General features: G+C 42.7%; 2 protein-coding genes across 3 annotated transcripts; both read right to left on the reverse strand.

The window, feature by feature from the left end:
• Positions 1-1,779: 1,779 nt before the first annotated feature.
• Positions 1,780-146,995, reverse strand: LOC141258140 (cyclic GMP-AMP synthase-like). 2 transcript variants are annotated; one of them, XM_073673145.1, is made up of 5 exons: positions 146,412-146,995; positions 22,035-22,260; positions 9,904-10,158; positions 9,610-9,718; positions 1,781-2,141 (listed from the first exon to the last, which is right to left on the reverse strand). In XM_073673145.1, exons 1-5 carry the CDS (start codon positions 146,832-146,834, stop codon positions 1,796-1,798), a joined length of 1,359 nt encoding a protein of 452 aa, XP_073529246.1. In that variant the 5' UTR covers positions 146,835-146,995; the 3' UTR covers positions 1,781-1,795. The 2 variants fall into 2 exon arrangements, with proteins under 2 accessions (XP_073529248.1, XP_073529246.1); XM_073673147.1 differs by lacking the exon at positions 9,904-10,158 and having other exon boundaries at positions 1,780-2,141.
• Positions 146,996-237,618: 90,623 nt separating this feature from the next.
• Positions 237,619-243,470, reverse strand: EEF1A1 (eukaryotic translation elongation factor 1 alpha 1). Its single transcript, XM_073675565.1, has 8 exons — positions 243,326-243,470; positions 241,657-241,831; positions 241,276-241,455; positions 240,815-241,111; positions 240,569-240,719; positions 240,224-240,480; positions 239,866-240,100; positions 237,619-239,708 (listed from the first exon to the last, which is right to left on the reverse strand). The coding sequence occupies exons 2-8, from the start codon at positions 241,798-241,800 to the stop codon at positions 239,584-239,586; spliced, it is 1,389 nt and encodes a 462-aa protein (XP_073531666.1). The 5' UTR covers positions 241,801-241,831; positions 243,326-243,470; the 3' UTR covers positions 237,619-239,583.
• Between the last annotated feature and the right edge of the window lie 44,888 nt (positions 243,471-288,358).

A 288,358-nucleotide genomic window follows, 5' to 3' on the forward strand; every position in this document is an offset into this window, starting at 1 on the left:
TCATTGTTGGCTGAGAGCAGGAACGGGAAGTCAGATGGGAATCAGTAGTTCCTTTGCTTTGCAGTGCAACTACCGGAAACCAACATAATAGGACTGCTGAGTCTGCTTAGGGTGAGTATGGACTGCCAGAGCACAATGTTCTGAGCTGTAGGCCACCTGTCATTTACCTGCACTGCATATTACATGCAGACATTCAGGCCCTTAAGACGAACAGAGAGACCAGCTCGGAGGCAAATATCCTTCTGCCCCAGCCTGCCTGCTGTCATGCAGTGAGGTAAATTCTCTCAGCCGTTGGTGTCGGTGAGCAGCTTGGACACTAGAGGCATCAGTGTAGTAGAGTGGGTCTTTTCAAAGGACACGTAGATCAGGGTGGACCAGCGCAGCAGGACAGCAGACAAACAAGCTAAGCAGCTAACACAGATGAAGCAAAGCCAGGTATGTGGATACACACAGAAACTATATTAGTATGAAAATATATCTTCCATCAGGGATGAATTTAATCAATGAATCAAGTCTGGTATTTCGGGTGGGGTAATAACGATACACAGGATTAATCAAGAGGTAAATTCAGTCTGGTATCTGCTAGCAAAGCAATGGTTAGTAGCAGCAATGTAACAAAGATAAATTCAGTCTTGTATCTTCCAGCAAGACAATGGTTAATCAGAGAAGCGCAATCGCAATCCTACAATCGCAGGAGTATAGAAAAACTGGAGACCTGGTTGAAGGGATGAGTTACCTTGCTTTCAGAGACCGAGTGTGAACAGGAGCAAGAACAACTGCAAGAAGTTGGTAACTTGCTGAAAGGTTGGTATTGACAATATCAAGTAAACTAAACTGAGCTTGCAAATAAATCTGGCTGTAACATAGAAGTCGGAAGAAGCTGAAGAAATGACAGACACTTGGTTAGAGCTAAGCCAATGGAAGAAGCAGCAAACTCCGGACAAATATAAGGGAACTGAGACAATGTTACTTAATACCTAAGCAACTGGCTTCTATCAAAGCTTGCCCTAATAGGCCTTGATGAATAACGTCAGAGGAGTTCTCAGGGTTACCTAACAAAATGCAGCACGGACTACTACAAAGTAAGGCAGCTAAAGGAGAAGAGGGCCAAGACCGGTACTTGTGCTGGGACAGGTGAGTAACATTACATTATGGTTACATGGTGGGCAGCCCGGTGGTTCAGTGGTTAGCACTGCAGACTTGCACCAAGGACAACATCTGCACGGAGTTTATATGTTCTCCCTGTGTTTGTGTGGATTTCCTCCGGGTTCTCCGGTTTCCTCCCACACTCCAAAGACATACTGATAGGGAATGTAGATTGTGAGCCCCAATGGGGACAGTGCCCATAATGTCTGTAAATTGTCTGAATTGTAAAGCGCTGCGGAATATGTTAGCGCTATATAAATAAAAGATTATTATTGTTGTCTGTTGTTTTATTGGCGAGACAGTTTATGCCCGAGATATACTACAAAAGGTTAGTGACATCCAGTATGGCCAGGACCTCTACCCTTTTACATCACCATTTAGAACCTTGTTTTCTACTCTGGTTTCATAAAAAAAGTATTTATAAGAAAAAATACAAACAATAATGCAACATATCACCTAGTAAAAATATACAATAGTTTTTATCACTTAAGTCACAATTTCTTTACTTCATATGTCATTAATACTTTCTATATTACAGAAATACAGAGTAATGAGGAAACAGAAGGGTTAACAACTTACTTTTAAAGTTATATTATATGTGCATATCATAAGCAGTTTGGATATACGTAAAAATATAAAGAAATAGGCTCTATTCATAAAAAATAGGGTAGTTATTTAATTTTTGGTATCTTATTTCCTCGTAAAGATAGTCACAGTTTGATTTGTCTACAAATTCTTCACTGAAAAGATTATGAGCAGGAATAAAAAAGTTGTACAGAGTGTACCTACTAAGACAGTCCAGGAAAAAATCAACGTATTTATTAAAATGTAATTCCAACTCCTTAAATTTCCAGTCTTCATCTTTTGGATGTTTCACACAGAAATGCAGTAATGCGGTCTTGGCATGGTATGAGCAGAACTGATTCATTTTTCTTTGCTCTCCATTTGTTTTCAGTAGTTCCAGTAGGTACTTTAACAATTTTAGACACTGTTTTCTGTGGATTAACAAAAATATAACCATTATTAAATAATTCTAGATTCAACTTTGGATCTAATAGAAATCTAAATGCCATCTTTACATTTAGTTATCAGAATATAGCTCTTCTGCCACATTCCAAAGACACAAAACATTGCCCTATGCAGTATTGTCCCAAAGGTGATATTTAAGATTAGTTTAGCAGAAGTACAGCGTCTGTATAATATATGGGAACAGTTAAACATGGATACAATACACTTATTTACATGAGGTCTACTACTGTAGGAAATTACAATGGTGGGAGTACACATTTTCCTGACAATTCTGGTTATGCAAGAATCTATACATTTTTTCAGGGGCTGTTTTATCTTTTCACAGTGATCCTATAGGAGTGTAATTCTGAAAGTGTCTATGGGTGCTATGTAAACTCTAGTGCCACCTATTGGATGAATATTATTTGTGTCATTCAGCTTCCTGATATAGGTAGCCTTGTTAAGTCTTTTCCATATGCACAGGTTTAAAAGTAGTGATGAGCGAGCGAGCTCGCCACTGCTCAATACTTTAATCGAGCATCGGGGTGCTCGGGTATGCTCGTTACTCCGTGCTCAAGTCCCCGTCCTGCATGTTTTGCATCTATTAGAGAGCCAATAAACATGCGGGGATTGCCTGCCATACACGATAACGTTGTAGCCATATTGGCTACTGGCATTACTGTGATTTGCCCGCCACTACGAGTCTTCGGGTCTTATATAAGACCCAGTGACGGGATTCTTGGCACACCCCCCTCTGGAAGCAGTTCATGGAGAGTTGTTATAGGAGGGAGAGATTATTTTAGAGCAAGAATATAGGCAGTGTTAAATATTACTATTGCAGTACTTGTATACCGCTGCTGCCCCATTAAAACAAAAGTCCTTTTCAGGGCTACATACTGTCCTTTCTCTAGTAAAACCGATGTTACCTGCATTCAGTGTAAGGATAGCTGGTGGAGGAGGGATAGTTTTGATTAGAGGCATATAGACAGGATTTATCGCCTTACAGTTCTTCTATAAGTATACTGCTGCTGCAACCTAAAAACACAAGTCCTTTTCAGGGCTAAATATTTTCTTTTTCCCATTTATACCGGAAATTTTTTAGACATATATTATATACCTAATTTAAAATGCGCAAGGCGTGTGGTAAGGGACGAGGAAGTGGACGTGCTGCTGATGGTTCACGCAGAGGCCGAGGCTGTGGGCCAGGTGAATCTGTGCCTGCTGTGGGAGCACAACAAACATGCTCATCCACGAAATCTAGCCTCCTGTCCCACTTTGCATGGGGGCGCGTGACACCACTCTTGAAGTCAAAACATTGCAAACACGTGGTCGGTTGGGAGGCAGATAATGCTTCCAGTACAGTGGCATGTAAAAGTTTGGGCACCCCTGGTCAAAATTATTGTTATTGTGAACAGTTAAGCAAGTTGAAGATGAAATGATCTCTTAAAGGCCTAAAGTTAAAGATAACACATTTCCTTTGTATTTTAGGCAAAAAAAAATATATATATATATATATATATATATATATATATATATATATATATATATATATATATATATATATATATATATATATATATATACAGTACAGACCAAAAGTTTGGACACAACTTCTCATTTAAAGATGTTTCTGTATTTTCTTGACTATGAAAATTGTACATTCACACTGAAGGCATCAAAGCTATGAATTAACACATGTGGAATTATATACTTAACAAAAAAGTGTGAAACAACTGAAAATATATCTTATATTCTAGGTTCTTCAAAGTAGCCACCTTTTGCTTTGATGACTGCTTGATGCGCTTCAAGAGGTTGTCACCAGAAATGGTCTTCCAACAATCTTGAAGGAGTTCCCAGAGATGCTTAGCACTTGTTGGCCCTTATGCCTTCACTCTGCGGTCCAGCTCACCCCAAACCATCTCAATTGGGTTCAGGTCTGGTGACTGTGGAGGCCAGGTCATCTGGCGTAGCACCCCATCACTTTCCTTCTTGGTCAAATATCCCTTACACAGCCTGGAGGTGTGTTTGGGGTCATTGTCCTGTTGAAAAATAAATGATGGTCCAACTAAACGCAAACCGGATGGAATAGCATGCCGCTGCAAGATGCTGTGGTAGCCATGCTGGTTCAGTATGCCTTCAATTTTGAATAAATCCCCAACAGTGTCACCAGCAAAGCACCCCCACACCATCACCCCTCCTCCTCCATGCTTCACGGTGGGAACCAGGCATGTAGAGTCCATCCGTTCACCTTTTCTGCGTCGCACAAAGACACGGTGGTTGGAGCCAAGGATCTCAAATTTGGACTCATCAGACCAAAGCACAGATTTCCACTGGTCTAATGTCCATTCCTTGTGTTCTTTAGCCCAAACAAGTCTCTTCTGCTTGTTGCCTGTCCTTAGCAGTGGTTTCCTAGCAGCTATTTTACCATGAAGGCCTGCTGCACAAAGTCTCCTCTTAACAGTTGTTGTAGAGATGTGTCTGCTGCTAGAACTCTATGTGGCATTGACCTGGTCTCTAATCTGAGCTGCTGTTACCCTGCGATTTCTGAGGCTGGTGACTCGGATAAACTTATCCTCAGAAGCAGAGGTGACTCTTGCTCTTCCTTTCCTGGGGCGGTCCTCATGTGAGCCAGTTTCTTTGAAGCGCTTGATGGTTTTTGCAACTGCACTTGGGGACACTTTCAAAGTTTTCCCAATTTTTCGGCCTGACTGACCTTCATTTCTTAAAGTAATGATGGCCACTCGTTTTTCTTTACTTAGTTGCTTTTTTCTTGCCATAATACAAATTCTAACAGTCTATTCAGTAGGACTATCAGCTGTGTATCCACCAGACTTCTGCACAACACAACTGATGGTCCCAACCCCATTTATAAGGCAAGAAATCCCACTTATTAAACCTGACAGGGCACACCTGTGAAGTGAAAACCATTTCCGGTGACTACCTCTTGAAGCTCATCAAGAGAATGCCAAGAGTGTGCAAAGCAGTCATCAAAGCAAAAGGTGGCTACTTGGAAGAACCTAGAATATAAGACATATTTTCAGTTGTTTCACACTTTATATATATATATATATGTATATATATGTCATTTTTTTTCATTTTAAAAATTACAAAAAGGAAAATGGGCCGATGAAAAAGTTTGGGCACCCTTGGAGATTTGTGTGCTCAGAAAACTTTGACCAAGGTTTCAGACCTTAATTAGCCTGTTAGGGTTATGGCTTGTTCACTATCATCGTTAGGAAAGGCCAGGTGATGCAAATTTCCCAGCTTTATAATAACCGAGCCTCCTGTACCTTTGTGCCAAAAAACAGCAGTCATGGGTTCTTCTAAGCAGCTGCCTAGCACTCTGAAAATGAAAATGGTGGAGGCCCACAAAGCAGGAGAAGGCTATACGAAGATAGCAGTGCAAATGCACTGGGAACGGTCAAAGAGCCCCGGCACATGCGCACTGCAGTATTTTACTCTGCCCTTGTCATGGAAGAGAAGTACGCCTGCGAGGAACACTGTGTGGATGACGTAGCATGCATCATCCACACAAAGCACAGAATGGGGACATGATACAAAGATGAAGGGGAGGTGCCGGACCAGGACCAGCGACACCCATAGGACTCGACCGCCCCGCAGATGAGTATAATAAAAAGGTGTTTTTCTTTTGTTGCAGGCCGGATCGGGGGCATATATACAGCATATTAGAATGCTGTATATGAGGGCTGAAAGGTGGGGCTATATCTCATATGGGGCAAACCTGGTGACAGGTTCTCTTTAAAACAAATAGTCATACCATACAATAGTTAATAAGTAACATTTGCCATATGTCTATTTTACCTCATTTTTCAAATCTGCTTTTTGTTAGAATGTTATAAGGCTTAAATTTTAGCAGTAAGTTTTCATTTTTTTTAAAGAAATTTACAAAACCTGTTTTATTAGGGACCACTTCATGTTTAAAGTAACTTTGAAGGGCCTATATGTCAAAACACCCCCAAACAAGAACCCATTTCAAAAATTGCTCCAGCAAGGTATTCAAAACTGCATTTAAGAAGTTTGTTAACCCATAATGAGCTTCATAGGAATTAACATAAAGAATAAGGAAAAAATGATAAATTTAATTTTTTTTTATGAAATGTTGCTTTTAGACAATTTGTTTAATTCTCACAAGGGTAAAATAAGAAAATGGAAGCTAAAACTTGTTGTGCTATTTTTTATAAGTACACCATTACACAATAGGTGATCAAAAACTTCTATTTGGACACATGGCAGGGCTCGGAAGGGAAGGAGCGCTGGAGTAGATTCTGGACTCCATGTCACATGTGAAAAAAAAATCAAACAAAATTTATGTTTTTTTTACCACTAAAATGTTTTAGCCTCAAAATTTCTACTTTTACATGTGGTAATAGGAGGAAATGGACCCCACAATTTGAAAAACAATTTGTCCTGAGTATGTAAATCCCCAACATGTGGTCAGAAACCATTGGTTGTGCACACTGCAAAGCTCAAAAGGCAAGGAGCGCCATTTTGGAATGCAGATTTTGCTGGAATGGTTCCAAAACAGCAAAACCCAGCCCCCACCCCCGAAAGTAAACACATTTTTCAAACTATATCCACAGAATTTCAAAACATTGGGCCGTGAGGAAAAAATATACATTTTTTAAAATAAAAAAATCTAGAGCTAAAACATTTTATTTTCACAAGGGGTAATAAGTAAAAAAAGGACGTTATGATTTCTCATGCAGTTTTTCCCAAATGTGACAGCACCCCATATGTGTCCATATAGCATTGTTTGGGCACACAATTTTGTAGGGAAAAAAGTTTATACAGTGCCACGTTCTGAGAGCTTTACCTTTTTATTCCACTGACAGAGCTGAATGTGACCTTTTTTCTGCAGGACAAGATGATGTTTTCAGTAATCTCATTTTTATTTACATATGACTTTTTGATTGCATTCATTTTACTTTGTGTGCGGCGTAATGTGGAAAAAAAAACAATTTAGCCTTTTTATTTTATTTTATAGTACTTACTGTAGTGGTTAAAGGGATTCTGTCATCAGATTTGTGCTGTGCTATCTGACAGCAGCATGAAGTATGGACAAATCCCTGATTCCAGCGATGTATCACTTACTGGGCTGTGTGCTGTAATTTTTTATAAAATCACTGTTTTTTTCTACTGTAGATCTACCAGTTTTCTGAATGCTGAGCTCTATATACCCTGCCTACTGATACTCTGTATACCCCGCCTACTGATTGCCAGCTTTCTGTGTATGTTGTGAAGAAGCAGAAAACTGCCACTCAGTGGTGGGGGTGGGGTTATGCTGAGCTCATGAATATGAAAAACTAAGTGGCTTCGGATTTACTTGTCCTCTAGTAAAAATCTCCCACTTAGAAAACAGTGATTTTATCAAGACTACAGCAAGCAGCCCAGTACGTGAAGTCATGGTCTCTGTCTCTGCATTATCCTGTGACTCGCCCAGGGGGATATGGGGGACTCGGTACCCGGGCCTTTACCTTCTTGGGATGTCACGGCAGTCGGCTCCCGGGCCTGTACCCTGAGGTCACTCTTTAAAAGGGGGTTTGCTACTTGATGGGATGAATAACAGTTTTGTCTCGTGACGCCACCTGTGGTTCCCGGTAATGGGTACCGGCGCTGCTGCAGACCTCTGGAGCAGGTGTTAGGGCAGCTGGGTTGGTGCGGCTCTCCACAGGCAGAGCACAGCTCCAGGGCAGTGTAGGTGCAGATGGTGATGCTGGGCGCTGTAGTGCAGGAGCGATAGCGTAGTAGAAATAACTGGCAGAAACAGTGGGGTGCAGTCATCCGAGTTTACTCACAGTTCTTTAGGTTCCTCAGGTAGCACTATACAGCTGACAATCTCCCACGTCGCGCTGCGTTCACCAGGCAGGGGTTCAGCACTCCCTCAAGTATCTCAAGAGCACTTAACGGGACCCCTCTCTGTATGTTCCTTCCTTAGCCGACTTCCCGTGCTGGGTCTCTCCCTCCTGCCCTGCGTCCCGCCACACAAAGTCCCGATGGGGTACCTTGAGATCCCTCTGGGCAACTTGAAGCTCCTGGACCTGGCTTGGTGCCCTTTTCGGCGGCTTAGGTGCGGATGTGGCAACTGCACCTTGAAAGTGCAGAAGCCTCCGGTTTTCTAGCTGAGACTTAAAGTAACTCGGCTAGTCCAGGGACTGGTTCCCTTCTTGCGGCCTGATCCCTCTGACGCCTGGCAGATTCAGGCATAAGGGTGCCGTCCTGCACTCACCGTACCCCCTGGGATCCCCTCAGTTCCTGGAGCCTTCCTCCCTTGCTCCCACTCCTCTCTCCGTCTTGGGCATGACAGGCCAAGCCTGCCTCCCGAGCAGAGCTCCTGAAGAGCCTCTGCTCCCTTCATCCTCACACTCTCTCTTACTGACTGAACACACTCTCTAAGATGGCTTCTCTTTTTATATATATTCTTTAAGTGCTCCCCTGGTCTGCATCCTCCACCCACACCCGCTACTTGGCTCCCCCTCACTTTTGGTTCCCCCCACTCCAGCCAGGGACGGGTCAGCAGAAGAAGTGCATAATGCTCTTCCAGCCGGCCTGGAGTAGTGTAGTGTTGAGTGTAGGTGTTGGGGTCCCGGGCAGTACTCCATCCTTACCTGAGAGAAGGAGATGCTACACCTCTGGGTGAGGTGCAGTACGTCTGTGGCGACTGAACCCTCAGGGGCACCACACCTGCTCTCAGATTAGCATAGGCAGAAAGCAATGGTGGGGGCGAGTTCTACAAAGTTCATTATTACTAAATATTCATTAATGTTAATTAATGTTCATTAATACTAAATGTCCAAAGCTGGCAGCTCCTTTTGCAATTTCAGACCAATGACGTCGCAGAGATGCTTGATGGGAGAGAACCAGAGATTCTGTAGGCCATGGTAGCACATTTCGGCCATGAAGGCTGCTTTGGAGAAAAGACCATACTGCTGGTTCTATGATCAAATCAATTAAATGCTGAGCTGTTAGTGTACCTGGATTGAAGACTAGAGGAGCCTGTCTACTCAATGTTATGCCATCCTCTTTCCTCCTGAAAGTAGAACTGGTGTGATGTTCCTTCATGAAGAACTTTTCATTGACCTCATGCCATCACTCTGAAAGGCTATAACGATGCAGAGCAAGACAGCCTTTTCAGTGATAAGTCCCGCTTTCGTCTTAGAGGCAATCATAGGCGGATATTGGTCTTGAGAGAATGTGGGCCACAACATGAAGAGGCCCACATCACGAGGAAACTTCACACCACTCTTAATTCCCCAGGATTACTGTGTGGGTGGCATAATATTAGACTATAATCATTTTATATTGACACTTTTCTGAGTAGCAAAATAGTGAGTTGCCGAGCTCCTTAGAACATCACATCATATGTCTTTGGCTAAGTACAAGCTCTTTGCATTTCATGGGCTTGAGGACTTAGGCCGTGTAATTTTTGCCTCTTACCTGCAGCACATCTTTTTTTCACTCGCTTTCTTTCCACAACAGTTTTTATCATTTCCATGCTTGGTTATTATTTTCTTTTCAATGTTTGAAAATGAAATTCGCCATATATCTGTGAAAATAAAAGTTTTCAGCTACTTCACTATTGTATAAATAACCACTAGTTTATCAATAAGCTGATCACAATATGCCCCATTAATAGGACCCCATCTCTAATCTGTGAGGAAATCTGACAGTAAACAGAGCTTCTACCAATATACTGTAGTAATATAATACATTTAGAAAAAAAACTGTTACCTGCTTTCTTTGTTTTATTTCCCATTACTGCTCGTTTGGGCACCATGTAGAAGTGACTTCTTTTATATTCCTGTTTTACCTTCATGCCGAGCCAATCATCAATGTTCATTCCAAAATTAGTTTCTTCAGGCCATTCATTAATTATTTTAAGGGCAATGACAAGATCCACTGAAATGTCTTGAGGTTCATTTTTAATTAAAAGAGTTTCTGCAGGGCTCCGAGAATTTTTTGCATGTAGATATACCTTTTCCATTCCTATGACAAATATATACAGTTGAGGCCTGACATGTGGCTCAGTTGGAGCAAGGGTTGTACTGTGTCCTTTAAGAGTTGTTGCACCAAATGGCTGTTGAAGCCAGTGTTGGGTCAGAAATAGAATGCGTGCCCACGTCCCTGGAAATGTTCAGAGACCATAAGATTCCTGTTTCCCACTAGTAGAGGCCAGACACATGTAGATAGTGAGCTTTCAGATTGAAGGAGAGCTATGGAGCCCAGCAGCAAGAGTTTGCATCATAGATAGGTATTAACAAGGTTGAGTAGCACTTGCAATTTTTGATCTATTACCCCATGGCCCCAAAGAAGCAGGAAGCCCCAGCATGCACAGCTTTTTGTGTAATTTGTCCTAACTAAAGGAACCTGGCCAGCAGCATCAAAGTATAACCATTGCAGAGAGAGGGCAAAGAACCCAGCACAGAGGAGAGTAACAACATTTATTCGTGTAAGTGATAAGTGCGTCCACAAAATAGGCAAAGATTATCTACAGTACAAGGAGTGAGCAGAATAGCCACACCACAAAAGTCTATATGGTAGTGACTGATGGCATCGCAACTGAGTGTAAGGGACTGGTATGAAGAAAACTTGTGAGTTGGCTGCATGAGTGCGCAAGACGGACAGACACATCATAGCTACTGTCAAAAAGGCGACCAAGAGAGGGGGCTGAGTCAGGCACTGACAAAGAGTATGTTGTGATGTATTGAGAGTGACACAGAGAGTTAAAGGGATGTTGCCATCTCCAAGATCCTATCCCAATATGTAGTAGGTGTAATAATAATAATATTATCAAATTAGAAATGTAGTATAATTCTTTTGATTCGCTATGTCACTTACCCAATGTGCAGGTCATTGCAGTAGGTTAGGTGTCCATAGTTACGATAACTAACAGCTAACTAACTAACTGTCACTACCTGCAAAGGGAAAGCGACATAGTGAATCTTAGAAACTATACTACATTTCTAATTGGAGATATTTGCCAATATTATTATTATTATTGTTAATTATTAATTATTATTATTATTATTACATCTGCTACATATTGAGATAGGATCTTGGAGATAGGAATACTCCTTTAAGGTGACGTTGCTAAGCAGATTGCCAATGTGGCGCCCCTGAGGGTTCAGTCGCCACAGAGGTACTGCATCTCACCCAGAGGTGTGGTGGTATCTCCTTCTCTCAGGTAAGGAAGGAGTGCTGCCCGGAACCCCAACACCTGCATCCAACACTACACTGCTCAAGACTAGCTGGAAGGGCAAGATCCAATGTGTTTCCTGCTGAGCCCTGTCCCTGGCTGGAGTGGGGGGAACCCAGAGGTAGGGGGGAACCAGTAGTGGGTGTGGGTGGAGGAAGCAGTTTAGGGGAGCACTTTTACAGGAGATATATAAAGGGAAGCCATCTTAGGTTAGTGGGGACAGTGCAGTAGAGCACAGTGAGTGAAGACAGTCTGGGAGCAGAGTCTACATAGGAGCTCTGCCCCACAAGTGGGGCCTAGGACTAGAGGCCCAGGAGGGGAGCAGAGGAGGAAGGCTCTGTTCTAGTAAAGGGTTCCCAGGGGGTATGGTGAGTGCAGGAAGGCACCCGTACGCCCCGAATCTGTCAGAAGACAGAGGGATCAGGCCGCAAAAAGGGGACCGGCCCCTGGGCCAGCCGTGTTACTCCAGGTCTCGGCTGGAAAAACCAGAGGCCTCTGGTTTTATAGTTCTGTTGCTGAAGACTCATTCTAGTCACCGCGAGGGTCAAGCAGGTCCGGGAACTCCAGTTTGACAGGAGGGACTTCAGAGCACCCGAGCGGGACTGTGAGTGGGGAAGCGCAGGGCAGGAGGAAGAAGACCCAGCGTGAAGTCGGTCTAGAGAGGAACATAAGAAAGCGGGGTTCCGTCAGGTGCTCATAACCTACCTGAGGAAGAGCTGAACCCCCGGTCTGGTGAATGCAGCGCGACGTGGGAGGCTGGCACCCGCGCAGTGTATCAGTGGAACGTACATGAGAACTGTGAGTAAAGACTCGGATGACTGCACCGCACTGCCTCCGTCCATTATTTCAGCTGCGCCATCTTTGCCCCTGCACTACAACGCTCAGCACAACCAACAATATCTACACTGCCCTGGAGCTAGCTCTTTCTGTGGAGAGCCACACCATCCCTGCTGCAGTAACATCAGCTCAAGAGGACTGCTCCGCAGCGGCCGCTCCCTTTGGCCGCATTCCACAGGTGGCGTCACAAACTTTATAAATCCCCTATAAATAGAAAACCCCCCATTTTATTGACCGCCCTGGGTCACGGACCGGGCCAGCCACCGTGATATCCCCCACCAGCATCCATAGAGGCCCGGCTGCCGAGTACCCCACGGCCCAGGGGGCGCGTCAACCTTGACGTCACGAACAGGATTTCGTGCCCGTTGCAACGAACAGGATTCCGTGCCCGTTGCCACCGGGTACTGTGCGCCTTAAAAGACTAACACTTACCGTGGTGAAGATTTCCCGCCATTCCCCAGGTTTCCCGCCATTATCCACTATTTTCCTGTCGCCGCGCGGAAAGAAGAGGGGCGTAACCGCGGGAATTGGAGAGGTGGAAGCACGCGAAGCCCAGGCCCCGCCTTACGTCTTGACGCCGAACCAGGAAGCGTCAGGTCCTAGAAGGAGACCGTTGTCAAGCGCACGCTTTGACGTCAGCCACGAGGGAGACGCAAGGTCCTGGAAGGAGATCGCCGCCTGCGGAGCTGTGGCCTACCCGATCCAAGTAAAGAAGGTAGGCTACAGTTTACTAGGGGGGGCGCAACCATGGCCGACGACCAGCAAGCCGCCGGAGCATCGGTTAACGCTCCTGATGCCCAACTTGCGCCCGGCGCTGCTCCGGCCGGAGCTGCCGCCCCACCAGCAGGGGTCGCGATTCCAGTCATGACCATGGCCCTGCCGTACATCCCCAGAGCAAAATGGCTTCCCCAAATCGATAGAGACATTTTTGTAAATCGGCGGGATGTCAAGCCCCACCTGGAACAGGGCCATCCCGACCGGAACTTGTACCCCGGTGACCGTGTCACCTACACCCGACACCACGTGGAACGTGGGTGGTATGCCCTCAAGGTGTACCGCGTGATTGAGGAAGGAGAGGACACCCCCCCGCATTTCTTGGCTGATGACCCGGCTGGGTCCAGCAAAAACCAAAAGTACCCCCGGAGGGGACCCCATTACTAAGTGCAGTAAGTGGGACTGAACATTGTGTATATAGTCACCTGTAAGGGTATAGGAGTTAAAATAATGTTGGATTTAAATGTGTTTTCATAATTACCCATCAGGGTATACAGACTTTAGGCTGAGGACTGTGAACAGCCAAAAACTGATATTGTACATAGTTCTGCACTTCTTAAAGTGCTTCCTATTGGTTTTATAAGTGCAATCAAGTGACCTCAGAAGAAAAACCCGTTTGGCATGGCGGAAGACGTGGTCCAGCACCAGGATCACTTATGCCCTGCAGCCACGCCCAGGGCCTACGTTGAGGGTTTGCGGACAGGTCCCTCATGCTGCTACCTTTGCACTCTTTTACCAGTAAGATGGACACCCTGCTTGGGATCTTACTGCAAGATGTTTGGAAATGTTTTACATGAAGATGTATATATGCCAGTGAAAAGTGTTTGTAATAATAACCTGTAACGTTAAAGAGAAGTGCCTCCCATAAAGGGAAGAAATGTTTGTGTCATAGTCTTATATGTGAATGCATTCTAAAAACTGCATGTCTAATATACCGTGTTTTGCTCAGTTCCTGCCCGCGGACGTCCTGTGTTTTACCAGGGGGGAGTGTGGCGCCCCTGAGGGTTCAGTCACCACAGAAGTACTGCATCTCACCCAGAGGAGCGGTATCTCCTTCTCTCAGGTAAGGAAGGAGTGCTGCCTGGAACCCCAACACCTGCATCCAACACTACACTACTCCAGGCTGGCTGGAAGGGCAAGATGCAATGTGTTTCCCGCTGAGCCCTGTCCCTGGCTGGAGTGGGGGGAACCCAGAGGTAGGGGGGAACCAGTAGTGGGTGTGGGTGGAGGAAGCAGTTTAGGGGAGCACTTTTACAGGAGATATATAAAGGGAAGCCATCTTAGGTTAGTGGGGACAGTGCAGTAGAGCACAGTGAGTGAAGACAGTCTGGGAGCAGAGTCTCCTTAGGAGCTCTGCCCCACAAGTGGGGCCTAGGACTAGAGGCCCAGGAGGGAAGCAGAGGAGGAAGGCTCCGTTCTAGTAAAGGGTTCCCAGGGGGTACGGCGAGTGCAGGACGGCACCCGTACACCCCGAATCTGTCAGAAGACAGAGGGATCAGGCCGCAAGAAGGGGACCGGCCCCTAGACCAGCCGTGTTACTCCTGGTCTCGGCTGGAAAAACTGGAGGCTTCTGGCTTTTATAGTTCACAGTTGCTGAAGCCTCACGCTAGTCACTGCGAGGGTCAAGCAGGTCCGGGAACTCCAGTTTGACAGGAGGGACTTCAGAGCACCCGAGCGGGACTGTGAGTGGGGAAGCGCAGGGCAGGAGGGAGAAGACCCAGCGTGAAGTCGGTCTAAAGAGGAACATAAGAAAGCGGGGTTCCGTCAGGTGCTCCTAACCTACCTGAGGAAGAGCTGAACCCCGGTCTGGTGAACACAGCGCGACGTGGGAGGCTGGCACCCGCGCAGTGTATCAGTGGAATGTACATGAGAACTGTGAGTAAAGACTCGGATGACTGCACCGCACTGCCTCCGTCCATTATTTCAGCTGCGCCATCTTTGCCCCTGCACTACAACGCCCAGCACAACCAACAATATGTACACTGCCCTGGAGCTAGCTCTTCCTGTGGAGAGCCACACCATCCCTGCTGCAGTAACATCAGCTCCAGAGGACTGCTCCGCAGCGGCGGCTCCCTTTGGCTGCATTCCACAGGTGGCGTCACAAACTTTATAAATCCCCTATAAATAGAAAAACCCCCTTTTTATTGACCGCCCTGGGTCACGGACCGGGCCAGCCACCGTGATATCCCCCACCAGCATCCATAGAGGCCCGGCTGCCGAGTACCCCACGGCCCAGGGGGCATGTCACCAACATAAAGTGTTACCAGTGCAAACCCATTGCAGTTGTTGATGCCAACTATCTAACCCTGTCAAGATGTTGCCTTTTGCAAAAACACTTGTACCTATTAAGCATGTTGTTTCTCAAGAGAGTCTGTAACATTCTCATTCCCTCCTCCTTGGTCATGACCTGTTTCTTGTGTACATCTGCATTCCTTCTGCAGCCCCTGAGTTGGGATTTAAGAGAGAGGAATAGCTAGTAAAGATAGTGGTTGACATTGATTGAAATAGTGAAAAGGAAATGAAAGCTTTATGGAAACAAAAATCTGAACTCTAATTTTATTGCTATTGGCAAATACACTTGTCCGGGAGCCTGATGTGACCAAAAGGCTCCTCTGACCTATATCAGGAAATCAGCACTATAAATTATTTCAAAGGGGTACTCTGGGAAGATAAAAATCCTTATTAGTCTATAATCTGTCTTAAACTATGAAGAATCATATCCGTCTGCCTATTTTTACATGCAACTTCATGTGATTTTACGATTTATCACTCATGACTTCATGTCACAGCAATGCTGCTGCACCTGAGTGCTCCACTTCCATTCTGGAATGCTACTGTATGTCAGAGATTATATATACTGTATATATACAAACACACACATGTATGCACACACTTATGAATACAGCTAACCTCTTTTTTAGATCTGCTCACTCCTCACTTGCCAGGTCTGTCTTCACTGCTTCCTGCTTGTGGTCCCAAAACAGTCATGGAGGGGTTCAGGATTATCAGATGTAGACATCATGAAGAGGAGGTGGACACAGTACCAACAGAACAGAAGGCTATTTCCTGTTCTGTTTGCGCATGGCTATGCTGTGACCCCGGGCCCCTCCCACCCTCTTAGCTTTTGACCCCACACTGACTGGAAGCTGAGAGAGACCTTCCGGAACCATGGAGGATGCACAGCATAAACTATAAGTAATGCTGTATATCCTCTGTTTGTCCCCTTTATGGATAGGGGCCCTGGACAAGTGACCAGTTTGTTCCCCTAGCACTGACCCTGCCTGTTAAAAAGAGAGTTAGAAATGTGAGAGTTAAAAAAGCAGGAAAAGGGAAATGACAGGTCATACACAAGCTGTGAAGGTGCAGGTGGACAGTGCGGAACAAAAATAAGAAGAAACATCACAATACTATGATAATCCGCAAGCAATCATCTACACAGTGTCCATTTTAGGACATGATCAGATATCAAAATCAAACATCAGAATGATGTCAGTTTGAGGCTAAATACCCTGTCTGAGAACTGATTTTGATAAGTGATTTTAACAAGTGATTTTGATGAGTGATTCTGACAAGTGATTTTGACGAGTGATTTTGACAAATGATTTTCACAAATGATTCTGACAAGTGATTCTGATAAGTGATTTTGACGAGTGATTTTGATGAGTGATTCTGACAAGTGATTTTAACAAATGATTCTGACGAGTGATTTTGATGAGTGATTCTGACAAGTGATTCTGACGAGTGATTTTGATGAGTGATTCTGACAAGTGATTCTGACAAGTGATTTTGACGAGTGATTTTGATGAGTGATTCTGACAAGTGATTTTGACGAGTGATTTTAATGAGTGATTCCGACAAGTGATTCTGGCAAATGATTTTGACAAGTGATTCTGACGAGTGATTCTGACAAGTGATTTTGATGAGTGATTCTGACAAGTGATTCTGACGAGTGATTTTGATGAGTGATTCTGACAAGTGATTCTGACAAATGATTCTGACAAGTGATTTTGACGAGTGATTTTGACAAATGATTTTCACAAATGATTCTGACAAGTGATTCTGATAAGTGATTTTGACGAGTGATTTTGATGAGTGATTCTGACAAGTGATTTTAACAAATGATTCTGACGAGTGATTTTGATGAGTGATTCTGACAAGTGATTCTGACGAGTGATTTTGATGAGTGATTCTGACAAGTGATTCTGACAAGTGATTTTGACGAGTGATTTTGATGAGTGATTCTGACAAGTGATTTTGACGAGTGATTTTAATGAGTGATTCCGACAAGTGATTCTGGCAAATGATTTTGACAAGTGATTCTGACGAGTGATTCTGACAAGTGATTTTGATGAGTGATTCTGACAAGTGATTCTGACGAGTGATTTTGATGAGTGATTCTGACAAGTGATTCTGACAAATGATTCTGACGAGTGATTCTGACGAGTGACTTTGACGAGTGACTTTTACAACTGTAATAATAATTTTAAAAAAAGGAACTGTTCGCTGATGGGACTTGAACCCAAAATTCTGCATCCTAACGCCAGTGCTCTAACCACTGAGCTATAAACACAGTTGTATAGCCTAGGAGTTCTACTTGGTTATATGATTTTCAGTGCAAACTTGTCTAAAACTCATTGGGACTTATGTACAGACTGCAAGCAAGCCAAATTCAAATGATGTTTGATTTTGATGTGTGAGTCTGATGTGTGACTTTCTTCAAACATCAGAATCAGAATCACAATGACTTTTAGTCACCATGAGTATTTTCATGGTTGATCTCATAAGACAAGAAAAGCTATCAGTTGGTATCACTTGACTGGATAGCGCAATGGTAAGGCATCAGTCTCTGAAACTGCAGTGGTAAGCGTTCAAATCCTAATAGGAATAAGAATTTTTTTTCTTTATTATGCCTATTTAGCACACAAACTACAAGGGTGTTTTACTTTTAATATCTGACACTCTGATTGTCATCCTGATGTATTAAGAGTTTCAGACACGCTGTCTATTTGCATGGTAAATTACTGGTTTTAGGACACAGAATTTTGGATTCAAGTCCCATCAGAAACAGTTACTTTTTTTTTAAATTATTATTACAGTTGTAAAAGTCACTTGTCAGAATCGCTCGTCAGAATCGCTCGTCAGAATCGCTCGTCAGAATCGCTTGTCAGAATCGCTCGTCAGAATCGCTCGTCAGAATCACTCGTCAGAATCACTCGTCAGAATCACTCGTCAGAATCACTCGTCAAAATCACTCGTCAAAATCACCCGTCAAAATCACCCGTCAAAATCACTCGTCAAAATCACTCGTCAAAATCACTCGTCAAAATCACTCGTCAAAATCATTCATCAAAATCACTTGCCAGAATCACTTGTCAGAATCGCTTATCAAAATCAGTTCTCAAACAGGGTATTTAGCCTCATCATTCTGATGTTTGATTTTGATATCTGATCATGTCCTAAAATGGACACTGTACATCTAATACAGCTTCAAAGAGATTTACTGATTTTTTTTTTCGATGCATGCTCAGAAATATGGCACAGCATCTGGCAGCTCTGGTTCCAACTACCCCATGAGCTCTAACAACAAAGAGGAGGAAGGTGATCCAGGCTAGAAGATTAATTTAAGTGAGTCCCATTTATTGAATTACAGTGGCATGTAAAAGTTTGGGCACACAATTACTGTTATTGTGAACACTTAAGCAAGTTGAAGATGAAATGATCTCTAAAAGGCCTAAAGTTAAAGTTGACACATTTCCTTTGCATTTTAGGCAAATATATATATATATATATATATATGACGCGCCCCCTGGGCCATGTTTGGGGAATACCCGGAGCCGGATCTGTTGGGGGTGGTAGTCCTCGTGGCGGTGACCCGGTCCGTGCCCAGGGTGTCAAACTAAGTGGCGATGTTTTTAGTGGCAGATGTGATATTGTTCGACTACGCCACCCGTTGAATGCGGTTACGAAACCGCCGCTGCAGGGCAGACCGCTGAGGCCGGTGGTACGGTTGTGCAGCGTGGATAGTATAACCCCCAACGGGAGGGGTATGGCCTCAGGGCAGCGGACGTGGATGATGGGGATGGTAGAATTGCACGCAGGCACCAGGAACCACTCAGAGACGGTGCGGTGTAGTTCAGGGTCTTTACTGGTGACAAAGATAGACCCTCCCGGGAGTACTGGCTAGCGGTCGGGGTCTGGTCAGTCCGTGAGCAGACAGGATCTCCCCTGGCCAGGCGGAGTTGTAGGCCTCCCCAACTAACTGTACTCTTCTTGGCTACCTTGCTAGAAGCGGGTAAAAGTAGCCCACGTCCCTGAGTGTACCGTGTGGTGCTCACCCGTATGGCCGGTGACTCGGGGCCTTCTGGTAGCCTCCGCTCCACGATGGCGGTGCTGGTCCCTTGCGTGTGACCGTGCCTTCGGGTTTCTTGGCCAGAGGACCTGAAATCCCCTGCCGGTCGGTTTGTGCTGCTGGGTATGGAACAGTCCCCACAGCCTCGGACTCCGTGTCCGGTGAGATCTCCTCAGCCAAGGCGAGCTATCTAGCTTCCAGCCTCTGGCACTCACTCCTGCTCCTACAGGGCTCCTGTTGTCACTTTCCCTGCAACTGCTCTACACCAGACCAGACTGTGTCTCTGTCTCTGTCTATGTTCTTTTCTAACCCCACCTCAGCCCCAGTTTATATAGGGGAAGTTCTTCCCCTCCCAGGACTGGGCAGGAGGTGTGGCATGCTTAGGATTCCTGACCAGGAGACCTCCCACCTGCTCACAGACGTAATATTGCTATTACTGTGGTAACCAGAACCCTGGGGTGCCACATATATATATATATATATATATATATATATATATATATATATATATATATATATATATATATATATATATATATATATATATATATATATATATATATATATATATATATATATATATATATATATATTGGCATTTTTTAAAAATGGGCCGATGCAAAACTTTTGGCACCTTTGGAGATTTGTGTGCTCAGATAACTTTGACCAAGGTTTCAGACCTTAATTAGCCCGTTAGTGTCACGGCTTGTTCACTATCATCGTTAGGAAAGGCCAGGTGATGAAAATTTCCCAGCTTTACAAAAACCCAGCCTCCCCTAACCTTGTGCCAAAAAACAGCAGCCATGGGTTCTTCGAAGCCGCTGCTTAGCACTCTGAAAACAAAAATGGTGGAGGCCCACAAATCAGGAGAAGGCTATAGGAAGATAGCAAAGAGTTTTCAAGTAATTAAGAAATGGCAGTTAACAGGAACAGTGGAGGTCAAGATAAGGCCTGGAAGACCAAGCAAAATTTCAGAGACACCTGCACAAATATGGCCTTCATGGAAGAGTCATCAGAGGAAAACCTCTCCTGCATCCTCACCATAAAATTCAGGGTCAGAAGTATGCAAAAGAATATCTAAACAAGCCTGATGCGTTTTGAAAACAAGTATTGTGGACCGATGAGGTTAAAATGCAACTGTTTGGCCACAATGATCAAAGGTATGTGTGAAGAAAAAAGTGCACAGAATTTCAGAAAAAGAACATCTCGCCAACAATTAAGCTTGAATCAATCATGCTTTGGGGTGGTGTTGCAGCCAATGGCACGGGAAACATTTCATGGGTAGAGGGAAGAATGGATTCAATGAAATTTCAACAAATTCTTGATTCAAACATAACACGATCTGTAAAAAAGCTGAAGTTGAAAAGAGGATGGCTTCTACAAACAGATAATGATCCTAAACACACGTCAAAATCCACAAAGACTACCTCAAAAGGCGCAAGCTGAAGGTTTTACATTGGTCCTCACAGTCCCCTGATCTGAACATCATTGAAAATCTGTGGCTAGACCTCAAAATAGCAGTGCATGCAAGACTACCCAGGAATCTCACAGAACTGGAAGAATTTTCCAAGAAAGAATGGATGAAAATCCCTCAAACAAGAATTGAAAGACTCTTGTCTGGCTACAAAAAGCATTTACAAGCTGTGATACTTTCAAAGGGGGTGCTACTAGGTACTAACCATGCAGGGTGCCCAAACTTTTGCATAGGCCCATTTTCCGTTTTTTAATTTTTAAAATGTAAAAGATGAAAATATATATTTTGCCTAAAATGCAAAGGAAATGTGTCATTATTAGCTTAAGGTTTTTTAGAGATCATTTCATCTTCAACTTGCTTAACTGTTCACAATAACAGTAATTTTGACCAGGGGTGCCCAAACTTTTACATGCCACTGTATCCTCAACTTTCATACCAGCCTGACCTTTCAACCACAAGTTTAATATCTTTGATCCAAGAGTCCGGTGAATTGAAAGATATATAAGTATGTGTGGCTAAGATGGTGGATGCCCACACTTGCTCCCACTGCTAGCCCAAACAAGGAGCAACTGAGGTTGAAAGTTCGCTCGCCCTACATATAAATAATTGGTCCCATTCTCATCCAGGAGATTGGTACAATTTTTTCTCACTTGTCATCCGTTTGCTGCCTGTGCGCAATCCGTTTTTTTAATCAGCAGAGATTAATCACTTACAGGACCATTTACAGTTTCTAATGCTACAGAATTGTAATGTATCCGTAATAATCGGATGCCATGCTGATGGTCCATATGGCATGTGATTTTTTCCTTTCATTGTCCGATTTCAGAGTGAAATCTGAGCATGTTGCAATTTTTTTTCTCAGGCCAAATACAGATGAAAAAATACGGAGATCTGCACTGCATCATTGAATAACATTGGTCAGAGTGCAATCCAATTTTTTGATTGCCCTCGTCCAATTTATATGCAAGTGTAAGCGAGCCCCAACAGTGCAGCAGAACTGATAGAGCTAGAAGAGATGTTACTGTGAGGATTCCCTCTTCAGATGAAGCAGCTTCAGATTCTTTTTATAACAGAATTGATATTAGCTTGATTAAAAGCGTCCAGCAGAAATGGTTAGCATTTTCCTCATGCTAAAAAATTAGACACATATTTATACAAAGACATTCACATATATGTATAGTGGAATATATGATGACCGGTGAATATAAATGAATATTTCACATAGAACTCACCTGGTTTGCCAATCGCTTGCTTAATAAGATGTCTGAATTCTTTCACAATTTCACTTGCTGAAATGTTCCCTTCCAGATTTAGATATTTAAGCATAGCTGATGGTTTTCGATCTTTAAAACTCAATGTATAGTAAGGACCTTTCTTGTCAAGGTTTGTCATTATAATTGATTTGCTCGATCTTTGGGATATTTGTATCATGATGTCAAATTCATTTGGCTTTAATATCTGTGAATGTGATAATGATTATTTAGACATGACTGGTCAAAGGAAAAGGCAAAATCTGAAAGAGGCACCCACTTTTATCACAGCTGTCTGGTATTGTGTTCTCTTCAATGTGGTGTTTCCTACTCATGTTAAAGGTATGAAAAATAAATCCCAAATTAAAAAAAAATAGATGTGTCCATGATTCCCTCATTTATTTGCTTTTTCATCTATGGTAGAATGAATACAAATAACTGTTTTTTATTTATTTTTTGTTTTAACTATCACCCTTTCTTACCTATCCAAACCAGGCTTCATATGTGTTTATGTTTATTTCTAATAAATGTACAAATTTCAATAGAAATTTATATTGCCTGGATAACAGTGTCTGCTTTCAGTATGAGATCTACAATTACTGGAGCTGAAATTAAATGATATACCAGGAAAATATTGTTAAATAAGGTACATGGTGTGGCGTCGGCTACAGCTGTTACTTGGCATGCCCCATTTCCCCAGTGTGCCCATGATATTGATGGCAAAGACATCTTCTTAACTATAACTGCAGAAAAAGACATGGACCTCGCATCCAAAAATCATAAACTGATCTAATGCCGTGAGGCGAAAACTTACAAAACTGAACATGAGGTTCTTAGTTTAAGAGCTTTACTCTGCACAAGCTCTGCATGCAGCTGAATTTCACCACCGCTAAAGGACTAGGTGGCTTATATCAGAGTGTATCACATTTGCGACATATAAAAATACTTTTTGTAGTCTGGCTAGCAACAGAAAAAAAATATTTTTTTACTCTGAAAACAGCTGAAGTTCAACGCCACTAAAGTAGTAGTTGGCTTATTCGCTTATAGCAGAGTGTATCATGTTTGTCACAGAAAAAAATATTTTTAGGACTCTGCCTAGCAACAGAAAAAAATATATTTTTTTTACTGTGCATACAGCTGAATTCAACGACCAAAAATGACAAAGTGGGCTACTAAGCTTGCACTATCACGTTAGCAAATTAAAAAAAAAGTTTTTTGTGCTCTGCACTGAGAAGCTCTGCAGAGTCTGCATACAGCTGAATTTCAACCACAAAAATCAAAAGGTGGCTACAAGGGCTTGCTTGCTTCATCACATTATCAAGTGAAAAAATAGATTGAAGGGATACTCGCGCATGGAGCACAATACAAGCAGTGCACAACACAGTTCTATGCCATGGACCCTGCTGTTTCTGTCTAAATCTCAGTAATTGCGCAAGAAAAAAAAATGTTCTGCAAGGTCGATTTCACAGGTACACAGCAGAGGACTTATCTACACTATCTGACTTTCAAACAAGCGCCCATCTATCTAGCTAATATCTCTCATTAAACAGGAGCACACTGAGCAGCAGCATAAAATGGCGCTGAGGGAACATGGCCACTCTTTATATAGCAAGGACATGTGATTTCAGTAGCCAATGGCAGAAGCCCTTGTGTCTGGACAGTGTGAATGCTTCCAGCGCTCTGATTTGCTAGCCATGCTTTCCTCACTTAAAGTTACAGGAAAAAAAAAAGATTACAAGTGCGCCGCTGATCTGACCTCTTCTGAGCTCTCACCAGCCCCTCCGCTCATCTAACACATCCCCTCACTCATCATACACAAGCACTATGCTAGCCAAACTGTTAAAAACGCTGTAGTTGCCCCGCAATCACGTTCCCACACTTATTCGCCAAACGTTACCGATTTTCCCGAATTTAAGTAAAAATGGTCGCCTTTCCGATCACGAATCCGAATGCGCTACATTCATGCCGAATTTAACTTTTGAGATTGGATTTTGAACATATTCGCTCATCACTAGTCTCATTGTTTGCCTTGATTTCTGAGAACTAACCAAAATTACTGTTAAGAAATAAGAATACATTCCCACTTCCACTCATCCACGACATATACTGTATAATCAGCTTATGGGGGGCTAAGTGGTTTTCTAAACTTGATCCTAGTGGGACTTACAATTTTATATGAATCCAAAAGGGTGATGAGTGGAAAACTGCGGTTTTAACGTCTTAGGGTTTATTTGAGTATATTGTCATGACATTTGGGTTATCCAATGCACTTGCTGTTTTTCAAAATGTTATGAATGATATTTTCTCTGATTGCATTGGAAGACTTGTTGTGATTTACCTGGATGATATTTTAATTTTCTCACCCAATTTTGACTCTCACTGGGAACATGTCCGTGTTTTTTTTCCAAGGGTGGAGGGAGAACTCCTTGTTTGCTAAATTAGAGAAATGTGTTTTTTCTGTTCAGGAAATTTCTATTTTGGGGTTTATCTTGTCAGCCGAAGTCCGAAGTGCTTAAGATGGATCCTGGAAAGGTACAGGCCATAGAATCATAGAATATTAGAGTTAGAAGGGACCTCCAGGGTCATCGTGTCCAACCCCCTGCTCAATGCTGGATTCACTAAACCATCTCGAACAGATGTCTGTTCAACCTTTGTTTGAAGACTTCCATTGAAGAGACCTTATCACCTCTTGTGGCAGCCTGTTCCACTCATTGATCACCCTCACTGTCAAAAAGTTTTTTCTAATATCTAATCTGTATTTTTTCCCTTTTACATTCATTCCATTGCTTCTCATGTTTCCATGTGCACTTGAGAATAAGGATGATTCCTCTACACTGTGACATCCCTTCAGATATTTGTAGAAAGCTATTAAGTCTCCTCTTAGCCTTCTTTTTTGAAAGCTAAACATTTCCAGATCCTTTAACTGTAGGACATAGTTTTCAGTCCGCTCACCATCCTGGTAGTTCTTCTCTGAACTTGCTCCAGTTTTTCAATGTCTTTTTTAAAATGTGGTGCCCAGTACTGGACACAGTATTCCAGATGAGGGATAATTACTTCACGTGATCTAGACTCAATGCCTCTCTGAATACATCCCAGAACTGTGTTTGCCTTTGTTGCTCCTGCATCACACTGTTGGTTCATGTGCAGTCTGTGATCTATTAGTATATCCAAGTCTTTTTCGCACGTGCTGTTACTTAGTTCTATTCCTCCCATTCTGTAGATGTAATTTTCGTTTTTCTTGCCCAGATGTAGAATCTTGCATTTCTCCCTGTTAAATACAATTCTATTAGTTGCTGACCATGGTTCAAGCTTATCTAGATCCTTCTGAATCCTTTCTGTCTTCTCTAGTGTTAGCTATCCCTCCTAGCTTTGCATCGACTGCAAATTTGATTAGTTTACCTTCAGTTCCCTTATCTAGATCATTTATAAAAATGTTGAACAACACTAGGGCCAGGACAGAGACTTCTGGTACTCCACTTGAAACACTCTTCCAAATGGATGTGCAACCATTTATTACCACTCTTTGAGTAAAATCACTGAACCAGTTATAAATCCACCTAACTGTAGCCTTGTCGAACCAATACTTGGTCATTTTTTCAAAAAGGATAGTATGAGATACTTTATCAAATGCTTTGCTCAAGTCAATATATACTATACCTACCGCATTTCCCTGATCGACCCAGTCAGTGATTCCATCATAGAAGGAAATTAGATTAGTCTGGCATGACTTGTTTGCTACAATCCCATGCAGTCTCTGGTTAATTACTGTATTCTTATCCAAGTACTTACATACATGCTGTTTAATAATTTGTTCAAAGATCTTTCCTGATATAGAAGTAAGGCTCACTGGCCTGTAATTTCCTAGCTTCATCTTCTTTCATTTTTTGAAGATAGGGACAAGATTTGTCCTTCTCCAATCCTCTGGGGCTTCTTCTGTTCTCCAGGATTCTAGCTAGTTGTTCTGCAATTTCCTCTGCTATCTCTTTCAGTACCCTAGGATGTAATTCATCTGGACCAGGAGATTTAAATTCAGGTAAATTAGCTAAGTGTTCCCTCTGTTCTCTGTTTATAGATAGTGTGCATTCTTTTATTCCTTCAATAGCACAGTGAAGATCAGTTGATGTTACATTTGCTTTCTTAGAGAACATAGATGCATATGATTAATAGGAATTTAAAAGTTCGGCCTTCTCAACATCATTTTTGACCACTTCACCCTTATCATCCTGTAAAAATCCTTTAGCATCTTTTGACATACCCCCAATATCCTTTTTTATTGCTTTTGGTCTCCCGTGCAAGCCTCACTTCATTACTGGCTTTAGCTCTTCTAACGCTTGCCCTGCATTACCGGCAGACAACATTATATTCTTCTTTAGATATGCCCCCATCTTTCCATTTAATATACACTGCTCAAAAAAATAAAGGGAACACTTAAACAACAGAATATAACTCCAAGCAAATCAAACTTCTGTGAAATCAAACTGTCCACTTAGGAAGCAACACTGATTGACAATCAATTTCACATGCTGTTGTGCAAATGGAATAGACAATAGATGGAAATTATTGGCAATTATCAAGACACCCTCAATAAAGGAGTGGTTCTGCAGGTGGGGTCCACAGACCACATCTCAGTACCAATGCTTTCTGGCTGATGTTTTGGTCACTTTTGAATGTTGGTTGTGCTTTCACACTCGTGGTAGCATGAGACGGACTCTACAACCCACAGAAGTTGCTCAGTGTAGTGCAGCTCATCCAGGATGGCACATCAATGCGAGCTGTGGCAAGAAGGTTTGCTGTGTCTGTCAGTGTAGTGTCCAGAGGCTGGGGGCACTACCAGGAGACAGGCCAGTACACCAGGAGACGTGGAGGGGGCCGTAGGAGGGCAACAACCCAGCAGCAGGACCGCTACCTCCGCCTTTGTGCAAAGAGGATCAGGAGGAGCACTGCCAGAGCCTTGCAAAATGACCTCCAGCAGGCCACAAATGTTCATGTGTCTGCCCAAACGGTTAGAAACTGACTCCATGAGGGTGGTATGAGGGCCCAACGTCCACAGATGAGGGTTGTGCTCACAGCCCAACACCGTGCAGGACGCTTTGCATTTGCCACAGAACACCAGGATTGGCAAAGTCGCCACTGGCGCCCTGTGCTCTTCACAGATGAAAGCAGGTTCACACTGAGCACATTTTACAGACGTGACAGAGTCTGTAGAAGCCGTGGAGAGCGATCTGCTGCCTGCAACATCCTTCAGCATGACCAGTTTGGCAGTGGATCAGTAATGGTGTGGGGTTGCATTTCTTTGGAGGGCCTCACAGCCCTCCATATGCTCGTCAAAGGTAGCCTGACTGCCATTAGGTACCGAGATGAGATCCTCAGACCCCTTGTGAGACCATATGCTGGTGCTGTTGGCCCTGGGTTCCTCTTAATGCAGGACAATGCCAGACCTCATGTGGCTGGAGTGTGTCAGCAGCTCCTGCAAGATGAAGGCATTGAAGCTATGGACTGGCCCGCCCGTTCCCCAGACCTGAATCCGATTGAGAACATCTGGGACATCATGTCTCGCTCCATCCACCTACGTCACGTTGCACCACAGACTGTCCGGGAGTTGGCGGATGCTTTAGTCCAGGTCTGGGAGGAGATCCCACCGGAGACCATAAGCAACCTCATCAGGAGAATGGCACGTGGAGGTCACACACAATACTGAGCCTCATTTTGACTTTTTTTAAGGACATTACATCAAAGTTGGATCAGCCTGTAGTGTGTTTTTCCACTTTAATTTTGGGGTTGACTCCAAATCTAGTCCTCCATTGGTTAATAAATTTGATTTCCATTGATGATTTTTGTGTGATTTTGTTGTCAGCACATTCAACTTTGCACAGAACAAAGTATTCAATGAGAATATTTCATTCATTCAAATCTAGGATGTGTTATTTGAGTGTTCCCTTTATTTTTCTGAGCAGTGTACATTTCTTTTCTCCTTTTTAACAAGTGTTTAAGTTCTGTGATCATTCATCCTGGTCTCTTTAAATTCTTCCAATTCTTCCTTCTTTTTGGGATTGTTACTGATTGTGCAGTGAGAATTTCATTTAGCAAAATCTCCCATCCTTCTTGAACATTTCTGTCCTTTAGAGTATCCAGCCATTGGACTTTTTGTACCCTCTTTCTGAGTCCATTAAAAACTGCCTTTCTAAAGTCCAACTTTAAAGGGAAGGTGCCATAAAAAAAACAATTGAAAAAAATGTAAAATATTAATGTTTTATTTTTTTTTTAAATATTATCATTTGTTTTTAATTAAGTAAAATATGAAAAATAATTTTAAAAGGTTTGGTATTTCCACTTTTAAACACTAGGGGGAGCAGCTGCTGAAATGTGCCATGAAAACCTAGTGTACAACTAGCCCACATTACGGACTCCAGTAAATGTGGGCTGGATGTGTGTGACGTCACTCCTCTTAAGGAGTTTAGGATCACAGTGTAGCGCCATTTTGTTGGTGACTGCTAGTGATACTGACAAGTACAGTGTCAAGGACGGCCGGCAGCGCAGATACTGTTAGATGGTGCTGCTAGCTGTATCATAAGCTGGGGTTAGAAACGCAGAGTGTATTACGTGTGTGATTCAATACGCTTAAAGTAATACACTGGAATTAGATACAGTGCTCAATGTAGTATATCACATGATGGGATTAGATATTGATCTCAGAGCACTGTATCACACAGGATGGGATTAGATATGCAGTATCTAACGTATGTAAGATGTGACCCCACTCCGTCCACTTCTATGGGAGCAGTGCTGTAATGTGTGACACCCAATAGTGGGGGCAGAGTGGGAGGTTGCCTCGGGCCCACGCAGAGCTACTCTACTGTAAACTGTATTGACTTGCGCCAATGCAGTTAAACTCTGCGGCAGAGCAGGGGGACATGATCTCCCTGCACTGCCACGCAACCGATGTGGGGCCCGTGAGCCGGGTGGGGGAGGGGCCCAGCTCCGGGTCCCCAGCCCGTCCTCGCAAGTTCAACTGTATCGACTGGTAGCTGATACAGTTGAAACAATGTTGATTGAGGGAGCGTGACGCTCGCATCAATTCCCCTCTGCATCTGATGTCACTGATGCAGACACTGACAGTGGGTGCGATAACGTCACTACATGGAGCCCACTGTGCTGAGATGTGCGGGCGCTTGCTACAGAGACCGGAGCAGCAGGAGAACAAGGAGAAGTGCATTCTATTGTATGGCGGGCAATGGGGAGTGCATTATAATGTATTGAGGCCGATGGGGAGTGCATTCTACTGTATGGAGGCCGATGGGAGCGCATTCTACTGTATGGAGGCCGATGGGAGTGCATTCTACTGTATGGAGGCCAGTGGGGAATGCATTCTACATTATGGAGTCCGATAGGGAGTGAATTCTACTGTATGGAGGCTGATGGGGAGTGAATTCCACTGTATGGAGGCTGATGGGGAGTGAATTCTACTGTATAGAGTCTAATGGGGAGTGCATTCTACTGTATGGAGTCTGATGGGGAGTGCATTCTACTGTATGGAGTCCGATGGGGAGTGAATTCTACTGTATGGAGTCCGATGGGGAGTGCATTCTACTGTATGGAGTCCGATGGGGAGTGCATTCTACTGTATGGAGTCTGATGGGGAGTGCATTCCACTGTATGGAGTCCGATGGGGAGTGCATTCTACTGTATGCAGGCCGATGGGGAGTGCATTTCACTGTATGGAGTATGATGGGGAGTGAATTCTACTGTATGGAGTCCAATGGGGAGTGCATTCTATTGTATGGAGTCTGATGGGGAGTGAATTCTACTATATGGAGTTTGATGGGGAGTGCATTCCAGTGTATGGAGTATGATGGGGAGTGAATTCTACTGAATGGAGGCCGATGGGGAGTGCATTCTACTGTATGGAGTCCGATGGGGAGTGCATTCCACCGTATGGAGTCCGATTGGGAGTGCATTCTACTATATGGAGTCCAATGAGAAGTGCATTATATTATATAGAGGCCGATGGGGTGTGCATTATACTACATGGAGTATTTTACATGTAGAGGTTCTCCTACATGTACTATGAAGGTGCACCACCGTAGTTGTAATCAGGGTTACCTTGTTAGAGGCTTACTCAGAAGTTTCACCATCCCAAAGCATAACCCTAGCTACGCTACCGGTGACACCACTCTGTCCACTTCTATGGAAGCAGTGGTGTAATGTGTGACCCATGCTCCATCCACCATATTACTACTCCCATAGAAGTGGACTGAGTGGGGTCACACATTATACCACTGCTCCCTTAGAAATGTGTAACCTTGCTCTGTTCACTTCTAAGGGAGCAGGGGTATAATAGAATAAACGTCCAGTAGATATAGAATTTTAGAATAATACATGCTACATAAAATAAACTTGCACCCTTTAGTGCCTTTTATGTGGCACTAAAGGGTGTTTAAATGAAAAAAACAGATGTGCCCCCCCCTATTTTTCATAACCAGGCAAGGTAAAGCAGACAACTGTGAGCTGATGTTATCAGGCTGCAAAGGTCCCTGGTTATTGGGCCCTTCCCAGCCTAAAAATACCAGCTTGCAGCGGCCCTAGAATTGGCGCATCACATTAGATTGTGCTTTGCCTGGTCCTTCCCGATTGCCCTGGTGTGGTGGCAATCGGGGTAATGATAGTTGGGGTTGATGACAGCTGTGAATTGTGAAAATTTACATCTTGCATCAAGCCCTGTGGTTAGTAATGGCGCCTATCTAGTAAGAGGCGTCTATCAGACACCACCACTACTAACCCACTCTTGGAAAAAAAACAGAAAAATAAATGTTATTTGAATAAAGACTTCCTGATACTTTCCCAGGTTAATCAATTTATTTTTGAGGGAAAAAAAACAATCAGGTCAGATGTAGTCCATGGCTTTCCCACGACTATCCCCAAATCCAACGTCCAAAGGCTATGGAGCCTTGCTCAAAGAACGACGCTCCATAGGCTGTAGCAGCAGGCACTCCGGATCCCTTTGTGCTCAACGAGACCTGGCGGCTGTGATGAGCAGTGACCTCAGTAACTATACCGCTCATCAGAGTCGCTGAGCCCTCTGTATAATGGCCCCATATGGTGCCCCACAGTATAATGGCCCCATAAGGTGCACTACAGTATATTGGTCCCATATTGTGCCCCACAGTATAATGGCCCCATATAGTGCCCTACAGTATAATGGTCCCATATAGTGCCTCGCAATATAATGGCTCCATATAGTGCCCCACAGTATAATGATCCCATATAATGCACCATAGCATAATGGTGTCATATAGTGCCCCACAGTATAATGGCCCCATATAGTGCACCACAGCGTAATGGCCACATATAGTGAGCCACAGCGTAATGGCCCCATATAGTGAACCACAGCGTAATGACCCCATATAGTGAACCACAGCGTAATGGCCCCATATAGTGAACCACAGCGTAATGACCCCATATAGTGAACCACAGCGTAATGGCCTCACATAGTGAACCACAGCGTAATGACCCCATATAGTGAACCACAGCGTAATGGCCCCAGATAGTGATCCACAGTATAATGGCGCCATATATTGCACTACAGTATAATGGCTCCATATACGCCCTACAGTATATGCCCCCCCATCCGTGTATATGCCCCCCATCTTGGTATATGCCCCCATCCTGGTACATGACCCCCATCCTGGTATATGGAATATGGCCCCCATCCTGGGTAATGCCAAGAGTGTGCAAACCAGTTATCAAAGCAAAAGGTGGCTACTTTGAAGAACCTAGAATATAAGACATATTTTCAGTTGTTTCACACTTTTTTGTTAAGTATATAATTCCACATGTGTTAATTCATAGTTTTGATGCCTTCAGTGTGAATGTACAATTTTCAAAGTCATGAAAATACAGAAAAATCTTTAAATGAGAAGGTGTGTCCAAACTTTTGGTCTGTACTGTATATGGCCCCATCCTGGGTAGTTATATGCTCCCATCCTGGGTAGGTATATGGCCCCATCCTGGGTAGGTATATGCCCCCATTCTGGGTATATGCTCCCATATATTCATTGCAAAGAAAAAAAAAAAAACACTTCTACTCACCTTCCACACTCCATCGCAGCGCTGTGTCTGTGTGCTCTGAAGATGTCGGTGGTGAGCGGTGATAACAGCTGAGAGGCTGAGATCATTGCACCCTGCCGCCACAGATACTCACCCAGGACATCCACTCTCGGAGCCATCTCTCCCCGGCAGCTCCTGTCATGGCACACAATGCACTGACTGAGCAGTGAGTGTGATGACAAGGGGAATGTACAGCTCGCAGCTTACACTGTGGGCTCCACAAAGATGGCCACGATCTCCTCCCATGACTGCGACCTGGACAGCCCAGAAGGCGTGCCCAGGTCGCAGCTAGAGGCAGGAGGAGCGGCCTCTGATGTAAGACATAGAGTCGGTGACTGACTACTGTCTCTTATGGCCAGGGCTGCCATAAGTGAGGTGTGTAAGAGTGCTGGTTAGCTTCTTACACACCCCACAAATAAAAATGGCAGCCCCCAGAGGCTAATGGAAAAATTAATAAATAAAAAAACTAATATGTACATTTAATTTTGTATTAAAAATAATTGGTTACATAATCAATAATTATTAAAACAAATTTTTAAATTGCTGCACTTTCCCTTTAAAGTCCTCGCAGGTCTTCCTCCTCTTGTAATCCAAAATCAAGGATAGCATGATTGCTGCCTCCTAAATTCCCAGGCACCTTTACTTCCTCAACCATTTCCTCCTTGTTGTTAAGAATTAGGTACAAGATGGCTGATCTTCTTGTTCTCTCTTCTACCTTTTGAAATATAGAGTTGTCAGCGAGAGAAGACTACTACTCGTACTTTTTTGAGAACAGAGACCTCTGATGTAAAAAGAGTTCATCCATATCTTCAGTCTATCCAGGTGGCCTGTAGTAAACACCTACAATAGTGTCCTTTCTGTTCTTCTCCTTGTATTCTTACCCAGTTTCTGCAGAGCTACCTCTACCACTTCTCTGAAGCTTGGATCTCTGTGGAGATATACATTTTCCTGACATACAATGCAACACCTCCTCCACTCTTGTCCTAATTGATTGGGTTCAACCTCATAACCTTAAAGCATTGCACTGTTTTCTTGGATTCACCAACTATTATAGAAAATTCCTCAAGGATTTTTCCCAGATCGCTAAACCTCTAATTGACCTTACACGTAAGGGGGCGGATCTCAATGTTTGGTCACCGGGTGCTATTAGGGCTTTGGAAGGATTAAAAGAGTCTTTCATGTCTGTTCCTGTTCTAATTCAGCCCAATCTCCAAGAATCTTTCATTGTGGAGGTGTATGCTTCAGAGATCAGGGTAGGGGCCGTTTTATCGCAGGGGTCCAAAACTCTGAGTAACCTGCATCCATGTGCATTTTTTTCTAAAAATTCTCATCTGCTGAAAGAAATTATGATGTTTGGAGCATTTTCTAAGATTCATTCTCAATGTCCTGTCTGTTGCCACTTGGGGATGTCTGGAGGGAGGTTCAAAAGAATATTGGGGCCACTCAGATTCACCAAAAATGGAAGGCCAATAGAACACGTTCGGTGTATCCTGTCCTTAAGACAGGTGATAAGGTTTACTTGTCATCTAAAAATATTAAACTTAAAGTTGGATCCAAAGTTTATTGGTCCGTATGAGATTCTGGAGGTTGTCAATCCGATGGCTTTTAGATTAAAGCTTCCTTCCTCTCTTCGGATCCTTAACATTTTCCATAGATCCTTATTAAACAAGTTTTTCCCTTCGGCAGTGTCTCCCTTAACCCTACCTCCTCCGGTTTCAGTCGATGGTGGTTTGGAGTATGAGATTCAGAGGATCGTGGATTCTCGTAGTGTCCGAAATTCCCTCCAATACCACCTGACAAAGGGGGGCATGTCATTATTTTTCAATCTTTAAAGCATTTACTGGCTAGCCAAGCAGTTGAGAACTCTGATGCATGCAACGGAGCATTTTCCTGCAGAAAAATCATGGTTTTCTTGAACGATGCAGACTTTTCCCTGAACCACTGCTTGAAGGAAGTGTCTTCTAAAAAACTGGCAGTTGGTTAAGGAGTTTATTTTATATACATCTTTAACCAGAAAAGGTCCAACAAGCTCATCTTTAATAATACTAGCCCATATCAGTACCAAACCTCCACCTTTCTAGCATCTGAATTTAAGTGGAGGTCTGTGCCCATTACTGAACCAGCCATGAGCAGATACAACTGGTCTGGAAAGAGTCACTCTCATTTCACTCAGTCCATAAAAGCTTTGAAAAACCTGTCTTCTGATATTTCTTGTTTGAGTCTTGAAATTACAACATCTGTGTCCAGTGTCGGACTGGAGTACCTTGGGCCCACCAGAGAATAATCATTCTTGGGGCCCCCCATGCAGTTATATAGAAATAGTACAAAATAACCAATTTTATTGCAAAATATGGTAATATCGTTATATAATGTCAAACACAGTGTATGTAAACCAATATATGGCTAATTTAACATAATAAAATAAAGAACCACTCCAGGCAAAAGAGAATCCCATGTCTCATTTAAGGTCTGTGTGGCATAACACAACAATGAATACTTTTAACCCCTTTACAGCGAATGACGTATAGCACATTAACACATGAGCGGGTATCAGTTTCCGCATCATCATGACGTTCTATGTCCATCATGAATTAAAACTATCACTGTATTTAAACACGCAGTGACATTTCAGTGCTGATAGCTGTCACTGACAGCCAAGTGACACGGACAAAGATGCAGGGACCCATTTCCACTCAGGTTTCTGGGATCAGTCAGTCAATCTAACTGACCAATCACAGCATGATAGTGCTAATATCTGAAATATCAGCACCTCCCTCAACAGCTGGGCTCAGCTAAAAGCCGAGCTCCTGCAGTAACAGCCAGGGACAATGCTCGCACAGCCCCTGGCTGATTAACCCTCCAGATGCCATGATCGAGAGCGATTGCGACATTTGGAAGGTTGTGAAAGGGAGTGGGCTCCCTCTCTCACCCCCATCGGCACCCCCGTACCGAAATCACAGGGAGCCAAATGGTTGTAATGGCAGCCAGAGGTCAAACAATGAGCTCCTGTTGTGCCAGGTACGGTGGCCTGTTACACCCAGCCACAGGCAGGGTGTAATAGGTGATCTGCCTGTGTAATATTCGGGTCTCGTGCATTGCAGTGCTGATGCACTGCAATGCATGAGACCAGTGATCAGAATAATAAAAGTTAAAGTCCCATAGTGTAACTAAGTTAAAAGATAAAAAAAAGTTAAGATGAAGATTGAAAAATTATTTAAAAAAACCTACAAAATAAAGAATAACAAATATTACACCAATAAATACACATATTTATGTAAAATCAAAAATAAACAAAAGAATTGCACATATTTGGTATCGCCACGTCCAGAGCGACCTGATCTATAACACTATCACACTAGTTAACCCCTACAGTGAACGCCGTAAAAATAAAGATAATCATCACACCACTGGAAAAACAGTGGAATAAAAAGCAATGAAAAAGACGAATGTAGCATATTTTTCGGACTATAAGACGCACCGGACCATAAGACGCACCCAGGTTTTAAAGGAGGAAAATAGGAAAAAAAATGTAAGCAAAAAATGTGGTCATGATGCCCTGTTATGGGGGAGGGGGTCTGCTGCTGACACTGGTATTGGGGTAATGTCCCCAATTCTGTTAATATCCTCCATCCTGGTATGTACGGCTCCTCTTTCCTGGTATAAGTGGCCCCCATCCCATCCTGGTCTTCATGGCACCACCTTATCCCCCATCCTGGTATGCATGGCACCCCTTTATCCCCCATCGTGGCATGTATGGCACCCTTTTATCCCCCATCCTGGTATGCATGGCACCCCTTGACCCCCATCCTGGTATGCATGGCACCCCTTGAGCCCCCATCCTGGTAGGCATGGCACCCCTCTGAGCCCCCATCCTGGTATGCATGGCACCCTCTGAGCCCCCATCCTGGTGTGCATGGTACCCTCTGAGTCCCCATCCTGGTATGTATGGCACCTTCTGAGCCCTCATCCTGGTATGTATGGCACCTTCTGAGCCCCCATCCTGGTATGTATGGCACCTACTGAGACCCCATCCTGGTATGTATGGCACCTTCTGAGCCCCCATCCTGGTATGCATGGCACCCCTCTGAGCCCCCATCCTGGTATGCATGGCACCCCTCTGAGCCCCCATCCTGGTATGTATGGCACCCTCTGAGCCCCCATCACGCTGCCTACAAAAATAAAAATAAACACTCATGCTCACCTCCTCTCTCCTCCAGCGCTGTCCCGCTCTGCTGCCGACACTCTCACTGTGTGAGCAGAGCATGGCAGGGCGCACATGGCGTCCCTGCCATGCACCCTCACACAGTGTGAGACGCTGTGCTGGAATAGTCACTGCTCCCCACGCCGGGACTCTGTGTGTGGGGAGCAGTGACCATTCAGTCTGTTCAATAGCCGGCACACTGTACTGCAGCGCGGGTCCTGCTGCCACTCTGCGGTCAGTGTGCCTGCTATTAAAGACCATGGATATTCACTACAACCCATGGGAGTGGGTTGTAGCGAATATTCATGAGCTTTAACAGCGGGCACACTGACCGCGGAGAGGCAGCAGGAGCCGTGCTGCGACTCCAGTGTGCCGGCTATTAAGAGAAATGAATATTCATTGCTCTCCACGCGTGGGGAGCAGGGAATATTCATTATCTTTAGTAGCGGGCACAGTGTAGGCTGCAGCAGGCGGCTGCTGCCTCCTGTGCCCCGCTGATCCCCCGCTGCCGCTCCCCCACACCCACCAAAACGTGGCCATACAATAATATAGTATTCGGACTATAAGACGCACCCCCCACTTTCCTTCAAAATTTTTGAGGAAAAAAGTGCGTCTTATAGTCCGAAAAATACGGTAAATAAAAATGGTATTGCTGAAAACATCATCTTGTCCTGTAAAAAACAAGCTCCATCAGTGGAAAAATAAAAAAGCTATAGCTCTCAGAATATAGCGATGCAAAAACAATATTTTTTCTATTGTGTAGAAGCGACAAAACATAAAAAAATTATATAAATGCGGTATTGCTGTAATCGTACTGACCTGAAGAATAAAGTTGTTTTATCACTTTAACAACACGGTGAACGGCATAAAAAAAAACAAAAAACAATTCCTGAATTGATGTTTTTTTTTATTTTGCTTCCTAAAATCGGAATAGAAAGCGATCAAAAAATGTCATGTGTCAGAAAATGATACCAATAAAAACGTCAACTCGTCCCACAAAAAACAAGCCCTTACATGACTATGTCGGCGGAAATATCGAAAAATTATAGCTCTCAAAATATGGTGAAGCAAAAAATTTATTTAGTAAAAAAAGCGTTTTTTACTGTCTGACAGCAGTCAATCATAAAAAGCTACTGTATATAAATCTGGCATCACTGTAATCGCACCAACCTGAAGAATAAAGTAATATAATCACTTATACCGCACGAGAAACAGCGTAAAAAATAAATAAAATCGATTCTTCATCTGCTGTTGATTTTTTCATTCTGTCTCCCAAAGATCACAGTAACGCTTGCCTCAGATTTATCCTGCGCTCTACGCTGAGCGCTTACACTGGGGTTTCCGTGTAAATCTCTGAAATACGTGATTCAGATGGAATCTCCGGCGGAAGATTCCCTGTAATGAGGAAGATGGAGGCACTGTGGACGTTATCTGACATATGATCCGGCAGTGCCCGTCTTTTTAAGTGGGCGTAAAGGCGCGTCGACCACATTTTTTTGTGAACCTCTGAAAAGCCTGATACTAAAGCTAGACAGAGTCCAGAGAAACTCTGCTGCTTCATTATAGTGATTGGATCCCTTGGGGGATTCATCCTAATCACATATTTTGTAGCTCATCAAGAGAATGCCAAGAGTGTGCAAAGCAGTCATCAAAGCAAAAGGTGGCTACTTTGAAGAACCTAGAATATAAGACATATTTTCAGTTGTTTCACACTTTTTTGTTAAGTATATAATTCCACATGTGTTAATTCATAGTTTTGATGCCTTCAGTGTGAATGTACAATTTTCATAGTCATGAAAATACAGAAAAATCTTTAAATGAGAAGGTGTGTCCAAACTTTTGGTCTGTACTGTATATGAGGACTTGTTTTTGTGCACCAAGTGGTAGATTTAATTGGTAACATATTGGGATACATATTAGATTTTGATCACTTTTATTGCATTTTGTTTTTTTTCTATTGTTCTTAACATTTTTGTACAGTTTAAAAATTGTTATATACATAAATGTTTTATAGATAGGACTTTTCCAAGCGATACCAAATGTGCTTATTTTAAATGTCTTTATTTTTTTCTGGAGAAAAGGTGAGGGATTCAAATGTATGTTTTTTATTTGTCTTATATTTTTTACTTTGATATTTTTTTTAATCCTCATAGGGGACTTGAACCTGAAATCGTTTGATCGCTTGTACTCTAGATCAGAAGTCCCCAACCGCCGGTCCGCGGACCAGGACCGGACCGGCTGAAAAACCCCAACGGCCCAGTCCTGGTCCGCGGCGCCGCTGACAGTTGTAGAGGATCAGCAGGGAGAAAGCCAGCATGTGATCAGTAGCCTATAAGAAAAGAGGAGGAGGGACTGGCAGTGAATAGATAATTAGCCATGCGGCCCTACTCGCAGAATGTGCTCAGGCAGGAGCAGGGACAAGCAGGTCATGTGTGTCCAGCGCTCCTTCCCCTCCTGCTAGCTGCGAGTTGGAGGGGGAGGGGCTCTGGATGCTAATGGGCAGCTAGATATGACGTCAGGTGTCCCACCCTTATGACTCCTGTAGCTGTGTTCTGGTGTCGTGCGGCCCAGCAGCAGATTTTCTGGTTAAAGTGAAAAAAGCAAATAACAGTGAAAATTCATAGCAGCAGTGGCTGTGTCCAGTAGCAGCAGTAGTGGTCATCATCATCAGATGGGACCGTCTTGTTGCAGGAAAACAAGCCCAGTGCTCCCACTGATCCAGGGAAACAAGCCTGGTGCTCCCACTCATTCTGAACCTATGGTAAGTTGAATCACATTCTCATTATAAATGTCATAATTATATGATAAGTATGCACTAAGCTCCACCCCTCCATAACCCCACCCACATATGACCAAAGCCCCGCCCCCACCGGGCCATTGAAAACTGGTCTTGCTTAAAGCCGGTCCCTGGTGCAAAAAAGTTTGCCGACCACTGCTCTAGATATACTGCAATAGAAGACTGTGACCAGAGACGAACCAAGCTCGAGAGACGATCCGTCTGTATCGGATGACCGCTCCTGTGGGCCGTTACTTCCAGACGCACGGTATAGGGTGTGTGCTGTGGCCGCTCTTTGGAAGAGAACGAGGGCGGCTAGTGTGACGAGCACATGCAGGGTACTACAGTGGTGGCCAAAAGTATTGGCACCCCTGCAATTCTGTCAGATAATACTCAGTTTCTTCCTGAAAATGATTGCAATCACAAATTCTTTGGTCTTATTATCTTCATTTAATTTGCTTGCAAGGAAAAAACACAAAAGAGATTGAAGCAAAAATCAAATCATTGATCATTTCAGACAAAACTCCAAAAATGGACCAGACAAAAGTATTGGCACCCTCAGCCTAATACTTGGTTGCACAACCTTTAGCCCAAATAACTGCGAACAACCGTTTCCGGTAACCATCAATGAGTTTCTTACAATGCTCTGCTGGAATTGTAGACCATTCTTCTTTGGAAAACTGCTCCAGGTCCCCGATATTTGAAGGGTGCCTTCTCCAAACTGCCATTTTAAGATCTCTCCACAGGTGTTCTATGGGATTCAGGTGTGGACTCATTGCTGGCCACCTTAGAAGTCTCCAGTGCTTTCTCTCAAACCATTTTATAGTGCTTTTGGAAGTGTGTTTTGGGTCATTGTCCTGCTGGAAGACCCATGACCTCTGAGGGAGACCCAGCTTTCTCACACTGGGCCCTACATTATGCTGCAAAATTTGTTGGTAGTCTTCAGACTTCATAATGCCATACACACGGTCAAGCAGTCCAGTGCCAGAGGCAGCAAAGCAACCCCAAAACATCAGGGAACCTCCGCCATGTTTGACTGTAGGGACCGTGTTCTTTTCTTTGAATGCCTCTTTTTTTTTCCTGTACACTTGACGCGCCCCCTGGACCGTGTGTGTGTGGGGATACCCAGAACCGGACCTTTTGTGGATGCTGGGGGTTGTAATCCTTGCGTGGCGGTGAGCCGTTCCGTGCCCAGGGCGGTCAAACCAAATGGCAGTCTATATGCTGAATGTTCGACTATGCCACCCGTGGATTGCGGTCAGAGTGAACCGCCGCTGCAGGGCAGACCGCTGAGGCTGGTGTTGTGGGTGCAGCAGAGGGTAGTATAACTCCCCACGGGAGGAGTATAGCCTCAGGGCAGCGAGTGCGGATGTTGGGGGTGATAGTGCGCGGGAGCAGCAGTAACGACACAGAGTCCTGTAATGCAGTCCAGGGTATTTACTCACAGTTCTTTATCCACATTACTCCAGCTGGTCATAACGTCCCACGTCGCACTGTGTTCACCAGGTGAGGGGCTCTGCCTACTCCCAGATAACTTTGGAGCGTTTCACAGGACCCCCTTTGTGTGTCCTTTCTCTGGCCTGTCATACCCCGCCAGTGACCTCGTTTCTGTCCGGCTGCCTCGGGCCTTCTCGGGTAAACGTTGGTGCCGTTTCCCTGACCCTATGTGGTGCCTTCCTAGCAGGTGTAGCGAGGGGCTGCGCCACATAAAATGTCACAGCCTCCGGTTTCTAGCTGAGGGTAGTTCCCCGCCTCCACTAGTTTCGGGGACCGGTCTCCCCCTTTGGCCTGACCCTTCTACGCAGGTAGATTTGGGCGTGCGGTGGCGACTCGCCGGTCCACACCCCTGGGGTCCCTTCGTTCCTTGTTCCTGGAGCCTCCTCCACTCCTCTTCCTTCCTTCTCCTTCCTGCAGGCTCCGGCCGCTCTCTCAGGCCTGCCTGCGGAGCAGAGCCCCATGCAGAGGCTCTTACTCTGTCTCTTCTTCTCTCTGACTGAACACAGAACTAAGATGATGCCCACCTTTTATACCTCCTTCTCAGTGCACCCAGGAACTGCCCTCTCCCTCCTATGCACTACAGGGTCCCCCTTCCTCGGTGTTCCCTCCCCCCACTCCAGCCAGGGACTGGGACTGTCGTGCTCCACTTGGAGCATATCGGTCGCCCTGCCCCCCGGAAATGTGGTGTAATGCATGCAGGTGTCAGGGTCCTGATCCACACTCCATCCTTACCTGGAAGTGAGATATCGCACATCTGGTTGAGATGCAATACCTCTGTAGCGACCGAACCCTCGGGGCGCTACACACTCTATGTTGATACTTTTTCCCAAAAAGCTCTACTTTTGTCTCATCTGACCAGAGAACATTCTTCCAAAACGTTTTAGGCTTTCTCAGGTAAGTTTTGGCAAACTCCAGCCTGGCTTTTTTATGTCTTGGGGTAAGAAGTGGGGTCTTCCTGGGTATCCTACCATACAGTCCCTTTTCATTCAGACACCGACGGATAGTACGGGTTGACACTGTTGTACCCTCAGACTGCAGGGCAGCTTGAACTTGTTTGGATGTTAGTCGAGGTTCTTTATCCACCATCCGCACAATCTTGCGTTGAAATCTCTCGACACAGGAACATTCAGGTCTTTGGAGATGGACTTGTAGCCTTGAGATTGCTCATGCTTCCTCACAATTTGGTTTCTCAAGTCCTCAGACAGTTCTTTGGTCTTCTTTCTTTTCTCCATGCTCAATGTGGTACACACAAGGACACAGGACAGAGGTTGAGTCAACTTTAATCCATGTTAACTGGCTGCAAGTGTGATTTAGTTATTGCCAACACCTGTTAGGTGCCACAGGTAAGTTACAGGTGCTGTTAATTACACGAATTAGAGAAGCATCACATGATTTTTCAAACAGTGCCAATACTTTTGTCCACCCCCTTTTTTAGGTTTGGTGTGGAATTGTATCCAATTTGGCTTTAGGACAATTCTTTTTGTGTTTTTTCATTGAAGACAAATTAAATGAAGATAATAATACCAAACAATTTGTGATTGCAATCGTTTTCAGGAAGAAACTGAGTATTATCTTACAGAATTGCAGGGGTGCCAATACTTTTGGCCACCACTGTAAGTTACTCACTTATGAAGGACTTGCGGCTTAGCGGGAAATACTGGTGACCCCCATTAGTGCCAGTGTAACAATCAAAAGCGTTTATATATGACAGCGAAGGGTCTAATGTTGAGAGTGAACTAAGGGAGAAAGGCAACAATATTCGTTTGACTGTTGAACCATAAGGATAGTGTATTCAAATAGAACGTTCAATTAGATATTGCATTTAGTTTAGTAAGTGTCGTAAAGTACTGTATTGCTCTTATTGTTTTTACTCCTAACATTGTGTTTACTTGCTGATATCCATATATATATATATATATATATATATATATATATATATATATATATATATATATATATATATATATATATATATATATATATATATATATATATATATATATATATATATATATATATATTCATATATATATACATATATAAGAGACCACTGCACAGTTTTCTAAAAATCACCATCTCTACATGTCGGACAGCCATTCCATTGCAGTTAAATGGAGAGTGAGCCTGCACCACCTTCTAAATGCATAATGACCGCACCTGAATCTTAACGGCAAATACACATCGTATAAACTTGCAGTGCCAGTTTTAAAATGCAGAAATAATAGTCCAATAGAGAGGAGATGATGAAAAGCTGCCCTCACCCTTTATGTAAGTGAACGGACCCGCAGAAGCCCTAGTTAGAGCGTGAACCAGCTGTCGTCCACCTCCTCCCTGCACTCCCTGCTTTCCATTCATTTTATCCGATTATGAAATAAAGGACTCTTATTTTTACATAAACGGTGAGTGCAGCTTTTCATCATATCCTCTCTATTGGACCATTCCATTCAGTCAGTTGAATTCCAACCAAAGTACACCTCATTCTACTTAATGTGCTTCTGATTAGGTGATCACCTGAACCAAATCTTATGTAACAAGGGAAAGTATAAAAAACGCTGCTGTGGTCTTCATGATCCTCTTGCAATAGGACAAGCTGGATGGCAAAACAAGTGCTAGGAATAGCCCAAAAGTAATTTGAATGAAAAAATAACTTTTAACCATGCCAAAGGAGTTGAAAAAGAAAGTCTTGAGTGAGGAAAAAAAGGGCTCAATACTGGCTTTACTAGCAGAGGGATACAGTGAGCGTCATGTTGCCTCCATCCTTAAAATTTTGAAGACGGCAGTTCATTACCACAAGGTCAAGCAGCAGACATTGGGGACAACAATGCTACAGACTGGCAGAGGGCGAAAGTGACTCTCCACTGACCGGGATGGCCGTCATCTTATTCGAATATCACTCAGCAACTGCAGGATGACATCAAGTGACCTACAAAAGGAATGGCAAATGGCACCTGGGGTGAAGTGCATGGCAAGAACAGTTCGTAACAGGCTCCTAGAGGTAGGCCTCAAGTCATGTAAAGCTAGAAAAAAGCCTTTCATCAATGAGAAGCAAAGAAGAGTCAGGCTGAAGTTTGCCAAAGACCATAAGGAGACCATAGAGGACTGGAGTAAGGTAATCTTCTCTGATGAGTCTAATTTTCAGCTTTGCCCAACACCTGGTCATCTAATGGTTAGACGGAGACCTGGAGAGGCGTACAAGCCACAGTGTCTTGCACCCACTGTGAAATTTGGTGGAGGATCGGTGATGATCTGGGGATGCTTCAGCAAGGCTGGAATTGGGCAGTTTAATCTTTGCGAAGGACGTATTGATCAAGCCGCATACAAAGTCAACCTTGAAAAACACTTGCTTCCTTCTGTTCAGGCAATGTTCTCCAACTCTGAGGACTGTTTTTTCCAGCAGGACAATGACCCATGCCACACGGCTAGGTCAATCTATGTGTGGATGAAGGAGCACCACATCAAGACCCTATCATGGCCAGCCCAATCTCCAGACCTGAAACCTCTGGAATGTAATCAAGAGGAAGATGGATAGTCACAAGCCATCAAACAAAGAAGAACTGCTTAAATTTTTGTGCCAGGAGTGGTATAAGGTCACCCAAAAGCAGTGTGAAAGACTGGTGGAAAGCATACCAAGCCGCATGAAAACTGTGATAAAACATCATGGTTATTCCACCAAATATTGATTTCTGAACTCTTCCCGAGTTAAAACATGAGTATTGTTGTTTCTAAATGAATAAGAAGAACTTGTTTTCTTTGCATTACTTGAGGTCTGAAAACATTGTTTCTTTTTATTATTTTGACGATTTCTCTTTTGCTGCAAATAAATAAAAAAAAATGTAGCTTTGAATTTCAGAGACATGTTGTCAGTAGTTTATAGAATAAAACAAAATGTACATTTTCCTCAAAAATATACCTATAAAGAGAAAAATCAGAGAAAATTAAAATTTTGCAGTGGTCTCTTAATTTTTGCCAGAGCTGTATATATATATATATATGTCCCTATAGTTAGATTTCCTTTCTGTGGTAGAAAAATAAATATTTTTGGATGATTACCATTGTCCCTTCATTGTCTGCGCCGTTGCATCCAGATAACCTGTTCACAAAATGAAAGTATGTCACTGGGTGGGAAGGGGTTAAACAGATAGCTTTGATGACATCAAAGACATCATATGACATCACAATTGGTATAGAATGTACAAAGTGCAACACCTGAGCCATCTTGTTTCATTGGAGCCTGACAGCCTGAAGGGAACAAGTCCAGGTAGGGAACTCTTCACTTATGACCTCACTCATACATTGTAAAGATGGGGGGTCAGTAGTGGGATTCAGAACTGCATCATTAGGCCACGGCCCCACTATCAGTATTTGGTCAATAATTTTTCTCAGGAGTGGGAGACAAAACCAGAAGTGGGTGATAAATGCAGAATTGATGCACTTATTTCTATTATACCTTTTCTCTGATTGTTCCTCGCCTGGTTTTGTCTCCCACTCCTGAGAAAAAATACTGACCAAATACTAATAGTGGGGCTCTGGACTTAACCTAAAAATCTTAGCAAAAAGCGCTGTATTATGTGTCCCTTGCTGTGATTGTTATAATGATTCTATGATTTAAAAAAAATTATATTGCCTAGATTCCAAGGAAAATATGAATATTTGGGTGCTTTAGTAACCCAGTGTGAACCCAGCCTAACAGGGATTACCAATCTGGACAACCCCTTCTCTAAATGAGGACAAGCTGGTGATCAACTGATTATGTCACTGGTCTTGAAGACCCTCAGCAATCGGCTGGTTTTGCCCTCTATAAAACCCATGTGCTCTAATAAAAGCATATAGAAAGGGGTGGGCCAGTTGAGACAACTCCATTTGTTTCCATTTTTGAGTAGCTTTGTCGTTAGTGTTGTCAAAACATAGCGTTTTCATAACATAAATGTAATTGCAGACTGGTACAGTTCTCCATTGTCAGCTCTCATGGTCCTGTTGGATCAGGGGTGACCTGGAACTGACTGTTTATCATGATCAGGGATTGATTTTGTTTTATTAATTCAACTCTTCCTTGATGTTGGAAACTTGATACATAAAACAGCAGTGGCAGTTATTACGACAGGAGACATGACATCACAGGGCACATGACATCATACATATCACAAGGTACAGAATGTATAACGTTCTAATCCTGAACCATCTTGTGTCCAGGTAGGTAGCTCTTCACTTAACACTAAGGCCCCATTCACACATTGTGTAGCTGTGGGATGTTTGTGGTGAAGTTTAGAACTGCACTATTTACCCCTGAAAATTTTCAGCAAACATCTCTGAGTGCAGTGTTCTCTCTTGTGTATCAGGATGATTCTTTAAATAGGACCTATCATTTAATCCTCTTTTTTTTTTTTAAGATAGGTGTTATGTCTCATCTAGTTCAGATGAGCAGATGTAATGAAGCACGGACAGATGACGGTGGCACAGCAGAATGGCCGATCAGAAACGACAGAGAACGTAGTGGCTTGATGAAAGCAGGAGGACCAGAACTGGAACCACAGGATATCATGAGCAGGATAGAGGCAACGGCAACTGGCGTAATAGAGCTACAGACTATGATCAGAGTTTGATTAGAGTGGCATCAGTGGCCATGAAGTGGGGATTTTTTACACGGTCCACTCGGTCCGATGAAAAAATCTGACGTTTGCACAGCCTCATAGAATATCATAGGTACAAGTGCTATCCATCAAAACCACAGATAGCACTCAGATAAGAAAATCGGTCATGTGCACGAGCCCTTATGTGGAGTGGATCAGTGGGGGACTGGGACCTGAGAAATCCATTGATTGCTCAAAACAGCTGCTCTATAGCATGCTGTTCAACAGACAGAAGCACAGAGCTTCTGCCTGAGCGGGCTCAAATCTAACAGCCTGTATTCCACTCTGAAGGGGTTATCTGAGCACGCTCGAGTCCTAACCGAGTATCTTCAGCGTGCTCGGAAAACATGTTTGATTCGCCACGGCTGCATGTCTCGTGGCTGTTAGGTGCACCACATGCAGGGATTGCAATCTCTGCAGCATGGCCAGAGTCAAAAGGAAGCATCCAGCATTAATAGAGATCAGAGGGAGGAGGATGGAGGAGTGTGGTGCCGGGGATCGCGGTATGCGTAGGTGTTGACCTCATGTCGCTATGTCTGGCGCAATGAGGACATACTGAGATCTCCGGCGAGGCTGGAGGAGGAGTTTGGCACCGGAGTCGGCGCCTGTGCATACCGCAATCTCCGGCGTCACACTCCTCCACAGTATTTTCAACAAAATGGTGCTGGATATCATGGGATGTGCACACATTGACTCAAGTGCTATTTTATTAAAGAATTCGACTAGAACTTCAACATAGCAGTGCGCAAGCGCCAGCCGTCGCCATTACCCTATGGCCGGCGTGTGCACACTGCTATGTTGACGATGTTGTACATTACTTCAATATTTAATTTAAATATTTAATGTGATCTCCGGCGCCATGACTATGTATGACTATGGGATGCATTATACTACTATGTATGACTATGGAGGTGCATTATACTACTATGTATTACTATGGCGAGTGCATTATAATACTATATATGACTATAGGGTGCATTATACTACTATATAAGACTGCGGGGTGCATTATACTTATATATAGAAATATAATCGACCCCATAGTCATATATAGTAGTATAATGTACCCCATAGTCATATATAGTATAATGCACCCCACAGTCATACATAAAGAATAATGCAACCTCATAGTCATATATAATAGTATAATGCACCCCATAGTCATACATAGTAGTATAATGCACCCCATAGCCATACATGAAGTATAATGCACCCCTATAGTCATCAATAATAATATAATGCCCTCCTATAGTCATATATAGTAGTATAATGCACTCCATAATAATATAAAGCACCCCCATAGTCATCCATAGTAATATTGTGCACCCCCATAGTCATCCATAGTAAATGCACCCCATAGTCATCCATATTAATATTATGCACCCCTGCACCTCCATAGTCATACATAGTATAATGCACCCCGTAGTCATACATAATAATATAATTCCCCCTATAGTCATATATAGTAGTATAATGCACTCCATAGTAATATAAAGCACCCTCATAGTCAAACATATTAATATTATGCACGCCCGTAGTCATCCATAGTAATATAATGCACCCCCATAGTCATCCATAGTAATATAATGCACCTTCAACGTCATATATAGTAGTATAATGCACCCGCATAGTCCTATATATGACTATGGGGGTGCATTATACTACTATGTATGACTATGGGGTTGCATTATAGTATAGTAGCATCATATACAGTAGTATAATGCACCCGCATAATCATATTTAGCAGTATAATACACGCTATAATCATATATGTAGTATAATGCACCCGTATAGTCATATATAGTAGTATAACGCACCTTCATAGTCATGCATAGTAGTATAATGCACCCCATAGTCCTATATATAACTATGCGGGTGCACTATACTACTATGTATGACTATGGAGGTGCATTATGCTGCTATATATGACTTTGGCGGTGCATTATACTACTACATATGTATGACTGAGGATGCATTATACTACTATATATGACTATGAGAGTGCATTATAGCGTGATCTCCGGTGCCATTTTATTGATATATATATATATATATATATATATAGTCATATATTGTAGTATAATGCACCCGCATAGACATATATAGCAGTATATTGCACCCACATAGTCATATATAGTAGTATAATGCACCCCTATAGTCATATATAGCAGTATAATACACCCCATAGTCCTACATGTAGTATAATGCACCCGAATAGTCATATATAGTAGTATAACGCACCTTCGTAGTTGTGCATAGTAGTATAATGCACCTTCAACGTCATATATAGTAGTATAATGCACCCGCATAGTCCTATATATGACTATGGAGGTGCATTATACTACTATGTATGTCTATAGGGTACATTATACTGCTATATATGACTATGCGGGTGTATTATACTACTATATATTACTTTGAGGATACATTATACTACTATATATGACTACGGGGTGCAGTATACTACTTTATATGACTATGAGGATATATTATACTACTATATATGATTATGGCGTGGATAATTCTACTTTGTATGACTATGGGGGTGCATGATACTACTATGTATTTCTATGGCTAGTGCATTATACTACTATATATGACTATGAAAAGTATAATGCACCCCATAGTCATACATAGTAGTATAATGCACCCCATAGTCATACATAAAGTATAATGCACCCCCATAGTCATATATAGTAGTATAATGCATTCCATAGTCATCCATATTAATATTATGCTCCCCGTATTCATATATAGCAGTATAATGCACCACGTTGTCATACTAATGCACCTCGTAGTCATACATGTAGTATAACGCACCCGCATAGTCATATATAGTAGTATAATGCACCCCATAATCATATATAGAAGTATAATGCACCCCATAGTCATCCATGTAGTATAATGCACCCGCATAATCATATATAGTAGTATAATGCACTTTCATTCATGGTAGTATAATATAGTCATCCATATTAATATTATGCACCCCGTATTCATACATAGCAGTATAATGCACCATAGTCAAGCATAGTATAATGCACCCTGTAGTCATACATGTAGTAAAATGCACCCGCATAGTAATATATAGTAGTATAATGCACCCCATAGCCATACATATAGTATAATACACCCGCATAGTCATCCATAGTAGTATAATGCACCCCATAGTCCTATATATGACTATGGGCTGCATTATACTACTATGTATGTCTATGAAGGACATTATACTACTATGTATGACTATGCATGTGCATTATACTACTATATATGACTATGAGGATGCATTATACTACTAGATATGATTATGGAGTGCATTATGCTACAATATATGATTATGGGGTGCATTATACTACAATATATGACTATGGGGTACATTATACTACTATATATGACTATGTGGTGTGGGTGCATTATACTACTATATATGACTATTAGGCTGTGTGCCCATGATGCATTTTTTAAGCGTTTCCGCAGCGGCAAAAACGCTGCAGAAACGCTTAAAAACCGCATGGTAGAAGGCCTGCCATGTTCCCCAATGATAAACCGCATGGGCTGCGCACATGCTGCGGAAATTTCCGCTGCGGGTTATAATTGCGGAAAGAAACATAGCGCTACCAATTATTTTGCGGAAGTGCTGCGTTTTCGCCGCCATTGACTTGCATTGAAACGCTTGGATTACGCATCACTGCATATGTAGATGCGAATTCCATGCATTTCAATGTGCGGATGGTACCCGGGTGTGGAGGATAGGTACCACAGAACCTGTAAAAAAAATAATAAAATAAAAAATAAATATCATATTTACCTTCTGATGGCCCCCGCTGCGCTTGTCCTCCCTTGCCGGCAGATAGCGGTGGACTGAAGGACCTGTGCTGACGTCATAGTCATGTGACAGCAGGTCCTTCAGTGTAGTGTACCGCGAGCTGCCAGCAAGCCAGGACGGAGCGAAGCAAGACTCCGGGGACCATCGGAAGGTAAGTATAGATTTATTTTTTTATTTTTAACCATTCTTTAAGGTCACAGTAAAGCGCTTGTCAACCCTCATGCGGAAATGCATGTGAAGAACGCTTCACTTCTGCTTGTCCCTGGCAGGAAAAACGCATGTACAATCCGCATGCGTTTTGTCTGCCAGGGAGATGTAGACATGCTCAGGAAAAAATCCGGAGCATTTCTGCATCGTGGGCACATAGCCTTAGGGCGCATTATGTTACTATATATAACTGGGGTGCATTATACTACTATATATGACTATGGGGTGTATTATCTATAATATAATCTGGATGCTTCCTTCTGTCCGAAGTTGGAATAGACTGTCGCCTGAGCAGTGTGGCCAGAGTCAGAAGGACGCATCCAGCGTTAATAGACCTTCCAGTGCCTCAAGGTGATCGAGAGGAGGACGAGGCTGGAGGAGGGGTGTGGCGCTGGAGATCGCAGTATGTGTAGGCGTTGACCACATACCGTGATCTCTGGCGCCATGAGGACGAGGCTGGAGGAGGAGTGCAATACCAGAGTCAGCACCTGTGCAAAGCGCGATCTCCAGTGCCATTTTATTGAAGAAAAATTCGCACATAGCGTCTTCAACAAAATGGCAATGGATATCGTGGGATGCACACGCGTTGACTCCCGCGCTATTTTATTGAAGAATTTTACTACAATGTCAACATAGCAGTGTGCATGCGCCATTATCCCTATGGCCGGCGCGTGTGCACTGCTATGTTGACGATGTACATTTAGTACATACCAGTCAAAATGTTAGCCCCCCGGTGGAGAACTGGTTCCATAGCTAGCTGTATATTAGACTGTAAGCTCCAAGAAGCAGGGTGTACATTATTCTGTAAAACTCTCAGGGCAGCCTGTATACTGTATATTAGATTTTAAACTCCTAGGAGCAGGGTGTAGATTATTCTGTATGCTCTCAGCAGTGTGTATATTGTATATTAGATTGTAAGCTCCTAGGAGCAGGGTGTAGATTATTCTGTATGCTCTCAGGGCAGCCTGTATATTGTATATTAGATTGTAAGATCCTAGGAGCAGGGTGTAGATTATTCTGTATGCTCTCAGCAGTGTGTATATTGTATATTAGATTGTAAGCTCCTAGGAGCAGGGTGTAGATTATTCTGTTAACTCTCAGGGAAGCTTGTATATTGTATATTAGATTGTAAGCTCCTAGGAGCAGGGTGTAGACTAGTCTGTATGCTCTCAGCAGTGTGTATATTGTATATTAGATTGTAAACTCCTAGGAGCAGGGTGTAGATTAGTCTGTATGCTCTCAGCAGTATGTATATTGTATATTAGATTGTAAACTCCTAGGAGCAGGGTGTAGATTAGTCTGTATGCTCTCAGCAGTGTGTATATTGTATATTAGATTGTAAACTCCTAGGAGCAGGGTGTAGATTAGTCTGTATGCTCTCAGCAGTATGTATATTGTATATTAGATTGTAAACTCCTAGGAGCAGGGTGTAGATTAGTCTGTATACTCTCAGCAGTATGTATATTAGATTGTAAGATCCTAGGAGCAGGGTGTAGATTATTCTGTATGCTCTCAGGGCAGCCGGTAGACTGTATATTAGATTGTAAGATCCTAGGAGCAGGGTGTAGATTAGTCTGTATGCTCTCAGCAGTATGTAAATTGTACATTAGATTGTAAACTCCTAGGAGTAAGGTGTAAATTAGTCTGTGTGCTCTCAGCAGTACGTATATTGTATATTAGATTGTAAACTCCTAGGAGCAGGGTGTACATTAGTCAGTATGCTCTCAGCAGTATGTATATTGTATATTAGATTGTAAGCTCCTAGGAGCAGGGTGTAGATTAGTCTGTATGCTCTCAGCAGTGTGTATATTGTATATTAGATTGTAAGCTCCTAGGAGCAGGGTGTAGATTAGTCTGTATGCGCTCAGCAGCCTGTATATTGTATATTAGATTGTAAGGTCCTAGGAGCAAGGTGTAGATTATTCTGTATGTTCTCAGTAGTATGTATATTATATATTAGATTGTAAGCTCCTAGGGGCAGTGTGTAGATTATTCTGTATACTCTCAGCAGTGTGTATATTTTATATTAGATTGTAAGCTCCTAGGAGCAGGGTGTAGATTAGTCTGTAAACTCTCAGCAGTATGTATATTGTATATTAGATTGTAAGGTCCTAGGAGCAGGGTGTAGATTAGTCTGTATGCTCTCAGCAGTGTGTGTATTGTATATTAGATTGTAAACTCCTAGGAGCAGGGTGTAGATTAGTGTGTATGCGCTCAGCAGTATGTATATTGTATATTAGATTGTAAGCTCCTAGGAGCAGGGTGTAGATTAGTCTGTATGCTCTCAGCAGTATGTATATTGTATATTAGATTGTAATCTCCTAGGAGCAGGGTGTAGATTAGTCTGTATGCTCTCAGCAGTATGTATATTGTATATTAGATTGTAAGCTCCTAGGAGCAGGGTGTAGATTAGTCTGTATGCTCTCAGCAGTATGTATATTGTATATTAGATTGTAAGCTCCTAGGAGCAGGGTATAGATTATTCTGTATGCTCTCAGCAGTATGTATATTGTATATTAGATTGTAAGCTCCTGGAGCAGGGTGTACATTAGTCTGTATGCTCTCAGCAGTATGTATATTGTACATTAGACTGTAAACTCCTAGGAGCAGGGTGTAGATTAGTCTGTATGCTCTCAGCAGTATGTATATTGTATATTAGATTGAAAGCTCCTAGGAGCAGGGTGTAGATTAGTCTGTATGTTCTCAGCAGTATGTATATTATATATTAGATTGTAAACTCCTAGGAGCAGGGTGTAGATTAGTCTATAAGCTCTCAGCAGTGTGTATATTGTACATTAGATTGTAAACTCCTAGGAGCAGGGTGTAGTTTAGTCTGTATGCTCTCAGCAGTGTGTATATTGTACATTAGATTGTAAGCTCCTAGGAGCAGGGTGTAGATTAGTTTGTATGTTCTCAGCAGTATGTATATTGTATATTAGATTGTAAGCTCCTAGGAGCAGGGTGTAGATTAGTCTGTATGCTCTCAGCAGTGTGTATATTGTACATTAGACTGTAAACTCCTAGGAGCAGGGTGTAGATTAGTCTGTATGTTCTCAGCATTATGTATATTGTATATTAGATTGTAAGATCCTAGGAGCAGGGTGTAGATTAGTCTGTATGCTCTCAGCAGTATGTATATTGTATATTAGATTGTAAACTCCTAGGAGAAGGGTGTAGATTAGTCTGTATGTTCTCAGCAGTATGTATATTGTATATTAGATTGTAAGCTCCTAGGAGCAGGGTGTAGATTATTCTGTATGCTCTCAGCAGTATGTATATTGTATATTAGATTGTAAGCTCCTAGGTTCAAGGTGTAGATTAGTCTGTATGCTCTCAGCAGTGTGTATATTGTACATTAGATTGTAAACTCCTAGGAGCAGGGTGTAGATTAGTCTGTATGCGCTCAGCAGCCTGTATATTGTATATTAGATTGTAAGGTCCTAGGAGCAAGGTGTAGATTATTCTGTATGTTCTCAGTAGTATGTATATTATATATTAGATTGTAAGCTCCTAGGGGCAGTGTGTAGATTATTCTGTATGCTCTCAGCAGTGTGTATATTTTATATTAGATTGTAAGCTCCTAGGAGCAGGGTGTAGATTAGTCTGTAAACTCTCAGCAGTATGTATATTGTATATTAGATTGTAAGCTCCTAGGAGCAGGGTTTAGATTAGTCTGTATGCTCTCAGCAGTGTGTGTATTGTACATTAGATTGTAAACTCCTAGGAGCAGGGTGTAGATTAATATGTATGCGCTCAGCAGTATGTATATTGTATATTAGATTGTAAACTCCTAGGAGCGGGGTGTAGATTAGTCTGTATGCTCTCAGCAGTATGTATATTGTATATTAGATTGTAAGCTCCTAGGAGCAGGGTGTAGATTAGTCTGTATGCTCTCAGCAGTATGTATATTGTATATTAGATTGTAAACTCCTAGGAGCGGGGTGTAGATTAGTCTGTATGCTCTCAGCAGTATATATATTGTATATTAGATTGTAAGCTCCTAGGAGCAGGGTGTAGATTAGTCTGTATGCTCTCAGCAGTATGTATATTGTATATTAGATTGTAAGCTCCTAGGAGCAGGGTATAGATTATTCTGTATGCTCTCAGCAGTATGTATATTGTATATTAGATTGTAAGCTCCTAGGAGCAGGGTGTACATTAGTCTGTATGCTCTCAGCAGTATGTATATTGTACATTAGACTGTAAACTCCTAGGAGCAGGGTGTAGATTAGTCTGTATGTTCTCAGCAGTATTTATATTATATATTAGATTGTAAGCTCCTATGAGCAGGGTGTAGATTAGTCTGTATGCTCTCAGCAGTGTGTACATTGTACATTAGATTGTAAACTCCTAGGAGCAGGTTGTAGATTAGTCTGTATGCGCTCAGCAGCCTGTATAATGTATATTAGATTGTAAGCTCCTAGGAGCAGGGTGTAGATTATTCTGTATGTTCTCAGTAGTATGTAGATTGTATATTAGATTGTAAACTCATAGGAGCAGGGTGTAGATTAGTCTGTATGCTCTCAGTAGTATGTATATTGTATATTAGATTGTAAGCTCCTAGGAGCAGGGTGTAGATTAGTCTGTATGCTCTCAGCAGTATGTATATTGTATATTAGATTGTAAGCTCCTAGGAGCAGGGTGTAGATTAGTCTGTATGCTCTCAGCAGTATGTATATTGTATATTAGATTGTAAACTCCTAGGAGCAGGGTGTAGATTAGTCTGTATGCGCTCAGCAGTATGTATATTGTATATTAGATTGTAAACTCCTAGGAGCAGGGTGTAGATTAGTCTGTATGCTCTCAGCAGTGTGTATATTGTATATTAGATTGTAAGCTCCTAGGAGCAGGGTGTAGATTAGTCTGTATGCTCTCAGCAGTGTGTATATTGTATATTAGATTGTAAGCTCCTAGGAGCAGGGTGTAGATTAGTCTGTATGCTCTCAGCAGTGTGTATATTGTATATTAGATTGTAAGCTCCTAGGAGCAGGGTGTAGATTATTCTGTATACTCTCAGCAGTATGTATATTGTACATTAGATTGTAAACTCCTAGGAGCAGGGTGTAGATTAGTCTGTATGTTCTCAGCAGTATGTATATTATATATTAGATTGTAAGCTCCTAGGAGCAGGGTGTAGATTAGTCTGTATGTTCTCAGCAGTGTGTATATTGTATATTAGATTGTAAGCTCCTGGGAGCAGGGTGTAGATTATTCTGTATGCTCTCAGCAGTGTGTATATTGTATATTAGATTGTAAGCTCCTAGGAGCAGGGTGTAGATTAGTCTGTATGCTCTCAGCAGTGTGTGTATTGTATATTAGATTGTAAACTCCTAGGAGCAGGGTGTAGATTAGTGTGTATGCGCTCAGCAGTATGTATATTGTATATTAGATTGTAAGCTCCTAGGAGCAGGGTGTAGATTAGTCTGTATGCTCTCAGCAGTATGTATATTGTATATTAGATTGTAATCTCCTAGGAGCAGGGTGTAGATTAGTCTGTATGCTCTCAGCAGTATGTATATTGTATATTAGATTGTAAGCTCCTAGGAGCAGGGTGTAGATTAGTCTGTATGCTCTCAGCAGTATGTATATTGTATATTAGATTGTAAGCTCCTAGGAGCAGGGTATAGATTATTCTGTATGCTCTCAGCAGTATGTATATTGTATATTAGATTGTAAGCTCCTGGAGCAGGGTGTACATTAGTCTGTATGCTCTCAGCAGTATGTATATTGTACATTAGACTGTAAACTCCTAGGAGCAGGGTGTAGATTAGTCTGTATGCTCTCAGCAGTATGTATATTGTATATGTAGCGCTGGCGTCCCTGCCCTCTGCTAGGCAGGGACGCTGCTCCCCTCACCGCTCTGCTCCGTGCCCGGCGTCCTCTCCCCGCTCTGCTGTCAGCGCGCGTCCCTTCCCGGCCCCTGTGCTTAGGGCGCGCGCGCGCGCGCTCCCCTCCTCTTAAAGGGGCCGCGCGCGCCGCCCTAAGGAGTCCCCGGCCAATGGCCGGAGGACTTCATCATATATAAGGCACCTCCTCCAAAATGGAGGTGCCCGAGCAATGTTGTTTGCACCTGTGTCTCACCTGTGCTTCAGCCCTCAGGTCCCGTAGCCAGTTACCTGCCAGTTACCTGCCTGATTCCTGCCTGAATACTTGTTACCTGTCTGCCAGTCTGAGGTCCGACGGTCTGCCTTACTACTCCTGTCAGTCTGTCTAAGGACCAGCCTGCCCGCTCACCTGGGAGCGCATATCAGCTACCTGCCTGCTTGCCTGAGGTCCGACGGTCTGCCTTACTACTCCGGTCAGTCTGTCTATGGACCAGCTTGCCCGCTCACCTGGGAGCGCTTCTCCGTTATCTGCCTGCTTGCCAGCCCGGAGGCTCCGTTGTCACGTGCTGTGACCACCAGCTATCTCAGAGACTCTTGCCCGCTCACCTGGGAGCGCATCTCCGTTACCTGCCTGCTTGCCAGCCCGGAGGTCCCGTTGTCTCGTGCGGTGACCACCAGCTATTCCAGAGACTCTTGCCCGCTCACCTGGGAGCGCTTCTCCGTTACCTGCCTGCCTGCCAGCCCGGAGGCTCCGCCGTCACGTGCCGTGACCACCTGCTTTTCCAGAGACTCTCGCTTGCTCACCTGGGAGCACCAATCTACCATCTGCCTGCTAGCCTACCCGGAGGCTCTGCCATCACAGGTCGTACCTACCCCTTACCCAGAGACTGCCCTGATCACTTGCCGTATCTCCCTGTCCGTTCATCCAGAGACTGCCACCCGCTCCCTTACAAGGGCCGCCCCCTTGTATAGTAGCTCAGAGGTTCCGCCTCCCGGACCCGTTACAGTTTGCTCGGGCCATGGAACCCGGTGGCACCCAAGCTCCCTCGCTCTCGGACCTCTGTCTAGAACTGTCCCGTCAGAGGTCCCAACAGGAGGCCATCCTGGGTCACCTGCGGAATGTTAATACTCGCCTGAACACTCTGTCTGATCCACCAACAACCTCCGCCAGTGCCATATCTTGCAATCCGGCAGCTCCGCTGCCCACTAATACTATGGTATCCTACCCCGGACCCCGGCTTTCTGCACCTCCTCGCTTCGGAGGCGACCCCGTCCAGGCTCGGGGCTTCTTAAATCAGTGCACCCTGCATTTTGAACTTTTGTCCTACCAGTTTAACTCCGACCGGGCCAAAATTGCCTTCATCATGTCCCATCTCACCGGGGAGGCCCTGGCCTGGCTGAATCCTCTATGGGAGAGAGGAGACCCCCTGGTGTCCAACTTGCCTGCTTTTCTCACGGCTTTCCGGAAAGTCTTCGACGAACCCGGACGGAAGACCTCATCTGCATCATCGTTGCTACGCCTCCGTCAGGGGAGTCTCACCGTGGGCCAATATGCCATACGGTTCCGTACCCTTGCCTCGGAGCTGGCCTGGGATAACGACGCTCTGGTTTCCGTCTTCTGGGAGGGTCTGTCCGGCCGTATTAAAGATGAACTTGCCGGTCGGGACATTCCTACCACTCTCGATGACTTAATAACTCTTGCCACCCGGATTGACCTACGGTTCCAGGAGCGTGCCAAAGAGGTCACCCGTGAGAGAAGGATTCCACGTTTAGCTCCTACTTTCCAGAAACCCGTCATTCCCTCCATTTCTCCCCAGGTACACTCTCCTGAGCCTATGCAGGTCGACCAGACCAAGATGGTCAAAACCCGTCAGGACTCACGCCGTGCCGAGGGGAGCTGCTTCTACTGTGGCAGTAAGGAGCACCGGATCCGTGCCTGCCCGGAGAGGTCGGGAAACGCCTGTGTCTAGGTTCGCTCAGAGAGGTCCACCTAGACAAGAATAAATCCTCTCCATCCCTGCTGTTGTCAGTTTCGATCATCTACGGGGAGAACCGTTATTTCGAACTAGCCCAACTTGACTCTGGAGCAGCCGGGAACCTTATTTCACAGTCCCTGGTTGAGAAATACCGCATCCCCACCAAACCTCTGGCTGTACCCTTGTCTGTCGCTGCCGTGGATGGGGGCCTCTTACCTCGCCCCATTCAACTCATCACCGAATCCATTACCCTGCAGGTGGGAATGCTGCATTCTGAAAGTATCTCCTTTCATGTTCTACCTGGACTCTCTCACGCCCTCTTGCTAGGTCTGCCCTGGCTCCAGAGACATGCACCCGTGCTAGACTGGCAAACCGGAGAGGTCCTTCGCTGGGGACAAGACTGTCATAAAACCTGCCTGGTTCCCGTCCATCCCGTCCGTCCCTCTCCTACCCCAGCTAATCTACCTGGACTTCCGATTCCTTATTGGTCTTATGCAGATGTCTTTAATAAAAAGGAGGCAGAGACATTACCACCACATAGACCATACGACTGTCCCATCGATCTGCTACCCGGTACTACTCCTCCCCGTGGGCGTATCTATCCTTTATCCGCTGCTGAGACCCGGTCAATGTCCGAATATATTGAGGAGAATCTGGCCAGAGGATTCATCCGGAAATCTACCTCCCCGGCGGGAGCAGGCTTCTTTTTCGTCAAAAAGAAGGACGGCTCTCTCCGTCCCTGTATAGACTATAGAGGCCTAAACCTGATCACGGTGAAGAATAAGTACCCCCTTCCGCTCATTCCAGAATTATTTGATCGTCTGAGGGGGGCTAGGATCTTCACCAAACTGGACCTTCGTGGGGCGTACAACCTGGTTCGTATTCGTCAGGGGGATGAATGGAAGACGGCATTCAACACCCGGGACGGCCACTATGAATACCTGGTAATGCCCTTTGGTCTCTGTAACGCTCCTGCCGTCTTTCAAGAGTTGGTCAATGACATCTTCCGGGACCTTCTCTACTCCTGCGTAGTGGTGTACCTGGACGACATCTTGGTCTTCTCTCCGGATCTCCAGACTCACCGGAGGGACGTTCGTCAGGTCCTGCTCAGGCTAAGGCAGAACCATCTCTACGCTAAATTTGAGAAGTGCCTCTTTGAGCAGACCTCGCTTCCGTTTCTGGGCTACATTATCTCTCAGACCGGCCTACAAATGGATCCTGAGAAACTGTCTGCCATCGAGAAATGGCCCCGACCGGAGGGGTTGAAGGCCATTCAGCGATTCCTGGGCTTCGCCAACTACTACCGCCTCTTCATACCACACTTCTCTTCCCGGACGGCCCCAATTTCTGCGCTCACCCGTAAAGGTACTAATCCCAAAGAGTGGCCACCCGAAGCAGAGGAGGCCTTTCTTTCCCTTAAACAGGCCTTCTCTTCCGCCCCGGTGCTGCATCGCCCAGATGGCAACAAGCAGTTCTTCCTGGAAGTTGACGCCTCCTCCTCTGGAGCCGGAGCGGTACTTACTCAAAAATCATCTTCCGGGAGGATGGTAACTTGTGGCTTCTTCTCTAAACTCTTCTCCTCCTCTGAGCGCAACTATTCCATAGGAGACCGAGAGTTATTGGCCATCAAACTGGCATTGGAGGAGTGGCGTTACCTGCTCGAGGGGGCTCTTCACCCGGTAATAATTTACACTGACCACAAGAACTTGGCTTACCTCCAGCATGCCCAGAGACTTAACCCGCGCCAAGCCCGGTGGTCCTTGTTTTTTGCTCGTTTTGATTTTGTCCTTCATTTTCGCCCGGCTGACAAAAACGTCAAGGCGGACGCCTTGTCTCGATCCTTTCTGGTGTCTGATCTCGAGGAGGATCCGAAACATATCATCGATCCCGCCAGAGTAATGCAGGTGGCTCCCGTGAGTCTAAATCGTCTTCCTCCTGGTAAGACGTTCGTACCAGTACCTGATCGGGAGAAGATCCTACACTGGGGTCATTCGTCTAAACTAGCTGGCCACGCCGGTCAGAAAAAGACCCTCCAGCTTATTACCCGGCACTACTGGTGGCCTAACCTGCACAAGGATGTAATAGACTTTGTTTCTGCCTGTGTGTCCTGCGCCCGCAACAAAGTTCCGAGACACCTGCCGGCCGGCCGCCTCCTACCTCTGCCAGTACCTGCTGCCCCCTGGCAGCATATAGCGATGGACTTCATTACTGATCTGCCCGTCTCTGCCGGTTGTACGGTCATTTGGGTGGTCGCTGACCGCTTCTCCAAGATGGCTCACTTCATTCCACTGCCAGGTCTTCCGTCTGCACCCGAGCTGGCTAAAGACTTTATCCGCCACATCTTCCGTCTTCATGGCCTGCCCCGTCACATCGTGTCGGATCGTGGGGTACAGTTCACTTCCCGTTTCTGGAGAGCCACTTGTAAATTGCTGGACGTCACCCTGGACTTCTCCTCCGCTTACCACCCACAGTCTAATGGTCAAGTGGAGCGGATCAATCAGAACCTGACCAGTTACCTTCGGCACTTCGTTAATGCCCACCATTCTGACTGGGTGGATCTCCTGCCATGGGCCGAATTCTCGTACAACAATCACGAGAGCGAGTCTTCCTCCAAATCCCCGTTTTTTGTAGTCTACGGTCAGCATCCTCGGATCCCGTTTCCCGTCTCCACCTCGGCGGACAATCCGGCTGCGGAATCTCTTGTTAACAAATTTTCCTCCATATGGGAGAGTACCCGGTCCGCACTCCTTCTGTCATCCGAGCGTATGAAAAGACACGCTGACAAAAAACGTCTGGACCCTCCTCAATTCCGCCCTGGGGATAAAGTCTGGCTCTCGTCCAAATATGTCCGGCTCAAGATCCCTTCCTATAAGTTAGGGCCTCGGTTCATCGGCCCACTGGAGGTCATCAGTCAGATCAACCCGGTGGCCTATAAATTGAAACTCCCGGCCAACTTACGGATCCCTAACTCCTTCCATGTATCTCTCCTCAAACCTGTGGTACTTAACTCTTTTTCCAAGTCTACAGGTACGCCTCCTGCTCCGGTTTCTGCTGAGGACGAGTTTGAGGTAGAGAACATTCTTGCCACCAAAAGGGTAAGAGGAAAGACCTTTTTTCTGGTAGATTGGAAGGGGTTTGGTCCTGAGGAGAGAACGTGGGAGCCCCGGGAGAACATCCATGCCCCTCTCATCCTAGCTAAATTTCTGTCTGGCCTAAAAAAGGGGGGGCCTAAAGGGGGGGGTACTGTAGCGCTGGCGTCCCTGCCCTCTGCTAGGCAGGGACGCTGCTCCCCTCACCGCTCTGCTCCGTGCCCGGCGTCCTCTCCCCGCTCTGCTGTCAGCGCGCGTCCCTTCCCGGCCCCTGTGCTTAGGGCGCGCGCGCGCGCGCTCCCCTCCTCTTAAAGGGGCCGCGCGCGCCGCCCTAAGGAGTCCCCGGCCAATGGCCGGAGGACTTCATCATATATAAGGCACCTCCTCCAAAATGGAGGTGCCCGAGCAATGTTGTTTGCACCTGTGTCTCACCTGTGCTTCAGCCCTCAGGTCCCGTAGCCAGTTACCTGCCAGTTACCTGCCTGATTCCTGCCTGAATACTTGTTACCTGTCTGCCAGTCTGAGGTCCGACGGTCTGCCTTACTACTCCTGTCAGTCTGTCTAAGGACCAGCCTGCCCGCTCACCTGGGAGCGCATATCAGCTACCTGCCTGCTTGCCTGAGGTCCGACGGTCTGCCTTACTACTCCGGTCAGTCTGTCTATGGACCAGCTTGCCCGCTCACCTGGGAGCGCTTCTCCGTTATCTGCCTGCTTGCCAGCCCGGAGGCTCCGTTGTCACGTGCTGTGACCACCAGCTATCTCAGAGACTCTTGCCCGCTCACCTGGGAGCGCATCTCCGTTACCTGCCTGCTTGCCAGCCCGGAGGTCCCGTTGTCTCGTGCGGTGACCACCAGCTATTCCAGAGACTCTTGCCCGCTCACCTGGGAGCGCTTCTCCGTTACCTGCCTGCCTGCCAGCCCGGAGGCTCCGCCGTCACGTGCCGTGACCACCTGCTTTTCCAGAGACTCTCGCTTGCTCACCTGGGAGCACCAATCTACCATCTGCCTGCTAGCCTACCCGGAGGCTCTGCCATCACAGGTCGTACCTACCACTTACCCAGAGACTGCCCTGATCACTTGCCGTATCTCCCTGTCCGTTCATCCAGAGACTGCCACCCGCTCCCTTACAAGGGCCGCCCCCTTGTATAGTAGCTCAGAGGTTCCGCCTCCCGGACCCGTTACAGTATATTAGATTGAAAGCTCCTAGGAGCAGGGTGTAGATTAGTCTGTATGTTCTCAGCAGTATGTATATTATATATTAGATTGTAAACTCCTAGGAGCAGGGTGTAGATTAGTCTATAAGCTCTCAGCAGTGTGTATATTGTACATTAGATTGTAAACTCCTAGGAGCAGGGTGTAGTTTAGTCTGTATGCTCTCAGCAGTGTGTATATTGTACATTAGATTGTAAGCTCCTAGGAGCAGGGTGTAGATTAGTTTGTATGTTCTCAGCAGTATGTATATTGTATATTAGATTGTAAGCTCCTAGGAGCAGGGTGTAGATTAGTCTGTATGCTCTCAGCAGTGTGTATATTGTACATTAGACTGTAAACTCCTAGGAGCAGGGTGTAGATTAGTCTGTATGTTCTCAGCATTATGTATATTGTATATTAGATTGTAAGATCCTAGGAGCAGGGTGTAGATTAGTCTGTATGCTCTCAGCAGTATGTATATTGTATATTAGATTGTAAACTCCTAGGAGAAGGGTGTAGATTAGTCTGTATGTTCTCAGCAGTATGTATATTGTATATTAGATTGTAAGCTCCTAGGAGCAGGGTGTAGATTATTCTGTATGCTCTCAGCAGTATGTATATTGTATATTAGATTGTAAGCTCCTAGGTTCAAGGTGTAGATTAGTCTGTATGCTCTCAGCAGTGTGTATATTGTACATTAGATTGTAAACTCCTAGGAGCAGGGTGTAGATTAGTCTGTATGCGCTCAGCAGCCTGTATATTGTATATTAGATTGTAAGGTCCTAGGAGCAAGGTGTAGATTATTCTGTATGTTCTCAGTAGTATGTATATTATATATTAGATTGTAAGCTCCTAGGGGCAGTGTGTAGATTATTCTGTATGCTCTCAGCAGTGTGTATATTGTATATTAGATTGTAAGCTCCTAGGAGCAGGGTTTAGATTAGTCTGTATGCTCTCAGCAGTGTGTGTATTGTACATTAGATTGTAAACTCCTAGGAGCAGGGTGTAGATTAATATGTATGCGCTCAGCAGTATGTATATTGTATATTAGATTGTAAACTCCTAGGAGCGGGGTGTAGATTAGTCTGTATGCTCTCAGCAGTATGTATATTGTATATTAGATTGTAAGCTCCTAGGAGCAGGGTGTAGATTAGTCTGTATGCTCTCAGCAGTATGTATATTGTATATTAGATTGTAAACTCCTAGGAGCGGGGTGTAGATTAGTCTGTATGCTCTCAGCAGTATATATATTGTATATTAGATTGTAAGCTCCTAGGAGCAGGGTGTAGATTAGTCTGTATGCTCTCAGCAGTATGTATATTGTATATTAGATTGTAAGCTCCTAGGAGCAGGGTATAGATTATTCTGTATGCTCTCAGCAGTATGTATATTGTATATTAGATTGTAAGCTCCTAGGAGCAGGGTGTACATTAGTCTGTATGCTCTCAGCAGTGTGTACATTGTACATTAGATTGTAAACTCCTAGGAGCAGGTTGTAGATTAGTCTGTATGCGCTCAGCAGCCTGTATAATGTATATTAGATTGTAAGCTCCTAGGAGCAGGGTGTAGATTATTCTGTATGTTCTCAGTAGTATGTAGATTGTATATTAGATTGTAAACTCATAGGAGCAGGGTGTAGATTAGTCTGTATGCTCTCAGTAGTATGTATATTGTATATTAGATTGTAAGCTCCTAGGAGCAGGGTGTAGATTAGTCTGTATGCTCTCAGCAGTATGTATATTGTATATTAGATTGTAAGCTCCTAGGAGCAGGGTGTAGATTAGTCTGTATGCTCTCAGCAGTATGTATATTGTATATTAGATTGTAAACTCCTAGGAGCAGGGTGTAGATTAGTCTGTATGCGCTCAGCAGTATGTATATTGTATATTAGATTGTAAACTCCTAGGAGCAGGGTGTAGATTAGTCTGTAAGCTCTCAGCAGTATGTATATTGTATATTAGATTGTAAACTCCTAGGAGCAGGGTGTAGATTATTCTGTATGTTCTCAGCAGTGTGTATATTGTATATTAGATTGTAAGCTCCTAGGAGCAGGGTGTAGATTAGTCTGTATGCTCTCAGCAGTGTGTATATTGTATATTAGATTGTAAGCTCCTAGGAGCAGGGTGTAGATTAGTCTGTATGCTCTCAGCAGTGTGTATATTGTATATTAGATTGTAAGCTCCTAGGAGCAGGGTGTAGATTAGTCTGTATGCTCTCAGCAGTGTGTATATTGTATATTAGATTGTAAGCTCCTAGGAGCAGGGTGTAGATTATTCTGTATACTCTCAGCAGTATGTATATTGTACATTAGATTGTAAACTCCTAGGAGCAGGGTGTAGATTAGTCTGTATGTTCTCAGCAGTATGTATATTATATATTAGATTGTAAGCTCCTAGGAGCAGGGTGTAGATTAGTCTGTATGTTCTCAGCAGTGTGTATATTGTATATTAGATTGTAAGCTCCTGGGAGCAGGGTGTAGATTATTCTGTATGCTCTCAGCAGTATGTATATTATATATTAGATTGTAAGCTCCTAGGAGCAGGGTGTAGATTAGTCTGTATGCTCTCAGCAGTATTTATATTGTATATTAGATTGTAAGCTCCTAGGAGCAGGGTGTAGATTATTCTGTATACTCTCAGCAGTATGTATATTGTACATTAGATTGTAAACTCCTAGGAGCAGGGTGTAGATTATTCTGTATGCTCTCAGCAGTATGTATATTATATATTAGATTGTAAGCTCCTAGGAGCAGGGTGTAGATTAGTCTGTATGCTCTCAGTAGTGTGTATATTGTACATTAGACTGTAAACTCCTAGGAGCAGGGTGTAGATTAGTCTGTATGCTCTCAGCAGTATGTATATTGTATATTAGATTGTAAACTCCTAGGAGCAGGGTGTAGATTAGTCTGTATGCTCTCAGCAGTGTGTATATTGTATATTAGATTGTAAACTCCTAGAAGCAGGGTGTACATTAGCCTGTATGCTTTCAGCAGTGTGTATATTGTATATTAGATTGTAAACTCCTAGGAGCAGGGTGTAGATTAGTCTGTATGTTCTCAGCAGTGTGTATATTGTATATTAGATTGAAAGCTCCTAGGTTCAAGGTGTAGATTAGTGTGTATGCTCTCAGCAGTGTGTATATTGTACATTAGATTGTAAACTCCTAGGAGCAGGGTGTAGATTAGTCTGTATGCGCTCAGCAGCCTGTATATTGTATATTAGATTGTAAGGTCCTAGGAGCAAGGTGTAGATTATTCTGTATGTTCTCAGTAGTATGTATATTATATATTAGATTGTAAACTCCTAGGAGCAGGGTGTAGATTATTCTGTATGCTCTCAGCAGTGTGTATATTGTTTATTAGATTGTAAGCTCCTAGGAGCAGGGTGTAGATTAGTCTGTATGCTCTCAGCAGTATGTATATTGTATATTAGATTGTAAGCTCCTAGGAGCAGGGTATAGATTATTCTGTATGCTCTCAGCAGTATGTATATTGTATATTAGATTGTAAGCTCCTGGAGCAGGGTGTACATTAGTCTGTATGCTCTCAGCAGTATGTATATTGTACATTAGACTGTAAACTCCTAGGAGCAGGGTGTAGATTAGTCTGTATGCTCTCAGCAGTATGTATATTGTATATTAGATTGAAAGCTCCTAGGAGCAGGGTGTAGATTAGTCTGTATGTTCTCAGCAGTATGTATATTATATATTAGATTGTAAACTCCTAGGAGCAGGGTGTAGATTAGTCTGTATGCTCTCAGCAGTATGTATATTGTATATTAGATTGTAAACTCCTAGGAGCAGGGTGTAGATTAGTTTGTATGTTCTCAGCAGTATGTATATTGTATATTAGATTGTAAGCTCCTAGGAGCAGGGTGTAGATTAGTCTGTATGCTCTCAGCAGTGTGTATATTGTACATTAGACTGTAAACTCCTAGGAGCAGGGTGTAGATTAGTCTGTATGTTCTCAGCATTATGTATATTGTATATTAGATTGTAAGATCCTAGGAGCAGGGTGTAGATTAGTCTGTATGCTCTCAGCAGTATGTATATTGTATATTAGATTGTAAACTCCTAGGAGAAGGGTGTAGATTAGTCTGTATGTTCTCAGCAGTATGTATATTGTATATTAGATTGTAAGCTCCTAGGAGCAGGGTGTAGATTATTCTGTATGCTCTCAGCAGTATGTATATTGTATATTAGATTGTAAGCTCCTAGGTTCAAGGTGTAGATTAGTCTGTATGCTCTCAGCAGTGTGTATATTGTACATTAGATTGTAAACTCCTAGGAGCAGGGTGTAGATTAGTCTGTATGCGCTCAGCAGCCTGTATATTGTATATTAGATTGTAAGGTCCTAGGAGCAAGGTGTAGATTATTCTGTATGTTCTCAGTAGTATGTATATTATATATTAGATTGTAAGCTCCTAGGGGCAGTGTGTAGATTATTCTGTATGCTCTCAGCAGTGTGTATATTTTATATTAGATTGTAAGCTCCTAGGAGCAGGGTGTAGATTAGTCTGTAAACTCTCAGCAGTATGTATATTGTATATTAGATTGTAAGCTCCTAGGAGCAGGGTTTAGATTAGTCTGTATGCTCTCAGCAGTGTGTGTATTGTACATTAGATTGTAAACTCCTAGGAGCAGGGTGTAGATTAATATGTATGTTCTCAGCAGTGTGTATATTGTATATTAGATTGTAAACTCCTAGGAGCGGGGTGTAGATTAGTCTGTATGCTCTCAGCAGTATGTATATTGTATATTAGATTGTAAGCTCCTAGGAGCAGGGTGTAGATTAGTCTGTATGCTCTCAGCAGTATGTATATTGTATATTAGATTGTAAACTCCTAGGAGCGGGGTGTAGATTAGTCTGTATGCTCTCAGCAGTATGTATATTGTATATTAGATTGTAAGCTCCTAGGAGCAGGGTGTAGATTAGTCTGTATGCTCTCAGCAGTATGTATATTGTATATTAGATTGTAAGCTCCTAGGAGCAGGGTATAGATTATTCTGTATGCTCTCAGCAGTATGTATATTGTATATTAGATTGTAAGCTCCTAGGAGCAGGGTGTACATTAGTCTGTATGCTCTCAGCAGTATGTATATTGTACATTAGACTGTAAACTCCTAGGAGCAGGGTGTAGATTAGTCTGTATGTTCTCAGCAGTATTTATATTATATATTAGATTGTAAGCTCCTATGAGCAGGGTGTAGATTAGTCTGTATGCTCTCAGCAGTGTGTACATTGTACATTAGATTGTAAACTCCTAGGAGCAGGTTGTAGATTAGTCTGTATACGCTCAGCAGCCTGTATATTGTATATTAGATTGTAAGCTCCTAGGAGCAGGGTGTAGATTATTCTGTATGTTCTCAGTAGTATGTAGATTGTATATTAGATTGTAAACTCATAGGAGCAGGGTGTAGATTAGTCTGTATGCTCTCAGTAGTATGTATATTGTATATTAGATTGTAAGCTCCTAGGAGCAGGGTGTAGATTAGTCTGTATGCTCTCAGCAGTATGTATATTGTATATTAGATTGTAAGCTCCTAGGAGCAGGGTGTAGATTAGTCTGTATGCTCTCAGCAGTATGTATATTGTATATTAGATTGTAAACTCCTAGGAGCAGGGTGTAGATTAGTCTGTATGCGCTCAGCAGTATGTATATTGTATATTAGATTGTAAACTCCTAGGAGCAGGGTGTAGATTAGTCTGTATGCTCTCAGCAGTGTGTATATTGTATATTAGATTGTAAGCTCCTAGGAGCAGGGTGTAGATTAGTCTGTATGCTCTCAGCAGTGTGTATATTGTATATTAGATTGTAAGCTCCTAGGAGCAGGGTGTAGATTAGTCTGTATGCTCTCAGCAGTGTGTATATTGTATATTAGATTGTAAGCTCCTAGGAGCAGGGTGTAGATTATTCTGTATACTCTCAGCAGTATGTATATTGTACATTAGATTGTAAACTCCTAGGAGCAGGGTGTAGATTAGTCTGTATGTTCTCAGCAGTATGTACATTATATATTAGATTGTAAGCTCCTAGGAGCAGGGTGTAGATCAGTCTGTATGTTCTCAGCAGTGTGTATATTGTATATTAGATTGTAAGCTCCTGGGAGCAGGGTGTAGATTATTCTGTATGCTCTCAGCAGTATGTATATTATATATTAGATTGTAAGCTCCTAGGAGCAGGGTGTAGATTAGTCTGTATGCTCTCAGCAGTATTTATATTGTATATTAGATTGTAAGCTCCTAGAAGCAGGGTGTAGATTATTCTGTATACTCTCAGCAGTATGTATATTGTACATTAGATTGTAAACTCCTAGGAGCAGGGTGTAGATTATTCTGTATGCTCTCAGCAGTATGTATATTATATATTAGATTGTAAGCTCCTAGGAGCAGGGTGTAGATTAGTCTGTATGCTCTCAGTAGTGTGTATATTGTACATTAGACTGTAAACTCCTAGGAGCAGGGTGTAGATTAGTCTGTATGCTCTCAGCAGTATGTATATTGTATATTAGATTGTAAACTCCTAGGAGCAGGGTGTAGATTAGTCTGTATGCTCTCAGCAGTGTGTATATTGTATATTAGATTGTAAACTCCTAGGAGCAGGGTGTACATTAGCCTGTATGCTTTCAGCAGTGTGTATATTGTATATTAGATTGTAAACTCCTAGGAGCAGGGTGTAGATTAGTCTGTATGTTCTCAGCAGTGTGTATATTGTATATTAGATTGAAAGCTCCTAGGTTCAAGGTGTAGATTAGTGTGTATGCTCTCAGCAGTGTGTATATTGTACATTAGATTGTAAACTCCTAGGAGCAGGGTGTAGATTAGTCTGTATGCGCTCAGCAGCCTGTATATTGTATATTAGATTGTAAGGTCCTAGGAGCAAGGTGTAGATTATTCTGTATGTTCTCAGTAGTATGTATATTATATATTAGATTGTAAACTCCTAGGAGCAGGGTGTAGATTATTCTGTATGCTCTCAGCAGTGTGTATATTGTTTATTAGATTGTAAGCTCCTAGGAGCAGGGTGTAGATTAGTCTGTAAACTCTCAGCAGTATGTATATTGTATATTAGATTGTAATCTCCTAGGAGCAGGGTGTAGATTAGTCTGTATGCTCTCAGCAGTGTGTGTATTGTACATTAGATTGTAAACTCCTAGGAGCAGGGTGTAGATTAATCTGTATGCGCTCAGCAGTATGTATATTGTATATTAGATTGTAAACTCCTAGGAGCAGGGTGTAGATTAGCCTGTATGCTCTCAGCAGTATGTATATTGTATATTAGATTGTAAACTCCCAGGAGCATGGTGTAGATTAGTCTGTATGCTCTCAGCAGTGTGTATATAGTATATTAGATTCTAAGCTCCTAGGAGCAGGGTGTAGATTAGTCTGTATGCTCTCAGCAGTATGTATATTGTATATTAGATTGTATACTCCTAGGAGCAGGGTGTAGATTAGTCTGTATGCTCTCAGCAGTATTTATATTGTATATTAGATTGTAAGATCCTAGGAGCAGGGTGTAGATTAGTCTGTATGCTCTCAGCAGTATGTATATTATATATGAGATTGTAAGCTCTTAGGAGCTGGGTGTAGATTAGTCTGTATGCTCTCAGTGGTGTGTATATTGTACATTAGATTGTAAGCTCCTAGCAGCAGGGTGTAGATTAGTCTATAAGCTCTCAGCAGTGTGTATATTGTATATTAGATTGTAAGCTCCTAGGAGCAGGGTGTAGATTAGTCTGTATGCTCTCAGCAGTGTGTATATTGTATATTAGATTGTAAACTCCTAGGAGCAGGGTGTACATTAGCCTGTATGCTTTCAGCAGTGTGTATATTGTATATTAGATTGTAAACTCCTAGGAGCAGGGTGTAGATTAGTCTGTATGTTCTCAGCAGTGTGTATATTGTAAATTAGATTGAAAGCTCCTAGGTTCAAGGTGTAGATTAGTGTGTATGCTCTCAGCAGTGTGTATATTGTACATTAGATTGTAAACTCCTAGGAGCAGGGTGTAGATTAGTCTGTATGCGCTCAGCAGCCTGTATATTGTATATTAGATTGTAAGGTCCTAGGAGCAAGGTGTAGATTATTCTGTATGTTCTCAGTAGTATGTATATTATATATTAGATTGTAAACTCCTAGGAGCAGGGTGTAGATTAATCTGTATGCGCTCAGCAGTATGTATATTGTATATTAGATTGTAAACTCCTAGGAGCAGGGTGTAGATTAGCCTGTATGCTCTTAGCAGTATGTATATTGTATATTAGATTGTAAACTCCCAGGAGCAGGGTGTAGATTAGTCTGTATGCTCTCAGCAGTGTGTATATAGTATATTAGATTGTAAGCTCCTAGGAGCAGGGTGTAGATTAGTCTGTATGCTCTCAGCAGTATGTATATTGTATATTAGATTGTATACTCCTAGGAACAGGGTGTAGATTAGTCTGTATGCTCTCAGCAGTATTTATATTGTATATTAGATTGTAAGATCCTAGGAGCAGGGTGTAGATTAGTCTGTATGCTCTCAGCAGTATGTATATTATATATTAGATTGTAAGCTCTTAGGAGCTGGGTGTAGATTAGTCTGTATGCTCTCAGCGGTGTGTATATTGTACATTAGATTGTAAGCTCCTAGGAGCAGGGTGTAGATTAGTCTATAAGCTCTCAGCAGTGTGTATATTGTATATTAGATTGTAAGCTCCTAGGAGCAGGGTGTAGATTAGTCTGTATGCTCTCAGCAGTGTGTATATTGTATATTACATTGTAATCTCCTAGGAGCAGGGTGTAGATTAGTCTGTATGCTCTCAGCAGTGTGTATATTGTATATTAGATTGTAAGCTCCTAGGAGCAGGGTGTAGATTATTCAGTATGCTCTCAGCAGTATGTATATTGTATATTAGATTGTAAGCTCCTAGGAGCAGGGTGTACATTAGTCTGTATGCTCTCAGCAGTATGTATATTGTACATTAGACTGTAAACTCCTAGGAGCAGGGTGTACATTAGTCTGTATGTTCTCAGCAGTGTGTATATTGTATATTAGATTGTAAACTCCTAGGAGCAGGGTGTAGATTAGTCTGTATGCTCTCAGCATTATGTTTATTGTGTAATAGATTGTAATCTCCTAGGAGCAGGGTGTAGATTAGTCTGTATGCGCTCAGCAGTGTGTATATTGTATATTAGAATGTAAGCTCCAAGGAGCAGAGTGTAGATTAGTCTGTATGCGCTCAGCAGTATGTATATTGTATATTAGATTGTAAGCTCCTAGGAGCAGGGTGTAGATTAGTCTGTATGCTCTCAGCAGTATGTATATTGTATATTAGATTGTAAGCTCCTAGGAGCAGGGTGTAGATTAGTCTGTATGCTCTCAGCAGTATGTATATTGTATATTAGATTGTAAGCTCCTAGGAGCAGGGTGTAGATTAGTCTGTATGCTCCCAGCAGTATGTATATTGTATCTTAGATTGTAAACTCCTAGGAGCAGGGTGTAGATTAGTCTGTATGCTCTCAGCAGTGTGTATATTGTATATTAGATTGTAAGCTCCTAGGAGCAGGGTGTAGATTAGTCTGTATGCTTTCAGCAGTGTGTATATTGTATATTAGATTGTAAGCTCCTAGGAGCAGGGTGTAGATTATTCTGTATGCTCTCAGCAGTATGTATATTGTATATTAGATTGTAAGCTCCTAGGAGCAGGGTGTAGATTAATCTGTATTTGCTCAGCAGTATGTATATTCTATATTAGATTGTGAACTCCTAGGAGCAGGGTGTAGATTAGTCTGTATGCTCTCAGCAGTATGTATATTGTATATTAGATTGTAAGCTCCTAGGAGCAGGGTGCAGATTAGTCTGTATGCTCTCAGCAGTATGTATATTGTATATTAGATTGTAAGCTCCTAAGAGCAGGGTGTAGATTAGTCTGTATGCACTCATCAGTATGTATATTGTATATTAGATTGTAAACTTCTAGGAGCAGGGTGTAGATTAGTCTGTATGCTCTCAGCAGTATGTATATTGTATATTAGATTGTAAGCTCCTAGGAGCAGGGTGTACATTATTCTGCATGCCCTCAGGAGCAGCCAGTATATTGTATATTAGATTGTAAGCTCCTAGGACAGGGTGTACATTAGTCTGTATGCTCTCAGCAGTATGTATATTGTACATTAGACTGTAAACTCCTAGGAGCAGGGTGTAGATTAGTCTGTATGTTCTCAGCATTATGTATATTGTATATTAGATTGTAAGATCCTAGGAGCAGGGTGTAGATTAGTCTGTATGCTCTCAGCAGTATGTATATTGTATATTAGATTGTAAACTCCTAGGAGCAGGGTGTACATTAGTCTGTATGTTCTCAGCAGTGTGTATATTGTATATTAGATTGTAAACTCCTAGGAGCAGGGTGTAGATTAGTATGTATGCTCTCAGCATTATGTATATTGTATATTAGATTGTAAACTCCTAGGAGCAGGGTGTAGATTAGTCTGTATGCTCTCAGCAGTATGTATATTATATATTAGATTGTAAGCTCCTAGGAGCAGGGTGTAGATTAGTCTGTATGTTCTCAGCAGTGTGTATATTGTATATTAGATTGTAAGCTCCTAGGAGCAGGGTGTAGATTAGTCTGTATGCTCTCAGTAGTGTGTATATTGTACATTAGACTGTAAACTCCTAGGAGCAGGGTGTACATTATTCTGTTTGATCTCAGCAGTATGTATATTGTTTGTTAGATTGTAAACTCCTAGGAGCAGGGTGTAGATTAGTCTGTATGCTCTCAGCAGTGTGTATATTGTATATTAGATTGTAAACTCCTAGGAGCAGGGTGTAGATTAGTCTGTATGCTCTCAGCAGTGTGTATATTGTATATTAGATTGTAAACTCCTAGGAGCAGGGTGTAGATTAGTCTGTATGCTCTCAGCAGTGTGTATATTGTATATTAGATTGTAAGCTCCTAGGAGCTGGGTGTAGATTAGTCTGTATGCTCTCAGCAGTGTGTATATTGTACATTAGATTGTAAACTCCTAGGAGCAGGGTGTAGATTAGTCTGTATGCTCTCAGCAGCCTGTATATTGTATATTAGATTGTAAGGTCCTAGGAGCAAGGTGTAGAGTATTCTGTATGTTCTCAGTAGTATGTATATTATATATTAGATTGTAAACTCCTAGGAGCAGGGTGTAGATTATTCTGTATGCTCTCAGCAGTGTGTATATTGTATATTAGATTGTAAGCTCCTAGGAGCAGGGTGTAGATTAGTCTGTATGCCCTCAGCAGTGTGTGTACTGTATATTAGATTGTAAGCTTCTAGGAGCAGGGTGTAGATTAGTCTGTAAACTCTCAGCAGTATGTATATTGTATATTAGATTGTAAGCTCCTAGGAGCAGGGTGTAGATTAGTCTGTATGCTCTCAGCAGTGTGTGTATTGTACATTAGATTGTAAACTCCTAGGAGCAGGGTGTAGATTAATGTGTATGCGCTCAGCAGTATGTATATTGTATATTAGATTGTAAACTCCTAGGAACAGGGTGTAGATTAGTCTGTATGCTCTCAGCAGTATGTATATTGTATATTAGATTGTAAGCTCCTAGGAGCAGGGTGTAGATTAGTCTGTATGTTCTCAGCAGTGTGTATATTGTGTATCAGATTGTAAGCTCCTAGGAGCAGGGTGTAGATTAGTCTGTATGCTCTCAGTAGTGTGTATATTGTACATTAGACTGTAAACTCCTAGGAGCAGGGTGTACATTATTCTGTACGCTCTCAGCAGTATGTATATTGTATGTTAGATTGTAAACTCCTAGGAGCAGGGTGTAGATTAGTCTGTATGCTCTCAGCAGTATGTATATTGTATATTAGATTGTAAGCTCCTAGGAGCAGGGTGTAGATTAGTCTGTATGCTCTCAGCAGTATGTATATTGTATATTAGATTGTAAGCTCTTAGAAGCAGGGTGTAGATTAGTCTGTATGCTCTCAGCAGTGTGTATATTGTATATTAGATTGTAAACTCCTAGGAGCAGGGTGTAGATTAGTCTGTATGCTCTCAGCAGTATGTATATTGTATATTAGATTGTAAGCTCTTAGGAGCAGGGTGTAGATTAGTCTGTATGCTCTCAGCAGTATGTATATTGTATATTAGATTGTAAGCTCTTAGGAGCAGGGTGTAGATTAGTCTGTATGCTCTCAGCAGCATGTATATTGTATATTAGATTGTAAGCTCCTAGGAGCAGGGTGTAGATTAGTCTGTATGCTCTCAGCAGTATGTATATTATATATTAGATTGTAAGCTCCTAGGAGCTGGGTGTAGATTAGTCTGTATGCTCTCAGCAGTGTGTATATTGTACATTAGATTGTAAGCTCCTAGGAGCAGGGTGTAGATTAGTCTATAAGCTCTCAGCAGTGTGTATATTGTATATTAGATTGTAAACTCCTAGGAGCAGGGTGTAGATTAGTCTGTATGCTCTCAGCAGCGTGTATACTGTATATTAGATTGTAAGCTCCTAGGAGCAGGGTGTAGATTAGTCTGTATGCTCTCAGCAGTGTGTATATTGTATATTACATTGTAATCTCCTAGGAGCAGGGTGTAGATTAGTCTGTATGCTCTCAGCAGTGTGTATATTGTATATTAGATTGTAAGCTCCTAGGAGCAGGGTGTAGATTATTCTGTATGCTCTCAGCAGTATGTATATTGTATATTAGATTGTAAGCTCCTAGGAGCAGGGTGTACATTAGTCTGTATGCTCTCAGCAGTATGTATATTGTACATTAGACTGTAAACTCCTAGGAGCAGGGTGTACATTAGTCTGTATGTTCTCAGCAGTGTGTATATTGTATATTAGATTGTAAACTCCTAGGAGCAGGGTGTAGATTAGTCTGTATGTTCTCAGCAGTATTTATATTATATATTAGATTGTAAGCTCCTATGAGCAGGGTGTAGATTATTCTGTATGCTCTCAGCAGTGTGTATATTGTACATTAGATTGTAAACTCCTAGGAGCAGGTTGTAGATTAGTCTGTATGCGCTCAGCAGCCTGTATATTGTATATTAGATTTTAAGATCATAGGAGCAGGGTGTAGATTATTCTGTATGCTCTCAGCTGTATGTATACTGTATATTAGATTGCAAACTCCTAGGAGCAGGGTGTAGATTAGTCTGTATGCCCTCAGCAGTGTGTATACTGTATATTAGATTGTAAGCTCCTAGGAGCAGGGTGTAGATTAGTCTGTAAACTCTCAGCAGTATCTATATTGTATATTAGATTGTAAGCTCCTAGGAGCAGGGTGTAGATTAGTCTGTATGCTCTCAGCAGTGTGTGTATTGTACATTAGATTGTAAACTCCTAGGAGCAGGGTGTAGATTAATCTGTATGCGCTCAGCAGTGTGTATATTGTATATTAGATTGTAAGCTCCTAGGAGCAGGGTGTAGATTAGTCTGCATGCTCTCAGCAGTATGTATATTGTATATTAGATTGTAAACTCCTAGGAGCAGGGTGTAGATTAGTCTGTATGCTCTCAGCAGCATGTATATTGTATATTAGATTGTAAGCTCCTAGGAGCAGGGTGTAGATTAGTCTGTATGCTCTCAGCAGTATGTATATTATATATTAGATTGTAAGCTCCTAGGAGCTGGGTGTAGAATAGTCTGTATGCTCTCAGCAGTGTGTATATTGTACATTAGATTGTAAGCTCCTAGGAGCAGGGTGTAGATTAGTCTATAAGCTCTCAGCAGTGTGTATATTGTATATTAGATTGTAAGCTCCTAGGAGCAGGGTGTAGATTAGTCTGTATGCTCTCAGCAGTGTGTATATTGTATATTAGATTGTAAGCTCCTAGGAGCAGGGTGTAGATTAGTCTGTATGCTCTCAGCAGTATGTATATTGTATATTACATTGTAATCTCCTAGGAGCAGGGTGTAGATTAGTCTGTATGCTCTCAGCAGTGTGTATATTGTATATTACATTGTAATCTCCTAGGAGCAGGGTGTAGATTAGTCTGTATGCTCTCAGCAGTGTGTATATTGTATATTAGATTGTAAGCTCCTAGGAGCAGGGTGTAGATTATTCTGTATGCTCTCAGCAGTATGTATATTGTATATTAGATTGTAAGCTCCTAGGAGCAGGGTGTAGATTATTCTGTATGCTCTCAGCAGTATGTATATTGTATATTAGATTGTAAGCTCCTAGGAGCAGGGTGTAGATTATTCTGTATGCTCTCAGCAGTATGTATATTGTACATTAGACTGTAAACTCCTAGGAGCAGGGTGCACATTAGTCTGTATGTTCTCAGAAGTGTGTATATTGTATATTAGATTGTAAGCTCCTAGGAGCAGGGTGTAGATTAGTCTGTATGCTCTCAGCAGTGTGTATATTGTACATTAGATTGTAAACTCCTAGGAGCAGGTTGTAGATTAGTCTGTATGCGCTCAGCAGCCTGTATATTGTATATTAGATTGTAAGCTCCTAGGAGCAGGGTGTAGATTATTCTGTATGTTCTCAGTAGTATGTATATTGTATATTAGATTTTAAGCTCCTAGGAGCAGGGTGTAGATTATTCTGTATGCTCTCAGCAGTATGTATACTGTATATTAGATTGTAAACTCCTAGGAGCAGGGTGTAGATTAGTCTGTATGCTCTCAGTAGTATGTATATTGTATATTAGATTGTAAGCTCCTAGGAGCAGGGTGTAGATTAGTCTGTATGCTCTCAGCAGTATGTATATTGTATATTAGATTGTAAGCTCCTAGGAGCAGGGTGTAGATTAGTCTGTATGCTCTCAGCAGTATGTATATTGTATACTCCTAGGAGCAGGGTGTAGATTAGTCTGTAAGCGCTCAGCAGTGTGTATATTGTATATTAGATTGTAAACTCCTAGCAGCAGGGTGTAGATTAGTCTGTATGCTCTCACTAGTATGTATATTGTATATTAGATTGTAAGCTCCTAGGAGCAGGGTGTAGATTAATCTGTATGTGCTCAGCAGTATGTATATTGTATATTAGATTGTGAACTCCTAGGAGCAGGGTGTAGATTAGTCTGTATGCTCTCAGCAGTATGTATATTGTATATTAGATTGTAAACTCCTAGGAGCAGGGTGTAGATTAGTCTGTATGCTCTCAGCAGTGTGTATATTGTATATTAGATTGTAAGCTCCTAGGAGCAGGGTATAGATTAGTCTGTATGCTCTCAGCAGTATGTATATTGTATATTAGATTGTATGCTCCTAGGAGCAGGGTGTAGATTAGTCTGTATGCTCTCAGCAGTATTTATATTGTATATTAGATTGTAAGCTCCTGGGAGCATGGTGTAGATTAGTCTGTATGCTCTCAGCAGTTTATATATTGTATATTAGATTGTAAGCTCCTAGGAGCAGGGTGTATGTTAGTCTGTATGCTCTCAGCAGTGTGTATATTGTATATTACATTGTAATCTCCTAGGAGCAGGGTGTAGATTAGTCTGTATGCTCTCAGCAGTGTGTATATTGTATATTACATTGTAATCTCCTAGGAGCAGGGTGTAGATTAGTCTGTATGCTCTCAGCAGTGTGTATATTGTATATTAGATTGTAAGCTCCTAGGAGAAGGGTGTAGATTAGTGTGTATGTTCTCAGCAGTATGTATATTATATATTAGATTGTAAGCTCCTAGTGGCAGGGTGTAGATTAGTCTGTATGTTCTCAGCAGTATGTATATTATATATTAGATTGTAAGCTCCTAGGAGCAGGGTGTAGATTAGTCTATAAGCTCTCAGCAGTGTGTATATTGTATATTAGATTGTAAGCTCCTAGGAGCAGGGTATTGATTAGTCTGTATGCTCTCAGCATTATGTTTATTGTGTATTAGATTGTAAGCTCCTAGGAGCAGGGTGTAGATTAGTCTGTATGCGCTCAGCAGTGTGTATATTGTATATTAGATTGTAAGCTCCAAGGAGCAGAGTGTAGATTAGTCTGTATGCTCTCAGCAGTATGTATATCGTATATTAGATTGTAAGCTCCTAGGAGCAGGGTGTAGATTAGTCTGTATGCTCTCAGCAGTATGTATATTGTATATTAGATTGTAAACTCCTAGGAGCAGGGTGTAGATTAGTCTGTATGCTCTCAGCAGTATGTATATTGTATATTAGATTGTAAGCTCCTAGGAGCAGGGTGTAGATTAGTCTTCATGCTCTCAGCAGTATGTATATTGTATATTAGATTGTAAGCTCCTAGGAGCAGGGTGTAGATTAGTCTGTATGCTCTCAGCAGTGTGTATATTGTATATTAGATTGTAAGCTCCTAGGAGCAGGGTGTAGATTAGTCTGTATGCTCTCAGCAGTATGTATATTGTATATTAGATTGTAAGCTCCTAGGAGCAGGGTGTAGATTATTCTGTATGCTCTCAGCAGTATGTATATTATATATTAGATTGTAAGCTCCTAGGAGCAGGGTGTAGATTAGTCTGTATGTTCTCAGCAGTGTGTATATTGTATATTAGATTGTAAGCTCCTAGGAGCAGGGTGTAGATTATTCTGTATACTCTCAGCAGTATGTATATTGTACATTAGATTGTAAACGCCTAGGAGCAGGGTGTAGATTAGTCTGTATGTTCTCAGCAGTATGTATATTATATATTAGATTGTAAGCTCCTAGGAGCAGGGTGTAGATTAGTCTGTATGTTCTCAGCAGTGTGTATATTGTATATTAGATTGTAAGCTCCTGGGAGCAGGGTGTAGATTATTCTGTATGCTCTCAGCAGTATGTATATTATATATTAGATTGTAAGCTCCTAGGAGCAGGGTGTAGATTAGCCTGTATGCTCTCAGCAGTATTTATATTGTATATTAGATTGTAAGCTCCTAGTAGCAGGGAGTAGATTAGTCTGTATGTTCTCAGCAGTATGTATATTATATATTAGATTGTAAGCTCCAAGGAGCAGGGTGTAGATTAGTCTGTATGCTCTCAGCAGTATGTATATTGTATATTAGATTGTAAACTCCTAGAAGCAGGGTGTAGATTAGTCTGTATGTTCTCAGCAGGGTGTATATTGTATATTAGATTGTAAGCTCCTAGGAGCAGGGTGTAGATTATTCTGTATACTCTCAGCAGTATGTATATTGTACATTAGATTGTAAACTCCTAGGAGCAGGGTGTAGATTAGTCTGTATGCTCTCAGCAGTATGTATATTGTATATTAGATTGTAAGCTCCTAGGAGCAGGGTGTAGATTAGTCTGTATGTTCTCAGCAGTATGTATATTATATATTAGATTGTAAGCTCCTAGGAGCAGGGTGTAGATTAGTCTGTATGCTCTCAGTAGTGTGTATATTGTACATTAGACTGTAAACTCCTAGGAGCAGGGTGTACATTATTCTGTATGCTCTCAGCAGTATGTATATTGTATGTTAGATTGTAAACTCCTAGGAGCATGGTGTAGATTAGTCTGTATGCTCTCAGCAGTGTGTATATTGTATATTAGATTGTAAACTCCTAGGAGCAGGGTGTAGATTAGTCTGTATGCGCTCAGCAGCCTGTATATTGTATATTAGATTGTAAGGTCCTAGGAGCAGGGTGTAGATTATTCTGTATGCTCTCAGCAGCGTGTGTATTGTACATTAGATTGTAAGCTCCTAGGAGCAGGGTGTAGATTAGTCTGTATGCGCTCAGCAGTATGTATATTGTATATTAGATTGTAAACTCCTAGGACCAGGGTGTAGATTAGTCTGTATGCTCTCAGCAGTATGTATATTGTATATTAGATTGTAAACTCCTAGGAGCAGGGTGTAGATTAGTCTGTATGCTCTCAGCAGTATGTATATTGTATATTAGATTGTAAACTCCTAGGAGCAGGGTGTAGATTAGTCTGTATGCTCTCAGTAGCATGTATATTGTATATTAGATTGTAAGCTCCTAGGAGCAGGGTGTAGATTAGTCTATATGCTCTCAGCAGTATGTATATTATATATTAGATTGTAAGCTCCTAGGAGCTGGGTGTAGATTAGTCTGTATCCTCTCAGCAGTGTGTATATTGTACATTAGATTGTAAGCTCCTAGGAGCAGGGTGTAGATTAGTCTATAAGCTCTCAGCAGTGTGTATATTGTATATTAGATTGTAAGCTCCTAGGAGCAGGGTGTAGATTAGTCTGTATGCTCTCAGCAGTGTGTATATTGTATATTAGATTGTAAGCTCCTAGGAGCAGGGTGTAGATTAGTCTGTATGCTCTCAGCAGTGTGTATATTGTATATTACATTGTAATCTCCTAGGAGCAGGGTGTAGATTAGTCTGTATGCTCTCAGCAGTGTGTATATTGTATATTACATTGTAATCTCCTAGGAGCAGGGTGTAGATTAGTCTGTATGCTCTCAGCAGTGTGTATATTGTATATTACATTGTTATCTCCTAGGAGCAGGGTGTAGATTAGTCTGTATGCTCTCAGCAGTGTGTATATTATATATTAGATTGTAAGCTCCTAGGAGCAGGGTGTAGATTAGTCTATAAGCTCTCAGCAGTGTGTATATTGTATATTAGATTGTAAGCTCCTAGGAGCAGGGTATTGATTAGTCTGTATGCTCTCAGCAGTGTGTAAATTGTATATTAGATTGTAAGCTCCTAGGAGCAGGGTGTAGATTAGTCTGTATGCTCTCAGCAGTGTGTATATTGTGTATTACATTGTAATCTCCTAGGAGCAGGGTGTAGATTAGTCTGTATGCTCTCAGCAGTGTGTATATTGTATATTACATTGTAATCTCCTAGGAGCAGGGTGTAGATTATTCTGTATGTTCTTAGCAGTATGTATATTGTATATTAGATTGTAAGCTCCTAGGAGCAGGGTGTAGATTATTCTGTAGGCTCTCAGCAGTATGTATATTGTATATTAGTTTGTAAGCTCCTAGGAGCAGGGTGTACATTAGTCTGTATGCTCTCAGCAGTATGTATATTGTACATTAGACTGTAAACTCCTAGGAGCAGGGTGTACATTAGTCTGTATGTTCTCAGCAGTGTGTATATTGTATATTAGATTGTAAACTCCTAGGAGCAGGGTGTAGATTAGTCTGCATGCTCTCAGCAGTGTGTATATTGTATATTAGATTGTAAGCTCCTAGGAGCAGGGTGTAGATTAGTCTGTATGCTCTCAGCATTATGTTTATTGTGTATTAGATTGTAAGCTCCTAGGAGCAGGGTGTAGATTAGTCTGCATGCGCTCAGCAGTGTGTATATTGTATATTAGATTGTAAGCTCCAAGGAGCAGAGTGTAGATTAGTCTGTATGCTCTCAGCAGTATGTATATCGTATATTAGATTGTAAGCTCCTAGGAGCAGGGTGTAGATTAGTCTGTATGCTCTCAGCAGTATGTATATTGTATATTAGATTGTAAACTCCTAGGAGCAGGGTGTAGATTAGTCTGTATGCTCTCAGCAGTATGTATATTGTATATTAGATTGGAAGCTCCTAGGAGCAGTGTGTAGATTAGTCTGTATGCTCTCAGCAGTGTGTATATTGTATATTAGATTGTAAGCTCCTAGGAGCAGGGTGTAGATTAGTCTGTATGCTCTCAGCAGTATGTATATTGTATATTAGATTGGAAGCTCCTAGGAGCAGTGTGTAGATTAGTCTGTATGCTCTCAGCAGTGTGTATATTGTATATTAGATTGTAAGCTCCTAGGAGCAGGGTGTAGATTAGTCTGTATGCTCTCAGCAGTATGTATATTGTATATTAGATTGTAAGCTCCTAGGAGCAGGGTGTAGATTATTCTGTATGCTCTCAGCAGTATGTATATTATATATTAGATTGTAAGCTCCTAGGAGCAGGGTGTAGATTAGTCTGTATGTTCTCAGCAGTGTGTATATTGTATATTAGATTGTAAGCTCCTAGGAGCAGGGTGTAGATTATTCTGTATACTCTCAGCAGTATGTATATTGTACATTAGATTGTAAACTCCTAGGAGCAGGGTGTAGATTAGTCTGTATGTTCTCAGCAGTATGTATATTATATATTAGATTGTAAGCTCCTAGGAGCAGGGTGTAGATTAGTCTGTATGTTCTCAGCAGTGTGTATATTGTATATTAGATTGTAAGCTCCTGGGAGCAGGGTGTAGATTATTCTGTATGCTCTCAGCAGTATGTATATTATATATTAGATTGTAAGCTCCTAGGAGCAGGGTGTAGATTAGTCTGTATGCTCTCAGCAGTATTTATATTGTATATTAGATTGTAAGCTCCTAGTAGCAGGGTGTAGATTAGTCTGTATGTTCTCAGCAGTATGTATATTATATATTAGATTGTAAGCTCGTAGGAGCAGGGTGTAGATTAGTCTGTATGTTCTCAGCAGTATGTATATTATATATTAGATTGTAAGCTCCAAGGAGCAGGGTGTAGATTAGTCTGTATGCTCTCAGCAGTATGTATATTGTATATTAGATTGTAAACTCCTAGGAGCAGGGTGTAGATTCGTCTGTATGTTCTAAGCAGGGTGTATATTGTGTATTAGATTGTAAGCTCCTAGGAGCAGGGTGTAAATTATTCTGTATACTCTCAGCAGTATGTATATTGTACATTAGATTGTAAACTCCTAGGAGCAGGGTGTAGATTAGTCTGTATGCTCTCAGCAGTATGTATATTGTATATTAGATTGTAAGCTCCTAGGAGCAGGGTGTAGATTAGTCTGTATGTTCTCAGCAGTATGTATATTATATATTAGATTGTAAGCTCCTAGGAGCAGGGTGTAGATTAGTCTGTATACTCTCAGGGCAGCCTGTATATTGTATATTAGAGAGTAAGCTCCTAGGAGCAGGGTGTAGATTAGTCTGTATGCTCTCAGTAGTGTGTATATTGTACATTAGACTGTAAACTCCTAGGAGCAGGGTGTACATTATTCTGTATGCTCTCAGCAGTGTGTATATTGTATATTAGATTGTAAACTCCTAGGAGCAGGGTGTAGATTAGTCTGTATGCGCTCAGCAGCCTGTATATTGTATATTAGATTGTAAACTCCTAGGAGCAGGGTGTAGATTAGTCTGTATGCGCTCAGCAGTATGTATATTGTATATTAGATTGTAAACTCCTAGGACCAGGGTGTAGATTAGTCTGTATGCTCTCAGCAGTATGTATATTGTATATTAGATTGTAAACTCCTAGGACCAGGGTGTAGATTAGTCTGTATGCTCTCAGCAGTATGTATATTGTATATTAGATTGTAAACTCCTAGGACCAGGGTGTAGATTAGTCTGTATGCTCTCAGCAGTGTGTATATTGTATATTAGATTGTAAACTCCTAGGAGCAGGGTGTAGATTAGTCTGTATGCTCTCAGCAGTATGTATATTGTATATTAGATTGTAAACTCCTAGGAGCAGGGTGTAGATTAGTCTGTATGCTCTCAGCAGCATGTATATTGTATATTAGATTGTAAGCTCCTAGGAGCAGGGTGTAGATTAGTCTATATGCTCTCAGCAGTATGTATATTATATATTAGATTGTAAGCTCCTAGGAGCTGGGTGTAGATTAGTCTGTATCCTCTCAGCAGTGTGTATATTGTACATTAGATTGTAAGCTCCTAGGAGCAGGGTGTAGATTAGTCTATAAGCTCTCAGCAGTGTGTATATTGTATATTAGATTGTAAGCTCCTAGGAGCAGGGTGTAGATTAGTCTGTATGCTCTCAGCAGTGTGTATATTGTACATTAGATTGTAAGCTCCTAGGAGCAGGGTGTAGATTAGTCTATAAGCTCTCAGCAGTGTGTATATTGTATATTAGATTGTAAGCTCCTAGGAGCAGGGTGTAGATTAGTCTGTATGCTCTCAGCAGTGTGTATATTGTATATTACATTGTAATCTCCTAGGAGCAGGGTGTAGATTAGTCTGTATTCTCTCAGCAGTGTGTATATTGTATATTACATTGTTATCTCCTAGGAGCAGGGTGTAGATTAGTCTGTATGCTCTCAGCAGTGTGTATATTGTATATTAGATTGTAAGCTCCTAGGAGCAGGGTGTAGATTAGTCTGTATGCTCTCAGCAGTATGTATATTGTACATTAGACTGTAAACTCCTAGGAGCAGGGTGTACATTAGTCTGTATGCTCTCAGCAGTGTGTATATTGTATATTAGATTGTAAACTCCTAGGAGCAGGGTGTAGATTGGTCTGTATGCTCTCAGCATTATGTTTATTGTGTATTAGATTGTAAGCTCCTAGGAGCAGGGTGTAGATTAGTCTGTATGCGCTCAGCAGTGTGTATATTGTATATTAGATTGTAAGCTCCAAGGAGCAGAGTGTAGATTAGTCTGTATGCGCTCAGCAGTATGTATATTGTATATTAGATTGTAAGCTCCTAGGAGCAGGGTGTAGATTAGTCTGTATGCTCTCAGCAGTATGTATATTGTATATTAGATTGTAAGCTCCTAGGAGCAGGGTGTAGATTAGTCTGTATGCTCTCAGCAGTATGTATATTGTATATTAGATTGTAAACTCCTAGGAGCAGGGTGTAGATTAGTCTGTATGCTCTCAGCAATATGTATATTGTATCTTAGATTGTAAACTCCTAGGAGCAGGGTGTAGATTAGTCTGTATGCTCTCAGCAGTGTGTATATTGTATATTAGATTGTAAGCTCCTAGGAGCAGGGTGTAGATTAGTCTGTATGCTCTCACCAGTATGTATATTGTATATTAGATTGTAAGCTCCTAGGTTCAAGGTGTAGATTAGTCTGTATGCTCTCAGCAGTGTGTATATTGTACATTAGATTATAAACTCCTAGGAGCAGGGTGTGGATTAGTCTGTATGCGCTCAGCACCCTGTATATTGTATATTAGATTGTAAGGTCCTAGGAGCAGGGTGTAGATTATTCTGTATGTTCTCAGTAGTATGTATATTATATATTAGATTGTAAGCTCCTAGGAGCAGTGTGTAGATTATTCTGTATGCTCTCAGCAGTGTGTATATTTTATATTAGATTGTAAGCTCCTAGGAGCAGGGTGTAGATTAGTCTGTATGCCCTCAGCAGTGTGTGTGTATACTGTATATTAGATTGTAAGCTCCTAGGAGCAGGGTGTAGATTAGTCTGTAAACTCTCAGCAGTATGTATATTGTATATTAGATTGTAAGCTCCTAGGAGCAGGGTGTAGATTAGTCTGTATGCTCTCAGTAGTGTGTGTATTGTACATTAGATTGTAAACTCCTAGGAGCAGGGTGTAGATTAATCTGTATGCGCTCAGCAGTATGTATATTGTATATTAGATTGTAAGCTCCTAGGAGCAGGGTGTAGATTAGTCTATAAGCTCTCAGCAGTGTGTATATTGTACATTAGACTGTAAACTCCTAGGAGCAGGGTGTAGATTAGTCTGTATGCTCTCAGTAGTGTGTATATTGTACATTAGACTGTAAACTCCTAGGAGCAGGGTGTAGATTAGTCTGTATGCTCTCAGCAGTGTGTATATTGTATATTAGATTGTAAACTCCTAGGAGCAGAGTGTAGATTAGTTTGTATGTTCTCAGCAGTATGTATATTGTATATTAGATTGTAAGCTCCTAGGAGCAGGGTGTAGATTAGTCTATATGCTCTCAGCAGTATGTATCTTGTATATTAGATTGTAAACTCCTAGGAGAAGGGTGTAGATTAGTCTGTATGTTCTCAGCAGTATGTATATTGTATATTAGATTGTAAACTCCTAGGAGCAGGGTGTAGATTATTCTGTATGCTCTGAGCAGTATGTATATTGTATATTAGATTGTAAGCTCCTAGGTTCAAGGTGTAGATTATTCTGTATGCTCTCAGCAGTGTGTATATTGTATATTAGATTGTAAACTCCTAGGAGCAGGGTGTAGATTAGTCTGTATGCTCTCAGCAGTATGTATATTGTATATTAGATTGTAAACTCCTAGGTGCAGGGTGTAGATTAGTCTGTATGCTCTCAACAGCATGTATATTGTATATTAGATTGTAAGCTCCTAGGAGCAGGGTGTAGATTAGTCTGTATGCTCTCAGCAGTATGTATATTGTATATTAGATTGTAAACTCCTAGGTGCAGGGTGTAGATTAGTCTGTATGCTCTCAGCAGTATGTTTATTGTATATTAGATTGTAAGCTCCTAGGAGCAGGGTGTAGATTAGTCTGTATGCTCTCAGCAGTATCTATATTGTATATTAAATTGTAAGCTCCTAGGAGCAGGGTGTACATTATTCTGTATGCTCTCAGCAGTATGTATATTGTATTTTAGATTGTAAGCTCCTAGGAGCAGGGTGTAGATTAATATGTATGCGCTCAGCAGTATGTATATTGTATATTAGATTGTAAGCTCCTAGGAGCCGGGTGTAGAATAGTCTGTATGCTCTCAGCAGTGTGTATATTGTATATTAGATTGTAAACTCCTAGGAGCAGGGTGTAGATTAGTCTGTATGCTCTCAGCAGTATCTATATTGTATATTAGATTGTAAGCTCCTAGGAGCAGGGTGTAGATTAGTCTGTATGCTCTCAGCAGTGTGTGTATTGTACATTAGATTGTAAACTCCTAGGAGCAGGGTGTAGATTAATCTGTATGCGCTCAGCAGTATGTATATTGTATATTAGATTGTAAGCTCCTAGGAGCAGGGTGTAGATTAGTCTATAAGCTCTCAGCAGTGTGTATATTGTACATTAGACTGTAAACTCCTAGGAGCAGGGTGTAGATTAGTCTGTATGCTCTCAGCAGTGTGTATATTGTATATTACATTGTAAACTCCTAGGAGCAGGGTGTACATTAGTCTGTATGCTCTCAGCAGTATGTATATTGTATATTAGATTGTAAACTCCTAGGAGCAGGGTGTAGATTAGTCTGTATGCTCTCAGCAGTATGTATATTGTATATTAGATTGTAAACTCCTAGGAGCAGGGTGTAGATTAGTCTGTATGCTCTCAGCAGTATGTATATTGTATATTAGATTGTAAGCTCCTAGGAGCAGGGTGTAGATTAGTCTGTATGCTCTCAGCAGTATGTATATTGTATATTAGATTGTAAACTCCTAGGAGCAGGGTGTAGATTAGTCTGTATGCTCTCAACAGCATGTATATTGTATATTAGATTGTAAGCTCCTAGGAGCAGGGTGTAGATTAGTCTGTATGCTCTCAGCAGTATGTATATTGTATATTAGATTGTAAACTCCTAGGTGCAGGGTGTAGATTAGTCTGTATGCTCTCAGCAGTATGTTTATTGTATATTAGATTGTAAGCTCCTAGGAGCAGGGTGTAGATTAGTCTGTATGCTCTCAGCAGTATCTATATTGTATATTAAATTGTAAGCTCCTAGGAGCAGGGTGTACATTATTCTGTATGCTCTCAGCAGTATGTATATTGTATATTAGATTGTAAGCTCCTAGGAGCAGGGTGTAGATTAATGTGTATGCGCTCAGCAGTATGTATATTGTATATTAGATTGTAAGCTCCTAGGAGCCGGGTGTAGAATAGTCTGTATGCTCTCAGCAGTGTGTATATTGTATATTAGATTGTAAACTCCTAGGAGCAGGGTGTAGATTAGTCTGTATGCTCTCAGCAGTATCTATATTGTATATTAGATTGTAAACTGCTAGGAGCAGGGTGTAGATTAGTCTGTATGGTCTCAGCAGTATGTATATTGTATATTAGATTGTAAGCTCCTAGGAGCAGGGTGTAGATTATTCTGTATGCTCTGAGCAGTATGTATATTGTATATTAGATTGTAAACTCCTAGGTTCAAGGTGTAGATTATTCTGTATGCTCTCAGCAGTGTGTATATTGTATATTAGATTGTAAACTCCTAGGAGCAGGGTGTAGATTAGTCTGTATGCTCTCAGCAGTATGTATATTGTATATTAGATTGTAAACTCCTAGGAGCAGGGTGTAGATTAGTCTGTATGCTCTCAGCAGTATGTATATTAGATTGTAAACTCCTAGGAGCAGGGTGTAGATTAGTCTGTATGCTCTCAGCAGTATGTATATTGTATATTAGATTGTAAACTCCTAGGTGCAGGGTGTAGATTAGTCTGTATGCTCTCAGCAGTATGTTTATTGTATATTAGATTGTAAGCTCCTAGGAGCAGGGTGTAGATTAGTCTGTATGCTCTCAGCAGTATGTATATTGTATATTAGATTGTAAACTCCTAGGTGCAGGGTGTAGATTAGTCTGTATGCTCTCAGCAGTATGTTTATTGTATATTAGATTGTAAGCTCCTAGGAGCAGGGTGTAGATTAGTCTGTATGCTCTCAGCAGTATCTATATTGTATATTAAATTGTAAGCTCCTAGGAGCAGGGTGTACATTATTCTGTATGCTCTCAGCAGTATGTATATTGTATATTAGATTGTAAGCTCCTAGGAGCAGGGTGTAGATTAATATGTATGCGCTCAGCAGTATGTATATTGTATATTAGATTGTAAGCTCCTAGGAGCCGGGTGTAGAATAGTCTGTATGCTCTCAGCAGTGTGTATATTGTATATTAGATTGTAAACTCCTAGGAGCAGGGTGTAGATTAGTCTGTATGCTCTCAGCAGTATCTATATTGTATATTAGATTGTAAACTCCTAGGAGCAGGGTGTAGATTAGTCTGTATGGTCTCAGCAGTATGTATATTGTATATTAGATTGTAAACTCCTAGGAGCAGGGTGTAGATTAGTCTGTATGCTCTCAGCAGTATGTATATTGTACATTAGATTGTAAGCTCCTAGGAGCAGGGTGTAGATTAGTCTGTATGCTCTCAGCAGTATGTATATTGTATATTAGATTGTAAGCTCCTAGGAGCAGGGTGTACATTAGTCTGTATGCTCTCAGCAGTATGTATATTGTATATTAGATTGTAATCTCCTAGGAGCAGGGTGTAGATTAGTCTGTATGCTCTCAGCAGTGTGTATATTGTATATTAGATTGTAAACTCCTAGGAGCAGGGTGTAGATTAGTCTGTATGCTCTCAGCAGTATGTATATTGTGTATTAGATTGTAAGCTCCTAGGAGCAGGGTGTAGATTATTCTGTATGCTCTCAGCAGTATGTATATTGTATATTAGATTGTAAGCTCCTAGGAGCAGGGTGTACATTAGTCTGTATGCTCTCAGCAGTATGTATATTGTACATTAGACTGTAAACTCCTAGGAGCAGGGTGTACATTAGTCTGTATGTTCTCAGCAGTGTGTATATTGTATATTAGATTGTAAGCTCCTAGGAGCAGGGTGTAGATTAGTCTGTATGCTCTCAGCAGTGTGTATATTGTACATTAGATTGTAAGCTCCTAGGAGCAGGGTGTAGATTAGTCTATAAGCTCTCAGCAGTGTGTATATTGTATATTAGATTGTAAGCTCCTAGGAGCAGGGTGTAGATTAGTCTGTATGCTCTCAGCAGTGTGTATATTGTATATTAGATTGTAAACTCCTAGGAGCAGGGTGTAGATTAGTCTGTATGCTCTCAGCAGTGTGTATATTGTATATTAGATTGTAAGCTCCTAGGAGCAGGGTGTAGATTAGTCTGTATGTTCTCAGCAGTATTTATATTATATATTAGATTGTAAACTCCTATGAGCAGGGTGTAGATTAGTCTGTATGCTCTCAGCAGTGTGTACATTGTACATTAGATTGTAAACTCCTAGGAGCAGGTTGTAGATTAGTCTGTATGCGCTCAGCAGCCTGTATATTGTATATTAGATTGTAAGCTCCTAGGAGCAGGTTGTAGATTATTCTGTATGTTCTCAGTAGTATGTAGATTGTATATTAGATTGTAAGCTCCTAGGAGCAGGGTGTAGATTAATCTGTATGTGCTCAGCAGTATGTATATTGTATATTAGATTGTGAACTCCTAGGAGCAGGGTGTAGATTAGTCTGTATGCTCTCAGCAGTATGTATATTGTATATTAGATTGTAAGCTCCTAGGAGCAGGGTGCAGATTAGTCTGTATGCTCTCAGCAGTATGTATATTGTATATTAGATTGTAAGATCCTAGGAGCAGGGTGTAGATTAGTCTGTATGCACTCAGCAGTATGTATATTGTATATTAGATTGTAAACTCCTAGGAGCAGGGTGTAGATTAGTCTGTATGCTCTCAGCAGTGTGTATATTGTATATTAAATTGTAAGCTCCTAGGAGCAGGGTGTAGATTAGTCTGTATGCTCTCAGCAGTGTGTATATTGTATATTAGATTGTAAGCTCCTAGGAGCAGGGTGTAGATTATTCTGTATACTCTCAGCAGTATGTATATTGTACATTAGATTGTAAACTCCTAGGAGCAGGGTGTAGATTAGTCTGTATGTTCTCAGCAGTATGTATCTTATATATTAGATTGTAAGCTCCTAGGTGCAGGGTGTAGATTAGTCTGTATGTTCTCAGCAGTGTGTATATTGTATATTAGATTGTAATCTCCTGGGAGCAGGGTGTAGATTATTCTGTATGCTCTCAGCAGTATGTATATTATATATTAGATTGTAAGCTCCTAGGAGCAGGGTGTAGATTAGTCTGTATGCTCTCAGCAGTATTTATATTGTATATTAGATTGTAAGCTCCTAGGAGCAGGGTGTAGATTAGTCTGTATGTTCTCAGCAGTGTGTATATTGTATATTAGATTGTAAGCTCCTAGGAGCAGGGTGTAGATTAGTCTGTATGTTCTCAGCAGTGTGTATATTGTATATTAGATTGTAAGCTCCTAGGAGCAGGGTGTAGATTATTCTGTATACTCTCAGCAGTATGTATATTGTACATTAGATTGTAAACTCCTAGGAGCAGGGTGTAGATTAGTCTGTATGTTCTCAGCAGTATGTATCTTATATATTAGATTGGAAGCTCCTAGGAGCAGGGTGTAGATTAGTCTGTATGTTCTCAGCAGTGTGTATATTGTATATTAGATTGTAATCTCCTGGGAGCAGGGTGTAGATTATTCTGTATGCTCTCAGCAGTATGTATATTATATATTAGATTGTAAGCTCCTAGGAGCAGGGTGTAGATTAGTCTGTATGCTCTCAGCAGTATTTATATTGTATATTAGATTGTAAGCTCCTAGGAGCAGGGTGTAGATTATTCTGTATACTCTCAGCAGTATGTATATTGTACATTAGATTGTAAACTCCTAGGAGCAGGGTGTAGATTAGTCTGTATGCTCTCAGCAGTATGTATATTGTATATTAGATTGTAAGCTCCTAGGAGCAGGGTGTAGATTAGTCTGTTTGTTCTCAGCAGTATGTATATTATATATTAGATTGTAAGCTCCTAGGAGCAGGGTGTAGATTAGTCTGTATGCTCTCAGTAGTGTGTATATTGTACATTAGACTGTAAACTCCTAGGAGCAGGGTGTACATTATTCTGTATGCTTTCAGCAGTGTGTATATTATATATTAGATTGTAAGCTCCTAGGAGCAGGGTGTAGATTAGTCTGTATGCTCTCAGCAGTATTTATATTGTATATTAGATTGTAAGCTCCTAGGAGCAGGGTGTAGATTATTCTGTATACTCTCAGCAGTATGTATATTGTACATTAGATTGTAAACTCCTAGGAGCAGGGTGTAGATTAGTCTGTATGCTCTCAGCAGTATGTATATTGTATATTAGATTGTAATCTCCTAGGAGCAGGGTGTAGATTAGTCTGTTTGTTCTCAGCAGTATGTATATTATATATTAGATTGTAAGCTCCTAGGAGCAGGGTGTAGATTAGTCTGTATGCTCTCAGCAGTATGTATATTGTACATTAGATTGTAAACTCCTAGGAGCAGGGTGTACATTAGCCTGTATGCTTTCAGCAGTGTGTATATTGTATATTAGATTGTAAACTCCTAGGAGCAGGGTGTAGATTAGTCTGTATGCTCTCAGCAGTGTGTATATTTTATATTAGATTGAAAGCTCCTAGGTTCAAGGTGTAGATTAGTCTGTATGCTCTCAGCAGCGTCTATATTGTACATTAGATTGTAAACTCCTAGGAGCAGGGTGTAGATTAGTCTGTATGCGCTCAGCAGCCTGTATATTGTATATTAGATTGTAAGGTCCTAGGAGCAAGGTGTAGATTATTCTGTATGTTCTCAGTAGTATGTATATTATATATTAGATTGTAAACTCCTAGGAGCAGGGTGTAGATTATTCTGTAAACTCTCAGCAGTGTGTATATTGCTTATTAGATTGTAAGCTCCTAGGAGCAGGGTGTAGATTAGTCTGTAAACTCTCAGCAGTATGTATATTGTATATTAGATTGTAATCTCCTAGGAGCAGGGTGTAGATTAGTCTGTATGCTCTCAGCAGTGTGTGTATTGTACATTAGATTGTAAACTCCTAGGAGCAGGGTGTAGATTAATCTGTATGCGCTCAGCAGTATGTATATTGTATATTAGATTGTAAACTCCTAGGAGCAGGGTGTAGATTAGCCTGTATGCTCTCAGCAGTATGTATATTGTATATTAGATTGTAAACTCCTAGGAGCAGGGTGTAGATTAGTCTGTATGCTCTCAGCAGTGTGTATATAGTATATTAGATTGTAAGCTCCTAGGAGCAGGGTGTAGATTAGTCTGTATGCTCTCAGCAGTATGTATATTGTATATTAGATTGTAAACTCCTAGGAGCAGGGTGTAGATTAGTCTGTATGCTCTCAGCAGTATTTATATTGTATATTAGATTGTAAGATCCTAGGAGCAGGGTGTAGATTAGTCTGTATGCTCTCAGCAGTATGTATATTATATATTAGATTGTAAGCTCCTAGGAGCTGGGTGTAGATTAGTCTGTATGCTCTCAGCAGTATGTATATTGTATATTAGATTGTAAACTCCTAGGAGCAGGGTGTAGATTAGCCTGTATGCTCTCAGCAGTATGTATATTGTATATTAGATTGTAAACTCCTAGGAGCAGGGTGTAGATTAGCCTGTATGCTTTCAGCAGTGTGTATATTGTATATTAGATTGTAAACTCCTAGGAGCAGGGTGTACATTAGCCTGTATGCTTTCAGCAGTGTGTATATTGTATATTAGATTGTAAACTCCTAGGAGCAGGGTGTAGATTAGTCTGTATGTTCTCAGCAGTGTGTATATTGTATATTAGATTGAAAGCTCCTAGGTTCAAGGTGTAGATTAGTCTGTATGCTCTCAGCAGTGTGTATATTGTACATTAGATTGTAAACTCCTAGGAGCAGGGTGTAGATTAGTCTGTATGCGCTCAGCAGCCTGTATATTGTATATTAGATTGTAAGGTCCTAGGAGCAAGGTGTAGATTATTCTGTATGCTCTCAGTAGTATGTATTTTATATATTAGATTGTAAACTCCTAGGAGCAGGATGTAGATTATTCTGTATGCTCTCAGCAGTGTGTATATTGTTTATTAGATTGTAAGCTCCTAGGAGCAGGGTGTAGATTAGTCTGTAAACTCTCAGCAGTATGTATATTGTATATTAGATTGTAATCTCCTAGGAGCAGGGTGTAGATTAGTCTGTATGCTCTCAGCAGTGTGTGTATTGTACATTAGATTGTAAACTCCTAGGAGCAGGGTGTAGATTAATCTGTATGCGCTCAGCAGTATGTATATTGTATATTAGATTGTAAACTCCTAGGAGCAGGGTGTAGATTAGCCTGTATGCTCTCAGCAGTATGTATATTGTATATTAGATTGTAAACTCCTAGGAGCAGGGTGTAGATTAGTCTGTATGCTCTCAGCAGTGTGTATATAGTATATTAGATTGTAAGCTCCTAGGAGCAGGGTGTAGATTAGTCTGTATGCTCTCAGCAGTGTGTATATTGTATATTACATTGTAATCTCCTAGGAGCAGGGTGTAGATTAGTCTGTATGCTCTCAGCAGTGTGTATATTGTATATTACATTGTAATCTCCTAGGAGCAGGGTGTAGATTAGTCTGTATGCTCTCAGCAGTGTGTATATTGTATATTAGATTGTAAGCTCCTAGGAGCAGGGTGTAGATTATTCTGTATGCTCTCAGCAGTATGTATATTGTATATTAGATTGTAAGCTCCTAGGAGCAGGGTGTACATTAGTCTGTATGCTCTCAGCAGTATGTATATTGTACATTAGACTGTAAACTCCTAGGAGCAGGGTGTACATTAGTCTGTATGTTCTCAGCAGTGTGTATATTGTATATTAGATTGTAAACTCCTAGGAGCAGGGTGTACATTATTCTGTATGCGCTCAGCATTATGTTTATTGTGTAATAGATTGTAATCTCCTAGGAGCAGGGTGTAGATTAGTCTGTATGCGCTCAGCAGTGTGTATATTGTATATTAGATTGTAAGCTCCAAGGAGCAGAGTGTAGATTAGTCTGTATGCGCTCAGCAGTATGTATATTGTATATTAGATTGTAAGCTCCTAGGAGCAGGGTGTAGATTAGTCTGTATGCTCCCAGCAGTATGTATATTGTATATTAGATTGTAAGCTCCTAGGAGCAGGGTGTAGATTAGTCTGTATACTATCAGCAGTATGTATATTGTATCTTAGATTGTAAACTCCTAGGAGCAGGGTGTAGATTAGTCTGTATGCTCTCAGCAGTGTGTATATTGTATATTAGATTGTAAGCTCCTAGGAGCAGGGTGTAGATTAGTCTGTATGCTTTCAGCAGTGTGTATATTGTATATTAGATTGTAAGCTCCTAGGAGCAGGGTGTAGATTATTCTGTATGCTCTCAGCAGTATGTATATTGTATATTAGATTGTAAGCTCCTAGGAGCAGGGTGTAGATTAATCTGTATTTGCTCAGCAGTATGTATATTCTATATTAGATTGTGAACTCCTAGGAGCAGGGTGTAGATTAGTCTGTATGCTCTCAGCAGTATGTATATTGTATATTAGATTGTAAGCTCCTAGGAGCAGGGTGTAGATTAGTCTGTATGCTCTCAGCAGTGTGTATATTGTATATTAGATTGTAAACTCCTAGGAGCAGGGTGTAGATTAGTCTGTATGCTCTCAGCAGTATTTATATTGTATATTAGATTGTAAGCTCCTAGTAGCAGGGTGTAAATTAGTCTGTATGTTCTCAGCAGTATGTATATTATATATTAGATTGTAAGCTCCTAGGAGCAGGGTGTAGATTAGTCTGTATGCTCTCAGCAGTATGTATATTATATATTAGATTGTAAGCTCCTAGGAGCAGGGTGTAAATTAGTCTGTATGTTCTCAGCAGTGTGTATATTGTATATTAGATTGTAAGCTCCTAGGAGCAGGGTGTAGATTAGTCTGTATGTTCTCAGCAGTATGTATATTGTATATTAGATTGTAAACTCCTAGGAGCAGGGTGTACATTATTCTGCATGCCCTCAGGAGCAGCCAGTATATTGTATATTAGATTGTAAGCTCCTAGGACAGGGTGTACATTAGTCTGTATGCTCTCAGCAGTATGTATATTGTACATTAGACTGTAAACTCCTAGGAGCAGGGTGTAGATTAGTCTGTATGCTCTCAGCAGTGTGTATATTGTATATTAGATTGTAAGCTCCTAGGAGCAGGGTGTAGATTAGTCTGTATGTTCTCAGCAGTGTGTATATTGTATATTAGATTGTAAGCTCCTAGGAGCAGGGTGTAGATTAGTCTGTATGCTCTCAGTAGTGTGTATATTGTACATTAGACTGTAAACTCCTAGGAGCAGGGTGTACATTATTCTGTTTGCTCTCAGCAGTATGTATATTGTATGTTAGATTGTAAACTCCTAGGAGCAGGGTGTAGATTAGTCTGTATGCTCTCAGCAGTGTGTATATTGTATATTAGATTGTAAACTCCTAGGAGCAGGGTGTAGATTAGTCTGTATGCTCTCAGCAGTGTGTATATTGTATATTAGATTGTAAACTCCTAGGAGCAGGGTGTACATTAGTCTGTATGCTCTCAGCAGTGTGTATATTGTGTATTAGATTGTAAACTCCTAGGAGCAGGGTGTAGATTAGTCTGTATGCTCTCAGCAGTGTGTATATTGTATATTAGATTGTAAACTCCTAGGAGCAGGGTGTAGATTAGTCTGTATGCTCTCAGCAGTGTGTATATTGTATATTAGATTGTAAACTCCTAGGAGCAGGGTGTAGATTAGTCTGTATGCTCTCAGCAGTGTGTATATTGTACATTAGATTGTAAACTCCTAGGAGCAGGGTGTAGATTAGTCTGTATGCTCTCAGCAGCCTGTATATTGTATATTAGATTGTAAGGTCCTAGGAGCAAGGTGTAGAGTATTCTGTATGTTCTCAGTAGTATGTATATTATATATTAGATTGTAAACTCCTAGGAGCAGGGTGTAGATTAGTCTGTATGCCCTCAGCAGTGTGTATACTGTATATTAGATTGTAAGCTCCTAGGAGCAGGGTGTAGATTAGTCTGTATGCTCTCAGTAGTGTGTATATTGTACATTAGACTGTAAACTCCTAGGAGCAGGGTGTACATTATTCTGTACGCTCTCAGCAGTATGTATATTGTATATTAGATTGTAAACTCCTAGGAGCAGGGTGTAGATTAGTCTGTATGCTCTCAGCAGTATGTATATTGTATGTTAGATTGTAAACTCCTAGGAGCAGGGTGTACATTATTCTGTATGCTCTCAGCAGTGTGTATATTGTATATTAGATTGTAAACTCCTAGGAGCAGGGTGTACATTAGTCTGTATGCTCTCAGCAGTGTGTATATTGTATATTAGATTGTAAACTCCTAGGAGCAGGGTGTAGATTAGTCTGTATGTTCTCAGCAGTGTGTATATTGTATATTAGATTGTAACCTCCTAGGTTCAAGGTGTAGATTAGTCTGTATGCTCTCAGCAGTGTGTATATTGTACATTAGATTGTAAACTCCTAGGAGCAGGGTGTAGATTAGTCTGTATGCGCTCAGCAGCCTGTATATTGTATATTAGATTGTAAGGTCCTAGGAGCAAGGTGTAGATTATTCTGTATGTTCTCAGTAGTATGTATATTATATATTAGATTGTAAACTCCTAGGAACAGGGTGTAGATTAGTCTGTATGCTCTCAGCAGTATGTATATTGTATATTAGATTGTAAGCTCCTAGGAGCAGGGTGTAGATTAGTCTGTATGTTCTCAGCAGTATGTATATTATATATTAGATTGTAAGCTCCTAGGAGCAGGGTGTAGATTAGTCTGAATGTTCTCAGCAGTATGTATATTGTATATTAGATTGTAAGCTCCTAGGAGCAGGGTGTAGATTAGTCTGTATGTTCTCAGCAGTATGTATATTATATATTAGATTGTAAGCTCCTAGGAGCAGGGTGTAGATTAGTCTGAATGTTCTCAGCAGTATGTATATTATATATTAGATTGTAAGCTCTTAGGAGCAGGGTGTACATTAGTCTGTATGTTCTCAGCAGTGTGTATATTGTGTATTAGATTGTAAGCTCCTAGGAGCAGGGTGTAGATTAGTCTGTATGCTCTCAGTAGTGTGTATATTGTACATTAGACTGTAAACTCCTAGGAGCAGGGTGTACATTATTCTGTACGCTCTCAGCAGTATGTATATTGTATGTTAGATTGTAAACTCCTAGGAGCAGGGTGTAGATTAGTCTGTATGCTCTCAGCAGTATGTATATTGTATGTTAGATTGTAAACTCCTAGGAGCAGGGTGTACATTATTCTGTATGCTCTCAGCAGTGTGTATATTGTATATTAGATTGTAAACTCCTAGGAGCAGGGTGTACATTAGTCTGTATGCTCTCAGCAGTGTGTATATTGTATATTAGATTGTAAACTCCTAGGAGCAGGGTGTAGATTATTCTGTATGTTCTCAGTAGTATGTATATTATATATTAGATTGTAAACTCCTAGGAGCAGGGTGTAGATTATTCTGTATGCTCTCAGCAGTGTGTATATTGTATATTAGATTGTAAGCTCCTAGGAGCAGGGTGTAGATTAGTCTGTATGCCCTCAGCAGTGTCTATACTGTATATTAGATTGTAAGCTCCTAGGAGCAGGGTGTAGATTAGTCTGTAAACTCTCAGCAGTATGTATATTGTATATTAGATTGTAAACTCCTAGGAGCAGGGTGTAGATTAGTCTGTATGCTCTCAGCAGTATGTATATTGTATATTAGATTGTAAACTCCTAGGAGCAGGGTGTAGATTAGTCTGTATGCTCTCAGCAGTATGTATATTGTATATTAGATTGTAAACTCCTAGGAGCACGGTGTAGATTAGTCTGTATGCTCTCAGCAGCATGTATATTGTATATTAGATTGTAAGCACCTAGGAGCACGGTGTAGATTAGTCTGTATGCTCTCAGCAGTACGTATATTATATATTAGATTGTAAGCTCCTAGGAGCTGGGTGTAGATTAGTCTGTATGCTCTCAGCAGTGTGTATATTGTACATTAGATTGTAAGCTCCTAGGAGCAGGGCGTGGATTAGTCTATAAGCTCTCAGCAGTGTGTATATTGTATATTAGATTGTAAGCTCCTAGGAGCAGGGTGTAGATTAGTCTGTATGCTCTCAGCAGTGTGTACATTGTATATTAGATTGTAAACTCCTAGGAGCAGGGTGTAGATTAGTCTGTATGCTCTCAGCAGCGTGTATATTGTATATTAGATTGTAAGCTCCTAGGAGCAGGGTGTAGATTAGTCTGTATGCTCTCAGCAGTGTGCATATTGTATATTACATTGTAATCTCCTAGGAGCAGGGTGTAGATTAGTCTGTATGCTCTCAGCAGTGTGTATATTGTATATTACATTGTAATCTCCTAGGAGCAGGGTGTAGATTAGTCTGTATGCTCTCAGCAGTGTGTATATTGTATATTAGATTGTAAGCTCCTAGGAGCAGGGTGTAGATTAGTCTGTATGCTCTCAGCAGTATGTATATTGTATATTAGATTGTGAACTCCTAGGAGCAGGGTGTAGATTAGTCTCTATGCGTTCAGCAGTATGTATATTGTATATTAGATTGTAAGCTCCTAGGAGCAGGGTGTAGATTAGTCTGAATGCTCTCAGCAGTATGTATATTGTATATTAGATTGTAAACTCCTAGGAGCAGGGTGTAGATTAGTCTGCATGCTCTCAACAGTGTGTATATTGTATATTAGATTGTAAGCTCCTATGAGCAGGGTGTACATTAGTCTGTATGCTCTTAGCAGTATGTATATTGATATTAGATTGTAAACTCCTGGGAGCAGGGTATAGATTAGTCTGTATGCTCTCAGCAGTATGTATATTGTATATTAGATTGTAAGCTCCCAGGAGCAGGGTGTACATTAGTCTGTATGCTCTCAGCAGTATGTATATTGTACATTAGACTGTAAACTCCTAAGAGCAGGGTGTACATTAGTCTGTATGTTCTCAGCAGTATTTATATTATATATTAGATTGTAAGCTCCTATGCGCAGGGTGTAGATTAGTCTGTATGCTCTCAGCAGTGTGTATATTGTACATTAGATTGTAAACTCCTAGGAGCAGGTTGTAGATTAGTCTGTATGCGCTCAGCAGCCTGTATATTGTATATTAGATTGTAAGCTCCTAGGAGCAGGGTGTAGATTATTCTGTATGTTCTCAGTAGTATGTATATTGTATATTAGATTTTAAGCTCATAGGAGCAGGGTGTAGATTATTCTGTATGCTCTCAGCAGTATGTATACTGTATATTAGATTGTAAACTCCTAGGAGCAGGGTGTAGATTAGTCTGTATGCTCTCAGCAGTGTGTATATTGGATTGTAAACTCATAGGAGCAGGGTGTAGATTAGTCTGTATGCTCTCAGTAGTATGTATATTGTATATTAGATTGTAAGCTCCTAGGAGGATGGTGTAGATTAGTCTGTATGCTCTCAGCAGTATGTATATTGTATATTAGATTGTAATCTCCTAGGAGCAGGGTGTAGATTAGTCTGTATGCTCTCAGCAGTATGTATATTGTATATTAGATTGTAAACTCCTAGGAGCAGGGTGTAGATTAGTCTGTAAGCGCTCAGCAGTGTGTATATTGTATATTAGATTGTAAACTCCTAGCAGCAGGGTGTAGATTAGTCTGTATGCTCTCAGTAGTATGTATATTGTATATTAGATTGTAAGCTCCTAGGAGCAGGGTGTAGATTAGTCTGTATGCTCTCAGCAGTATGTATATTGTATATTAGATTGTGAACTCCTAGGAGCAGGGTGTAGATTAGTCTCTATGCGTTCAGCAGTATGTATATTGTATATTAGATTGTAAGCTCCTAGGAGCAGGGTGTAGATTAGTCTGAATGCTCTCAGCAGTATGTATATTGTATATTAGATTGTAAACTCCTAGGAGCAGGGTGTAGATTAGTCTGCATGCTCTCAACAGTGTGTATGTTGTATATTAGATTGTAAGCTCCTATGAGCAGGGTGTACATTAGTCTGTATGCTCTTAGCAGTATGTATATTGATATTAGATTGTAAACTCCTGGGAGCAGGGTATAGATTAGTCTGTATGCGCTCAGCAGTATGTATATTGTATATTAGATTGTAAGCTCCTAGGAGCAGGTTGTAGATTAGTCTGTATGCTCTCAGCAGTATGTATATTGTATATTAGATTGTAAGCTCCTAGGAGCAGGGTGTAGATTAGTCTGTATGCTCTCAGCAGTATGTATATTGTATATTAGATTGTAAACTCCTAGGAGCAGGGTGTAGATTATTCTGCATGCTCTCAGCAGTGTGTATATTGTATATTAGATTGTAAGCTCCTAGGAGCAGGGTGTAGATTAGTCTGTATGCTCTCAGCAGTATGTATATTGTATATTAGATTGTAAGCTCCTAGGAGCAGCGTGTAGATTAGTCTGTATGCTCTCAGCAGTGTGTATATTGTATATTAGATTGTAAGCTCCTAGGAGCAGGGTGTAGATTAGTCTGTATGCTCTCAGCAGTATGTATATTGTATATTAGATTGTAAACTCCTAGGATTAGGGTGTAGACTAGTCTGTATGCTCTCAGCAGTATGTATATTGTATATTAGATTGTAAACTCCTCGGAGCAGGGTGTAGATTAGTCTGTATGCTCTCAGCTGTATGTATATTGTATATTAGATTGTAAGCTTCTTGGAGCAGGGTGTAGATTAGTCTGTATGCTCTCAGCAGTATGTATATTGTATATTAGATTGTAAACTCCTAGGAGCTGGGTGTACATTAGTCTGTATGCTCTCAGCAGTATGTATATTGTATATTAGATTGTAAACTCCTAGGAGCAGGGTGTACTAGTCTGTATGCTCTCAGCAGTATGTATATTGTATATTAGATTGTAAGCTCCTAGGAGCAGGGTGTACATTAGTCTGTATGCTCTCAGCAGTATGTATATTGTATATTAGATTGTAAGCTCCTAGGAGCAGTGTGTAGATTAGTCTGTATGCTCTAAGCAGTATGTATATTGTATATTAGATTGTAAGCTCCTAGTAGCAGGGTGTAGATTATTCTGTATGCTCTCAGCAGTGTGTATACTGTATATTAGATTGTAAACTCCTAGGAAAAGGGTGTAGATTATTCTGTATGCTCTCAGCAGTGTGTATACTGTATATTAGATTGTAAGCTCCTAGGAGCAGAGGATAGATTATTCTGTATGCTCTCAGCAGTATGTATATTGTATATTAGATTGTAAAATCCTAGGAGCAGGGTGTAGATTAGTCTGTATGGTCTCAGCAGTGTGTATATTGTATATTAGATTGTAAGCTCCTAGGAGCAGGGTGTAGATTAGTCTGTATGCTCTCAGCAGTGTCTATATTGTATATTAGATAGTAAACTCCTAGGAGCAGGGTGTAGATTAGTCTGTATGCTCTCAGCAGTGTGTATATTGTATATTAGATTGTAAACTCCTAGGAGCAGGGTGTAGATTAGTCTGTATGCTCTCAGCAGCCTGTATATTGTATATTAGATTGTAAGCTCTTAGGAGAAGGGTGTACATTAGTCTGTATGCTCTCAGCAGTGTGTATATTGTACATTAAATTGTAAGCTCCTAGGAGCAGGGTGTAGATTAGTCAGTAAGCTCTCAGCAGTGTGTATATGGTATATTAGATTGTAAACTCCTAGGAGCAGGGTGTAGATTAGTCTGTTTGCTCTCAGCAGTGTGTATATTGTATATTAGATTGTAAGCTCCTAGGAGCAGGGTGTAGATTAGTCTGTATGCTCTCAGCAGTGTCTATATTGTATATTAGATAGTAAACTCCTAGGAGCAGGGTGTAGATTAGTCTGTATGCTCTCAGCAGTGTGTATATTGTATATTAGATTGTAAACTCCTAGGAGCAGGGTGTAGATTAGTCTGTATGCTCTCAGCAGCCTGTATATTGTATATTAGATTGTAAGCTCTTAGGAGAAGGGTGTACATTAGTCTGTATGCTCTCAGCAGTGTGTATATTGTACATTAAATTGTAAGCTCCTAGGAGCAGGGTGTAGATTAGTCAGTAAGCTCTCAGCAGTGTGTATATGGTATATTAGATTGTAAACTCCTAGGAGCAGGGTGTAGATTAGTCTGTTTGCTCTCAGCAGTGTGTATATTGTATATTAGATTGTAAGCTCCTAGGAGCAGGGTGTAGATTAGTCTGTATGCTCTCAGCAGTGTGTATATTGTATATTACATTGTAATCTCCTAGGAGCAGGGTGTAGATTAGTCTGTATACTCTCAGCAGTATGTATATTGTATATTAGATTGTAAGCTCCTAGGAGCAGGGTGTAGATTATTCTGTATGTTCTCAGCAGTGTGTATATTGTATATTAGATTGTAAGCTCCTAGGAGCAGGGTGTAGATTATTCTGTATGTTCTCAGCAGTGTGTATATTGTATATTAGATTGTAAACTCCTAAGAGCAGGGTGTAGATTAGTCTGTATGCTCTCAGCATTATGTTTATTGTATATTAGATTGTAAACTCCTAGGAGCAGGGTGTAGATTAGTCTGTATGCTCTCAGCAGTATGTATATTGTATATTAGATTGTAAACTCCTAGGAGCAGGGTGTAGATTATTCTGTATGCTCTCAGCAGTATGTATATTGTATACTAGATTGTAAGCTCCTAGGAGCAGGGTGTACATTAGTCTGTATGCTCTCAGCTGTATGTATATTGTATATTAGATTGTAAGCTCCTAGGAGCAGCGTGTAGATTAGTCTGTATGCTCTCAGCAGTGTGTATATTGTATATTAGATTGTAAGCTCCTAGGAGCAGGGTGTAGATTAGTCTGTATGCTCTCAGCAGTGTGTATATTGTATATTAGATTGTAAACTCCTAGGAGCAGGTTGTAGATTATTCTGTATGCTCTCAGCAGTATGTATATTGTATATTAGATTGTAAGCTCCTAGGAGCAGGGTGTACATTAGTCTGTATGCTCTCAGCAGTATGTATATTGTATATTAGATTGTAAGCTCCTAGGAGCAGGGTGTAGATTAGTCTGTATGCTCTCAGCAGTGTGTATATTGTATATTAGATTGTAAGCTCCTAGGAGCAGGGTGTAGATTATTCTGTATGCTCTCAGCAGTATGTCTATTGTATATTAGATTGTAAGCTCCTAGGAGCAGGGTGTACATTAGTCTGTATGCTCTCAGCAGTATGTATATTGTATATTAGATTGTAAGCTCCTAGGAGCAGCATGTAGATTAGTCTGTATGCTCTCAGCAGTGTGTATATTGTATATTAGATTGTAAGCTCCTAGGAGCAGGGTGTAGATTAGTCTGCATGCTCTCAGCAGTGTGTATATTGTATATTAGATTGTAAGCTCCTAGGAGCAGGGTGTAGATTAGTCTGTATGCTCTCAGCAGTATGTATATTGTATATTAGATTGTAAACTCCTAGGAGCAGGGTGTAGATTAGTCTGTATGCTCTCAGCAGTATGTATATTGTATATTAGATTGTAAGTTCCTATGAGCAGGGTGTACATTAGTCTGGATGCTCTCAGCAGTATGTATATTGTATATTAGATTGTAAACTCCTAGGAGCAGGGTGTAGATTAGTCTGTATGCTCTCAGCAGTATGTATATTGTATATTAGATTGTAAGCTCCTAAGAGCAGGGTGTAGATTAGTCTGTATGCTCTCAGCAGTATGTATATTGTATATTAGATTGTAAGCTCCTAAGAGCAGGGTGTAGATTAGTCTGTATGCTCTCAGCAGTATGTATATTGTATATTAGATTGTAAGCTCCTAAGAGCAGGGTGTAGATTAGTCTGTATGCTCTCAGCAGTATGTATATTGTATATTAGATTGTAAACTCCTAGGAGCAGGGTGTACATTAGTCTGTATGCTCTCAGCAGTATGTATATTGTATATTAGATTATAAGCTCCTAGGAGCAGGGTGTAGATCAGTCTGTATGCTCTCAGCAGCCTGTATATTGTATATTAGATTGTAAGCTCCTAGGAGCAGGGTGTAGATTAGTCTGTATGCTCTCAGCAGTATGTATATTGTATATTAGATTGTAAGCTCCTAGGAGCAGCGTGTAGATTAGTCTGTATGCTCTAAGCAGTATGTATATTGTATATTAGATTGTAAGCTCCTAGGAGCAGGGTGTAGATTAGTCTGTATGCTCTCAGCAGTGTGTATAATGTATATTAGATTGTAAACTCCTAGGAAAAGGGTGTAGATTATTCTGTATGCTCTCAGCAGTGTGTATACTGTATATTAGATTGTAAGCTCCTAGGAGCAGGGTGTAGATTATTCTGTATGCTCTCAGCAGTGTGTATAATGTATATTAGATTGTAAACTCCTAGGAAAAGGGTGTAGATTATTCTGTATGCTCTCAGCAGTGTGTATACTGTATATTAGATTGTAAGCTCCTAGGAGCAGAGTATAGATTATTCTGTATGCTCTCAGCAGTATGTATATTGTATATTAGATTGTAAGCTCCTAGGAGCAGGGTGTAGATTAGTCTGTATGCTATCAGCAGTGTGTATATTGTATATAAGATTGTAAACTCCTAGGAGCAGGGTGTAGATTAGTCTGTATGCTCTCAGCAGTGTCTATATTGTATATTAGATAGTAAACTCCTAGGAGCAGGGTGTAGATTAGTCTGTATGCTCTCAGCAGTGTGTATATTGTATATTAGATTGTAAACTCCTAGGAGCAGGGTGTAGATTAGTCTGTATGCTCTCAGCAGCCTGTATATTGTATATTAGATTGTAAACTCTTAGGAGAAGGGTGTACATTAGTCTGTATGCTCTCAGCAGTGTGTATATTGTACATTAAATTGTAAGCTCCTAGGAGCAGGGTGTAGATTAGTCAGTAAGCTCTCAGCAGTGTGTATATGGTATATTAGATTGTAAACTCCTAGGAGCAGGGTGTAGATTAGTCTGTATGCTCTCAGCAGTGTGTATATTGTATATTAGATTGTAAACTCCTAGGAGCAGGGTGTAGATTAGTCTGTTTGCTCTCAGCAGTGTGTATATTGTATATTAGATTGTAAGCTCCTAGGAGCAGGGTGTAGATTAGTCTGTATGCTCTCAGCAGTGTGTATATTGTATATTACATTGTAATCTCCTAGGAGCAGGGTGTAGATTAGTCTGTATACTCTCAGCAGTATGTATATTGTATATTAGATTGTAAGCTCCTAGGAGCAGGGTGTAGATTATTCTGTATGTTCTCAGCAGTGTGTATATTGTATATTAGATTGTAAGCTCCTAGGAGCAGGGTGTAGATTATTCTGTATGTTCTCAGCAGTGTGTATATTGTATATTAGATTGTAAACTCCTAAGAGCAGGGTGTAGATTAGTCTGTATGCTCTCAGCATTATGTTTATTGTATATTAGATTGTAAACTCCTAGGAGCAGGGTGTAGATTAGTCTGTATGCTCTCAGCAGTATGTATATTGTATATTAGATTGTAAACTCCTAGGAGCAGGGTGTAGATTATTCTGTATGCTCTCAGCAGTATGTATATTGTATACTAGATTGTAAGCTCCTAGGAGCAGGGTGTACATTAGTCTGTATGCTCTCAGCTGTATGTATATTGTATATTAGATTGTAAGCTCCTAGGAGCAGCGTGTAGATTAGTCTGTATGCTCTCAGCAGTGTGTATATTGTATATTAGATTGTAAGCTCCTAGGAGCAGGGTGTAGATTAGTCTGTATGCTCTCAGCAGTGTGTATATTGTATATTAGATTGTAAACTCCTAGGAGCAGGTTGTAGATTATTCTGTATGCTCTCAGCAGTATGTATATTGTATATTAGATTGTAAGCTCCTAGGAGCAGGGTGTACATTAGTCTGTATGCTCTCAGCAGTATGTATATTGTATATTAGATTGTAAGCTCCTAGGAGCAGGGTGTAGATTAGTCTGTATGCTCTCAGCAGTGTGTATATTGTATATTAGATTGTAAGCTCCTAGGAGCAGGGTGTAGATTATTCTGTATGCTCTCAGCAGTATGTCTATTGTATATTAGATTGTAAGCTCCTAGGAGCAGGGTGTACATTAGTCTGTATGCTCTCAGCAGTATGTATATTGTATATTAGATTGTAAGCTCCTAGGAGCAGCATGTAGATTAGTCTGTATGCTCTCAGCAGTGTGTATATTGTATATTAGATTGTAAGCTCCTAGGAGCAGGGTGTAGATTAGTCTGCATGCTCTCAGCAGTGTGTATATTGTATATTAGATTGTAAGCTCCTAGGAGCAGGGAGTAGATTAGTCTGTATGCTCTCAGCAGTATGTATATTGTATATTAGATTGTAAACTCCTAGGAGCAGGGTGTAGATTAGTCTGTATGCTCTCAGCAGTATGTATATTGTATATTAGATTGTAAGTTCCTAGGAGCAGGGTGTACATTAGTCTGGATGCTCTCAGCAGTATGTATATTGTATATTAGATTGTAAACTCCTAGGAGCAGGGTGTAGATTAGTCTGTATGCTCTCAGCAGTATGTATATTGTATATTAGATTGTAAGCTCCTAAGAGCAGGGTGTAGATTAGTCTGTATGCTCTCAGCAGTATGTATATTGTATATTAGATTGTAAGCTCCTAAGAGCAGGGTGTAGATTAGTCTGTATGCTCTCAGCAGTATGTATATTGTATATTAGATTGTAAGCTCCTAAGAGCAGGGTGTAGATTAGTCTGTATGCTCTCAGCAGTATGTATATTGTATATTAGATTGTAAACTCCTAGGAGCAGGGTGTACATTAGTCTGTATGCTCTCAGCAGTATGTATATTGTATATTAGATTATAAGCTCCTAGGAGCAGGGTGTAGATCAGTCTGTATGCTCTCAGCAGCCTGTATATTGTATATTAGATTGTAAGCTCCTAGGAGCAGGGTGTAGATTAGTCTGTATGCTCTCAGCAGTATGTATATTGTATATTAGATTGTAAGCTCCTAGGAGCAGCGTGTAGATTAGTCTGTATGCTCTAAGCAGTATGTATATTGTATATTAGATTGTAAGCTCCTAGGAGCAGGGTGTAGATTATTCTGTATGCTCTCAGCAGTGTGTATACTGTATATTAGATTGTAAACTCCTAGGAAAAGGGTGTAGATTATTCTGTATGCTCTCAGCAGTGTGTATACTGTATATTAGATTGTAAGCTCCTAGGAGCAGAGTATAGATTATTCTGTATGCTCTCAGCAGTGTGTATATTGTATATTAGATTGTAAGCTCCTAGGAGCAGGGTGTAGATTATTCTGTATGTTCTCAGCAGTGTGTATATTGTATATTAGATTATAAACTCCTAGGAGCAGGGTGTAGATTAGTCTGTATGCTCTCAGCAGTGTCTATATTGTATATTAGATAGTAAACTCATAGGAGCAGGGTGTAGATTAGTCTGTATGCTCTCAGCAGTGTGTATATTGTATATTAGATTGTAAACTCCTAGGAGCAGGGTGTAGATTAGTCTGTATGCTCTCAGCATCCTGTATATTGTATATTAGATTGTAAGCTCTTAGGAGAAGGGTGTACATTAGTCTGTATGCTCTCAGCAGTGTGTATATTGTACATTAAATTGTAAGCTCCTAGGAGCAGAGTGTAGATTAGTCAGTAAGCTCTCAGCAGTGTGTATATGGTATATTAGATTGTAAACTCCTAGGAGCAGGGTGTAGATTAGTCTGTATGCTCTCAGCAGTGTGTATATTGTATATTAGATTGTAAACTCCTAGGAGCAGGGTGTAGATTAGTCTGTTTGCTCTCAGCAGTGTGTATATTGTATATTAGATTGTAAGCTCCTAGGAGCAGGGTGTAGATTAGTCTGTATGCTCTCAGCAGTGTGTATATTGTATATTACATTGTAATCTCCTAGGAGCAGGGTGTAGATTAGTCTGTATACTCTCAGCAGTATGTATATTGTATATTAGATTGTAAGCTCCTAGGAGCAGGGTGTAGATTATTCTGTATGTTCTCAGCAGTGTGTATATTGTATATTAGATTGTAAGCTCCTAGGAGCAGGGTGTAGATTATTCTGTATGTTCTCAGCAGTGTGTATATTGTATATTAGATTGTAAACTCCTAAGAGCAGGGTGTAGATTAGTCTGTATGCTCTCAGCATTATGTTTATTGTGTATTAGATTGTAAACTCCTAGGAGCAGGGTGTAGATTAGTCTGTATGCTCTCAGCAGTATGTATATTGTATATTAGATTGTAAGCTCCTAGGAGCAGGGTGTACATTAGTCTGTATGCTCTCAGCAGTATGTATATTGTATATTAGATTGTAAGCTCCTAGGAGCAGGGTGTAGATTAGTCTGTATGCTCTCAGCAGTGTGTATATTGTATATTAGATTGTAAGCTCCTAGGAGCAGGGTGTAGATTAGTCTGTATGCTCTCAGCAGTATGTATATTGTATATTAGATTGTAAGCTCCCAGGAGCAGGGTGTAGATTAGTCTGTATGCTCTCAGCTGTATGTATATTGTATATTAGATTGTAAGCTCCTAGGAGCAGGGTGTAGATTAGTCTGTATGCTCTCAGCAGTATGTATATTGTATATTAGATTGTAAACTCCTAGGAGCAGGGTGTAGATTAGTCTGTATGCTCTCAGCAGTATGTATATTGTATATTAGATTGTAAGTTCCTAGGAGCAGGGTGTACATTAGTCTGGATGCTCTCAGCAGTATGTATATTGTATATTAGATTGTAAACTCCTAGGAGCAGGGTGTAGATTAGTCTGTATGCTCTCAGCAGTATGTATAATGTATATTAGATTGTAAGCTCCTAAGAGCAGGGTGTAGATTAGTCTGTATGCTCTCAGCAGTATGTATATTGTATATTAGATTGTAAACTCCTAGGAGCAGGGTGTACATTAGTCTGTATGCTCTCAGCAGCCTGTATATTGTATATTAGATTGTAAGCTCCTAGGAGCAGGGTGTAGATTAGTCTGTATGCTCTCAGCAGTATGTATATTGTATATTAGATTGTAAGCTCCTAGGAGCAGCGTGTAGATTAGTCTGTATGCTCTAAGCAGTATGTATATTGTATATTAGATTGTAAGCTCCTAGGAGCAGGGTGTAGATTATTCTGTATGCTCTCAGCAGTGTGTATACTGTATATTAGATTGTAAACTCCTAGGAAAAGGGTGTAGATTATTCTGTATGCTCTCAGCAGTGTGTATACTGTATATTAGATTGTAAGCTCCTAGGAGCAGAGTATAGATTATTCTGTATGCTCTCAGCAGTATGTATATTGTATATTAGATTGTAAGCTCCTAGGAGCAGGGTGTAGATTACTCTGTATGCCATCAGCAGTGTGTATATTGTATATTAGATTGTAAACTCCTAGGAGCAGGGTGTAGATTAGTCTGTATGTTCTCAACAGTGTGTATATTGTATATTAGACTCTAAGCTCCTAGGAGCAGGGTGTAGATTAGTCTGTATGCTCTCAGCAGCCTGTATATTGTATATTAGATTGTAAGCTCTTAGGAGCAGGGTGTACATTAGTCTGTATGCTCTCAGCAGTATGTATATTGTATATTAGACTCTAAGCTCCTAGGAGCAGGGTGTAGATTAGTCTGTATGCTCTCAGCAGCCTGTATATTGTATATTAGATTGTAAGCTCCTAGGAGCAGAGTATAGATTATTCTGTATGCTCTCAGCAGTATGTATATTGTATATTAGACTCTAAGCTCCTAGGAGCAGGGTGTAGATTAGTCTGTATGCTCTCAGCAGTGTGTATATTGTATATTAGATTGTAAACTCCTGGGAGCAGGGTGTAGATTATTCTGTATGCTCTCAGCAGTGTGTATATTGTATATTAGATTGTAAACTCCTAGGAGCAGGGTGTAGATTAGTCTGTATGCTCTCAGCAGTATGTATATTGTATATTAGATTGTAAGCTCCTAGGAGCAGGGTGTAGATTATTCTGTATGTTCTCAGCAGTGTGTATATTGTATATTAGATTGTAAACTCTTTGGAGCAGGGTGTAGATTAGTCTGTATGCTCTCAGCAGTGTGTATATTGTATATTAGATTGTAAGCTCCTAGGAGCAGTGTGTAGATTAGTCTGTATGCTCTCAGCAGTGTGTATATTGTATATTACATTGTAATCTCCTAGGAGCAGGGTGTAGATTAGTCTGTATACTCTCAGCAGTATGTATATTGTATATTAGATTGTAAGCTCCTAGGAGCAGGGTGTAGATTATTCTGTATGTTCTCAGCAGTGTGTATATTGTATATTAGATTGTAAGCTCCTAGGAGCAGGGTGTAGATTATTCTGTATGTTCTCAGCAGTGTGTATATTCTATATTAGATTGTAAACTCCTAAGAGCAGGGTGTAGATTAGTCTGTATGCTCTCAGCATTCTGTTTATTGTGTATTAGATTGTAAACTCCTAGGAGCAGGGTGTAGATTAGTCTGTATGCTCTCAGCAGTATGTATATTGTATATTAGATTGTTAACTCCTAGGAGCAGGGTGTAGATTATTCTGTATGCTCTCAGCAGTATGTATATTGTATATTAGATTGTAAGCTCCTAGGAGCAGGGTGTACATTAGTCTGTATGCACTCAGCTGTATGTATATTGTATATTAGATTGTAAGCTCCAATGAGCAGCGTGTAGATTAGTCTGTATGCTCTCAGCAGTGTGTATATTGTATATTAGATTGTAAGCTCCTAGGAGCAGGGTGTAGATTAGTCTGTATGCTCTCAGCAGTATGTATATTGTATATTAGATTGTAAACTCCTAGGAGCAGGGTGTAGATTAGTCTGTATGCTCTCAGCAGTATGTATATTGTATATTAGATTGTAAGCTCCTAGGAGCAGGGTGTACATTAGTCTGTATGCTCTCAGCAGTATGTATAATGTATATTAGATTGTAAACTCCTAGGAGCAGGGTGTAGATTAGTCTGTATGCTCTCAGCAGTGTGTATATTGTATATTAGATTGTAAGCTCCTAGGAGCAGGGTGTAGATTATTCTGTGTGCTCTCAGCAGTATGTATATTGTATATTAGATTGTAAGCTCCTAGGAGCAGGGTGTACATTAGTTTGTATGCTCTCAGCAGTATGTATATTGTATATTAGATTGTAAGCTCCTAGGAGCAGCGTGTAGATTAGTCTGTATGCTCTCAGCAGTATGTATATTGTATATTAGATTGTAAACTCCTAGGAGCAGGGTGTAGATTAGTCTGTATGCTCTCAGCAGTATGTATATTGTATATTAGATTGTAAGTTCCTAGGAGCAGGGTGTACATTAGTCTGGATGCTCTCAGCAGTATGTATATTGTATATTAGATTGTAAACTCCTAGGAGCAGGGTGTAGATTAGTCTGTATGCTCTCAGCAGTATGTATATTGTATATTAGATTGTAAGCTCCTAAGAGCAGGGTGTAGATTAGTCTGTATGCTCTCAGCAGTATGTATATTGTATATTAGATTGTAAACTCCTAGGAGCAGGGTGTACATTAGTCTGTATGCTCTCAGCAGTATGTATATTGTATATTAGATTGTAAGCTCCTAGGAGCAGGGTGTAGATTAGTCTGTATGCACTCAGCAGTATGTATATTGTATATTAGATTGTAAACTCCTAGGAGCAGGGTGTAGATCAGTCTGTATGCTCTCAGCAGCCTGTATATTGTATATTAGATTGTAAGCTCCTAGGAGCAGGGTGTAGATTAGTCTGTATGCTCTCAGCAGCCTGTATATTGTATATTAGATTGTAAGCTCCTAGGAGCAGGGTGTAGATTAGTCTGTATGCTCTCAGCAGTATGTATATTGTATATTAGATTGTAAGCTCCTAGGAGCAGGGTGTAGATTAGTCTGTATGCTCTCAGCAGTATGTATATTGTATATTAGATTGTAAGCTCCTAGGAGCAGCGTGTAGATTAGTCTGTATGCTCTCAGCAGTGTGTATATTGTATATTAGATTGTAAGCTCCTAGGAGCAGGGTGTAGATTAGTCTGTATGCTCTCAGCAGTACGTATATTGTATATTAGATTGTAAACTCCTAGGAGCAGGGTGTAGATTAGTCTGTATGCTCTCAGCAGTGTGTATATTGTATATTAGATTGTAAACTCCTAGGAGCAGGGTGTAGATTAGTCTGTATGCTCTCAGCAGCCTGTATATTGTATATTAGATTGTAAGCTCCTAGGAGCAGGGTGTAGATTAGTCTGTATGCTCTCAGCAGTATGTATATTGTATATTAGATTGTAAACTCCTAGGAGCAGGGTGTAGATTAGTCTGTATGCTCTCAGCAGTATGTATATTGTATATTAGATTGTAAGCTCCTAGGAGCAGCGTGTAGATTAGTCTGTATGCTCTAAGCAGTATGTATATTGTATATTAGATTGTAATCTCTTAGGAGCAGGGTGTACATTAGTCTGTATGCTCTCAGCAGTATGTATATTGTATATTAGATTGTAAGCTCCTAGGAGCAGCGTGTAGATTGGTCTGTATGCTCTCAGCAGTGTGTATATTGTATATTAGATTGTAAGCTCCTAGGAGCAGGGTGTAGATTAGTCTGCATGCTCTCAGCAGTATGTATATTGTATATTAGATTGTAAACTCCTAGGATTAGGGTGTAGATTAGTCTGCATGCTCTCAGCATTATGTTTATTGTGTATTAGATTGTAAGCTCCTAGGAGCAGGGTGTAGATTAGTCTGTATGCGCTCAGCAGTGTGTATATTGTATATTAGATTGTAAGCTCCAAGGAGCAGAGTGTAGATTAGTCTGTATGCTCTCAGCAGTATGTATATTGTATATTATATTGTAAACTCCTAGGAGCAGGGTGTAGATTACTCTGCATGCGCTCAGCAGTGTGTATATTGTATATTAGATTGTAAGCTCCAAGGAGCAGAGTGGAGATTAGTCTGTATGCTCTCAGCAGTATGCATATTGTATATTAGATTGTAAACTCCTAGGAGCAGGGTGTAGACTAGTCTGTATGCTCTCAGCAGTATGTATATTGTATACTAGATTGTAAACTCCTCGGAGCAGGGTGTAGATTAGTCTGTATGCTCTCAGCTGTATGTATATTGTATATTAGATTGTAAGCTCCTAGGAGCAGGGTGTAGATTAGTCTGTATGCTCTCAGCAGTATGTATATTGTATATTAGATTGTAAACTCCTAGGAGCAGGGTGTAGATTAGTCTGTATGCTCTCAGCAGTATGTATATTGTATATTAGATTGTAAACTCCTAGGAGCTGGGTGTACATTAGTCTGTATGCTCTCAGCAGTATGTATATTGTATATTAGATTGTAAGCTCTTAGGAGCAGGGTGTACATTAGTCTGTATGCTCTCAGCAGTATGTATATTGTATATTAGATTGTAAGCTCCTAGGAGCAGGGTGTAGATTAGTCTGTATGCTCTAAGCAGTATGTATATTGTATATTAGATTGTAAGCTCCTAGGAGCAGGGTGTAGATTATTCTGTATGCTCTCAGCAGTGTGTATATTGTATATTAGATTGTAAACTCCTAGGAAAAGGGTGTAGATTATTCTGTATGCTCTCAGCAGTGTGTATACTGTATATTAGATTGTAAGCTCCTAGGAGCAGAGTATAGATTATTCTGTATGCTCTCAGCAGTATGTATATTGTATATTAGTTTGTAAGCTCCTAGGAGCAGGGTGTAGATTAGTCTGTATGCTCTCAGCAGTATGTATATTGTATATTAGATTGTAAACTCCTAGGAGCAGGGTGTAGATTAGTCTGCATGCTCTCAGCCATGTGTATATTGTATATTAGATTGTAAGCTCCTATGAGCAGGGTGTAGATTAGTCTGTATACTCTCAGCAGTATGTATATTGTATATTAGATTGTAAGCTCCTAGGTGCAGGGTGTAGATTAGTCTGTATGCTCTCAGCAGTGTGTATATTGTATATAAGATTGTAAACTCCTAGGAGCAGGGTGTAGATTAGTCTGTATGCTCTCAGCATTATGTTTATTGTGTATTAGATTGTAAGCTCCTAGGAGCAGGGTGTGGATTAGTCTGTATGCGCTCAGCAGTGTGTATATTGTATATTAGATTGTAAACTCCTAGGAGCAGGGTGTAGATTAGTCTGTATGTTCTCACCAGTGTGTATATTGTATATTAGATTGTAAGCTCCTAGGAGCAGGGTGTAGATTAGTCTGTATGCTCTCAGCAGTATGTATATTGTACATTAGATTGTAAACTCCTAGGAGCAGGGTGTAGATTAGTCTGTATGCTCTCAGCAGTATGTATATTGTATATTAGATTGTAAGCTCCTAGGAGCAGGGTGTAGATTAGTCTGTATGCTCTCAGCAGTATGTATATTGTATATTAGATTGTAAGCTCCTAGGAGCTGGGTGTACATTAGTCTGTATGCTCTCAGCAGTATGTATATTGTATATTAGATTGTAAGCTCCTAGGAGCAGGGTGTAGATTAGTCTGTATGCTCTCAGCAGTATGTATATTGTATATTAGATTGTAAACTCCTAGGAGCAGGGTGTAGATTAGTCTGTATGCTCTCAGCAGCCTGTATATTGTATATTAGATTGTAAACTCTTAGGAGCAGGGTGTAGATTAGTCTGTATGCTCTCAGCAGTGTGTATATTGTACATTAAATTGTAAGCTCCTAGGAGCAGGGTGTAGATTAGTCAATAAGCTCTCAGCAGTGTGTATATTGTATATTAGATTGTAAACTCCTAGGAGCAGGGTGTAGATTAGTCTGTATGCTCTCAGCAGTGTGTATATTGTATATTAGATTGTAAACTCCTAGGAGCAGGGTGTAGATTAATCTGTATGCTCTCAGCAGTATGTATATTGTATATTAGATTGTAAACTCCTAGGAGCAGGGTGTAGATTAGTCTGTATGCTCTCAGCAGTATGTATATTGTATATTAGATTGTAAGCTCCTAAGAGCAGGGTGTAGATTAGTCTGTATGCTCTCAGCAGTATGTATATTGTATATTAGATTGTAAACTCCTAGGAGCAGGGTGTACATTAGTCTGTATGCTCTCAGCAGTATGTATATTGTATATTAGATTGTAAGCTCCTAGGAGCAGGGTGTAGATTAGTCTGTATGCTCTCAGCAGTATGTATATTGTATATTAGATTGTAAACTCCTAGGAGCAGGGTGTAGATCAGTCTGTATGCTCTCAGCAGCCTGTATATTGTATATTAGATTGTAAACTCCTAGGAGCAGGGTGTAGATTAATCTGTATGCTCTCAGCAGTATGTATATTGTATATTAGATTGTAAACTCCTAGGAGCAGGGTGTAGATTAGTCTGTATGCTCTCAGCAGTATGTATATTGTATATTAGATTGTAAGCTCCTAGGAGCAGGGTGTAGATTAGTCTGTATGCTCTCAGCAGCCTGTATATTGTATATTAGATTATAAGCTCCTAGGAGCAGGGTGTAGATTAGTCTGTATGCTCTCAGCAGTAAGTATATTGTATATTAGATTGTAAGCTCCTAGGAGCAGCGTGTAGATTAGTCTGTATGCTCTAAGCAGTATGTATATTGTATATTAGATTGTAAGCTCTTAGGAGCAGGGTGTACATTAGTCTGTATGCTCTCAGCAGTATGTATATTGTATATTAGATTGTAAGCTCCTAGGAGCAGGGTGTAGATTAGTCTGTATGCTCTCAGCAGTATGTATATTGTATACTAGATTGTAAACTCCTCGGAACAGGGTGTAGATTAGTCTGTATGCTCTCAGCTGTATGTATATTGTATATTAGATTGTAAGCTCCTAGGAGCAGGGTGTAGATTAGTCTGTATGCTCTCAGCAGTATGTATATTGTATATTAGATTGTAAGCTCCTAGGAGCAGGGTGTAGATTAGTCTGTATGCTCTCAGCAGTATGTATATTGTATATTAGATTGTAAGCTCTTAGGAGCAGGGTGTACATTAGTCTGTATGCTCTCAGAAGTATGTATATTGTATATTAGATTGTAAGCTCCTAGGAGCAGGGTGTAGATTAGTCTGTATGCTCTAAGCAGTATGTATATTGTATATTAGATTGTAAGCTCCTAGGAGCAGGGTTTAGATTATTCTGTATGCTCTCAGCAGTGTGTATATTATATATTAGTTTGTAAACTCCTAGGAAAAGGGTGTAGATTTTTCTGTATGCTCTCAGCAGTGTGTATACTGTATATTAGATTGTAAGCTCCTAGGAGCAGAGTATAGATTATTCTGTATGCTCTCAGCAGTATGTATATTGTATATTAGTTTGTAAGCTCCTAGGAGCAGGGTGTAGATTAGTCTGTATGCTATCAGCAGTGTGTATATTGTATATTAGATTGTAAACTCCTAGGAGCAGGGTGTAGATTAGTCTGTATGCTCTCAGCAGTGTGTATATTGTATATTAGATTGTAAACTCCTAGGAGCAGGGTGTAGATTAGTCTGTATGCTCTCAGCAGTATGTATATTGTATATTAGATTGTAAACTCCTAGGAGCAGGGTGTAGATTAGTCAATAAGCTCTCAGCAGTGTGTATATTGTATATTAGATTGTAAACTCCTAGGAGCAGGGTGTAGATTAGTCTGTATGCTCTCAGCAGTGTGTATATTGTATATTAGATTGTAAACTCCTAGGAGCAGGGTGTAGATTAATCTGTATGCTCTCAGCAGTATGTATATTGTATATTAGATTGTAAACTCCTAGGAGCAGGGTGTAGATTAGTCTGTATGCTCTCAGCAGTATGTATATTGTATATTAGATTGTAAGCTCCTAAGAGCAGGGTGTAGATTAGTCTGTATGCTCTCAGCAGTATGTATATTGTATATTAGATTGTAAACTCCTAGGAGCAGGGTGTACATTAGTCTGTATGCTCTCAGCAGTATGTATATTGTATATTAGATTGTAAGCTACTAGGAGCAGGGTGTAGATTAGTCTGTATGCTCTCAGCAGTATGTATATTGTATATTAGATTGTAAACTCCTAGGAGCAGGGTGTAGATCAGTCTGTATGCTCTCAGCAGCCTGTATATTGTATATTAGATTGTAAGCTCCTAGGAGCAGGGTGTAGATTAGTCCGTATGCTCTCAGCAGCCTGTATATTGTATATTAGATTATAAGCTCCTAGGAGCAGGGTGTAGATTAGTCTGTATGCTCTCAGCAGTAAGTATATTGTATATTAGATTGTAAGCTCCTAGGAGCAGCGTGTAGATTAGTCTGTATGCTCTAAGCAGTATGTATATTGTATATTAGATTGTAAGCTCTTAGGAGCAGGGTGTACATTAGTCTGTATGCTCTCAGCAGTATGTATATTGTATATTAGATTGTAAGCTCCTAGGAGCAGGGTGTAGATTAGTCTGTATGCTCTCAGCAGTATGTGTATTGTATATTAGATTGTAAGCTCCTAGGAGCAGCGTGTAGATTAGTCTGTATGCTCTCAGCAGTGTGTATATTGTATATTAGATTGTAAGCTTCTAGTAGCAGGGTGTAGATTAGTCTGTATGCTCTCAGCAGTATGTATATTGTATATTAGATTGTAAACTCCTAGGAGCAGGGTGTAGATTAGTCTGTATGCTCTCAGCAGTATGTATATTGTATATTAGATTGAAAACTCCTAGGAGCTGGGTGTACTAGTCTGTATGCTCTCAGCAGTATGTATATTGTATATTAGATTGTAAGCTCCTAGGAGCAGGGTGTAGATTAGTCTGTATGCTCTCAGCAGTATGTATATTGTATATTAGATTGTAAGCTCTTAGGAGCAGGGTGTACATTAGTCTGTATGCTCTCAGCAGTATGTATATTGTATATTAGATTGTAAGCTCCTAGGAGCAGGGTGTAGATTAGTCTGTATGCTCTAAGCAGTATGTATATTGTATATTAGATTGTAAGCTCCTAGGAGCAGGGTGTAGATTATTCTGTATGCTCTCAGCAGTGTGTATATTATATATTAGTTTGTAAACTCCTAGGAAAAGGGTGTAGATTATTCTGTATGCTCTCAGCAGTGTGTATACTGTATATTAGATTGTAAGCTCCTAGGAGCAGAGTATAGATTATTCTGTATGCTCTCAGCAGTATGTATATTGTATATTAGTTTGTAAGCTCCTAGGAGCAGGGTGTAGATTAGTCTGTATGCTATCAGCAGTGTGTATATTGTATATTAGATTGTAAACTCCTAGGAGCAGGGTGTAGATTAGTCTGTATGCTCTCAGCAGTGTGTATATTGTATATTAGATTGTAAACTCCTAGGAGCGGGGTGTAGATTAGTCTGTATGCTCTCAGCAGTATGTATATTGTATATTAGATTGTAAACTCCTAGGAGCAGGGTGTAGATTAGTCAGCATGCTCTCAGCAGTGTGTATATTGTATATTAGATTGTAAGCTCCTATGAGCAGGGTGTAGATTAGTCTGTATACTCTCAGCAGTATGTATATTGTATATTAGATTGTAAGCTCCTAGGTGCAGGGTGTAGATTAGTCTGTATGCTCTCAGCAGTGTGTATATTGTATATAAGATTGTAAACTCCAAGGAGCAGAGTGTAGATTAGTCTGTATGCTCTCAGCAGTATGTATATTGTATATTAGATTGTAAACTCCTAGGAGCAGGGTGTAGATTAGTCTATATGCTCTCAGCAGTATGTATATTGTATATTAGATTGTAAGCTCCTAGGAGCAGGGTGTAGATTAGTCTGTATGCTTTCAGCAGCATGTATATTGTATATTAGTTTGTAAGCTCCTAGGAGCAGGGTGTAGATTAGTCTGTATGCTCTCAGCAGTATGTATATTGTATATTAGATTGTAAGCTCCTAGGAGCTGGGTGTACATTAGTCTGTATGCTCTCAGCAGTATGTATATTGTATATTAGATTGTAAGCTCCTAGGAGCAGGGTGTAGATTAGTCTGTATGCTCTCAGAAGTATGTATATTGTATATTAGATTGTAAACTCCTAGGAGCAGGGTGTAGATTAGTCTGTATGCTCTCAGCAGCCTGTATATTGTATATTAGATTGTAAGCTCTTAGGAGCAGGGTGTACATTAGTCTGTATGCTCTCAGCAGTATGTATATTGTATATTAGATTGTAAACTCCTGGGAGCAGGGTGTAGATTATTCTGTATGCTCTCAGCAGTGTATATATTGTATATTAGATTGTAAACTCCTAGGAGCAGGGTGTAGATTAGTCTGTATGCTCTCAGCAGTATGTATATTGTATATTAGATTGTAAGCTCCTAGGAGCAGGGTGTAGATTAGTCTGTATGCTCTCAGCAGTGTCTATATTGTATATTAGATTGTAAACTCCTAGGAGCAGGGTGTAGATTAGTCTGTATGCTCTCAGCAGTGTGTATATTGTATATTAGATTGTAAACTCCTAGGAGCAGGGTGTAGATTAGTCTGTATGCTCTCAGCAGTATGTATATTGTATATTAGATTGTAAGCTCCTAGGAGCAGGGTGTAGATTAGTCTGTATGCTCTCAGCAGTCTGTATATTGTATATTAGATTGTAAGCTCTTAGGAGCAGGGTGTACATTAGTCTGTATGCTCTCAGCAGTATGTATATTATATATTAGATTGTAAACTCCTGGGAGCAGGGTGTAGATTATTCTGTATGCTCTCAGCAGTGTGTATATTGTATATTAGATTGTAAACTCCTAGGAGCAGGGTGTAGATTAGTCTGTATGCTCTCAGCAGTGTGTATATTGTATATTAGATTGTAAGCTCCTAGGAGCAGGGTGTAGATTAGTCTGTATGTTCTCAGCAGCCTGTATATTGTATATTAGATTGTAAGCTCTTAGGAGCAGGGTGTACATTAGTCTGTATGCTCTCAGCAGTATGTATATTGTATATTAGATTGTAAACTCTTAGGAGCAGGGTGTAGATTAGTCTGTATGCTCTCAGCAGTATGTATATTGTATATTAGATTGTAAGCTCCTAGGAGCAGGGTGTGGATTAGTCTGTATGCTCTCAGCAGTGTCTATATTGTATATTAGATTGTAAACTCCTAGGAGCAGGGTGTAGATTAGTCTGTATGCTCTCAGCAGTGTGTATATTGTATATTAGATTGTAAGCTCCTAGTAGCAGGGTGTAGATTAGTCTGTATGTTCTCAGCAGTATGTATATTATATATTAAATTGTAAGCTCCTAGGAGCAGGGTGTAGATTAGTCTGTATGCTCTCAGCAGTGTGTATATTGTACATTAAATTGTAAGCTCCTAGGAGCAGGGTGTAGATTAGTCAATAAGCTCTCAGCAGTGTGTATATTGTATATTAGATTGTAAACTCCTAGGAGCAGGGTGTAGATTAGTCTGTATGCTCTCAGCAGTGTGTATATTGTATATTAGATTGTAAGCTCCTAGGAGCAGGGTGTAGATTAGTCTGTATACTCTCAGCAGTATGTATATTGTATATTAGATTGTAAGCTCCTAGGAGCAGGGTGTAGATTATTCTGTATGTTCTCAGCAGTGTGTATATTGTATATTAGATTGTAAGCTCCTAGGAGCAGGGTGTACATTATTCTATATGTTCTCAGCAGTGTGTATATTGTATATTAGATTGTAAACTCCTAAGAGCAGGGTGTAGATTAGTCTGTATGCTCTCAGCAGTATGTATATTGTATATTAGATTGTAAGCTCCCAGGAGCAGGGTGTAGATTAGTCTGTATGCTCTCAGCAGTGTGTATATTGTATATTAGATTGTAAGCTCCTAGGAGCAGGGTGTAGATTATTCTGTATGCTCTCAGCAGTATGTATATTGTATATAAGATTGTAAGCTCCTAGGAGCAGGGTGTACATTAGTCTGTATGCTCTCAGCAGTATGTATATTGTATATTAGATTGTAAGCTCCTAGGAGCAGCGTGTAGATTAGTCTGTATGCTCTCAGCAGTGGGTATATTGTATATTAGATTGTAAGCTCCTAGGAGCAGGGTGTAGATTAGTCTGTATGCTCTCAGCAGTATGTATATTGTATATTAGATTGTAAACTCCTAGGAGCAGGGTGTAGATTAGTCTGCATGCTCTCAGCAGTGTGTATATTGTATATTAGATTGTAAGCTCCTAGGAGCAGGGTGTAGATTAGTCTGTATGCTCTCAGCAGTATGTATATTGTATATTAGATTGTAAACTCCTAGGAGCAGGGTGTAGATTAGTCTGTATGCTCTCAGCAGTATGTATATTGTATATTAGATTGTAAGCTCCTAGGAGCAGGGTGTAGATTAGTCTGTATGCTCTCAGCAGTATGTATATTGTATATTAGATTGTAAACTCCTAGGAGCAGGGTGTAGATTAGTCTGTATGCTCTCAGCAGTATGTATATTGTATATTAGATTGTAAATTCCTAGGAGCAGGGTGTACATTAGTCTGTATGCTCTCAGCAGTATGTATATTGTATATTAGATTGTAAACTACTAGGAGCAGGGTGTAGATTAGTCTGTATGCGCTCAGCAGTATGTATATTGTATATTAGATTGTAAGCTCCTAAGAGAAGGGTGTAGATTAGTCTGTATGCTCTCAGCAGTATGTATATTGTATATTAGATTGTAAGCTCCTAGGAGCAGGGTGTAGATTAGTCTGTATGCTCTCAGCAGTATGTATATTGTATATTAGATTGTAAACTCCTAGGAGCAGGGTGTAGATCAGTCTGTATGCTCTCAGCAGCCTGTATATTGTATATTAGATTGTAAGCTCCTAGGAGCAGGGTGTAGATTAGTCTGTATGCTCTCAGCAGTATGTATATTGTATATTAGATTGTAAGCTCCTAGGAGCAGCGTGTAGATCAGTCTGTATGCTCTAAGCAGTATGTATATTGTATATTAGATTGTAAGCTCTTAGGAGCAGGGTGTATATTAGTCTGTATGCTCTCAGCAGTATGTATATTGTATATTAGATTGTAAGCTCCTAGGAGCAGGGTGTAGATTAGTCTGTATGCTCTCAGCAGTGTGTATATTGTATATTAGATTGTAAACTCCTAGGAAAAGGGTGTAGATTATTCTGTATGCTCTCAGCAGTGTGTATACTGTATATTAGATTGTAAGCTCCTAGGAGCAGAGTATAGATTATTCTGTATGCTCTCAGCAGTATGTATATTGTATATTAGATTGTAAACTCCTAGGAGCAGGGTGTAGATTAGTCTGTATGCTCTCAGCAGTATGTATACTGTATATTAGATTGTAAGCTCCTAGGAGCAGGGTGTAGATTAGTCTGTATGCTCTCAGCAGTGTGTATATTGTATATTAGATTGTAAACTCCTAGGAGCAGGGTGTAGATTAGTCTGCATGCTCTCAGCAGTATGTATATTGTATATTAGATTGTAAGCTCCTAGGAGCAGGGTGTAGATTAGTCTGTATGCTCTCAGCAGTATGTATATTGTATATTAGATTGTAAGCTCCTAGGAGCAGGGTGTAGATTAGTCTGTATGCTCTCAGTAGTGTGTATATTAGGTTGTAAGCTCCTAGGAGCAGGGTGTAGATTAGTCTGTATGTTCTCACCAGTGTGTATATTGTATATTAGATTGTAAGCTCCTAGGAGCAGGGTGTAGATTAGTCTGTATGCGCTCAGCAGTGTGTATATTGTATATTAGATTGTAAGCTCCAAGGAGCAGAGTGTAGATTAGTCTGTATGCTCTCAGCAGTATGTATATTGTATATTAGATTGTAAACTCCTAGGAGCAGGGTGTAGATTAGTCTGTATGCTCTCAGCAGTATGTATATTGTATATTAGATTGTAAGCTCCTAGGAGCAGGGTGTAGATTAGTCTGTATGCTCTCAGTAGTGTGTATATTAGGTTGTAAGCTCCTAGGAGCAGGGTGTAGATTAGTCTGTATGTTCTCACCAGTGTGTATATTGTATATTAGATTGTAAGCTCCTAGGAGCAGGGTGTAGATTAGTCTGTATGCGCTCAGCAGTGTGTATATTGTATATTAGATTGTAAGCTCCAAGGAGCAGAGTGTAGATTAGTCTGTATGCTCTCAGCAGTATGTATATTGTATATTAGATTGTAAACTCCTAGGAGCAGGGTGTAGATTAGTCTATATGCTCTCAGCAGTATGTATATTGTATATTAGATTGTAAGCTCCTAGGAGCAGGGTGTAGATTAGTCTGTATGCTTTCAGCAGCATGTATATTGTATATTAGTTTGTAAGCTCCTAGGAGCAGGGTGTAGATTAGTCTGTATGCTCTCAGCAGTATGTATATTGTATATTAGATTGTAAGCTCCTAGGAGCTGGGTGTACATTAGTCTGTATGCTCTCAGCAGTATGTATATTGTATATTAGATTGTAAGCTCCTAGGAGCAGGGTGTAGATTAGTCTGTATGCTCTCAGAAGTATGTATATTGTATATTAGATTGTAAACTCCTAGGAGCAGGGTGTAGATTAGTCTGTATGCTCTCAGCAGCCTGTATATTGTATATTAGATTGTAAGCTCTTAGGAGCAGGGTGTACATTAGTCTGTATGCTCTCAGCAGTATGTATATTGTATATTAGATTGTAAACTCCTGGGAGCAGGGTGTAGATTATTCTGTATGCTCTCAGCAGTGTATATATTGTATATTAGATTGTAAACTCCTAGGAGCAGGGTGTAGATTAGTCTGTATGCTCTCAGCAGTATGTATATTGTATATTAGATTGTAAGCTCCTAGGAGCAGGGTGTAGATTAGTCTGTATGCTCTCAGCAGTGTCTATATTGTATATTAGATTGTAAACTCCTAGGAGCAGGGTGTAGATTAGTCTGTATGCTCTCAGCAGTGTGTATATTGTATATTAGATTGTAAACTCCTAGGAGCAGGGTGTAGATTAGTCTGTATGCTCTCAGCAGTATGTATATTGTATATTAGATTGTAAGCTCCTAGGAGCAGGGTGTAGATTAGTCTGTATGCTCTCAGCAGTCTGTATATTGTATATTAGATTGTAAGCTCTTAGGAGCAGGGTGTACATTAGTCTGTATGCTCTCAGCAGTATGTATATTATATATTAGATTGTAAACTCCTGGGAGCAGGGTGTAGATTATTCTGTATGCTCTCAGCAGTGTGTATATTGTATATTAGATTGTAAACTCCTAGGAGCAGGGTGTAGATTAGTCTGTATGCTCTCAGCAGTGTGTATATTGTATATTAGATTGTAAGCTCCTAGGAGCAGGGTGTAGATTAGTCTGTATGTTCTCAGCAGCCTGTATATTGTATATTAGATTGTAAGCTCTTAGGAGCAGGGTGTACATTAGTCTGTATGCTCTCAGCAGTATGTATATTGTATATTAGATTGTAAACTCTTAGGAGCAGGGTGTAGATTAGTCTGTATGCTCTCAGCAGTATGTATATTGTATATTAGATTGTAAGCTCCTAGGAGCAGGGTGTGGATTAGTCTGTATGCTCTCAGCAGTGTCTATATTGTATATTAGATTGTAAACTCCTAGGAGCAGGGTGTAGATTAGTCTGTATGCTCTCAGCAGTGTGTATATTGTATATTAGATTGTAAGCTCCTAGTAGCAGGGTGTAGATTAGTCTGTATGTTCTCAGCAGTATGTATATTATATATTAAATTGTAAGCTCCTAGGAGCAGGGTGTAGATTAGTCTGTATGCTCTCAGCAGTGTGTATATTGTACATTAAATTGTAAGCTCCTAGGAGCAGGGTGTAGATTAGTCAATAAGCTCTCAGCAGTGTGTATATTGTATATTAGATTGTAAACTCCTAGGAGCAGGGTGTAGATTAGTCTGTATGCTCTCAGCAGTGTGTATATTGTATATTAGATTGTAAGCTCCTAGGAGCAGGGTGTAGATTAGTCTGTATACTCTCAGCAGTATGTATATTGTATATTAGATTGTAAGCTCCTAGGAGCAGGGTGTAGATTATTCTGTATGTTCTCAGCAGTGTGTATATTGTATATTAGATTGTAAGCTCCTAGGAGCAGGGTGTACATTATTCTATATGTTCTCAGCAGTGTGTATATTGTATATTAGATTGTAAACTCCTAAGAGCAGGGTGTAGATTAGTCTGTATGCTCTCAGCAGTATGTATATTGTATATTAGATTGTAAGCTCCCAGGAGCAGGGTGTAGATTAGTCTGTATGCTCTCAGCAGTGTGTATATTGTATATTAGATTGTAAGCTCCTAGGAGCAGGGTGTAGATTATTCTGTATGCTCTCAGCAGTATGTATATTGTATATAAGATTGTAAGCTCCTAGGAGCAGGGTGTACATTAGTCTGTATGCTCTCAGCAGTATGTATATTGTATATTAGATTGTAAGCTCCTAGGAGCAGCGTGTAGATTAGTCTGTATGCTCTCAGCAGTGGGTATATTGTATATTAGATTGTAAGCTCCTAGGAGCAGGGTGTAGATTAGTCTGTATGCTCTCAGCAGTATGTATATTGTATATTAGATTGTAAACTCCTAGGAGCAGGGTGTAGATTAGTCTGCATGCTCTCAGCAGTGTGTATATTGTATATTAGATTGTAAGCTCCTAGGAGCAGGGTGTAGATTAGTCTGTATGCTCTCAGCAGTATGTATATTGTATATTAGATTGTAAACTCCTAGGAGCAGGGTGTAGATTAGTCTGTATGCTCTCAGCAGTATGTATATTGTATATTAGATTGTAAGCTCCTAGGAGCAGGGTGTAGATTAGTCTGTATGCTCTCAGCAGTATGTATATTGTATATTAGATTGTAAACTCCTAGGAGCAGGGTGTAGATTAGTCTGTATGCTCTCAGCAGTATGTATATTGTATATTAGATTGTAAATTCCTAGGAGCAGGGTGTACATTAGTCTGTATGCTCTCAGCAGTATGTATATTGTATATTAGATTGTAAACTACTAGGAGCAGGGTGTAGATTAGTCTGTATGCGCTCAGCAGTATGTATATTGTATATTAGATTGTAAGCTCCTAAGAGAAGGGTGTAGATTAGTCTGTATGCTCTCAGCAGTATGTATATTGTATATTAGATTGTAAGCTCCTAGGAGCAGGGTGTAGATTAGTCTGTATGCTCTCAGCAGTATGTATATTGTATATTAGATTGTAAACTCCTAGGAGCAGGGTGTAGATCAGTCTGTATGCTCTCAGCAGCCTGTATATTGTATATTAGATTGTAAGCTCCTAGGAGCAGGGTGTAGATTAGTCTGTATGCTCTCAGCAGTATGTATATTGTATATTAGATTGTAAGCTCCTAGGAGCAGCGTGTAGATCAGTCTGTATGCTCTAAGCAGTATGTATATTGTATATTAGATTGTAAGCTCTTAGGAGCAGGGTGTATATTAGTCTGTATGCTCTCAGCAGTATGTATATTGTATATTAGATTGTAAGCTCCTAGGAGCAGGGTGTAGATTAGTCTGTATGCTCTCAGCAGTGTGTATATTGTATATTAGATTGTAAACTCCTAGGAAAAGGGTGTAGATTATTCTGTATGCTCTCAGCAGTGTGTATACTGTATATTAGATTGTAAGCTCCTAGGAGCAGAGTATAGATTATTCTGTATGCTCTCAGCAGTATGTATATTGTATATTAGATTGTAAACTCCTAGGAGCAGGGTGTAGATTAGTCTGTATGCTCTCAGCAGTATGTATACTGTATATTAGATTGTAAGCTCCTAGGAGCAGGGTGTAGATTAGTCTGTATGCTCTCAGCAGTGTGTATATTGTATATTAGATTGTAAACTCCTAGGAGCAGGGTGTAGATTAGTCTGCATACTCTCAGCAGTATGTATATTGTATATTAGATTGTAAGCTCCTAGGAGCAGGGTGTAGATTAGTCTGTATGCTCTCAGCAGTATGTATATTGTATATTAGATTGTAAGCTCCTAGGAGCAGGGTGTAGATTAGTCTGTATGCTCTCAGTAGTGTGTATATTAGGTTGTAAGCTCCTAGGAGCAGGGTGTAGATTAGTCTGTATGTTCTCACCAGTGTGTATATTGTATATTAGATTGTAAGCTCCTAGGAGCAGGGTGTAGATTAGTCTGTATGCGCTCAGCAGTGTGTATATTGTATATTAGATTGTAAGCTCCAAGGAGCAGAGTGTAGATTAGTCTGTATGCTCTCAGCAGTATGTATATTGTATATTAGATTGTAAACTCCTAGGAGCAGGGTGTAGATTAGTCTGTATGCTCTCAGCAGTATGTATATTGTATATTAGATTGTAAGCTCCTAGGAGCAGGGTGTAGATTAGTCTGTATGCTCTCAGTAGTGTGTATATTAGGTTGTAAGCTCCTAGGAGCAGGGTGTAGATTAGTCTGTATGTTCTCACCAGTGTGTATATTGTATATTAGATTGTAAGCTCCTAGGAGCAGGGTGTAGATTAGTCTGTATGCGCTCAGCAGTGTGTATATTGTATATTAGATTGTAAGCTCCAAGGAGCAGAGTGTAGATTAGTCTGTATGCTCTCAGCAGTATGTATATTGTATATTAGATTGTAAACTCCTAGGAGCAGGGTGTAGATTAGTCTGTATCCTCTCAGCAGTATGTATATTGTATATTAGATTGTAAGCTCCTAGGAGCAGGGTGTAGATTAGTCTGTATGCTCTCAGCTGTATGTATATTGTATATTAGATTGTAAGCTCATAGGAGCAGGGTGTAGATTAGTCTGTATGCTCTCAGCAGTATGTATATTGTATATTAGATTGTAAACTCCTAGGAGCAGGGTGTACATTAGTCTGTATTCTCTCAGCAGTATGTATATTGTATATTAGATTGTAAACTCCTAGGAGCAGGGTGTACATTAGTCTGTATGCTCTCAGCAGTATGTATATTGTATATTAGATTGTAAACTCCTAGGAGCAGGGTGTACATTAGTCTGTATGCTCTCAGCAGTATCTATATTGTATATTAGATTGTAAACTCCTAGGAGCAGGGTGTAGATTAGTCTGTATGCTCTCAGCAGTATTTATAATGTATATTAGATTGTAAGCTCGTAGGAGCAGGGTGTAGATTAGTCTGTATGCTCTCAGCAGCCTGTATATTGTATATTAGATTGTAAGCTCCTAGGAAAAGGGTGTAGATTATTCTGTATGCTCTCAGCAGTGTGTATACTGTATATTAGATTGTAAGCTCCTAGGAGCAGAGTATAGATTATTCTGTATGCTCTCAGCAGTATGTATATTGTATATTAGATTGTAAACTCCTAGGAGCAGGGTGTAGATTAGTCTGTATGCTCTCAGCAGTATGTATACTGTATATTAGATTGTAAGCTCCTAGGAGCAGGGTGTAGATTAGTCTGTATGCTCTCAGCAGTGTGTATATTGTATATTAGATTGTAAACTCCTAGGAGCAGGGTGTAGATTAGTCTGCATGCTCTCATCAGTATGTATATTGTATATTAGATTGTAAGCTCCTAGGAGCAGGGTGTAGATTATTCTGTATGCTCTCAGCAGTATATATATTGTATATTAGATTGTAAACTCCTAGGAGCAGGGTGTAGATTAGTCTGTATGCTCTCAGCAGTATGTATATTGTATATTAGATTGTAAGCTCCTAGGAGCAGGGTGTAGATTAGTCTGTATGCTCTCAGTAGTGTGTATATTAGGTTGTAAGCTCCTAGGAGCAGGGTGTAGATTAGTCTGTATGTTCTCACCAGTGTGTATATTGTATATTAGATTGTAAGCTCCTAGGAGCAGGGTGTAGATTAGTCTGTATGCGCTCAGCAGTGTGTATATTGTATATTAGATTGTAAGCTCCAAGGAGCAGAGTGTAGATTAGTCTGTATGCTCTCAGCAGTATGTATATTGTATATTAGATTGTAAACTCCTAGGAGCAGGGTGTAGATTAGTCTGTATGCTCTCAGCAGTATTTATAATGTATATTAGATTGTAAGCTCGTAGGAGCAGGGTGTAGATTAGTCTGTATCCTCTCAGCAGTATGTATATTGTATATTAGATTGTAAGCTCCTAGGAGCAGGGTGTAGATTAGTCTGTATGCTCTCAGCTGTATGTATATTGTATATTAGATTGTAAGCTCATAGGAGCAGGGTGTACATTAGTCTGTATGCTCTCAGCAGTATGTATATTGTATATTAGATTGTAAACTCCTAGGAGCAGGGTGTACATTAGTCTGTATGCTCTCAGCAGTATCTATATTGTATATTAGATTGTAAACTCCTAGGAGCAGGGTGTAGATTAGTCTGTATGCTCTCAGCAGTATTTATAATGTATATTAGATTGTAAGCTCGTAGGAGCAGGGTGTAGATTAGTCTGTATGCTCTCAGCAGCCTGTATATTGTATAATAGATTGTAAGCTCCTAGGAAAAGGGTGTAGATTATTCTGTATGCTCTCAGCAGTGTGTATACTGTATATTAGATTGTAAGCTCCTAGGAGCAGAGTATAGATTATTCTGTATGCTCTCAGCAGTATGTATATTGTATATTAGATTGTAAACTCCTAGGAGCAGGGTGTAGATTAGTCTGTATGCTCTCAGCAGTATGTATACTGTATATTAGATTGTAAACTCCTAGGAGCAGGGTGTAGATTAGTCTGTATGCTCTCAGCAGTGTGTATATTGTATATTAGATTGTAAGCTCCTAGGAGCAGGGTGTAGATTAGTCTGTATGCTCTCAGCAGTATGTATATTGTATATTAGATTGTAAACTCCTAGGAGCAGGGTGTAGATTAGTCTGTATGCTCTCAGCAGTATGTATATTGTATATTAGATTGTAAGCTCCTAGGAGCAGGGTGTAGATTAGTCTGTATGTTCTCAGCAGTATGTATATTATATATTAGATTGTAAGCTCCTAGGAGCAGGGTGTAGATTAGTCTGTATGCTCTCAGCAGTGTGTATATTGTACATTAAATTGTAAGCTCCTAGGAGCAGGGTGTAGATTAGTCAATAAGCTCTCAGCAGTGTGTATATTGTATATTAGATTGTAAACTCCTAGGAGCAGGGTGTAGATTAGTCTGTATGCTCTCAGCAGTGTGTATATTGTATATTAGATTGTAAGCTCCTAGGAGCAGGGTGTAGATTAGTCTGTATGCTCTCAGTAGTGTGTATATTGTATATTACATTGTAATCTCCTAGGAGCAGGGTGTAGATTAGTCTGTATACTCTCAGCAGTATGTATATTGTATATTAGATTGTAAGCTCCTAGGAGCAGGGTGTAGATTATTCTGTATGTTCTCAGCAGTGTGTATATTGTGTATTAGATTGTAAGCTCCTAGGAGCAGGGTTTAGATTATTCTATATGTTCTCAGCAGTGTGTATATTGTATATTAGATTGTAAACTCCTAAGAGCAGGGTGTAGATTAGTCTGTATGCTCTCAGCATTATGTTTATTGTGTATTAGATTGTAAACTCCTAGGAGCAGGGTGTAGATTAGTCTGTATGCTCTCAGCAGTATGTATATTGTATATTAGATTGTAAGCTCCCAGGAGCAGGGTGTAGATTAGTCTGTATGCTCTCAGCAGTGTGTATATTTTATATTAGATTGTAAGCTCCTAGGAGCAGGGTGTAGATTATTCTGTATGCTCTCAGCAGTATGTATATTGTATATAAGATTGTAAGCTCCTAGGAGCAGGGTGTACATTAGTCTGTATGCTCTCAGCAGTATGTATATTGTATATTAGATTGTAAGCTCCTAGGAACAGCGTGTAGATTAGTCTGTATGCTCTCAGCAGTGTGTATATTGTATATTAGATTGTAAGCTCCTAGGAGCAGGGTGTAGATTAGTCTGTATGCTCTCAGCAGTATGTATATTGTATATTAGATTGTAAACTCCTAGGAGCAGGGTGTAGATTAGTCTGCATGCTCTCAGCAGTGTGTATATTGTATATTAGATTGTAAGCTCCTAGGAGCAGGGTGTAGATTAGTCTGTATGCTCTCAGCAGTATGTATATTGTATATTAGATTGTAAACTCCTAGGAGCAGGGTGTAGATTAGTCTGTATGCTCTCAGCAGTATGTATATTGTATATTAGATTGTAAACTCCCAGGAGCAGGGTGTAGATTAGTCTGTATGCTCTCAGCTGTATGTATATTGTATATTAGATTGTAAGCTCCTAGGAGCAGGGTGTATATTAGTCTGTATGCTCTCAGCAGTATGTATATTGTATATTAGATTGTAAACTCCTAGGAGCAGGGTGTAGATTAGTCTGTATGCTCTCAGCAGTATGTATATTGTATATTAGATTGTAAATTCCTAGGAGCAGGGTGTACATTAGTCTGTATGCTCTCAGCAGTATGTATATTGTATATTAGATTGTAAACTCCTAGGAGCAGGGTGTAGATCAGTCTGTATGCTCTCAGCAGCCTGTATATTGTATATTAGATTGTAAGCTCCTAGGAGCAGGGTGTAGATTAGTCTGTATGCTCTCAGCAGCCTGTATATTGTATATTAGATTGTAAGCTCCTAGGAGCAGGGTGTAGATTAGTCTGTATGATCTCAGCAGTATGTATATTGTATATTAGATTGTAAGCTCCTAGGAGCAGCGTGTAGATCAGTCTGTATGCTCTAAGCAGTATGTATATTGTATATTAGATTGTAAACTCTTAGGAGCAGGGTGTACATTAGTCTGTATGCTCTCAGCAGTATGTATATTGTATATTAGATTGTAAGCTCCTAGGAGCAGGGTGTAGATTAGTCTGTATGCTCTCAGCAGTGTGTATATTGTATATTAGATTGTAAACTCCTAGGAGCAGGGTGTAGATTATTCTGCATGCTCTCAGCAGTGTGTATATTGTATATTAGATTGTAAACTCCTAGGAGCAGGGTGTAGATTAGTCTGTATGCTCTCAGCAGTATGTATATTGTATATTAGATTGTAAACTCCTAGGAGCAGGGTGTAGATTAGTCTGCATGCTCTCAGCAGTATGTATATTGTATATTAGATTGTAAGCTCCTAGGAGCAGGGTGTAGATTATTCTGTATGCTCTCAGCAGTATATATATTGTATATTAGATTGTAAACTCCTAGGAGCAGGGTGTAGATTAGTCTGTATGCTCTCAACAGTATGTATATTGTATATTAGATTGTAAGCTCCTATGAGCAGGGTGTAGATTAGTCTGTATGCTCTCAGTAGTGTGTATATTAGGTTGTAAGCTCCTAGGAGCAGGGTGTAGATTAGTCTGTATGTTCTCACCAGTGTGTATATTGTATATTAGATTGTAAGCTCCTAGGAGCAGGGTGTAGATTAGTCTGTATGCGCTCAGCAGTGTGTATATTGTATATTAGATTGTAAGCTCCAAGGAGCAGAGTGTAGATTAGTCTGTATGCTCTCAGCAGTATGTATATTGTATATTAGATTGTAAACTCCTAGGAGCAGGGTGTAGATTAGTCTGTATGCTCTCAGCAGTATGTATATTGTATATTAGATTGTAAGCTCCTAGGAGCAGGGTGTAGATTAGTCTGTATGTTCTCAGCAGTATGTATATTATATATTAGATTGTAAGCTCCTAGGAGCAGGGTGTAGATTAGTCTGTATGCTCTCAGCAGTGTGTATATTGTACATTAAATTGTAAGCTCCTAGGAGCAGGGTGTAGATTAGTCAATAAGCTCTCAGCAGTGTGTATTGTATATTAGATTGTAAACTCCTAGGAGCAGGGTGTAGATTAGTCTGTATGCTCTCAGCAGTGTGTATATTGTATATTAGATTGTAAGCTCCTAGGAGCAGGGTGTAGATTAGTCTGTATGCTCTCAGTAGTGTGTATATTGTATATTACATTGTAATCTCCTAGGAGCAGGGTGTAGATTAGTCTGTATACTCTCAGCAGTATGTATATTGTATATTAGATTGTAAGCTCCTAGGAGCAGGGTGTAGATTATTCTGTATGTTCTCAGCAGTGTGTATATTGTATATTAGATTGTAAGCTCCTAGGAGCAGGGTTTAGATTATTCTATATGTTCTCAGCAGTGTGTATATTGTATATTAGATTGTAAACTCCTAAGAGCAGGGTGTAGATTAGTCTGTATGCTCTCAGCATTATGTTTATTGTGTATTAGATTGTAAACTCCTAGGAGCAGGGTGTAGATTAGTCTGTATGCTCTCAGCAGTATGTATATTGTATATTAGATTGTAAGCTCCCAGGAGCAGGGTGTAGATTAGTCTGTATGCTCTCAGCAGTGTGTATATTTTATATTAGATTGTAAGCTCCTAGGAGCAGGGTGTAGATTATTCTGTATGCTCTCAGCAGTATGTATATTGTATATAAGATTGTAAGCTCCTAGGAGCAGGGTGTACATTAGTCTGTATGCTCTCAGCAGTATGTATATTGTATATTAGATTGTAAGCTCCTAGGAACAGCGTGTAGATTAGTCTGTATGCTCTCAGCAGTGTGTATATTGTATATTAGATTGTAAGCTCCTAGGAGCAGGGTGTAGATTAGTCTGTATGCTCTCAGCAGTATGTATATTGTATATTAGATTGTAAACTCCTAGGAGCAGGGTGTAGATTAGTCTGCATGCTCTCAGCAGTGTGTATATTGTATATTAGATTGTAAGCTCCTAGGAGCAGGGTGTAGATTAGTCTGTATGCTCTCAGCAGTATGTATATTGTATATTAGATTGTAAACTCCTAGGAGCAGGGTGTAGATTAGTCTGTATGCTCTCAGCAGTATGTATATTGTATATTAGATTGTAAACTCCCAGGAGCAGGGTGTAGATTAGTCTGTATGCTCTCAGCTGTATGTATATTGTATATTAGATTGTAAGCTCCTAGGAGCAGGGTGTAGATTAGTCTGTATGCTCTCAGCAGCCTGTATATTGTATATTAGATTGTAAGCTCCTAGGAGCAGGGTGTAGATTAGTCTGTATGATCTCAGCAGTATGTATATTGTATATTAGATTGTAAGCTCCTAGGAGCAGCGTGTAGATCAGTCTGTATGCTCTAAGCAGTATGTATATTGTATATTAGATTGTAAACTCTTAGGAGCAGGGTGTACATTAGTCTGTATGCTCTCAGCAGTATGTATATTGTATATTAGATTGTAAGCTCCTAGGAGCATGGTGTAGATTAGTCTGTATGCTCTCAGCAGTGTGTATATTGTATATTAGATTGTAAACTCCTAGGAGCAGGGTGTAGATTATTCTGCATGCTCTCAGCAGTGTGTATATTGTATATTAGATTGTAAACTCCTAGGAAAAGGGTGTAGATTAGTCTGCATGCTCTCAGCAGTATGTATATTGTATATTAGATTGTAAACTCCTAGGAGCAGGGTGTAGATTAGTCTGTATGCTCTCAGCAGTATGTATATTGTATATTAGATTGTAAACTCCTAGGAGCAGGGTGTAGATTAGTCTGCATGCTCTCAGCAGTATGTATATTGTATATTAGATTGTAAGCTCCTAGGAGCAGGGTGTAGATTATTCTGTATGCTCTCAGCAGTATATATATTGTATATTAGATTGTAAACTCCTAGGAGCAGGGTGTAGATTAGTCTGTATGCTCTCAACAGTATGTATATTGTATATTAGATTGTAAGCTCCTATGAGCAGGGTGTAGATTAGTCTGTATGCTCTCAGTAGTGTGTATATTAGGTTGTAAGCTCCTAGGAGCAGGGTGTAGATTAGTCTGTATGTTCTCACCAGTGTGTATATTGTATATTAGATTGTAAGCTCCTAGGAGCAGGGTGTAGATTAGTCTGTATGCGCTCAGCAGTGTGTATATTGTATATTAGATTGTAAGCTCCAAGGAGCAGAGTGTAGATTAGTCTGTATGCTCTCAGCAGTATGTATATTGTATATTAGATTGTAAACTCCTAGGAGCAGGGTGTAGATTAGTCTGTATGCTCTCAGCAGTATGTATATTGTATATTAGATTGTAAGCTCCTAGGAGCAGGGTGTAGATTAGTCTGTATGCTCTCAGCTGTATGTATATTGTATATTAGATTGTAAGCTCCTAGGAGCAGGGTGTAGATTAGTCTGTATGCTCTCAGCAGTATGTATATTGTATATTAGATTGTAAACTCCTAGGAGCATGGTGTACATTAGTCTGTATGCTCTCAGCAGTATGTATATTGTATATTAGATTGTAAACTCCTAGGAGCAGGGTGTACATTAGTCTGTATGCTCTCAGCAGTATGTATATTGTATATTAGATTGTAAGCTCCTAGGAGCAGGGTGTAGATTAGTCTGTATGCTCTCAGCAGTATGTATATTGTATATTAGATTGTAAACTCCTAGGAGCAGGGTGTAGATTAGTCTGTATGCTCTCAGCAGTATTTATAATGTATATTAGATTGTAAGCTCGTAGGAGCAGGGTGTAGATTAGTCTGTATGCTCTCAGCAGCCTGTATATTGTATATTAGATTGTAAGCTCCTAGGAGCAGGGTGTAGATTAGTCTGTATGCTCTCAGCAGCCTGTATAGTGTATATTAGATTGTAAGCTCCTAGGAGCAGAGTATAGATTATTCTGTATGCTCTCAGCAGTATGTATATTGTATATTAGATTGTAAACTCCTAGGAGCAGGGTGTAGATTAGTCTGTATGCTCTCAGCAGTATGTATACTGTATATTAGATTGTAAACTCCTAGGAGCAGGGTGTAGATTAGTCTGTATGCTCTCAGCAGTATGTATATTGTATATTAGATTGTAAGCTTCTAGGAGCAGGGTGTAGATTAGTCTGTATGCTCTCAGCAGTGTGTATATTGTATATTAGATTGTAAACTCCTAGGAGCAGGGTGTAGATTAGTCTGCATGCTCTCAGCAGTATGTATATTGTATATTAGATTGTAAGCTCCTAGGAGCAGGGTGTAGATTATTCTGTATGCACTCAGCAGTATATATATTGTATATTAGATTGTAAACTCCAAGGAGCAGGGTGTAGATTAGTCTGTATGCTCTCAGCAGTATGTATATTGTATATTAGATTGTAAGCTCCTAGGAGCAGGGTGTAGATTAGTCTGTATGCTCTCAGCAGTATGTATATTGTATATTAGATTGTAAACTCCTAGGAGCAGGGTGTAGATTAGTCTGTATGCTCTCAGCAGTATGTATATTGTATATTAGATTGTAAACTCCTAGGAGCAGGGTGTAGATTAGTCTGTATGCTCTCAGCAGTATGTATATTGTATATTAGATTGTAAGCTTCTAGGAGCAGGGTGTAGATTAGTCTGTATGCTCTCAGCAGTGTGTATATTGTATATTAGATTGTAAACTCCTAGGAGCAGGGTGTAGATTAGTCTGCATGCTCTCAGCAGTATGTATATTGTATATTAGATTGTAAGCTCCTAGGAGCAGGGTGTAGATTATTCTGTATGCACTCAGCAGTATATATATTGTATATTAGATTGTAAACTCCAAGGAGCAGGGTGTAGATTAGTCTGTATGCTCTCAGCAGTATGTATATTGTATATTAGATTGTAAGCTCCTAGGAGCAGGGTGTAGATTAGTCTGTATGCTCTCAGCAGTATGTATATTGTATATTAGATTGTAAACTCCTAGGAGCAGGGTGTAGATTAGTCTGTATGCTCTCAGCAGTATGTATATTGTATATTAGATTGTAAACTCCTAGGAGCAGGTTGTAGATTAGTCTGTATGTTCTCAGCAGTATGTATATTGTATATTAGATTGTAAGCTCCTAGGAGCAGGGTGTAGATTAGTCTGTATGCTCTCAGCAGTGTGTATATTGTATATTAGATTGTAAACTCCTAGGAGCAGGGTGTAGATTAGTCTGTATGCTCTCAGCAGTATGTATATTGTATATTAGATTGTAAGCTCCTAGGAGCAGGGTGTAGATTAGTCTGCATGCTCTCAGCAGTGTGTATATTGTATATTAGATTGTAACCTCTTATGAGCAGGGTATATTTGTCTTTTCCTTTCCAAGTCGGCTCTCCTGAGTTTATAATACATGCAGATATACAGCAATATGCAGCAGGACAGATGTGATCCAGGGAAATATCCGATCGCCAGAACTGGGGTCAGGAAGGAATTTTTTCCCCCCCTGAGGCAGAACTCTCCGGGGGGTTTCTTCGCCTTCCTCTGGATCTTTCGGTCCAGTGGCTCTCAGCCGGTCCTCAATGAACACAGCTAGTTCTGTTTTCTCTATGGGGCCTGACCTGAGAGTCATTGTGATCATGGCTTAATTTCTTAAAGGGCCGGTAATATTTTTATTACAGTGTTGCTTATTGCTATTCCAATAAAAAAAAAAAAAAAAAAAAATGTCATGAGTTTTTTTTGTCTTGACTTTTTTTTACACAGTTACAATGATGAGAGTGATCATTACTACCCTTAATACTCTACAAGTAGAACCAGGAATTGTGGGTCCACCATTTACTGAAGTCAAACCACATATATCTCCACCCATTGTGGTGTCATAATGTCAACTCCTGTCTCACATTACATTACAAATGTTATGGGGGCCAATCTCTGTGATGGGGGCAGGGAACTAAAATAGTATATGTCTTACACAACAAACTACCTGATAGAAGACTGAAGACCGGGACACAGAGCTGCTGAATACAAGAGACACAAGCAGTGTCGGATTGGAGAGCCAAGGGCCCACCAGTAACCAACTCCAGGGCCCCACTTTTCACCTACATGGAAACGTGATATTATCCTCAATCACAAATGTATATAACAATGAACTGGGTAGATTGTTGGATGAATAAGTTGCTGCTTTTGTCTGTACATAATGAATCAACTATGTTGTGCCAAATACTGCTCATGTAAGAGGGTGGGGGCCCACTCCTGCACAGGGGCCCACCGGAGGATTCTCCTGTGGGCCAGTCCAAGCCTGTCTGTGTTTTGTTCAGTGGTAGTTGGGATTTAGCCTTACTTACCTTGGTCATGTCACTGAGCACTGAACACCTTGTACTTCTCACTCCAAGGAGGTTGCAGTTCATGAATATGACAGCACTGTAGGAAAACGTGTTACTGATCGCTTAACATTTGATTCTTCTTAAACCTTTGACAGATAATGAGCGTCTTTGTTTTTTCTGACCCTGTTGACTATTTGCAACAAAACTTTTGATGGTTCCGTGATCTTGTCCCAATATTTTAACAATTTCGAGAGTGTTGCAGCCCTCTGTAAGACTTAATCATTTTAGACTTTTCTGAGTCAGTTAAATTTCTTTTTTGGTCCATTTTGCCTAAAGAAAACAAGCTGCCAGATAATTCTGCACACCTTGATAAAGGATGTTGATTTCCTCCCTCATTACACAAATACACAACACCTCATATGCTTCAAATAAATAATTAGTTTGTCAGGTGAGCCCAATTATAGGAAAACTACTTAAGAAGGGTGTTCCACATTATTAAGCAGGCCAAAGGTTTCAAGCAATATGGGAAAGAAATAGGATCTCTCTGCTGACAAAAAGTATCAAATAGTGCAGCGCCTTGGATAAGGTATGAAAACATTGAATATTTCACGAAAACCTAAGTGTGATCATTGCACTGTGAAGAAATTTGTGGTTGATACAGAGCACAGACAGGTTTGTGGGGTTCATTCAGATAAAGGTATAATCAGGAAGGTTTCTGACAGACAAATTCATCAGATCAAGAGAGCAGCTGTTAAAATCCCATCACAAAGCAGCAAACAGGTATTTGAAGCTGCTGTTGCGTTTGGAGTCCCACAATCCTCAAGGTGTCAGATCCACCAGAGGTTTGCAGTTGTGCATAATTCTACTATTCAGTCACCACTAAACAGTGCTTACAAGCAGAAATGGTTGCAGTGGGCCCAGGCATACATGATTGTCCAGATGGATGGAGGATGGCTACCATGTCCCAACAAGGCTGCAACGTCAGCACGGAGGTGTTGGAGTCATGTTTTTGGCCCGCATCATGGGGAGAGAGATGGTATGCCCCTTTAGTGTCCATGAAGTTGTGAAAATGAACCAGGCAAAGTATATACAGTTTTTCACTGACCACGTACCATCCGTAGCAAAATCATCTTCATGCATAAGAATGCACCATCTCATGCTGCAAAGAATACCTCTGAATCATTGGCTGCTATTGGCATAAAAGGAGAGAAATTCATAGTGTGGCCACCATCCTTCTCTGATATCAACCCTATTGAGAACTTATGGAGTATCATCTAGCAAAAGATCATTGGGGGATGCGGTTCACATCAAAACATCAGCTCTGACATCCTGCAAATAAATTCAAGCAGAATCTAAACAAAAACTCACAAGTTCAATGAATGCAAGAATTGTGAAGGTGATCTCAAAGAAGGAGTCCTATGTTAACATGTAACTTGACCTGTTAAGATGTTTTTGATTGAAAAAGCTTTTGATTTCAGTAAATGTGACCTCTTAATGCTGCAAATTCATCAAATTACCATTTTTAGTTCTTTACAACCTATAAAATGCTTGGAAACTCTGTTGCACATAATAATTTGGAACAGTGCATTTTGAGTTTTTTTTACTTTTGAAGAAAAATACTGTTATCATTGCGAGGTTTGTCCAATGAAATTAGATTTATGCACTAACGGTTGATGATTTGATCATTATACTGAATCATTTGCATCAACTATTTAGGAGAAATAGCATTTGCATAGTAATATGGAATTCGGTGTATATTTTATGTTCAATAACAAGTCACAAGATGCAGAGGGAGTATACAGTAAAGGTCAAAAGGTTAGAGACTGACACAAATGTTGGTTTTCACACAGTTGCTTCAGTGTTTTTAGATCTTTTAGTCAGATGTTTCTATGGTAGTACAATTCTAAGCATTTCATAAGTTTTTACACTTTTATTGACAAATACATCAAGTTTATGCAAAGACTGAATATTTATAGTGTTGACTATTGATGAGCGAGCATGCTCGCTACTGCTCGGTGCTCGCCCGAGCATATCACTGCTCGAGATGCTCGGCGCTCGCCAAGTATTTCCGGGGTTGCTCGGCGGGAGCTCGGGTCTCCTCCCTGCATGTTTGGCGCTCTTTAGATCGCCAATAAACATACAGGGATTGTCTGCCACACACTGTAATGCCGCAGCCATGTTGGTTGTGGCATTACAGTGATTGGCTGGCCGCACAGGGTCATCAGACCTGGCGCCGCCATGCTCGTCACAGTCACTCCAGAATCAGACAGTGTAGGGAGAGGTGCTGCTGCATCAGGGAGAGATTTGCTTGTTTCTAGTTAGTGTAGGGAGAAAAAACGTACATTACACATATCCATCTCAACTAACAGTCCTTCTGAGGACTAATCCAGCTGTAGAGATATCAGTGCTAGGCAGGCAGGCAGTGTATATAGGCAGGCAGGCAGGGTATATAGCAGCCTGCAGTGCACATAGCAAGAGGGTCCATTTCAGTTCTGTCTGCTGGTGCTTTTACAGATATTTGTAGAAATAGGCCCAGGTATCAGGGGCCAGGAATAATTTTTTTGTATCTTAATCCTGATTATTTGCTTAAAATGCAATCCAGAGAACACTATTTATCTGTGCCATTTGCTTGTTGGCACTGCAGAATACAGCCAGGTCCTTTCCATACTACAGCGCTAAAAATGCAGCTATTTAAAACTGTGGTTTGTCCGTCACACAGATCACATATAGTTGCGTTGAAAATATTGTCATTTCTGGCCTCCATTGAAATTTTGTTGCAGTGTGTCAGTGAGGCTATTGATACCAGTTTGCTGTTAAAAATAGTTACCTACAGGCCAGCTATTTAAAACTGTGGTTTGTCTGTCACATGGATCACATATAATTGCGCTAAAAATATTGCCATTTCTGACCTCCATTAAAATTTTGTTGCAGTGTGTCAGTGAAGCTATTGACACCAGTTTACTGTTAAAAATAGTTACCTACAGGCCAGCTATTTAAAACTGTGGTTTGTCCGTCACACGGATCACATATAATTGCGCTGAAAATATTGCCATCAGCAAGCACATCCTTGTCCCAGGGCAGCGTTCAGTTGTCCACACACCAATCTTTGGAACACAAGTGCAAATTACGCAGCCAACGCCCCACAGGCCACACTACTAAATTCCCACATTTCGAGACTGCTTGCGCTTGAAATGTTGCCTTTTAGGCTCGTGGAGACGGAAGCTTTCCGCAACCTGATTGCGGCGGCAGTCCCTCGGTACTCGGTCCCCAGCCGCCACTATTTCTCCCGGTGTGCCGTCCCCGCATTACACAAGCACGTGTCCCACAACATTAGCCGTGCCCTCAACAATGCAGTTACTGGGAAAGTCCACCTAACCACGGACACGTAGACAAGTGCTTGTGGGCAGGGACGGTACATCTCGCTGACGGCACACTGGGTTAACATAGTGGAAGCCGGGACCCAGTCCCTTGGGACGGAACACATCCTCCCGACGCCGAGGATTGCGGGCCCTAGGTCAATCAGGGTTGCCCCCACAGTCTACAGCTCCTGCACCTCATCCTCTTCAGCCTCCTCCTCCTCTTTGGCCTCCATCTCCAAAATAACCACATCAGTCACAAGCTGGAAGCACTGCCTCAACCAAGCGGCAACAGGCTGTGCTGAAGCTAATATGCTTAGCTGACAAACCGCACAATGCTGAAGAGTTGTGGACAGCTCTGAAAGAGCAGGCAGATCTGTGGCTGACACCGCTGAACCTACAGCCTGGCATGGTCATGTGTGACAATGGCCGGAACCTAGTGGCGGCTCTGAGGCGAGGCGAGATCACACATGTACCATGCCTGGCTCATGTGCTTAACCTCATGGTTCAGCGGTTTCTCAAAAGCTACCCGGAGCTGCCAGATCTGCTTGTCAAAGTACGCCACCTGTGTGCCCATTTTAGAAAGTCAGCTACAGCTTCCGCCGCCCTTGCCGTGCTTCAGCAGCGTTTGCAGCTTCCGGCTCACCGACTGGTGTGTGATGTCCCCATGCATTGGAACTCTACACTGCAGATGTTGGGAAGGATTTGTGAGCAGCACAGGGCAGTTGTTGACTACCAGCATCAACAAAGCCGTCAGTATTCAGTTCAGACTCCACACATAAGACCTCAGGAGTGGACATGGATGTCAGAAATCTGTACCATCCGCCAAAACTTTAAGGACTCCACCAAGATGGTGAGCGACGATGACGCCATAATTAGCGCCACCATCCCGCTTCTCTGTCTTCTGAAACGCTCTCTGCTCACAATCGAAGAGATGGCTGAGTTTATGTTACGCTGCCTTTTCCGTGACCCTCGCGTTCTCAAAATTTTGGGTGACAGCCATCACTGGTTTGTGACACTTCTAGACCCACGTTACAAGGAGAACTTTATATCTCTTATTCCTGAGGCGGACAGGTCTGCAAAAATGGGGCAGTACCAGAAGGCCCTTGTTGCGGAACTATTAAAAAAATTCCCATCTGAAAACGCTGGCGGCAGAGGTCACAGTTCGTTGGACAACCAAGGAGTACAGGCGAGAGAGACACAACTCCAATCCAGCAGAGGCAGGGGAACACTCTCAAAGTTCTGGGACAGTTTTCTCAGCCCCTCCCATCGCACAGGCCCTGAGGCGTGGGGTACTCTCACAAGGAGTGCAACCTTTGGGAAGATGCTGAGGGAGTACCTTGCCGACTGTACCAACGTCTTCTGTGATTCCTCTGTGCCTTATAATTATTGGGTGTCCAAGCTGGACACGTGGAATGAACTGGCTCTCTACGCCTTGGAGGTCCTGGCCTGCCCTGCCGCTAGAGTTTTATCAGAGCGGGTTTTTAGTGCCGCTGGTGGAATTATAACTGATAAGCGCATCCGCCTGTCAACTGAAAATGCTGACAGGCGGACTCTTATAAAAATGAAAAAGGGCTTGATTGGGCCAGACTACTCAACACCACCGAATGATAGCAGCGTAACATAAACTCAAATCCAGTGTCTTTTTTTGGGAGGTGTATTCCCATGCACCTTTCACACCCACACATGGGTAACGCTTCCTGATTTTAGCTATTTGCTTTTGTCCTCTTCCTTCTTCTCATCCTCATCCTCCACCACCATATCACCAGGGTGACTGTGGTCCGTGATGCAACACCCACATAATTTTTTTAAAGGGTGTACTGTTTATGATGCCTGTAAAAAAAAATTTGTATACAGTATGTTCATGTATACCCCCCAGAGGTAAATGTTTGTTAGCCCATACACTTAGTGCATGGGTATTACAAGTATAGGAGACCCGCTCCTTTCTAATGGGCACATTTTTTTTATGATGCCCTCCTCCATGTCTTTTCCAAGGTGCATTGGAGTGCCTCCTAATTTTTGGCAGCCCTTGCATTCACTGCAAAGGCCAACACTATGGGAGACCCACTTTCTTATAATGGGAACATTTTTTCATGAGGCCCACTACGTCTCTTCCAAGGGTCATTGGAGTGCCTCCTAATTTTTGGCAGCCCTTGTATTCACAATATTGGCCAACACTATGGGAGACCCACTTCCTAATAATGGGAACATTGTTTTCAGGAGGCCCTCTGATCTCCACGTCTCTTCCAAGGGGCATTGGAGTGCCTCCAAATTTTTGGCAACCCTTGCATTCACTGCATAGGCCAACACTATGGGAGACCCACTTCCTAATAATGGGAACATTGTTTTCAGGAGGCCCTCTGACCTCCACGTCGCTTCCAAGGGGAATTGGAGTGCCTCCAAATTTTTGGCAACACATGCATTCACTGCATAGGCCAACACTATGGGAGACCCACTTCCTAATAATGGGAACATTGTGTTCAGGAGGCCCTCTGACCTCCACGTCTGTTCCAAGAGGCATTGAAGTGCCTCCAAATTTTTGGCAGCCCTTGCATTCACTGCATAGACAAACAGTATGGGAGCATTCCTAATAATGGGAACATTGTTTTTAGGAGGCCCTCCTCTAAGTCTCTTCAAAGGGGTATTGGGGTGCATCCAAATTTTCAAAGGGGTATTGGGGTGCGTCCAAATTTTGGGCAGATCTGCCACTCACTGCATATGCAATAACAGTATACGAGACCCACTCTTTAGTAATGGGAACAACAAAGCATAGCTGGCTAATGGCTCTCTAAGAATAGTGAGGGCCGACTGCTGGCCCTTTAAGAATTGTAAAGGCCACCTGATGGCCCTATAAAAGTAGGCTTTGTGACTTTCAGAGTCCCTCCTTCATAAATGAAACTGGATGTGTCTGGTCATGTCTCACACACCACATGGCCAGATAAGGTTGTAAAATGTTAAAATGACATTTCCCGGTGAATGCATTTGTCACGGTTGAAAGCAATGCAAAAGTGCAAAAACGCATCAAAAACGCTACATGTGAACATAGCCCAAGGTGTGGAGGAGTATTTTTGTTTTTGGTTATTTATTTTGCCTTATATACAAGTCATTACCCTGGAAAGGATGTTCCTCAACATATTTCCCAGGAAAATCCATTTTGGTTTCGTTTCAATATGTTTTATTGTGAGTCCGTAAAAGTGGCGTAATACCTATTGTTGACAAAAGTGAACTGGGAGTCAGAAATGCTTCCAGGGTTCTTCCCCATGCTGTTCCCATGTCATTTGAGCACTGTTCCCATCGATTTGGGCAATTTTTAGGACTTCTGCAGACCGCCGGGGGGAGCCGCCTGAAAAATGCTCCAGTTTCCCATAGACATACATTGGGCTCGTTGCTCAGGTCGAGCACCCGAGCATTCCAAGTTGCTCGACCCGAACATCGAGCACCTGAGCATTTTAGTGCTCGCTCATCACTAGTGTTGACCTTATTTTTCAAGACTTCTCAATTCGTCCTAGCATTCTGATCTCAAAATCTTTTGTGAAAATATTCAGCATAAAATGACCTGAACTGTAGACTTGAAATTTGCATCACATTTATTTATGCTGTGCATTTCACCTTTTGCAATGAAATGTGGGATATGTGCAGAAAATCCACTGTCAATTCCGAAATTATATCCACAGAGGTATTAACTGTTTCGTTGCATTTTTTCCATTGTGGAAAATCCGCAGGAATCATGCAAACTAGGAACATACTCTTAGGCTATGTGCCCATGATGCAGAAATGCTCCGGATTTTTCCTGAGCGTTTCTGCATCTCCCTGGCACAAAAAACGCATGTAAAACCCGGGACAAGCGGAAGTGAAGCGTTTTTTCACATTAATTTTCACTTGCGGGTTGTCAAGCGCTTTCCAAGCGAATTTAGCATCACTTGGAAAGTGCTTGACAGCTTGGTCACACTATATAAATCCATGCAAATGGCATGGATTTATATAGTGTGACCGAAAGAGTGATAAAAAATAAATATTATACTTACCTTCTGATGGCCCCCGGTGTCTTTATCCGATGCGTCCTGGCTTGCCGGCAGCTCGCGGTAGACTAAAAGGACCTGCCATGACGTCATTTAGTCATGTGACGAGTCACACGACCGCTGACGTTGGCGGTCGCGTGACCCGTCACATGACTAAATGACGTTATGGCAGGTCCTTTTTAGACCATTGAGAGCTGCCGGGAAGCCAGGACGCATCGCTATGGACACCGGGGGCCATCAGAAGGTAAGTAAAATGTATATTTTTTATTTTATTCCTTTTTTTACAGGTACTATGGTACCCGGGTCCGGAGGAGAGTCTCCTCTTCTCCAAACCCGGGTACCATCCGCACATTGAGCCGCATGATATATCCACATCTGCAGATGCAGTGATGCGGATGTCATGCGTTCCAATGCAAGCCAATGGCGGCAAAAACGCGGCGATTCCGTAAAATAATAGGTAGTGCTGCGGATTTTTCCCAATGATAATCCACAGCTGAAATTTCGGCAGCATGTGCACAGCACATGCGGATTATCATTGGGGAACATGGCAGACCTTCTACTAAGCGTTTTTTACGCGTTTCTGCAGCGGAATTGCCGCTGCGGAAACACTTAAAAAATGCATAGTGGGCACACAGCCTTGCATTCCCATGCAGCAGATTTTGTTGCAGAAATTACTGTAACTGTAAATCAGCTCTATTCATTTAAATGAGATTGTTTCAGATGAAGAGGATCGTCTCAGAGCATTCTGCAACAAAATCCTCAGCAAATGCGTATCATGTGCATTGACCTTTATACCAAGGATTTGAAAAAAAATATTGATTATGATCACTACCTAGCAAATTTAGTTCCGACTACTTCCAGACACCTTTACCTAGCTATTTAGAAATTAAATTACAAGCTATTTCTAAAGGTTATGCCTGAAAAATAAACTTAGACCAACCCACTGTAACCTAGTTTCATATGACTTCTTAAGTTAGATATTAACATATTTGTCTTACCTTGACTCGTTCATAGTAGCTTCCAGTGGATATTTTCTTTATCTTCTCAAAAATAGAGCCTTTGCTGTGTTTCACAGATTTTAGTATTGCGTCTACAACCGTATTAACCTTATCTGCTGCGTTTGAAATATCATTCTTCCTCAATCTTAATTCGTCAACTACATCCTTTAGTCTCCTAGGAGTTCTGGAATTAGCCCTTTTCCCATTTCTTCTTGTAACATCTCCATTGTCTAAGTTTGCAGTTTTCATGTTTTCTTCTTTACTAGTTTTACCATACACTTCCTTCTGTGAAACCACGGTTCCTTGGCGTTGTCCATTTTCCCATCTGTCATCAATGGATTTATATTTTACCTGGCTTAATTTTTGCTGTTTGATGACAACAGCAATAACAAAAGCAAGAACAAGAACAATAACATCCAACATTTGTTGTGCGCTATTCTCACAAGGGATGAGCAGAACTTCTGATTTTCAATTCTTTTGGATGTTAAACCTTCACCAAGCTTCCATTTCTCATGTGTGTCCACTAAATATTTCCTCTTCCTTTTTTTGTAATCCATGTGCCTCCTCCCATGCCAGAGTGCTCATAAAGAAATGAAACTAAAAACTATGTGAATTACAGGAACAGCTTGCGCATTTTCATGTTGCAATCAAGCAGGTTCAGACACGAGCATGCACAGTAACTTTATAGTGTTAAATTATTTTAATTATTAACCAATGTAAAATAACTGTACAGCATAAATAACAAAAATATAAATAGTTGTATACAATTTTGTGATACTATGGATAATATCTTCACTTTTCCCAGTTATTTGAGCCACACATTTGGCTATACATTTTCAATCTCCTTTTCTGCAGGTTTATTAGTATTTCCAATATTGCAATGGTTGGAGCATTTTGTCCACTTCTCTATTGCAGGCAATATGCAACTTTTTCAAAATCCTTTTTTTTAACAAAAACAATCAATTTTTCTAAAGTCATTCTTATTTCCTAATTTTAATCTAAATGTGGACTTAAAGGGAATCTGTCAGCAGGTTTTCGCCAAGGCTGCGTGCCCACGATGCGTTTTTCATGCGTTTCCGCTGCGGAATTTCCGCAGCGGAAACGCATCAAAAACGCTTGGTTATCCGCACCCCATGGTCCCCAATGGCATTCCGCAATGTCAATGCACATGCTGCGGATTTTTCCGCAGCGTTTCTGCAGCGCTCATAAATCCGCAGCATGTTCATTAATTTTGCGGAAGCGCAGCGGAATTGCCGCCATTGACTTGCATTGAGACGCATATAATCCGTGTCTGTACATTTGTACACGCGGATTACATGCGTTTCAATGAGCGGATGGTACCCAGTTCTGGAGGAGAGGAGACTCTCATCCAGACCTGGGTATCATTGTACCTGTAAAAAAAAAGAATAAAATAATAAATAAAGTTTATATTCACCTTCCGACGGCTTCTCTCTGCTTGCCGGCAGCGCTTCTCCTTCCCGGACCTGGGATGACGTCGCAGTCATGTGACCGCAGGCTGTCTCGCGAGAGCCCGGCAACCAGGAAGAAGCCAGGACGAGTGCGACAGCACACGCGGCGGGGGATCGGAGGTAAGTATAGCTTTATTTTTTTATTTTTACGGTTACACTGTATAAATCCATGCCGTTTGCATGGATTTATATAGTGTGACCTAGTTGTCAAGTACATTCTAATAGATGCTATCGCCTGGAAAGTGCTTGTCAGTCCACATGCGGAAACGCATGCGTTAACGCATGTGAATCCGCATGTATTCTGCAGGAAAAACGCATGCACAATCTGCCTGCGTTTTTTCTGGCAAGGGAGATGCAGAAACGCTGCAGAAATTTTCTGCTTCATTTCTGCATCGTGGGCACATAGCCTAACTCATCTGATAGCAACATCATGTAGGCAAAGAGAAGCTGAATCCAATGAAGTATCACGTATATTACTGGGTGCAGCAGTTGTGACACAATCAGAGTTTTTAGATTTAGCAATGAAGCAGAGCTGAGAAAGCTAACCCCGCCCACACCACAGCTCTCTATGTACAATGTCTATAGACAGTGAGGTGCTCATCACAGGAGGGGGTGTTGCTAGACTAGGAGGCAGGAGCTGATGTGTCCCAGCAATGATAAGCTACTGGAGCTAAAACAATCATTGTAAGAAAACAAAATCTTGGAGCTTGATAAGAGAGGTAACGCTGAAATCTGTGGTTTAACCCCTACAGCATGCTATTTTAAGGTTACATAGCAAAAGACTGATCACAGATTCCCTTTAACCCTAAAATACAATCAAAGGGTCCACTTGTATGTGGTTCCATATAGACGATTAATCATATTAATCACTTGAACCCACAAAACTTTCACTTGAATACAGTCCCCGAAGAGTTGCACATCATCTGCTTCTTGAAATTCACACTTAACATGTATATATCTGTATACAATTTTTGTTTTAGTTCAAAGGGGTATAATGTACAGTAGTCTGTGAGCTACATCCATACTGAGAATGAAAAACTTACTAGGTCATCAACATCCGGTGAGTGAGAGTTTAACACCCAGCAAGCCCACCAATGAGCTATTATCATCTACAGCAGATGCTGTAATCTAATCTAATGCAGATTAGCTCCTAGTAAAATGAAGGATAGGAATCAATATCATTGTAGTGGAAAACCTGGGTTATAGGCTGTGTGCCCACTATGCGTTTTTTAAGCGTTTCCACAGCGTAGCAGATGCTGTAATCTAATCTAATGCAGATTAGCTACTAGTAAAATGAAGTATAGGAATCAATATCATTGTAGTGGAAAACCTGGGTTATAGGCTGCGTGCCCACTATGCATTTTTTAAGCGTTTCTGCAGCGTAATTTCTGTTAAAAAATGCTTGGTAATAGGTCTGCAATGGTCCCCAATGATAATCCGCATGTGCTGTGCACATGCTGCGGAAATTTCCGCTGCGGATTATCATTGACTTGGATTGGTCCGCATGACTACACGTACACATGCGGATATTATGCAATTCAATGCGCGGAGGGTACACGGGTCTGGAGAAGAGGAGACTCTCCTCCAGACCCGGGTACCATAATACCTATAGTTAAGAAATAATTAAAATAAAAAATAAACATATACTTACCTTCTGTGACCTGTCACATGACTAAATGACGTCATGGAAGGTCCTTTTACCACCTCAAGCCAAAGACACCGGACACACCAGAGAAGGAGACTGGGGGCCATCGGAAGGTGAGTATAATGTTTTTTTTTAATTTTCACCATTTTCATTCTTTTTTTTTTACAATTGGTGCTGCAGCATCGTAACTTGGTCACATTATATAAATCCATGCCGGTTGCATGGATTTATATAGTGTGACCAAGTTGTCAAGCATTTTTCAAAGTGATGCTAAAATCGCTTGGAAAAGCGCTTGACAACCTGCATGCGAAATCGCATGTTCAAAATGCTTCTACCTGGCAGAAAAAACGCATGTAAAATCTGCATGCATTTTTTTCTGCCAGGGGAGATGCAGAAACACTCAGGAAAAATCCGGAGCATTTCTGCATCGTGGGCACTTAGCCATACAGCTACTTTTGCCTCTGGCTAATAACTCAGTTTCCTTTTCCATGTTTTTAGTTTGGTTTTAAAAATTTTAAGGAGAGTACTTCTTAACCTGTGGTTCATAAATAATTGAGACCTCTAGTACTATCCCACTTTATTACTATCTCACTGATCCTAAAATAATTCTGGCTTAACACCTTTCAAAGCAATGCATAAGCATAATTATTAATAATATCAAGGTGAATAACATTGAGTATCTTGGTACAACGGGACTTGCCAAGGGGTCGAATGTTAGCATGCTGTCTAAGAGTCAATTCTTAAAGTTGATGTGTTGGAACAGAGGCAAATCTAGATTTTCTTGCACCCGGGGCAAAAATTCATTTTGGTGCCCCCCTCCTATCCACAGCTTAAAGCAGTTTGAGTAGTCGACATGTGACTGTTCATGTGCGATTTGCACACTTACAGTCACATGCTGACAAGCTGTTCTTCCTTTTTCTCACAGTGTTTAGTGATAATGTACAGCCCGTGCTAGTCAGCACGTGACTATAAGTATAAAAATTATATATGAGTGGTCATGTGATGACCAATGGAACTGGCAAGCAGACCTGAATCAGACTCGAGACAGCAAGTATATTAATGGCATGCTACAGTGCTTGATTTTAAAATTAATGCTCCTAACATAAATACAGATGTAATAATACTTAACTTGTCCGACAGCACAATACTTTATTAACATATCCATTTATCGCATTATCTGACAAGTTATGGATTGCTAGATATGTACAGGAATTCAGCACCAGAACTCCCATAAGTACAGGAATACCTCACCAGAACCATCAACATCACAGAAATACAGAATTACAAGCACCATCAGTATAGGAATACATCACCAGAACCACCATCAGTACATAAATACAGCACAAGAGTTGGCTGGAAAGCTGAATGGTGAGTTAAGAGTCCAGCACTGAGTCTCCACTGTTGCTTCTCATGACTGGCATTGGATTTGGTACTGATGTCACGTTGACAGTGCTGCAGTCAAACAGATCAGTGAGCTCAATGGCTCTGTCTGTTTAGATGGAACTCCCTACTCAGAGCCGCTGAGCTTACTGATTGGCAGCTATGCTGTCATCATGACATCAGCGACACAGCTAATAACGAACACTGGGAGCTGAAGCAGAGACTTAGCGCTGGACCTGGGCACAGTGAGTAAAGTGCAGTTTGTCTTCTTATAACAAACTGTACCCTGGGACCAAGATTTTCTCAAATGAGACAACCCCTCTAAAACAAAGTACAAGGAAACAGAATTCCTTAATGACATCGGCCTCTTTCAGCAGGATAATGCACTCTGCCACCCCACAAAAATGCTCTCGGAAAGGTTTGAGGAACAAGATCTCTTTTGGTCTACAAACTTGCCAGATGTCAATTTGATCAAGCATCTGTGGGATGTGCTGGAAAAACATATCTGATCCAGAGAGCCCCACTTTGAGGTTTACAAGACATAAATGACCTGCTGATCACCGTATTTTTCAAACTATAAGACACACCGAACCATCAGACGCACCCAGGTTTTAGAGGTGGAAAATAGGGGAAAAAAACTTTTGAAGCATTCTGACCGTGGATTGTGATAGCTGATACATTCTGCCTGATCCATGGGCAGCATGTATCAGACACTGGATGTACGACGTAAGGCAGATACGATATGATTCCCACTGAAATGCTGTGGCAGAGGAAAACACACCGTACCTTGGCTTCTCCTCTCCTGCTGTCAATGACTGACTGGTCTCTAACTATACACACACGCAGGAAGAAAACTGTCACTCAATGGGAGCAGATGGGGAGAAGTCGCTGGGGACCCACCTCTCCGACTCGTCTCCAGTGCGGCTCGGTCCCTGTGGCTTTTAAAGTACCGTACTGTACCGTGTGTTTTTCCTTGAAACACCGAAAAACATACGTGACTGAAGTCATGCAGCCAGTACCTGATACATGCTGCTGATCCACAGGCAGCGTGTGTCATGTACTGGCTGTATAACTTCAGCCACGTATGGTATGTCCTCTTTAAGATCCCACAGGTTCCATTTATGTCATGTGGTTGCCTTTGAGGGGGAACTATAACTCTCAGCATATCCTGCAGCTCCTATGGCATGCTGGAAGTTATGTTTCACCACACATTTATTTCATGTGCTTGCACTGAGGAGAACTATAACTCCCAGCATGTCCTTCAGCTCTTATAGCATGCTGGAAGTTATAGTTCACCACTAGTGATGAGCGAGCATGCTCACTACTGCTCGGTGCTCGCCCGAGCATCTCACTGCTTGAGATGCTCGGCGCTCGCCGAGTATTTCCAGGTTGCTAGGGGTGGAACTCGGGTCCTCTCCCTGCATGTTTGGCGCTCTTTAGAGAGAGCCAATGAACATGCAGGGATTGCCTGCCATGCACTGTAATGCCGTAGCCATGTTGGTTGTGGGCATTACAGTGATTGGCTGGCCGCACAGTGTCATCAGATCTATATCAGACCTGGCGCCGCCATGCTCGTCACAGTCACTCCGGATCAGACAGTGTAGGGAGAGCTGCTGCTGTGTCAGGGAGAGATTTGATCGTGTATTAGGTAGTGTAGGGACAAAAAAACGTACATTACACATATCCATCTTAACAAACAGTCCTTCTGAGGACTAATCCATCTGCAGAGATATCAGGCAGGCAGGGTGTATAGGCAGACGGTGTATATAGCAGACTGCAGTGCATATAGCACAAGAGGCTCCATTCCAATTCTGCCTTCTGCTGCTTTTAGATATTTCTATACAAAGGCCCAGGTCTCAGGGGCCAAGAATACTTTTCTTTGGATCTTAATCCTCATTATTTGCTTAAAAAGCAATCCAGAGAACACCGTTTTTCTGTGCCATTTGCTTGTTTTGAGAGAGGTGCTGCTGCATCAGGGACAGATTTGCTTGTGTATTAAGTAGTGTAGGGAGAAAAACCGTACATTACACATATCCATCTTAACAAACAGTCTTTCTGAGGACTAATCTATCTGCAGAGATATCAGGCAGGCAGGGTGTATAGGCAGGCAGTGTATATAGCAGACTGCAGTGCATATAGCACAAGAGGCTCCATTCCAATTCTGCCTTCTGCTGCTGTTAGATATTTCAGGTCTCAGGGGCCAGGAATACTTTTCTTTGGATCTTAATCCTCATTATTTGATTAAAAACCAATCCAGAGAACACCATTTTTTCTGCGCCATTTGCTTGTTGGCACTGCAGAATACAGCCAGGTCCTTTCCATATTAGAGCGCTAGAAATCCAGCTATGTAAAACTGTGTTTTCTCCGTCAAACGGATCACATATACGTGGTCAGAAAATACTGCCATTTCTAGCCTCCATTAAAAATTTCCTTTAGTGTGTCATTGAAGCAATTCACAGCAGTTTGCTGTTCAAACTACTTACCTACAGGCCAGGTATTTAAAACTCTGTTTTCTCTATCACACGGATCACATATAAGTTCGCTCCAAACTCAGTCATTTGTAGTGAGCGTGGAAGATACTGTCCTCCATTTAAAATGGGCAAAGCACATGGAAAGGGACAGGGAACTGGACGTGATAGTAATGGTGCATGCAGAGGCCGAGGACAAGGCCGTGGGCAAGCCGAAATTGTGCCACAACAAACACCCACATCTTCTTGCCTGACCTTCCTGTCCCAATTTCTAGAGGACCGCAGCACACCACTATTGAACCCAGAGCAGTGTCAAAAGGTTGTTGGTTGGATAGCGGATAATGCTTAAAGTCACTTAGCCACCACCACCACCACTCTGTCTTCCACACGTTCAAGTCTCAGTAGCCGTGAGTCTGGACCGTATATTCCTCACCCTGATCCTCCTTCCTCCCACCATGCCGAGTACCCAGAGACAACTGATCCCACACTTGGACACTCTAAAGAGCTGTTCACTTTTCCATTTATAGATTCGGGCCTCTCGCCCGGTCCACTTGAAGCGGGGCAAGAGGAGATTGCGCGTAGCGATGCCCAAATATTTTAGCAGCCACGGTCACACGAAGGCGACGGTGGGAAAGTGTCACAAGAGGTGGACGATGACGAGACACAATTGCCAGAAAGTCAGGAGGAGGACCAGGGTGAGGAAGTGGAAGACGAGGTGGTGGATGATATGGTAAGTAGAGATGAGCGTTGTTCTACTCGAACTGTTCGCCAATCTCAAATTCGAGCTGTTTTGGGCGGTGTTCGAGCCGTTCGGCGAACACGAACAATTTGAGAAAAATTCGGCTGTTCGAGGTTATGTTCGATAACTGTTCGTGCACCAAAATCATAACTGGATTTTTTCTCAGTAATGATGAAAATTAATGTTAATACGCAGTTTGAGTGTACAGCGGGGTGGGGGGAGGGGCAGGGGATGGATCTCTGCAGGAACAATGAAGATCTCCATTTTTTTTTCTCTTTCCCGCATTTGCAGTGGGGAGGTGCAATCTGTCAGCCTATCAGCAGCGCACACACGGAGCGAAGTGCTTTTTTTCACACAAGCAAGGGCATGTGTCATTGGCAGTGTATGTCACATGTCCTTGCCCTATAAGACCAAGCCATTTTCCCCGTCGCCACCATTTTCTCACTGCTGCAGCTGCGTGTTAGACGGCACCGCTGTTGCTGTGTGCGCTATACCTTGTTAATTTCAAGCCAATTTTCGCACAAATATACAGATAGCTTGGGAGTAGGGAATAGTTGTGATTGCAGTCCTTTTAAGGACTAGGTTACAGCATTTCCTATGACTTTTATCAGGGAGGTCTGTGCTCTTAAATAGATAGGTTGTGGGAGTAAAGACTAATTGTAATTGGAGTCCTTTTCAGGACTAGGTTACATGAGTTCCTATCAGTTTTTGCCAGGCAGGTCTGTGCCAGTGCTGTGCAAGTTTTTTTCACAGCATTTGGCTGAATCTAGCAAAGCTAATCCTTTTTGGCCTATTGCAGAGTGTGTTAGTCAGTGGAGTAGCCTATCTGTGTTGCAAGATATAACACCTGTGTATAGAATACCAATTTTTTTACTGCACCTAGTGAAGTAAAATCTTTTGGGCATAGCATCATTCTATTAGTCCATCTATACTGACCTCCATCAGGTTGCAAACTGAATATAATTTTTTTCTGCATCTAGCTCTGAAAAAATATTTGGGCTTCTAGCAGTGTGTGGGACTTGGTCTATTAGTCCATCTATACTGACCTCCAGCAGGTTGCAAATTAAAAATAATTTTTTCTGCATCTAGCTCTGAAAAAATATTTGGGCTTCTAGCGGTGTGTGGGACTTGGTCTATTAGTCCATCTATACTGACCTCCATCAGGTTGCAAATTAAAAATAATTTTTTTCTGCATCTAGCTCTGAAAAAATATTTGGGCTTCTAGCAGTGTGTGGGACTTGGTCTATTAGTCCATCTATACTGACCTCCATCAGGTTGCAAATTAAAAATAATTTTTTTCTGCATCTAGCTCTGAAAAAATATTTGGGCTTCTAGCGGTGTGTGGGACTTGGTCTATTAGTCCATCTATACTGACCTCCATCAGGTTGCAAATTAAAAATAATTTTTTTCTGCATCTAGCTCTGAAAAAATATTTGGGCTTCTAGCAGTGTGTGGGACTTGGTCTATTAGTCCATCTATACTGACCTCCATCAGGTTGCAAATTAAAAATAATTTTTTTCTTCATTTAGCTCTGAAAAAATATTTGGGCTTCTAGCAGTGTGTGGGACTTGTTCTATTAGTCCTTCTATACTGACCTCCAGCAGGTTGCAAATTGAATATAATTTTTTTCTGCATCTAGCTCTGAAAAAATAGTTGGGCTTCTAGCGGTGTGTGGGACTTGGTCTATTAGTCCATCTATACTGATCTCCATCAGGTTGCAAATTAAAAATAATTTTTTTCTTCATTTAGCTCTGAAAAAATATTTGGGCTTCTAGCAGTGTGTGGGACTTGTTCTATTAGTCCTTCTATACTGACCTCCAGCAGGTTGCAAATTGAATATAATTTTTTTCTGCATCTAGCTCTGAAAAAATATTTGGGCTTCTAGCAGTGTGTGGGACTATTTGTATTAGTCCATCTATACTGACCTCCATCAGGTTGCAAATTCAAAATAATTTTTTTCTGCATCTAACCCAGCCAATAGTTTTGGCCTAATACCACAGTCTGGCCACTCAGCTCTGCTCGGTTACCATCCATTGTTTTTTTGTGCAAACAACTCCAGAGTTGTGAATTAGTTAACCACCAAAATGAGTGGAAAAAGGCCTGCTGCTGATGGAAAGGGGAATAGGCGTGTTGGGAAGGGGAAAAAAGGTTGTGTCCGTGGGGTAGGTGTTAAAGCAACAGTAACATCTGCAGAAGAAAGACCATCTTCCAGCCAAACTAAAATGTCTACTTCTTTTAGCGGACAATGTGATAAGATCCCTTTCTTACGGCCACGCCAATCGCTACAAATTCCAGATGAGGCACAAAAACAGCAGGTGCTTCAACGGATATCAAGTGCTCCTTTAAGTGGGCTCTCCTCCACATCAACTTCAACATCACAAATACTCCAGTCCTCAAAGGTGTCACCCAAATCGCACTTGCTTCCTCACAGCTCCCAAATCTCCAGCTGCCCGTCTGAGTATGAGGTAGAACAGATGGTTGAGTCTGCAGAGCTGTTTACTCATACTATAGCCTGGGAATCAGAGGTCGACTCCAGCGCTTCTGTGAATCCAGACGAGGAAATGATCTGCACTGATGCCCAGAATCTTTATGAGTCGGATCCAGGACCAGACGCAGAAGGTTCTGACCATAATGTAGACCCTCATTCCCAAACTGTAACTCCTGTTGGTGGAGACAATGAGGAAGACGATGATAAGACTCAAATACCTGATTGGAGCGACAACTTTAGTTTTTTGTCAGGGCAGGAACAGGTTGGCTCTGAGGACGACGGGTGTGATAACGCACAGGGTGATGATGATGAGGTCGGAGATCCCACTTACTGTCAACCCACAGTCAGCCAAGAGATGAGGTCAGCAGAGGAGGTGGAGGAAGATGCTAGTGACGACGAGGTCAGGTTGCGCCTTCCTGGACAGAGACGTAGTACTGGAAGCACGTCAACAACTGCATCCTCAAACACAACTCTGCCTCTCACCACAAGTCGTGGTGGCTCTTCAGGTCGCATGGGTGCTAAGCCTTGCATAGCCTGGGCATTTTTTCAGATCGATAAAGATGACCCAACTCGTGTTATCTGTAACATTTGTCAGCAAAAGCTAAGTAGAGGCCAAAAAATACATAGCTTGAGTACTTCATGCATGAACCGGCACATGGACATGAAGCATAAGTTGGAGTGGGAAGCTCAGTGTGCTACAATGCGGCCTAGCCGGCCGGGCCAATCACCGTCTGCCATATCTTGTGCATCCGCGGCCTCTTCATCCTCTGTGACTGGGGGGACAGCAGTCACACCTGTTTTGGGGCGCAGACCTGCCACCTCTTTACCCGCAACAGCCAGCGTGATTGGCAGGTCATCATTTTCTTTGGAGGTGGTAACACCAGCTGGTGTTGAGCGCTGTCCGACATCGATAGCACCACCTTTGGATCAAGGCAACCTAACATGTCCGCCTGCATCTTCCTCACAGACCGGCAGTTTGCCGGGGACACCCTTATCAACCCCGTCTAAGCACAATAGCCAGCCCTCAGTTCCTCAGATGTGGACAAGTAAAAGACCATTTCCTCCTAGCCATGAGAAAGCTAAGAGGTTGAATTTCACCATCTGCAAGCTCTTGGCTACAGAAATGCTGCCTTTCCGCCTGGTGGACACAGAGGATTTTCGAGACCTTATGTCCGTCGCAGTGCCCCAGTACCAGATGCCCAGTCGGCACTACTTCTCAAAGAAAGGTGTGCCTGCGCTCCACCAGCATGTCGCACACAACATCACCGCTTCTTTGAGAAACTCTGTGTGTGACAGGGTGCATTTCACCACAGACACTTGGACGAGTAGGCATGGACAGGGGCGTTACATGTCGCTGACTGGGCACTGGGTAACTATGGTGACAGCAGGACAAGGGGCTGCTGTCCAAGTCTTGCCGTCCCCACGAGTTGTGCGTCAATCCTCTTTATGTCAAAGTTCCTCCACTGCTTCTGCCTCCTCAACCTCCTCTCGGTCTTCCACCTGCACCCAAAGCCTGTCTGGTCATGCCACAAGCTTTCTAACTGCGCAGAAGGGATCCTGCACACCTCCTTACTATGCTGGCAGTAGGGCTCAACGTCATCAGGCGGTTTTTACATTGAAATGTCTGGGAAATGTGAGTCACACAGCTGAGGAGTTGTGGTCAGCTCTGGAGAACCAAATTCATGAATGGTTGTCTCCACTGGACCTGAAACCAGGGAAGGCCGTGTGCGACAATGCTGCAAACCTGGGTGTGGCCCTTCGCCGGGGCAATGTCACACACGTGCCTTGTATGGCTCACGTGTTGATCCTGGTTGTCCAGCAATTTTTAGCCCACTATCCCAGACTAGATGGCCTTCTGCAGAGGGCACGGTCGCTGTGTGCTCACTTCCGCCGTTCGCATCCCGCAGCTCAGCGACTTACATCTCTACAGAAGTCGTTGGGCCTGCCACTTCACCGGCTAAAATGCGATGTGCCTACCCGGTGGAATTCAACTCTGCACATGTTGCAGCGACTGTGGCAGCACCGACAAGCCCTGGTGCAATACGTTCTGACGTATAGCCTGGGCCAACGAGATTCAGAGGTGGGGCAAATCACGCTGGAGGAGTGGTCTCAGATCAGGGACCTATGCACCCTTCTGCACAGTTTTGAAATGGCGACGAAGATGTTTAGTGCTGACGATGCCATTATCAGCATGACTATTCCGGTGATTTACATGCTGGAGCACATGTTAAACAGAATTCGGAGTCAGGTGGTGGCACAAGAGGAGGTGGAGGAAGTAGAGGAGGAGGAGGAGTTGTATGCGGAAGGGCTAACATCTGCAAGGTCCAGACGGTCGGCAGCACCAAGGCGGCAGGCATGTGAGGGTGGGGGAGATGGTTTTACCAGGGCGCATGGTAGCAGCCAAACTAGTGAGGAAGGTGCAGGAGCCCAGGAAGAAGTGGAGGACGAACTGATGGAAGACTCATCAGATGAGGGAGACCTTGATCACATTTCTGTTGTGCGAGGTTGGGGGGAGAGGACAGAGGAAGGAAGCATGATTGTTACCTCGCCACCAACACAACAGGGACTTGGTGCTCCTGGATGCGCAACACACATGAGTGCCTTCTTGCTGCACTACCTGCAACATGACCCTCGAATTGTGAGAATTAGAAATAATCCTGACTACTGGGTTGCCACACTGTTAGATCCCCGGTACAAAAGTAAATTTGCAGAAATTATTCCTGCCATAGAAAGGGATGCACGCATGCAGGAGTATCAGCAGAGACTGTTGCAGAATCTTACATGTGCTTTTCCACAAAATACCAGTGGTGCACGTAGTGAATCTCACAGTTCCAACTTGCCAACCGTGGGACCGTCAAGTGTTCAGCACTCAAACCGTAACAGAACCACAGTATCTGCTGGTAACATCAATTTTGCGGAATCATTTCACCACTTTTTTAGCCCATCCTTTGCAAGGCCACAGGAGACAAGAAGTCTGACACATAGTCAACGCCTAGAGACGATGGTACAGGAGTATCTCCAAGTAAACATTGAAGCCACGACTGTGTCACTGGACCCTTGCTCTTTTTGGGCTTCCAATCTGGATAAATGGCCGGAGCTAGCCACTTACGCCTTGGAGATCTTGTCATGCCCCGCAGCCAGCGTTCTGTCTGAACGTGTGTTCAGCGCTGCTGGTGGTGTGCTGACAGATAAGCGCACGCGGCTCTCCACTGATAATGTAGACAGACTCACGTTCATAAAGATGAACAAATCATGGATCCGAAACGACTTTTCTACCCCTGTGTCATCCTGGGGAGAGTAAAAGCTTGATGATTGGTTAAAATCACCCTACCAACCGTTTTAAGCTTTCAAATTACTAATCATGTTTATCTGTATCTTGACTGGAAAATAATTTGGGCTTTGTAGCAGTGTGCAGCACTGATCCTATTAGGCCATCTATACTAAAGCTTCACCAGATTTAAAATTAAAAATAATTTTTAGCTGCATCTAGCCCGGAAAATAATTTTGGGGCTCCGAGATGCGCAAGGCACATAAGTGCCTTCTTGCTGCACTACCTGCAGCATGACCCTCATATTGTCAGAATTCGAAGTAATCATGACTACTGGGTTGCCACACTCTTAGATCCCCCAAACTTTTCGATCAACCTTTTCATTTTAATAAAGACCAAAAAAATGGTCATTTTTGAAATTATAAGCATTAGCAGGTTGTTAGAAACTGAAATCAAACAGTTTTCAACTCAAAACTTTATTCTAGGTGATGTTACATTTTCACATAGGACCCCTTGTTCGAAAGGAGCTTCTGAACTCTCTCGTCCATTGAATTTGTCAGGTTTTGGATGGTTTCTGCTTCAATTGTTTTGCATGAGGACAGAATACCCTCCCAGAGCTGTTGCTTAGATGTGAACTGCCTCCCGCCATCATAGACACTCCTTTTAATGATGCTCCAAAGGTTCTGAATGGGGTAGAGGTCAGGGGAGCATGGGGGTCACACCATAAGTTTGTCCCCTTTTATGCCCATATCAGCCAGAGATGCAGATGTTTTATGTGCAGCATGAGATGGTGCATTATCATGCAGAAAAATGATCTTGCTGTGAAATACACGGTTCTTCTTCTTGAACCATGGCAGGAAGTGCTGTTTGAGAAAATCCACATACATTATGGAGTTCATCTTTAGCGCCTTCAGGGATCCTAAAGGGGCCGACAATCTCTCTCGCCATGATTCCAGCCCAAAACATTACTCCACCTCCTCCTTGTTGGCGCTGTAGCCGTGTTTGCGTGGGGTGTCCATCAACCAGCCATCCTCCACTCCATCCATCTGGACCATCGAGCGCTGCACGGCACTCATCCGTGAACAAAACAGTTTTGAAATCAGTCTTCATGTAATGTTTGGCCCACTGGAGCCGTTTCTGCTTGTGTGAAGTGGATAGAGGAGGTCGACAGGATGGCGCATGCACAGCTGCAAACCTCTGAAGGACCCTGCATCTTGTTGTTCGGGGGACGTTGGAGGCACAAGCAGCTTCAAAAACTTGTCTGCTGCTATGACAAGGCTTTTTTGCCGCTGCTCTTTCAACCTGACGTAATTGCCTGTAGGAAAGAGTCCTCAATTTGCCCTTATCAGCACGCACACGTGTGTACTGTGAATCAGCTACATACTTCTTCATTGCCAAGACACTTCATCCTGATCATCGCACAATGTTGATTGTAGTCATGCCTTGACCTAAACACTCCACAATTTGTTGCTTCTCAGCAGCCGACACATCCTTTTTCTTTCCCATTTTGGCAGAAAATGTAGGCTGCTTAATAATGTGAGAGAGCCTTCTTAAGTAGTCTTGCCTTTCATTGGACACACCTGCCAAACTAATTAGCACAGGTGTCTGCAATTGCTTACAGTGATATAAAGAGCCCTGACACACATCACCATCAATGAGTTTAACTGACAAACAAACAAATTCTTCCCTTATCACTCCTAAACACTTTTTGTATAATAATTTGGAACGCAGTGTACATGTGCTTTTCCACAAAACACCAGTGGTTCACGTAGTGAATCTTACAGTTCTAACTTGCCAACCGTGGTCTGTATGGAGTTGTTCAATAAAGGGCCCAAAATTAAGATAACATAGATGGGAGAGGTCTCTATGAATAGGAATTCCTAAGTATTTGATACCCTGTGAGGGCCAGGCAAAGGGAAAGTTGGACTGGATGGAATCCTATATGGATTTGGGGAGGGAGACATCGAGGGCCTCAGACTTCGCTGCATTGATTTTAAAATTTTACCATGTAACAAAGTGATCTATTTCAGCCATAACAGCATGGATGGATATATGTGATTGAGTGATATATACTAGGACATCATCAGCAAATAGAGAGCACTTGTACTCGGTGCCTCCCACCTCAATCCACCTAATATTGGGGTTATGGCGAATTGATGAGAGCAGGTGCTCCGTCACTAGGATGTATAAGAGAGGGGACAGAGGACATCACTGCCTTGTCCCATTGGTGATTGTGAAAGGTTATGAAAATGTTCTGACGCACCCCCTGGGCCTTGGGACACCCGGAGCCGGACCCTTTTTGGTGGATGCTGGTGGTTGTAGTCTTCGTGGCGGCGACCCAGTTCCGTGGCTCAGGGCGGTCAAACCAGTGGCGGAACTATTTATGTGGTTTTCATGTTTAAATGTCCGACTACGCCACCCGTGGATTGCGGTCAGAGTGAACCGCCGCTACAGGGCAGACCACTGAGGCTGGTGTTGTGGGTGCAGCAGAGCGTAGCATAACTCCCCACGGGAGGAGTATAGCCTCAGGGCAGTGTATGCGGAGGATGGGGGTGATGGTGCAGGGCAGCAGCAGTAACGACACGGAGTCAGTGATGCAGTTCAGGGCCTTTACTCACAGTTCTTATTATCCAGACCACGTCTGCAGGTAACGGCTGCCCACGTCGTACTGTGCTCACCAGGTGAGGGGCTCAGACAACTCCCAGATAACTTTGGAGCACTTCACAGGACCCCCTTTGTGTGTCCTTTGTCTGGCCTTTCTTACCAACACTTCTGTCCGGCTGCCTCGGGCCTCCTCTTGGTAAACTTGGCGCCAGTTTCCCTGACCCTATGTGGTGCCTTCCTAGCGGGTGTAGCGAGGGGCTGCGCCACATAAAATGTCAGAGCCTCCGGTTTCTAGCTGAGGGTCGTTTCCTGCCTCCACTAGTTCGGGGACCGGTCTCCCCCTTTGGCCTGACCCCTCCACGCAGGTGGATTCGGGCGTGCGGTGGCGACTCGCCCGTCCGCACCCCTGGGATCCCTTCATTCCTCGTTCCTGGAGCCTTCTCCGCTCCTCTTCCTTCCTTCTCCCTCTTCCAGGCCTGGGCCTCTGTTACTAGGCCCGCCTCCGGAGCAGAGCTCATGCAGAGCCCCTGCTCCCTGCCACTTCTGCTCAGACTTCTCTGCACTGAACTAAGATGATGCCCACCTTTTATACTCCCTTCTCAATGCACCCAGGAACTGCTTCCTCCCTGCTCCTGCACTACAGGGTTCCCCTTCCTCAGTGTTCCCTCCCCCCACTCCAGCCAGGGACAGGGACTGTCGTGCCCATCTCAGGGGCATATTGGTCGCCCTGCCCCACGGCAATGTGGTGTAATGCATGCAGGTGTCGGGTCCTGATCCACACTCCATCCTTATCTGAGAGTGAGATATCACACCTCTGGGTGAGGTGCAATACGTCTGTAGCAACCGAGCCCTCAGGGTGCTACAGTTCCATTTATCTTCAGCCTAGGTGACGTATTGCGATACAGGGCCGTGATTTTGGCTATAAAAGGGTCCCCTAGACCCCTACCCCAAGCTTTTTAAGAGAATCATATATGGCGTGCCAGGAGACTCTATGGAATGCTTTCTCAGCATCCAACGAGAGTATCTAATTACAAATTTTTAACTGCATCTAGCCCAGGAAATACTTTGTGCCTAGTAGCAGTGTCTGCTAGTGAGCGGATTATCCCGGCTGTTAAGCAAGCTGCACCACCTGTAGTTTAGACACTTAATTTTTTCAAAGGAAATGCTTCGGGACCATGGGATACTTAGTGAAGAGCATCAGGAGGCACCCCAAGGCATAGGGGCTGGGACTGGCAGTAGGATGCCTTGCGGTGGACAGCCGAGCTCGATCCTTATAAAAGCTTTTTAACTGCAGCAGCTTTAGTGGACGCTACTGGAGCTGGAATTACCGCGGCTGCTGGCATGAGACTTGCCCTCCAATAGATCCTTGTAAATGGATTTAAAGTGTATTCATTCAAATTAGAGAGACAATTTAAATTAAAAAGCTTAGAGCTGCCTCCACCACAGGGGGGCTCGCTCGACCCACCAGCGGACAGGCACCAGTATTGGGAGAGGGGGGCTGGCCGTCAGGGTTCACCGCGGCTCTGGCACAAACCCGGCGACACGGAGGTGGCACGGGCAGGAGCGGACTGGCCGTGTCGGCTTCTCACTTTTTGGATTTTAGAAGGGCATGACATGCCTATATCTGTGTCTCCCCCTCCTTATACTCCTCCACCTCTTTTATTTTCGCATGACTATATGTACTTGTCACTTTTCCATGTGTTAGTTATGTCTTCTGAGCAGTTTGTCAGCTTTTGGACACCTTTGAAGGTGTTTTCTATGTGTTTCTATGTGTTTTTGTTTGCCTGCCATTGGTTTTAACGGTGTTCGAAGGTGTTCGACGAACAGTTCGACGAACAGTTCGGCGAACACACGGGTGTTCGACGAACCGAACCGAACTCGAACACTACGGGGGTGGCTCAACACTAATGGTAAGTGACCCAACCTGGTAGGAGAACATGCAGAGCGAGGACAGCAGCACACAGGGGGAGGGAGGCAGAGCACCCCAACAGGCAGGAAGAAGCAGTGTGGTGGCCGCAGACAGAAGGCAGGCAACCGTTCCCCGTAACACCAACATGAAGGAAGTTGCCAGTACAACTGTTAGGTCTTCCCGAGTGTGGTTGTTTTTTAAAGACTCTGCCGATAACCCCAAAAAGGCCATTTGCACCACCTGCCAGGCCAGCATCAGCAGGGGTGGCAAAACGACCAGCTTGACCACCACCAGCATGATCAGGTACATGGCAGCAAAGCACCCGATTTTGTGGGCTGAACCTCAGTGTCCAGATACAGTGTCTGCAGGTGGCACCATTGCTTCTTCCGCTGTTGTGCATGCAAGCCAATCCCCTGTCCATGGTGCATGCGAAGATGCCTCCTGCCCCGCACCTGTCGTTGCACACTCTCAAGAAGCAGCATCAGAAAGAACGTCCATGTCCTTGTCCCAGCGCAGCGTTCAGTAGTCCATACCCCAGTCCTTGGAATGCAAGCGCAAATATGCAGCCAACGCCCCACAGGCCACACTACTAAATTCTCACATTTCACGACTGCTTGTGCTCGAAATGTTGCCTTTTAGGCTCGTGGAGACAGAAGCATTCCGCAACCTGATGGCGGCGGCTGTCCAGATGCCACTATTTCTCCCGGTGTGCTGTCCCCGCATTACACAAGCACGTGTCCCAAAACATTAGCCGTGCCCTCAACAACGCAGTTACCGGTAAAGTCCACCTAACCACGGACAGGTGGACAAGTGCTTGTGGGCAGGGACGGTACATCTCGCTGACGGCACACTGGGTTAACATAGTGGAAGCCGGGACCCAGTTGGACCTTGGGACGAAACATGTCCTCCCGACGCCAAGGATTGCGGGCCCTAGGTCAATCAGGGCTGCCCCCATGGTCTACAGCTCCTGCACCTCATCCGCCTCCGCCTCCTTCTCCTCTTCAGCCTCCACCTCAGAAATGACCACATCAGTCACAAGCTGGAAGCACTGCAGCACTGCCTCGGCCAAGCGCCAACAGACTGTGCTGAAGCTAATATGCTTAGCTAAAAAAAGGCACAATACTGAAGAGTTGTGGACAGCTCTGAAAGAGCAGGCAGATCTGTGGCTCATACTGCTGAACATACAGCCAGGCAATGGCCGGAACCTGGTGGGGGCTCTGAGGCGAGGCGAGCTCACACATGTACCATGCCTGGCCCATGTGCTTAACCTCGTGGTTCAGCGGTTTCTCAAATCCTACCTGGAGCTTCCGGATCAGCTTGTTAAAGTACACTGCCTGTGTGCCCATTTTAGAAAGTCAGCTACAGCTTCCACCGCCCTTGCAGTGTTTCAGCAGCATTTGCAGCTTCCGGCTCACAGACTGGTGTGTGATTTCCCCACGCGTTGGAACTCTACACTGCAGATGTTGGGAAGGATTTGTGAGCAGAAGAGGGCAGCTGTTGAGTACCAGCATCAACAAGGTCATCAGTATTCAGTTCAAACTCCACACATAAGACCTCAGGAGTGGACATGGATGTCAGACATATGTACCATCCTCCAAAACTTTGAGGACTCCACTAAGATGGTGAGCGGCGATGATGCCATAATTAGCGTCACCATCCCGCTTCTCTATCTTCTGAAACGCTCTCTGCTCACAATCAAAGAGGATGCATTGCAGGCGGAGCACGATGAGATGGAGCAAGGAACCATACAGGGTGATTACACACAGCCAAGCCTCATCTCATCCCAACATTGATTGGGTGACAATGAGGAAGAGGAGGAGGAGGAGGAAAGACAGGAGCTAGATTCATGCACTATAGACGGTACTACCTGCACAGCTGTCATACCGTCTGTTCAGTGTGGATGGCCAGAGGAGAGAGAGGAGGAGGAGGAGAACATGGTCAGTCATCCTCTTGGTGAGGACACGGAAGTCTTGCCTGTTAGTAGTCTGGCACGCATGGCTCAGTTTATGTTACGCTGCCTTTCACATGACCCTCACGTTCTCAAAATTTTGGGTGACAGTCATTACTGGTTGGAGACACTTCTAGACCCATGTTACAAGGAGAACTTTATATCTCTTATTCCTGAGGCGGACAGGTCTACAAAAATTTGGCAGTACCAGAAGGCCCTTGTTGCGGAACTATTAAAAAAATTCCCATCTGAAAACGCTGGCAGCAGAGGTCACACTTCGTTTGACAACCAAGGAGTACAGGTGAGAGAGACACAACTTCAATCCAGCAGAGGCAGAGGAACACTGTCAAAGTTCTGGGAGAGTTTTCTTAGACCCTCCCATCGCACAGGCCCTGAGACGCAGGGTACTCTCACAAGGAGTGCAAAGTTTGGGAAGATGCTGAGGGACTGCCTTTCCGACCGTACCAACGTCCTCTGTGATTCCTCTGTGCCTTATAATTATTGGGTATCCAAGCTGGATACATGGAATGAACTGGCTCTCTATGCCTTGGAGGTCCTGGCCTGCCCTGCCGCCAGCGTTTTATCAGAGTGGGTTTTTAGTGCCGCTAGTGGAATTATAACTGATAAGCGCATCCGCCTGTCAACTGAAAATGCTGACAGGCTGACTCTTATAAAAATGAACAAGGGTTGGATTGGGCCAAACTTCTCAACACCACCGAATGATAGCAGCGTAACATAAACTCAAATTCAGTGTTTTTTCTTGGGAGATGTATTCCCATGCACCTTTTCACACCCACACATGGGTATACGCTTCCTGATTTTGTCTATTTGCTCTTGTCCTCCTCCTTCTCCTCATCCTTCACCACCATATCACCAGGATGACCGTGGTCCGTGATGCAACACCCACATAATTTTTTTAAAGGGTTTTTATGATGCCCGTGAAATTTTTTTTTTATACAGTATGTTCATGTATACCCCCCAGGGGTAAATGTTTGTCAGCCCATACACTTAGTGCATGGGCATACAAGTATAGGAGGTGCGCTCCTTTCTAATGGGAACATTTTTTTATGAGGCCCTCCTCCACGTCTCTTCGAAGAGGCATTGAAGTGCCTCCAAATTTTTGGCAGCCCTTGCATTCACTGCATAGGCCAACACTATAGGAGACTCTCTCCTTTCTAATGGGAATTTGTCATTACTGTGGCCCTGCTCTGTGTGTCTTTAAATTCTTAGTGGTTTTTTTTCCTAAAATTGGTCAGCCGTTGGACTCACTGCATACCCTATAACTGTATAGCAGACCCTCTCCTTTCTAATGGGAACATGTCATACTTGTTACTGTGGCCCTGCTCTATGTGTCTTTAAATTCTTAGTGGGGTTTTTCCTAAAATTGGTCAGCCGTTGGACTCACTGCATACCCTATAACTGTATAGCAGACCCTCTCCTTTCTAATGGGAACATGTCGTACTTGTTACTGTGGCCCTGCTCTATGTGTCTTTAAATTCTTAGTGGGGTTTTTCCTAAAATTGGTCAGCCGTTGGACTCACTGCATACCCTATAACTGTATAGCAGACCCTCTCCTTTCTAATGGGAACATGTCGTACCTTGTTACTGTGGCCCTGCTCCGTGTGTCTTTAAATTCTTAGTGGGGTTTTTCCTAAAATTGGTCAGCCGTTGGACTCACTGCATACCCTATAACTGTATAGCAGACTCTCTCCTTCTAATGGGAACATGTCGCACCTTGTTACTGTGGCCCTGCTCCGTGTGTCTTTAAATTCTTAATGGGGTTTTTCCTAAAATTGGTCAGCCGTTGGACTCACTGCATACCCTATAACTGTATAGCAGACCCTCTCCTTTCTAATGGGAACATGTCGTACCTTGTTACTGTGGCCCTGCTCCGTGTGTCTTTAAATTCTTAGTGGGGTTTTTCCTTGCAGTCACAGCATGGGCATTACCACTATAGGAGACCCGCTCCTTTATAATGGGAACATTTTTTTTTTACTGAGACCCTCCTCTATGTCTCTTCAAAGGGGTATTGGGTTGTGTCCAAATTTTTGGCAGCCCTTGCAGTCACTGGATACGCAATAACAGTATAGGAGACCCACTTAATAATGGGAACAACAAAGCATTGCCGGCTGATGGCTCTCTAACAATAGCTACGGCCGACTGCTGGCCTTTTAAGAATAGTAAGGGCCGTCTGATGTCCCTGTAAAAATAGGCTTTATGACTTTCAGAGTCCCTCCATCATAAATATAAAAGGATGTGTCTGATGATGTGTCACACACCACATTGCCAGATAAGGTTGTAAAATGCTAAAATGACATTTCCCGGTGAATGCATTTGTCTTAAAAAATAACGTAAAAAACCCCAAAACAATAGGATCTTTCTTTAGTATAAAACTGCGTCACCAATTTAACCTCAATGTATTCACATTGTTCAGCTCATGCACCTCCTCCTCCATCTCCGAAATGATCACATCAGTCACAAGCTGACAGCACTGCAGCACTGCCTTGGCCAAGCAGCAACAGACTGTGCTGAAGATAACATGCTTAATGCTTAATTGACAAACCACCCAGCGCTGCACAGTTGTTGAAAGCTGTAACACAGCAGCCTGATCTGTGGCTCTCACCGCTGAACATACAGCCAGGCATGGTCGTGTGTGACAATGGGCGGAACCTGCTGACGGAGAAATGACAGCCAGGGTAGATATGGTTTCCCTCTCTGCCAGCCCTTTCACCGAGCTAAAGAATATGGCTGTGGTGAAATACAACTCCCACTGAGAAGCTGTTTCAGATTGAAAAACATTGTGCCCACCAGAGGATTTTATTCTGAGGGCTAACCTTTCTCATCCGCTCAAGAGCCCCATAGCAGCTGCAAAGTTAGCGCTATCATGAACTCTCCTGAGGTAGAAGCCAAGGCACACCAGAGGATTCTCTGGTGGGACCGTCCAACCCTGCTGAGAAGCAGTCCTGGCTAAGAAAAGTGTGTGGGAAGGTTCCTGGACACTCTATGGCTGCTTTTTTACTGAGGAGGAAACACATGCAAACACGTTGAGAACATACAACGTCCTTGCAGATGTTGTCCTTGCTGGAATTTGAACCCAGGATCCCAGCGCTGCCAGGCTTCAGTGCTAACCACTGATCCAATGTGCTGCCGTTCACCCTCTAATATCTAACAGGTTGGAGAAACTTGTACCTACTGCCACTCTATCTTCCGCTCCTTTGTGAGAAAATGTATTTGGGCAGCCACTCAGTCTACCAAATAAAATTCCTGAGAAGGAAATTGGGGATGGCTTTGCTACTGGTACTGGGGGCAGTGCTAATACCATGGCGTCATACCATAGTTTGCTGGAAATATTCCAGGCTGGTAGGAGGCAAGCAAATTCCCACAGAAAAGTACCACCAGTAATGTTCAGGCCATATTTCAAGTGCTAGCAGCTTTAGAGGACTTCCTGGGAGAAATGACACGCAGGGTAGATACGGTTTCCCTCTATGCCAGTCCTTTCACCGAGCTAAATTCAACTCTTAGCAAAAAAAGTTGTGGACTGGCTCCGTACCGTCCCTGGCCACATTCACCTGTCCACGTGTTTGTGGTTAGGCAGTCCTTCCCAGTAAGTGCACTGGGAAGGGCATGGGTAATGTTGTGGGACCCGTGCTTGTGGAAGGCGGAGACGATACTGGGAAATATAGTGGCGGCTGGGGACCGAGTATGGACACCCGGCCGCTGCATGAGGTTGTGAAAAGCTTCCGCCTTCCCGAGCTTAAAAGGCCATATTTCAAGTTCAAAGAGCTGCTCAGAAATCTGGCAGTTTAGTGTTGTGGGTGGCTGGCTACATACTTGCACTTGCAGTCCAAGTAACAGAAAATTAAGCAGATTGTGGCCTCTATCATCATCATGGCCTCACCTCGGCACTATGAACTCTCCTGAAGGAGAAGCCAGGGCCCGCCGGAGGAGTCTCAGGTTCTCTGGTGGGCCCGTCCAACCCCGCTGAAAAGCAGCCCTGGCTAAGAAAAGTGTGGGGGAAGGTTCCCGGACACTCTATGGCTGCCTTTTTCTTTGTTTTAAAAAATATTTTTATTAAGTTTTCAATTAACAAAACTGTAAATACTTTATGTATTATATTATACAGAGTGGTAATTGTAGATATAACATGTGTGAGTTATTATCATATAATACAGATATATCTATGCAATATGTTTTAATCACAGATTTACAAGGAAAGAACATAAAATTGGGGAAAGGGGAAAAACAGACAACATAAAAGGAACTTACAACATAATCATACAAATTGGTTAACCAAAAGGGTAATACATTACTTTTAACATCCCGAATTCTTACAAAGAGTATCATAGCCTAAGGTTCGGAACTACATTCAGTTAGTGAATTAAACAAAATTATATAAATACACCGTTATTGAATCAGAATTCAAAAATCATAGTTTCACAATGTTAATGGAGTGTCAAGAAATTAAGTTTGGCATAAAGTTTTGCGACCAAATGTCCCATTTAAATTTTTTATTTATTCAAGTCCTTCTGTCTAAGGGCTATATTGTATTCATAGATATTGTGGATAGAAACTCTGTCTATTACATCTGCTATGATTAGAACTTCAACTTGTTTCCAATGTGAAGCTATCAAAAATTTAGTAGTTATTAAAATGTGACAAATTATGCGCCTTAGATTGTTGGGGAAAGTATCTATACCTAGCAGCAGAAGAACCAATTGTGGATTAAGGGAAATTCGTAAGCTAGTGAGGTTTTTAATAAGGTTTCTAACCTCTGTCCAAAGATTATTGAGCTTAGGACAACCCCAGAAAATATGTGAGAGGGTCCCCATCTTCCCGCAACCCCTCCAACAGTCGGATGATGTTGATGGTGAGATATGATAAATTTTCTCCGGTGTCCAGTACCATCTAGACAAGATCTTATAGTGGGACTCATGTAGAACACAGAGTGTTCGAGTAAATGATGTCTAGAGATGAAGAGAGTTGTGATATGTCTATTTGAACTTGGAGTTCTTTTTCCCAAGTTATTATGTTTTTAGTCTTTAGTAGTTCAATGGCATCATTGTAAATCCTATACAGATGGTTTGTCACCCATTTGGGGCTATCGAAGGGTTTAGATAAAAGGTCAAAAATGAATTGGGGAAGAAAAAAGCGAATGTTTTTTGAAGTCAGGAATAATTGTCATTTTAACCATGCGAAATTTCTTTGTTAGGTAAAGTATGTTTATCTTGGAGGGATTGAAAAGTAATAAGATTATTATCCAGAATTATATCTTGGATTACTGAGATACCCAATTCCACCCATGTACTCAATTTCAGCTTAGCGATTAAAATTTCTAAAATTTGGATTGGAAGAGAATTAAGCTGCAAATCTTTAAATTTTGACTTTGCTTTTCTGAGCAGATATCTCCAGATGGTGATAACTGCCTTGAGTGTCTGAAAATTTGGTAGAGGTTTACTAGGATCTATAAGATAAGCTGTGATAACTAGCTTCAAGTCACTGTAATTTATTTGAGCCTTTTCCAAGGAGACCCAGGGAATAGGATTGTCTTTTAGTAACCCACCATTTGAGAGTTTCAATATCGTTGCTTGATAATAACTAAAAAGATTTGGGAGACCCAATCCACCTTGTCTCTTATGTTTTTCTAAAAGAGTGATTGATATTCGTGGCTTGTTTTTGTTCCAAATAAACATTCTGAGTTGTGTTTGAAATTTATTGAACCATTTTCCAGGTATAGGCAATGGGCTACATCTAATTACAAATAAAAATTTAGGAAGGGCCATCATCTTGTAGGTAATGATTCTCCCCAGCCACGATAGGTCTATTTTACTCAGACGGAATAATTCAGTTTGGAGGGATTTATGAAGGACCGACAGGTTGTCATTGACCACAGATGATGGAGATTTTGTCAGAATTATACCCAAGTACGAAATCTTCTGCGGTTGCCAGTTAAAGTCGAATTGTACCTTCAAGGTCGTGGCCAAGTTGTCTTCTAAGTTGAAAGTCATACATTGAGTTTTTGAATAGATAATTTTATAAAACAAAACATTAGCAAAATTTTTTATCAGGGAATTTAAACGCTGAAGTGACAAAAGGGGGTTTGAGATAGTAAGCAGAATATCGTCTGCAAAAAGTGTGACTTTCGAGCATGTTTGCTTAAAGTTTATACCTTCTATAAATGGGTCAGACCTAATTTTTGCAGCTAGGAGTTCAATAAATAGGGCAAAAAGTATAGGCGAGAGGGGACATCTCTGTCTGGTGCCGTTAGATAAAGGAAACTTAACTGAAAGAAAATTATTTGTGTACACCCGGGCCGATGGATTCGAATACATAGCCTTAATGCTGTTGAATATCCTGCCTTGAAATCCAAATTTTTCAAGAGTTTTAAACATATAAGATCAGTTCACCCGGTCAAAAGCTTTCTCCGCATCTAGGGCCAACAATACTGCTGGAGATTTCTTTTTGCTTATAATCGAGATAATATTAAGGGCTCGTCTTGTGGCATCTGATGTCGATCTTCCCTGAATAAAACCCACCTGGTCTGGGTTAATTAGTTTGTGAACAAAATTTTGAAGTCTTTGAGCCGCTAATTTAGCCAATAATTTGGTGTCACTGTTCAAAAGAGAAATAGGCCTGTAATTTTTTGTGTCGTTCGGATCACCTTTGGGTTTGGGGATGACGATCACCAAAGCCTTCAGCTTCTCAGCAGGCAAGTGGCCCTCAACTGCGGATGTATTTGCTAATCTAACTAGAGGATCTTCCAACAAGTTTTCAAAGCACTTATAAAACTCATTTTGAAACCCTTCTGGGCCAGGTGATTTCCCATTTTTAAGGTTTTTAATTAGAGAAGAAATTTCTAATTTAGTATATGGGGAATTCAATTCTTCCAGCTCAGACTTAGAAAGGGAAGGGAGGTTTATGGAATTTAAAAAAGAGTCTATCACTTCACATGAGGGGTTAGAAAAGTTGGGATTATCCTTAAGATTCTATAAATTTTTATAAAAATCAGCAAAGATGTCTGTGATTTTCTTAGGATGTGTAACTAAATGGGCATTTTTATCTATAATTTGACTAATCTTTGTCTTTTGTCTAAAATGTTTAAGTCTTGCCGCAAAGGCTTTAGATGGTTTATCAGTTGATGAGTAATGGTTTGCTCTAATTCTTTGAGTAACTTTGTCGAATTCTTCAGATAAAAGGGTTTTGAGCTTCTGCCTCAATGTCAATATTTGAGATTGCAAATCTGGGGAAGGGTTATTAAATAATTTTTCTTCTAAAACTATAATTTCTTTAGTGATTTCAACTGTTTTGTCTCTATTGTTTTTCTTTAATTGGGAATTTAGTTGGATAAGATGACCCCTTAGTACCACCTTAAAAGCCATCCAAAGTAAATAAATTGGAGTATTGTCAGAATCATTCTCTCTAAAGTAATTCTTAATTGATTGTTCTATTGCACATCTGTATTTAGGATGGGTAAATAAGTAACTGTTGTTTTGCCACAGCCTATTCTCTACTAAAACTGGGCCAATAATTATTTCAGATAAGACAGGGGCATGATCAGACCATAATCTTGGCTCTATCCGCACAGATTTGAATTTGGTTAAAGAAAATATGTCTGTCAGGATCAGGTCAATACTGTTATGAACTGCTACAAGAACTAAGGAAAGATAGGAAAACTGTCCCTACAATAGGACTAAGCTGATTCCCTACGATGCAGCGGGCAACCTGTTCCTTGTGAACAGAACCGCCTTCGTCCTCAGCTAGTCTGAACGCAGACCTATAAATATAAGGGAGGGGTCCTTAAAATGTACTAAGAACTGGGACAAAATTGGACACCTCCTAGCAGAAGTTGTAGCGGAGCAAAAAGACAAACAGACAAAAATACTTAGAGGTCCAAGGACCAAGCAAACTATAAAGATAGGTACAAAGCACCTGGCTAGATTAAGAGTCAAAGTAACACTGAAGTCCAGCAAAGCCAGAAGAGCGGAGCTGGAATAAATAGGCAGCAGGTCACGTGACCACAAAATAGAAAAAAACTAACAGGAGGGTTCTAACAAATACGGGAGTATGAGTTATGCCTTCCTGAGTAATGGGTAAACTCTATAGAAGATGTGTTGAGGCATCTAAATACATCATATAGCTCATTCTTATTAATCCACTGGTCTAAGTTAGAGAGAAACTGTCTTGATCTAGTGGAGGAGTCCATTAAGGCGTTAGGTACCATGTTAAAATCCCCAAACAAAACCAATTTGCCCCTCTTGGTTTGATGAATAAGCTTCATTATTTTGTCCAAAAAGGTTATTTGACCACTATTAGGGACATAAACATTAACTAGGGTGAATTCTACACCATTTATTTTACATATTAAAATTAGATATCTTCCATCTTCATCGGCTAATATCAGAAGTTTTTCAAAAGTTACTGTTTTTTTTATAAGAATTGCTACACCTCGTTTTTTCCTTGGATTGGAGGCAAAGAAGATGTTGGGAAAGTTCTTATTAGTGAATTTGGGCTGGTTCGCTGCTGCAAATTTGGTTTCTTGAAGACCAATAATATCTGCTCTAGAGTCTCTTATCTGTTTCCATACTAGACATCGCTTTCTTGGGCTATTCAGACAATTAGCGTTATGGGATAAAATCTTAACTGCCATGGGAGAAGGTGTCAGTAGTGATGCTTGTCATTTGAGCACGGTATTTTAGAAATATGAAAAAAAGGGATGGAGACAGTGTAAAGATTCTGAAAACAACTTAATGAATCAATAAAAAAAAAACCCACTAAAAACTGAATCTAGCCTAAAATAACCTAACTTAACTGCTGAAGATTAGTTCCTCTAGAGCAGGGTTCCCCAACTCCAGTCCTCAAGGCCCACCAACAGGTCATGTTTTCAGGATTTCCTTAGTATTACACAGGTGATAATTGCATCACCTGCACAGGCAATAATTCCATCACCTGTGCAATACTAAGGAAATCCTGAAAACATGACCTGTTGGTGGGCCTTGAGGACTGGAGTTGGGGAACCCTGCTCTAGAGGACCTACTAATCGTAGGAACTAACTCCTCTAGGAAAGGGCTTAAGTTCTGGCCCAAAACCTCAATTCAAATGCATAAAATAAACTTCTCAGGAAATAGTATTACCAAGTTCTTTTAGAATCTGTAGACCTTCCTCTATATTGCTTATAGCGACAGTCCGGCCCTGGAAAGAAAACAACAACTTCGCTGAGTTAAAACCCCACTTATACAGGAGGTGTTTCTGCTGAAGAATGTCTGTGATTTTTGCGAAGTTTTTCCTTTGTAACATGGTCTCTTTTGAGAGATCAGCAAATGTTTTAATGTTCTCATAGGGGTGAGGTAGGATTTTGTTAGTTCTTATAAATTCTTTTAACCTTTCTTTTGTATGAAAGAAATGGAATTTGACAATTACATCTCTTGGAATGTCCGGTCTGATATGTTTAGGTTTTGGAAGTCTATGGACTCTAAAGGCCCCGTCACACTTAGCGACGCTGCAACGATCCCGACAACGATACGACCTGTCAGGGATCGTTGCTGCGTCGCTATGTGGTCGCTGGTGAGCTGTCAAACAGGCAGGCTCACCAACGATCAGGGGAGCAGCGACATCGTGGAAAGAATCTTTCCACGATGTCCTGCTCCTGGTTACGAGCCTGCTGAAGCAGGAGCAGGCTGGTAACTATGGTAAACATCGGGTTACTAGGGGCACACGCGCACCTAGTAACCCGCTGTTTATCATGGTTACCACTCTGCTACAGTGAGCGGGAGGTTACCGCTCACTTTAGCAGGCTCGTAATCATGATAAACAGCGGGTTACTAGGTGCGCGTGTGCCCCTAGTAACCTGATGTTTACCATAGTTACCAGCCTGATCGCTGCTCCCACTGGTCACACACAGATATGTGTGCTGACCAGCGGGAGAGCAACGACCAAAAAGTGGTCCAGGACACTTTGCAGCGATCAGCGACCTCACAGCAGGGGGCTGATCGTTGCAAAGTGTCACACATAGCGACATCGCTGGTGAGGTCGCTGTTGCGTCACCAAAACCGTGACACAGCAGCGATCTCGCTAGCGATCTCGCTATGTGAGACGGGTGCTTTACAATAGTGACATCTAGATCTGTCAGAGATGGCAAGGACTTCTTTAGCAGACCTTTTACATAAAGATCTAATTGGTCATTTTTGACTGACTCAGGGATCCCCCTCAGCTTCAGATTTTGTCTTCTATCCCTGTCTTCTAAATCCGTCATCTTATTTTTAATGAATTTTAGATCTTCCCTTAGAGTACTTTGCTCCTTCCCCAACTTATCAGTCATTTTTCCTAATTCAAAAACCTCAGCTTCATTTCTTTCTACTCTATGGAATCAATCGAGGTCTGAAGTTTCTCAAATCTCCTATCTAGGTCTGTTTTTGTGTCCAGTCTCATGGATTTTTTAAAAGCTGTAAACAGACTCTTGAAAAATGTTTGGTCTAATGGCTGCTCCCATTTGAAACTTTGAATAGGATCATTTGGGTCAGTATAAAATGAATCGTCTCTCCTAGATCTCTGCTTATCCGGGCTTACAGTAGGTGAGGAGGTCTCATCCTCTTCAGAGCTCTCCTCCATCACCTGCTTTGTATGAGATGATTTCTTAGATTTCCTCTCCTTCCTCTTTTTTGAGGATGACTGAGATTCAATGAACATTGAGTCGTCATCAGATATTTCTTTGTCCTGAGACCGGGTGTTCTTAGCAGAAGTTTTATATGGAGATCTTGACCTGTCCCTAGGTTTGTTGTTGGGAATAGATTTCGGTTTCAATGAAGACATTATGTTAATTGTGATCCCTCACAAGTTGAAATTGGAAAATAATTACCAAACAATTAGGACAGAGTGGTTCAGATAAATTTCAGTTCACCAGAGTCTTTATGCTGTATTAAACTATCATAGCAATGAGTATTATGAATTAGGAGAGTAAGGAATGAGTGAAAATCCTACCTAGAGCGATAAGATTTAAAATCTCAACCTTTAAAGAGATAAAACAACCTGTAAAATAAAATAATAATATATATTAATATATAATACTATAATAATATGTTTTCACAAAGAAGACATGAGAAAAAAGATCCTAAGAATCTAAAGACCCCCCCTGGCTGCAGTATCAAAAATCAGCCACCAGAGCCCGCCACTGAGGTGAAAAATTTAAGAGAGAAATATAGCTTTCATACATCCAGTAAATTAGTTATATATAAAGTAGAGATATTTCTAACAAATAAATGTATGTTATTAAAAACAATTACCTTAGGTATTACAATAAAAGTAGATAATATCAGCTGTCTTCAGAAATTAGCTAATCAAATCTGCTCATTTTTCTCCCATTCACTATTACACTCAGTATGAAGAGAAGGCAACATCTTACCTACACCAAGAACCACGGCACCAAGACATGTACATATACAGTACAGACCAAAAGTTTGGACACACCTTCTCATTTAAAGATTTTTCTCCATTTTCACGACTATGAAAATTGTACATTCACACTGAAGGCATCAAAACTATGAATTAACACATGTGGAATTATATACTTAACAAAAAAGTGTGAAACAACTGAAAATATGTCTTATATTCTAGGTTCTTCAAAGTAGCCACCTTTTGCTTTGATGACTGCTTTGCACACTCTTGGCATTCTCTTGATGAGCTTCAAGAGGTAGTCACTGGAAATGGTCTTCCAATAATCTTGAAGGAGTTCCCAGAGATGCTTAGCACTTGTTGGCCCTTTTTCCTTCACTCTGCGGTTCAGCTCAACCCTAACCATCTCAATTGGGTTCAGGTCTGGTGACTGTGGAGGCCAGGTCATCTGGCGTAGCACCCCATCACTCTCCTTCTTAGTCAAATAGCCCTTACACAGCTTGGAGGTGTGTTTGGGGTTATTGTCCTGTTGAAAAGCCAGATGGAATAGCATGCAGCTGCAAGATGCTGTGGTAGCCCTGCTGGTTCAGTATGCCTTCAATTTTGAATAAATCCCCATCAGTGTCACCAACAAAGCACCCCACACCATCACACCTCCTTCTCCATGCTTCACGGTGGGAACCAGGCATGTAGAGTCCATCCGTTCACCTTTTCTGCGTCGCACAAAGACACGGTGGATAGAACCAAAAATCTCAAATTTGGACTCATCAGACCAAAGCACAGATTTCCACTGGTCTAATGTCCATTCCTTGTGTTCTTTAGCCCAAACAAGTCTCTTCTGCTTGTTGCCTGTCCTTAGCAGTGGTTTCCTAGCAGCTATTTTACCATGAAGGCCTGCTGCACAAAGTTTCCTCTTAACAGTTGTTGTAGAGATGTGTCTGCAGCTAGAACTCTGTGTGGCATTGACCTAGTCTCTAATCTGAGCTGCTGTTAACCTGCGATTTCTGAGGCTGGTGACTCGGATAAACTTATCCTCAGAAGCAGAGGTGACTCTTGGTCTTCCTTTCCTGGGGCGGTCCTCATGTGAGCCAGTTTCTTTGTAGCGCTTGATGGTTTTTGCAACTGCACTTGGGGACACTTTCCAAGTTTGCCCAATTTTTCGGACTGACTGACCTTCATTTCTTATAGTAATGATGGCCACTCGTTTTTCTTTACTTAGAATTTGTATTATGGCAAGAAAAAAGTAGCTAACAGTCTATTCAGTAGGACTATCAGCTGTGTATCCACCTGACTTCTGCACAACACAACTGATGGTCCCAACCCCATTTATAAGGCAAGAAATCCCACTTATTAAACCTGACAGGGCACACCTGTGAAGTGAAAATCATTTCTGGTGACTACCTCTTGAAGCTCATCAAGAGAATGCCAAGAGTGTGCAAAGCAGTCATCAAAGCAAAAGGTGGCTACTTTGAAGAACCTAGAATATAAGACATATTTTCAGTTGTTTTACACGTTTTTGTTAAGTATATAATTCCACATGTGTTAATTCATAGTTTTGATGCCTTCATTGTGAATGTACAATTTTCATAGTCATGAAAATACAGAAAATCTTTAAATGAGAAGGTGTGTCCAAACTTTTGGTCTGTACTGTACTGTATATAATAATAAAGAAAGCTTTGTAGCAGTGTTAGCAATGACAGAGGAAAAATCACCACACACACAAAAAAAAAAATTATATATATATATATATATATATATATATATATATATATATATATATATATATATATATATATATATATATATATATATATATATATATATATATATATATATATAACACTGGTTTCCCTCTTCAGATCTGCGCAGCTCGTGTTCGTTGGAAACCCAATGATTTCATTTGCTCACGGAGAGTCCTCTCGTCTCTGTACCGAAATTGTTGTTTATGATGATAATCAACTATCACGGCCAAAGATATTAATAAATATTTTTCAAGAACCGTAATATCTCTTGTTAGTCATACATTTGTAGATCTATATCAGGAGTAAAAGGGATGTCAAGTCCATATGTAGTCTTTTCAGTTAGATCATCACAGTTTTACATAAAATGGCGGAGTTAAGAACCGTAAAGCACAAGATGGCGGCACCAAAACTCAGTGAAGATCCCACAGTCATGCAATAAATGGTACATATGTGTAACAGATTTAAATAAAACTACTTAAATCCTTTTAGATCATAAAACCTCTGTTATCACACAAGATGACGTAGTTGAATATGATGAAGTACAAAAATGGCGTCATTGTAAAATTTGTGACACAGCAAAAAAAAAAAAAGGTACTTATCCGTTCAAGAGCGGCGAATCTTCAAAGCTTCTATGTAGTACTAGATGAACCCCAAGGTCAAATCAAAGACCAGGTGATGAAATAATGAGATAATAAGATATCAAGATAGCTCAAATCTTTAAGCTTCCCTCAGGAAAATTACTCAGCATAGTTGTGAGTAAAATTTTTCAGATAATATCAAAGAAGGTCTCAAAATGTTTCTGAAGCATCCTGAGTTAGTTTAGTAGCTTTTTATAAGAGTTCAATGTCTTTAAAAAGGCATTTCATCCCAGTTGCTTTTTCTGAGGCAGGAGCACAAGAAAACACGTACCTACTCCATGACTAGCAGGCCACGCCCCCCTATGGCTGCTTTTTAATGTGGATCGGCCATGCTTATGCATGTTATTTCTCAAAACGTATTACAGATCAGGCCATTGTCCAACTCTGTATTCAAGAAATTAAATGCGCAAAGAAAGATGTTTGTGTGTCAAAGCACCACCGACAAGGGCGAGTTAATGTTGGACGGGCTGCCATTGCTTCTGCAACAAGCTCAATTAAAGGACTTCCTGGGAGAAATGGCATGCAGGGTAGATATGGTTTCCCTCTATGCCAGTCCTTTCACCGAGCTAAATACAACTCTTAGCAAAAAAAGTTGTGGACTGGCTCCGTACCGTCCCTGGCCACGTGTTTGTGGTTAGGCGGTCCTTCCCAGTAACTGCACTGGGGAGGGCACGGGTATGTTGTGGGACCCGTGCTTGTGGAAGGCGGAGGCGATACCGGGAAATATAGTGGCGGCTGGGGACCGAGTATGGACACTCGGCCGCTGCCGGCATGAGGTTGTGAAAAGCTTCCGCCTCCACGAGCCTAAAAGGCCACATTTCAAGTGCAAGCAGCTGTCAAAAATTTGGCAGTATAGTATTGCAGCCCGTGGGTGGGTGGCTGGCTGCCTGCATACTTGCGCTTGTATTCCAAGGAATGGGGTAGGGACAACTGAACGCTGCAGTGGGACAAGGACGTGGACGGTGATTGTTGCAAGTCTGCAACGACAGGTGCATGGCGGGAGGCATCTTCGCATGCGCCAAGGATCACTTGTGATGGGCACACTTTTAGGCAGTAACCTGGGAGTCAGAGATGCTTCCAGAGGTCTTCCCCATGCTGTTCCCATGTCTTTTCAGCACTGTATGCATGTGTCTGATGATGTGTCACACACCACATGGCCAGATAAGGTTGTAAAATGTTAAAATGACATTTCCTGGTGAATGCATTTGTCTTGGTTGAAAGAAATTCAAAAGTGCAAAAACGCATCAAAAACGCTAAGTGTGAACATAGCCAAAGTTGTGGAGGAGTATTTTTGTTTTTGGTTATTTATTTTGCCTTATATACAAGTCATTACCCTGGAAAGGATGTTCCTTAACATATTTCCCAGGAAAATCCATTTTGGTTTCGTTTTTGTATGTTTTATTGTGAGTCCGTAAAAGTGGCGTAATACTCTGACCACGTTGCTGACAGCAGTGATCTGGGAGTCAGAGATGCTTCCAGGGGTCTTCCCCATGCTGTTCCCATGTCATTTGAGCACTGTTCCCATCGATTTGGGGAATTTTTAGGCCCTCTGCAGACCGGCGGGGGGAGCTGCCTGAAAAATGCTCGAGTTTCCCATAGACTTACATTGGGCTCGTTGCTCGGGTCGAGCACCAGAGTATTCCAATTTGCTCGACCCGAGCAACGAGCACCCAAGCATTTTAGTGCTCGCTCATCACTATTCACCACGCATTTATGTCATGTGGTTGCTGTGAGGAGAACTATAACTCCCAGCATGTCCTTCAGCAGTTATGGCATGCTGGAAGTCATAGTTCACCACAGGTGTGGTACAGTGTTTGTTCACGTGCTTTTTAACTTTATTCCATGTTATAATGCTTGCCTCTCGTTATGGACTCATGATAGGCAGGGAGCAAGGTCACACTACAGGAAGCGGGCTGAGATCTGCGGCGCTGAAATCAGTTCATTATGGCCGCGTTAGACATCAGGAGGAGGGTGGTCTCCTGTCCAGATCATGCGCTGCAGTGACGTTTCAAAGGGCAGGGCCGGGGCAACACAGAACAGCACAGCGCGCAGTCATTCCTGGCCCTGCCTCTTTGTAACGTCACTGCAGCGCGCTATCTGGACGGGAGACCGTCCACCTCCTGATGTCTAGCGTGGACGTAGTGAATTCATGGCGGTGCCCACAAAAATGCTGCTGCTGCCGCCGCTCGTTGCTAGGTAACCCCGCTCCATTGCAGCTCCATCTGCCTCCGCTGCCACAGCCGCCTCCGCTGCCACAACCCCAGCCACCTCCACTGCCACACGACAAAACGGTGAGAAATATGATTATAATGGGTACATTCGGACCATAAGACGCACCCCCTTTTTCCCCCAAAAAAATTTTTGGGAAAAAAGTGCGTCTTATGGTCCGAAAAATACTGTGTATCTTAATGCCAGGTACAACGATATGCTTTCATAGGTTTTGTGAACCATGCCACAATGTTCCAGAGCTGTTTTGGTGATTCGAGGGCAGATCATCACAATTTGAAGGTAGATGGTTTAAAAGCTATTGCTGATTGATATATAGATAGATACATATAGTACATAGATAGAAATTAGAGATGAGCAATGGATGCACTTACTGTATATGATTCACTTGGAAGCATATATATCACTTTGTTTTACATTATTGTATCCTTAGTATTAAATATCTTTTTTCTATGTTTCTACTTAAAGTACCGTTAATCTGTCAGTAGGATCAACCATACTAAGCCGTCTATATGGACATGCAGATCATGAAAAGTTGAATATAATGATACCTTGATACTATATCTGCAATCCTATGTCTTATTCCAGAGAAATCCATGTTTTTCTTATTATGTAAATGAGATGTTAAGATTTATGGGCCGGACACTGATCTGCATGAGAATCTGCCTCCTGAACTTATTATAAATGAAAGCGGGTGTTACCAGTGTGAGACATGTATATCAGGACAGCAGACTATCAGTCATTACATCTCACACTGGAAATATCCTCTTTCATTTAAAATAAACTTTGGATTGGAGACAGATGAAGGGGAGAAAAAAACAGATTTCAAAAACAAAAAAATGACTAGTTATGAATGGGTTCAAAATATATATATAATCCATAATAACTTTTTTTTTAATTCAGATTCAAAAATTGTAATAAAAGTGTTAAAAAATAACATACCACAGAACTGCACCAGTGAAAAATTACAGCTTGTCATGGAAGTAATCACAGCCCTGTTATAGGAAAAATCTAAAACTTATGTCTGTCAGAAAATGGCAGCACAAAAAGAAATGCTTTATTTAAAAAAAAAAAAGTTTTATTTTGTTTACAAAAATAAAACAACATGAATAAAACTATATAAATACCGGTATATTAATTTGGTATCTCTGTAATTTTTCCAAGCCACAGAAAACACTCTATTAGTGTAGCACAATGACTGACTAAATATATTAATTGATAAAAAAACAAAGGCAAAATTGCTATTTTTTTCCCTACTGTTGCTCATAAAGAATTAATAATGGTGCCATTAAGTAATAAAACTCACCCAGCAAATAGCAAATACTCATTTGGCTTTATTGTAGTCTGATGAACAATGATGGGGAGTGAACGATCACTAATATGATTGTTATGTGTGCATAGAATATCATGGTATTGGCCAATTGCCAATAACAATGAGCTTTTTGAAATTTCACATAATGTCAGTAAGGCATGTTTGATGCGGGCTTAGGAACTGATGATGTCTCATTTCAGGGAAAGACAGTGGGGACCAAAGATGCGGACAGCCGGTACAGAAGAAGCGTGGCAGCAGTCACTGAAGCTGCGATCACTTCACAATCACCCCCCTGAAACAGGATGTCATCAGGGGACAGTCATGACAGTAGCAGTGGTAAGTGACAATAGCTCCATCCCCTGATGATGTTATCTTTCAGGAGGGTGATACCGTAGAAGATGCGAGGTAGTGACTGTAGGTCCATCCTTCTGTAACAAACCTATTACCACCATTAAAAAAGACTATGTTGAATTATTCAATCAAAGTAATACAATTCACAGAGAGATAAACCTCATATATAATTAATTATTTATCACACAAAAAAAAACAGAAAACCATAAAAAACACGCCCCTAAAAACCACCTAAAAACCAAAAGGGAGGTGTGGTTTAAATATTAATGTAAAGGCACAGATATTATACAGGGTTATATTGGTAAGTATCACACTAAATACATAGCATTTAAGTGGTTACATGATTACAACGGATAGTACAATAATGCTTGTGTAGTCAGACCAACATTATATTGCAGTAATACTCCCTAGCAGCACCATTTTAGGTGCAATATAGATTATGGTGTCAGTACCACACAACTGTGTACACAGAAATTAGTTGCCCATATGAGGGGCATATAAGAGGCAATTATTATGACCTTAACCACAACATGTCTCAATACACACTATGTGCCATGGAAGCAGAACCATACCGCCCAGCAGTGCTTATCAAGAAATATATAGCAAGTTTTGGGACCAAATCACCTGGGAATAGTCTGTGTTAATAGGGGTGTGCGTTCTGCCCATCCAGCATCCCTCCCGATGTCCGGTGTCCCGGAAATTCCACTGCACATGTCAGCACAGCAGAAGCCCTGATTGGACGCCAGACAGGGGAGGAGAGGTCACGATGACGCAGTACACATGTGCGCTCACAGAGAGTCACAGGGCACTATCTTGACAAAGGGCAAGTCCAAGATACAGACAAATAATAATTTCCATAATATATACCATCCAGATGGTATTTATCCATATTCCAGTTATATCAGCCTTAATGTGAATTCATTTTTCTATCTTGATTTCCAGATTTTCTAAGTTGGAGTGGCATCTGATGGTTGTTTTGCAGATTGCATCATCAATGGTAACACTTATATGGACAGAAAAACAAGATAATCAACACATGAAAAAGTATATCTGTACAAATTAAAAGCCCATCACGACATTACCATATGACAGATAGCATCAGCTTGATCATAAAGATCCTTAGTAAACATGGTAGGCATATAATTATCATATTGTATACCCAATAATAGCAAAATAGGTTTAATACATATAAACCCTTAGCAATCATTTTACCCCCAAATAAATAACATGCATATACAGTACAGACCAAAAGTTTGGACACACCTTCTCATTTAAAGATTTTTCTGTATTTTCATGACTATGAAAATTGTACATTCACACTGAAGGCATCAAAACTATGAATTAACACATGTGGAATTATATACTTAACAAAAAAGTGTGAAACAACTGAAAATATGTCTTATATTCTAGGTTCTTCAAAGTAGCCACCTTTTGCTTTGATGACTGCTGTAGCATCGGCGTCTCTGCCCCGTTCTAGGCAGAGACGCCGTCCCTCTCACCTCCCCGCTCCTGGCGCGGCGTCCTCCAGCGCTGCTCTCCCCGCTGCTTCCGGCGCACGCTCCTTCCCCGGCAGTGTGCTTAGGGCGCGCGCGCGCGCGCTCCCCCTCTCTTAAAGGGACCGCGCGCGCCGTCCTAAGGAGTCCCCGGCCAATTGCCGGAGGACCTCCCATATAAAGGGCACCTCCTCCAAAATGGAGGTGCCCGAGCAATGTTGTTTGCACCTGTGTCTCACCTGTGCTTCAGCCCTCAGGTCCCGTTGCCAGTTACCTGCCAGTTACCTGCCAGATTCCTGCCAGCTTGCTGCCTTTGTCCTGCCTGATATCCAGTCACCTGCCTGCTAGCCTGAGGTCCGACGGTCTGCCTTCCAACTCCTGTCAGTCTGTCTATGGACCAGCTTGCCCGCTCACCTGGGAGCGCACACCTGTTACCTGCCTGCTAGCCTACCTGGAGGCTCCGCCGTCACGTGCTGTGACCATCTGCCTTTCCAGAGACTCCTGCCCGCTCACCTGGGAGCGCCCACCTGTTACCTGCCTGCTAGCCTACCTGGAGGCTTCGCCGTCACGTGCTGTGACCACCTACCATTCCAGAGACTCTCGCTTGCTCACCTGGGAGCACACATCTACCATTTGCCTGCTAGCCTACCCGGAGGCTCTGCCATCACAGGTCGTACCTACCCTTTACCCAGAGACTGCCCCGGTCACTTGCCGTAACTCCCTGCCCGTTCATCCAGAGACTGCCCCGGTCACTTGCCGTAACTCCCTGCCCGTTCATCCAGAGACTGCCCCGGTCACTTGCCGTGACCTCCTGCCCGTTCTTCCAGAGACTGCCCCGGTCACTTGCCGTGACCTCCAGCCCGTCCACTCAGAGACTGTCCCGGTCACCTGCTGTGACTGCCTGCCCGTCATCCCTGATTGCCACCCGCTCCCTTACAAGGACCGCCCCCTTGTATAGTAGCTCAGAGGTTCCGCCTCCCAGACCCGTTACAACTGCTTTGCACACTCTTGGCATTCTCTTGATGAGCTTCAAGAGGTAGTCACCAGAAATGGTCTTCCAACAATCTTTAAGGAGTTTCCAGAGATGCTTAGCACTTGTCACCTCACGGGATGTAAGACCCACGTAAATTAGATTGCATGGACACTTAGCCCAATAAATAACTACGTGGACCAACAATTAATGTGTTTGAAAGATCTAAAATATACGTGACTTTGTAGAATCATGGAAATCGAACGCCCTATCAATCTGGGCGTAAGGCATGTTTGATGCGGGCTTAGGAAGTGATGATGTCTCATTTTAGGGAAAGAGACAGTGGGGACCGAATATGCAGACAGCCGGCAGCAGTCACTGAAGCTGCGATCACTTCACAATCACCCCCCTGAAACAGGATGTCATCAGGGGACAGTCATGACAGTAGCTGTGGTAAGTGACAATAGCTCCATCCCCTGATGATGTTATCTTTCAGGGGGGTGATACCTTAGAAGATGCGAGGACGTGACTGTACGCCCATCCTTCTGTGAGACTCCTCTCAAATGAAACATTACAGGAAGTAAAAAAAAAAGTGAGAGATATAGGGATTATCTGTAATGGGAGAATGATAGGGTTGTTTATAATAAAGTAAATTACAAAAAAATGGGAAAGGACTTAAGGATAGATATTTAGAAAGGGCAGAAATAGATATCGGATAATCAGGCAACGCCTTTAAGCCTACAGCGATCTACTGAAACTACTATTAGAATGAAGGAGCAAGGAAAATAGCATATAAGTGTGGCACTAAAATTGATGTAATTAGTAAATACGTGAGTATATAAAATAAAATAATTCCACACCAAGTGATGCATAGGACAAAAATGGGGGAAAAAATGACATTTGTGACAATTAGAAGAGAACAAAAAAAAGAACCGACCATTGAAGCCCAGTGTAATCAGAAATGTATTAAAATATAAATAACCTTTATAAGGGAGCAGGAAGGGAACAATAAGAATTACAGAAATACAGGGGCGCACACCCAGAATTAGTAAAAAAAAAACCAGTATATCACAGGGAGTCAATTTTACATAATATGGTACAATGCCAGTAAATGTATAAATCCATACATGATATGAAGCATATAATTATAAATACAGCATGTCACTGGTAGCAAGGTGCAGAAGTGTCCAAAGTAAAGTGTCAGTGTAAAAATCAATAGAGGATAGTAGGGGCTGTGCTTACTGCACTGTAAGAAGTAGCTGAGGACTCCCTGTGGAGTGGCGTCCACCCCTACGCGTGTTTTGCAATGGCCTTCGTTAGGGGTGAATGGTAGGGATGTTAATTATAAAGCAAATAACAAAAAATGGGAAAGGGCTTAAAGATAGATATTTATAGAGGGCAGTTATAAGTATCGGATAATCAGACAATGCCTATAAGACTTCAGCGATCTACTGAAACTACTATTAGGTAATGTCTTATTTCACTAGGTCATGTTTGTTCTGTTTCAATCCTCTTGATATTGGTTTACAAAACTCAGTGTTTAGCTAGAGGATGCTTAGTAGAAACAGTCTCTCACTTTGATGCCATTTTAGCATAACCAGCATAAATATTTTCATTAATTTGTTCTACGGAAATTCTTCTATGGGAATGGAACAGATATGTTAGCCTTCTTTCCCCACATGAGCCAATAAGCCTTGGACACCTTTCAATACCTTTGCTGGCAGGGCCGGCTCCAGGTTTTTCTGGGCCCCGGGCGAAAGAGTCTCAGTGGGCCCCTTTAACACATACCACGATTCATGATGCAGAGATACGGCGGAGAAAAATATATATATAGTACAATGCAAAGATTTCACTTCTTACATTACATGAGTGATATCTATTGTAAATTCCACAATAGCTCAGAAACCGGTGAATCGCTCCACACAGAATACTGGCCCCCATATAAGGCTCCATACGGAATACTGGCCCCCATATAACGCTTCATACGGAATACTGACCCCCCATATAAGGCTCCATGCGGAATACTGACCCCCATATAAGGCTCCATACGGAATACTGGCCCCCATATAAGGCTCCATACGGAATACTGGCCCTCATATAAGGCTCCATACGAAATACTGGCCCCCATATAAGGCTCCATACGGAATACTGGCCCCCATATAAGGCTCCATATGGAATACTGGCCCCCATATAAGGCTCTATACGGAATACTGGCCCCCATATAACGCTCCATACAGGATACCGGTCCCCTTATAACGCTCCATACAGGATACTGGCCCCCATATAATGCTCCATACAGGATACTGGCCCCCATATAACGCTCCATACAGAATACTGGCCCCCATATAACGCTCCATACAGGATACCGGTCCCCTTATAAACGCTCCATACAGGATACTGGCCCCCATATAATGCTGCATGCAGGCTGTTACCCCCCACATAATGCCCCATACAGGCTGTCCCCCCCTTATAATGCTCCATGCAGGCTGTTACCCCCCACATAATGCCCCATACAGCCCCCCCCCCCTTTTAATGCTCCATGCAGGCTGTTACCCCCCACATAATGCCCCATAGAGGCTGCCCCCCCTTATAATGCTCCATGCAGGCTGTTACCCCCCACATAATGCCCCATACAGGCCCCCCCTTATAATGCTCCATGCAGGCTGTTACCCCCCACATAATGCCCCATACAGGCCCCCCCCTTTTAATGCTCCATGCAGGCTGTTACCCCCCACATAATGCACTATGCAGGCTGTCCCCCCCCCTTTTAATGCTCCATGCAGGCTGTTACCCCCCACATAATGCCCCATACAGGCCCCCCCCTTATAATGCTCCATGCAGGCTGTTCCCCCCCACATAATGCACTATGCAGGCAGTTCCCCCCCACATAATGCCCCCCCCCTTCTCTTTATACTGCCCCATGCCTCCATACATTTAAAAAAAAAAAAATCAAATACTCACCTCCCTTCTCCTCACCTGCTACCTGCTGCCCGCTGCTCAGGTCCGAACTCCAGCGTTGTCGGCGTCTTCCCGCTCAGCGCTCCCTGTGACGGCTCAGAGGAGGGCGCGGTGTAAAGACGTCACCGCGCCCTCTGACTTGAGACGTCACAGGGAGCGCAGAGCAGGAAGACAGCTGATCTGCGGAGGCACGGGGAGAGGTAAGTATCCAGCTGCCGGGGCCCTGAGCAAGTGGGGGAGAAGGGCGGGCGCTGACACCGCTCTCCTCCGCCCATAGCCCAGCGGGGTACGCGACCGCCAGTGGGCCCCTCTGCCTGCTCAGGGCCCCGGCATATGCCCGGGTGCGCCGGGTGCTGACGCCGGCCCTGTTTGCTGGTACTAACCACTACATAACATTAACAGAAACTCTGGCTATAGTCTCACCCAGTAATATAGCCATTACAATTTGACTACTCATCAATGTGGCTCAGATCCTCATTATGCTAGCCCATTTCTATGCATTTGAAACATCAGCTTCAAATGCTTACTTTTAACTTGTTGCCCATCAGGGCAGCACTGGTTGTAGTACTATATGGGGTTTACCACATTTTGTTAAAGAGTGTTCACACCACGATGTATCGGGTTAATTGATCGCTGACTGACAATTTGCTTGCTGGATGTCAGCAGTTTAATAGCCTGTTTACACATATGTCATAGGTCATTCATTGCGCATAGCTTGACATTGTTCTGGCAGCACAAAGAGCCAGGATGGGTGATATTATTACATGGGGGGCATTCATGTATGTTTTTATAGGATCTAGAACGCTACAAGGACCCATACATCTGACCAACAAGCAGGTGGGGATCCAGGTACAAATTATGCACCAGGGCCAATCGGACTCTACTTACGCCACTGTCCCCTCACCTCACACTGACCTCACTGAAATATCTCCTTCTGATCTGTGTCCAACATTATTATAAACACAGGACAATGATGTGAGGGGGAAATTTAGTATGGAATGGCCACTTGGTTCATTTTATCTAAATCTCTAAATAATCCATCAGCCTCAGAGCTGATATGGAAGTTAAAAGATTTACTGTAAATATATTGCCTTTCTCAGTGCACTCACATAGTACCTTGCTGAAACAAAGGCGTTCGGAAGTATAGAAACCCATTGACTAGTGAATAGATATGTATTTTTGTTCTAGTTATGTTTTCCTTACATACATTCCTTGTTATTGTATATAGGTTTTTATTTTTTGTTGTGGTCAGTGTTGGGAAACATTTCATCATGAGTTTGTGGCTTGCTTCATTTCCTCTATGCACAAGAATTGTGAATGTTTCGATTTTTTGTTTCTAAGGCTACATTCCCACAATGAGCTTTTGGTGAGTTTTTTATGTTGCAGATTTTCTGCACCTATAAAGTAAATGAGGTTACTTGCGTTTTATCGCGTTTTTGACTCTGTGTTTTTTGTCTCTTTGGTATGTCATTTTTAAACAAAGCTGCTTTGTTTGTATTGCTTCGTCGTATTTGGCGTTGACAAAACTTTATTGATGTAGTCATGCGTGGATTACATACGTATCTGATGCGTTTCCATCATGGAAACGCACTGAAAACATAAGTGTGTTTTTACCTGCAGATTTAATGCAAGTCTATGGTGATACTCTGCATATAGAACTCAGCGAACCCACAAGAGAGATTGATATGTTGCAGACTTGAAACATGCACCGCAGTTTACGCTGAGTATAAAAAGCACAGTGGGCATGAGATTTCTATAAATCCCATCCACTTTGCTATAACTATAGTACGCTGTAGTTCTCCATCTTGTCCTCACCTCTGCTACCGAGAGAATTGCAGATACTCTGATCACACTCAGATCAAAGTATCATCTGAGTGTCATTTACATAATCAATCTGATGCTCTCGCATGACAAAATCTATGCTCCTGTGACCTCGTCTGACCTAAGGGTTATAAAACATCATGAGGTTTAGCCCCTTAACAACGAGGTCCGTAGATGTACAGCGGCACTCGTCAGGAGTGGGTGTATGGAGTGGGTTCAGAGGCTGATCACACACTATTTCCGGCAGAAGATGGCTGTTTTATTCAGCAATCATCTGCCTCTATCATCTGCCTTTACTTGTTTGGAGATCTCCTTGGTCTTCATGATGTTGTTTGGTTAGTGGTGCATCTTGCTTAATAGTGTTGCAGCCTCTGTGGCCTTTCAGAAAAGGTGTGCATATACTGACAGACCATATGACACTTAGATTGCACACAGGTGGACTTCCTTTCAGTAAGCATGTGACTTATAAAGATAATTGCTTTTACCAGATATTTTTAGGAGCGTCATAACAAAAGGAGTGAATTCATATGCACATGCCAATTTTAGTTACTTGATCCCATAAATTTAATGTATGATATTTTTTTCACTTCACTTCACCAACTTAGACTATTTAGTGCTGATGCATCACACACAAATTGGATTCTAAAAATATTTAAAGGGAATCTGTCACCCCCTGGGATGTTTTTACCTATTAATATGGGCATACAGGTAATAGAATGGTTAATATTTTATAGCAAATATGTATGCTCACATTTGTGGTCTTGATGTGCAGAAATAGTTTTTTATTCATGTATGCTAATGATTTCTTCCAAGCCCTGGGACATGCAGTGCCTGGAAGAAAACTCAGCCTCCGGTCTTCATTTGCATACCACCCCCTCCCATCAGCGTCACGTGTATTGCTTGCCCTGGAATCCCGAGCCTGCATTCTGCAATCGTGCAATTAGGCTATGTGTCCACGATGCAGAAATGCTCTGGATTTTTCCTGAGCGTTTCTGCATCTCCCTGGCAGAAAAAATGTATGCGGATTGTACATGCGGATTGTACATGCGTTTTCCTGCCAGGGACATGCGTAAGTGAAGCGTTTTTCACATGCGATTTCGCATGCGGGTTGTCAAGCGCTTTCCAAGCGATTTTAGCATCACTTGGAAAGTGCTTGACAACTTGGTCACACTATATAAATCCATGCAACCAGGATGGGTTTATATAGTGTGACCAAGTTATAGTAAAAGAATGGTAAAAAAATAAACATTATACTCACCTTCCAATGGCCCCCGGTCTCCTCCGGTGCATCTGGTGTGTTGGGCGGATCTCGTTGGTCTCAAAGGACGTTCCATGACGTCATTTAGTCATGTGACAGGTCACAAGACTGCCGACGTCAGTGGTCGTGTGACCTGTCACATGACTAAATGACGTCATGGAAGGTCCTTTTAGACCATCGCTAGCTGCCGGCGAGCCAGGACGCATTGCTATGGAGACCGGGGGCCATTAGAAGGTGTCTGAGTATGATGTATTTTTTTTATTTTAAATTCTTTTTTTTTACAGGTACTATGGTACCCGGGTCTGGAGGAGAGTCTCTCTTCTCCAGACCCGGGTACCATCCACACATTGAATCGCTTAATATCTGCATGTGCACATGTAGTCATGCAGATATTAAGCAATTCAATGCAAGCCAATGGCGGCAAAAACGCCGTGATTACGCAAAATAATTGGTAGTGCTGTGGATTTTTCCGCAATGATAGTTACATAGTTACATAGTTAGTAAAGCCGAATAAAGACTTGCGTCCATCAAGTTCGACCTGTTAGTTCTGTAATTGCTAAAGTTGATCCAGAGGAGGGCAAAAACCCCAAATGATTTAGCCAATCTTCACCTGAGGAAAAATTCCCTCCCGACTCTGAAACCAGCAGTCAGAATAAATCCCTGTATCAACCTACTATTTTATTCTATTTTTAAGTATATGCAGAAATCTGCCTGGTATCTAGAAAAGCATCCAGTCCCCGCTTGAACTGGTGTAGTGAATCTGACATTACCGTCTCCTCACTCAGTGAATTCCATATTCTCACTGCTCTTACCGTAAAGAACCCCTTCCTATGCTGGTGCTGAAACCTTTTCTCTTCCAGTCTTAGTGAATGCCCTCTTGTTACCGTAATATCCCTCCTTTTGAACAAATCCCGGGCAAGGTCTCTATACTGTCCCCTAACATATTTGTACACATTTATTATGTCCCCCCTCAACCTTCTCTTTTCCAGGCTGAATAGTCCTAGTTTTGCCAACCTCTCTGGGTATTGCAGTCCCTCCATTCCCCTTATTAATTTTGTTGCCCTCCTTTGTACCTTTTCAAGCTCATTTATATCCTTTCTATATATTGGGGCCCATAACTGAGCACAGTATTCCAAGTGTGGTCTGACCAGTGCTTTGTACAGTGGAAGAACAATGTTCTCATCCTTTGCAGCTATACCTCTTCTGATACATCCCATTACCCTGTTTGCCCTTACAGCAGCGGCCTGACTTTGGGCACTCCAATTTAGTTTGCTATCAATCAAGATGCCCAAGTCCTTCTCCATCTCTGAATTCCCCAATGATTTCCCATTCAGTGAGTACTGGTGACTTCCATTTTTCCTTCCCATATGTATGACCTTACATTTCTCCTCGTTAAACCTCATTTGCCATTTAATGCTCCACCTACCCAGCTTATCCAAATCCCTCTGTAGGTCTGCACTGTCCTCTTTTGTATTAATTGTTTTACATAACTTTGTGTCATCTGCAAATATTGATATTTTACTATTTATCCCGTTGACTATGTCGTTAATAAAGATATTAAGATGATAATCCGCAGCAGAAATTTCCGCAGCATGTGACAGCACATGCGGATTATCATTGGGGAACATAGCAGACCTTCTGCCAAGCGTATTTAAGCATTTATGTGGCGGAATTGCCGCTGCGGAAATGCTTAAAATACGCATAGTGGGCACACAGCTTTATACTTACCTTTTACACCCTGCTATTGGCATTGGCTTCATTGTTCGTCTGCGCTGGTGCCTGGATTTCTAGTGTCAACAAAGTTTAGGTTGCACCAGGTTTCACACAGGATGGTGCAAAAATGTTTGATTTGTGCTAAAACACAATCCAGGCAAAATGTCTAATATTCAGCTACAGAAGTCTGGTGTGTATGAGGATGTCTTGGTATGTGTGAATGTGTTTATAAATTGGGTAGATCCCCAGGACAATAGCTGGGGAAGCCTGCTAAAAAGGTGATATCTGAAACTGTGTGTAGAATGATGTATATGGTCTGTCTGAGACAATGGAGCCTGACAGAGAAACTCACTTCACAGGACTGATATTTGTAGAGATGTTAGGAGGATTGCAATTAACGAGCACCTACATACTCCATATCATCTATAGCAATTAAGGAAAGGTCAAGAGAGCAATTTGTGTCTTAAAAAAACAAAATAATTTAAATCTGAGAGTAAAGAAAACTTATTTGGGTAAATGTTTTAAATCATGTATGATTAGTGATGAGCGAGCGTGCTCGTCACTGCTCGGTACTTGCCCAAGCATCTAACTGCTTGAGATGCTCGACGCTCGGCAAGTTTTTCCGGGATGCTCGGCGAGAGCACGGGTCCCCTCCTTGCATGTTTGGTGCTCTTTAGAGAGCCAATCAACATGCAGGGATTCTCTGCCACTTAATTAATACTGTAATGCCGTAGCCATCTTGGTTGTGGCATGACAGTGATTGGCTGCATAGCTTCATCGGTTCTATTTAAGACCTGGTGACCCTATGCGTGTCACTGTCTATCCTGGAAACAGGCAGAGTAGGGAGAGCTGCTGCTGTGTTAGGGACAGAATGGCGGTATAATCGTTAGATATAGGTATTCCACAGCAAGATACATATCCTTCTGAACTAACAGTCCTTCTGAGCACTAATCCAGCTGCATATATTCAGTGGTGATAACAGGAGTTAGGCAAGCAAAGATTGTGGACACTATACAGTACAATAGGGTCCATTGCACGTTCTGTCTGGTGCTGCTGTGGCCTGTTACAGATAGCCATTGGACTAGATATCAGGGCTTTTTTTTGCTCTTAATCCTGATTGTTTTCTTAAAAAGCAATAGAGTCCAACATTTTACTGCTCCATTTGCTTGTTAGCACTGTAGAATACAGCCAGATCTTTTCCATTATCAGACGTGATCCCACATTACTGCGGTACAAATCCAGCAATTTGTAGGGACTGTGCAAAATATTATCCTCCATTTACAGTTTAACAGCAGTGTGGCAGTGAAGCTATTCACACGTGGTCGCTGCCAATAAAAGTAAACTACAAGGCCGGTATTTAAAACCGTGGGTGTCCGTCAGACGTATCAGATATTACTGCGGTACAAATCCCGCAATTTGTAGGGACCATGCAAAATATTATCATCCATTTACAGTTTGGCAGCAGTGAAGCTATTCACACAGGGTTGCTGCCAATAATGGTAAACTACAAGGCCGGTGTTTTAAACTGTGGGCATCCGTCAGACATATCAGATATTACTGAGGTACAAATCCAGCAATTTGTAGGGGTCGTGCAAAATATTATCCTCCATTTAAAATGGGCAAGGCGCATGGCAAGGGACGGGGAAGTGGACGTGATGCTGATGGTGCATGCACAGGCCGATCCCGTGAGCAAGCTGAAATTGTGCCACAACAAGCACCCATATCTTGTCGCCCTACCTTCCTGTCCTAATTACTAGGGGACCGCAGAACACCACTATTGAACCCAGAGCAGTGTCAAAAGGTTGTTGGTTGGATAGCAGATAATGCTTCCAGTCATTTTGCCACCACCACCACCACCCTTTCTTCCACATGGTCAAGTTTCAGTAGCCGTGAGTCTGGACCGCATATTTCTCACCCTGATCCTCCTTCCTCCCACCAAGCCAAGTGCCTGGAGACAACTGATCTTACACTTGGACACTCCGAAGAGCTGTTCACTTTTTCATTTATAGATTCGGGCCTCTTGCCCTGCCAGCTTCAAGCAGGGCAAGAGGAGATTGCATGTAGCGATGCCCAAATATTTGAGCAGCCATGGTCACACGAAGAGGTGGATAATGATGAGACACAATTGCCAGAAACTCAGGAGGAGGACCAGGGTGCGGAAGTGGAAGACAAGGTGGTGGACGATGAAGTCACTGCAAGGTAACATGCAGAGTGAGGACAGCAGCACACAGGGGGAGGGAGGCGTATCACCACAACAGGCAGGCACAATCAGTGTGGTGGCCACAGACACAAGGCGGGCAACTGTTCCCCGGAACACCAACACGAGGGAAGTTGCCAGTACAACTGTTAGGTCTTTCCGAGTCTGGTTGTTTTTTAAAGACTGTCCAGATAACCCCAAAAGGCCATTTGCAACATCTGCCAGGCCATCATCAGCAGTGGTAGCAAAACTAGCAGCCTGACCACCACCAGCATGCTCATTCTCAATCACATGACCGCAAAGCACCTGACTAGGTGGACTGAACACCAGGGTCCAGAAACAGTGTCTGCGGGTGACACCACTGCTTGTTCCACTGTTGTGCATGCACGCCAATCCCCTGTCCATGGGGAATGCGAAGATAACTCCCCGCCCTGCACCTGTCATTACACACTCGCAACTACCACCATCAGCAACCACGTCCACGTCCCTACCCCAGTCTTTGGAACACAAGCGCAAATACGCAACCAACGCCCCACAGGCCACACTACTAAACTCACACAATTCTCAAATGCTTGCGCTCAAAGTGTTTCCTTTTAGGCTCGTGGAGACCGAAGCTTTCCGCAGTCTGATGGTGGCAGCTGTCCCTCGGTCCCCAGCCGCCACTATTTCTCCTGGTGTGCCATCCCCGCATTACACAAGCACATGTCCCAGAACATTAGCCGCACCCTCAACAATGCAGTTACTGGGAAGGTCCACCTAACCACAGACACGTGGACAAGTGCTTGTGGGCAGGAATGGTACATCTCACTGACGGCACACTGGGTTAATATAGTGGAAGCCGGGACCCAGTCAGACCTTGGGACGGAACACGTCCTCCCAAAACTGAAGATTGCGGACCCTGGGTCAATCAAGGTTGCCCCCACATTCTACAGCTGCTGCACCTCCTCCTCCTCTTCAGCCTCCATCTCCGAAATGACATCAGTCACAAGTTGGAAGCACTGCAGCAGTGCCTCGGCCAAGCGGCAACAGGCTATGCTGAAGCTAATATGCTTAGGTGACAAACCGCACACCTCTGAAAGTTGTTGACAACTCTAAAAGAGCAGGCAGATCTGTGTTTGTCACCACTGAATCTACAGCCAGGCATGGCTGGAACCTGGTGGCGGCTCTGAAGCAAGGTGTGCTCACACATGTACCATGCCTGGCCCATGTGCTCAACCTAGTGGTTCAGCAGTTTCTCAAAACCTACCTGGATCTGCCTGATCTGCCTGATCTGCTTGTCAAAGTACGCCGCATGTGTGCCCATTTTAGAAAGACAGCTACAGCTTCCGATGCTGTAGTGCTAAGATGTTAATGGCCATCAGGAATCCATATTGGTAGCCTGTCTTTAAAGAACCCTTTAAGATAATTCACAGTAACAGTTATATTAGACAGTAATAGCTTATTTTATACTAGCTTTGCATTTTTTGTAGTTTCCCCAGCACCTAGGCCGCATAGCTTTATTATCAACATTCAGTGAGAAAGTAGCAATGTTTAGTGGGAAAGTGCATGTTTATATTATCATCCAATTACTGCATAGTTTTGGTATCCATGTTTGGTGAGAAATGATGTTTATAGTATGGTAAAACATTCGGTACCAGGAGGTTTAGGTATGTTTCATCCGGTGACGTATTTGTCCAGTGTAGATCGACATCTGAAGAGCTGGCCACTCAGAAGAGAGATACTATATTGGACAAATAGAATTTGTTACAGTTTGTGTAACACTTGGTTGCGCAAGAATTTGTCTCTAAACAATATATCAGTTGGGGAAAACTTCAGCTAAGACAGAAGCCTGTTAACTAGTGTTGAGCGAGTATGTTCTGTCCGAGTATGCTCGGGCCGAGCTCCGAGTATTTATAGCTGCTCGGTGATAAGGTTAAATCGCTCCCGTGTGCATGATTTGCAACTGTTTGACAGTTTTATTACATGTGAGGAATGTGTAAGAAATAGAACATACTCGCTCAACACTACTGTTAACCTGTGGACTGGAGGGGAGGCCCATGTGGGTCCACTGTGTGGATATCCCAGGAATCTTTATGTCTTCGCTGTTTGCTTCTCACAGCTGATGTTTCCGGACAGATGATGTGTACGGTTCCTGGTGAAGTTTTCTTTCTTCCTGTGTAGTGTGCAGTGTACTTTACCTTTGTGATTTATATTATGCAAAAATGTACACAATATCACACTATTTCCTATTTTCTGTAATCATTTCTGTAATCATTTAATTATAATAAAAATTAATCGCCTTCTTTAAAGCCGTATCCGAGCCCTTTAAATACTTGGCAAAACAGACGCTCTTGCCGTGCTTCAGCAGCATTTGCAGCTTCCAGCTCATCGACTGGTGTGCGATGTCCCCACACGTTGGTACTCAACGTTGCGTATGTTGAGAAGGATTTGTGAGCAGCACAGGGCAGTTGTTGAGTACCAGCTTCAAAACACCTGTCGGTATTCAGGTCAGCCTCCGCAAATAAGAGCTGAGGAGTGGGCATGGATGTCAGACATCTGTGCCGTCCTCCAAAACATTGAGGACTCCACCAAGATGGTGAGCAGCGATGACACCATAATTAGTGTCACTATCCCGCTTCTCTGTCTTCTGAAACGATCGCTGCTCACAATTAAAGAGGAGGCATTGCAGGTGGAGCACGATGAGATGGACCAAGGAACCATACAGGGTGATTCCACACAGCCCAGCTTCATCTCATCCCAACGTGGATTGGGTGACAATGAGGAAAAGGAGGAGGAGGAAGAACAGGAGCTAGTTTCCTGCGCTATAGACGGTACTACCCACACAACTGTCATACTGTCTGCTTAGCGTGGATGGCCTGAGGAGGAGGAAGAGGATGAGAGAATGGTCAGTCATCCTCTTGGTGAGGACACGGAATTCTTGCCTGTTAGAAGTCTGGCACACATGGCTGAGTTTATGTTTTCGCTGCCTTTCCACTGACCCTTGCGTTGTATGCATTTTGGCTGACAATAATTACTGGTTGGTCACACTTCTAGACCCACGCTTCAAGGAAAACTTTCTCTCATTTCCGCGGCGGATAGGTCTACTAAAATGGTGCAGTACCAGATGCCCTTGTTGCAGAATTATTAAAAAAATTCCCATCTGAAAATGCTGGCGGCAGAGGTCATAGTTCGTTGAACAACCAAGAGTACAGACGAGAGAGACACAAATTTCAAAGGTATGGGAGAGTTTTATCAGACCCTCCCATCACACAGGCCCTGATATGCGGGGTACTCTCACAAGGAGGGATAATTTTTTCGAATATACTGAAGGAGTACCTTGCCAACTGTACCAACGTCCCCTCTGTGCCTTACAATTATTGGGTATCCAAACTGGACATGTGGCATGAACTGGTTCTCTACGCCTTGGAGGTCCTGGCCTGCCCTGCCGCTAGCATTTTGTCAGAGTGGGTTTTTAGTGCCACCGTGGGCATTATAACTGATAGGCACATCCGCCTGTCAACTGAAAATGTTCACAGTCTGACTCTTATAAAAATGAACAAGGGCTGGATTGGGCCAGATTTCTCAACACCACCAAATGATAGCAGTGGAATATAAACTCAAATCCAGTTTCTTTTTTTGGGAGGTCTATTCCCATGCACCTCTTCACACCCAGACATGGGTATACGCTTCTTGATTTTGTCTATTTTCTGTTGTCCTCCTCCTTCTCCTCATCCTCCACCACCATATCACCAGGGGGACCGTGATACAACATCCACATAATTTTTTTTATTAGTGTTTATGATGCCCATAGGGAATTTTTTTAGAGGCCTACATCTAACATTCTGTATGATATACAGTATGTTCATGTATACCTCCCAGTGGTAAATGTTTTTCAGCCCATGCACTTAGTGCATGGGCATTACCAGTATAGGAGAGCCACTCCTTAACAATGGTAACAATTTTTTGAATGAGGACTTCCTCTACATCTCTTCAAAGGGGTATTAGAGTGTGTCCAATTTTTTGGCAGCCCTTGAATTCACTGCATGGGCATTACCACTATAGGAGACCCACTCCTTTATAATGGGAACATTTTTTTTTACTGAGGCCCTCTTCTATGTCTCTTCAAAGGGGTATTGGAATGCGTTCAAATATTTGACAGCCCTTGCATTCACTGCATAGGCAATAACAGTATAGGAGACATACTTCCTAATAATGGGAACATTTTTTTTACTGAGGCCCTCCTTTATGACTCTTCAAAGGGGTATTGGGATGCGTCCACATTTTTGACAGCCCTTGCATTCACTGCATAGGAACTAACAGTATAGGAGGCACACTTCGTAATGATGGGAACATTTTTTACTGGGACCCTCCTCTATGTCTCTTTAAAGGGGTATTGGGATGCATACAATTTTTTGGCAGCCCTTGCAGTCACTGCATATGCAATACCAGTATAGCAGACCCGCTCCTTTATAATGGCAACATTTTGTTATTGAGGGCATCCTCTATGTGTCTTTAAATTGGTATTGGGGTTTTTCCAAAATTTAGGCAGCCCTTGCAGTCACTGCATATGCAATAACTGTATAGCAGAACCGCTCCTTTATAATGGGAACATTTTGTTAGTGAGGCCCTCCTCTATGTTTCTTCAAAGGGGTATTGGAGTGCGTCCAAATTTTTGGCAGCCCTGTCACTCACCGCATATGCAATAACAGTATAGGAGACCCACTCCTTTATAATGGGAACATTTTGTTTTCGGAGGCCCTCCTCTATGTCTTTTCAAAGGGGTATTGGAGTGCGTATTAATTTTTGGCAGCCCTTGAAGTCACTGCATACGCTATAGCATTATAGGAGACCTGCTCCTTAATAATGGGAACAACAAAGCATAGCCTTTTAACAATAGTAAAGGTCGCCTGATAGCCCTGTAAAAAAAGGCTTTGTGACTTTCAGAGTCCCTCCTTCTTAAATTAAACAGGATGTGTCTGATCATGTCTCACACACCACATGGCCAGATAAGGTTGTAAATAGTGATGAGCGAGCATGCTCGCTACTGCTCGGTGCTCGCCCGAGCGTCTCACTCGCTATTTCCAGGGTTACTCTGCGGGAGCTCGGATCCCCTCCCTGCATGTTTGGCGCTCTTTAGAGTGCCAATCAACATGCAGGGATTGCCTGCCTCTCACTGTAATGCCGAAGCCATGTTGGTTGTGGCATTACAGTGATTGGCTGGCCGCACATCGTCATCAGATCTATATCAGACCTGACGCCACCATGCTCGTCACAGTCACTCCGGAATCAGACAGTGTAGGGAGAGGTGCTGCTGCGTCAGGGAGAGATTTGCTTGTGAATTAGGTAGTGTAGGGAGAAAAACCGTACATTACACATATCCATCTTAACAAACAGTCCTTTTGAGGACTAACTAATCCATCTGCAGAGATATCAGGCAGGCAGTGTATAGGCAGGCAGGCAGGGTATATAGCAGACTGCCGTGCATATAGCAAAAGAGGCTCCATTCCAATTCTGCCTTCTGCTGCTGTTAGATATTTCTATACAAAGGCTCAGGTTTCAGGGGCCAGGAATACTTTTTTATGGATCTTAATTCTCATTATTTGCTTAAAAAGCAATCCAGAGAACACCATTTTTCTGCGCCATTTGCTTGTTGGCACTGCAGAATACAGCCAGGTCCTTTCCATATTACAGCGCTAGAAATCCAGCTATTTAAAACTCTGTTTTCTCCGTCACACGGATCACATATACGTTGTCAGAAAATACTGCCATTTCTGGCCTCCAATAAAAATTTCCTTTAGTGTGTCAATGAAGCAATTCACACCAGTTTGCTGTTCAAACTACTTACCTACAGGCCAGATATTTAAAACTCCATTTTCTCCGTCACACAAATCACCTATACGTTGTCAGAAAATACTGCCATTTCTGGCCTCCATTAAAAATTTCTTTCAGTGTGTCAGTGAAGCAATTCACACCAGTTTGCTGTTCAAACTACTTACCTACATGGCATGTATTTAAAACTCTGTTTTCTCCGTCACACGGATCACATATAAGTTCGCTCCAAACTCAGTCATTTGTAGTGAGCGTGGAAGATACTGTCGTCCATTTAAAATGGGCAAGGCACGTGGCAAGGGACAGGGAACTGGACGTGATGGTGCATGCAGAGGCGGAGGACAAGGCTGTGGGCAAGCTGAACTTGTGCCACAACAAACACCCACATCTTCTCGCCTGACCTTCCTGTCCCAATTCCTAGGGGACCGCAGCACACCACTATTGAACACAGAGAAGTGTCAAAAGGTTGTTGGTTGGATAGCGGATAATGCTTTCAGTCACTTAGCCACCACCACCACTAACACCACCACCGTCTTCCACACGGTCAAGTCTCAGTAGCCGTGAGTCTGGACCGCATATTCCTCACCCTGATCCTCCTTCCTCACGCCATGCCGAGTGCCTGGAGACAAATGATCCCACACTTGGACACTTTGAAGAGCTGTTCACTTTTCCATTTATAGATTCGGGCCTCTCGCCCGGTCCACTTGAAGCAGGGCAAGAGGAGATCACGTGTAGTGATGCCCAAATATTTGAGCAGCCACGGTCACACGAAGGCGACGGTGGGAAAGTGTCACAAGAGGCGGACGATGATGAGACACAATTGCCAGAAAGTCAGGAGGAGGACCAGGGTGCGGAAGTGGAAGACGAGGTGGTGGATGATATAGTAACTGACCCAACCTGGCAGGAGGACATGCAGAGCGAGGACAGCAGCACACAGGGGGAGGGAGGCAGAGCACCCAGCAGGCAGGAAGAGGCAGTGTGGTGGCCACAGACAGAAGGCAGGCAACCGTTCCCCGTAACACCAACACGAAGGAAGTTGCCAGTACAACTGTTAGGTCTGCCCGAGTCTGGTTGTTTTTTAAAGACTCTGCCGATAACCCCAAAATGGCCATTTGCACCACCTGCCAGGTCAGCATCAGCAGGGGTGGCAAAACGACCAGCCTGACCAAAACCAGCATGATCAGGCACATGGCAGCAAAGCACCTGGTCCAGTAACAGTGTCTGCAGGTGGCACCATTGCTTCTTCCGCTGTTGTGCATGCAAGCCAATCCCCTGTCCATGGTGCATGCGAAGGTGCCTCCTGCCCTGCACCTGTCGTTGCGCACTCTCAAGTAGCAGCATCTGGAAGCACATCCATGTCCTTGTCCTAGCGCAGCGATCAGTTGTCCATACCCCAGTCCTTGGAACGCAAGCGCAAATATGCAGCCAACGCCCCACAGGCCACACTACTAAATTCTCACATTTCACGACTGCTTGCGCTCGAAATGTTGCCTTTTAAGCTTCTGGAGACGGAAGCATTCCGCAACCTGATGGCGGCGGCCGTCCCTCGGTACTCGGTCCCCAGCCGCCACTATTTCTCCCATTGTGCCGTCCCCGCACTACACAAGCACGTGTCCCAAAACATTAGCCGTGCCCTCAACAACGCAGTTACCGATAAAGTCCACCTAACCACAGACACATGGACAAGTGCTTGTGGGCAGGGATGGTACATCTCGTTGACGGCACACTGGGTTAACATAGTGGAAGCTGGGACCCAGTCGAACCTTGGGACGGAACACGTCCTTCCAACGCCAAGGATTGCGGGCCCTAGGTCAATCAGGATTGCTCCCGCGGTCTACAGCTCCTGCATCTCATCCTCCTCCGCCTCCTTCTTCAGCCTCCATTTCCGAAATGACCACATCAGTCACAAGCTGGAAGCACTGCAGCACTGCCTCGGCCAAGCAGCAACAGGCTGTGCTGAAGCTAATATGCTTAGGTGAAAAAACACACAATGCTGAAGAGTTGTGGACAGCTCTGAAAGAGCAGGCAGATCTGTGGCTCACACCGCTGAACCTACAGCCAGGCATGGTCGTGTGTGACAATGGCCAGCTCTGAGGCGAGGCGTGCTCACACCCGTACCATGCCTGGCCCATGTACTTAACCTCATGGTTCAGCGGTTTCTCAAATCCTACCTGGAGCTGCCGGATCTACTTGTTAAAGTACGCTGCCTGTGTGCCCATTGTAGAAAGTCAGCTACAGCTTAAGCCGCCATTGCCGTGTTTCAGCAGTGTTTGCAGCTTCCGACTGGTGTGTAATGTCCCCACGCATTGGAACTCTAAACTGCAGATGTTGGGAAGGATTTGTGAGCAGAAGAGGGCAGTTGTTGAGTACCAGCATCAACAAGGCCGTTGGTATTCTGTTCAGACTCCACACATAAGACCTCAGGAGTGGACATGGATGTCAGACATATGTACCATCCTCCAAAACTTTGAGGACTCCACCAATATGGTGAGCGGCGATGATGCCATAATTAGCGTCACCATCCCGCTTCTCTATCTTCTGAAACGCTCTCTGCTCACAATCAAAGAGGTTGCATTGCAGGCGGAGCATGATAAGATGGAGCAAGGAACCATACAGGGTGATTACACACAGCCAAGCTTCATCTCATCCCAACGTGGATTGGGTGACAATAAGGAAGAGGAGGAGGAAGAAGGACAGGAGCTAGTTTCATGCACTATAGATGGTGCTAGCTGCACAGCTGTCATACCGTCTGTTCAGCGTGGATGGCCAGAGGACAGAGAGGAGAAGGAGGAGAGCATGGTCAGTCATCCTCTCGGTGAGGACATGGAAGTCTTGCCTGTTAGTAGTCTGGCACACATGGCTGATTTTATGTTACGCTGCCTTTCCCATGACCCTCGCGTTCTCAAAATTTTGGGTGCCAGTCAGGGCCGGCTCCAGGTTTTTCTGGGCCCCGGGCGAAAGAGTCTTAGTGGGCCCTTTTAACACATACACGATACATGATGCACAGATACGGCGGAGAAATATATATATAGTACACAGGGCCCAGCCTGCCATCTCATCCTTCACATATGCAGACATGCGCACACATACGGTACGCAGACACATGCACACGCACACACGGTACGCAGACACATGCACACGCACACACGGTACGCAGACACAGGCACGCACACACGGTACGCAGACACATGCACACGCACACACGGTACGCAGACACATGCACACGCACACACGGTACGCAGACACATGCACGCACACACGGTACGCAGAGACATGCACGCACACACGGTACGCAGATATGTACACATACAGACATACACATATTTTTACACAAATTCTTAAAGACATATATAAAACAGACAAATATATATACACAGTCATACACACTGACATTCACATACATGCACTCACACAGACCCATTACAAGTATTTTTAATATGGGGATTGGGGAAGCCTCACTCACCTGTCCCCGGTCCAGTGTCCTGTCCAGCAGCTCCTCAGGTATGGGGCAGTGCAGGGCCCCCGGCGTGTCACAGACATCATGGCCCTGGACCATCAGAGGGGCCCACTTGCGGTCGGGTCCGGGCCGCTCCCCCCCATCAGTGCAGGACCTCCGACGGTGTTTGATTGCCGGCACTCCCCCCAGACATGGTCGCGCGCTGTGCCGCTGTGTCTGCTAGTAATGACGCGGCAGGGGCGACACACAAGCACAATTAAAGGTGCAGTGCCGTCGACCCTGCCGCGTCATTACTAGCAGACACAGCCGCACAGCGTGCGGCCATGTCTGGGGGAGTGCCGACAATCAAACAGCGCCTGCGTCACTGAACAGGTGCCGAAGATGCGGCCAGGGCCCCGACAGTGAGTGGGCGGGTGGGTGTGTGGGCCCGGCCCCGACAGTGAGTGGGCGGGGCCCCGACAGTGAGTGGGCGGGTGGGTGTGTGGGCCCGGCCCCGACAGTGAGTGGGCGGCTGGGCCCGGGCCCCGACAGTGAGTGGGCAGTGGGCCCCTCTGATTCTCCAGGGCCCCTGCACTTGCCCGGGTACGCCGGGTGCTGACGCCGGCCCTGGTGCCAGTCATTACTGGTTGTTGACACTTCTAGACCCACACTTCAAGGAGAACTTTATATCTCTTATTCCTGAGGCGGACAGGTCTACAAAAATGGGGCTGTACCAGAAGTCCCTTGTTGCGGAACTATTAAAAAAATTCCCATCTGAAAACGCTGGCGGCAGAGGGTACACTTCGTTGGACAACCAAGGAGTACAGGCGAGAGAGACACAACTTCAATCCAGCAGAGGCAGGGGAACACTGTCAAAGTTCTGGGAGAGTTTTCTCAGACCCTCCCATCGCACAGGCCCTGAGGCGAGGGGTACTCTCACAAGGAGTGCAAAGCTTGGGAAGATGCTGATGGAGTACTCTACCGACCGTACCAACATCCTCCGTGATTCCTCTGTGCCTTATAATTATTGGGTATCCAAGCTGGATGCGTGGAATGAACTGGCTCTCTATGCCTTGGAGGTCCTGGCCTGCGCTTCCGCCAGCGTTTTATCAGAGCGGGTTTTTAGTGCCGCTGGTGGAATTATAACTGATAAGCGCATCTGCCTGTCAACTGAAAATGCTGACAGGCTGACTCTTATAAATATGAACAAGGGCTGGATTGGGCCACACTTCTCAACACCACCGAATGATAGCAGTGTAACATAAACTCAAATTCAGTGTCTTTTCTTGGGAGGTGTATTCCCATGCACCTTTTCACACCCACACATGGGTATACGCTTCCTGATTTTGTCTATTTACTCTTGTCTTCCTCCTTCTCCTCATTCTCCACCACCATATCACCAGGGTGACAGTGGTCCGCGATGCAACACCCACATCATTTTTTTAAAGGGTGTTTATGATGCCCGTAAAAAAAAATTTTATACAGTATGTTCATGTATACCCCCCAGGGGTAAATGTTTGTCAGCCCATACACTTAGTGCATGGGCATTACAAGTATAGGAGGCCCGCTCCTTTCTAATGGGAACATTTTTTTATGAGGCCCTCCTCCACGTCTCTTCCAAGGGGCATTGAAGTGCCTCCAAATTTTTGGCAGCCCTTGCATTCACTGCATAGGCCAACACTATGGGAGACTCTCTCCTTTCTAATGGGAATTTGTCGTTACTGTGGCCCTGCTCTATGTGTCTTTAAATTCTCAGTGGGCTTTTTCCTAAATTTGGTCAGCCGTTGGACTCACTGCATACCCTATAACTGTATAGCAGACTCTCTCTTTTCTAATGGGAACATGTCGTACCTTGTTACTGTGGCCCTGCTCTATGTGTCTTTAAATTCTTAGTGGGATTTTTCCTAAAATTGGTCAGCCGTTGGACTCACTGCATACCCTATAACTGTATAGCAGACTCTCTCCTTGCTAATGGGAACATGTTGTACCTTGTTACTGTGGCCCTGTTCTGTGTGTCTTTAAATTCTTAGTGGGGTTTTTCCTAAAATTGTTCAGCCGTTGGACTCACTGCATACCCTATAACTGTATAGCAGACCCTCTCCTTTCTAATGGGAACATGTAGTACTTGTTACTGTGGCCCTGCTCTATGTGTCTTTAAATTCTTAGTGGGGTTTTTCCTAAAATTGGTCAGCCGTAGGACTCCCTGCATACCCTATAACCGTATAGCACTCTCTCTTCTTCCTAATGGGAATTTGTCATACCTTGTTACTGTGGTCCTGCTCTATGTGTCTTTAAATTCTTAGTAGGGTTTTTCCTGAAATTGGTCAGCCGTTGGACTCACTGCATACCCTATAACTGTATAGCAAACTCTCTCCTTTCTAATGGGAATTTGTCGTACCTTGTTACTGTGGCCCTGCTCTATGTGTCTTTAAATTCTTAGTGGGGTTTTTCCTAAAATTGGTCAGCCATTGGACTCACTGCATACCCTATAACTGTATAGCAGACTCTCTCCTTTCTAATGGGAACATGTCGTACCTTGCTACTGTGGCCCTGCTGTATGTGTCTTTAAATTCTTAGTGTTTTTTTTTCTAAAATTGGTCAGCCGTTGGACTCACTGCATACCCTATAACTGTATAGCAGACCCTCTCCTTTCTAATGGGAACATGTCGTACTTGTTACTGTGGCCCTGCTCTATGTGTCTTTAAATTCTTAGTGGGGTTTTTCCTAAAATTAGTCAGCTGTTGGACTCACTGCATACCCTATAACTGTATAGCAGACTCTCTCCTTTCTAAATGGAATTTGTCATAATGTGGCCCTGCTCTATGTATCTTTAAATTGAAAAATGCTCGGGTCTCCCAGAGACTTACATTGGGCACGTTTCTCGGGTAGAGCAACCGAGTATTCCAATTTGCTCGACCCGAGCAACGAGTACCCGAGCATTTTAGTGCTCGCTCATCACTAGTTGCAAAATGTTAAAATGACATTTACTGGTAAATGTATTTTTCACCATTGAAAGCAATGCAAAAGTTAAAAAACGCATCAAAAACGTTATGTGTGAACACAGCCCAAGGTGTGGAGGAGCATTTTTGTTTTTGGTTATTTATTTTACCTTATATACAAGTCATTACCCAGGAAAGGATGTTCCTTAACATTTTTCCCAGGAAAATCCATTTTGGTTTTGTATGTTTTATTGTGAGCCCGTAAAAGTGGCGTAATACTCTGACAACATTGTTCAAAGCAGTGACCTGGGAGTCAGAGATGTTTGCTGGGGTCTTCCCCATGCTGTTTCCATGTCATTTGAACACTATTCCCATCGATTAGGGCAATTTCTAGGCCCCCTGCAGACCTCCGAGGGAAGCCGCCGGAAAAATTCTCAAGTTTTCCATAGACTTACATTGGGCTCGTTGCTCGCGTCGAGCACTCGAGCATTCCAATATGCTCAACCCGAGCAACCCAGCATTTTAGTGATCGCTCATCACTAATGATAAGGCATACCTCAAAGGGAATACAGAGACTAATTTGCATGGCAAAGTCTTCTTTCACTTCCTTACCAGATCCACAGGACTTATCTAGATTTCACTGACTACAACCTGGAGATTGGATGGTGACAAACTGATACATGAGGAAACCTCTGGAACCCTGATTTTATTGCCCATACCCTGTACTACTGGCCACACCTATCAGTGATGATGGAAAGGAAACCAAACTGCATCCATGCTTCTCATCATTAAAAAGGTTAATCTTTGGGTTGGTAAAGATCTGTGCCAAAAGGGTGAGACTATTCTGGGAGATGAAGATTAACTACTTAGATGTTTTCAAAATGTATTTGCTTTTCTACTGTTGTTTTCCTATTTTTCGCTACCAAATGCAGGTGAATCAAGAATGGCAGAATGAATTCATACATTTGACCCACAGGATGGATGACATCATTGCTCAGTGAGTCGGGATGGAGAGCGTCTGTGAACAGCAATTTTCAAGTCTTGACAGATTCTCAATGAGATTTAGGTCTGGAGTTTGACTGGACCATTCAAACACATGAATATACTTTGATCTAAGCCATTCCATTTTAGCTGTATGTCCTCTTGGAAAGTGAACTTATGCCCCAGTCTCAAGTCTTTTACAGCCTTTAACAGGTTATCCTCCAGTACTGCCTTGTGTTTTGCGCCAACCATCTTCCCACCAACTTTGATCAGCTCCCTTGTCGCTGCTGAAGATAAGCATCCTCACAGCATGATGCTGGCACCACCATGTTTGACGGTGGGGGTGGTGTTTTCAGGGTGATGTGCAGTGTTAGTTTTCCGAAACACATAGCATTTTGCATTTAGCTAAAAAAAGTTCTACTTTGGTCTCATCGGACAAGATCACCTTCTTCCACATGCTAGCTGTGTCCCTTGCATAGATTTTTGCAAACTGCAAAACAGGACTTGTTATGGCTTACTTTCAAAAATGACTTTCTTCTTGATACTTTTCCATAAAGGCCAGATTCATGGAGTATATTGTTACGTGCACGCCGCTAGGTTTCGATAAGAGCGATTCAGGTCTCATAAATTCTTGGAATCCTGGGGGAACCGTTACTCAGGGCTATCATATATTGCAGCTTTTTCAGGCATAAGACGTATTCACTTGCTGGCACAGACACACTTGACAAGAGTCCTTCTGAACAGTTCAACAATGGTATTTAATGCAACAGCACAGCCAGTCCAACACATTAGTTCTTTAAAGCAACAGGTTTTCATAATCAGCAACAGTCTCTTTAGCAGCACACTTCAATGCACCCACAACCACAGTCTCTGTAGCCACACTATTGAGTGTACCCACCAGTAGTCCTTGTCTACAGTGTCACATGCTTTTACCTTCAATGCAGTGAGGTACGGGGGGATGTAGAACAGAAGGATGAGTCCAGTCCTTAGATGTGGTGTTCAAATCCCTTCTTCTGCTTAAAAACAGTTAACTCCTGCTTCAACCTCTTTCTGATGTAGTTACTCCTAGCAACTAGCAAGCAGTCGCAGTAAAAGAGTTCCAGGACCCTCATCAGCCTGGTGAAGACATCTGCATCCTTCCAGATTGCTCTCCAGCTCAGCACTGACTCTACCCAGTCTAACTGTGGCAGGCCTGACCACTCCCCTAAGCTGCACCCAGCTAACCCCTTTAGTTGCTGAATGCTTAGAAACATCTATACAGTATCTACCCGTCACACTCTTCCCTCCTTCTAGAATGTCGTCGTCGACATTGGCCTTCCACATGGTTAACCTTAACCAGCCCCTTGGAGTTGTTCTCCCCTAACTATCAGTGACAGTGTCCCCCCAATGCTGCCCTTGGGGTGGATGCCATCCGGTTTTTGGGAACAATTCATTGTATTGCTTGTAAGTATTTGATACTTCTGATATATGCCAACTATGTGGTTCAATGAATATTGTACATTCCATGTGCACATTGTTGCACTGACTTCCACTCTATCACAGATGTATCTTTGACTATTTTTTGTGGTAATTGGTTACCATATGGATTTTCTTCCCTCTCCCCTCCACTATACTTGTGTGTGATTCAAATTGTGCAATTTTGCACATATGTAGAGAAATTGATGTTGATGTACTATATATCACATACTCTGTACATTCTCTTGGGGAGAGAGTGAGACATTAGATGCATTGGCACTTTACACATTGTATATTACCTTCTGTGTACTACATTGTTGTGCACTGGTTACCTATATGTATTTATATATACATTTGTGATTTATTTGATTTTTTATTTATCTATTTAGTTATTATTTATTTAATATTTATTCCCAACATGAACTTTCTGTATATCATCCGGACATGCGCCCCTGTTTTTAGATGTTTTTAATAATTGTATCATTATGTATTTGGTCCACTATCCATCTGTTGTCACCTGTTATTAATAAATATACAACTATTCACCATATTTGATACTTGGGACTTTATGGTCGGTTCTTTTCTTTCTCTTTCCTTGAAATAAAGGTGAGGTGGTGGTAGGACACTGTGGACACTGTGTTACCCATCTTATCACTTTAAACAACTGTTCATCACAATTATCCTATCTCGCTTTTGTTTTTCGGTCGGTCTCCTGTAAGAAACAACACAAATTGAACCAACAGACATTCTTCAGCCGGAGCTTTTCGTTAGTCTTCAACAGGCTCTCCCTAACTACCACTAAACATTTTTATTAAATTCAAATGCAAAATATTTAAATACTGCACAGTCTTTGTAAAATATTTAGCAATCAATAAAACACATATCATCAACACAGTCAATATTCCTGAGAAAGTTCATGCAAATTTAAGAACCATAGTCTGTTTCCTAAGGCCCGGGGGTCCTTGGTCCTTCTAGGTAAGGAGCCTGGAACTGGCAAAGGGACAGTCCTTTAAAACAGGGGCAGAAACAATGTCCATTTCTTGTAAAAAATAAAGGCACAGTCCATTAAAGTGCAGTTACTGGTGGCTCTTCCAGCCTTCAACCTGGACAACTAAAGGTCACTTCAGGAATGGGGAACTTGTACCTAACTTTCCCGTGCAACAAGCACAACTCTATTGACTCCTTAGATGAGACATAACAGTCTTAGTCCATCTTTTCCTTTTTCTGGCCAAGCACGGGCAGTACTCCACACGAGATATACACTTGGCTATTCATTGCATGAATCGTGGGGAGCTGCACCGTTGTTGGGAGGAGATTCCTCCCGTCCTGATTCTGCGGAGGCAGCCGCCCTCTGAACTGTCGCCTGTGGGGCCGGTTCCCTTCCCCGGGTAGGCCAGGTCCCAAACTGGTGTCCAGTCGGAGTGGAGAAGAACCCCCTTACCTGGCTCATGGCTCTTGGGTCCTCGGCATCTGACCAGTCCTTGGGGTGGTACTCCTCCACCTCGACAACCCTGGACACTGATATGGCGTACCAACCCCGAGGTCCCCACATTTTCAGAAACTGTACCTTGTCCCCTGGCCAGAGACCCGGGTACGCTGCATGTCGTAATCCCTCTCCATTGATCTTCTATTAACAAAGATGTCAAGGCAGTTTCTCGGTTCCTGGATGAACCCAAAGCCCTTGTGTTGGTCAAAGGTAACACCACGAGGTTAAGCACATGAGCCAGGCATGGTACGTGTGTGATCTCGCCTCGCCTCAGAGCCGCCACCAAGTTACGGCCATTGTCACACACGACCATGCCTGGATGTAGGTTCAGCGGTCTCAGCCACAGATCTGCCTGCTCTTTCACAGCTGTCCACATCTCACAAGCAGTGTGAGGTTTATCACCTAAGCTTATGAGTTTCAGCACAGCCTGTTGCCGCTTGGCTGAGGCAGTACTGCAGTGCTTCCAGCTTGTAACTGATGTGGTGATATCTGAGATGGAGGCTGAACATGAGGAGGAGGAGGAGGATGATGCGCAGGAGCTGTACACTGTGGGGGAAACTCTGACTGACATAGGGCCCGCAATCCTCGGTGTGGGGAGGATGTGTTCCGTCCCAAGGTCCGACTGGGTCCCGGCTTCCACTATGTTTACCCAGTGTGCCGTAAGGGAGATGTACTGTCATTGGCCACAAGCACTTGTCCACATGTCCGTTGTCAGGTGGACTCTCCCAGTAACTGCATTGTTGAGGGCACGGCAGATGTTTTGGGACACGTGCTTGTGTAGTGCGGGGATGGCACACTGGGCAAAATAGTGTCAGCTGGGGACCGAGCACCAAGGGACGGCCAATGCCATAAGGTTGCGGAAGGATTCCGTCTCCACCAGCCTAAAAGGCAGCATTTCCAACGTAAGCAGTCGTGAAATGTGCGAATTTAGGACTGTGGCCTGTGGGGCGTTGGCTGCGAATTTGCGCTTTCGTTCAAAGCTCTGGGATATGAACAATTGAACGCTGCAGTGGGACGTGGACGTTGATGCCGTTTCTTGAGAAGTGAAGACTGAGAGGAGGGGGCATCTTTGCATGCAGTATGGACAGGGGATTGCCTTGCACGCACAACAGGGGGTTCTATTACACGCACAACAGCGGAAGAAGCAGTGGTGACACCTGCTGACACTGGTCGTGGACCCTGGGGTTCGCCCCATAAAGTCGGGTGATTTGCTGCCATGTGCCTGATCATGCTGGTGGTGGTCAGGCTGGTAGCTTTGTCACCCCTGCTGATGCTGGCATGGCAGGTGGTACAAATGGCCTTTTTGGGGTTATCAGCAGAGTCTTTAAAAAAATTCCAGACTCTGGAAGACCTACCAGTTGTACTGGCAACGTCCCTCGTGTTGGTGTTACGGGGAACTGTTGCCCACCTTCTGTGTGCGGCCACAACACTGCTTCTTCCTGCCTGTTGGGGTACTCTGCCTCGCTCCTCCTGTGTGCTGCTGGCCTCGCTCTGCGTGTCCTCCTGCCACGTTGGGTCAGTTACTAGATCATCCACCACCTCCTCCTCTTCCACTTGCGCACCACGATCCTCCTCCTCACTTCGTAGCAATTGTGTCTCGTCATCGTCCACCTCTTGTGACAAATTGCAAGCGTCGACTTCTTGTGGCCGTGGCTGTTCAAATATTTGGGCATCGCTACATGGGATCTCCTCTTCCACCACTTCAAGCAGAGCAGGCGAGGGGCACAAATATGGAAATGAACCAGTGAACAGCTCTTCAGAGTGTCCAAGTGTGGGATCAGTTGCTGTCTGACAACACTTGGCATGGAGGGAGGAAGGAGCATCAGAGTGAGGAGGAGTATGTGGTCGAGACTCATGGCTACTAAAACTTGACCATGTGGAAGACAGACCGGAGGTGGTGGTGCCCAGGCAACTGGAAGTATTATCTGCTATCCAATTAATAACCTGTTCACACTGATCAGTTCGCAATACTGGTTTTGTAGTGTGCTTCCCTAGTAATTCGGTCAAGAAGTGGGAGCGAGAAGATGTGGCTGTTGGTTGTGGCACATTTTCACCTTGGCCACGGCCCCGTCCTCTACACGCACCATCACCAGAACGTCCAGTTCCACGTCCCTTGCCACGCGCCTTGCCCATTGTAAATGAAGTAAAATAGCTTACACTCGCACTATCAATGGAAAAAGGGTAATAAAAAGATTAGAACCGTGGAAGAAGAAAACCACAGTTCTATTCCTCTGGGCTACACCAGACTCTTTTAAACAGATATATTGGTGTCTGACCAGTCAGGGAGACACTATTACAGGTTTTTTTTTTTACGGCAAAAAATGCCAAAAGCAGGATAATACAGAGATTTGACCGGTGGAACTGGAAAACCACAGTTTTATTTTTCTGGCCTACACCAGACTCTTTTAAACAGATATATTGATGTCTGACCAGTCAGGGAGACACTATTACAGTTTTTTTACGGCAAAAAATGCCAAAAGCAGTATAATACAGAGATTTGACCCATGGAACTGCAAAACCACAGTTATAGTTATGTGGCGTACACCAGCATCTTTTAAACAGATTAATAGTGTCTCCCTGACTGGTCAGACAGCAATATCAGTTTTTTTTACGGCAAAAAATGCCAAAAGCTGGATAATACAGAGATTTGACCCGTGGAACTGCAAAACCACAGTTCTGTTTTTCTGGCCTACACCAGATTCTTTTAAACAGATATATTGGTGTCTGACCAGTCAGGGAGACACTATTACAGTTTTTTTTACGGCAAAAAATGCCAAAAGCAGGATAATACAGAGATTTGACCTGTGGAACTGAAAAACCACAGTTCTATTTTTCTGGCCTACACCAGACTCTTTTAAACAGATATATTGGTGTCTGTCCAGTCAGGTAGACACCATTACAGGTTTTTTTACGTCAAAAAATGCCAATAACAGGATAATACAGAGATTTGACCCGTGCAACTGCAAAACCACAGTTCTATTTCTCTGGCCTACACCAGACTCTTTTAAACAGATATATTGGTGTCTGACCAGTTAGGGAGACACTATTACAGTTTTTTTAAGGCAAAAAATGGCAAAAGCAGGATAATACAGAGATTTGACCGGTGGAACTGCAAAACCACAGTTATAGTTTTCTGGCCTACACCAGACTCCTTTAAACAGATATATTGGTGTCTGACCAGTTAGGGAGACACTATTACAGTTTTTTTTTTACGGCAAAAAATGCCAAAAACAGGATAATACAGAGATTTGACCCGTGGAACTGCAAAACCACAGTTCTATTTTTCTGGCCTACACCAGACTCTTTTAAACAGATATATTGATGTCTGACCAGTCAGGGAGACACTATTACAGTATTTTTACGGCAAAAAATGCCAAAAGCAGTATAATACAGAGATTTGACCCATGGAACTGCAAAACCACAGTTATAGTTATGTGGCGTACACCAGAATCTTTTAAACAGATTAATAGTGTCTCCCTGACTGGTCAGACAGCAATATCAGTTTTTTTTACGGCAAAAAATGCCAAAAGCTGGATAATACAGAGATTTGACCCGTGGAACTGCAAAACCACAGTTATAGTTATGTGGCGTACACCAGAATCTTTTAAACAGATTAATAGTGTTTCCCTGACTGGTCAGACAGCAATATCAGTTTTTTTTACGGCAAAAAATGCCAAAAGCTGGATAATACAGAGATTTGACCCGTGGAACTGCAAAACCACAGTTCTGTTTTTCTGGCCTACACCAGATTCTTTTAAACAGATATATTGGTGTCTGACCAGTCAGGGAGACACTATTACAGTTTTTTTTACGGCAAAAAGTGCCAAAAGCAGGATAATACAGAGATTTGACCTGTGGAACTGAAAAACCACAGTTCTATTTTTCTGGCCTACACCAGACTCTTTTAAACAGATATATTGGTGTCTGTCCAGTCAGGTAGACACCATTACAGGTTTTTTTACGTCAAAAAATGCCACTAACAGGATAATACAGAGATTTGACTGGTGGAACTGCAAAACCACAGTTCTATTTCTCTGGCCTACACCAGACTCTTTTAAACAGATATATTGGTGTCTGAAAAGTCAGGGAGACACTATTACAGTTTTTTTAAGGCAAAAAATGGCAAAAGCAGGATAATACAGAGATTTGACCGGTGGAACTGCAAAACCACAGTTATAGTTTTCTGGCCTACACCAGACTCTTTTAAACAGATATATTGGTGTCTGACCAGTTAGGGAGACACTATTACAGTTTTTTTTTTACGGCATAAAATGCCAAAAACAGGATAATAAAGAGATTTGACCCGTGGAACTGCAAAACCACAGTTCTATTTTTCTGGCCTACACCAGACTCTTTTAAACAGATATATTGATGTCTGACCAGTCAGGGAGACACTATTACAGTTTTTTTACGGCAAAAAATGCCAAAAGCAGTATAATACAGAGATTTGACCCATGGAACTGCAAAACCACAGTTATAGTTATGTGGCGTACACCAGAATCTTTTAAACAGATTAATAGTGTCTCCCTGACTGGTCAGACAGCAATATCAGTTTTTTTTACGGCAAAAAATGCCAAAAGCTGGATAATACAGAGATTTGACCCGTGGAACTGCAAAACCACAGTTCTGTTTTTCTGGCCTACACCAGATTCTTTTAAACAGATATATTGGTGTCTGACCAGTCAGGGAGACACTATTACAGTTTTTTTTACGGCAAAAAATGCCAAAAGCAGGATAATAAAGAGATTTGACCTGTGGAACTGAAAAACCACAGTTCTATTTTTCTGGCCTACACCAAACTCTTTTAAACAGATATATTGGTGTCTGTCCAGTCAGTTAGACACTATTACAGGTTTTTTGTCACGGGTGTGTTGCCACGAAGATCGTCACGAGTACACAGCCTGACTTCTCGCAGCTGACTTGTTGGTGCTTTGTGTTTCTCGGCAGTGAGGGAGTTAATTCTCTCTCTCTCTCTGGGCTAGATGAGGTCCAGCCTCGCCCAGCTGCAATCAATACTTCTGTAGTGAGACTCCTTCATATACCTGCTGGTCTGTTTGGGAGGTGTCGGTGAAAGCATTTCATTCAGACTGACAGAGCGGATCGTGGTGTTTGGAGTTGCTGAGATAAGTGTATTTGGAAGTGTTTTTTCCCTTTCCTCGCTTTATCATTTATCTCCTTTCCCGTTGGTTTTCCCTCTGTTGTAGTTGAGAAGTTGTTTGTATGCAAGGTGGTTTTGGTTTTTCCCTTGTACTGTCTCGTTCGTCTAAATACTGTGTATGGGCATATTATTTCTTGTTCCCTTTGGTTGTGATCGGGGTCCTTCTCAGGACTAGATTACTGAGGTGCAGGGATCTTCAGGAGGTAGGGGTTACGCTGGCGGCCTGGACCTCTGTACCTTTAACAGTACCTCCAGGTTGAGGGATTAGTCAGGGCCCCAGCTTAGGGTCAGCTTAGGCCCCCTACCTCCAGTATACAGAGACAGCGTGACATTTTCACCGACCCACTTAGTTTTTCTCCAGCTACTATGGATCCAGTAGCCGGTCTAGCTCGGCAATTGCAGAGTTTGTCCATGGAGCTGGCGGACGTTAGGTCCAAGGTTTGGCATCCTCAGGAGCAAGCCGGACCAGAACCTAAAGTAGCTCTCCCTGATAGGTTCACTGGGGGGCGGGACAAGTTTTTTGTTTTCCGGGAGGCATGTAAATTGTACTTTCGGCTGCGGCCTCGGTCATCGGGGAGTGAAGAACAAAGGGTGGGAATTGTCATCTCGCTCCTACAAGGGGACCCACAATCTTGGGCGTTCTCTCTTCCCCCGGGTTCCCCGGCTCTCCAGTCAGTGGATAGGTTTTTCGCTGCCCTGGGACTCGTATATGATGACCCAGATCGGATCTCCCTTGCTGAGTCTAAGTTACGTAGGATCCAGCAGGGAGATCGTCCGGCGTTGGAATTCTGTTCGGAGTTCCGTAGGTGGGCCACGGACACCCAGTGGAATGACCCGGCTCTTAGGAGCCAGTTTTGTCATGGTTTATCCGACAAATTACAGGATGTGTTGGCACAGTATGACTCTCCCGTGTCTCTGGAAGCCGCTATGGCCCTCGCTATTCGCGTGGACAGACGGCTTCGGGAGAGGTGCGGGATAACTCTACTCCCTGTGATGACTCCACCTCCTACAAGGTCCCCTCATATGGTGGTTCCCCTGGTCAGTCCAGAGGAGCCTATGCAATTAGGAGGGACATCATTTCGGGGGAGGGGACCGGTGGTGCGCCATAAGGCAGGAAGGTGTTTCTTCTGCGGCAGAAAGGGACATTTTATTGGGGGGTGTCCATCCCGTCCCTTGCAGAGTCGTCGGAAAACTGTTGATCCCAGGTTGTGTGGTGGACGGCAATCTGGGAGTAGGTATTTCGTCCCTAGGTTCGTCTCAGTTTCTCGTACCGGCGGAGGTGGTGGTGGGTACAAGAACTGAGAGGATATCTGTTCTTCTGGATAGTGGGGCCGGGGCTAATCTGGTTGATGCTCGGTTTGCCCGGGTTCAAGGTATGCGGTTGAGTGAGTTGGCTAAACCCATCCCCATATTCTCGATCGATGCCAGGCCTCTCGGGCAGGGAAGTTTTTTGCAAGTTGTGCATGACGTAAAACTTCAAGTGGGGGCAATACATAAAGAACTGTTGTCTTGCTACGTGTTGGAGGGTCTTCCCACTCCTATTGTGTTGGGCCTTCCTTGGTTAGCTAAGCATAACCCGGTTATTAATTGGCAAACCAGGGAGATAAGCCAATGGAGTAAATTCTGTAATAAAAACTGCATGAACACGGTCATTGGTGCGGTTACTCCTTGGGTCTTACCTCCATTTCTGGCGGACTTTGAGGATGTATTCTCGGAGAAAGGGTGTCAGGAACTACCTCCTCATCGCGTGTATGACTGTTCTGTAAAACTGCTCCCTGAGGCCATGTTACCTAAAGCTAGGTTGTATAACCTTTCTGGTCCTGAGAGGCAGGCCATGAAGGATTATATCTCAGAAAGTCTGGCTAAGGGGCATATTAGACCTTCATCTTCACCGGTGGCTGCGGGGTTCTTCTTTGTTAAGAAGAAAGATGGAGGCCTACGCCCTTGCCTGGATTTCCGTGAACTTAATCGGATTACGGTCCGAGATCCGTATCCGCTCCCACTTATTCCCGATCTCTTTAATCAGATCGTGGGCGCCAAATGGTTTTCTAAGTTGGATCTCAGGGGGGCGTACAATCTGATTAGGATGAAGGAGGGGGATGAGTGGAAGACGGCATTTAACACTCCGGAGGGGCATTATGAGAACCTTGTCATGCCATTCGGTCTGACTAATGCCCCGGCGGTGTTCCAACACTTTGTTAATGACATTTTTCGCCGCTTGGTGGGACAGTTTGTTGTCATATATCTGGATGATATCCTAATTTACTCGCCGGATCTGGTGTCTCATCAGGAGCACGTTAGGCAGGTGTTACAGATCTTGCGGGATAATAAACTGTATGCCAAGTGGGAAAAGTGTGTGTTCGCCGTACAGGAACTCCAGTTTTTAGGCTTCCTGGTTTCAGCGTCCGGTTTTCGTATGGACCCTGGGAAAGTGCGGGCAGTTCTTGAGTGGGATCGGCCAGAGAATCTTAAGGCACTATAACGTTTCCTGGGGTTTGCTAATTATTACCGAAAGTTCATTCGTAATTTCTCGTCCATGGTTAAGCCTCTCACTGACATGACTAAAAAGGGGACGGATTTTTCTAGGTGGTCTGACAAGGCTTGTCAAGCATTCTCCTCTTTGAAAAAATGTTTTGCCTCGGCGCCCATACTCATTCAACCTGATGCGTCTCAGCCATTCATTGTAGAGGTAGACGCTTCCGAGGTAGGGGTGGGAGCAGTATTGTCACAGGGTTCGTCCCCTGGTAAGTGGCATCCGTGCGCCTTTTTCTCTAAAAAATTGTCGTCCGCTGAGAGGAATTACGATGTCGGCAATAGGGAACTCTTGGCCATTAAGTTAGCTTTTGAGGAGTGGCGCCATTTTCTGGAGGGGGCAGTTCATCCGGTCACCGTCATCACCGATCACAAGAACCTGCTATATCTGGAGTCCGCGAAACGTCTGAATCCCAGACAAGCTAGGTGGTCATTGTTTTTTACCAGGTTTAATTTTGTCGTTACATATCGTCCTGGGTCAAAAAATGTAAAGGCGGATGCCTTATCTCGTAGTTTCCCGGGGGCCGGGAATACGGACGACCCGATTCCTATCCTTCAGGAGGGGGTGGTGGTTTCGGCAGTATGCTCTGAGCTGGAGGAGGAGGTATTGGAGGCTCAGGGGGACGCCCCTGTTGGACCTCCAGGGAGATTGTTTGTTCCAGATCAGTTGCGACAAAAGGTGATCGAGGCACACCATAACTCAGTTTTTGCAGGACACCCGGGGAGTAAAGCAACTGTGGATCTCCTCTCGCGTCGGTTTTGGTGGCCTAATTTACATAAGGAGGTGGTAACTTTTGTCGCGTCCTGTGGGGTTTGTGCGCGCTCTAAGACCTCACATACCCGTCCGTCTGGGGCCCTCTTACCTTTGAAGATCCCGGAGCGTCCTTGGACTCATCTGTCTATGGACTTTATTACGGACCTCCCTCCGTCTTCGGGTAAAACGGTCATACTCGTTGTAGTGGACAGGTTCAGCAAGATGGCACATTTTATCGCTCTTCCGGCTCTCCCTAATGCTAAAACTCTTGCGCAGGTGTTCATTGGGGAGATTGTGAGGCTTCACGGGGTACCCTCCGAGGTGGTGTCTGATCGGGGGTCTCAGTTTGTGTCTAAGTTCTGGAAGGCGTTTTGTGCACGGCGGGGGATGCAGTTGTCATTTTCATCGGCTTTTCATCCTCAGACCAATGGTCAGACGGAACGTATGAACCAGAGCTTGGAGACATATCTCCGGTGTTTTGTGTCAGAGAACCAGGAGGACTGGGCTTCTTTCTTACCTCTGGCAGAGTTTGCTCTTAATAATAGGCGGAGCGAGTCCACTGGTAAGTCCCCGTTTTTTGGGGCATATGGTTTTCACCCCCAGTTTTGTACTTTCAGTGGGGGGGGCTCTTCGGGGGTTCCTGAGGAGGAACGATTTTCCTCATCACTCGCTTCAGTATGGAGAGGGGTGCTGAAGAATCTGAATACTATGGGGAACCGATACAAACGTATGGCTGATAGGAGGAGAGTGTCTGGTCCGGACCTAAGTGTGAACGATCGGGTATGGTTGTCTACCAGGAATATAAAACTTAAGGTTCCCTCCTGGAAACTGGGTCCCAGGTTCATCGGGCCGTACAGAATCAGTTCTATTATTAATCCGGTGGCATTCCGTCTTGACCTCCCCCCTACGTTTAAAATTCACAACGTGTTTCACAGATCATTGCTTAAGAGGTATGTGGCGCCGGTGGTACCGTCACCTTTACCTCCCCCTCCAGTGGTTGTCAATGGTAACTTGGAGTTCCAGGTATCGAGGGTCATTGATTCACGCTTTAATCGCCGGTCCCTTCAGTACCTGGTTCATTGGAAGGGGTATGGTCCTGAGGAGAGGATGTGGGTTCCTGCGTCGGATATTAACGCAGACCGATTAGTTCGGGCCTTCCACACGACTCACCCGGATAAACCTGGCCCTGAGGGTCCGGAGGCCCCTCGTAGAAGGGGGGGTACTGTCACGGGTGTGTTGCCACGAAGATCGTCACGAGTACACAGCCTGACTTCTCGCAGCTGACTTGTTGGTGCTTTGTGTTTCTCGGCAGTGAGGGAGTTAATTCTCTCTCTCTCTCTGGGCTAGATGAGGTCCAGCCTCGCCCAGCTGCAATCAATACTTCTGTAGTGAGACTCCTTCATATACCTGCTGGTCTGTTTGGGAGGTGTCGGTGAAAGCATTTCATTCAGACTGACAGAGCGGATCGTGGTGTTTGGAGTTGCTGAGATAAGTGTATTTGGAAGTGTTTTTTCCCTTTCCTCGCTTTATCATTTATCTCCTTTCCCGTTGGTTTTCCCTCTGTTGTAGTTGAGAAGTTGTTTGTATGCAAGGTGGTTTTGGTTTTTCCCTTGTACTGTCTCGTTCGTCTAAATACTGTGTTTGGGCATATTATTTCTTGTTCCCTTTGGTTGTGATCGGGGTCCTTCTCAGGACTAGATTACTGAGGTGCAGGGATCTTCAGGAGGTAGGGGTTACGCTGGCGGCCTGGACCTCTGTACCTTTAACAGTACCTCCAGGTTGAGGGATTAGTCAGGGCCCCAGCTTAGGGTCAGCTTAGGCCCCCTACCTCCAGTATACAGAGACAGCGTGACATTTTTTTACGTCAAAAAATGCCAATAACAGGATAATACAGAGATTTGACCCGTGCAACTGCAAAACCACAGTTCTATTTTTCTGGCCTACACCAGAGTCTGTTAAACAGATATATTGGTGTCTGGCCAGTCAGGGAGTCACTATTAGTTTTTTTTATGGCAAAAAATGCCAAAAGCAGGATATTACAGAGATTTGACCCGTGGAACTGCAAAACCGCAGTTCTATTTTTCAGGCCTACACCAGACTCTTTTAAACAGATATATTGGTGTCTGACCAGTCAGGGAGACACTATTACAGTTTTTTTTATGGCAAAAAATGCCAAAAGCAGGATAATACAGAGATTTGACCCGTGGAACTGCAAAACCACAGTTATAGTTATGTGGCGTACACCAGCATCTTTTAAACAGATTAATAGTGTCTCCCTGACTGGTCAGACAGCAATATCAGTTTTTTTTACGGCAAAAAATGCCAAAAGCTGGATAATACAGAGATTTGACCCGTGGAACTGCAAAACCACAGTTATAGTTATGTGGCGTACACCAGAATCTTTTAAACAGATTAATAGTGTCTCCCTGACTGGTCAGACAGCAATATCAGTTTTTTTTACGGCAAAAAATGCCAAAAGCTGGATAATACAGAGATTTGACCCGTGGAACTGCAAAACCACAGTTCTGTTTTTCTGGCCTACACCAGATTCTTTTAAACAGATATATTGGTGTCTGACCAGTCAGGGAGACACTATTACAGTTTTTTTTACGGCAAAAAATGCCAAAAGCAGGATAATACAGAGATTTGACCTGTGGAACTGAAAAACCACAGTTCTATTTTTCTGGCCTACACCAGACTCTTTTAAACAGATATATTGGTGTCTGTCCAGTCAGGTAGACACCATTACAGGTTTTTTTACGTCAAAAAATGCCAATAACAGGATAATACAGAGATTTGATCCGTGCAACTGCAAAACCACAGTTCTATTTCTCTGGCCTACACCAGACTCTTTTAAACAGATATATTGGTGTCTGACCAGTTAGGGAGACACTATTACAGTTTTTTTAAGGCAAAAAATGGCAAAAGCAGGATAATACAGAGATTTGACCGGTGGAACTGCAAAACCACAGTTATAGTTTTCTGGCCTACACCAGACTCCTTTAAACAGATATATTGGTGTCTGACCAGTTAGGGAGACACTATTACAGTTTTTTTTTTTACGGCAAAAAATGCCAAAAACAGGATAATACAGAGATTTGACCCGTGGAACTGCAAAACCACAGTTCTATTTTTCTGGCCTACACCAGACTCTTTTAAACAGATATATTGATGTCTGACCAGTCAGGGAGACACTATTACAGTATTTTTACGGCAAAAAATGCCAAAAGCAGTATAATACAGAGATTTGACCCATGGAACTGCAAAACCACAGTTATAGTTATGTGGCGTACACCAGAATCTTTTAAACAGATTAATAGTGTCTCCCTGACTGGTCAGACAGCAATATCAGTTTTTTTTACGGCAAAAAATGCCAAAAGCTGGATAATACAGAGATTTGACCCGTGGAACTGCAAAACCACAGTTATAGTTATGTGGCGTACACCAGAATCTTTTAAACAGATTAATAGTGTCTCCCTGACTGGTCAGACAGCAATATCAGTTTTTTTTACGGCAAAAAATGCCAAAAGCTGGATAATACAGAGATTTGACCCGTGGAACTGCAAAACCACAGTTCTTTTTTTCTGGCCTACACCAGATTCTTTTAAACAGATATATTGGTGTCTGACCAGTCAGGGAGACACTATTACAGTTTTTTTTACGGCAAAAAATGCCAAAAGCAGGATAATACAGAGATTTGACCTGTGGAACTGAAAAACCACAGTTCTATTTTTCTGGCCTACACCAGACTCTTTTAAACAGATATATTGGTGTCTGTCCAGTCAGGTAGACACCATTACAGGTTTTTTTACGTCAAAAAATGCCAATAACAGGATAATACAGAGATTTGACCGGTGGAACTGCAAAACCACAGTTCTATTTCTCTGGCCTACACCAGACTCTTTTAAACAGATATATTGGTGTCTGAAAAGTCAGGGAGACACTATTACAGTTTTTTTAAGGCAAAAAATGGCAAAAGCAGGATAATACAGAGATTTGACCGGTGGAACTGCAAAACCACAGTTATAGTTTTCTGGCCTACACCAGACTCTTTTAAACAGATATATTGGTGTCTGACCAGTTAGGGAGACACTATTACAGTTTTTTTTTTACGGCATAAAATGCCAAAAACAGGATAATAAAGAGATTTGACACGTGGAACTGCAAAACCACAGTTCTATTTTTCTGGCCTACACCAGACTCTTTTAAACAGATATATTGATGTCTGACCAGTCAGGGAGACACTATTACAGTTTTTTTACGGCAAAAAATGCCAAAAGCAGTATAATACAGAGATTTGACCCATGGAACTGCAAAACCACAGTTATAGTTATGTGGCGTACACCAGAATCTTTTAAACAGATTAATAGTGTCTCCCTGACTGGTCAGACAGCAATATCAGTTTTTTTTACGGCAAAAAATGCCAAAAGCTGGATAATACAGAGATTTGACCCGTGGAACTGCAAAACCACAGTTCTGTTTTTCTGGCCTACACCAGATTCTTTTAAACAGATATATTGGTGTCTGACCAGTCAGGGAGACACTATTACAGTTTTTTTTACGGCAAAAAATGCCAAAAGCAGGATAATACAGAGATTTGACCTGTGGAACTGAAAAACCACAGTTCTATTTTTCTGGCCTACACCAAACTCTTTTAAACAGATATATTGGTGTCTGTCCAGTCAGTTAGACACTATTACAGGTTTTTTTACGTCAAAAAATGCCAATAACAGGATAATACAGAGATTTGACCCGTGCAACTGCAAAACCACAGTTCTATTTTTCTGGCCTACACCAGAGTCTGTTAAACAGATATATTGGTGTCTGGCCAGTCAGGGAGTCACTATTAGTTTTTTTTATGGCAAAAAATGCCAAAAGCAGGATATTACAGAGATTTGACCCGTGGAACTGCAAAACCGCAGTTCTATTTTTCAGGCCTACACCAGACTCTTTTAAACAGATATATTGGTGTCTGACCAGTCAGGGAGACACTATTACAGTTTTTTTTATGGCAAAAAATGCCAAAAGCAGGATAATACAGAGATTTGACCCGTGGAACTGCAAAACCACAGTTATAGTTATGTGGCGTACACCAGGATCTTTTAAACAGATATATTGGTGTCTGACCAGTCAGGGAGACACTATTACAGTTTTTTTTATGGCAAAAAATGCCAAAAGCAGGATAATACAGAGATTTGACCCGTGGAACTGCAAAACCACAGTTCTATTTTTCTGGCCTACAACAGACTCTTTTAAACAGATATATTGGTGTCTGAACAGTCACATACACACTCAATTTTTATTTTTTTTTTGGGGGGGGGGGAAACCAAAAGGTTAATAAGACGCGTATTTGCACAGTGTGACTGAGGAAAAAAAAAAATACAGGATTTAGATGAAACATTTTTTTTTTCCTGGCCCCTGAGACCGGGGTGATAAGTCTAGCAATTTGACCAACAGGAGCACACAGGACTGTAATGCAGCGTTTGGTGGTATAACCACTGCGTCTCCTATACAGCCTGCCTGCCTGATATCTGGGATGGATATTAGTCCTGAGAAGGACTGTTTGTTTGATTTTGCAGGCTTTAGAGACCCTACACTATCTATTTCGCACTATATATCTCTCCCTAACTCAGCAGCACCCTCTCACTGTCTGATCCGGAGCGACTGTGTCCAAGATGGCGGTGCCCGGTTTTAAATACTCGAGGTGACGCTGTGCGGCCAGCCAATCACTGTAATGCCCAGAAACAACATGGCTGCGGCATTCCAGTGACTGGCTGGCAATCCCTGCATGTTCATTGGCTCTGTAAAGAGCGCCAAACGTGCAGGGCGGAGACCGGAGCTCCCGCCCGAGTAACCCGGAAATGCTCGGTGCTCGCCGAACATCCCGAGTAGTGAGATGCTTGGGCGAGTAACGAGCAGTGTCGAGCATGCTCGCTCAACACTAGCTGTAAGCCATAATCATCAACATTAACAGAAATAAACACTAGAAATAGATCACTCTGTTTGTAATGACTATCTAATATATGAGTTTCACTTTTTGAATTGAAGAACTGAAATAAATTAACTTTTTGATGATATTCTAATTTAGTGAGATGGACCTGTATGTTCAGTTAGTCTTGGTGATCCTTCTCCTGATGCAATAGAATTCAAGTTTCTCCTAAACCTGACATTGGTGTATAATTTTGCCAAAATAAACGTGTTCACAGAGAGAAAAAATAACAGACAATACAAGATGTCCTACAATTGATAAAGTCGCATACAGTGTGTATTATGAGACCCAATTTCAGTACTCACTTTTTAGGAACTGGTTACAATTCCCCTATGGGAGTGTGGGATTAGTTTACTGAGTCAATTGTTACTTCGGCTATCAAATTTACTTCTCACTAGGGCATCCTTTAAGCTGTTTGTATGCCTAAAAGTGACAAGGGGCTTGTGGATCGTCACAGTCTTCCTTGTATAACTGTGCATGTACAGATCGCTGTCAATCACTGAATAGGACCTCCCATTGAACCTATACATTAATCTGATCAACTTTTCCTTCTCTATACTATGCTGTCCACAGATTGGACTGCATGTGCAACGTGTCTAGTTCCACTTTTGCTTTGTGGTAGTCTGACTTTTTCTCCATCAAATTCTTCAAAATGGTGCAGGTGGTTCATGAATTTTGTGCAATTGCAAAAAATGATAATTACGTACCTGTAATTTGATTTTCCTGAAACTCATGGCAGCACCTGAGAGAGAGCGGGATCCGTGTTATCATTGGACATGAATTCAAAAGCACAAAATAAAATGGCATCTCCCACTTCCTCCTTCAATGTGGTTTCCATGTAGTAAAGTAGGTGCCACCTAAATGTATTATCTTCATTATTCTTGTTATTATTTATAGATACATTGAAGCTCATCCTTCATTGTGAGAAGAGAAAGTCCAAAAATGTCAATCAACCATAATCCAGAGGGAGGGAATAAATAGGAGTGCTGTCGTGGGTTTCAGGAAAATCAAATAACCGGCAAATAATAGTGATGAGCGAGTGTCCTCGCCACTACTCAATACTTCATAGAGCATTGGGGTGCTTGGGTACGCTCGTTACTCAATAGTGCTAATCTGCAGGAAAATAGCGTTTTAAACTAGAAGTTCGGCTGAAGAGAGAGAATTAAAGGGACTCGGTCAACAGAGGATGACTTTTCAAATCAAGTACAGGTGCTTCGTGCATCATAGCGGGGCCAATCAGTTAGATACACGGTCCCATCCGCTTGTTATCCCTCTCTCTCTTTTTGATTGACAGCCCTGGTTCCATAGAGCCAGAGAAGAGAGGGGATTGAGGGAAAGCAGCTGGGAAGGTGACTGGCGACACATTTGTGCACCGAGCGACTGTATCATGGCACAAGAAAACATTTAAACGCACCTTCCCACCTGCTTGTTTTCCATCTATCTCTGACCTCACCTTCTTTGATTGACGGGCAGAGCTAGATAGAAAAGAAGTAGGTGGTAAGGGGCTGTGCTTGGTTTGAATAGTCATTCTGCCTTGACAGACTTCTATTCTTCTCGCAGCCGCTTACTTCCACTCAAGTGGATGGCTGCAAGGACGGTGAACAGTCAGCGGTCACTACACAGTGAACAAGCTACTTACTATTCTCTAACTGACATCCTGCAGAGTACACACACTGCACAGCAGTATGTTAGTCATGGAGCAGGGTGAGTGATAACAACATTCTCACTGTGCAAAGTGCTGACTGGTCACAGCCCCCCACTACCTAACTGGAACTGAGATGCTGCATGGACAATAAAACTTCATTATCCAGTACGACAGCTGCACTTACTGTATGCAGTATTTACTTGCAGATAATTACCATGGCTGCACATAAAGGGGAACAGCCGAGGGTAGGGATAACCAGACTTCTGGCAGGCCAGCAGTGTCTATCCATGCCCACTTGATTGCTGATTTATAGTTTTCTGCCTATGTTCTGTAAACAGAAAGCTGTGAATCAACAGCAAGAGTGGTACTCCGCCGAGCTCATGAATATCTAGGACTAAACAGCATAGCATATCTGGCATTCATCTTTGAAAGGACTAGCTGAGCTGCAGTAGACAAATAAGTGTTGGTTTTTTTTATTACAGCAAAAGGTTGAGAAAGAAATCCAGCATAAAAGTTTGCTCACATCTGCGTATAACTATGCTGAGTGCAATGTGATAGTTTTTCCTTAGCTGGAATCGAGCTGAGGAAAAAATTGCATCATGCTGCATATGGCCATGTAAAATGGCCGAGACTCACCAATGCAATTCAATGGGTGCGAGAAATAAAACGGACAGCACATGGATCATGCGTGTACTGTCTGATTTTTCGCACACATGTCAAAGGGATCACAAAATTTCATCAGCCAAGTACAGTACATTTACAGCCAGAACCCTCAGGATAGAATAGATATCCTGTACATACTGTATATAATTTCACAATCCCCTACATAAACTTGCACCCTTTAGTGCTTTTCATGTGGCACTAAAGGGTATTTAGCCTTTATTAACCTAATAAATAAAGTAAAACAAGTCATGAGTTGCCTCCTATTTTTGATAACCAGCAAAGGTGAAGCAGACAGCTATGAGCTGATATTATCAGGCTGAGAAGGTCCATAGTTATTGGGCCCTTCCCAGCCTAAAAATAGCAGCCTGCAGCCGCCCCAGAAGTGGCGCATGAAATTAGATGCACCAATTCTGGCGCTTTGCTTGGCTCTTCCCAATTGCCTTGGTGTGGTGGCAATTGGGGTAATGGTAGTTGGGGTTGATGTTAGCTGTAATTTGTCAAAAATCACAGCTTCTATCAAGCCCTGGGGTTAGAAATGGAGGGGTGTCTATCAGATAAACAGAGTAGATCTCCTAGGACCTAGCAGCTCCTGCTCCCTCCCTACACCTGACTGTTCCTATCTGGCCCACACAGCAAAAGGGCTGAAAACAGTGGCTTGCGGCCACATCACATGGTCGCCCTCCCCACCCCTGTCCGGTGTCTCAATTTCACTGGTATCTGCATTCTCAGGAATATGAGAGTGGAGGAGGGTGCTGTATATATCCTCTTCCATTATTCAGCCTGTGCTATGAGTGTCTTAGCACAGCAGGCACAATGATATCATTAGATCGTGTCTGCTGTGGAGACTTAGGCTGGGGTCCCACTAGCGTATGGCATCGGATGCGATATGCTAATAACACGGCTCCTGCTCTGCTGCAAGCGGGAGCCAAGTGTCAGTGCTCTGTGTTCCAATCCTCTCGCACAGGGAGGATCTAGCACAGCTGCGGAGGGGATGGAGAAAGTAATCCATCTCCTCCATTGCCGGCGTCGGCGGGACTCGTAATGCACTCGGGATATATCCAAGTGCAGTGCGATGTTTCACACACACCCATAGACTTATATGGGTGTGTGCAATCCGAATCCAGCATGCAATCGCAGCATGCTGCGATTATTTTTCAGTGCGATTGCAATCCTATCGGAGCTGGAAAAAAATAAAACCGCCACTGAGCAGACCATCATAGGATTAAATAGCAATAATTTTTTATCGGATTGCATTTGTCCGATTTAATTGCAAGTGTGAGCGAGCCCTTTGTCGGCAAAGACTGGAACAGTGTGACGGGAATAGGAGCGAAGTAAGTAGTGTTTGTTTTTTATTGTCATTCACTTGTGAGGGGATTATGTAGGGCCATCATACTATGCGTGATGGCAACATCATACTGTGTTGGAGTGACATCATAGTGTGTGTGTGCAGTTGGAGTTGTGTTGGAGGGCTGTGGGGTGACATCAAACTGTGTGAATGACTGCTGTAACCACAATGCTGTGTTAGGGAGCTATCATTCTGTGTATGTAGGCAATTGTAGGGGATCCTACTATGTTGGGGAGCGACAACATACTGTGCAGAGGGGCTGTGGTGGCTATCATAATGTATGTGTGGGGGGGTTGTGGGGCCATTATACTGTGTTGGGGGTTTATGAGGCCCATCATACCGTTTATGGAGAACTAGGGGTGACATCATTCTTTGTGTGGGATCATCCTTTTTTGGGGCCATCATACTGTATGTGGGAATGTCATCTTGGAAAATGATATATACCTGCATAAATAGGGTTAATCTCCAGGTAAATAATGTTATAATTCTGCCCGGCTGCCTTACTGACAACCTGGCTACCAGGAGAAAATGAAGTTATTTCCTCCTGGGAGCCGCAGACTTTCAATCATAGGATTGTTTCAGGGAGCAATTACAGTCATGGCTCACAGCGCCGCTCACTATACTGTAAGCATGACCACGCACTTTGATTGACAGCTCGCTCCGCACAGATGAGCTGCAAAGCACAACAGTCATAGTCTCTCATGTAGCCCCTGGGAAAAAGTAATTATCCACTCCTGCCATTGTCCACTCCCTCCATATTCCTGTATTCCAGAACGTGCATGCACATATCCTCACATGACTGCATGAAGCGAAGGGTAATCACTAGCTTTAATACTGAAATAATCAGAAACCAACACAGAGGTCTGGGGAGCTGAGGTAGAGGCGGCGGCTGAGTACCGAGGAGTCAGGACAGATGAGCATTGTGTATTTTATATTTTAACGCCCTCAAAGGAAGATAGCAAAATTGGCTTGCCTCTATTTTGCTTAATTAATGCAAATCGAATCTCTGAAATTGTGTTATTAATTTTTCACAAGATTATACATACTGTTTAAAGACTTTCCCAAAGTATTTGGTACGTCATAAATGTCACCACTTATACAATATGTACTTGCTCTAAATTACCACTAGATGGTGTAATACGTTTTGTAATCTATAAACATCAAACAAACATAGATCATGTGTTAGAATAATTATGTGTGCAAGAAGAATTATGGCCGCAGGAGGAAAATTGATGACAAATCAAAGAGACGGATAATACGAATGGTAACAAAAGAGCCCAGGATAACTTCTAAAGAGATTAAAGGTGAACTTCAAGCTCAGGGAACATCAGTGTCAGATCGCACCATAAGTCGTTGTTTGATTCAAAGTGGACTTCATGCGAGACGACCAAGGAGAACACCATTGTTGAAAAAAATCATAAAAAAGCCAGACTGGAATTTGCCAAACTACATGTTGACAAGCCACAAAGCTTCTGGGAGAATGTCCTATGGACAGATGAGACAAAAATGGAAGTTTTTCGCAAAGCACATCAGCTCTATGTTCACAGATGGAAAAATGAAGTATATCAAGAAAAGAACACTGTCCCTACTGTGAAACATGGAGGAGGCTGTTATGTTCTGGGGCTGCTTTGCTGCATCTGGCACAGGGTGTCTTGAATCTGTGCAGGGTACAATGAAATCTCAAGACTATCAAGGGATTCTAGAGAGAAATGTGCTGCCCAGTGTCAGAAAGCTTGGTCTCAGTCACAGGTCATGGGTCTTGCAACAGGATAATGACCCAAAACACACAGTGGCCTTCTATGAGCCCTGACCTAAATCCTATTGAGCATCTTTGGAAAGAGCTGAAACATGCTGTCTGGAAAAGGCAACCTTCAAACACGAGACAACTGGAGCAGTTTGCTCATGAGGAGTGGGCCAAAATACCTGTCGAGATGTGCAGAAGTCTCATTGACAGTTACAGGAATCGTTTGATTGCAGTGATTGCCTCAAAAGGTTGTTCAACAAAATATTAAGTTAAGAGTACCATCATTTCTGTCCAGACCTATTTCATGAGTTACATTTTATAAAAATTCTGTGGAAGCAGGGTTGAAAAGCAATGTCTGACTTTCATTTGTTCATTTTCATAGATTTTTAATTTATTATTACTTTTGTCAGATTCAAGTTATTTCTGTGACCATTGTGGGTTTTTCTTTCACTAAACGATGGGTACCAACAATTTTGACCACGTGTGTATGTGGGGCCCATTATACTGGGTGGAAGGCTGTTAATAGATATCAAGGTTGTCCCGCGACTTTGTCCAAATTTTTTATTTTGGCCCTCTGTATTTGAGTTTGACATCCCTGATTTAGAGATTTACATTGACAATCAGAATCAATAGTCCTGAGATGGTCATTCACACCTGTGGGTGTGTTTTAGGCATGCCGGTAACTATGCAAAGGTGATAAATGTATAGAAATATACATACATTACTGGTCGAAAGTTTGGACACACCTGTTTGTACAATTGTTTTCTTTGTTATTTTAATGTGCACTTTGTAAATTTAGACTGAAGGCAACAGAGCCACAAAGGGTCACAACTGGAAATGAGAGTAAAGAAACACCTGTGAAACAATCAAAAAGTGTGATAAAATTAGATTCCTCAAAGTACCCCCTTATACTCTGATGACAGCTTTATGCTCTATTCACATCCTCTTTAGCAACTTCATCAGGTAGTCACCTGGAATACCTGTAATGGCCTTCACTAAACAGATATTCCTAGTCAATTTGGGTTTATCAAGGTAAGGGCTTGTGACTGTATCTTCGGTCCAGTTTTATTCAATGGGACATCAAGCAATGGTTTCTTCTGTAAATCAGATGAGACTCACCCATTCAAGTCTATGAGCGTGTAAAAAATTGAATGCTAATAAAGCAGCCGACTTTTACGGATATATTGCAATTCTGTAACATAGGAAACTCTAAATGGTCCTGTAAATAAATAATAGCAGCGGCTGCTGTAAAAAAAAAATGGATTGCATGCGGATGACAAGTGAGAAAAAGTGTCCAAATTTTCTAGATGAAACTCTGAACAATTTTTTATAAGCTCATGTGAATCTGCCCTGAACGTGATCTCCACTGTTATATATGGAGGAAAAAGGGGGAGGATTGCAAACCAAAGAACACCATCATAGCTGTGCCAACTGTCCAGAAATTTCAGGACTGTCCATAAAAATAGGGCACTTTTTTGCCCTGTCAGTTAGAAATATTTATGGCGTCCGTGATTTTTTTTTTTTTTTAAACTGAAGAAATTTCTACAAATTATTTTGACTGTACCTATCATCATTTTACAGTGAATGCAGCTGACGTCTATCAGAATTCTTGGCTGTTGACATGTATCACTTGTTATGGTTTTAAAATGTGTCCGTAAAAAATATTGTCTGTCAGTAATTTTTTGATTAGCTGTCCATAAAAAGTAAAGTTGGCAACCTGTTGTGGGAGTGTTTTCACAAATTAGATTTCATTATAGGTGGAAGAAAAATCTCAAGACATCAGCCAGGAAATGACTTTGGGGGCAAATGGGACTCCAAATGGACATTGACCACAAGTATATGTCCAAAGTTGTGGCAAAATGGCTTGGTACAATCCTCTCTGTTATTGGTTAACTCCTTAATGACCTAAGGCATCTTTCACACGTCTGAATAGAGATATCCCCGTCTGTGTTCCACATCAGGAGCACACGTACCCATGCTTGGGAATCAGTGTACAGTTAGCGCTGTTCCCAAGCGCCGAGTGCTGAACGCTGCCCTCATCATTGTAACCTGCATGCGCTGCAATCAGCGCGAGCAAGGGACAATGTTGAGAGTAGTATTCTGCTCCTGTTGTGTCCTGGTGTAAAAATAAGGATAAAATTAAAAAAATACTTATACTCACCTTCCAAAGGTGTCCCCCGCTGTAATCCATCTGACTGCACAAGCCGAGGAGCTGGGGAGAATTACTGGCTCCAGCGAGCAGTGTCCTGTTACTCACTGAGTTCAGCACAGAGCAGGGGCCAGCTCGCTGTAGCGAGTCATTCTCCCTGGCTCCTTGGGGTGAGCAAAAGATAACTTTTAATAAACACAGATTAAAATTTAATGATACACATATAACAATTAGACAAATAAGGTGCAACACTAAAAAAGGTGACTTAATGCAATGCTCCACACTATCTATAATACACTATAAAGCCTATATCAACCACCCCGATAAAGAGGGAAAATTTGTGGATTATTTTACTCTCCAATCTCACTAAATGATGTAGTGTTCATGTGATTAGACCCCCAAGTCAACCTTATTAAAACCAGCAGGAGTACTGTAGAGAATGCATAATTCTATATCCTTCTATGGTGTTCATCAAATACACTCAAGAGAAAACTGTGACCCCATAATTGATTAATGAGGATTCCTCACAGCAAATGCATCAGTCAGTATAATAGATAATATTTGACCATCACTCTACATAAGAGATATCAATCAAAATTCCTATCAGGGGTTAACAAGACCTGCAAGATAAAGAATATACACTGCTCAAAAAAATAAAGGGAACACTTAAACAACAGAATATAACTCCAAGTAAGTCAAACTTCTGTGAAATCAAACTGTCCACTTTGGAAGCAACACTGATTGACAATCAATTTCACATGCTGTTGTGCAAATGGAATAGACAATAGATGGAAATTATTGGCAATTATCAAGACACACTCAATAAAGGAGTGGTTCTGCCGGTGGGGACCACAGACCAATGCTTTCTGGCTGATGTTTTGGTCACTTTTGAATGTTGGTTGTGCTTTCACACTCGTGGTAGCATGAGACGGACTCTACAACCCACAGAAGTTGCTCAGGTAGTGCTGATCATCCAGGATGGCACATCAATGCGAGCTGTGGCAAGAAGGTTTGCTGTGTCTGTCAGTGCAGTGTCCAGAGACTGGAGGCGCTACCAGGAGACAGGCCAGTACACCAGGAGACATAGAGGGGGCCGTAGGAGGGCAACAACCCAGCAGCAGGACCGCTACCTCTGCCTTTGTGCAAGGAGGAACATGAGAAGCACTGCCAGAGCCCTGCAAAATGACCTCCAGCAGGCCACAAATGTGCATGTGTCTGCACAAACGGTTAGAAACCGACTCCATGAGGGCCCGACGTCCACAGATGGGGGTTGTGCTCACAGCCCAGCATTGTGCAGGACGCTTGGCATTTGCCACAGAACACCAGGATTGGCAAAGTCGCCACTGGTGCCCTGTGCTCTTCACAGATGAAAGCAGGTTCACACTGAGCACATGCGAGTCTGGAGAAGCCGTGGAGAGCGATCTGCTGCTTGCAACATCCTTCAGCATGACCGGTTTGGCAGTGGGCCAGTAATGGTGTGGGGTGGAATTTCTTTGGAGGGCCGCACAGCCCTCCATGTGCTCGCCCGAGGTAGCCTGACCGCCATTAGGTACCGAGATGAGATCCTCAGACCCCTTGTGAGACCATATGCTGGTTCAGTCGGCCCTGGGTTCCTCCTAATGCAGGATAATGCCAGACCTCATGTGGCTGGAATGTGTCAGCAGTTCCTGCAAGATGAAGGCATTGAAGCTATGGACTGGCCCGCCCGTTCCCCAGACCTGAATCCGATTGAGCACATCTGGGACATCATGTCTCGCTCCATCCACCAACATCATGTTGCACCACAGACTGTCCAGGAGTTGGCGGATGCTTTAGTCCAGGTCTGGGAGGAGATCCCACAGGAGACCATCCGCAACATGCCCAGGTGTTGTAGGGAGGTCATACAGGCACGTGGAGGCCACACACAATACTGAGCCTCATTTTGACTTGTTTTAAAGGACATTACATCAAAGTTGGATCAGCCTGTAGTGTTTTTTTTCCAATTTAATTTTGGGAGTGACTGAATCCAGGCCTCCGTGATTTCCATTTATGATTTTTGTGAATTTTGTTGTCAGCACAATCAACTTTGCACAGAACAAAGTATTCAATGAGAATATTTCATTCAAATCTAGGATGTGTTGAGTGTTCCCTTTATTTTTTTTGAGCAGTGTATATATGTTGCCATGTAAATTTAACCCATATCACGATACCAGCCAAACTGGCTCCAATATTCAATTCTACAAGGTCCGTCCCATTCACAATAAATGGGTAATTCATGGGTGTTTCACAAATTGTTCCTCATATCACATAAACCCTAAATAGCAACTTCTCTATCAACTTATGTTGCTATAAAAGGGCCTCTATGTCTATAGATGCCACTAAGACATTCTCATTGATGTGAATACCCACTAGTTTGACCAAGAGGTCAGAGGTATCCATTAAATGTGATGGGAGAGAAGTCACAAATGGGTGAAGAATTGTTAACTGTTGCAATTACCCAGATACTCCATTACTACTTGTGATCCGATTACTTTTTACATGCGTCAATCTTCTCCATAGACTTGAAGCTGTGATTGTCTGAGCTACAGCGTCTATAAACGCTGGCCCATAGCAGATAAGCTATGATAACCACAGGGGTCTCCTGCATGCATTGGCGCCCTGAAATCATGTGACGTGTTCACCTTATGACGTGCTTCCGACGCAGCTATGTTAAATGCCGCCGTCTGAGATTAACAGCTGCATTTAACATGTTAACAGCCGCAGGTGGATCACGATTCCACCGGCAGCTGTTAGGGGCACGACAGCTGATCAGAAACGGGGCGGTGACCTATGGCATAAATACATCATAAAGGGGTTAAGTTAGGCCACATTCTTTGACATAACATTATTCCAGTATGCCCAATTAAAACATGATGTTACTCATCACTCAAGCTGCCTCTCCACTACTGATCGTGCATTTATCTGGCGTCACGACTTTACCCATATTTTGGCTTCCATATCAGCCAGACTATGCGCAAGTCTGATCTATACTAAATTATAGCAAGTGAAAGTTTAGAACTACCCCTCTACAGCATCTATACCAGGGGTCAGTGTTCACTCCTGTTGACTGCCGATGCTTACTAGGTGCTGCAATGTTATGACAAAAAAAAAAAATTATATATAATCTTTTAAAGTGAAAGAAAAAAATATTTATTTCCAAATTACTCGATATTTTGTTTGGGCAACAGCCATTGCAAAGGAACATGAGATTTTACATTTTGACATCAACCAACTTGGTCTCTTCCACCTTTCAAGATATGCAAATGGCCTCTTCAGAGAGGACACAGACTAGAATTCTAGCGCCACCTATTGGAAGCAGTGATCCTAAAGTCAATAGAGCCTTGCAATGACTTTGGATAAAAGGCAAACAAGAATCTCAACTTGCAGACACTGTTTCAGGGTATTGCCCCTCGTCAGTGTAAAGTATGACATCTGGCCTCTCCAGAAATGCTCACCTAGTCAAATCAGATATACTTTGCACTTATGAGGGGCAACAACTTTTCTGCAAATTGAGATTCTGCTTTGGCTATTATCCCAAGTCATATGGCAAGAATAGATTCTGACTTTTAGGATCACTGCTTCCAATAGGTGGCACTAACATTTCTAGTCCTCTTCCTCTAGTCTGGGCACGGCCTCACTCTATACAAGTGTATGGAGTGAGGCCACGCCCAATGGACAGGTCCTGGCCAGGAGTTGTTTTTTTTGTTAAATCAGTTTTCTTAAACAATTACCACTTGAGGACTAGAAAACCTGCCAGGTAGCCAAACCATGGCCCTCACCACGGATTAGCAGCTTTCTGCCTATGCACACAAAGCTGCCAACTAGTGATGTGGACAAGGTTATGCAGTCTTGAGCATTTAGGTAACTAGTAGATCTGCAGCAAATCAAACAATCAAAAATACAACAAGCAGCTCAGTACATGACAGCACTGGCATAAAGTGCCTCTGCACCTACATCATGCAGCTTGGAGATAGGTGGGAAACCAGTGGATAAATTACTTAAAACACACACACACATCCTCTATAGACCAGTCTCCAAAATTGTAGCAGAAATGACACTAGCAGTGCTTGCATAGATTAAAGTTGTTTTTTTTTTTTGCATGTAGCCTTAGCCCACAGCAGTTCTGTGAAGCAATAGCAATGAGGTTATATTAGAAGTATCATTTCTAGTAGTCAGTTTTCAGTGGTGATCCCCACTAGACTACCCCATAACATTTATCTACTAGAAACCCTTCTCCACCCCTTGTTGTAAACTTTTGTATGAAACCAGAAGTTGACCACATTGCACACACTGATATAGTTTAGGCAATCAGAGTGGTGTGGCCGTTGGGCATAACATTAACCGCATGCCTGGTTTCACCCCTAGGTCTGCCCATTCACATTAGCTGCATCAAAACAAGACACTAGTTACTCTCCCTAGAGCAGATTTAAAGACCCACAATATATGGTTCAGTAGAGGAGAATTCACCTAAACTGAGCAGGTTTAAAAAAGTGTAAATACTACATATTACTACATTAGTATATAGCAGCTACTGAATCTTCCCCTTTAGCTTACAATGTACCCACCACATTACACAAATCCCACCAAAGGGGCAAACGGTTTTAGTTTCCAATGAAGTCCTAATCAATCTAACGTATGACATTAGGTTTGAAGGTAATGCCAGGCCTTCACCAGCTCTAGAAGCAGAAAGGGGTTCATTGCAACCTCAAACTATAGGGGTACAAGTGTCCTTTACACTTTTTTTTTTTTTTTTTTTTTTTTACCCCAACCACATTTTAGTGTTACCAGTGTAAAACACAGATCACACAACATTTCGCATTAACTTTTTTTAATGGTCTCAAATTTTGGTGACAGATTTTGGTCAAGTTGTTTCCACTTAAAAATTACTGTTTTAAAAACACTAATAACTTAAAAACTGCCACAAACAAAATGGTCCACAGACATTCCTTTCCTTCTGAAGCTTTTACGATGCATTGTAATCATTAACCAGTCTTTTACTATTAAACTGAAATGGCCAATTAAAACAAACAGTTCTGAGACCGATCTTCCACCGCTGGTTAAGACTGAGGTGGTACTGGATTTTTGGAATATTCATTTGGATTTCTGGGCCTTCTGAGCAGACTTTGTGACTTTGCCAGCACCAGGTGCCTTCTTTTCAACGGCCTTGATTACACCGACAGCAACGGTCTGTCTCATGTCACGCACAGCAAAACGTCCTAGAGAGGAAAATAGCCCAAGTTATTATTATTGCGACATTAATTCCATGGCACTGTGTTAAAGGGGAATACATAGCAAGTTAGGAAACTCATTTTATAAGAGGCGGCATCAGAGTGTGTGTGTGGGAGGGGGAGGTCATGCACTAAATGTACTCACCAAGAGGAGGATAGTCAGAGAAGCTCTCCACACACATGGGTTTGCCTGGGACCATCTCAACAATGGCAGCATCACCAGACTTCAGGAACTTGGGGTTTTCTTCCAATTTCTTACCAGAACGACGGTCAATCTTCTCCTTCAGCTCAGCAAATTTGCAAGCAATGTGAGCAGTGTGGCAATCCAACACAGGTGCATACCCAGCACTGATCTGGCCAGGATGGTTCAGGATAATAACCTAAGAAGCAAAAAAACAAACAAAAAACAAGTTAGTGGTAAGGTCTGTACACATGGCTGTATTAGTGGTGTAGGACAGGCTACAGACATACACTGCTGCAATACAGGCAAACAAATCAAGTACCTGTGCGGTGAATCCACCAGCCTCAAGAGGAGGGTCGTTCTTGCTGTCACCAGCAACGTTACCACGACGGATGTCCTTCACGGAAACGTTCTTTACGTTGAAGCCAACGTTGTCACCGGGCATAGCCTCGGTCAGAGCTTCGTGATGCATTTCCACAGACTTAACTTCAGTTGTTACATTGACTGGGGCAAAAGTGACCACCATGCCTGGTTTCAGGACACCAGTTTCCACACGACCAACGGGTACTGTGCCAATACCTTAAAAGCAACAGAAAGTTTAATCTAGGCCTCTGGTCAGCATTTAACATTATATCAAGCTCACAGTTGTGTCCAGTTGACTACTTACCACCAATCTTGTAGACATCCTGAAGGGGCAGACGAAGAGGCTTGTCAGTGGGGCGGCTTGGTGGCACAATGCAGTCAAGAGCTTCAAGCAGGGTAGTTCCGCTGCCTTTTCCTTCTTTGCGGGTGATGCTCCATCCCTTGAACCAGGGCATCTATGGAGAGGCAATTATAGAAACACATTATAGACTTTTATACCATTACAACAGCAATCAATCACAAGTAGGGTGGGAGACCCTCAGCCACTTACGTTAGCACTTGGCTCAAGCATGTTGTCACCGTTCCATCCAGAAATGGGCACAAAGGCAACGGTTTCTGGGTTGTAGCCAATCTTCTTGATGTAAGTGCTAACTTCCTTTACAATTTCTTTGTATCTGTTCTGGCTGTATGGGGGTTCAGTGGAATCCATCTTGTTGACGCCAACGATGAGCTGCTTCACACCCAGGGTGTAGGCCAGGAGAGCGTGCTCACGGGTTTGTCCGTTCTTTGAGATACCAGCCTCAAACTCTCCCACGCCAGCAGCAACGATCAGGACAGCGCAGTCAGCCTATAAGGAGGACACAATGGGCTTGTTAACCGACATACAGGCCTTCTTGCAGCATGCACCATACTAAACTTGCCCTGGAGGAAGAAATCTAATAGGCAGTACTGCTAAATCATACAATAAGTGTCTGCTGTACATGCTATGCCTTACAAATATAGTACTCTTACCTGAGAAGTACCAGTGATCATGTTCTTGATGAAGTCTCTGTGTCCAGGGGCATCAATAATGGTGACATAGTACTTGCTGGTCTCAAATTTCCACAAGGAGATATCAATGGTGATACCACGCTCACGTTCAGCCTTCAGTTTGTCCAAGACCCAAGCGTACTTGAAGGAGCCCTTGCCCATCTGTGAGGAGAGAGAGAAGGTCAGGGAGGGATCCTTGTACAGTAGTAATAGGGTCGGTTACTAGTCCTGGCACAGTGGCAGACGTAAGCCTGAGCATACTAGGTGCTACATTCCAGACACTTATCACCAGGATCTGGGCATTTCTAGCATTACACCATGGTATAACAAGCAGCATGGGCCGCCACGGCCAGGTGTGCTTACCTCAGCAGCTTCCTTCTCGAACTTCTCAATGGTACGCTTGTCAATACCACCGCATTTGTAGATAAGATGTCCGGTTGTTGTGGACTTGCCGGAATCTACGTGTCCAATGACGACAATGTTGATGTGCGTCTTCTCCTTTCCCATTTTGAGTGTTTAGATGTTTGGCGATGGACACCTATAATGAGATAGGAAGAGGTTTAGAGAACAGTAATAGAGGCAGAACCACACAGGCACAAGAAGTATCAGGCAGAGAATGCGAGCAGCCAGCTAACACCGAGGCAGGGGTTATAGTAACCCACTCTTAATAAGACGGTCAGAGAACCGATACAGAAGCAGACAGCAGAGAAAGTGAGCAGCCAGCTAACACCGAGGCAGGGGTTCTAGTAACCCACTATTAATAAGAAGGTCAGAGAACAGATACAGAAGCAGACAGCAGAGAAAGCAGCCAGCCAACACCGAGGCAGGGGTTATAGCAACCCACTATTAATAAGAAGGTCAGAGAACAGATACAGAAGCAGACAGCAGAGAAAGCAGCCAGCCAACACCGAGGCAGGGGTTATAGCAACCCACTATTAATAAGAAGGTCAGAGAACAGATACAGAGGCAGAACCACACAGCAGAGAAAGCAGCCAGCCAACACCGAGGAAGGGGTTATAATAACCCACTATTAATAAGACGGTCAGAGAACAGATACAGAGGCAGAACCACACAGCAGAGAAAGCAGCCAGCCAACACCGAGGCAGGGGTTATAGTAACCCACTATTAATAAGAAGGTCAGAGAACAGATACAGAGGCAGAAGCACAGGCACACAAGTATCAGGCAGAGAATGCCAGCAGCCGGGTAACAGAGTCGGGTTATAGTAACCCCATTACATCACGGCCATTTACAGCAGCTCTGCCATAAAGCGCCACGCCCGCGAGAACATGGAGGGGCACAGCCAGCCCCAGCAGAGACTGACAGGAGCGGGGAGTCCCCGGCACCACAGGCCGGGCGCGGAGGCCACACGCGGCCCCTTTGTCTTGTGAGCTGTGACTCATCGTCCTCCATCTTGTGGAAGAGGAAACCCCGCTCAGCAGCGGCCGCCATCTTTATATTGTGAGGCGCTGCGGAACAGCCGCCCTTGTACAGATCAGACCGGTAGTGTACAGCGTGGTAATCACTCCCATCATCCACCTACACCGACGGCATAGACACATAGCAGACCACCCCAACATCGCCGCCGTACGGAGCCCGGGCAATAACACCACTCCCGCGGACCATATAATCTCACAGTGGTAGGATCCGACCAGCCCCGCCATCACATCACCCGCACGCTACTCACAGGCGCCATGCCGGCGCTCGGCAGTTAATCGCCAGCTCCCGGGCAGTAATGGACAGTAAATACCGCCCCGCAGGCATACAGCGGCCCCGTACAAGTGAGCCCAGCAGCTCCGCCACATCGGATGGCTCCCAGGTAGTAAGATACCCGGCGGATTGCACCTAGGCCGCGGAGCAGCGCGCAGGCCTGACCTCGCTCCACGGCGCCGCCGGCTCCTCATAGTCCACGCGCCGCTGTGCGATTCCCATCAGGGACAATAACAATCCAATCCGGTGACCTCGATAAAGCCGACTGGGTTCAAATCCCACACTGCGGCCTAGTCCAGATGCCGCCGCTCCACGTGCACTTACCTAGTAAATTCGCCGCAGACCCGGTGAGGAAGAGAGCGAAGTTATCTGGCGTCACTCTTATATAGCCAGAAGGGCGGGCCGAGCTAGTGACGTCATCCTGCCCAGAATTCCCGGGTGTTTGAGGCGGAGGATTGGAGCAGCCCATGGTTGGTGATGGGGGTGGAGAATGTTCACGTACCACTACCGAGTCCCGGGAGCCGCCATTCAGTAGAATCCGTGTATCACGTGTGAAGTCCGGAGTGGGCCCCGCTGCTTCTGTGGGGCGCCACATGTTACGGGGGGGCGTGCTAACGTGGCCTCACCGAGCCAGCCGCCATTACACGTGTGTGGGGAAGCCGGGCTGGGCACTGTGATGGCCGCTCTGCTCACACAGCGTGGGGCGGTCATAGTCCATGTGTTCTCAGCAGTGCGGGCGCCGGGCCCAGACTGGACTGCACGGACCGGTGTGAGGCGCCACTGCCGGCACACGCTGACTGGAGGCCTGCCTCATACTGGGGGAGACTGGCGGTATTACCTCAGCTGAGACGTCTCCAGTGTCCTCCCTCAGCCATGGCTGACAGCTCTGCACACAAGTCAGGTATATGCCCCATTGTATGCCTGCACAGTGACAAGGAAAAGGGTATACAGCTATGTTTTATGGCGGGCGACCCAGCGCCTGAGCCACACAATGTATGGGTTCTGTTCAAACCCTGTACCCTCCTTACTGATCCTCTCACCAGGTTCCCCCTCCGGTGTCTACATCCTGTTCTGTCTGTATGGATCGGTCACTTACCTGTCTCTGCTGGGACTGGCCATGCTGATATTGGGCTTCTGTACAAGAAAGAACTGGATGCACGTTCACACAGTCTAAATTCAGACCTCATTACCCGGCCCGACACGTAATGAGTTTAGGATATGCCCACACTCAGGCCGGGCTTTGTAATCCAGGTGTGGACTGTGTCCATGAGTCATATGGGCTTTATCCATGTTTTTCACTGATAGACTATAATAGGCAATAGTTCTATGGCACTGTTCACATGTCTTGTGTATTTTTGTGGACCAAGTGATTCATAGAAAATCATGGGGACGTCTGAATTTGATCTGAGTCACGGATCAATCTTGTCGATGAAGGCTATGGGTCCATTTAAAAAAAAAAATCAGACAGCACTGGGATACTGTCGGTCTGCTACTGATTACTAGAAGCACGAGACACCTCCATCAGTTTGTTTTTATTGTATGCAAAAAAAAAAATATATATATATATATATATATATATATATATATATATAAAAAAAAAAAACACCGACCAAATGGTCATTTTTTTTAAATTTGAGAAAAATCACTGATATCTGAATTGGCATCAAAACGAATGAGTCATTGTGCACCTAAGGCTAAGTTCAGATAAACGCTCAACTCTGTAGGCATGCTCGTTCACATAGGGTGCTCCTGCACCCATCTGCTATGTACATGCACAAGTCTACGACAGGACTAGCCCATGTTGTGATTCTTCCATACAGACTTTAGATCTGTGTAGGCACATAGTCTAACATTGATCCGTTACACAAACAGAAAATACGCTGTGTGAACCTTAGGCCTCATACACCCATCCATGTTTAAAGAGAACATGATGCATGCTGTCCAATCGGTGACCAGCATGTATTAGGTGTATGAACTCAGCCAAATATGGCTGAGATCATAAGGTTATGTTCACACATGTTTTTTTTCAGTGGTTTTCATGCCTAAACCAGAATGAGATTTTTTTTTTTTCACTGAACTTTATGTACATAACAGAGAAAAGGACAGTGAGAAAAACGCAACAAAAATCCTGAACAATCTCCTGGCAAGAGATCAGGTTTTGCTGCAGAAAAAAAACATAATGTGTGAACATAGCCTAAGGCCAGTGCTGATACATGCTGTTCAATCCACGGATAGCATGTATTCGGTTCACTTTAAACATGTACGTGAAAAAATGGTACCGGTGTCATCAGTGTACAGTTGGTATGTCTGTTTTTGCAGTCAGTGGGTTATCAGTGTCTTTCATGGAGTTGCAGTGAGCGAAAAAAATGCAATTCTTGCATTTCTATTTTTGGGTACGATAGGTACCAATCAGGTTAATTTTAGATTTTGATAAATTGGACTAACTATGATGTGACTGTGCGAGCAGCAGCAGGCGATGCTGGAGTTTGATCTGCAGCATGCACAGGCGAGTCGCTCTGCAGAACAACACCACTTCACGAGCAACAAGTGGGCCTCCATGCGGGACGTGTGTGCCCTGTTGCGCTACTTCGCGTACTCCACGAACTTGAGCATTCCTATACCACTTCTATGCCTTCTAGAAAAACAAAGCTTCAGGCGATAATGGATGAGGTGATGGCACAGGAGGAGGAGGAACAAGGACCATTCACACCCTTTTCAGGCCAGGCGTCCACACACATCTCTGAGGATGGGTTCCTGTACCAACAGCTGCCAGGTACACAAATGTGCAGCCAGGGGACCGTTTTGGAGCAGGAGGATGAGGAACAATGGTGTTCACAGCAGGGTGGCACTCAAAGCAGCTCACTGGAGCTGGGGGGATACAGAGGACCCAGACAATACACCTATCAACGAGGACAGCGTGTCATTGCATCTGGGAAACCTTGCACACATGAGGCAATACACGCTACTGTGCCTTCGCAACGACCACCGAGTTGTCCGGATAGTTAGTAGTGCTGATTACTGTGTGGCCATCCTGCTGGATCGCCACTACAAGCACAATGTGCCATCCTTCCGTCAGTAGAGTGTGATTGGAAAATGCGGGAATACAAGTGCATGCTGGTAGACGCACTACTGACAGCGTCCTCACCTAACCGTGGGGGCTCAGTGGAAGCACAAGGCAGAGGAGGAAGTCACCAACACAGCTGGGGCAGTGGCACTACCTCGGAAGGGAGGGTTAACATGGCAAAAATGTGGAAAACCTTACTCGGCACATCGCAACATTCGGCCCCTCCATCTGATACGGTCCATATTAGCAAGAGGCAGCGTTTAGGTTAAACTTGTGTAGCAACTCACTCGGGTTTAATAGGTTAGACACTGATAAATCGCAGCTGAGCCTTCTGGTTCCTGTACAGACTAGATATCCTGACACCGCAGTCTCTAGTGGTGCCTGCAGGTACAGAGATAGCCTTAACCAAAGAACTGTTAGATGGCAACTTGGACTTAAACTCTCTATACAGCCGTCAAGTTGCTTCACGTTTCTCCTAAAGAACCGGAGGGCAGAGCAGAGTGTGAACTAACTACAAGAGGAGAAGTGTGCTGAATAAAGGAAAGCGTGAGCAAAATAAATGACAAAATAGCAAACAAAGCATAAAGCAATTGCCCTTAACAAATATACAGCCTACTTATTAAAGTCAAACAGAAGAGAGGTGCAAAGAAACAAGGTGAAAATCCTTAGCTCAAAGCTCACACACTGGCTCCAAACATAAACACATTGTCAGAACATCTAAATGAATTTATCACCTGCAGGAAACACCCGCTGGGGACAGAATATAAAACTGCACCCAAAAGATGATGGGTGGACGATTGAAAACACCTGTGTTAAGCTAGACACAGAACCCGAACACCCAGCAAAAAGGTATGGCTCTACAGGATGAGAAGCTGACCGCAAAACACAAGCTCAAGTGAATCACATCCATGAGCATGACAGTTTAAACAACATGGTGGAAGAGTATATGTCCACATACTGAGTGATGGATCTGTCCCATTTAACTTCTGGGTCTCCAAATTGGACACATGGCCTGATCTTGACCTTTACGCCTTCTCTGCAGAAAGTGTACTCTCGGAACGTGTGACAGCACGACAGGAGTAGTGATCACAGACAGGCGCATGCGCCTGTCCACAGCCAACGTGGGCAAGCTCATATTCAATAAAATGAACCAAGCATGGATCCCACAGGACTTGTCTGTACCTTTGGCTCAATAGCGAAGTATACCAGCTTCACTCAGCCATTGTTAGACTCCACTGCAGTTTGTTCTATTTTCCATTCACAATGGGCATCCCCAAATTAAAATATAAAAGGTGTTTTGCAGAGTACTCTCGCAGAGACACGTGCACAGTACACACAGTACCCCCACAGGCAGGGGTGCAGATTACACACAAGCTTTTTGGCACACTACTCCCATAGGCAGGGGTGCAGAGTACACACAGAGGCTCAAGGGCACAGAACTCCCACGGGGAAAGGGGGGGGGGGGCAGAGTACATACCGAGGCTTAAGGGCACAGAACTACAGGCAGTTGTGCAGAGTACACAGGCTTAAAGGTACAGTTATTTTTTACAGCGGTAGAGTAAAATTATTTTTTTAGGCACACTACTCGTACTAATACTGTCGTAGAGTAAGATAATTTTTTAGGCACACTACTCGCAAAAAGACAGCTGCAGAGTAAAAATATTTTTTAGGCTCACAAATGGCAAAGAGATGGCTGCACAGTATAATTATTTTTTAGGCACACTACTCACAAAAAGACAGCTGCAGAGCAAAATTATTGTTTAGGCCCACAAATGGCACAGACAGAGCAACCAAATAGAATTATTTTTTTAGGCACACTACTCGCCAAAAATGGCTGCAGAGTAGAATTATTTCTTAGACACACTACTCGAAAAAAGACGGCTTCAGAGTAAAATTATTTGTTAGGCCCACTTTGACACAGAGCGGCAGGGTAGCACAGGGCTGCCACCAGGAATTTCAGGGCCCACACTGACTAAATTTTTGGGCCCCCTTGAGACTCCGCCTCCACCCCTCGAACCTTCTACAGTCCCACCGCCCACTCTTGGAAAAACTCCACTTCTGCACCATGTCCTCACCAATCACAGATTAACAGTTCCCATTGAACTCCATATCACATACATAGCCACTCAGCAGCTTTTGTTTTGGCCAAAAGATTTTTTAAGCTACCACCATGACAAGTTAGACTCTTTTGACAGGGCCCTACTCTACTCTATTAAACATTTCTTAAAATATCCAGTACTCTTTTTAGGTATATTTTTATTTATTTGTCTTTAAGGGAATGTGTCACATGCATTTTTTAAAATGACCATAAATATCACAAGGAACAAATACCATCACACCATGGCCAGACCACATATTACCACCACACAGTGACCGAATATTACAATACTGATCATTAATTAAAAAAAAACACAATACTAAGTGCCATTATACACAGGAGCTCTGTATATACTGTCAGTGTACAGGTAATGCAGTGAACACCACTGACATACACAGGAGCGCTGTATATAGTGTCAGTGTACATGTAATACAGGGATCACCAGTGACATACACAGGAGCTCTGTACATAGCATATAGTGCCAGTATACAGATAACTTCCCAAAGAGGTATAATTTCCAAAATGGGGTCACTTGAGGGGAGTATTCTGCTCTTTTGGCACTTAGGGGCTCCGTATATGGAGTCTGCAAACTATGAGGCAAATAGCTTTCCTTCCGTTCTGAGTCTCGCCGTGTGGCTAAGCAGTACTGTACAGCCACATATGGGGTATTTCCACGTTCAGCAGAAATTGTGTGAAAAATTTTGGTGCCATTTTCCCCATTTTCCCATGGGGCTAAAACAAAATTTTTATGGTAAAAATGTAATTATTCTTTCTTCGCTGCCCAATGGTATAAATCTCTGTAAGGCACATGCGGTGTCAACATACTCACTGCACCCCTAGATGAATTCATTGAGACATGTAGTTTGTAAAATTACATCACTTATGGGGGATTTCTGCTGTTCTGGCACCTCCAGGCTCCGCCAATGTGACATGGCACCCCCAAACCATTCCAGAAAATCTGAACTCTAATATGGCGCTTCTTTCCTCCTGAGCTTCTCACTGTGCCTCAAAAGTAGTTTTCAACCACATCTGTCGTATCTATGTACTCAGGGTAAATTGCACAACAAATTGTACAGTGCATTTTCTCCTTTTACCCTTGTGAAAATAAAAAAATTGGGGCTAAAATTACATTTTTGTGAGAAAAATTTATTTTTTCATTTTAACAGTTCAATGTTATAAACTTCTATGAAGCACCTGGGGGTTCAAAGTGTTCACCACACATCTAGATAAATTCCTTGAGGGGTCTTGTTTCCAAAATGGTGTCACTTGTGCTGGGTTTCTATTGTATAGGCACATCAGGGGCTCTCCAAACCCGACATGGTGTCTTCCAACGATTCCAGCCAATTTTGGTTTTAAAAAGTCAATTAGCATTCCTTCCCTTCCGAGCCCTGCTGTGCACACCGGGCACCACGTGCCATAACATCGCACCAGAGCTCTGGGACAGCGAGTGCCGACACCACTGGAACGGCACCAGTATGGGAGATGAGTGTAGGTTTTTTGTTTTCTTTTATCGGGGCCAGACACTTGGTTTAAGAAAGAGTTGTCCTAGTAGTGGACAACCACTTTAATAGTTTATTTTTACCAATTTACAATGGTGAGTGATTAAAAGAGAAATCTAATTCAAATGAATAGTTGGTGTGACCACTCTTTGCCTTCAAAACAGCATCAGTTCTAGGTATGCTTGAATACAGTTTTTGAAAGAACTTGGTAGGGAGGTTGTTCCAAACATTATTACTGAATGGGTCCTACAAATTGAGGAGTGAGTACCCTCAGTATATGACAAAAATAGACAAAACACTATTTAAATAAAAAAAAAAAAAAATGCATTATTATATTAATCAAAATAAGCACAATAAAATTAATTAGATAAAATACATGTAATACCAGGGCAATGGGGAGGACAAACAGAAAAACGCACAGAAATACAGTGTATAGTTAGCAAGTAACAGCATATCCAAGGGCTAATTCATACATGGTTATGTGCGTTTTAGAATAAGTAATTACACATACTGCATGTTTCAAGGGGGTTAATGCATATATACACTGATGAGCAAAAGGGTAACAATGTTTTGAACATTTGCCTTTAAGGCTCCATATCTCACCATCCATTATTGCTTCCAACGTGAGATGTCCATCATTTTAGAGACAATCATCTTGGCTATCTCATACAGAAATTTGACTTGCAACTACTTAGCATAGGATTAGCTATGCATATTCTTTTCTTGTCACTGCATTGACACTGTTTTGCTCCTAAGAATCTACATTTTTATTATAGTGTCAGTTTTTTGTAAATCCACCTTTGGCTTTCAACACTTTCTGAATCCTTCTGGGCATGTTCTTGATCAGATTCAAAGATGTTTTGACCGAAATCTGATCCCAGGTGTCTTCTACACGTTCCAAATGTTGGTTCATACTTGTCGACTCACTATGTATGCAGTTTTTTCTTCAATTTGCCTACAATTGTTGATTTGGGTTGAGATCTGGGGACTGTGGGGGCCAATCCAGCACCTCTACTTCTTTGTCATTGAACCATATCTTGGCCAATGTCAACGTATGCTTCGGGTCATTGTCCGGCTGGAACACTATGTTGTCCTTTTCATACCCATAATGCTCGAGTGTGCGAAGTAACTCGTCTTGTAGGATATTCACATATAGCTCAGCATTGAAACTGCCATTTGTTCTGGTCAAGTATTCAACACCTTTGGCTGTGAAAGAACCCCATATCATAAGTCTTCGGCCAACAAACTTTACAGTTTCTTCAATTTCTCGATCTGTTAGCCCCCTTTCCCCTTTGTTCTTACAGAACCATTTGCACCCATCAGAGCCTAATCTATTGACTTTTGTCTCATTGCTCCAAATCACCCGTTTCCAATTTTCTACTGTCCATTTTTCGTACTTTTTCCAAACTCGAGCCAACGCTTCTTATGATGATATTGTAGTTGAGCCTTCATCACCTTTTTTCGAGCCACCATTCCAGACTTGTGTAATGTGCACCATGGATGTCTGTGATCTCACTATTATAAACATACGAACCACCTACACTGCCCTGTTTGTCGCACCAGAACTGATAAGCCTTGTGATGAGCCAACTTGTTGACTCTGATATTTTGCCTGGACATTTGCCTGTTGAGTTTTGAATGGATGGATAGACTTCATTTCGTATGCGTCCAACTGTCATGGCACTCACATGATGCAGTTTGAAAATTTTCTTGGCTGAGAGACCAGTATCGATGAGTTGGATGATGCTGTTTCTCTTTTCTTGGGAAATCTTCTTCATGGCTGCTCCTTGATTCGAACCAGTGACCTTTCGCTTGGAAATGAACCTAATGACACACTAAGCTATTAGGAAATGTGAGAACAGGTTGTATTTTGTAATATACAGGAAGAAAAAGTTTTTTCCACCACCAGGAGCAAAACAGTAACAGTGCAGTGACATGACAAGAATATGCATAACTACTCATATGTTAAATAGTTGCAAGACAAATTTTATGTATGAGCTAGCCAAGATGATTGTCCATAAAATGATGTCAGTCTCACGTTCGAAGCAGTAGTGGATGGTGAGATATGGGGTCTGAAATTGTTACCCTTTTGATCTTCATTGTAAAATGAGGCCATAAGTGGTCCTCAAAAGGTGGCTAATGGCTCCTAAAAATAACACAACTCCCTGAGAAACATAGTTTAAGTGAAAAATGTAAACTGCATTGCAGGAAAACGTGCATGGATGAAAAATGATATGCTTACTCATATAAGTAAGATGTGTCTGCGTGCAATGATAGCTCTGACACGTGTTTCACGTGGGCTTCTTCGGGGGAGGTGGCATGTGGACTTGTGTGGTGAGAAGTCTATATATATATATATATATATATATATATATATATATATATATATATACACAATGCCTTGTGAAAGTATTTGGCCCCCTTGAACTTTTCTACCTTTTGCCACATTTCTGGCTTCAAACATAAAGATATAAAATTCTAATTTTTGGGGGGAAGAATCAACAACAAGTGGGACACAATCGTGAAGTGGAATGAAATTTATTGGATATTTTAAACTTTTTAAAAAAATTAAAAACTGAAAAGTGAGGCGTGAAATATTATTCGGCCCCCTTGAGTTAATACTTTGTAGCACCACCTTTTGATGCGATTACAGCTGCAATTCGCTTGGGGTATGTCTCTATCAGTTTTGCACATCTTGAGGCTGAAATTCTTGCCCATTCTTCCTTGCAAAACAGCTTGAGCTCAGTGAGGTTGGATGGAGAGCGTTTGTGAACAGCAGTTTTCTGCTCTTTTCACACATTCTCGATTGGATTCAGGTCTGGACTTTGACTTGGCCATTCTAACACCTGGATACGTTTATTTTTGAACCATTCCATTGTAGATTTTGCTTTATGTTTGGGATCATTGTCTTGTTGGAAGATAAATCTCCGTCCCAGTCTCAGGTCTTTTGCAGACTCCAACAGGTTTTCTTCCAGAATGGTCCTGTAGTTGGCTCCGTCCATCTTCCCATCAATTTTAACCATTTTCCCTGTCCCTGCTGAAGAAAAGCAGGCCCAAACCATGATGCTGCTGCCACCATGTTTGACAGTGGGGATGGTGTTTTGAGGGTGATGAGCTGTGTTGCTTTTACGCCAAACATATCATTTTGCATTGTGGCCAAAAAGTTTGAGTTTGGTTTCATCTGACCAGAGCACCTTATTCCACATGTTTGGTGTGTCTCCCAGGTGGCTTGTGGCAAACTTTAATCGAGACTTTTTATGGATAGCTTTGAGAAATGGCTTTCTTCTTGCCACTCTTTCATAAAGGCCAGATTTGTGTCGTGTACGACTGATTGTTGTCCTATGGACAGACTCTCCCACCTCAGCTGTAGATCTCTGCAGTTCATCCAGAGTGATCATGGGCCTTTTGGCTGCATCTCTGATCAGTCTTCTCCTTGTTCGAGATGAAAGTTTAGAGGGACAGCCGGGTCTTGGTAGATTTGTAGTGGTCTGATACTCCTTCCATTTCAATATGATCGCTTGCACAGTGCTCCTTGAGATGTTTAAAACTTGGGAAATCTTTTTGTATCCAAGTCCAGCTTTAAACTTCGCCACAACAGTATCTCGGACCTGCCTGGTGTGTTCCTTGGTCTTTATGATGCTCCTTGCACTTGAAACAGAACCCTGAGACTATCACAGAGCAGGTGCATTTATACAGAGACTTGATTACACACAGGTAGATTCTATTTATCATTACCAGTCATTTAGGACAACATTGGATCATTACGAGATCCTTACTGAACTTCTGGAGTGAGTTTGCTGCACTGAAAGTAAAGGGGCCGAATAATATTGCATGCCCCATTTTCAGTTTTAAATTTTTTTAAAAAGTTTAAAATATCCAATAAATAAATATCCAAAAGTTTGGACACACCTTATCATTTAAAGATTTTTCTGTATTTTCATGACTATGAAAATTGTACGTTCACACTGAAGGCATCAAAACTATGAATTAACACATGTGGAATTATATACTTAACAAAAAAGTGTGAAACAACTGAAAATATGTCTGATATTCTAGGTTCTTCAAAGTAGCCACCTTTGACTTTGACTGCTTTGCACACTCTTGGCATTCTCTTGATGAGCTTCAAGAGGTAGTCACCGGAAATGGTTTTCACTTCACAGGTGTGCCCTGTCAGGTTTAATAAGTGGGATTTCTTGCCTTATAAATGGGGTTGGGACCATCAGTTGTGTTGTGCAGAAGTCTGGTGGATACACAGCTGAAAGTCCTACTGAATAGACTGTTAGAATTTGTATTATGGCAAGAGAAAAACAGCTAAATAAAGAAAAATGAGTGGCCATCATTACTTTAAGAAATGAAGGTCAGTCAGTCCGAAAAATTGGGCAGACTTTGAATGTGTCCCCAAGTGCAGTTGCAAAAACCATCAAGCGCTAAAAAGAAACTGGCTCACATGAGGACCGCCCCAGGAAAGGAAGACCAAGAGTCACCTCTGCTTCTGAGAATAAGTTATCCGAGTCACCAGCCTCAGAAATCGCAGATGAACAGCAGCTCAGATTAGAGACCAGGTCAATGCGACACAGAGTTCTAGCAGCAAACACATCTCTACAACAACTGTTAAGAGGAGACTTTGTGCAGCAGGCCTTCATGGTAAAATAGCTGCTAGGAAACCACTGCTAAGATCAGGCAACAAGCAGAAGAGACTTGTTTGGGCTAAAGAACACAAGAAATGGACATTAGACCAGTGGAAATCTGTGCTTTGGTCTGATGAGTCCAAATTTGAGATCTTTGGTTTTAACCACCGTGTCTTTGTGCGACGCAGAAAAGGTGAATGGATGGACTCTACATGCCTGGTTCCCACCGTGAAGCATGGAGGAGGAGGTGTGATGGTGTGGGGGTGCTTTGCTGGTGACACTGTTGGAGATTTATTCAAAATTGAAGGCATACTGAACCAGCATGGCTACCACAGCATCTTGTAGCGGCATGCTATTCCATCCGGTTTGCATTTAGTTGGACCATCATTTATTTTTCAACAGGGCAATGACCTCAAACACACCTCCAGGCTGTGTAAGGGCTATTTGACCAAGAGGGAGAGTGATGGGGTGCTACGCCAGATGACCTGGCCTCCATAGTCACCAGACCTGAACCCAATCGAGATGGTTTGGTTTGAGCTGGACCGCAGAGTGAAGGCAAAAGTGGCAACAAGTGCTAAGCATCTCTGGGCACTCCTTCAAGATTGTTGGAAGACCATTTCAGGTGACTACCTCTTGAAGCTCATCAAGAAAATGCCAAGAGTGTGCAAAGCAGTCATCAAAGCAAAAGGCAGCTACTTTGAAGAACCTAGAATATCAGACATATTTTCAGTTGTTTCACACTGTTTTGTTAAATATATAATTCCACATGTGTTAATTCATAGTTTTGATGCCTTCAGTGTGAATGTACTATTTTCATAGTCATGAAAGTACAGAAAAATCTTTAAATGAGAAGGTGTGTCCAAACTTTTGGTCTACTGTATATATACCTATATCTCCCGGCAGGTTTCAAGACTTAAAGCCACAGTAATTTGGCGCATGCGAGGCAGAACTCCGGCCATGGATGCATCACTTACGGCAAATCCCTGCATCAGTGTGGGTGAAGGGAAAAAGTTCCTGAGACGTTAAAGACCCGATCCTGCCCCATATGGATGCCATCAGAAATGCACGCGTATAGGAGCACTGATGCACATGATCACCAGGCAGTAGCCATTTTTGAAGAGGGATAGCGTGGGCAAATCCTAAGTCATGTAAATAAGTGACAAATAGCAAGGAATCAATAGGATATCGATAACAAAAGCAATACATTAATGAATAATGTGTACAAGGTGACAGTATAAAGTGCAAAGTGCAGAATTACTAAGCAGGTAAGTCAGAAGACTGATACAAATGAACATAAGATAAACAAATTAAAAAAAATTAATATATATAAAGCATAAAACAAATATTATAAAATAAAAAAGACATGTATAAATCACAGATGAATACCTATAGCTGACAAAGATGCCATGATATACAATATACAGCAAAATGTAAAAGTTTGCACCCCTGGTCAAAATTACTGCTATTGTGAACAGTTAAGCAAATTCTTAACTACATTTTGAACTGAGGAAAGGTTAACTTGAAAACGCTTAGCTATCTTCTTATAGTCTTCTCCTGCTTTGTAGGACTCCACCATTTTCATTTTCAGAGTGCTAGGCAGCTTAGAAGAACCCCTGGCTGCTTTTTTGGCACAAGGTTAGAGGAGGCTGGGTTTTTATAAAACTGGGAAATGTGCATCACCTGGCTCTTCCTAACGATCATAGTGAACAAGCCATAACACAAACAGGCCAATTAAGTTCTGAAACCTTGGTCAAAGTTATCCGCCCATTTTCCTTTATGTAATTTTTAAAATGAAAAAAAAAAAGCCTATATAGATATATATATACAGGGTGGTCCAAAAGTAGGTGGACAGAAAGTGTAATAATGTTATGAAGGGGAGATTTATCAAACATGGTGTAAAGTGAAACTGGCACAGTTGCCCTTAGCAACCAATCAGATTCCACTTTTCATTCCTCACAGACTCTTTGGAAAATGAAAGGTGGAATCTGATTGGTTGCTAAGGGCAACTGAGCCAGTTTCACAGATCTAGTTTTCACAGATAGATCTCCCCCAAATCTGTTTTTTCTTTTCAGATAACACATAATGGCAAATAATGTAAATACAGATCAAAGAAAATGGATTTTGAGGCTGAGTTCACACGATGCGTATTTCATGCGTTTCCGCGGCGGTTTTGCAGTTGCGTAAACGCCGCGGAAACGCATGAAAAACGCATGGTAGAAGGGCAGCAATGTTACCCAATGGAAATCCGCATGTGCTGTGCCCATGATGCGGATTTTTCCGCAGCGTGAACGCTGCGGTCAAAAATCCGCAGCATGTCAATTAATTTTGCGGAAACGCGGCGATTTCGCCGCCATTGACTTGCATTAGAACGCGCCAATTCCGCAAGACTGCATTTGTACTTGCGTTATTGGCGCGTTCTAATGTGCGGATGGTACCCGAGTGTGGAGGAGAGGAGACTCTCATCCACACCCAGGTACCATTAAAAAAGCTGTAAAGAAAGAATAAAATAAAAAATAAATGTATTCTTACCTTCTGTCGGCCCGCGCAGCGCTCCCGCTTGGTTCCCGGCACTTGCAGTGAGTTGTAGGACCTGCGCTGACGTCAGAGTCATGTGACTGGTCACGTGACGCTGACGTCGGCAGGTCTTTCAATTCAAAGTTGCCGGCAGCCGGGAACTTTGTAAAGCAGGACAGCGCGGGCCATCGGAGGTAAGTATATACACTCTCTCGGGTCACACTATGTAAATCCATGCTGTTTGCATGGATTTATATAGTGTGACCTAGTTGTCAAGCACTTTCCAGGTGATGCTAAAATCGCCTGGAAAGCGCTTGTCAATCTGCATGTGGATCCGCATGTATTCTGCAGGAAAAACGCATGCACAATCTGCATGCGTTTTTTCTGCCAGGGAGATGCAGAAATGATGCAGAAATTTTCTGCTTCATTTCTGCATCGTGTGCACATAGCCTAACAGAGTATTGGAAATCTCAAAATGCTGAAACCGTTAGAGCAAATTGGGTTGAAACATTTGGTACTCAAGCCCCAAAGCGACAAACCATTTACCGCATTTGTGACAAATTTAATGCCACTGGCTCAATCCTTAATGCTCCAAAAACTGGTCGACCCAAAACAGTCTGTACAGAAGATAATAACCAACTTGTTGCTGAAACATTTGTTCAGAGTCCAAAAAAGTCCACCGAAGAGACTCTTTGGAATTGGGAATTTCACGAGCTTCTATCATGCGTATCTTGAAATCTATTGGGTGGAAAGCTTATTGTCCACGTCTAATTCATGGTTTATTGGAGGATGATCCAGACAGGCGGCTGCAATTTAGTGAGATTATGCTTAACGAAATTGAAGAAAATCCAGTAATTTTAGATAACATTATGTGGAGTGATGAAGCTTCTTTCAAATTATCCGGCCATATTAACAGACATAATTGTATTTACTGGTATAATGAGAACATGCATTTAACATTAGAGCTACAACTAAATGAGCCTGGTGTCAATGTTTGGGGTGGTATTTCAAGTTTTGGTGTTTTAGGACCAATATTTTTTGATGGAACAGTCACAGGAGATAAGTATCTCGAAATTCTAATGAATCAAATTGTTCCCCAGTTACAGAAACAGCCTGATTCAAATGTTATTATTTTCTGTTCACCTACTTTTGGACCACCCTGTATATCTATTGATAGATAGATAGATAGATATGCATAGTTCTTGTGGTGTAAGATCAACATATAATAAGTTGCTAGTACATATAGAGTAATATACCACATGAGTAGTGTTGCAAGAAATATAATTTGTAATTTGAAATTCTTTGCTGCCATTTGCAGATGTTAATGAGGTCGCTTTTAGAATATTTTTACATACCATACAAGAGCCACAAGGGTAACAACTTTTGTTTACCAGTATTGAAAGGGTTAAGGGGTTTGGCCATGTAGTAGCTTTTGACTAAAATGTCCTTCAGATTCTTACTTCTGGCCGTTAACAATGGGCAATCAGGTACTGGGTTCCATTTTACTAACTGACCAGTTTTTCTCCAGGATATTACATATGGTTTCCCATCAATTATTATAAGTTGATATAAATCTTACAAGGGGACATTTATCAGTACTCTAATGGACAGTGGAAAGCAGTTGATTATGAGATGTCATTTTAGCACGGTTGTTGCCCTTTTTAAGACTTCTATTACTGTAGCCATGTGTATGGAACCTTTCCCTAAGATCCTGAGCCTGGTGTTCAAAACCCTTGTCTGTATAGCAAATGCATTTCATTCTCAAAAATTTTCCCTCTGGGACAGCCCGGATATTAGAGGATGTATGTGCGGACATAGCATGCAATAGGGAATTCACAGACGTTTCCTTACGGGAAATGTCAGTTTGGAGCAACCCATCTGCCTGTATCAATTTTGATATCCATGAAGTCAATCTGTCACTAATAATATTTATAAGTGAGTTTGGTATTGCGATAATTTTGGTTCAAACTGAAAATGAAATCGTGAAGTTCACTCTCAGAACCCTGCCAAATGATGAACACGTCATCTATATATCTGTACCAGCACTGCGCCTGGGAGGGGGAACATTGCCTTCCCCAAAAACCTACCTCTCCCAATGGCCGAAGAAGAGGTTTGTGTAAGATGGTGCGCACGCCGCGCACATCGCAGTGCTGCATTTCTGAAGGAAAAATATGTGTTTCAAGGTAAAGTAGTTGTCTCTCAAGATCAACTATATATAAAAGTTTCAAAATCAAAGAGCGCATTAAGACTTCCAAGTTACTCATATTGAGATAGAACTCCACTGCTTCCAATCTGTCATTGTGTTTAATACTAGTGTACCTCTGCAACGTCTGCAGTAAGTGGAAACATGTTTGGTTCGTGAGAGAGCCCATCAATTCTCCTAAGGACGTCCTTAGTGTTTCTGACATAAGAGAGGAAGGTTTCAACCAATGGGTGCAAATAGTATTCGATAAATTTACACACAGGGTCACAAAGCCCTCCTATACATATTTATTTATTTTACTCACTTATATAGCGCCATTAATTCCACAGCGCTTCACAAACAATATTGGCACTGTTCCCATCGGGGCACACAATCTAAATTCACTATCAGAATGTCTTTGGAATGTGGGGGGAGAACATACAAACTCCTTGCAGATGTTGTCTTTGGTGGGATTTGAACCCAGGACCCCAGCGCTGCAAGGCTGCAGTGTTAACCACTGAGCCACCATACTGCCCATCGGACGTTCAGATTGTTCCAGACGGTCCTTGTGGACCTTAGAGAGAAGATATAAAGTGAGAATCACCAGACATTTCACACATAAACCCTAAAACTTATCAACATCATAAGCGACAGATTGACCTCTTGCATATCAAAATTGAGATACAGGCAGATGGGTTGCTCCAAACTGACCTTTTCCATAAGGAAACATCTGTGAATTCCCAATTGCATGCTACCTCCACACATACAGTGACTTATGAAAGTGCTCACCCCTTTGGCATTTTTTGTGTTTTGCTATCTCACAACCTGGAATTTCACTTTTTTTTTTAGGTTTTGCATCAATTCATGTAAAGAACATGCCTACAACTATGAACATTTGGTTTTCTTATTTTTGGGAAGCAAACAACAAATAGAAAAAAATAACTGAAAACTTCAGTGTGCATAACTATTCACACCCCTAAAGTCAGTACTTTGTAGAGCCTCATTTTGCGGAAATTACAGGTGGAAGTCACTTTATAAGTTTTTATGAGCTTTCCACATATTGTCACTGGGATTTTTGTCAAGGCAAAACTGTTTAAGTTAGATGGTTTCCTCTGGTGAACAGCAATCTTCAAGTCTGACCACAGATTCTCAATTGGATTAAGGTCTGGACTTTGAATAGGCCACTCCAAAACATTTAAATGTTTCCGCTTAAACCACTCTTGTTGCTTTAGCAGTATGCTTTGGGTCATTGTCTTGTTGGAAGGTGAACCTCTGTACCAGTCTCAAATCACTGACAGACTGGAACAGGTTTTGCTCAAGAATATCCCTGTATTTTGCACCATCTCTCTTCCCCTCGACTCGGACAATTTTTCATGTAACTGCTGCCGAAAAACATACCCACAGCATGATGCTGCCACCACCATGTTTCACTGTGGGGATGGTGTTCTTGGGGTGATGAACTGTGTTGGTTTGGCGCCAGACATATCGTTTACCTTGGTGGACAAAAAAATTAATTTTGGTCTCATTTGACATTAGCATCTTCCTCCATACATTTGTGGAGCCTCCCACATGTCGTTTGGCAAACTCAAATTGAGTCTTACAATTTGTGTGTGTAAGTAAAGTTTTTTTTTTTTCTGCCCACTCTTCCATAAAGGCCACCTCTATGGAGTGTATGGCTAATAGTGGTCTTATTGACAGATACTCCAGTCTCTGCTGGGAACTCTGCAGCTCCTTCAGGGTTGCCTTTGGTCTCTGTGCTGCTTCTCTGATTAAAGAGATTGTCCATTACATTTACATTATCCTGAGGATAGGCCATCAATGTCTGATCAGGCCGCGGTCTGACACCCGGCACCTCCACCAATTAGCTGTTATTGTTGGCGGCGGGCTCTCGCTGTAAGTACTTACTTACAGAGCTGGCCGTCTACTTGTAGTGGCTGCTGCAAAGTACTGCATATCTGACTCCTATTGATTAGAATAAGAGGCCGATGTGCAGTACTTTGCAGAAGCCACTACAAGTAGACGGCCAGCTTTGCAAGCAAGTACTTACGGCCGGCACCCACCGGCATTGATAACAGCTGATCGGCGTGGGTGCCGGGTGTCGGACTCAGGCCAATCAGACATTGAAGACCTATCCTGAGGGTAGGCCATAAATGTAAAAGTAGTGGACAACCTCTTTAATGCCCAGGCTGAAAGTTTTTGTGGGTGGCCCTCTTTTGGCATGTTTGTTGTGGTACCGTGTTCTTTCCATTTGATGATAATGAATTTGATGCTGCTCTGGGAGATCATCAGAGATTGGGATATTTTTTATAACCCAATCCTGACTTGTATTTCTCAACAACTATGTCTTTGACTTGTTTTGTGATCTCCTTGGTCTTCATGGTGTTGTTTGGTTAGTGGTACCTCTTGCTTAATGGTGTTGCAGCCTTTGTGGCCTTTCAGAAAAGGTGTGTATATACTGACAGACCATATGACACTTAGATTGCACACAGGTGGACTTCCTTTAACTAAGCATGTGACTTATAAAGGTAATTGCTTGCATAAGAAATTTTTAGGGGCTTCATCAAAAAAGGGGTGAATATATATATGCACATGCCAATGTTTAGTTATTTCATCCCATAAATTAAATTTATGCCTATATTTTTCTCACTGCACTTCACCAACTTAAACTATTTAGTGCTGATGCATTACACACAAATCAGATTCCAAAAATATTTAAACACAGGTTGTAATGTAACAAAATATGTAAAAAGCCAAGGGGGTGAATACTTTCGCAAGCCACTGTACATCCTCTATTATTCGGGCTGTCCCGATGGGACAATTTTTGAGCATGAAATGCATTTGCTCTACAAACAAGGGTTTTGAACACCAGGATCGGATCTTAGTGAAAGGTTCCATACACATGGCTACAGTAATAGAAGTGTTAAAAAGGACAACAATCGTGCTAAAATGACATCTCATAATCAACTACTTTCCACTGTTTACAAGAGTACTGATAAACGTCCTATAGGATTTATATCAATTTATAATAATTAATGGAAAACAATACGCATTATCCTGGAGAAACACTGGTCAGTTCTTAAAACGGAACCCACTTTGAGCAAAACACTACCTGATCGCTCATTCTTGACGGCCAGGAGAAGTAAGAATCTGAGGCCACAGCCCCACTATCAGTATTTGGTCAGTATTCGGTTAGTATTTTTTCTCAGGAGTGGGAGCCAAAACCAGGTGAGGAACAATCAGAGAAAAGGTATAATAGAAACAAGTCACCAATTCTGCATTTATCACCCACTCCTGGTTTTGTCTCCCACTCCTGAGAAAAATACCGACCAAATACTGATAGTGGGAACTTGGCCTTAAGGACATTTTAGTCAGAAGCCACTATGTGGCCCAACCCCCTTAGCCTTTCAATACTTCGAAACATAAGTGGGGTTGTTACACTTGTGGCTCTTGTATGGCGTGTAAAAATATTCTAAGATCAACCTCATTTACATCTGCAAATGGCAGTAAAGAATTTCAAATTACAAACTATATTTCTTGCAACACCAATCATGTAATATACTATGCCACGTGTACTAGCAACTTAATATATGTTGGTCTTACACCACGAGAACTGCGCATCTGTACTAGAGAGCACTTTTCTCTGGTTTATGTAGAAATAGGAAGTCTCTGACTCCAGAGATTATTTTACATGAAGGGGAGTTACCAGTGTAAGGTGTAATGGTCGCTCTCCTGATCTCACTGCAGAGCTGTGTGTGACTATACCTGACACATCTGCAGGCTCCTCTCAGCTCCAGCTTCCATCTCACAGGCAGACAGGGCTGCAATATTGTTCCAATACAGGAGAGCTCAAGAGCTGCAAAAAAATGTCTTTTCAAGAAGACAAATTTAATTTCTCCTGACTTATGTTAATTACTAGTTTCTCACACTGCTAACGCCCCTTTTATTTAAAATAAACTCTGGAGGCAGCGTTATTTTCTGAACACCGTCCTCGCTATAGCCTGGAAGAGGTAATTTATATAAAATGATAAAATTTGATTTATCAACAACAAGACATCAGCTATGAGGCATACAGGCAAGACTTTTTTCAGCAGTTTATAACCTGTATGTCCATATTAAAGAGGTTGTCCACCACTTTAGCATTAATGATCTATCCTTAGGATAGGTCATCAAGGTCTGATCTGTCATGGTCCAACAATTGACACCTCCGCTGGTCAGCTGTTATCGGTGTGGGCAACGGTGGCCTCCGGTCAGAAATGCTCACATGTGGAGCTGGCCGTCTTCTGATAGTGGCCGTTGGAGGATACTACACATCCACCTCCTATTGATTTTGAATAGGAGGCGGATGTATAGTACCCTGCCTCGTCCAGTCAGAAGACGACCAGCTGCCCAAGTGAGTAGTTGAGGTCGGTGGTCGGTGCTGCCGACACCAGTAACATCTGATCAGCGGAAGTGCCGGATGTCTGACCCCAACCAATCAGACATTGATAAGGATAGGTAATCATTGTTAAGTAGTGGACAACCTCTCTAATAGTTTACATAGGTCAAATGGGGTGACAGATTGCCTATAAGATCAAGACTTTACAGGGGCCATATCATCACTTCCAGGACTCCTTATGCTGAAGATACTTCTTAATGACATTGGCTGTATGTTTGGGGTCTTTGCCCTACTGCATAAAAAATTTGGAGCCAATCAGATGCCTCCCTGATGATATTGCTTGTTGGATAAATATTTGCCTGCATTTCTCAGCATTAAGCGAACCATTAACCTTCTTAACCTATTGAATGTCAATATCAGGCAACTTCTGCAGCCGTCCGTTATGTGGAGGAGCACACAGAGCCAGTCACGATAAGTATTAGAACGGCCACTTGAACCCAGACTTGGATTGAATTTTATCAGTATTTTTTCAGTATGTCAGTTTTTACCATAGTTTCATTCTTAACATCCCTGTGCTGTTCTTGAGTTTCACAGACCAATAGACTAATATGCGTGATTTTGGTCTGTGACTTGGCTCATAAACAGATATGTCTCCATGATTTTTATTTGTAGAAACACGGTTCGCAGGAAAACAAGGACATGTGAACAGCCCCATTGACTATAATGGGTATGTGTTCTATCTGTGAAAAATAAGTACCGTATTTTTCGGACCATACGACGCACTTTTTTCCCCAATATTTGGAAGGAAAATGGGGGCTTCGTCTTATGGTCCGAACGTTACCTGCGGTGGTGGTAAAGTGGGATCGCAGAGCCCTCCAGGAACGTGGTGGTAGTAGCTGCGGCCGCAGCAGAGGTGAGCGACTGGGGCCGGCACCTGTGCCTGGCCGGTACTGGGGCTAGGGCCGGTGTCAGGCTGTGAGCGGCGTGCGGCCTGCGCAGGTTTCCGGTGTGCGCAGCCATCTTCCTAGAAGTGTGAACTACAGGAAAATGGCCGCCCTAGCCGGCCCATGCGCGGACCGGTAGCTCCGGTGGCCATTTTCCTGTAGATCACAGCTCTAGGAAGATGGTCGCGCATACCGGAAACCTGCGCAGGCCGCACTGCTTCGCCGCTCACAGCCCGGCACCGACTGCAGCCCGGTACAGGCCGAGGCCTTGGCCCCAGCCCCAGCCAGGATCCACGGCCAGGGTCCCCGGCCCGAGTCCCTGTCCCCGGCCCGAGTCCCCGGCCAGAAGCCCCCGCTCAGGAACCGGCCCAGCACAGGTTCTACAGCATCCGACCTCTTCTGCTGCAGCCACCCACTTCCTGAGGCACACTGCCTCCTGTGACCCTCGCTCCACTGCCCCCCACCCAGGTAAGATACTGTACCTATTCAGACTATAAGATGGACCCCCATCTTATAAAAAATATTTTTTTTCTATTTTCCACCCCAAAATTTGAGGTGTGTCTTATGGTGCTTTGCGTCTTAGGCTGTGTGCCCACTATGCGTTTTTTAAGCGTTTCCGCAGCGTCAATTCAGCTGCAGAAACGCTTAAAAACTCTTGGTAGAAGGTCTGCAATGTTCCCCAATGATAATCCCCATGTGCTGTGCACATGCTGCGGAAATTTCCGCTGCGGATTATCATTGCGGAAAAATCCGCAGCACTACCAATTATTTTACGGAATCGCGGCGTTTTCGCCGCCATTCACTTGCATTGAATCGCTTAATATCCGCATGACTACACGTACACATGCAGATATTAAGCGATTCAATGTGCGGATGGTACCCGGGTCTCGAGAAAAGGAGACTCTCATCCAGACCCGGGTAACATGGTACCTGTAAAAAAAAAAAAAAAAGAAAGAGGATTAAAATAAAAAAATACATTATACTTACCTTCTGATGGCCCCCGGTCTTTTCTCTTTGAAGTTATTTTGAGGGGTCTTTATGACAGAAAATACCCAAAAGTGACACCATTCTAAAAACTGCACCCCTCAAGGTGCTCAAAACCACATTCAAGAAGTTTATTAACCCTTCAGGTGCTTCACAGGAATTTTTGGAATGTGGAAGAAAAAAAATTAACATTTAACTTTTTTCACAAAAATGTTACTTTAGACCCAATTTTTTTTTATTTTCGCAGGGGTAACAGGAAAAAATGCACCCCAAAATTTGTTGTGCAATTTCCCCTGAGCACGCAGATACCCCATACGTGGGGAAAGACCACTGTTTGGGCGCACGGCAGGGTTCAGAAGGGAAGGAGCGCCATTTGACTTTTTGATTGTAAAATTTGCTTGAATAATTAGTGGATGCCATGTTGCGTTTGGAGAGCCCCTGATGTGCCTAAACAGTGGAAACCCCCCACAAGTGACACCATTTTGGAAACTAGACCCCTCAGGGAACTTATCTAGATGTGTGGTGAGCACCTTAAACCCCCAGGTGCTTCACAGAAGTTTAGAACATTGAGCTGTAAAAATAAATTTTCACATTTTTGCAACAAAAATGTTTTTCAGCCCCCAATTTTGCATATTCATAAGGGTAACAGAAGAACTTGCACCATGCAGTTTGTTGGGCAATTTCTCCAAAGTAAGCAGATACCCCATATGTGGGGGAAAACCACTGTTTGGGTGCACGGCAGGGTTCGGAAGGAAAGGAGCGCCATTTGACTTTTTGAATGTAAAATTTGCTTGAATACTTAGCGGATGTGCCTAAACAGTGGAAAAACCCCACAAGTGACACCATTTTGGAAACTAGACCCCTCAGGGAACTTATCTAGATGTGTGGTGAGCACCCTGAACCCCCAAGTGCTTTACAGAAGTTTATAACATGGAGCCGTGAAAATAAAAAAATCTAACTTTTTCCACAAAAATGATGTTTTAGCCCTAATGTTTTTATTTTCATAAGGGTAAGAGGAGAAAATGGACCCCAAAAACTGTTGTGCAATTTCTCTTGAGTACGTCAATACCCCATATGTGGGGGAAATACAGTGTTTGGGCGCACGGCAGCGTTCAGAAGGGAAGGAGCACTCTGTGACTTTTTGAACGCAAAATTGGCAAATGCAAATGCCATGTCGCGCTTGGAGAGCCCCTGATGTGCCTAAATAGTGGAAACCCCCCACAAACGACCTCATTTTAGAAACTACACCCCTCAAGGATTTTATCAAGGGGTATAGTGAACATTTTGAACCCAGAGGTACGACACAGAATTTGATAACATTAGGTCATCATATTGAATAAGTTGTCATTAGTCTTGAGCGCAAGTGCTCGCTACTTGAGTTTGCATCAGGTACACGGGTATGCACCATGTATCACGGGTGCTCGATTGACATGCTCGAGTCCCCACTCGCATATTTCATGGTTATTAGACACCTAAAAAAAACAATGCGGGGATCGCTCGTGCATGGCAGGCAATCCCCGCAAGGTTTTTTGGCCACGAAGCATATGGGGTGGAGACTCAAGCATGTCACTTGAGCACCCGCGATACTCAGTGCATACCTGAGCACCCGATGCAAACTCAAGTAGTGAGCACTTGCGCTCAACACTAGTCGCCATATCGTCCTCTCTTTTTTTTTTTTTTTTTTTTTTTTTACTTTTGAAAAAAATCCCTAGCCCAATCCCAACCCCAGCCCAACCCTAACCCTAGCCCAACCCTAACACAACCCTAGCACAATCCTAACCCTAACCCTAGAGTTTATTTTTTACGCCGTTCCTCGTGCGGTATAAGTGATTAGACGACTTTATTGTTCGGGTCAGTGCGATTACAGCGATACCAGACTCATATCGGGTTTTTATGACCGACAGCTGTCACACACTAAAAGACGCATTTTTTTGTAAAATCTAGTTTTTGCATCGCCATATTTTGAGAGCTATAATTTTTCCATATTGTGGCCGACAGAGTCATGTGACATCTTGTTTTTTGCAGAATGACTTGACTTTTTTATTGGTACCATTATCAGGCACTTGACATTTTTTGATCGCTTTCTAATTCGATTTTTGGGAGGCAGAATAAAGAAAAAACAGCAATTCCAGAATTGTTTTTATGGGTTTTTTTTTATGCTGTTCCGCGTGTGCTAAAATTGATAAGGCAGCGTTATTTTTCGGGTCAGTACATTTACAGCGGTACCACATTTATATAGTTTTTCTATGTTTTGCCGCTTTTACACAATAAAAGCTATTTTATAGAAAAAAATATTTTTTTGCATTGCTTTATTCTGAGAGCTATAACTTTTTTATTTTTCGGCTGATGGAGCTGTATGGTGGCTTATTTTTGCGGGACAAGATGACGTTTTCAGCTATACCATTTTTATTTATATTCGTCTTTTTGATTGCGTGTTATTCCATTTTTTGTTTGGCGGTATGATGATAAAGCATTGTTTTTTGCTTCGTTTTTTATTAATTTTTTTTACAGTGTTCACTAAAGGGGTTAACTAGTGGGACAGTTTTATAGGTCAGGTCGCTCCGGATGCGGCGATACTAAATATGTGTGCTTTTATTGTTTTTTTTCATAATAATATTTATTGATGGGTACATTATATTTTATTGTTGGTGGATTTTTTTTTTTTTTTTACAAAAAAAAAATTTTCTTTCATTTTTTAACACTTTTTAGACTTTTATTCTTTGTCCCACTATGGGACTTTCACTTTTTTTTATTCTGATCTCCTGTATAGCACAGGAATGCAGCACCATCCCTGTGCTATACAGGCTGTCAGTGCTGCAGATGCAGAAGATATTTTGGTCATGCACTGCGCAAAATATCTTCCTGCTGTCTTGTGACCCGGATGTTGTCATGACGACATCGGGTCGTCATGCAACATCCGGGAAGCCAAGGCAGACAGCGCTGGAGGCCGGAAGAGGAGGTGAGTATCCCGATCACATCCCCTTGCCACCGCAATGCTGCGATCGACTTTGATCGCAGCATTGAGGGGGTTAATGTGCCGGGAGCGGTGCGGGACCACTCCCAGCACATAGCACCGGGTGTCAACTGTGACTATCAGACGCGCGGGCGCGATTGCCATATGACCTAATAGTACGTCATTAGTCCAATCGGCCCAGGTCACCAAGACGTACTATTAAGTCACACGTCAGAAAGGGGTTAAATCCCCCTCTTGCGCAGTGTGTATTGGCCAGCTGCGTCTCCCACCGCGTGCGCAGTGAAGCTGTGTGTAGTTCCACAGCTTCACTGACTGTGTGCGCACGCGCGGGGAGCCGCTCGTCACGGTGCATGCCTGGCTCCCAGATCATCAATGCGCAAACACGCTGGCCACTGCACACTGCGCAAGCGCGGCTCCCAATACAGACTTGTTTAAATCCCGCACTTGTGCAGTCTGTGTTGGTAGCTGCATTTACGCAGTGTGTATTGCTGAGATGTGCTGCTCCCTGTGTAGTTTCACAGCTTCCACAGCAATACACACTGCGCAAACGCGGCTCCTTGCGTGTGCGCACACAGCGAAGCTGTGAAACTATACACAGCTTCACTGCACACGCGGGGGGAGCCGCCACTGGCCAATACACACTGCGCAAGCGTGGGATTTAAACAACGAAAATAGTGACGTCGGCGCAAACCCAGTGAAAAAAATTCAAATGGCATGGGTAGCGACAAGCCTGACTGAACACCATGAAGCAAACCCCTATGACTAAATGAGCAGGTATGATATAACTATATAAAGTGGTTTTTACAGATGATTAGACTGCCGATTTTAATGAAGAAAGCTTGTTAGTGATGCACATTGCATCACTAACAACACAATGGGGCCAGATTAGATAGGACAAGTGACATGACAGGTTCTCTTTAAATCCTGTGCAGGTTACATGTGTTTTTAGTGCGTTTCCGCAGCTAGCACTAAAACACATATGTGTTCTTTTTCCTGCAGATTTTCCACATCTAATACTATTCTATGGGGAAAATAAAAACCTAAAACTTAGCAAACTTGCAAGAGAAATTGACATGTTGCGGATTTCTAACACACACCGCAGGTCAGTTTATGCTGAGTAAAGAAGAAGCACAATGGGCATGAGATTTCTATAAATCCAATCCACTTTGCTGGAACTGGAAGATGCTGAGGGTTTTTGCACAGTGAAAATATGCAGCGTAAAAATAAATTCACCAAAAACTCATTGTGGGAACTTAACCTTACATGAACAGATAGACTGCCCATAAAGAGTGCCAACTGGTGATATAGTAGAGTGGTTGATACTCATTTACCTGCATTTACCGTGGATGTTTAATGAATTGTGGGGATGTGGGGGTTCCTAGGAACGATCCTTTGTGTGAGAGATGGTTAGGAAAACTAATAATTACACTGTTTCCATTACAAGAGGCAGATGCTGTTTCTATATCGGGATGTGATGACCACAAGCAATGTATTTTTTTGGTTAGCATAAAACGTGATCAAACACAAATGAGCGAGCTATTGTTTGCTGTTCGATCACTGGGCAATGATTGCGAACAATCAGTTGGGCAATTATTGCTTTGTGTAAAATTTGTTACCTTGAGATATCCCATGCAAGCATAGAGTGAATGTATAAACTCCATGCAGAGTATTCAGCTTTAATCCAGGACCCCATGTGCTGCAAATCAACAGTTGTAACCATTGAGCCATGTACACAATGATCACAATGCTGATTGGGGCAGGGGGCCTCTTGGGATACATTGCCATTACCATGTGCATGGTTCCCACATGCCTAATTTCATTTTTGTATTGTGTTGTCAACAGAGAAAACTGCATATTTTCAGTATACATCAGCCGAGGGCACATCGGGAGCTGCAGTTTTTTTGCCAGTGCCTGTCTGGCATCTCCTGAAGTTGCTCATCAGTCCTACACTGATAGCTTAGTAGAAAAGTTAAAATAAACCATTTGCAAGAAGAGCAACTACAGCTTTTGAATCACTGAAAAATTGTATAATCAGTACATACTACTTATGGAAGAGTCACCAAAATAATGTACTATTAAAAAGATAATTTTATAGAATTTACTAGAATTCACTTTAAAAATAATATTAGTAAAATCACACATAGAGCATAGACAATCTCAATAAGTTAGGCTACCTACATGGGTTAATTGTGAATCCCAGATATCAACCATGTGTAGGTGGTTGGGACCAAAAAATACCACAACCTAGGATACCCTACTGTACCCATGACTTGTCCCTGCCTTGCCGTGGAGGTTTTCACCCTAGGTTCTCAAACGGTGTCCCCGCTCACTGATGGCTGGCCCTGGTGTTCTCTCTTAGGTTCTTACCAACTGAAACCACAAAAACAAACCAACATTAAGTAACATAAATCAAGTGGAGTCTATAGGAAAAGTCATAAACGTATGACTTGGGCAAAAATGTCCCCAGGTAAATTCACAATAGAAAGCACTATGGATTAATTCCTGGTGAATTACATACTGGAAAGGGAATTGGCGGTGGTCCACAGTAACTATATAGTACTAATTGAAAACTTTACTAGTACATGCAATATATAAAGTGTAATACAATAGGTATCCAACAAACTGGATCACCAGGAGTGGTTCATAGTATCCAAGCCTTGTAATGGTACCTGGCACTCCATAATAAGATACTATGAAGGTTCTTTGTAGTAACAGTTTTTTGTCATTTTTATCTTTCTATCTCTCTCACCTAATGGTTTGAGGTGGTAAGGGCCTAATTGGGGACACCAGGTTCAGTCTTTGGTAAGCTGAGCGCCATTTGCAAATCTAGAGTGCCAACCTCCACAGCAAGGCAGGGATACAATAGGGTATCCTACTCTGTGGTATTTTGTGGTCCCAACAACCTACACATGGTTGAGATCTGGGGTTTGCAATTAACCCTTGCATGTAGCCTAACTTATTTTGCTTGAGATTGTCTACATTGTATATGTGATTTTACCAATATTATTTTTAAAGTGCATTCTATAAAATTATCTTTTTAATATTACATTATTTTGGTGAGTCAACTACAGATTCTATTTGTACATGTATTTGCATGAAATCCTAATGTAGCTGCAGGTTGTGACCCAGCAATTTATGAGCTGGTATCAAATATTGCACATGCAGGAAATTCTCAGATACAATTGCAGTCCCTCATTTAATGAAAGACACACTTCTAATTTTGTATTTTTTTGTTTTTATTGTTGAAAAGTGGACTATAGTCCCAGTGTCAGTGTCTTATGCTATGATACGAGGTAGGCTACAAGAAGATGAGCATTGACATTGCAGACATGATTGTGTACATGTGTGGTTCCATACACTCGTCTGCATCATGCATGGGTGCTGGAACTGGCTGTCATTAAAACAAGCACGGTCATATCCTCAAAACAGGCTGTGTGATTTTCTGTGTGGACAATTCCAATCATGGCTCACTTGGCTATCCTATTGCAGTTCCATCTTTCTCAAAATAAACTAAGTCATTTGCAGATGTTAATACCTTCTCCATTGAAATAAATGTCATAGAAATTTAAGAATGAGAACACAGTCCTTCTGGGCATATGTCCAGTATCCTAACAAATGGAACCCCATTGTGATAGAAACATCTGAGATTACATGTGGAGTATATGATCTTGAAAATGTTGCTCAGCATTCAGCTTTTTCTCTCAATGTTATGCTTTGTCAATCCATTCAAACTCCTCCAAACTGCGATCTTGCAGATGGAAGGATCTAGGTCCACCATTCTGGTGATTGTTGCGTTAGCATCGATCTAACCTTTATACCTTATCCAGTGGATAGGTGTAAATTGTCACGCTGGTGAGTGTGGACCCACTGCGCCATGGTTTAGGCTTACCCTAGAGGGACTAACGAAGCAGCTACCTGGTCTTCACTAGAGGTTCTGATGGTGAGGTTAGGCTTCAGGTGCAGGTAGCCGCCAGGTACCACTCTAGGGCAGTCCTCGGTACTGCAGCCGCTGACCCCAAGGGTCAGGAATGCAGATGTGGACTTAAAGTGACAGGATGGGTTCAGGATCACTGATACTGGGTCAGACAGAACAGCTGGTTTAGACAGAACGGGTTCAGGATCACTGGTACTGGTTCAGACAGGACGACTGGTTTGGACAGGTCGGGTTCAGGATCACAGGTACTGCTTCAGACAGGACGGCTGGTTTAGAAAGGACAGATTCAGGATCACATTTACTGGTTCAGACAGGACGGCTGGTTTAGACAAGATGGGTTCATGATCACAGATATTGGTTCAGACTGGACAGCTGGTGTAGACAGGACAGGTTTAGGATCACAGGTTCAGACAGAACGGGGATGTGACAATGAACTAGAAGGTTTGAAGACAAACTAGAAACTAAAGTTGATCATGCACCTCCCTACAGGGGAAGGTGCCTTAAATACATGAGGCCTCCGAGCTATAGGCTGGGGACACTTCCGCAGTGCGCACGCTGTCCCTTTATGAAGCGAGGTGTTAGAACTCTCCTGTTAGGTTTTTTTTAGTTTGCTGGTCACATGACCATTTTTGCCTATTTAATCCAGCTCCGCCCTCCTGGTCTTGCTGGACTTCATTGTATTTACTACTCTTGAGCTAGCTTGGTGCTCTGTTGCCGTTCTCTGTTAGTTTTGCTAGGTCTTATGACCTCTATGCTTTTTGTTGTGTGTTTGTCTTTGACTGCTACTATTTCTGCTAGGAGGTGTCCAACTTATCCCAGTCCCTAGTTCTTGTAGGGATCCCTCCCTCACATCTATAGGTCTTCGTTCAGACTAGCCGAGGACTTTAGCGGGTCTGATCGCAGGATCAGGTTCCCCGTTACATCGTAGGGATCTAGTTTAGTTCTATTGTAGGGACAGTTCTCCTGTCTTTCCTTAGTCCCTGTAGCAGATCATAACACGAGGAATGTGGGCCCTAAGCGCATTGTCAGGAGACCTGCACAGTGTGCGTTGGCTCAGGGACCTGAGAGTTGCCGCAAAATCCATAGCAGGAGGACAACAGAACCGCTTTGGCGGTGATCATGTTAGTGTCCCTGCTGGGGGGATAGGAAAGGACCATGCAGGGACGCCGACGCAATACATAAATACTTCTGATTAGAATACCTTTGTAGCACTTGCAGACACAGACAGAAGAGGGCCCCTGTGCAAGAACAATATATGGGCCCTTTGCAGCCCTATAGCTCTTCATAATGCACAATTCCACCTGCTTTGGAGGTACAAATGGGCCCCCTTACCTCTTGGGCCCCTGTGCGACTGCACATGTTGCACCGATGATATGTCTGCTCCTGCTTTGTAGGACATCTATGAATATCACAAATATATGCCACAAATGCACCCTTTGTGAACATGGCAAGAGCATGGATTTCCAGATCAGCACTGGCTGACTGAGATTACAGGCTGTAGCAGTGCGCTCCTCTCATGACGTGAGAAGATCAGCATGACTGAATTTTACCTTTCACTGAACTGGAGCATGCTCACTTCTACTATTTATTCCATCTTTATATATGTATAGGTAATCTATAGATACAGACATAGATATTATTGTTGAGCAGGTGTTTTCAGTAAGAGCTATTCATAGAATCATAGAATCATAGAATGGTAGAGTTGGAAGGGACCTCCTGGGTCATCTGGTCCAACCCCCTGCTCAAAGCAGGATTCACTAGATCATCTCAGACAGATGTCTGTCCAGCCTCTGTTTGAAGACGTCCATTGAAGGGGAACTCACCACCTCTCGTGGCAGCCTGTTCCACTCATTAATCACCCTAACTGTCAAAAAGTTTTTTCTAATATCTAATCTGTGTCTCCTCCCATTTAGTTTCATCCCATTGCATCTAGTCTTTCCTTGTGCAAATGAGAATAAAGATGATCCTTCTACAATGTGACAGCCCTTGACATATTTGTAGACAGCTATTAAGTCTCCTCTCAGTCTTCTTTTTTGCAAGCTAAACATTCCCAAATCCTGCAACCGTTCCTCATAGGACATGGTTTGCAGACCAGTCACCATTCTGGTCGCTCTTCTCTGAACTTGCTCCAGTTTGTCTATATCTTTTTTAAAATGTGGTGCCCAAAACTGTACACAGTATTCCAGATGAGGTCTGACCAAAGAGGAGTAAAGACCGATAATGACTTCACGTGATCTAGACTGTATGCTTCTGTTAATACATCCCAGAATTGTATTTGCCTTTTTTGCTGCTGCATCACACTGTTGACTCATGTTCAGTCTATGATCTATTAGTTTACCTAAGTCTTTTTCACATGTACTGTTGCTTAGCTCTATTCCTCCCATTCTGTATATGCTTTTTTCATTTTTATTGCCCAGATGGTAGTACTTTGCATTTTTCCCTGTTAAAAACCATTCTGTTGGTTGCTGCCCACTGCTCCAGTTTATTTAGGTCTTTTTGAATCCTCTCTCTCTCTTCTCTAATATTAGCTATCCCTCCTAGCTTTGTGTCATCAGCAAATTTAATCAGTTTACCCTCAATTCCTTCATCTAAATCATTGATAAAGATGTTGAACAATACAGGTCCCAGGACGGAGCCCTGTGGTACCCCACTTGAGACATTCATCCAGCTGGATGTGAAGCCATTTACAACCACCCTTTGAGTCCGATCACTAAGCCAGTTATGAATCCACCTAACAGTTGCCTGGTCCATTGCATACTTGGTCATTTTTTCAATAAGGATGGTGTGAGATACTTTGTCAAATGCTTTGCTGAAGTCAAGATATACTATATCTACAGCATTTCCCTGATCCACCCAGTCAGTGATTCTGTCATAGAAGGAAATTAAGTTAGTCTGACATGACTTGTTAGTTACAAACCCATGCTGACTCTGGTTAATCACTTCATTCTTATCCATGTACTTACATACATGTTGTTTAATAATTTGTTCAAAGATCTTTCCTGGTATAGAAGTCAGACTCACCGGCCTATAGTTCCCTGGGTCCATCTTCTTCCCCTTTTTGAAGATAGGAACAACATTTGCTCTTCTCCAGTCTTCTGGGACTTCTCCTGTTCTCCAAGAATTTTCAAAGATTATGGAGAGTGGTTCTAAAATTTCTTCTACGATCTCCTTCAGTACTCTGGGGTGTAATTCATCTGGACCTGGAGACTTGAACTCATTTATGTTAGCTAAATATTCCCTCACAATCTTTCTGTTTACAGATAACTTGGATTCCTCTATTCCTTTAAAAGGACAGTGAAGATCAGTTGAGGCTTTCATGACAGACAGGCTTTCATGACAGACAGCACATTTAGCTTTTCCTGTTTATTTGGGAGGGGAAGAGTGACTGTCGTATTAGTAGAACAACAGGTTTTTCTAGTATAGCAGCTTCAGTCTGAGCTTGCCTATTAGGTGAATATTACATATTCGCTTTCTGGCTGCAGAACGACACCTTTATTTTTCACACTCTGAAAGTAGAGATGTGGAACATAGCCTTCTGGCCTGGCTTGAAGAAACTTCGGAGAAATAAACGGCTGCCACATACCAAGAAATACATGAAGAAATAATACACAACTGTGTCATGGCTATCTTCATTTCTACCAAGAAACATTTAGTTTAGTGCCCTGTGATTCATGTAACATAACCAAGTGTGAAGAAATGGCACCAGAGGGACCCCGCAGAATCCAACCACTGCCACCAATGTAATGAAATGGCACCAGAGGGACCCCGCAGAATCCCACCTCTGGCACCACTTGTGATGGATCCACCACCTGCCAGTCGTCACAATTACATTAGACGAAGCATGTGGTACGGATCTGCCCTTTTTGTACCAATATGACGTTCTGCACCTCCTCAGGATGCATAAGGTCAGATTGGTACAGTTCTGCACATACACCCCCTGTCCACATGGGTACAGGAAGGCACCAGGGAGTAATAAGAGGTGGCCCACTCAGTCACTGACGTGGCACCACGCTCGCTCACACCCCTGACAGGTTGAGAGGCTCCTTCACTAGCTCCAGTGAAGCAGAGCCTGGTCGGCCTGGGAGAGCTGCCACAAGTTTCTATTAGATATAACGGACTTATATAGGCTAGAAACCCGCCTGGTAGCATGTTTGTTGGACTGAACAACGGACGTAAGAGTTCGTAGATCGAGATAAAAGAACAGCCCAAGGTTAAATTATATATTTAATCGCCTTAGGAGCACAACAGACATTACACTACAGTCATGGCCAAAAGTTTTGAGAATGACACCAAAATTATAATTTCACATGATCTGCTGGCCTCTGGTTTTTATTAGTGTTTGTCTGATGTTTATATCACATATGGAAATATAATTGCAATCATATTATGAGTACCAATAGGTTATATTGACAGTTAGAATGAGTTAATGCAGCAAGTGAATATTTGCAGTGTTGCCCCTTCTTCTTCAAGACCTCTGTAATTCTCCCTGGCATGCTCTCAATCAACTTTTGGACCAAATCCTGACTGATAGCAGTCCATTCTTGCATAATCAATGCTTGCATTTTGCCAGAATTTGTTGGTTTTTGTTTGTCCACCCGTCTCTTGATGATTGACCACAAGTTCTCAATGGGATTAAGATCTGGGGAGTTTCCAGGCCATGGACCCAAAATCTCTATGTTTTGTTCCATGAGCCATTTAGTTATCACCTTTGCTTTATGGCAAGGTGCTCCATCATGCTGGAAAAGGCATTGTTGGGCGCCAAACTGCTCTTGGACGGTTGGGAGAAGTTGCTCTTGGAGGACATTCTGGTACCATTCTTTATTCATGGCTGTGTTTTTAGGCAAGACTGTGAGTGAGCCGATTCCCTTGGCTGAGAAGCAACCCCACACATGAATGGTTTCAGGATGCTTTACAGCTGGCATGAGACAAGACTGGTGGTAGCGCTCACCTCTTCTTCTCCGAATAAGCTGTTTTCCAGATGTCCCAAACAATCGAAAAGAGGATTCATCAGAGAAAATGACTTTGCCCCAGTCCTCAGCAGTCCACTCCCTGTACCTTTTGCAGAATATCAGTCGGTCCCTGATGTTTTTTCTGGAGAGAAGTGGCTTCTTTGCTGCCCTCCTTGAAACCCGCCCTTGCTCAAAGTGTCTCCTCCTCACTGTGCGTGCAGAAGCACTCACACCAGCCTGCTGCCATTCCTGAGCAAGCTCGGCACTTCTGGTAGTCCGATCCCGCAGCTGAAACAGTTTTAAGATACGGTCGTGGCGCTTGTTGGTCTTTCTTGGGCGCCCTGAGGCCTTTTTGACAACAATGGAAGCTCTCTCCTTGAAGTTCTTGATGATGCGATAGATTGTTGACTGAGGTGCAATCTTTGTAGCTGCGATACTCTTCCCTGTTAGGCCATTTTTGTGCAGTGCAATGATGGCTGCACGTGTTTCTTTATAGATAACCATGGTTAACTGAAGAGAAACAATGATACCAAGAACCAGCCTCCTTTTAAAGTGTCCAGTGATGTCATTCTTACTTAATCATGACTGATCGCCAGCCCTGTCCTCATCAACACCCACACCTGTGTTAATGGATCAATCACTAAAACGATGTTAGCTGCTCCTTTTAAGGCAGGACTGCAATGATGTTGAAATGTGTTTTGGGGGTTAAAGTTCATTTTCTGGGCAAATATTGCCTTTGCAAGTACAGTAATTGCTGTTAAGCTGATCACTCTTTGACATTCAGGAGTATATGCAAATTGCCATTACAAAAAATGAAGCAGTAAACTTTGGAAAAATTACTATTTGTCTCATTCTCAATACTTTTGGCCATGACTGTATATACATAAGGGTTATACATACACAATGGTCAGAGTTGCAAATACAATAGCCGGGGTACAAAAAATGTAAAACAGTTATTACGGGTCAGTTACCGATCAGATGGACGACCTGGTTTTCAGGGGAAGGGCTGCCACATGGGAGGCTTGCGGGCCCTCTCTGTTGTTGCCTGACATTTCCCCCCATAACATGATGTCACAACCTCGCAAGGAAAAAAGACAATGGAGCCAGTGCTGCTGGAGCTCTTAAACTCTCTGGGTCACTCCCACTCCTGCCTCCGCCCAAATCTCCACCCCTGTTCTCTCCCAGCTAAAACTCCCAAAAACTACCATGGGCTATACCCCCTTAATGGACGGTCCTAGGGAGCCAGTTGTGGTGTCAACGGAACCAGCCGGGCCCCTGGTACGTGTGGATACCAAGCATCGGGGCCCCATGGGCCCCACAAGGCTGTGCCGGGTATCTACCTTTCTGTACGCACTGGACTGTGCTGAAAGCTAGGGTGACATTCCCCATTCTCTTAGGTTTCCAAAAATCTAGTTGGTTTGTCACTGGGATGTATCGTATTCCCATAACTCGATATTGAATTGTAGTATTTTACACAAAAGAGCACATGGCCTGGGGGAGGGTTGTCCTGTGCCACTCACAGCTGCTGTGAGGTAATTGTCACTCACTGTCCCTCAGCCCCCCCCCCCTCCATCTTGCTGAAAAAAGTGTCGAATTACACTGGGCGTATAAGACCTCTATAAAACCCGCCAAACAGTTCACAATGATTCTCAGGGGATTATCTTGAATATTCTTCACACCAAGTATGAGATTTCATACTATTATAGAAGAGATGAATGCACATGAATGATCCAGGATTGCCTGCTTCTTTTAAAAGGAACCTGACACATTAAAAAATCTGCAGGTTAATAGCATTCTGTACCTACCGGCACTTAGACCTCCGCTGCTGGGAGGAAATTAACTTTATTCCTTCTGGTAGAGTTCTAGTTTCAGTCATAGGGGTAGTGCCGGAGCAGGTTCATTCACAGCTCTGTATATAGAGACTGACTGACAGCCAGCCCTAATGCTGGCCCTAATACTGATCCTGCTGTCAGTCAGGGCCAGGGGCGCTGTTACAGCCAGCGTTCTCTATATTCAGAGCAATGACTGAACCCAATGCCACCCTCATGACTGAAACCTGAACAGGAGGAATAAAGGTAAGCAGCGGGGGTCTAAGTGCAGGCGCTGCGCAGGTTCAGAGCCTGCAGATTAGCCCCATATCTGCAGGTTAATAGCTTTTTTTTTCACGTGACAGGTTCCCTATAACGCATATTTACACAGGCTGATAATCATCAAATAGGCATTCATAATAATTCTCGTTTCCAATTATCTTCGTCTATAAACAAGCCATCGACCACCCGATCTATGAACTAATTTATTATGAGATTGGATTGTTTATGCCTCGTTAAGCATCACCAGATGTGCTGGTGACATCATAATATATGGGGACAGAGCAATCAGATTTAAACTCCCGGCCACCTTACGGATTCCCAACTCCTTCCACGTATCTCTCCTCAAACCGGTTGTTCTTAATTCTTTTTCCGACGATCCAGGTACCTCCCCAGCTCCGGTCTCCGCTGAGGATGTCTATGAGGTAGAGAACATTCTGGCCACCAAGAGGGTAAGAGGAAAAACCTTTTTTTCTGGTGGATTGGAAGGGGTTTGGCCCAGAGGAGAGAACTTGGGAATCCAGGGAGAACATCCACGCCCAGCTTCTTCTTAAAACATTTTTTTCAGGCCTAAATAAGAAGGGGCGTAAAGGGGGGGGGGTACTGTAGCATCGACGTCCCTGCCCCCTGACAGGCAGAGACGCCGTCCCTTTTACCGCCGCGCTCCTGGTGCACGCAGCTTCCCGGTCACTGCTTAGGACGCGCGCTCCCTCCCTCTTAAAGGGGCCGCCAGCCTGACTACCAGTCCGCCAGCCTGACTACCAGTCCAGTCCGCCAGCCCGACTACCAGTCCACCGGCCCGACTACCAGTCCGCCGGCCCGACTCCCAGTCCAGTCCGCCGGCCCGACTCCCAGTCCAGTCCGCCGGCCCGACTCCCAGTCCAGTCCGCCGGCCCGACTCCCAGTCCAGTCCGCCGGCCCGACTCCCAGTCCAGTCCGCCGGCCCGACTCCCAGTCCAATCCGCCGGCCCGACTCCCAGTCCAGTCCGCCGGCCCGACTCCCAGTCCAGTCCGCCGGCCCAACTCCCAGTCCAGTCCGCCGGCCCGACTCCCAGTCCAGTCCGCCGGCCCGACTCCCAGTCCAGTCCGCCGGCCCGACTCCCAGTCCAGTCCGCCGGCCCGACTCCCAGTCCAGTCCGCCGGCCCGACTCCCAGTCCAGTCCGCCGGCCCGACTCCCAGTCCAGTCCGCCGGCCCGACTCCCAGTCCAGTCCGCCGGCCCGACTCCCAGTCCAGTCCGCCGGCCCGACTCCCAGTCCAGTCCGCCGGCCCGACTCCCAGTCCAGTCCGCCGGCCCGACTCCCAGTCCAGTCCGCCGGCCCGACTCCCAGTCCAGTCCGCCGGCCCGACTCCCAGTCCAGTCCGCCGGCCCGACTCCCAGTCCAGTCCGCCGGCCCGACTCCCAGTCCAGTCCGCCGGCCCGACTCCCAGTCCAAACCCGCAGGTCTGTCTATGGGCCAGGCTTGCCTGTCTACCCGGATCACCCGTCAGCCCGCCTGCCGTGCTCGTCTGCTGTATCGGTCAGTCCCTTCCTTCTGACCCGTGGGAGTCACCTGCTCTCATACAAGGACTGGTCCAGAGTAGCACCTGGTCCCTCTGCTCGGTCCTTCCCTGGTTCACGGAGTCGATTGAGCCGCCGTGCGACCTTGGTCAGTCCGAGTTGATACCTAGTTACGCCCCTCTGGTCCCTCCTTGCACCGTAGCACAGAGGTTCCACCACCCAGACCCGTAACAATCCATTTGACTGGCACGCCTTATACAAGCCTTACCTGTGTGCATTTACAATACTAAACAACCAACCCCCTCATGTATGGTAGGTGTGTGAGTGGTTTGATCAATATTTTGCTTTTGTGCTACACTCGCCTTTTATCACGGGGGTCTTTCTGCATCCTGCAGTACATTAGTACTGTGACTGGGTATTGGTGAATAGAGTCTTTTTTTCCTGTGATGTTTTTGAATATCGCATTCTTTTCAGTGAATTTCTTATGCCCTAACCATATTATTGGGGATATCTTGCTGATTGCTGGGATTCCGTCCACCGGGACCCCCAAAGATATTGGCTACGAAAGCCTAAGGGCAATGCTGTGCAGCATCGTCTTTAATGGAGGAGTACATGCTTGACCTCAACTCCATTGATTGTCTATGGTACAAAGCTGAGCACCGAATGGCGTAAAGGCCAAGCATGCGCATTTTCGCTCCATTCAAGACAAGGCGGCAGAGCCCCATTTTCAGGATTGTTGGGGGTACCGGCAGTCAGTCCCATATCGATCAGCAATTTATCCTCTATTCTATGGATAGAGTCTAACTTTTTCTTTGTGAATAACCTTCTAAGGCTATGTTCCCATGATAATTATTTGGTAAGTTTTTGATGTTGCAGATTTTGTGCAGCATTTTTGCGTCTATTACATGTAGGTTACTTGCATTTTTTTCATTCCATTTTTATTAATTTTTTGTTTATTTTTGGTATGTCATGTTTTTAAATGAAGCTGCTTTGTTTTTGACACTTCTTGGTATGTGACTTTAATATAACTTTGTTGATATAGTCATGTGTGGATTACATACACTTTCAGTCTACAGATGAAATGCACTGAAAACCTATATGGGCTTTTTAACAGTGGATTTTCCACATCTAACGCAATTCTAACTCACAGAAAACAGCGTACCAGCAAGTAAAATTGACATGCTGTGGATTTCAAACACGTACCACTGGTCGGTTTACACACCCTGAAAGTAAGCACAATGGGTATAAGATTTCTATAAATCCCATCACCTTTGCTGGAACTGTAAGACTATGTTCCCACAATGAGCTTTTGATGAGTTTTTGATGCTGCAGAATTTCGGTACCTATTGTTTAAATTAGGTTACGTGTGTTTTTTCATTGTGTTTTTGTGTGCGTTTTTATGGCGTTTTTTATGCTGTGTTTTTGTCTTTTTTTTGGTATGTTATGCTTTAAATGAAGCTGCTTTGTTTTTGATGCTTCCTGGTATTCCGCTTTGACAAAACTTTATTGACATACTTATGTGTGGATTACATGCATTTTTAGTGTGTTTCCGTCCCGGGAAACGCACTAAAGATGCATGTGCGATTTTTTCTTTTTTCCTGCCGATTTTTCACATCTAATGGAAATCTATGGGGAAAATCCGCACTAAAAACTCAGCGTACCCACAAAAGAAATTGACATGCTGCTGATTTGAAATGCGCACCGCAGGTCAAAAATGCACAGGGAATGAGATTTCTATAAATCCCATCCACTTTGCTGGAACTGTAAGAAGGCTTCGTTTTTGAAGCAGCAAAAATATGCAGCATCAAAAACGAACCAAAAGCTCATCATGGGAAAGTACCTTAAGATGCTTAATTTTTTGCTCAGCAGAAATACAATCCATCAAAAACTCATTGTGGGAACTTAACCTTAGGGTCCATTCATTAACAACCATGCTGTTCAGCGGATAAATAGCAGCTTTACTTGTAAAACGACATGGTCTTTAATAGTTATTTTGAAATCACACTGAACCGCAGCACAGTGGCTCAGTGGTTAACACTGTGGCTTTGCTGCTCTGTGGCCCTGGGTTCAAATCCCACCAAGTACAACATCTACAAGAAGTTTGTATGTTCTCCCCATATTTGTGTGGGTTTCCTCTGGGTTCTCCGATTTCCTCCTACACTCCAAAGACATTCTGATAGGGAATTTAGATTGTGAGCCCCAATGGAGTGTGACAGAGTCACTGGTGTGATATACGAGGGGAGGTATCTGTCACTCAGGTTTCTCTCCTGTGTGAACTGAAACCTATTAAATTTCTGCCAGCTTGTTATATGCTGGGGGTTAACTTTCTTAAAGGGTGTGGTTTTATGGGAATGGCAAAGAGGGTGGGAGGCCATTCCCCTGAGGTTTAAATGCTCAGTCCTGTTTTTTTTTTTCTGTTGTTGGTGAGTCTGGAGAGACAAGACTCCAGGCTGTGTAACTTCAGCTTAGAGATGAGTTGAAGGTGCTGCAAATTGGTGCAGGATGAACCCGCATACATATGGACTGTGTTATCACTTCTCTTTTGTTTTTACCTTTTATGCCAGCAAGGCTGAGTTTATTTTTTCTGAAGTTTGCAGTGCTTTATGCTGACATAATAAACCTGCAGACGAAACTGTTCCTGTGTCTACTTCCGACTGCAGCCGAGTGAGTCGTCTTACCACAGGGGACAGCGCTGTGGAATTAATGGTGCTATATAAGTGAGTAAAATAAATAAATAAGCTGCATGTTGGTATAGTTTTTGATGCATAACAGCCACATCTACCATCTAGTGCAGGGTTGTCAAGCTCAAATACACAGAGGTCCAAAATTAAAAGCTAAAACAGAGTTGTGGGCCAACCTTGATATTTATAAAAAAAAAATGTCTACAACTGAGGAAGTTTTTACTTATCATCAAATATTACAATGAACCTTTTCATAGGAAAACAAACTTAAAGGCATTGTCCCACCAACAAAGTACATTTTAATTAATAGATCGTAGTACAGTATATTGGAATATTATATGTTATGTTAGAGCATCAAAAAGCATATTGCCCAGTGGCCTAATAAAAATAAGCAACAACAAAGGATAAAAAACCTTGAATAATGCAGAAAAAGTAAGATGCCCACAAAAGTGACCCCCAAACAAGGTAAGTTCATGGTACATGGTAAATTCCTCCACAGTACCCTCCACGTGCACGGTATGATGACCCTACTGTACGATGCCTCTCAAACCACCCGGCAAAGCATGGTGAGCCCCATCACAGTATGATTTCTCAACTGTAATCCCTATCACAGCCCTCCACACAGTATAATGAACCCCACAAAGTCCTACATACAGTATAATGGGCCCTGTATTGCCTTCTATACAGTATAATGGCCACACCCAGTCCTCCATGCAGTATAATGGGCTCACATTGCTTTCCATACTGTATAATGACCCCACATAGTTCTCCATACAGTACAATAGAGCTACATAGTCCTCTATACAGTATAATGGCCCCACATAGTGCTCAGTATAGTATAATGGCCCCACATAATCCTCCATATGCTATAATGGCCCCACATACTTCTGCATACAGAATAATGGACCTGCTTGGTATCGCGGGCCAAATATACTCACCCTGAGGGCCAGATTTGATCCACGGGCCAGAGCATGACATGTGTGATCTAGTGCATATATCCGTACCATTATCATTTCATTTATTACATGTAGAAGCTCACCTTATGAATATTCCTATTGAATTGCATTGCCATTGCTAATGACATAGATCCTATATACCTGTAGGTCCAATAATTTTTAGTAATCAGCAATTGCAAATTGGTGGTTTAGGCTGGTTTCACACTCAACATTCATGGCCTGAGTACGGACCATGATGTACAGATGTCGACATCAACCTCCTAACCTTAACTCACATTATATTCAATTTTACGTTGGTGTGGAATTCATTATTGCATCATGTGATAAATTACCATATGTTCTGTTCATGCTACCATCATAGCATCTTAACACAGACATAAGTGTTTTATTTCCTGTTGCTAATATAGCGTCAACAGGAACGAATTTATTTATGTAGGCATGATGAGAACACTGCTTTAGGATATACAGATATAATACAGATATTAAACTGAAATCCACTATGTGCAAAGTAATCATAGCTACGTATATGGTCATGTGAGGACAACTGTAGGTTTGCCCCAAGTGACCCAGGAAGCAACTCCAAATAAGAACATATTAGAAACAGGAGAGAAAAGCTGGAGTCTAAAGTGCTTCACATATGAAAAACATTTTATTATTATACACAATTGCAGGTAGACAATGACATAAGAACAATATATAAAAGATGATCAAACAAAACATGATCAGTAAACAGCTGGCAAAAAATGTCTATTGTGAAAAGATCTCATAAAAAAGACTAACATGAACTATTTAATAGTCTTAACATAGTAACCAAAAACAATGCACAAGTCCTTATAAGTAGGTATAGTATATATGTACATGCTGACAGGATCTCACACTCTTTAAGATGTCCTAAACATCATAGTCCCCAACATATGGTGGACAAATCTCTGTAAATAAGTATGGATATACTAGTCAGAAAGGACATAACCTCCAATGATGAAGCGGTATACATGAACAAGCAACATGTGCGTTGGGGACACAGAGGGTTCCTTTTTGGGCTGGCTTCTTGTTTGGTACCTTTTATTGGTTATTGGTATGTCATTTCTGACTAGGAGACCTGCTGGCCAGTCCGAACACTAAGTTGCGATGCTGTTCGGAGTTATACCTCTATCTGACTCTTCCCTAATGGTCACATTGCAAAAAACAGGGAACATTTAGTGAAATTGTAAGTAAAGGTGGCCATACACATTAGTCTAAAGTTGGTCAAATGGGCAATTTTGACGAAAGATGAGATTTAACAATGAACAAGTGTTTTAACCAGCCAATCATCATTGTCATAGCGAGTCGCTAGTCTATAAAAGGTCTGTCTGTCAACGAATATTGCCAGAACGTTTCCAGAAAGATATTTGTCCTGTGTATGTAATGTCTAATATTGAAAAAATGTGTGTAGGCGCCCATACATGTTACAAAGATGTTGGACAAATAATGGTTTGGTTCTAAGCTATCTATCCTGAAACGTACATGTACAGGAACACTCAGCCGTGCGCTTAGTGCGCACGCTGTCAGGAATCCCGGGTGCTGGCCGTGAGAGAGGTTTGGATTCTTCTGGCCACATTCTGACTAGATGTGCCTGGCTTTTCCTAATCCAAGTGAATTGAGAGAGGCTTTGCTTATCTAGTGGGCACAAGACCACATGTCTCAAATTGCATACTTGTGGTCAGGGCCGCCATCAGGGCATTACTGCCCTTACTGGAATAGATTTGGGGCCCGGTGAGCAGAGGGGTCCGGACCAGGCCCCCATTCTTTTGCTCACTGGGCCCGAGTGGTAGGATTCTGCTGTTTCAGTTACTGTGGATGTGCATCCTCGGACCCGGCAGGTCGGCAGCTGATGTCAGTGCGCACGTCGCCGACGTATGATGTCACTGTCATACGCCGGCAACCATGCCTTGGATGACGGGATGGGATGCAAGGTAAGGAGAACCCTTTTTTTTTCTTACTTTGTAAAGCCACACTATGGGGGGTAGAATGGAGAAATTGGGGGCAGAATGGAGAGACATGGGGGCAGGATGGAAACAATGGGGCCAGAAATGGAGACATTGGGGGCAGAATGGAGAGACATGGGGCAAAATGGAGACATTGAGGGCTGAATACAGACACGGGGCAGAATGTAGAGACATTAGGGGTAGGATGGAGATATTGAGGTCAGAATGGAGAGACATTGGGGGCAGAATGGAGAGACATTGGGGGCAGAATGGAGACAGTGGGGGCAGGATGTGGGACATTATTACTGGAGGGGCTAATTAAGGGATATTATTACTGCTGTGATGTATTTTATTTTTGAGGATACTGTTTTCAGTGAGGGGGATCCTGTTACTGTGGAGGGTGGCACTATGTCGCTTTATTTTCTTCATCTGGTGTACTGTATAAGTTGGGGAAAAAGTGGGGAATGTGTTCTGGAAGAGGTGCTCTAGATAACTGTGTTATTTTCTACAGAGACAAGTCCTGGCTGGAAGAAGTGATGGCGGTCTGTGCTGGATAAAGAAGAAAAGCAAAGATGAAGGACTAAACCTAGAGACGTCACCGGTGAGTCAGTGTGTTATCTTTACACTGACACTATACTCTGTATACTATTTATAGAAATCTTGTGTATAATGGCACTTATGGTATTATTAATATTGTTTTTTTTTATTAATGATCAGTTTTGTAGTATTCAGTCACAGTGTGGCGGTATTTGTCCCTTGTATGTGATATTATTGGTATGTGACATATTCGTTTAAATACAAATAAAAGTATACCTAAAAAGAGTATTGGGTATTATAAGAATTTTTTAATAGATTGGCTCAGCCAAAAGAGTCTCCTTGTCGTGGTGACGGCTTAAAAAATCTTTTGGTCAAAACAAAAGCTGCCGGGATCGCTCTCTCTCACCGACAATACCGTAAAATTGTGACAGTGTGCGCATCGCACGCTGTCATGATTCAGAAGTCTGCAGTCACATAGAATGACTGCAGACTTTTATCAGAAGATTAGACAACCTCTTTAAGGTGGTGTTGGCATAATGATCATTCATAAAATGAACATTCCTTCATTGTTCCATCATCATCCCCCTTCAATCCAATGAATATCGTCCCAATAAGTAAGTACGAGAAAAACATCAGTCAAGCAGGATGTCATTGATTTTTTTTGCATGATGTGGTGTAGTTCACAACTGTACCATTATTGTTACATCTCCAGCTTGTGTGAACCTTGGCTAAGAGTAGCTTTTTATGACACATTCCACATAAAGGGAGTGTATTGTATGTGTTAGGGGGAACAAATGTCCTCAGAAAATATCCATGCATTTCACATTTGTATGCTATTGTTAATTAGTTGGAAATTCAGTTTAATGGGTTTGGACAAATGCTTCCAGAATTCACCATTCTGCATCGCACACTATGCTGCCAAACACATTATGTCGATATTGCTTATAGCACCACTCCAGCGGTTTTGTTTATTTTTCAGCTCTGGAGTGGCGCTTTAAATCTAAGCTCCCTGCCCCCAGTCATATACTCACCCTCTGACATTTTCACCGTTTTTTTGGCATCGCTCTGGTCCCCCTGCGCCATCTTGTGAGCGCTGCTTCTGACTGTCCAAAAGTCAGAAATTACGTTACAAGAGCGCAATGGAAGTCTATGAGAGTCAGAACAAGCCTCTAATAGATTTGTATTGAAAAGTGCCCTCCGCGCACCACCATGAAACACTGGAGTTGTGGGCAGGTCACTTGTCGCTGGAGACCGATGGGAGCAGTAGGGAAAACGTATGAAAATACTGGAAGATGAGTATGAGACAGGGGGCAGAGGACTTACATTTAAAGCACCACTCCAGCAGTGCAATAAAAAAAAACACTGGTGCTTTAATAAAGTTTCGCACATCTATTCTTCAATGACAATGAAATTCTATTGTATGAAAAAAGTACGATGAATAGATATGGTGAAGGTCTACCCTTGCCCATCATATAACAGATGACAGCT

This window comes from Phyllobates terribilis, unplaced genomic scaffold (assembly GCF_046119375.1).
Source record: "Phyllobates terribilis strain yellow unplaced genomic scaffold, ASM4611937v1 Scaffold_3__8_contigs__length_932513732, whole genome shotgun sequence".
Taxonomy (NCBI): Eukaryota; Metazoa; Chordata; class Amphibia; order Anura; family Dendrobatidae; genus Phyllobates; species Phyllobates terribilis.

Excerpts from the sequence above, each read along its gene's own strand:
- LOC141258140 (XM_073673145.1), bottom strand. The coding sequence starts at position 146,834 with ATGTTGGATGTTATTGTTCTTGTTCTTGCTTTTGTTATTGCTGTTGTC. Across the intron at positions 10,159-22,034 it reads GCAAGCGATTGGCAAACCAG|GAATGGAAAAGGTATATCTA; the intron begins GTGAGTTCTATG and ends TATTTGTCATAG. Across the intron at positions 9,719-9,903 it reads AAATAAAACAAAGAAAGCAG|ATATATGGCGAATTTCATTT; the intron begins GTAACAGTTTTT and ends TTATTTTCACAG.
- EEF1A1 (XM_073675565.1), bottom strand. The coding sequence starts at position 241,800 with ATGGGAAAGGAGAAGACGCACATCAACATTGTCGTCATTGGACACGTA. Across the intron at positions 241,456-241,656 it reads TCGAGAAGGAAGCTGCTGAG|ATGGGCAAGGGCTCCTTCAA; the intron begins GTAAGCACACCT and ends CTCTCCTCACAG. Across the intron at positions 240,720-240,814 it reads TGCTTGAGCCAAGTGCTAAC|ATGCCCTGGTTCAAGGGATG; the intron begins GTAAGTGGCTGA and ends GCCTCTCCATAG.